Source organism: Setaria viridis, chromosome 6, assembly GCF_005286985.2.
Source record: "Setaria viridis chromosome 6, Setaria_viridis_v4.0, whole genome shotgun sequence".
NCBI classification, from domain to species: Eukaryota; Viridiplantae; Streptophyta; class Magnoliopsida; order Poales; family Poaceae; genus Setaria; species Setaria viridis.
Window position 1 is genome coordinate 27565716 of NC_048268.2, and position 285221 is coordinate 27850936.

The 285221-nt window shown below is 45.7% G+C and overlaps 17 protein-coding genes and 3 pseudogenes across 21 annotated transcripts; 12 read left to right on the top strand and 8 right to left on the bottom strand.

Moving 5' to 3' along the window:
• The first annotated feature begins 6286 nt into the window (after positions 1-6286).
• LOC117860202 (premnaspirodiene oxygenase) lies at positions 6287-8450 on the top strand. Its single transcript, XM_034743458.2, has 2 exons — positions 6287-7347; positions 7442-8450. Exons 1-2 carry the CDS (start codon positions 6433-6435, stop codon positions 8066-8068), a joined length of 1542 nt encoding a protein of 513 aa, XP_034599349.1. The 5' UTR covers positions 6287-6432; the 3' UTR covers positions 8069-8450.
• A 42780-nt stretch (positions 8451-51230) lies between these two features.
• LOC140223235 (uncharacterized) lies at positions 51231-52668 on the top strand (annotated as a pseudogene).
• Positions 52669-61926: 9258 nt separating this feature from the next.
• On the bottom strand, positions 61927-64283 carry LOC117859748 (U-box domain-containing protein 39). The gene has a single exon (XM_034742931.2). The coding sequence runs from the start codon at positions 64092-64094 to the stop codon at positions 62289-62291; it is 1806 nt and encodes a 601-aa protein (XP_034598822.1). The 5' UTR covers positions 64095-64283; the 3' UTR covers positions 61927-62288.
• An 11826-nt stretch (positions 64284-76109) lies between these two features.
• On the bottom strand, positions 76110-77420 carry LOC140223236 (protein ALP1-like). Its single transcript, XM_072294766.1, has 3 exons — positions 76941-77420; positions 76634-76859; positions 76110-76552 (listed from the first exon to the last, which is right to left on the bottom strand). Exons 1-3 carry the CDS (start codon positions 77418-77420, stop codon positions 76110-76112), a joined length of 1149 nt encoding a protein of 382 aa, XP_072150867.1.
• A 7688-nt stretch (positions 77421-85108) lies between these two features.
• On the top strand, positions 85109-88451 carry LOC117860507 (chromatin remodeling protein EBS). Its single transcript, XM_034743821.2, has 5 exons — positions 85109-85441; positions 85546-85888; positions 85992-86060; positions 87018-87156; positions 88044-88451. Exons 1-5 carry the CDS (start codon positions 85369-85371, stop codon positions 88068-88070), a joined length of 651 nt encoding a protein of 216 aa, XP_034599712.1. The 5' UTR covers positions 85109-85368; the 3' UTR covers positions 88071-88451.
• On the top strand, positions 88451-96273 carry LOC117860505 (uncharacterized). 3 transcript variants are annotated; one of them, XM_034743817.2, is made up of 18 exons: positions 88610-88882; positions 89343-89463; positions 89983-90164; positions 90253-90360; positions 90434-90498; positions 91039-91144; positions 91523-91606; positions 92570-92716; positions 93048-93176; positions 93936-94003; positions 94415-94448; positions 94522-94606; positions 95008-95075; positions 95144-95257; positions 95344-95379; positions 95489-95575; positions 95710-95801; positions 95903-96273. In XM_034743817.2, the coding sequence occupies exons 1-18, from the start codon at positions 88727-88729 to the stop codon at positions 96003-96005; spliced, it is 1785 nt and encodes a 594-aa protein (XP_034599708.1). In that variant the 5' UTR covers positions 88610-88726; the 3' UTR covers positions 96006-96273. The 3 variants fall into 3 exon arrangements, 2 of the variants coding, with proteins under 2 accessions (XP_034599710.2, XP_034599708.1); XM_034743819.2 differs by lacking the exon at positions 95903-96273 and having other exon boundaries at positions 88451-88882; positions 95683-95801; XR_004641501.2 differs by lacking the exons at positions 95144-95257; positions 95344-95379; positions 95489-95575; positions 95710-95801; positions 95903-96273 and having other exon boundaries at positions 88451-88882; positions 94373-94448; positions 95008-95038.
• A 377-nt stretch (positions 96274-96650) lies between these two features.
• LOC117860504 (uncharacterized) lies at positions 96651-99269 on the bottom strand. The gene has a single exon (XM_034743816.2). The coding sequence runs from the start codon at positions 99190-99192 to the stop codon at positions 96784-96786; it is 2409 nt and encodes an 802-aa protein (XP_034599707.1). The 5' UTR covers positions 99193-99269; the 3' UTR covers positions 96651-96783.
• A 423-nt stretch (positions 99270-99692) lies between these two features.
• On the bottom strand, positions 99693-106743 carry LOC117860506 (methylcrotonoyl-CoA carboxylase beta chain, mitochondrial). The gene is made up of 10 exons (XM_034743820.2): positions 106340-106743; positions 106122-106241; positions 103333-103767; positions 103133-103223; positions 101529-101761; positions 101268-101432; positions 100766-100840; positions 100547-100678; positions 100091-100147; positions 99693-100007 (listed from the first exon to the last, which is right to left on the bottom strand). Exons 1-10 carry the CDS (start codon positions 106574-106576, stop codon positions 99804-99806), a joined length of 1749 nt encoding a protein of 582 aa, XP_034599711.1. The 5' UTR covers positions 106577-106743; the 3' UTR covers positions 99693-99803.
• Positions 106744-127875: 21132 nt separating this feature from the next.
• LOC117861442 (aminoaldehyde dehydrogenase 1a) lies at positions 127876-133389 on the top strand. The gene is made up of 14 exons (XM_034745002.2): positions 127876-128250; positions 128907-128987; positions 129065-129213; positions 129743-129835; positions 129910-130033; positions 130130-130195; positions 130344-130410; positions 130849-130925; positions 131382-131495; positions 132228-132305; positions 132385-132536; positions 132638-132698; positions 132943-133049; positions 133151-133389. The coding sequence occupies exons 1-14, from the start codon at positions 127993-127995 to the stop codon at positions 133239-133241; spliced, it is 1518 nt and encodes a 505-aa protein (XP_034600893.1). The 5' UTR covers positions 127876-127992; the 3' UTR covers positions 133242-133389.
• Positions 133390-134569: 1180 nt separating this feature from the next.
• On the top strand, positions 134570-139374 carry LOC117859629 (uncharacterized). The gene is made up of 7 exons (XM_034742789.2): positions 134570-135310; positions 135950-136093; positions 136183-136548; positions 137222-137464; positions 138152-138244; positions 138637-138837; positions 138969-139374. Exons 1-7 carry the CDS (start codon positions 134930-134932, stop codon positions 139179-139181), a joined length of 1641 nt encoding a protein of 546 aa, XP_034598680.1. The 5' UTR covers positions 134570-134929; the 3' UTR covers positions 139182-139374.
• Positions 139375-140726: 1352 nt separating this feature from the next.
• Positions 140727-149872, top strand: LOC117859628 (dynamin-2A). The gene is made up of 22 exons (XM_072294593.1): positions 140727-141000; positions 141131-141181; positions 141454-141574; positions 141710-141808; positions 142398-142459; positions 142670-142787; positions 142907-143246; positions 143330-143477; positions 144025-144126; positions 144219-144338; positions 144699-144782; positions 144863-144990; positions 145455-145530; positions 145724-145814; positions 145996-146072; positions 146153-146209; positions 146745-146892; positions 146981-147162; positions 147354-147465; positions 147542-147611; positions 148164-148336; positions 149596-149872. Exons 1-22 carry the CDS (start codon positions 140860-140862, stop codon positions 149733-149735), a joined length of 2640 nt encoding a protein of 879 aa, XP_072150694.1. The 5' UTR covers positions 140727-140859; the 3' UTR covers positions 149736-149872.
• Positions 149873-154848: 4976 nt separating this feature from the next.
• On the top strand, positions 154849-165533 carry LOC117861871 (lysine-specific demethylase JMJ26-like; annotated as a pseudogene).
• Positions 165534-165939: 406 nt separating this feature from the next.
• LOC117860204 (chaperonin-like RBCX protein 1, chloroplastic) lies at positions 165940-168744 on the top strand. Of its 2 annotated transcripts, XR_004641402.2 has the most exons (7): positions 165940-166221; positions 166516-166610; positions 167113-167230; positions 167332-167348; positions 167449-167511; positions 167593-168074; positions 168466-168744. XR_004641402.2 is itself a non-coding variant. In XM_034743460.2 (6 exons), the coding sequence occupies exons 1-6, from the start codon at positions 166056-166058 to the stop codon at positions 168550-168552; spliced, it is 546 nt and encodes a 181-aa protein (XP_034599351.1). In that variant the 5' UTR covers positions 165952-166055; the 3' UTR covers positions 168553-168744. The 2 variants fall into 2 exon arrangements, 1 of the variants encoding a protein (XP_034599351.1); XM_034743460.2 differs by lacking the exon at positions 167593-168074 and having other exon boundaries at positions 165952-166221.
• A 1990-nt stretch (positions 168745-170734) lies between these two features.
• On the bottom strand, positions 170735-172866 carry LOC117862073 (endoglucanase 21). Its single transcript, XM_034745586.2, has 2 exons — positions 171868-172866; positions 170735-171671 (listed from the first exon to the last, which is right to left on the bottom strand). Exons 1-2 carry the CDS (start codon positions 172759-172761, stop codon positions 171012-171014), a joined length of 1554 nt encoding a protein of 517 aa, XP_034601477.1. The 5' UTR covers positions 172762-172866; the 3' UTR covers positions 170735-171011.
• Positions 172867-181977: 9111 nt separating this feature from the next.
• On the bottom strand, positions 181978-184129 carry LOC117861025 (uncharacterized). The gene is made up of 2 exons (XM_034744483.2): positions 183308-184129; positions 181978-182458 (listed from the first exon to the last, which is right to left on the bottom strand). The coding sequence occupies exons 1-2, from the start codon at positions 183941-183943 to the stop codon at positions 182357-182359; spliced, it is 738 nt and encodes a 245-aa protein (XP_034600374.1). The 5' UTR covers positions 183944-184129; the 3' UTR covers positions 181978-182356.
• Positions 184130-184156: 27 nt separating this feature from the next.
• LOC117861026 (uncharacterized) lies at positions 184157-187797 on the top strand (annotated as a pseudogene).
• Positions 187798-212496: 24699 nt separating this feature from the next.
• LOC117860144 (uncharacterized) lies at positions 212497-216154 on the top strand. Of its 2 annotated transcripts, none has more exons than XR_011898581.1 (3): positions 212497-214861; positions 214979-215092; positions 215704-216154. XR_011898581.1 is itself a non-coding variant. In XM_034743386.2 (3 exons), the coding sequence occupies exons 1-3, from the start codon at positions 214297-214299 to the stop codon at positions 215770-215772; spliced, it is 732 nt and encodes a 243-aa protein (XP_034599277.1). In that variant the 5' UTR covers positions 212497-214296; the 3' UTR covers positions 215773-216154. The 2 variants fall into 2 exon arrangements, 1 of the variants encoding a protein (XP_034599277.1); XM_034743386.2 differs by having other exon boundaries at positions 214979-215076.
• A 31265-nt stretch (positions 216155-247419) lies between these two features.
• On the bottom strand, positions 247420-249657 carry LOC117860057 (type IV inositol polyphosphate 5-phosphatase 9). The gene is made up of 7 exons (XM_034743263.1): positions 249471-249657; positions 249280-249392; positions 249083-249190; positions 248691-248982; positions 248391-248590; positions 248028-248294; positions 247420-247917 (listed from the first exon to the last, which is right to left on the bottom strand). The coding sequence occupies exons 1-7, from the start codon at positions 249495-249497 to the stop codon at positions 247776-247778; spliced, it is 1149 nt and encodes a 382-aa protein (XP_034599154.1). The 5' UTR covers positions 249498-249657; the 3' UTR covers positions 247420-247775.
• A 16206-nt stretch (positions 249658-265863) lies between these two features.
• Positions 265864-267189, top strand: LOC117861116 (annexin D5). The gene has a single exon (XM_034744607.2). The coding sequence runs from the start codon at positions 266100-266102 to the stop codon at positions 267060-267062; it is 963 nt and encodes a 320-aa protein (XP_034600498.1). The 5' UTR covers positions 265864-266099; the 3' UTR covers positions 267063-267189.
• A 218-nt stretch (positions 267190-267407) lies between these two features.
• On the bottom strand, positions 267408-271007 carry LOC117861117 (uncharacterized). Its single transcript, XM_034744608.2, has 3 exons — positions 270618-271007; positions 269897-270134; positions 267408-267858 (listed from the first exon to the last, which is right to left on the bottom strand). The coding sequence occupies exons 1-3, from the start codon at positions 270936-270938 to the stop codon at positions 267719-267721; spliced, it is 699 nt and encodes a 232-aa protein (XP_034600499.1). The 5' UTR covers positions 270939-271007; the 3' UTR covers positions 267408-267718.
• Positions 271008-285221: the final 14214 nt, after the last annotated feature.

The window sequence follows — 285221 nt, forward strand, 5'->3', positions numbered from 1 at the left end:
TCTTTGCTGAGTGTTAACACTCGGCAAAGTGTCCTTCCTCCTGCTACAAAATAGAAATGTTAGGTATAAAGGACCCCTCTCAAAAAAAACCACAGAAGCACAGGCATATTAATTGCACCACAGGCATATAAATTGCACCACAGGATTCACAAGCACACAAATAACATTCATAAGTTCTCGTTTAAACAAGTAATTCACAAGTTTTGCATCACAAACACAGAAATAACAAGTCACTGAGGAGGATGAGGAGGCTGAGGAGGATGTGCAGGTGGCCACTGCCCCCAGGAAGATTCTGTATTGGACGCTGCCGATTGATTCTGCACAAAGTTAAAGAGATTTCATTAGTCTAAACAAGTAATTCTAGTGTAAGTTTCTAGTTTAAGTCTAGATTGATTGTAAGGTTGAGAGTGACTCACACGAGTAGCTGCAGGAGGTGGTGGAGGTGGCGGGAATAGGTTCGGTGGCATAGGTGGTGGAGTTTGACCTAAACTGTGGAAAACACTCTGCATGTATTGGAACATCTGCTCCATCCTCTGCCTTTCTAGCTGCCGATGCACCTCGATCCTCGCCTCTAGTTCCTCCTGGCGCTTCCGTTCTACCTCCACCTGGGCCTACAATATTTCATCCCAATGTCTTATTGTCAAGCAAAAGGTACGTACAAAATGAATGAAAAATTAAAGAAACAGGAATAACCTGCAGAGCCTGCATCTATAACTGTGCAGCGGTAGGCCGTGGCCGTATCGCGAGGCTCGAGTCCGTGCTCCTTGCTCGGATCTGGGAGAGTTTGGGAGTACTGGTAGTGTCGATCATGCTATCTCCAATCCAATACCTGTCGTGCTTCTTCCCTGCTCCCACACTCATCACAATTTCAGCATCAATATCCTGAGAGCTCAAATCGAACTCTGGCCCATGAACCTCCCTCGCCATTGCTGTGTACTCGGTGACGCGGCTGTGGATGCTGGGATGGCTGTACGGGTCCTCCGGGTTGAAGTTGATGTCTGTCGTGGCCTTGCCCTTTTTGACATAACCCATGCCTTGAACCGGGAGCACTCCTGGCCATCATGTGATAAAGTCTGCGGAAAAAATATAAAATGATTACAAAATATGCAGTATTATGTCTAAGAATATAGAAATGAATTCACGTACCCATTTTTCCTTGTAGTCATCAAGGCTCAGGCTGCCTTGATGGTGTGGTGCATATGGCATCTGCAAACGCCGCTCCCGGCAAGCAACGTGGTTCTCCAACCACCCAGGCTGCAACCACACGTCCACCATTTGTTCCCAGCACCGGGTAAAGGATCGGCACCACCACGGAGGCACCTACATCATCAAGTGTGTGACATATAACAAATGGAATTAAGCGTAATTAATCTCAGAAGTAGTAAATATTAACTTTATGTATGTACCGCCATGAATTCTTCCTTGGTTAGGTTCATTGTCCTGACCTCTTCTTTTTTAACCCTCATCCTTTTGTATTCAGCATAAAAGTCGATGATGGCCTGAACCCGCGCCTCGTAGTGCATGTCCTTAACGAGCTTCTTGGCGGCTTGTTCAATGATGGAGGCCACCCTAGCCTCGAAAACCTCCTAGCATCTATAAAAGTCCTGCTTATAGACGGCAAGCATACAATTATTATTTCAAGAATGTCTAGCGAAGCTGGTGTATTAAGCAATGTAGTGCTGGGAATACTTACCCACAGCTCGGCCTTCACCCGCTTCGCCTTGTTCGCAAATTGCCTGTGGTCACGATCACCGACGTCGGCAGCGGCGATGTAGTGGTCCCACGTGTAGGCCAGCTCCTCCTGTCCGGCGAAGACCACTAGACCGGGGAAGTGTAGCCTACACAAAAGACCGATGATGCTGTTGACCTTGCGGTTGTGGGCACCCCCACTAAGCTTAGTCCAACTCCTGCACAAGTGATTAATATAAATTATTATTTTCTATTGTAAGTTTCAATATATCAAAAGTACAGAGAATATGTAAAGGAACTTACTTTGCCCCAGTGGGTTGAATCAGTGGGCGTAAATGAAGAGGGATGGGTTGCCTCGGGAGGGACGAGGGACCTCGCAACCAGATCTTGGACTGCGAATCCCCTACCTCCTCCCCTGCCTCCTCCCCTTCCTTCCTCTCCTGCTCCTGCTCCTGTTCCTCCTATACATCCGCCTTGTCACTAGAGGCATGCGCGGAAGGTACCTCCTCCTCCAACGACGACGAAGGCACAGGCGATGGGGGCCTCACCCCTTTACCCTTTCCTCGACCCCTGCCCCGACCCCTGCCTCTAGCCACGACCTGTGCCCCCTCCGCTTCCTCAACCTGTGCATCACCCCTACCTCCACCCCTCCCTCGACGCCTTCCTCGACCTCTCGATGCGTCTGACCATGTACCTGACCCGGAAGCTGCAGCTTTTAACTTTACACAGTACTTTGCTTCCGCATATTCTTTCCTAAATAAGATGCATCCCTTCGGGCAAGCATGTATCTGCTCGTATGGCATCTTAAGTGCACGAAAAAGTTTTTGTGCCTCATACATAGACTTTGGCAAGATGTGACCCTCCGGGAGCAGGCTCCCAAAAGCTGTCAACATAATATCGAAGGCGTCTCGACTCAAGCTAAACTGGAACTTCACGACCATTAGACGTGCAATGGCATCCAGTTGAGAGACCTTGGTATGCCCGTGAAGGGGTTGCTGTGCCGCAGACAACATGTCATAATACGCCTTTGCGGTAGCCTCGGGCTCCTCCTCCCTACGAGCTTCATGATAGTCATCTAACATGTCTCCCACCCCGGCATCATCATCATATTGCTCGATACGTTGTCTGATGACCTCGTCCCTCCCAAGATCGACTTCACCATGGTAGATCCATATGGTATAGACTGACATAAATCCGTGCCTAACAAGATGTTTACCCATTTCTAACTTGGTTTGCCGATGCATGTTTCCACATTTGCTACACGGACACCAAATATCTCTTCCTCCTTTGATCCTTGCAAATGCCCGTTCCAAGAAAGCATCGGTCTTGTTTATCCATTCATCGGTCAACGAATTCTGACTAGATCGGACTGTGTACATCCACTGATGATCCTCCATCCTCTAGCATATCAGCGAGTAATATAAAAACTCACGTTGCATCTACACGTTCCTATATTGTCTATTAGATGAAGATAGGTCCTAATCTTACACGAGGATGTGTAGGTGGGATTAGTTTCCATGGTCTACTCCGACCCGAGATAGAATTTCGGCAGCACCTCCCCGCTGTTCTCCAAATACACATCCTGGAATGGAGATTGTGTATCCGGAGAACAATTGGGAGGTGCTGCTGAAACTCTAATTCGGATCGGAGTAGACTATGGAAACTAAACCCACCTACACATCCTCGGGCTGTCCAAAAAACGTGGACAATTCAAAACAGATACGGTTATAAATATGCAAACATCTGCATATTTCCAACCGTATCTCTTTCGAACGGGAGACACCTAACTAGGTTACGTGATATACGAACATCATACGGAAATAGAGGTGTAGGATGACTCACCTTGCTATCGTACAAAGTGACGACTCGAGGACGGTAACGTAGCCTCTCCTGCAAAAAAAGAACATACAACTGTCAACTAAAATTTTTGGCAGCACCTCCCCTGCACGTGGAGGTTTCCATAACCTGCATCAAATAAAACGGCACGATGGCCGACAACCACATGTACAGAAGAAGGAACAGCACGATGGCCGACTTCCACATATAGTTCATATACCTTAGATTCCCAAGCCAAACATCATTTTCTAATTTCTACAACTAAAGCCCTACCACCTCTAATTTCTAATTTCTAATTTTAACCTACTTTCTAATTCAGATTTTGTAACTTCAAAAACAAATATTCATTACCGGGAGGGTGAGGGATGCCGGCCTAGAGAGGCGATGGGACGTCCGGTGGCGGTGGGAGCGTCAGGGGCGGGGCAACAGGGCCCTAGGACGCTGGTGGCAGGGGGCCACAGGCGGGTCACGCCGGGGGCGCCGGTGGCGGGGCCGCCGGGGTCGGGGCGGGGGGCGGTCGGTGGGGCGGGCCGCCGGGCAGGGGACGTCGAGGCCGGGGCCGGGGCAGGGGCGGCCGGTGGGGCGGGCCGCTGGGCAGGGGGCGTCGAGGCCGGGGCCGGCCGGTGGGGCGGGCCGCCGGACAGGGGGCGTCGAGGCCCGGGCCGGGGCGGGGGACGGCCGGTGGGGCGGGCTGCCGGGTAGGGGGCACCGGGGCCGGGGCTGCCAGGGCCGGGGCGGGGGTGGCTGGTGGGGCGGGGCGCCGGGCAGGGGGCGCCGGGGCTGGGTGCGCCGGTGGCGGGGCCACCGGGGTCGGGGTGAGGGCGGCCGGTGGGGCGGGGCGCCGGCGCCGAGGGCGACGGGCAGGCCGGGGGCGCGGGTGGGGCGGCCGGCGGGGCAGGGCGCCGGAACCGGGGCGGTGGCAGCCGGCGAGGCGGGGCGCGTGCGGGACGTGGAGGTGCGGCGGGCGGGGGGGGGGGGGGGGGGGGGGGGCGGCGGGCGGGGCAACAAGCGGCGACGGGGGCGGGGTGAAATGAATCGACGAAAGTCTAAGTGTTGGAATTAGATGGGGATAACTTGGAATCTTTGCCGAGTGCCCGCGATCTGGCCCTCGGCAAAGAGAAGTTTTAACTGTCGTCCAAAAAATTCGCGCCTGGCAGGTTCTTTGCGGAGTGCCAGATCGGGGGCACTCGGCAAAGTCGTATTTTTTGCCGAGTGCTCAAGTTAGAATTGTTTTTATTTGTACCACAGCCTAGGTAGTGGGCCCGTGCATCTAGTTTGCCGAGTGCCCGGAGAAAACACTCGGCAAAACATTATCTTTGCCAAGTGTTTCCTCCAGACACTCGGCAAAGTTTACATGAAATGACGTATTTTAACTTTTTCTAATATACTTGGGCAAAATCGTGTCAAAATCACTCAACAATGGTTAAATTATTTTTCTACTGATATTATTCCATTATTTCATGCAGTTATAGCTCAAATTGCATTTGTATCTACTAAAAATCTATAATTGCATTTAATCAATAAAAAATATCAAATGCATCCGAAAAATTTCCAAATTTTGACATGAACCAATCTGTGTTGTATGTTGCCTATACAAAAAGATTTGAAGTCACACCTTAATTCAAGTGTCACTTGGATTCCAAATCTTATTGGCTCCTTTCTAACTTCTATGAATCCTTCGACGAGATGAGTCAGTTTCTAAGCATCATATGTCAGAAATTTGGCGAAACCTTCTCAATTTTTTACCACAGCCTCCACACATAATATCATGACATCTTGACAAATCTTGTGATTTTCTGATTTCGTTTGGTTTTTTTACAATTTCACAACCATTCAACCACAGGTTCGTGGTCATGTTTTTTAAAAACAATGTTTAAAATTTCTTTTCATTTCCTGGTTGAGACCTCAATCCGGACTCCATAATATGAATATGATTTTTTCACTGATTTCAATCCATTATTTCAAGTACTTGCAGTTAAAATCTGACTTGAATAAAAAAATCCTATTAATGCAAACAAATCATTAAAAATCACAAACAGACAAGAAAATAGACCAACTTTTAATATGCATTACCAAATGTCCTACGTGGGGAGTAGAAAAAGTGTGGAGGTCAGGGGAGGAAAATTTTTGCCGAGTGTCTTCGGGTTGGCACTCGGCGAAGTGTTGGGTTTGCCGAGTGTCTAGTAGTGGCACTCGGCAAACGTTTGAGTTTGCCGAGTGTGTGTGAGTGGCCCTCGGCGAACTCCTCTTTGCCGAGTGTCGGCGTCCAACACTCGGCAAAGGGCTAACGGCCGGCCCAGCCCGATAACGGACGACGCACGTGCGACGCACGCGCTGTTGATTTACCGAGTGTGGCGTATTTGCCGAGTATCTGGGAGTGGTTTGCCGAGTGCCTTATTTTTGGCACTCGGCAAACCTCCTATTTGCTGAGTGTAATATTTTTGCCGAGTGCCTCCTTGTATACACTCGGTAAATAGGGTGTTTGCCGAGTGCCCGAAAAAAGGTACTCGGCACACTTTTTACACTCGACGAATTTACTGTTTCCGGTAGTGCGTTGGTTTCCTCTCGGAGCACGAGCCCTCGCCATCGCCTCACGAGGCGACGAGGGCACCGTCTCCTCACCGTACGAGGGTGTTTCGTGAAAAAGTGACAGGATGGAGACGGCACTCGACAACGCGTTGTACGTGCCCTTAAGAACCTTGCAATTGTCGACATGGTCACGTGGAACTTGCACGGGGATGTCTTATTCACAGGACCACGATTCCCACCACCAAAAAATAAAAAGAATTTTCAAATGCAATGCAATGCACTCATGCTCATGCCAGAGAGCGAGCTCAGCCCTCACCAAGGTAAGCAAGCAGAGGTCACTAGCCTACCAGCTAGAGGTCTAGCCAGCTTGCCATAGCCATGGACGACTACTTCTACCAGTCGCTCCTCCTCTCGGTTCTCGCCGTGGCGCTGCTCCAGCTGCTGAAGCTAGCCATGGCGGCGCCGAGGGCGCCGCGGCGCCCTCTGCCGCCTGGCCCGTGGAAGCTGCCGGTGATCGGCAGCATGCACCACCTCGTGAACGTGCTGCCCCACCGCGCGCTGCGGGACCTGGCCGCCGCGCACGGCCCGCTGATGATGCTCCAGCTCGGGCAGACGCCGCTCGTGGTGGCCTCCTCCAGGGAGACGGCCCGCGCCGTGCTCAAGACCCACGACACCAACTTCGCCACCCGGCCCAAGCTTCTCGCCGGCGAGATCGTCGGGTACGAGTGGGCCGACATCCTCTTCTCCCCCTCCGGCGACTACTGGCGCAAGCTCCGCCAGCTCTGCGCCGCCGAGATCCTCAGCCCCAAGCGCGTGCTCTCCTTCCGCCACATCAGGGAGGACGAGGTGATGCTGCGGGTGGAGGAGATCCGCGCGACGGGACCATCGACGCCGGTGAACCTGAGCGTGCTGTTCCACACCCTGACCAACAGCATCGTGTCGCGGGCGACGTTCGGGAAGAAGCGGAAGAACGCGCCGGAGTTCCTGGCGGCGACCAAGGCCGTCGTCGGCCTCTCCAGCGGCTTCAACATCCCGGACCTCTTCCCGACGTGGACCAACCTGCTTGCCAGCGTCACCGGCATGACACGCTGCCTCCGGAGCATCCACAAGACGGTGGACACCATCCTAGAGGAGATCATCGAGGAGCGGAGAGCCATCCGCGCCGAGAAGATTAGGGGCGGCGCCGCCGCCGAGAACGCCGAGGAGAACCTCGTCGACGTCCTCATCGGCCTGCAGGAGAGAGGCGGCTTCGGCTTCGACCTCAGCAACAGCGTCATCAAGGCCATCATACTGGTTAGTAATAATAAATGGCACACGTATATGCATTTCTTAACTCTGACAGACACCAAGTGAAGAAGAAGGCAGACGATGACACGTGCACTTGCAGGACATGTTCGCCGGCGGGACGGGGACGTCGGGGTCGGCGATGGAGTGGGCGATGTCGGAGCTGATGCGGAACCCGGCGGTGATGCGGAAGCTGCAGGCGGAGATTCGGGAGGCGTTCCGGGGGAAGGCGGCAGTGACGGAGGGCAACCTGCAGGCGAGCAACCTCCGCTACCTGAAGCTGGTGATCAAGGAGGCGCTCCGGCTCCACCCGCCGGCGCCGCTGCTGGTGCCGCGGGAGAGCATCGACGAGTGCGAGCTCGAGGGCTACACGATCCCGGCGAGGTCGCGCGTGCTCATCAACGCGTGGGCCATCGGCCGCGACCCGAGGTACTGGAACGACGCCGAGGAGTTCAAGCCGGAGCGATTCGAGGACGGCTCCGTCGACTTCACCGGCGGCAGCTACGAGTTCGTGCCGTTCGGCTCGGGGCGCAGGATGTGCCCGGGCTTCAACTACGGGTTGGCAAGCATGGAGCTCGGGCTCGCCGGCCTGCTCCACCATTTTGACTGGTCGCTGCCGGAGGGCGTCGAGGAGGTCGACATGGGGGAGGCGCCAGGACTCGGCGTGCGCCGCCGCTCGCCGCTGATGCTCTCCGCCACCCCGTTCGACCCCGTCGCAGCCTCCAATTAAGGACTTCTAGTTCTAGCCACATATCGTCGTATGCCGACGCGAGAGTGGCGAGACTACCTACCTATCAACACACGGTGTCTACCTACGTGGCAATCAGGAACCATGACAACTGAGTTGCCTGCTGGACACAATAAATGCTTGGCCATATGTTTGTGATTCTTCCTCCGTTCCTCATCAAATCTCCGTTCCTCATCTATATAGTGTTTATTTAGATACATAATATTTATGAATCTAGAAAAATTAAAATAAGCTATAAATTTGGAAAGGACCGAGTATAATGTAACAAGCGCTCGTACGTGTTAGCTTGTATATATGCTTGTGTCACCACACACACGGCAATGGTATTATCTCTGGTAATAAATGCAAATATTACTTATTGTCCCCTTGGGTGTTAATTAGCATACTTTGATGATTAACTCCAGTTGAAATTTATTTCTAAAACCAACTAATGCTATAATCGTGTGATAATATATAACTCCAGTTGGAATCACAATACTATTGTGATAATAGTGTTATTATAGTATTTGCCAAAAAACTGTAGATGTCTGGGAAAAAGGACCCTTAATATGACAAATATGCCCTTCATTCTAAAGCTAAAACTTTGCAAACATAGATTTTTTTAGCAATGGCAGGCATAGCAAATGATGTGAAACGGCATAAATGTTTATCGCATTTAGCAAATCTATGTTAGTATTTAATGAATAGTGACCTGACACATCATCGGCTATGCCTACCGTTGCTAAAAATCGAATGCAAAAGCAGGGATCAAGCCTCAAAAATGTACTCGTACTACATAATGCATTCTACGGTCCATATTCGCGCATGCGTACCAGCCTTGTCATCAATATCTATATATAACCACACATGTTAAAAACGTGATTGATTTCTATCAGAAATCGATCAGGGGCGGGTTGTTCGTGCGTACGTAGATGCGCTAGCTGTTTCCAAAATGAAACATGAAAAATGTGGCCCACTCACGATCATACGCCAGATCGCTGTGTCCCACAGTGTCTCATGTATTATATACACAGGCATTAGATAGAAGAACTTTAGGATTTTTGTCTAGACCATACATCTAGTTGATGGCTTCATTGTCGATCTGAGGTGGACAAGTGGAACCTCGTTGTCCCCTGGTTACTCAGCTACGTATTTTTGCTACTCCATCTATGATCCATCTCAAATTATAAGTCAGTTTGTTTTTTTAATTTCTAGATTTTACTTTGCACCTAGATATATATTGTCTCGATGCATAGTAGAAGGTATGAATCAAAAATCATAAAATGACTTATAATTTAGGATGGATGAAGTACAAATTAAACATTTCTAGTGTCCCTGAACGTCCATTAACTACTCTGATCAAACCGTGATCAGGGGTTATTAGCCACCAAATCCATGAATTTTTATTTCGCAAAAAAAACTCGTATATTTTAAAAATCACATGACATCTACGCCACGGTCGACTGGTTATTAACCACCAAATCCAGAAATTTCTATTTTGCAAAAAAAAACTCATAGTATATTTTAAAAATCACATGACATCTAACTGTCTAAGAACTTGGCAGTCGCCATGGTCGACTAATTGTCATGTGTTGCATTGGTTAGATTTTCAGGCCTTAGGGAGTGATGTCTATATATATATGGATATTGTACGCTTACAAATGGCCACTCCCCAAATATTCACAGGGCCACGATTCTCATCGCAAAAATAAAAATAAAATAAATCTAGAGATTGAAGAAGATCATTGAAGAATAGCACCCCCTTATTTCCTGAGGAAAATCCAAAAACGTATGATATGTACCCATGGGCGTTAGCAGCCCTTGAAGAAAATAAACATGAATTTAGGGCCTTTATCCTTATTCCTTACTAGTGGTCTCAAGAATTCATGGTCGAATATTCATATTCCCTAATAAAACCATTATATATAGGAAAAGTTCTTGTTACAGCCCATGATGAGAGAATGTCTAGGAACCTAATAATTTTTTTTTGAGGAAACCATTCAAACAAATTTTTTGAGCAAAAGTTATACAAACAGTTAAAAGGTGGACAAAAAAAATTAGAAACAAAAAATTGCAAAAAACTCCTCGCCGCCGCTCCCTACCGGCAGGAGCCACTGCCGTGCTTGCTCCGCTGCTCCACCAATGTAGCTCACAGTATGTGGCTGCCGCCACTCCGTCACTACTCTGCCGCAGCCTCCACTTCGCAGGACATCGCCGCTCCCGTGGCGGGAAGGCCTGTACCCCATCCCAGTTCGACCCCCCCTGCTGGTGCCGGTCCTAACGAGGTCCTATCGGCTAGCTCCGCAGAGCTCCCAGCCCACTACCCCGCAGAGCTCGTCGCCAGGCAGCTGGTCCTATCGGCACTGGGGATCTCGCTCGCCTGGGGTGAGGGGGCTGGCATCTATATCGAATCACGGAGAGAGGGAGGGGTGATGAGAGGAGTGGATCATAGAAGGGAGAAAAAAGAATGAGAAAGGAGCGAATGAAGGAGGTGGAGAGATAAGGCTATAGTTGGTTCTGCGCTCTCGGAGGGGTGCATAAATTGACCGACCCCAAATTAGTCAATGGCCACCCGCAAAATTAGCATGTGGTACAAATCCAATCCATCTATCGCGAAACGCCACAAGTTGACCTTCAGTAAAGGAAAAATTAGGCAGCTTGCTGCTGACGCTCGTTATTGACACACTTTTACCCGTGTTTATCTTCAATCATGACATGAATTTAATACCTAAACTATTGATCACACATAATAAACCGAAGTAATTTTCACATGTGCAACATATTTTGGAGGATATTCTGTTTTTCAAAAAATTGGACCTGAAATCATATTTTTGGATAAAGCACTGAATGAGCATCGAACAAGATGAAGACGAAGGCCAACAGGCCCAGGAAGGGCCTAGGCCGATCGGCCCAAAGCAGCCCAGGTCGATCGGCCTAGGGTCCTCTGGCGCCCCCTCACGCCCATCTAGTGGAAATCATAGCTTCGGTGACGAACGGTTTTCGTCACCGTGAAAGCCAAATTCATCACAAAGAATGTTTTGTGATGAATTTCAGTCTGTCAAAAACCGAGCGTCAAGTTTGTACTTCCATGATGAAGGAAGCGTCCCCACATAAGTAGAGACTAAATGTGATGCAAATATCAGTCCCAGGAGGCTGATAACACATTTATTCAACAGATAATTCAGTTACCGTACAACTCCCGAGGGAGTGGGCGTCAAAGCATGCAGCGATAAGAAGCAAATAAATAACAGCGGCTAACCAAGCGACTGCCAAAAGATAGCACTCGGGACTACACGGCAGCAGAAGCATCTTGGAAAGGCCAACACCACAGGCAGCGTTGGGTGCGGACACAACCTCCTACTCAAACTCCTCGGAGATGAAGTCCGGGTCTTCCTCTGTAGCAACGAAGCAAGGGTGAGTACAAACGTACTCAACAAGTCCAACCCCATCCACGGAGGGGGATACAAACAAGTATATGCATAGGATAAAACAAGGATAGGCTAGGGTTCATTTGCAATAAAGCTAGATTTTCAACACATGCACGGGCTTATTTTCAAAAGAGTTTTTGTAGAGCTCTTCTTTAGTAACCAAAACATTGAGTGGGGTTGATCCTACACAAGGGATCTAAATTTTATTGATATCGGACTCCTCGTCCTCCATAGCTCACATCACAACTGCCAGACACTTCCAAAATCCAACACACACACACACACACACACACCCCATGAAACCTTCCATTCCCAAGTGCTAGTTATGTGACCAAGCCGTAACTCGTCCAATGCCGTGGACACGACTACCCGGATAGGTTTTCACTCTGCAGAGGTTGTACACTTTTCCCACAAGTAGGGTACCACAGCACGATCACCCTAGTGCCCGTGCGCATCCTAACAAAGCCATTACCCACCTTAGCTGAGACTGACTAGTCCACACGGAAGCACCCAAGGGGTTAACGATTCATCCATGAGACCGTAACCGGGACCTAAGTCACCAAGATCTTACTCCTTTTCCATGGGCTCCCATTTCTCACCAGCACACCCGAGGGCTAACAGTTAAGCTAGTGGGATTTATGCTAAGCCGTTGCCCATACAACGGTCGAGTGGTTGCACGATGGTTAAATTAGGCAAGATGACACATCAACACGGTCCTTAACCATGACAAAATGGACGTCTCCCAACATTGCTCAACCACTAAGGTACGAGCACAACATCCTGGCATTTCACACAAGAAACACCCATCCATCTCATCTACACATTCCTTGCCTTCGAACCCAAGAACCCATTTTCCCATTTTGAACACACACACACGTTCATTCTCCAAATAAACTATTGTAATAATGATTGAGTTGAGTAATAAATTCCTAAGCGTTCTAGCAGTAGTTATCATCTAAACAAAGCAAGTCGTATTTAGAGATAAACATAGGATAACAAGGAATGTTCATAACAATCAAGGGATGGCTATCCAACCATGTCTTGCAATAAAACAATATGCATTTTATAAAACATGCCAATAGGTTGTGGTTGAAAAACTAGGTATTAAGTATGCATCAAAGGGTGAGATTGGACTTGCCGTCTTCAAAGCCTTCCGGGAGTTCCGGCTCGTGCTGCTGGTCCTCGGGCTTGGGCTCACGGTCAAACTCCTCCTCGTGCTCATCCTCGGGTACTCCGTGATCTATGGCACACACAAATAGGCACACAAATAAATAAAAGAAAATCGGTTTTTACCCGTTGAGCTCCGAACAGAAAATGCGAACGGAAAATAGGTAGGAAGAGTATTTTTGGGAAATTTGGATATGGATCGGCGGAAGTATACTGGAGGATGACGTGGTCGAATTTGTGATTAATTGGAGGAAGTTTGGCACATGAAATGACGAGTTAAACATGGATTAGGGGCTTAAAAAGGAGGTTTAGGACTAATTTGCGAGGAACCAGGGACCTTTCTGTAAATACTTTTGGAGGTGGAGGGGCTTATCTACGAAAAGGGTTATGAGAGTGGTGGAAGGACCTATGTGCAATTTGGGGAAACTTGGGGGTCAGATCGGGATTGGGGAAACTTTAGCTCTTCTTCTTCCAGGAAGAGAGAGAGAGAGTGGGGAGTTGGGGACCGGCGGCGGCCAGCTGGCCGGGCTTCGCCGGCGGTGAGCCATGGGCGGAGGGGGCGGTGGAGGGAGTCGAGGGGGCTCCATTTTGCCCCTTACCTTGGGGGTGAGAGATGGGGGAGGTGCAGCCGGCGATGGGCAAGGTGGCGGTGGCTTGGCACGGGCGGCGTACGGGTGGTGGCGGCGGCGGCTCGGCACGGGAGTAGCGGCACAGGCGGCGGCGCACGGGCGGTGGTGGTGCTCGGTGAAGGAAGGAGCAAGGTAGCGAGCGGATGGAGTGGAGAGATGGTCGGGCGTCGCCCTTTTATAGGCTGGCGGTGGTGTGATGGCCGGCGGCAAGGAGTGGGGGTCCGGCTGGCGGGCGGTGCATGGCAGGGAGGTAGGGGCCGGGCAGGCCGGGCCGGCGGCGTGGGCTTTGGGGGGGGGGGTGGCATCGCAGCGGCAGCAGGGCAATGGTGGCGGGGCCGGGTCCGGCGGCGCGCAGGGGAGGTAGGGGCTAGCGGCGGCGCACCGGGCGCGCGGGGCCGGCAGGGCCGGACCGGCGGGGGCCAACGCCGGGGCGGCGGCGCGGGGCCCGGGGGGGGTGCGGGTCTGAGGTGGCTGGCAGTATGGCGCCAGGAGGAGGTGGGCGCCGGGAGAAGTAATGGTGCCGGAGGTTGCGTGCGCCAGAGAGAGGAAAAGAGGAGGAGAGAGAAGGAGGAAGGAGGAATAAGAAAGAAGAAGAAGAAAGGAAGGAGAACAGAAAAAGAAAAGAGAGGGGAAAAAGGTTTTGAAAGCGACTTTTAACGGGTGATTTTTAGTTGGTGATTTATGCGACTGTTACAAACCTACCCCACTGACATTGAATCTCGTCCTCGAGATTCAGCTGAGTCCTGAAGAGATGGGGAAATTCCTTCTTTAACGCGTCCTCGCGTTCCCACGTGGCCTCTTCTTCATCATGCCTACTCCATTGAACTCTACAAATCCGGACTACTGAATTTCTTGTCCTTCTGGTGACGGTGTCTAGAATCTCCACCGGCACTTGTTCCTCCGGTACTCTCAAACATTTTCTCAGCTGGGAGACATGAAATACCGGGTGTATATCCGACATTTCTTCGGGCAGTTGGATACGGTATGCTACGGCTCCAACTCTCTTTAACACCTGGTATGGTCCAATATACCGAGGGGCTAGTTTCCCTTGCACTTGAAACCTCCGAGTACCCCGAATCGGGGAAACCTTGAGGTAGACAAAATCTCCCTCATTGAAGCACGATTCCCGTCTCCTCTTATCTGAGTAGCTCTTCTATCTGGACTGTGCGGCCTTCAGCTTTTCTCGGATTTCTGCCACACGGTCTTCTGCTTCTTTGATGAAAGCAGGTCCAACTAGGGAGCGTTCTCCTACTTCCGACCACATCAAAGGGGTCCTGCACTTTCTACCATAGAGGGCCTCAAATGATGACATGCCTAGACTGGCTTGGTAACTATTGTTGTATGAGAACTCTGCATAGGGTAAACTCTGTTCCCAATCCTTGCCATAGGTGAGGACACATGCCCTCAACATATCTTCCATGATTTGATTTACCCGCTCTGTTTGGCCATCAGTCTGGAGGTGATAGGCTGAACTAAAGTCCAATTTAGTGCCCATGGCTTTATGCAAAGTTCTCCAAAACCTGGAGGTGAATTGGGTCCTTCTATCCGAGATGATTCTACTGGGCACACCATGCAGCTTCACTATGTTGTCGACGTAGAGTCGGGCTAGTCTTTCTCCACCATAAGTGGTCCGTACGGGTAAATAGTGAGCAACTTTAGTGAGTCAGTCCACTATTACCTGTTGGAGGTATGCCCTAGAGGCAATCATAGAGATGATGATATTCCATTTGTATCCATGATTTGTATATTGTGTTCATTGAATATCCATTAAAGGCTACTTGAATTGATTTGCAATTATGTGAATTGTATGTGAAACTCTTTACTTGTATGGTTATTCTAAAGTTGTCCCTAGTCGGAGTTCATGTGAGGACACACATGAATATTAGACTAGCACATGTATTAGTTGATGACTATGTTTCACAAGTCATGGACATGGAGATGTTGAACTAATAATGTGGACACATGTGGAGACATGTGCTAGGACTGACCCAACACGAGAAGTAGTTCTCTCTTTAAACAACATCTACGCTTTGTCCTTAAACCTGAGATTGTCGCATGTATTCTATATGTGGATTGACCTACTTATGGCACTCTACTCATGCGATCCCGCTCATCAGCAGTCGAAGGACACTGAGTCTTGCTGAGATGTATGCCATGTGACATAGGCAAGAACCCTTTCTTTGCCTCTTCCATGCTGAACCGCTTCAACACTTTGTCAATGTAAGTATCTTGGCTTAATCCTATAAGCCTTCTCGATCTATCTCTATAGATCTTAATGCCCAGAATATATGCCGCTTCCCCTAAGTCCTTCATCGAAAAACTATTTTCCAGTGAAGACTTTACGGACTCAAGCATAGGAATGTTATTTCCAATCAACAATATGTCATCCACATATAAGATTAGAAATACTACAGAGCTCCCACTAACCTTGTTGTAAACACAAGACTCTTCTTCGTTCTTGGTGAAGTCAAACCCTTTGACCACTTCATCAAAACAAATGTTCCAACTCCTATATGCTTGCTTCAATCCATAAATGGATCTTTGAAGCTTGCATACCTTTCCAACATTTTTCGGATCGACAAAACCCTCGAGCTGTATCATATACACGTCCTCAGCTAGGTTTCCATTCAGGAAAGTTGTCTTGACATCCATCTGCCATATCTCATAATCGAAAGATGCAACTATAGCTAGAATAATCCGAATGGACTTAAGCATCACTATGGGCGAGAAGGTCTCATCGTAGTCAACTCCTTGAACTTGTCGAAAACCTTTTGTGACAAGTCGTGCTTTATAGATGTGAACATTTCCATCCATGTCATTTTTCTTCTTATAGATCCACTTGCACTCTATGGCTTTAACACCATCAGGCGGGTCAACCAAGTTCCAAACTTGATTGTCTCCCATGGACTCTATTTCGGATTGCATGGCACTCTGCCATTTTTCGGAGTTTGGGTCCATCATTGCTTCTGCATATGTCGCAGGCTCATCATTGTCCAACAATAATATTTCCCGCATTTCGCGGAGCCTCGCCGACCTTCGTGGTTGTGGCAGTGCTTCTTTTGCCATGGGTACCTCAACTTGTTTTGCTACGTTAGCATCACTCATTGATTCTTGCTCGATCGGCTCATCTTGAACTTCTTCAAGATGCACTGTCTTTCCACTCTTTTCTCCTTTGAGAAACTCTTTCTCTAGAAAAACCCCGTTCCGAGCGACAAACACTTTGCCCTCTGATCGGTTGTAGAAATAATATCCTAAAGTTTCCTTTGGATATCCCATGAAAATGCACTTATCCGACTTGGGTGTGATCTTGTCCGACTGAAGTCGCTTGACAAACACTTCACATCCCCAAATCTTTAGAAAAGACAAACTAGGAACTTTTCCAGTCCACATCTCATATGGTGTCTTAACTACGGATTTAGATGGTACCCTATTAAGTGTGAAAGCTGTTGTTTCTAGAGCGTATCCCCAAAATGACAACGGTAGGTTCGACTGGCTCATCATTGATCGAACCATGTCTAACAAAGTTCAATTACGTCACTCGGATACACTGTTTCTCTGAGGTGTTCCAGGTAGTGTAAGTTGTGGAACAATTTCGCAACTCTTTAGATGATTGCTAAACTCGTGGCTCAAATACTCGCCTCCATGATCAGATTGTAAGGCCTTAATTTTCTTGCCACTCTGATTTTCAACTTCATTATGAAATTCCTTGAACTTTTCAAAGGTTTCAGACTTGTGCCTCATCAAGTAGACATAGCTATATCTACTAAAATTATCAGTGAAAGTTATGAAGTATTGGAATCCTCCTCTAGCCGTCATGCTCATTGGTCCATATACATCACTATGTACGAGTTCCAACAAGTCTACTGCTCTCTCAAGAAATCCTGTGAAAGGCGTCTTGGTCATCTTGCCTAGCAAGCAAGCCTCACATGTCTCATATGATTCAAAATCAAACGAAGTTAGAAGTCCATCAGAATGGAGCTTCTTCATGCAGTTTTCACTTATATGACCCAAACGACAATACCACAAGTAGGTGGGACTCAAATCATTAGGCCGAGGCCTTTTAGCACGTACGTTACAGACTAGTGAACCATCAAGATTTAAAACAAACAATCCATTCACAATGGGTGCAAAAGCCATAAACATATCATTCTTAGAGATCACACAACCATTGTTTTCACTCGCAAATGAATAACCATCCTTCATCAAGCATGAAGGAGACAAAATGTTTTGACTTAAACTAGGAACGACATAACAATTATTCAACTCCATAATAAATCCTGACGGGAGGTGGAGTTGCATCGTCCCGACGGTCAATGCAGCAACTCTTGCATTATTGCCCATGCGGAAATCAACTTCTCCTCTTTCCACGCTTCTACTTCTTATCATTCCCTGCATCGAATTGCAAATATGAGCATCCGATCTGGTATCAAATACCCAAGAATTAATAATTGTATCAGCGAGAAATATGTTGTCTATAACATTAATAACAAGCGTACTTGAGGTGGAAGTACTCTTACTTCCGCCATTCTTCAACAAAGCTAGGTACTGCTTGCAATTTCTCTTCCAGTGACCAAGTTCATGACAGTAAAAGCACTCTTTGTCTGGAGCACGTCCAGGTCCAACTTTAACTTTGGGTGCTAGGTTTGGCTTGGACGTTCTAGCCTTGCCCTTCTTCTTCCAAGAATTTCCCTTCTTCTTAAAGCTAGGCTTGTTCTGTATAGCCATCACATGGCTGCTACTAGTGTTTTTCTTGATGTCAGCCTCTGCTGTTTTAAGCATACCACACAGCTCATTCAGACCCTTCTCTGTCCCATGCATATGGTAGTTCGAGATGAAGTTCTCATAGCTAGGCGGAAGAGACGAAAGAATGAAATCAGTGGCCAACTCTTGGCCCAGTGGGAAGCCCAGCTTCTCCAACCGTTGAGTGTAACCAACCCTCTTGATTACGTGTGGTCCTACTGCTGTGCTTTCTGCTAGCTTGCTCTCCACAAAAGCCTTAGACACAATGAACCTTTCAGTCCTGGCCTGTGTTTGGAACATGTATCTAAGCGCCACGATCATATCGTGCACCTCATGGTTTGTTTCAAACTACATCTGCAGCTCGAGTTCCATGCAAGCAAGCATAAGGCAGCTTACTTCGAGGTTAGCATCACATGCTTTCTTGTAAGCATTCTTAGCAGTAGCAGATGCATCATCAGCAGGTTCTTCTGGTAGTGGGTTGTCTAGAACAACTTCCTTTTTCTCAGCCCTGAGAACAATTCTCAGGTTACGGATCCAATCTGAGTAGTTTGTTCCATTCAACTTGTCCTTCTCAAGGACCGAACGCAAAGCAAACGGTGTAGTGCTGCTAGGTGCCATTTAATCTACAACAAAAGTAATACAAAATACACTAAGACAAACATATCCATGATAGAGCAAATTACATTAAACTATTTTAACAGAATCTACTCCCACTAAAATCAATATCCCTTTATTGATACTTAGTGATTCAGGATCCACAACTAACAAGTCTACTAGTGAGCTTTAGCATCACCGCTAGCAAACAAGGTAGATCGGTAAGCAACTTCTTGCTAATCATATCACATATGACTCCTGTTGTTGGGTGATATCTCCATATCTCGACGCCCAACCTTTATGTCCCAAGGTCCTTAACCGTTAAGATAACCTTGTTAAGCAAACCAACTCTTATGCGTGTAAGTGTCCGACACAAACCCGTCTAGTCAAGGAAAACTAGTGGCACCCTAATTTCATAGACCCACCACTAATTGTACAAGACATGGGACGGTGCAAGTTTTAGTTGGGAGGGATACTAACTTAAACTTTGTGAGGGATCGTTCTACTTCTAACATCACAACATGCAGAAAGTAAAACATAAACAGAATAACATGCACACAGTTGTGACACAGTATGGCCCGTTTTCTTATGGTGATCTCCATCTCCACAGAACCTGTTCACCATGGTGATCTCCATCTCCATGTTCCATGTGCGCCATCCTCCTGGTGATGAGTCCTCCAAGAACTAGAACATGCTATTGCTCCTAATAGCTAGTAATGAAGATTACATAGTTGCTTGGATCATCACAGATTGGTACGCAGACCATTAAATACATTAAAGTGACAACACATATGGCTCTAGCTGTGTTGCCGTACGCGCGACACGCAGGTCACGAATGAGTTACACACATGCATCACATACACAAAAGGGCCATACTGATCACAAGATATATACATCCTGCAAACACAGAGTTAGGCGTTCTAACGTTCAAAACTTTAGGGGCCCGAAACTCCATCTTCCAAGCTGAATTTGGGAAATCTAATTTCGCCGAAAACACCAAAGCTGTTGAATTTCATGTGTAACTTTTTCTGTAGATCAATTTTCATATAAAATTCGCCCCGATCCGAGATCGTACCACAAAGTAATGACTGATCTACCGAAGCATACGCACACGGTAAAATCCCGACCCGGTAGTAGATCCAATCTACTATTGCACATCTCATGTGCTTGGCGTATGAACCTAGATCTCGATTTGACCAATCACATTGATCTTCGCTCGCTGCAACTGGCATTACGTGTATCACTTAACTCCGATGGCGGAAACCCGACCGGTAGGAGTATGTCGTTACACAACCATTGCAGCAAGAACACGAAATCAGGACATAGATCAAAATGAAAACTCGCATATCTCCATATGCACACATCCCGAATCCAAAACTAAACAGCTACGGCTCTGATACCACTGAAGGGATACGAGGTAGGCTACACTAGCGCAAATCAAAATTTTCTACCGCATAAACCAGGAAAACTGCCGTATAAGGATCACGGGATTACCACTTGATGCACTGATGCAGAAGATGTAGATTCACGTCAATGCAGCGAAGTCGATCAACGTAGTCGTACGTAGTTAATCACGTCGACGTCTAGCAGCTCCTCAGCAGCTCGTCCACGTGCAGCAAGATCGCCCTTGTGCCGTGGCTCGTCGGCGGCTCGTCCAAGTGCTGCAGGCGCAACACCTCCAAGGTATCCACACGTGCAGGGAGGAAGCGTCGCAAGACGGACTGCTAGGTCCACGAGTTGCAACAAGCGAGGGCGTGGGAGGCGCAATAGATGTGTTTCGCCAAAAGGTGGAAACCCTAGGGCGCCCCCACCCCTCTATTTATAGAGGTTCCTGACGGGCCTCTGGGTCCGAGGCCCATTAGTACTTCTAAACCTAATCCAACTTGAATAACATCCGAATTGGGCTTCTAGCCCCTTAAGTGTGTGACCCTATGGGTTCGGATATGTATAGATATGGCCCGAGTACTCCTACTCGACCTAATAGTCGGTAGCGGCCTCTAGCAAGACGTGCCAACTCCTATATGCACATGAATATCATATCGGACGAACCATCACAATATTATATACATGCTATTCCCTTTGCCTCACGATATTTGGTCTAGCTCCAAGCCGACCGCTCTTTCTCGATCCTGTGATTCGGAATCCTTTTGTAGGTTAACTCTTAACTGTACGTAGCATGGGCATGCATTTTCGGATCCGATCACTCGAGGGGCCCAGAGATATCACCCTCAATCAGAGAGGGGCAAATCCCATCTTGATTGACCATGCCTCACAGCATGCTTCCTGACAAACCCGAAAGCTACCTTTATAACTACCCTGTTACGGCGTAGCGTTTGATAGCCCCTAAGTAAGTCGATCCACATCTTGAGTACATGCGACAATCTCAGGTCTAAGGACAAAGCGTACATGTTGTGTAAAGAGAGAACTACTTCTTGTGTTGCGTTAGTCCTAGCACATGTCTCCACATGTGCCCACATTATTAGTTCAACATCTCCATGTCCATGACTCGTGAAACATAGTCATCAACTAATACATGTGCTAGTCTAATATTCATGTATGTCCTCACATGCACTCCGACTAGGGACGACTTTAGAATAACCATACAAGTAAAGAGTTTCACATACAATTCACATAATTGCAAATCAATTCAAGTAGCCTTTAATGGATATTCAAGGAACACAATATAAATCATGGATACAAATGGAATATCATCATCTCTATGATTGCCTCTAGGGCATACCTCCAACAGTCGAACTGACCCATGGACCCAAAATGTCGATGTTCTTAGAATTCGTCAAGAAAAAAACGATCCTACTGCTCCACGTGGTAGCGTGTGATTGGCTGAGAGGCATAAGAACTCGTAAATAGTCCATCGTTCTCTTTTTAATCCAGAATTAAAACTTGTAACTGGTTTTTCTCCCTCATAGTAACTAAGAATTTGATGATTCTTTTTCCTAATTTTATCTAAAATCACACTCTTCCATTTAATGGTGTTTGTTTGCAAGTTAGGTACTATTTCTAAGATCTTTTACATATCGCTTAGTTTCTTACACCTAAGTAGAAAAATAAACAAATGATTTTGCATAACAATTGCAAATATGACTTCATATTTTCTAATACTAAGGTAAATATGAGGTTGTGTCAAAATTTGAGGTGTATATGAGTTCAAAAGTATTTTGAGCTATGCAACTTGAAAGATTGACTTAAGTTATAGGAAACTATGTGGGAGATGTATTTATTTGTGAACAATCTATAGCCCCACTTTATTAAAACCATTTGAATTTTTATGACAAGCTTATGGACCTAAAATATGTTGCTGTGTTAGTTTGTAGAATTTCCTGACAACATTTAGATATTATTATAATTATTTTGTAGTAGCATAGACTTAGATGGTTGAATTATCCATATCAAATAATTGAAATTTCCATCTATCTCTAGAACTTGGGCTATGATGGTATATATGAGCCTGAATATATTTTTATGTAAATTTTTTAATCTTATTGGAGGCACCCATAATTAAATTTGAAATACTTTTATGTTTGTGTTAGATGGGCCGAAAAACTTACCGTGGGCCATTTTGTACTGAAGCCTGATTCCACCTAGCCATTCATCTGCACACCAACGATTCAATTCGACTATTCAATGCCACGGCCTATGGTAGTTGCCGTCTCGCTTCCTAGTCCTGCGCACGTTCTTCGAGGAGCCAGTTGTCCCGTGGAAGTTGGTGAAACCTCCCATGGAAGGTGAGGAAATCCTTATTTAATCACCATTGCCCCCACCATCTGCATTGTCACCAGTTCCACTACCATCTCATCCCCGAAGTGCGCGCCTCACACCTGCAGCTCCGCTGGTGCCATGAAGCAATCCATCTCCCCCTTGGCCCCCACCTCCTGCAGCTCCCCATTGCGCCATTGCCTCTCCCCTACCGGCTCCCCCTCGTGCATCGAACGATCCTCTGGCACATCCTCCTCGTCGTCGAGCTACCGTGGTGGTTTCTCGTCGCGCTCCTGTCGCACTGGTCGCAACTTCTTAGTATCGCGCTACAGCCAAGACGTCGACAGGGTGCGGTCGTCCTACTACGGCGGCGGCTCCACGAAGGGGTCGCGCTCTAACGCCGCCGACCTCAACCCGCTGACGTCACCCGCGGATGCTCGCCGCAAAGCCGCTGGTGGCTCCCCAGCATGTTCCCAGCCTCATCCGGCGATGGGGGCAGCTTCCTGCACCCCCACGCCTGTTGACGGTCCTTATGAAAGAAATCCGACCATGACACTACTCAAAGAATAATGGAAAACTAACATTCGTTACTCGCATATTTGTTATCAATAACCTAGTTCCATATGTATTGGCAAATAAGTAATTTTAGAAAATACAAGTCTATACAAGAGAGGAAACATGCATAAACACGGACGAAACACACAGACGAACAATTGATGCGTACACCATGGTTAAGAGGGCCCACACACGAGAGCAATTCAGTCCAGTCCAGCATGGGTCCATAAGGATTAGCACCAAGAACCAAAGGATGGCCCACCAGACAAAGGGGGTGGAGAACTGGCCCAACCTAGGGTCGACTGAACCCTAGGTTCGGCCGAACCTAGACAGGCGGTTCCCACCCTTATCTTCCACGTGGCGGTCGCTTGTTGACTCAGGATGGCGGTGGGAGAAGATTCCCTGGAGATACCTTCCGGGAACCGCCCTCAACCACCTATAAAAGAAAGAGGAGACCCCCCCCTCTCACACGCACCACACTTGAAGCCTCTCTCCCTCTCTCTTGCTATTTTTGTAATCCTTAGGCTAGTGGAGCTAGGCTAGAGCTGAATTCTTGTAGTGCTAAGCTAGTCTTCGAGTCGGTTGGGGACATAACCTCCGGCTCTCGGTATGGCTTTGTACTGGACTTGTTGGTATCCTATCTATAAAGAGTATGGTTGTTATGCTATTTCGGGAGTATATTATGCCATGTCTTGTGCTTTACTAAGTTATACTCATGCTTAGGCTGAATCTATGTTACCGCATCAAGTAGTTGTGCCTTTGGGCTTGCTCTAGTTCTATGCCTGTCGATCATCATGATCGGGGTTCCGGAGGGGCTAGAGTAGTGATCACGTGTATGAGCGTGGTGCTCAGGCACATTGGGATCCATCGAATATGACTGTGCCCCATGGTCTGAGGGGTAGGCGGTAGGTGGTGACAACCCTGTCCGTCCCTTGTAGTCCCCCACATTTGGGTATGGTGTAGGAGTTCTGAAAGATATCTTGCCTTGGCAGACTAGGGCCGAGTATTCTCCCCATAATGTTGTATGCATAGAGTTAGCCCTAATCTTGTGCTTGTATCACCCTTGCTAGTATAGATAGATTCCACTATGACCTCTTGTATGCCTTGCTCCTACTAACCTTAGGCTTATTCTTTTATTCTTTATTCTTGAGATTAGCTTGTGTGTGTGTCACATTACCCTCATATATTTATGATGGCTTAGCCCTGTATGATCTTTGGTTTATTACTGAAGCTTATGATTTTGGATATGTATCTAATAAATCCTTTCACACCAATGCCATCCTTTGGGAAAATATAAATAATGATACCATGAGTACTTTCCGGGTGAAATGCTACAATGGTATATCCATGCGCTTGCGGATTTATTCGTAATGTTAAGAAATACCAATAAGCATTTCTGACACCATTGCCAGGGATGGCATTGGTTAAAAGATTTCACAATACATGTTCTTGGTTATATGATTAAAGAATAGTCATTGCTTATATAGGCTAACTTGTCTTTGTTTTCTCCTGATCGATGAAAACAGTGTAGTGTATGACAAGTTTGAATTTGCCAACCAACTTCATCCAAAATCCGAAGCATCTTGTGAGAAGGGTCCGACCTCACATCGTCCCTCCTCAGATCGCTCTTTCGACAACCAAACCGGTCATCCCAGCACCATCCGTTCCGAAGGCTATGGCTAAAAATACTCTTCGCGATTTCTCTATCCCCTCCACCGACAACGTGGCCACCGGCCCTGCTGTTGACCTGGGGGCTGTGAATTTTGAGCTGAAGATGAACCTCATCAACATGGTACAGGCTAGCCCAATCTGTGGCAAAGCCAAACGAGGACATCAACACGCATCTTCAACACTTCCTTGGCCTGTGTGACACGGTCACAATGAGAGGAGTCACCCAAGATGCCATTAGACTCCATCTGTTCCTGTTCTCTCTTCTCGGGAGGACAAGGACAAGGATGCTGTCAACACATGGGCAAAATGCTCCATGGCGTTCCTCGCCAAATTCTTCCCTTTGGGCAAAACAAATGCCCTCCGTGGAAAGATTTTCAACTTTCAGCAGTCAAGCACAGAAACAATCCCAGAGGCGTGGAAGAGGCTGGAAGAATACATCCTCGCCTGCCCACACCATGGGATGGATGACTGGCTCTTCCTCCAAAGCTTCTACAATGGGCTAAACCACGACAGCATGAGCCCATCTTGATGCTATTGCTAGAGGAGGCTTCCTCAACCTCACTATTACCAGAGCTATGGCTCTAGTCGAGAAGATGGTGTCCAGCTAGTGGTGGAGTGAAAAATGACTCCAACCTCGTATGCAGGGCATGCACACCGTCAAGGAGACAGACATGCTAGCTGCTAAGCTTGATCTCCTACTCAAGCGCATGGACGAACGGGAGAAGCCCCATGAACTGATGCTCAAACACGTCCAAGCCTTGGACTCGCACCTCATGTGCAAGGTCTGTGGAAATGGAGGATACTCGAGGAATGAATGCCCCAAGGCCCATAAAGATGTCGCTTACATGAAGAACAACAACAACGGGTACCATCCTCAAGGAGGTCAAGGGTGGAACCAGTTGCGCCTACACTACAATCCAAACCAACCTTCCCTGAAAGGTCTTGTTCTTGGCCAAGCTAAGATTAATGAATCCCTGTCTAAAAAGCTTGCCACCAATGATACAGCTTTGGAAAGCATAAACGTTAAAATTGAAAGTCTTTTCTCTGCATTTGAAAATCAAGTGAGCTTTAATAAAATGATTGAAACCCAATTAGCTCAAATAGCTAATGTTGTTCCTATTTCTGAACCTAGGAAAATCCCAGGACAACCTGAAAATGTAAGTGCGGTCTCTGTCAGATGGGGCAACCCATCTCGGAACCCACCTGCTACTAACCACACAGGAAGACCCAAGCATCAAAGAAGAAACTCATGGGAGGAACCTGCAGTCAAGAATGAAGAATTGGGGTACCAGGCGATCAATTCCTCAATGTGGGATTTCCACGTTGATCAAGCCCTCTATGACCTTGGGGCTAGCGTCAGCATCATGCCCAAGGCTATGCTTGATAAACAACACAACCCTATTCTCTTTCCTACCATGATTCACTTGCAGCTAGTCGATTCATCGATCTGCTACCCCTGAGGGATTTTATGCAACATACTGGTAGAGATCAAAGGTGTGGCGGAACCGTCCTACTTAACTTAGCTAAAACACAATTAAGTCACCTAACACGCGATCATGTGCTTTAATCAAGTTAACTCGGCAGTCCGTCGGATTTCATCCGATAAACCACTACACAGGACCAAGAAAGCATAGCTCACACGAAGGCGAGTGGTTCCAGAGAATACAATAGATCATCCGAATTAAACGAGTACATTAATTTATTACAACACAGATTCGAAATTCAACCAAAGTTTGCAGAGTTCTTAAGCAGCGGAAATAAACAAACAGAAGGTAGCGCCGAAGTCGGACGTCATGACGAGGCCGATCATGACATCAATGATCCCTGTCCTCACCATCCGAGGAGGGATCTCACTCGACCGTCCACCGAGGAGGAAGCTGGGGAGGCCAAGTGCCACAAGCAGCAAACTCAGGGGCTTCAACATCACCTGAAAGATGTGCCACAAGAAAGGCTGAGCAACTATGCTCAACAAGACTTAACCGACGGGTGGTTCTAATCCACCAACTTCTAGACATGCAAGGCTTTTTAGCTGAGGGGTTTGTTTTGCCAAAAGCGACTACAGTAGATCCTTACTTTCAATATTTTAGCTAGAAGTTCTACGTTCATTTACCAATCTAAGTTAGCAACTATACTAAACAAGCAATGGTTTCCAAGCAATTAAACAAGTAACAAATTTAGATCACCATCATCTTCCATTCTTACTCAGTGTAGCATAGCGATCAAGCAGTCCCAAACTGTGAGAGGCAGACAAATTGATTCGAATTTCTTAACCATGCATGATGAACCTAATCTCATGACATCCGTGCACCACGAAGGGTCGCTTCATGTGTCAGCCATCCCCATCAATTCCCAGGCACGTGTCAGGTCCAAACTACCTTTAGCATGCAATGCTCCACAGTCCCGGTCTCTACCATACTGTGATCGCACTTGCATCCACATGATGCACCATGGGAACTACGTTCCAAGGACAGCAGGGGTATAAGCCACTTGCCGGTTCAATCAGGTACTAGGCTTCCCCATCCCATACTAGGTATGATATTAGTACTTTCAAACACTTGATCACGAACACCACACTTTCTGACCTTAATCCAATTTCATGTAGACAAGCGGGGCAATCCACCGACCACCAAAATAGTTCACAGAGCCCTGCCCCGTCCATCGTCCTTATAGTTGTAGCGAAAAGAAGCAAGCAACTCCTATAACTCGCGAGTGACAAGAAATTACTTGACTTTTACTGAGTCCTATTTAAGCAAAGCAGCTACTCAGCCTATCATACTAGTGTTCAGATCAAAGGAAACTAAGTCATGCATCTACGATTTCAATCAACTCCTGGAACGTAAATGCACACACATAACAACAGAAGGCATGCACAAGTTTAGAAAAACTGGGTTATGCTCCGGGGCTTGCCTTCAAGCGGGGCGGTAGTGAACTGGTCCTTGGTGTGCACGGGCTCGACTCCTGCAGGCAGCGCCTCAGCTATGGCTTCGTCTTCCGGTGTCGGGTGAAGCTTCTAATTGCCGTCGGCGAGGTTCAGCTCTACATGAAATGCAATGCAAGGGTAAGACACTTAGACGGCGATTTCAACAGCATTTGCAAGGATTTAAACCCAAAACTGTCGCAAAACTACAGGAAAAGGTGCAAAACCCACTTTATTGGATTCTACTCAAAATGAGGATTCCAACCAAAGTGATTTCACATTTTTCCGATTTTTCCTCGATTTAAGATGTAATTTCCAAGCTTCTGTTGATTCCAAACGAGTTAAAAGAGTCGGATCAGGGAAAAACTTACGATCTGACCCTTAGACTTAAGGAATAACTGCACCGGAATCCTCAGATTTAATACAGAGGAGTCCTCGGAATTTTACATAGATACCCTCAGTCAAAAGAAAAAGACACAACCGAGCCCTCGGGCGAGGCGAACAACACTCAGGCGAGGCCGTCAGGGTCGAGCGAGATGGAAAGGGGTTGGCAGCTCACCTCCGGTCCTACTGATGAGGTCTCAGGGTCGGGAAGAAACAAGCCAAGGAGAAATGAGGAATGACGGCGTTTCGGCGGCGGTGGTGCTTCTTGTGGACAACAAGCAAGCTGTAGAGCTGCGCGAAGGGATGGCGAAGCGGCTGGTGGGGTCGGCAAGGCGCGGGGTTGGGTGGAAAGGGGAGCTCCACAGAGAGCTCAGGCGGCGGTGCTTGAGCGCGAAGTAGAGGAGTGTGCAGCGGCGAGTGCGATGGAGAAGAACAAAGCAAGTAGTGCGGCAAAGGCAGTGGTGGCGAAAGGAACTCAGCTAAGAGGCTTCGGTACCCTTTTATAGATGCACAAAAGTGTTCAGAGGAAGGAAACGAGCTTGAGCAGGTAAGAGGATAAGATCGAGGGAGAAAGAAGTGCTCTTTCGCAGCGGTGATTGGTCGGCGCCTCCATTGGCGAGCTTGGACGCAATCTTGTCCTGGTTGGGCAGCAAGGATTTGGGGCTGGGAGCAAAGCGGGATTGCTGGGCACGCGGATCTGCTAGGTCTGCGTGAGCATGGGGTCGCGTCATGCTGGTTACTGGGCGAAGGCATGCACTGGTAAGCCGGACAAGGGCGGGCGCGTGCTGTCGCGGCCATCGATGGCGACGGCAGCATTGGCGGATAGGAGGAAGGGAAGGGCACTGCAGGTGAGGTGACAGGGCGAGCGGTGTGACACGAGCATGCGCGTGACTAGCAGTTCTACCGGGGCACGCTACTGGCGAGGCAGGGGAAGGAGCTATCACTACCTGAGCGGTGGTTGGTGGAGATGGTAGCGTCGCATGGCGCGTGCGGGCAGCGCGACTGAGGTGTGACGGGAGGGCCAAAAGGCGTTGGGGCATGTGGCCGGAGATCCTGGTGAGACGGATACGCGCGGGAGGCAAGGCGGTACCGGCGCGGCAACGGTAGGTCTTCGGTCGCGGAGTGGCCGGGGCGATGGCGGAGCTGCAGGCAGTGCGCCTGGCGCGGCCGGTGAGGCCTCGGGCGAGACGAGACGTGACAGAGCGGAGGACCGCGAGTCGTCGTCGCACACGACTAGGGAGCGAGGTGCGTCGACCCATCTTATCGCGGCCGGCGATTGGGCGAGGTGGCACTCGCCAGCGAGGGCACGCCACGCGGCGGCAGCGCTCTGGGGCACGGCGCACGCGCGCTCTGGCGCTGTCTGGCCGATGGATCCACGAGATCCTTTGCCGGGCCCATCTTCCAGCCTCTTGATGTCCTGATATTCAAACTGCGCCACGTTGACTCCCTTTAGAAGAGTTGTAGTACACAGACCAAGGTCCAACTTTTGTAATTTGATGGAGTTAAAAACATAGTGTATTTGGAGATTCAAGGCTCCAAAGTTTGGAGGAACGCCGGTTTCCGGGACTTAGGGAAAATAACGGCAGTTTGGCTTGTTTTCAGGGTTCTGGGCTGATTTGAGCTACAGATTTGGGAGGCTTTGGAGGTGAAATGGACCAAGGTCGAATTAACAAAGTTGTTGTAGGAACTTCGTCCTCCAACTTTTACAAAAGGACTTCCTGATGTTCTGCTCAACTTTCCAAAGATAAACCCGCCTTAAGGCGCCAGGTCGGGCTGAATTCCAAACTTAGCTGGAATGGCTAAAGAAGGCTGAGTTGACCAAACTAGGGAACTTTGACCTGGATGTTGCAAAAGCTCTTACTTAACAAAAAGGGCTTGTTCTTATGATTAAAACACTGTTTAAGCACCCAGGTTGTTACAAAAGGTTCCTATGCCTAAGGGATATGGGTACCCCATGGGTCCCCATCAACTAGGATACTGGTTGGTCCTGACAAGTGGGCCTGCTCGACCAGAATGTGTGGACCAAGGGCATGAAGATACTTGGAGCACAAGTCAAGGAGGCTGGGCGATTCAAATCAGCCCAGATATTGTGGGATACGTATTGTACTCCGACTCAGATCACCTTCCATATAACAGCCGACTAGATTAGACTCAAACCGACTTGTAACCCTAGGTCGTCAACCTATATAAGGCGGCCAAGGGAGCCTCCCAAGGGCAACCCAGCGAATCCATGCCAATCCAATCTGTAAACCATGCATCAGCGCAAAGCAATACAAATCACCAAGCATACAGGACGTAGGGTATTGCTCTTTGGTGGCCCGAACCTATCTAAATCCTCGTGTCCCTCATGTTCTTGTGATCACCTTCAAGTTCTTAGTCTCGCAATCCCCTCTGCCTACAAATCAACCACTTGGGTAACCCCCTAGTGGACTATCGGACCACTAAATCTAACAGTTGGCGTGCCAGGTAGGGGGTGATTGCGAGATCCTCCCAAGCGAGCTCGATGGCATCCCGCCCCGGCATTGTCTTCCATAAGAGCATGAAAGACTTCCTCGCCAACCCAATCCAGCTCTGCTTTGGGAGCATGCAGGTGGACTCTGACTCCTCCGCGTCTTCTATCGACTCAGCGTCCGTCGCCAACTCAGCATCCATCGGATCTACTCTAATGGAACGAGGTCTTCACCCAAGGATCATCATGCCAATTGCCCAGCTTGTAGCACGCTTTTGGGAACAATTACAGTCTTCGCTTGGCACCAAGCTGATTCGTAGCAGCACATATCACCCCCAGACAGATGGACAAACTGAAAGGGTCAACCAGATATTGGAAGATATGCTACGCACTTGTGTCATTTACTACAACAAGAGCTGGGATAAATGTTTGTCCTTGGCAGAGTTTTCATACAACAATAGCTACCAAGCTAGCTTGAAGATGGCACCTTTCAAAGCCTTGTACAGTCGTAGATGTCGAACTCCGTTAAGTTGGTCCCAGGCAGGAAAAAGGACCGTGTATGGACCGGACTTGGTAATAGAGGCAGAAGAAAAGGTGGGAGTTATCCGAGAAAACCTTAAGGCCGCCCAGTCTCGACAAAAGAGCTATTCCGATAAGAGGAGGAGGCCTATACAATTTGAAGTCGGCGATCATGTATACCTCCGAGTATCCCCGACTAAGGGCGTACAATGCTTCGGAGTAAAAGGAAAGTTAGCTCCATGCTATATTGGTCCATATGAGGTTGTGAAAATTTGTGGACCTGTAGCGTATCAGGTTAAACTCCCGGAGAAGCTTGCAGCAACACACGATGTTTTCCATGTCTCGCAACTCAAAAAGTGTGTTCAAGTTCCGATAGAAATTCTTGCACCTGAGGAACTGGAAATCAAACCCAATTTATCTTACATGGAGTATCCTATTAAAATCCTCGACCGGAAGGAAAGACACACTCAAAGATAAATGGTGAGAATATTCAAAATTCAGTGGAGTAATCATACGGAAGATGAAGCGACATGGGAAACAAAGGAATACCTTAACACTAACTTCCGCGGTTTCCTTTTTGATCAGGGAGGTACATTGCACAAGCCACACTAGTTCCTTTCTTCACTCGAATCTCGGGATGAGATTCCTTTAAGAGGGGTAGGCTGTAACAACTCTACTTAACTAAACTTGGTCAAGCTCAAATTGGAATCTTAGACACTAATCTAGCTCATGAAAAGTCCTTTTTGCCCTTAAGAGCTTAAGTTTGGAGTTATTTCAAAACTTTAAATTTGTATAGATCTTAAAGTTTTGCCAAACTAAAAGTTGTCGAGTTTTACATTTATAACAACTTTCCTTAATAGCACTTTTGTTAGTTTGGAGTGGAAGAGGTTCAAAAACTAGAATTAAAATCAGTAACTTCTGAAACCAGTGAATTTCCCCAACTTTGCAGCCCTTTTTCTCAAATTTTCTAATATGAGCTCAAGTCAAACCTTATCTAAAAGTTTTAGTGCTATAAGTCTTTGACAAATTTGATTACTGGAGTTTGGCCAAAATCTACACAAAAGCCCTTCAAAAGTCAGGTCGAATACGACCAAAATGGTCAACCCAGCCGAAACATCAAAAAGATGCTAAGTCTGAGAGCAGTTCAAAGTTTGTATCTTGGCAAGCTTTTTACTCACAAAACTTACACTCAAATTAAGAAAAACCCTTTATAAGAGTTTTAGTACTCAGTCTATAAAACAACTTTATCAATAACACCTTGGCCTAATTCAATCGGGAAACTGTTCAAATTTCATGTCAAAGACAGCCAAAACTCTGAAAATCAGCAAACTTGGATGACCGGTGTTCTAACAAACTTTGGGACCCCATAACTTCAAATCGGTTTTGAATTTGAACAAAAACCTTTTGTAAAAGTTGAAGCTGGATGATAGGGCTACAAGTGTTAGAAAGGTGAAAACTCATGTTTAGTTCAAAAGTTTTAAACAAAGTGCCCCCAAACCCAGCCCTCTCACTCTGCCCGCTTGGAACGTGCGCGCCAGAGCACGCACCGTCGCGACACCCGCACGCCACCCGCCGTGTGGCCGCAACTCACCGGCAGCCCGCTGCTCCCCTATGCTCGGCGAGGAAGTGACCGGACGTGCGCCCCACTCCCAAATCCCACGATGCGCTGATCTTCTACCCCTGCCAGGATCTCCCTCGCTCTCTCTGTCGGAACGCCACACATGACCGCCTGCTCCCCGACACGTCACGCTCCACCGCCTCACTGGCCGGCTCCACTTCCCCAACCCCAGCGCTCGACATGACAACTCCTTTCCCCAGCTCCGCCAACCAACAGCTGCAGCAAACCCGTGCTATCACACCCCTATCTCGAGTGCCTAATGGCCGTAAGATCCTATCCCTGGAGCCCACGCCCCTCCGCCAATGGTGCCGCCGTGCAATCCCCTGAGCGACAGTCGCTCGCCTCTCTCTGGCCACGCCAGCACCGCCCGTTGGCTCCGCCCTCACCCACCACACCTCCCCGGCCCTATAAAAGGGGCCAATGCGCTGCCTGTGCAGCTCCCCGCACCTGCAAAGCTCCGCCGCCCCCTCTGCTCTAAGCGTCGTCGCACCACCACTCCGTGGAGCGCCATGCTCTGCGTCACCCCGCGTGTCACCAACACCTCTGCAAGCTCCGCCACCACCACGCGCAGCTCACAGCCCCCTCCGTTGGCCGCCCGAAGCACCGCCCGTGTTTCGTCCCCACCGTCGTTCGCTGTCCACACGCCTTCTCCGCCACCCCGACCTTCACTGAATCCCCTCACGGTGAGCACCCACACATTTCCCGCCCGTTGTTCGCATCGTTTAGCCCCTAGGCTCGCCGGAATTTCATCCCACTGCCGCACCCGCCATGAGGGCATGGGTGTGATTGGGAAAACACCGCATGGATCTTTTTGTTAGAACCAAGGGCATACATGTCATGTTTTGAAAACTTCACAGGCCTGGCTCCAAAGTCGTTTCGGTTTTGTTGTTTTAATTCAGCAGAAAAATAAATGAAATTTGGAAATGCACTGAAAAATGTAGGAAGCTCGGAAAAATGTCAAATGAATTTTGTTGGACTCACTGAAGTACATAGTTTCATGGAAAAATAACCTTGCCCATGTTACTATTGGAAATAATACCCTATAGTTTTATTTCTTGCTTAGGTCTTTTAAATCATGGTAAATCACAGAAAATTGTAAAAATGACAAATCCACCTCTAAAGTGTTTTTTTCATTGGACAGAAGCTTGGAAAAATAGTTAAGACCCTGGTGTAGAACTTTAAATCCCTGTTTTAACTTTATCTTTGAAATCTAAAGTTAAATATTTCTTTTTGCATAAGTTTTAATCCAGGGCAGAGAAAAAATGTGAAACCACCTGGAGTACCCTGGTTTTGAAGAGTAGTTCTTAGGAAAAATATGAAACACCAAATGTAACTTGTTGAGACATGCCTTACTATTTGAAGAAAGATAAATAGAAGATAAATGTGGGAAATAGTTTTCCTTCACTAAAAATCATGAAGAATTCACCAAAGCCTCTTCAACACGCCTTCAACTCACTGTTAAAGTTTCACCCACAGAATCACAGTAGGTTTTAAGATAAAAATGGTAAAGTACATGCTACCTTTGGGTAATAAAATAATTTTATTTATTTTTGTACTAATCCAATGGATCCTAAATTTTTACAATAACTCATTGATGGCATGAGTGAGATACTACTAATTTCTTAGTGGCATGTGTTACTATTTGAATATGGAAACAAATTTTGGAAGATGAATCGGTTTAAATGAATAAAGAAAATGTTAAGTCCTAGTAAGCTTAATTGGTAATTTTTGGAAGAGGTACATAAAAACATTCAGAAATAAATGAATTTCCAAATGAATCCTGAACAATCTTAAAAGTGACCCCCACCTTCCTTGTGAAGCTCTAAGTTGTAAGAACCTTATATATGTACACAATCACCATCAAAGTCAACCCCTAGTTTTAAACCACAACACACCTTACTTCATGAAGATAATGAAAGTTTAAAACCTTGTTTAGGTGAATGTGGTCGAAATGCAACTTACACTTCAACAAAAATTCATGTCTTGCATCCCTCATATGAAAGCATGGAAAAATTGAACTTTCTGCACGTCGTGTAGAAGCTAATATCGCCGACGGAACCTACGAGCTCCACCCTACGCTGGAAAAGGAACCCTCCGCAGAGCTACATCATGCGGAAGCTGAGCCTGAGCTCGATCAAGACTCCGAAGACCAACTAACTTTTTCTGAACCTGAAGGCAAGCCCCGGAGCATATCCCGGTTTTCTAAACTTCTGCAACGAATTATGTTGATTATGATTGTGCATTTAAGTTACTAGGCATTGTCTGAAACCTTAGATGCATGAACTTAGTACCCTTTTGATCTGAACACGAGCATGGTAAGTCACATAGATGTAATGCTTAATAGGACACGGTAAAAGTCGAGTGATAACCTGTCACTCGCGAGTTATAGGAGTTGTTTGTTTACTTATGTTACAACCATAAGGACGATGGGCGGGGCAGGGCCTTGTGAATTGTTTTGGTGGTCGATGGATTGCCCCATCTTTCTAAATGAAAATGGACTAAGGTCGAAACGTGTCAGCGTTTGTGATCAAGTGTTTGAAAGTACTAATCTCATACCTAGTATGGGATGGGGAAGCCTAGTACCTGATTGAACTGGGGCGTGGCTTATACTCCTACTATCCCTAGAACGAGGTTCCCATGGTGCATCATGTGGGTGCAAGTGCGGTCACAGTACGTCAAGAGGCCGAGACTGTGGAGCATTGCATACCAAGGAAAGTTTAGCCCTTACACGTGCTGACAAGTGAAGTGACCCTTCGTGGTGTGCGGATGTTGTGGGATAAGGTTCGCCATGCATGGTTAATAAATTCGAATCGATTCGTCTACCTCTCATAGTTTGGGACTGCTTGATCGCTATTCCGCACTGAGTAAAGATGGAACATGATGATGATATTAATCTTGATGCTTGTCTTATAAATTGTTTGGAAACAATGCTTGCTTAGTATAAGTTGCTAATTTAGACTGGTTAATGAACTTAGAATCTGAGCTAAAATATTGAAAGTAAGGACCAACTTTAGTCGCTTTTGGCAAAAACAAACCCACAGCCAAAAAGTCTTGCATGTCTAGGAGTCGGTAGAGTAGTTACCACCTGACAAGTAGGCCTTGTTGAGTATTAGTATACTCAGCCTTGCTTGTGGCTATGTTTTCAGGTAGTGCTAATGTCAAGGAAATGGTTGCCAGTTTGACTTGGCCGACCCAACTCCCTCCAAGTTGGACGGTCGAGTGGAAACGATCCTTAGACAGCGTGGATCGTGGGAATTGATATCATGGTCAACTTCGCCATGATATTATGTATCGACGTTTAGCTTTCGCATGTTTTACTTCTTTGTTGTTACAACCTTGCAAACTCTGTTTGAATTTCGAAAACTCTGATGTAATAAATTATTGAACTATGTTAATGTGATGGGAATGTTGTAATCTCTGTGCCCATTCACCTTCATGTGAGTAATGCTTCTCAATCCTGAGTAAGTGGTTTATCAGATGAAATCCGATGGACGACCAAGTTGACTTGCTTAAAGTACATGATCGCGTGTCAGGCGACTTAAGTGCATTTTAGTCAGGTTAATTTGGGCGGTTCCACCACACTTGACTTTGAATCCCTATAGAAGTGATGACGAGAGAAACTCCTCCTTGCCTAATCGTGAAGCCTTCATGGTCTCCGCTGACGAGCCACCCAAGGATGGTGAAACCTCTTCTCAGGAAGCAGGTCACAACGCAAGGAACTAGAACCGTGCGGCACAGTGCCAACACCAGCAAGCCAATGTCTAGCAACAACCTGCTACTAATGCGGAGGCAACAGATGATCAGCACCGACCATTGCGCGATGACGACAACTCCGTTGATAAGCTAGCAGATGCCGTGAGGACACTGGTGGTGGCTGCTGGTGCCTTGTTGTCTAATGTTATCGCCAATGGTGAGTACTCTATTTATTTTGGTGGTCATGCGTACATAGTCTCATCCTTGGTTTTTCCAGGACTCGGTGGAGGAGTGGAGGTCATTCCTCCCACGGCTCTTGTGGTGTCGAGTATCAAACTAGCGGTAGCTGAGAAGAAACGCGTTTGATTGCCACCGCGATCATCCCGGTGAGTTTTACTTAATCTTTCCTCTTGATTGTTTTATTTTGAACTTTCAAAAAACGGAAGATGACCTCTTGTTTTGATCCAGGGATGCTGAGGATACCATTCCCATGGATACAGGGGTGGAGGCTGGTCTCCCGACTACACTCTCTGGTCCCTTAGTTGACTTGTCGATGGATGACGCACCTGAGGTCAAAGACACAAGTCGTCTTGGTGCCACTATCTCCATGCTGCAAGAAGTTATCCGCTTAGTAGAGGGCCCATCAGTTCCCTCGAGTTCTGGGGATGTGCCATCTTCAACGACTGTTGGTGGCACCTTGGCTTTAGTTGATGCGACTAAAGTGGGTGAAGTCGGCGCACCGGGTATGCTGCTAGAGTATAAATGCTTTTGAAGAGGATTTCTTTTGTATTCAATAATGACCCATGAGTTTTTATTGTCAAGGGCTGTTGTGGGTGAAAGTCCGGGCCTCAAATTGCCAAGAATACTGAGGGTCCGATACTCGAGCTGTCGTCAGAATCAAAGTTTCGAAGAGCTATCCAGAGCTTTCAGGTATGTGTGAACTATTTTCTTTGACTAATTGTGTTTTGACAAGTCTTGATGACTTGTTTTGAGTTGCTTGCAGGAATTGTATGACAGAGCCCAAAGAAATACTCGAGCCCTCCAGGAGTGCAATGACACCATGCAACGTGTGGTGCAACTGGAGCAAGAATGTAGTCACCTTATAAAGTCTTTGAGAGTTCATGAGGAGGTTGCAAAGTCTTTTGCAATCGAGCAAAATGATCATGAAGTCCTCCAGGAGCGATTGGAGAATTGTTATAAATCTTTGAACAAGAAATATCAGGGTGAGTACTCGTGATCTTTTGAGTGTGTTTGACTAGTGGCAGGTTCCTATCTGTAATGCTTGGCATAGAGCTCAAGAGAAAAGAGGCTGCTATCAGTAGCCATCTTCTTGAGGCTGCTCATGACCGGGTAGCTGACGAGGCTGCCCATCTCAGAGTGTCACTGGCTGAGGCTCAGGCTGCCTATGAGCATGAGAGGAGTAGGAAGAATCAGAATGGAGTAATGCTCGCTATGGCAATGGTAGCATGCAGGGACCATGGTAGGACCATACAGAGACTGCAAGGCGAGCTCCAAGAGTTGACCAATGCTGCGCAGGACGTAGTCAATGCCATCGCTCCACTTGAAGATGACGCTGGGCCTCGCTCACTAGTCGAGAGACTAAGAGCTGCCCCGAGTAAAGTTGCTGGGCTCTGTAAGGCTGTCTGCAAACAAGTCCTTGCGGTGGTCAAGTCATATTACCCCAGGGCAGATTTGACAGCAACTGGTGATGGAGTTGCCCGGAACTGCATAGAGGATGCCTATGTGCAGTATCTTGAGGAGGCTGAGCTAATTGCTTCAAAGATGTCCGAGTTTGTATCTTTAGAAGAGCCTTAGTTTTTGTTGAACTTTGAGTTGTAATCTGCCGAGTACTCGTGGGAGTACCTGAACAATTCTCTGTGAATTTTATTTGAAGTCTAAATTGTGATCGACGATCTCTTATCTTGGCTGATCTTTGTAGTCGTGAAGTCCGAGTAATCGAGTAGTCGTAGTATCTGTTGTGGTCGTCAATTATATGTGTTGCTTTTGAAGGTACTCTGACCTTTCTTTGTACTTTGAGAGGAGTGCACGGGCGAACTGTTCACTTTTGTCCGTTGTGGTTGAGTGCCTTCACGTGAGTGGAGTCAGAAAGCGTCTGGCTGACCCTTTGTCAGCTTTTCAGGCTGATCGTCACAAACGAGCAGTAACTTCTGAGTAGTTGGTGGTTGTGGCATTTGGCTATAAATAGGCCCCTGAGGGCTCGACCAAGGTCATGCTTCTCTGGTGTAGCAATGGATTGCTTTAGGTTGCTGTTGTTTGATAGTAGAAAATTTTCAATGAGTGCCCTGGTGCTAGAAGATTCCTCGTAGATTAGAGCCACCTTCCCTCCACATACTCTTGCGCTCGTAGGGATAGCCGCGATGCTAGAAGAATCCTCGTAGGAGGGTTTGGCACGTGCCTCATCTTGCAGCTCGTGATCTAGCTAAGTCCACGCTAGAACTCGCGAGTGATGGGTGATCAGTGCCACAGTCTTTATCCAGCTCTCTGATCAGAGGTGCAGGTGTGGCATGCAGTGTGGATTTGTGCACTGAAGCTAGCAAGGGAGCAGTCTTGGTATTTTTCTCCCTTATGCTGCGTCGGGGATTCATTGTTGCCGCTGTCGAGGGAGCAGCGTTGAAGGAGTTCCTGGGGTTGTCAGGGAGGAGGACCAGGATATGGCTGCGTATTGCGCAGCTTCCTCGTGTGCAGGTTGTGCCTTTTGACATTGCTTTCACCTTGGTGATCTAGTAGTCACCAAGCCTGTGTATCCTTGTGATATAGTAAAAGCCTTGGACTTTTTGTGCAGACTACCAGTAGGTAGTTGCTTGTAGTCATTGTTGTGCTGTTGTGTTGTATTTTGTATACCCTGACTTCATTGAGTAGTCAGATGTAACTGTGGAGATTATTTAATGCAAAAAATGCAATCTTGAGTACTCCTAATTTGATGGTTGATTCAATCTTTGCGCTTTTTGAGTAAAAAATGACTAATGATGTAGTCATGGCTTTGTGAAGTTGCTTTGGTCTTGAGTTGAAAACTCTAGAACTAGAGCTTCAGTAACTATGTCTAGCTTGATGAGTTGTGATAACTCGAAGAGACTTGATGGAGTCAAGTCGAGAATGGAGAGTGGAGCACGGGGGCTCGCAGAGCTGGAGAGCTTGAATGGCTATGGATAGCCAATGAGTTGTGATAACTCGAAGAGACTTGATGAATCCAAGTCAATCGGAGTGTTGAGGCTCGGAGAGGTAGAGAGCTTGAGTGGTTGTGGATAGCCGAACAGGGGCAAAGATGGGAGTTTTGCCAAAGAACTTTATTGTTTTTATTTTACTGGCATGAAAGCCCGAATGTATATCATGTAGTTTGCTATGGGTAATAGCGACACAGATGTTCTATGTTCCAAGAGTTTGGTATTTCTTCTCTTGAGAGGTCTTGTAGTCGATACGATCCAGGCCCTGTGACCTTGGATATGATGTAGGGACCTTCCCATGGTGAATTGAGCTTGTGAAGCCCTGATGTGTCCTGGATGCATTTAAGGACCATGTCTCCCAAGTTGAAAGAGCGCTATTTGACATTGCAGTCATGGTAGCGTTGTAGTCCGTCGAGATATCTAGCTGACTGTATTAGAGCTGCACATCTTGTTTCTTCTAAACTGTCAAGGTCGAGGCGTCTTGGCTCTTCTGCTACTCCTTCGTCATATTTTTCATCTGCAGGAGACTGCCACATGACATCTACAGGGAGGATGGCCTCTGATCCATATACAAGGAAGTAGGGAGAGTGCCCAGTGGACTAGTTCGTAGTCCCCAAAGAACATTGGGTAGTTCCTTGAGCCATTTGCCTCCTTTTGTGTTGCCGATGTCGTGCAACCTTTTCTTGAGAGCTTTGAGTAACATGCTATTGGCACGCTCAACTTAGCCGTTGGCCCTTGGGTGAGCAACAGAGACGTATCGTACGTCAATTCCGCTATTCTCACAGTATTCCCAGAAGTCGTGATTGTTAAAGTTGGATCCCAGGTCGGTGATGATCCAGTTAGGGAAGCCGTAGTGATGTACGATTTCATCCAAGAAGTCGAGGACTCGGTCTGCCATGGGGCAAGTGACAGGTTTGACTTCAATCCATTTCGTGAATTTGTCAATGGCTACGAGTACTCAAGTGAACCCTCTTGGCGTAGTTGGTAGTGGTCCTATCATATCAAGCCCCCAACAAGCAAAAGGCTATGTTGGAGGTATCGTGATGAGCTTGTAGGCGGGGACATGCTGTTGCTTAGTGAAGAACTAACAGCCTTGGCATCTGCAGACTAGTTGTTTAGCATCGGCCAGTGCCATGGGCTAGTAAAAACCTGCTCTAAAGGCTTTGCCAGCGATTGTTCGTGAAGAGGCGTGGTTACCACAGATTCCTTTGTGTATTTCTTTTAAGATTTCTTAGCCTTCTTCTTAGGTGAAACCTTTCATTAGTACTCCAGATGATGTGCTCCTTCTGTAGAGCTTGTCTCCGACTAGAACGTAGCTTTTTCCTCATCGCGAAATTTGCTCAGCTTGATTTTTGTCAAATGGTAGCTTTTGTTCTTTGATGTAGTCGATGAATGGTGATCTCCAGTCAACTTCAGTCATCATGATTTCTTGATTGGGTTCTAGAGGTTTGGTAATTTCTGAAATAACTTGTTCTGGTATGGATGGCTTGTGCAGCTTATGTACAAAAATTCCTACTGGAACTTCTACACGAGTTGAGCCCATTTTTGACAATATATCAGCAGCTACATTATTGTCGCGAACGACATGATGAAATTCCAAGCCTGAGAACTTGTTTTCTAGCTTGCGGACTTCCTTACAATAGGCGTCCATGTTTTCCTTGTTGCGATCCCACTCATCATTAACTTGGTTAATGACGACCAGCAAGTCATCATATACCAGCAGTCATTTGATTCAGAGAAAAATTACGAGACGAAGACCATGTAGTAGTGCTGACAACGTGAGTGGTAGCAGCTATGTATAAGAGCAAGTCTTCGTTCGGAGATGGAGCAGTGAGCATTGGTGGTTTTGACAGGAAGTCCTTGAGTTGTGTTAAGGCTTTGTCTGCCTCCTCTGTCCATTGAAACTTGTCCTGGCGTTTGAGTAGCTTGAAGAAGGGTAGTCCGCGCTCTCCAAGTCTTGAGATGAATCGATTGAGGGCTGCCATGCATCCTGTGAGCTTTTGCACATCCTTGATGCCAGCTGGAGCTTGCATATTTGTGATGGCGGATATCTTCTCCGAGTTGGCCTCAATACCGCGGTGGCTAATGATGAAACCGAGTAGTTTTCCGGAAGGTACACCGAAAACGCATTTGGTAGGGTTAAGTTTCCACCGAAATGCTGATAAACTCGAGAAAGTTTCTTCTAATTTGGTGATTAGATCACCTTGGTCTCTTGTTTTGACGACTACATCGTCCACATAAGCTTCTATGTTACAGTGTAGTTGCTTCTCGAAACACATCTGTATGGCACGCTGATAGGTCGCACCCGCGTTTTTTAGCCCAAATGATATTGTTTTGTAGAAAAAATACTCCAAACGGGGTGATGAAAGCTGTTTTGGCTTGATCTTCATCTGTGAGGCTTATTTGATGATAGCTTGAGTAGCAATCAAGGAAATAGAGCAACGCACACCCAGCTGTGGAGTCGACTACTTGGTCAATCCTAGGTAGTCCAAAGGGTTCCTTTGGGTAATGTTTGTTGAGATCTGTGTAGTCAACGCACATCCTCCATTCATTGTTTTTTTTGTGAATGAGTACAGGGTTGGCTAACCAATCAGGGTGAAAAACTTCTATGATGAACCCTGCTGCGAGTAGTTTGGCTAGCTCTTTTTTGATTGCATCTCTTCTGTTTTGGGCAAACCTTCATAGGCGTTGTCTTTTTGGGGTGGCCTTGGGATCAACATTTAATGAATGCTCAATCAGTTCCTTGGGCACACCAGGCATGTCAGTTGGTTTCCAAGCAAAGATATCGCGGTTAGCCCGAAGAAAACTGATGAGCGCGCTTTCCTATTTGGGATCTAACCCTGTTCCAATTAGAGCTATCTTGGATGGGTCACCAGTCTGGAGATCAACGGTTTTGAAGTCTTTCTCACTTGCTGGCTTGACTTTTGTTGATCCTGACTTGTTTTCTTGGATTTCGAGTTCCGTGGGATTAAGTTTCTTTGAAGCCGAGAAGACTTGTTGCATGGGGCTAGGTGCTTGAGAAGTTGTTGTGATTTCAACAGCTTTGGTGTCGCACTCGTATTATTTCCTTAGATCTCCTCGTAGAGTTAACTCGCCTTTGGGTCCTGGCATCTTGAGTACCAGGTAAACATAGTGTGCCATAAATTTGGCCAGGGCTGGCCTCCCGAGTATGGCATGGTAAGAGGTTTTGAAGTCGGTGACTTCGAATCTGATATACTCGGTTCGGTAATGTTCCTTAGTGTTGAAAGTTACTGGTACAACAACTTGACCTAGCGGTATGGCTGCATTTCCTGGGACAATCCCATAAAATGGTGAGTCCGTTTGAGTGAGCATGTTTGTGATGTCGAGGCATATTTTCTTTAATGTTTTGGTGAAAATGACGTTGAGTCCGCTTCCACCGTCAATGAGTACTTTGGTCAATCTTGAGCCTGCAACAACAGGGTCAAGTACTAGAGGGAACCAACCTAGTTCTGAAAAACTTGTCCATTGATCCTTTCTGCCGAAAGTTATGGATACCTCAGACCATTTGAGCGGTGTCGGGGCAGCTGGCTCGATAGCCATAATTTCTCTGAGTACTAGCTTGTTGGACCACTTGGACGCAGTACCCGGGATTCCACCAAAACTGATGTTGATTGTCTTAGAGGCCATCTGGAATTCTCCTTCATCTTCTTCATCCTTATTGATTTTGCCTTTACCCTTAACATTTTTCTAACTATAGTCCTCGAAAGGTGGTGGTGCAGGTAGATCTTGCATTACTCGATGCATGCTATAGCAGTCTATCGCTGAATGTTTGTTGTTTGGATGCCATGGGCATTGTTTCTTGAGTAATTCGGTGAAGGTGGGCCCTTCGTCGCGTTTGCGGGACCCTTTTTTCCCTAAGTTTGTCATAGTAGCAACAGTGTTGTCGGGTTTGCACTTGCGGTTCGGATTAACCGAGTAGTTATTTTGAGTATTAGTATTTTGGTTCCTGTCTTGTTCATGACTGTTGTTATTGTTGTCGTGACCGCGGTTGCGATGGGAGCTGAATCACTCATGCTCTTTATCTTCTTCGTCTGCCCATTGTTGGACCATGATTTTGAGATCTTTGACGGTGGTTGGACGACGTCTGCCAAAATCTTGGTATGTTTGACGATCATAGAGGTTGTTTTGAAAGCATTCAGTGATGTATGTTTCTGAGATGCCGACTATTGTAGCCTTCTTTTCAAAGAAACGGTGCAGATAATCGTGGAGTGTCTCACCTTTCTTCTATTTAACTTGGCTTAGATCAATTTTGTTGTCTGGTCGATACATGGAGCTCGTGTAATTGTTGGTAAAAGCTTTTGTCAAATCTTCCCAAGAGTCAATGGTTCTAGGCTTGAGTGACTCAAGCCATGTTAATGGTGCGGGGTTCCATGCATATGGGAAAAATGAATGACCTTTGTGTCGTCGTTGCCTCCGGCTACTTGAACTGCCAGCGAGTAGCACCATAGCCATTGAACTGGGTCTTGCTTGCCGTCGTACTTGGTGATCCCTGTTGATTTGAACTTCTCGTGTAATCTAGGCCTCATTACTCATGCTGTGAAGGCAAGAAAATGGTTATAGTTGTCGACTTCGCGCTCGCGTTCACGGCAACTATTGATTACTTCCCTTAGATCACTAAAAATTGACACTTCGCGATGGCGAGGACTTTTTGCGGAATTGGTGCAGCTGGCATTTCCAGCGTCCTTATTTCATCTTGGGGCCTCGCGTTCATCTTTATTCCATCCTTAGCTATATTGCCTTGGCTGGTTAACTACTTCGTTACTTTTCCTTTGAGCCTCACGATGGCCACCGTGGACCGCGACGTCTCTGCTGCCGTCTTGATGGGCCGAGTTATGAGGAATAGATGGGATTGGGGATTCTTTATCGAGTAGTTTGTAAGCTTGCTCTGCGAGTTGTGCGATTAACCCGTTGCCCCTCTGCGCGAGTTGAGCTGTTAATTCGTTGTCTCTATCATGAGGTATGAGAGTTGATATAAGATTGATTGAGGCAATTGCTGCGAGTGGAGTATTGTGTTCTCGAGCTTGCACTACGTCGAATGCCCTTTCAAGGTTTGTGATGGGGATGTTTGTATCTAGAAGTCGGTGACGATCCGCTCGGACAGCATTGCGTGCTCTTCGTTGATTCCTTTGTTCATAGGTTTCATTTTGTTTGGCGTTGGCTGATGACTCATTGTCCGAAATATTATCGGGTTGCATAACTTGTCGAGGAGCTCTCTGAAAACTAGTACCCACGTTATCGTTTGGTGTCGTGATGATGAAGATTTCCCTGTCTGGGTAGTAGCTTCCAGAACTTGATGTTGCAATCCCTGTAGTGTTGTCTTCGCGATTTGAGGTAAGTGGGACGCCTTCTTGATAGGGAAGGTTGTCTATGTGAGCGACAAGGCGCGACTTGTAATCCTTAGCAAGGAAGGATGGCTTCATCTCAGGATAATAAACGAACCTGCCTTGTAGAGTGGAAGTAACTACCAAACCTTGAGCTAGTCCTGATAAAGGAATTTCTTGAACATAGTCCGAGTCGTAGTCACAATCCTTGACTGCCCCGAGTTCAAGTTGGGTTCGAGTGAGGAAACCTTGGTGGACCTCAACTGAGTTGCGGAGTCCGTACGGGATTCGACTTCAAGTTAAAGTTGACTTGTAGGGTAACTTGGGCTTCAGCTTGTACGGACTAGTCCGAGTCAAGGTCGAGTCCGAGCCATAGTCAAACTTGTTGTTGTTGATGTTGAAAACTTGGTTTTCCTCAGCGAAATTTTCCGTTTCTTGTCGAAAAAAGCTTTCGTCAAGATGTTCCTTCTCCTGGTTGCCAAGGTTGCACTGCTGAAATGATCCAGTGCCATCGGCGATGCAAAGCCAGGATCCAAAGACAAAAGTTGCACCTGCCTCAAAGGTGAAAGCAGGCTTGATGATTACTGATGCCATCGATCTTGCATGAAGAAACTTGATGACAGCCCCTACCTGGTGCACCAGCTGCTGGTGTTTTATACCGGCAACCCGCCTAGGGGGTACCCTAGGTGGTCTTTTGTACGACGGGTGTCATCGACAATCAAGGAGTCGATGATGACGCAAGGAACACGATTTAGATAAGTTTGGGCCACTAGATCACGTAATACCCTACGTCCTGTGTGTTGGTTGTATTGAACTTCTTAGTTGTTGTTTTGAGGGGGTCCCTGCCCACCCTTATATAGCCGGGGGAGCAGGGTTACAGGGTAGAGTCCTAGTCGAACATGGTTACAGAGTTCTACTCCTAATTGGTAGAGTAGTTTCCTTGTGTATTCCGACTAGTATTCAAGAATCCGTGCAGGCTACGTTACCCTGTGGTGTAGCCTCCCATGTCCTGATCACATCCGAGTACGTCCCTGAGCGGACCGTACAACGCCTACTCGTGGGCTCTGGGATGTATGCCCGACTGTCCTCATACAAGCATGTGGCACAAAGCGAAGCAGACTTGGAAGGTTCCTTATGTGAGCATGAATCCTGAGGAATGTAGAATGAGAAGCATCCATGCTCGTTTTTGAAAACTTTTGTCTTGTCCTCCAGAGTCGATATATCGGGAATGTCCATGGCACAAAAGTTCTTCTCAAGAGATTCATCATGCGAGATCAGGGTTGTTTCCTGACTACTATCGAGAACAACGTTCCGAGGGCCAGAGGGACACAGCTCAATCGAGGGTGATGAAGGTCGCTCAGCTTCACAAAGGTGAAGTTCTTCCGAGTTGTCTTCTTTGCGGGTGAAGAGTTCTATGCCTTTAAATAGAACAGGTTTGGATGACATGAATGGAGATACACGCATCACCTTCTCGAGCGGGTTTTCCTTGGAAAGAGGCTTCGCCATAGGATTTTCTAAGAAAGTGGTGGCGGAAGCGGACTTCCTAAGCTTTTTATCAAGGCTCCCATGAGATGAATCTTTTAGGTGGAGCCTTTCCAGAGGGTAGCCTATGAGAAGATCAAAATCAAGGATGGGATAGATGTGGAAGTCTAGGTGAACCTCAATTTTGTCTATCTTGATTGGCACGGCCCTTGCGATCCGCCGACATTCAAATATGAGTCCTAAGAAAGTGTCCGTGAGGAATTCGGACATGATACAAGCTTCGGCAGTGGGGTCATGAAGGGCTTCTACGACAGTTACCCTCATGGAACAACATATGGTTGTGGAAGGTGTACTAATCCGAATTGCCTCGGAAGAGCGTCTCACTTCGTCTGACCATTCCTCCTCCATGGCCTTCTTGAGAAATGCTTTGTTGGGAGGAGAAGGGGATACCGTAGGTCTCTTCTCATAGAGGTAATTTGAGGTGTTTCTAAGATTTTCATAAGGATCATCCTTGAATGGGAAAGAGAACTCTGAAGGTTGAATTTCTTCTTCCTTCGGTGTTTGTGGTTCGGGAGAGGTTTCAACAGCTAAGGATGAGAGATGGAAGGGCTCAAAAATGACTGTTGAGGGACCCTCGTAACTCGACTTGTCTTCCTCTTGGAGGGGGTTTACTAGGATTGGTGAGGAAGGAAGAGTTTTCCAAAATGTGATCTAGGATTTCTTTTCCTTCCGTCGAAGTTTTGTTTGCAAACGAACCTTCGGCGGCAATGTTGAGATGTAGGGCAGAGGTTATGTCTAGACCCATGCAAAAGATGTGTAGAGATGCATCATCGGGTATAGACAAGCTCGAGCTTGATGCTAAAAGGTGTGAAAATCTAGCCCATGCTACACATATGGACTCCTTCTCTAATAGCTCAAATTCAAGAATGTCACTCCGGAGAGCTATGTGGGATAAAGAGAAGAACGAGTGACACAAGTCATCTCGAAGCTTTTCCTGATCACTGTTCGCACTTCTCATGTTGTGAGTGTACCATTGCTCCGCCCTCTCTATGAGAGAGAAAGGAAACAACTTCTACCTCAAGGTTTCCTTTGTCATGCCTAGGATTACCAAGCACGAACACAGTTCCTCAAACTCTTGCAAATGAAGGTAAGGGTTTTCATTTTCAAATCCATAGAAGGTTAGTCCCCGAACCATGGCAATGATGCCAGGATAGAGTTCATAGCCAGAAGTTGTGATAAGCTTTGCAGAGGGTTGTGGCTCTAAGAACTCATCCTCAAGAGCAAAAAAATTTTGGATAGGTGTGTGATTCATGGTAACACAATGATAAAAAGAAAAAGGAATGTAAAATAAAAGAAATGAGGACAAACTAGGTTCGAAGATAATACAGCAACCGTTCCCCGGCAACGGTGCTAGAAATACTTGTTGGTATTTCTTAACATTCACGAATAAATCCACAAGCACACGGATATACCGTTGTAGCACTTCACATGGAGAGTATTCAGGGTATCGTTATTTATATTTACCCAAAGGAACAAAGGTGTAAAAGGTCTTCTAGCTGGTTTGTCCAAGGACAACAAGAGTTAGGTAGGCGAGGATAGAGAGGATTCCTATGGCTTAGGGCCTTTTGATAAGATAGGCTCAACCTCTATTGCTTACTTTGGGCGTCGGTGTATGCCTGGTCTTCCAAGCGCCTCCGGCCATTAGCTCTACGCCGAACCCGAACATGGAGGGATACAAGGGACGGACAGGGCTGTCACCACCTGCCGCCTACCTCTCATATCGTGGGGAAAGGTAGCAAACAAAGGCAACCTCAAGCCTAGACACCACATCTACGCTATTGATTACTACTCTAGCTTCAGCCAGACTCCGTCTTAAGACTCAAGTCCTTAAGCTAGAACACCCGTTACAAGGATGGACGATGAACTTGCAAGAAAATAAAGGATAGAACTTATCTTAACAAGAGACACACAACCATAGGAGATCACGAACACATACTCAACTTAAGGAAGCATCCATCGAGGTACAAGCGTGGGGAGGAGTGCCGACAGGCCGGCACTTCCCCGAACTACCCCTCACTCTCTCCCTATTTTCTAAGCACTATGGCGGTAGGGCTTTTGCTTGGAGTAGGAGATCTTCTCTTCTCTTGTGTGTTGTGTGCTAAATGGAGGAGAGGGGGTCCTTTTATAATGGAGAGGGAGCCTTGGGGGAGTGGAGATCCTATGGAATAACCCCCCTATTCCTTCCACTTGTGAAGGAACCGACATCCAGGTACATTTGCTTCGCGCAAAACCCCCGCAACCGCCATAGGGAGATCCGGAGGGAGCGACACGTGGAGGATGAGTGCGAGAAGTGCCAGAGGTGGTTCAGCCGAACTGTGGGTTTGGTTGAACCCCCGAGGTCGCCCCACGCACCGCCTTTTTCCCAGGACGCTGTCCAGTGGGCCCTCATGTGCGTACATGGGGTCTGGTGCAGAGTTAGGTTGGTTTTCCCCTATTTGTGGGCCCATGGATTCGTGTGTTCCCCTCTTATTGGTCGCAGGTGTGTTTCTTTACTCCTTGAGTGTGTTTTGAGCACGTTTATCCCCATGTGTAGACGTGATCTCCTGTAAACAGTGATTCACCAAAGCTAGTGAAAATAGTTAGAATTAAACCCCTATCTTTAGTTTGATGATTGTTATTTCTCTGTTCTTTATTAGAGTTGACAGTCGGATATGATATTTAAGGACTGTCAACAGCAAGTCCGTTGTGCAGGCGTGGGGCTTGGAGGCCTCCTCTGGTGGTTCCAATCCAGCCACTCCGTCATCCGCCCACCAGGAAGTAAGTACCTCTTCCCCAACCATAAAAATCTAATTCCGTAAATTGATCTAAATTTAGTCACATGAACTTAGTTCTTCATCTATTAGTTTTGAATAGAAGTTTGGATTGATGGATAGAAGTTGGATAACTAATGGGAGAAAATTCACACCTTCCTACACCCATGGAGTGGAGCAATTCATGGAGTTTGTTAAGCAATGATTCACTGAACACATCCGTATACCTTGCCCATGCACCCGATGTCTTAACCAGAGTGAATTGGCTCAGGCTGATGTTCATGACCACCTTCTTCTGTTTGGAATGTCAGCTACATATACAAGATGGACTCATCATGGGAAATCTACAAATGCTGCAATTGTTGAGTTTTCAGAGTAGGTGCATGGACATAAATATGATTATGGGTTCGGGTTTGAAGAGAATGAATCTGACCATGATGATGGGAGATATGTGGATGAGCAAGACAATAATGATGAAGAAATGCTAGATCTGGAGATGATAGCAGAATTGTACACAGCCGCAGAGGAGAATGGACAGGTGCCAAAATTTACTAGAATGCTCTAAGATTTGAAGCGGACTCTCTGCCTAGGATGTAGGCACTCAAGATTCTCCTTTGTTGTGAGGTTGCTCCGTATCAAGTCATGCTATCGAATCAGCAATACATCATTCAAGGCAATATTGAAGCTGATGTCCTTATCATTCCCTCAGTCCCAATTACCTTCAACATATGATGAGGCAAAGAAATATTTGTGAACAGGGCCTTGGATATGACATGATCCATGTGTTCTGTAATAACTGCATGTTGTTCAGGAAGAAGTATGCCAAAATGGATGTCTGCCCAAAATGCAATGAATCTAGATGGGAAGATAAGGATGGCTGCAAGTGTGTTCCTCATAAGGTTTCAAGGCATTTCCCACTAATCCCAAGGTTGAAGAGGATGTTTGCTTCAAGCCGAACAGCTAAGGACGTGCAATGGCACAAGATGAGGAGGGCACCGATTGATGGTGAAATGAGCCATCCAGCAAATGGGAAGGCATGGAGGCACTTCGACAACACGTATAAAGAATTTGCAAGGGATGCAAGGAACTTGAGCCTTGCCGTCGCTACAGATGGTTTCAATCCGTTTGGCAAATTTAGCATGACATATAGCATGTGGCCAGTGCTTGTTATGCCCTTAAATCTTCCACCATGGCAATGTGTCAATCCTTCAAACTGCTTCATGTCTTTACTGATCCCAGGTCCAAGATCTCCAGGAAAGGATTCTGATTTATTCTTGTAGCCTCTTATAGAAGAACTTCTTGACCTCTAGAGTGGTGTCAGTACATATGATGCTCTCAGACGTTCAAAGTTCAATATGTGCGCAGCTATGTTTTGGAGCACAAATGACTATCCAGCATTAAGCACCCTATTAGGTCAAACTACAAAAGGTTATTATGCATGTATTCATTATGACAAAAACCCATTGTCACAGCTACATTAGCCACCATCGTTACCTTCCAATGACACATGCTTGGCGGAGAAGCACAGCTTTCTATGGGAAGCGTGAAAACCAGGAGGTACCAGGAAAGTTCACTGCAGATGAGGTCGTTGAGCAACTAGAGAGGGTCAGAAATGTCAGGCCAGGTTTCAATAATGAAGGTAACAAGAGAAAGCATAGAGAGGATGGACAGAGAGTAATTTATAACCACAAAGCTGGGTGGTGGAAGCTGCCCTATTGGAAATACGTGCTGCTGCCCCACAATCTTGATGTGATGCACATAGAGAAAAATATATGTGACAACCTCCTTGGCACATTGCTGAAACTAGAGGGCAAGACAAAGGACAACATGAATGCTAGGCTAGATTTGGCTGATATGGGCATAAGACATCATTAGCACTGTTACCAGAATGGTAACGTGGTGAAAACTCCACAAGCTTGCTATGTGTTGAAGCCTGCACAACAAAGTGTATTTTGTAAATTCCTCAAAGGTGCCAAGTTTCCAGATGGACATGCAGCCAACCTAGGAAGATACATTGGTCCAGATGGTTCAAAGGTCCAAGGCAAGCTGAAAACTCATTCTTGCCATGTCCTTCTACAAAGAATCATACCTGCCAGCTTAAGAGGGCTTGTGTGTCATGATTTATATGAAGCACTAGCAGAGCTCAAGAACTTCTTTCGTGAGCTGTGTAGTAGAAATCAGAGGACAGATGTCGTGGAACGCTTGAAAAAAGAGATCCCACTGATCATATGCAAGATTGAGAATATCTTTCCTCCTCCCTTCTTTGATGTGATGGTGCACTTGGCAATCCATCTACCTGATGAGGCACTGCTTAGAGGTCTTGTACAGTACGGCTGGATGTATCCAATTGAACGGTGGCTTGGCACATCGAAGAATCTTGTAAGGAACAGGGCTAGTCTTGAAGGATCAATTGCTGAAGCCTACATAGAAAGTGAAGTCTTGGCATTTTGTTCTATGTACACGAACGATGTTGACACAAGTCCTGAATTTGATGGGCCATTAGATGGTGACACCTCTGTTTTCATGCAAGGTGTTAAACTTATTGGTAAGGATTGGGTACAATTCATTGATAAAAAAATCATTCACAAGCTAGTTTGGTATGTACTAAATAACTGTGATGAAGTTGAACTGTATTTGGAGTACATATCATTTACTTTGTGCCTTTTTATATTTATATCTACACACACACACACATACACACACACACACACACACACACACACACACACACACATATATATATATATATATATATATATATATATATAGATATACCTCTGTTTATTCCTAATGTTTAAACTTTGTCATGCAGGATGCATAGAGAACTGTTGGAAGAAGAAGGGGGCATGATGTTGACAAAAGGTAGGAGAAAGAATTTTCTTCATGGTTTAAGAATCATGTAAGTTAATGGCATATTATCATTTATGGAAGTCACTGACTTTGCACTAGACTCAACTTTATATGTTTGGTTGTAGATCGCAAAGCTGCGCAAAGATAAACCTAATGAGGTCAGCGAAGGATTGTATGCACTCTCATGTGGTCCTCATCTCTGAGTCAAGATCTGTGCAGCTTGCAGTGTCAATGGAGTCCGCTATAGCACTGTTGACCATGAGAAAAACCTAAAGACACAGAATAGTGGAGTCATGACCGAGGGGACACATAGAAGCCAAAAAATTGAATTTTATGGTGTCCTGAAAGAGGTAATTGAGTTGCAATATAACTCTGATATGGAATTCCATCGGTCAGTGGTTCTATTTCGATGCGATTGGTAAAATCAAGAGGGCGGGACTGTAGGCATTAGAGATGACAGACATTTCAAGTCCATCAACATCTAGTCATTTTGGTACAAGTCTGACCCATTTTGGCGACACAATCAAGAAAGATATTTTACTTGTAGGACAATCATTTAGGCAGAGATTGGTGAGTTGTGCAGAAATTTGAAAATAGGGCCATGTATAACGTGCCTGAAAAGAATACTGACGCACACCAAGGTGATTACCATTCCGATACAGAGCCTGCAGTGCATGAAGGTGATGGTGATGCTAATATGCACCAGGAAGAGCAGGATGGAGAAGACACAATTATTGAAGCTAATTTAGCAAACCTTCTAAGAAACAAGAAGCAAGTTAACATTTCTGCAGATAGTGGGGATGAAGATGACACTATCTTGCAGTATGTGGTAACACTAACGACAATGGTAATGGTGTAGATGATGTGTCCGAAGATGATGATCTATAGGAGTTTGCATTGCTACCCGAGTGTGTTGTGCTGATGCCTGTGATTGGACATACGATGGTTATGCTATTGTACTGGAATTCATGTAATGTTGTTGAATTGCCGATGATGATGACTGTTTTATTATATTTTATGTCTGATGTGTTGAAATTACTACTTTTTTATGGCAACATGAGATCGATCTTCATTAATCATATATATATATATATATATACATTAGCAATATTGGCTACAAGGTCCGCCAACCAGTCCTAGGCCTCATCAAGCAAAAGAAACAGAAAAGAAAAAGCTACACTAATTCACATTTTCATATATATATATATACATTAGCAATATTGGCTACAAGGTCCGCCAACCAGTCCTAGGCCTCATCAAGCAAAAGAAACAGAAAAGAAAAAGCTACACTAATTCACATTTTCATGAAAAGAGTGAATTAGTTTCCTATTCCAATTGCCCTTTTGAACAAAACCATTTGGCGGCGAATCCTATAGTCCTCGCTACAAAACAGAGTCCTCTGTTCCCATCCTTTTGGAATGCCACAATAGCCGCCTGCGCCCAGAAGATTGCCATGCACCAGTGCCGCCAGCAGTGGTTCACCCCACTTGCGCATATCATTTGGTGGATCACGTTCGTGGCCTGCTCGTGGCACAGCCGACACCCCTTGTTGCTTAGCAACCTCGTCCTTCTTAGTCCACCACCGCCGCTACCCACGACTCTTCCTCACCCTGGACCCGTCTCATGTACCGCCTTGCAGTGTCATCATCGCTAGCACCGCCATTATCCCTATAGAGGAAGAGGGCGACCAGATAGGCTGCCACATTGAGCCCGCCCGCGACGGCGCGGGCGAGATCGTCGAGGCACAGCCGGGGGCTATGGGTTTCCCAGAATATGACTTGTATCCCGGTGAGGAAGCAGGCCTCCAGGTTGCCGACTTGGGTCAGGCTAGCAAGGAGGGTGTCGTACCCGTCGGGCTTGTTCCACAACATCGCACGACTAAACCGGTCTAGGGCCACATGACGGCCGACGGCGCGGTCGCCACACATGCGGAGCATGAACGAGCAGGTTGCCCATAGGCTGCGGAGGTCATCCATGGGCTGCTCTGAGGTCGCAGCGAGGTGGCCGATGATCTCAATGGCCACCTCGGTAGGGAGGACCGCCAATGACAGGGGGTGCTGCCTCGCCACCATGATTGCCAGCGTCGATGATGTCGCGCGACACAGAGCGCAACGAGGCCACCTAAGGGCTCGTGCAGCGACATGGATGGAGCTGCAGCACGTGGATGGCGGTGAGCCGGAGGGCTAGAGAGGTGGAGCGGAGCGATGTACATTGATTAAGGAGGAGGCGGGGGAGGGGACCGAGCGGGGGCTACAGTAGGAGTTCTTAAAAGCCCCTCTTTGGGAAATGGTGAGGATGATGAAAGGAGTTCTTGAAATCCCCTCTACAAACTGGCATAGGAACTAGCGACGAGGAGGAGGAGTTCTTGAAAACCCCTCTGCAAACTGGCGTGGGAACTGGTGACGAGGAGGAGGAGTTCTTGAAAACCCCTCTTGGAACTGTCGCCGACCGCCGAGAAGTTAAGGCGGCACCACATCTCGGGGATGGCAACCATCTTCTCGGTGAGCGTGCGCAGGAATAGGAAGTGTCGCGCCCGTGTGTTAGTATTGGAGTGTTCAAAAAGAATGTGAGTGTGGAGTTAGTCGAAAACACTTCAGTAGCACGGTGGTGGATAGCAACTGCCGCACCACCTTTGGCCCGTGTTCGAACCCATGCGACAGCAAAATTTTTGCTCGCTTTTTAGTGCTCGTTCGGCAGACCTGTTATTCAATGTGGGCATGTTTCTCTTCCTGGGTCGAATCGAGTGGATCCTAGTAGCTCACTCTAATGTAGCACTGGTCCAATCTTCCGAAAGGTAGAGATAAATTCGATTGGTGGAGACTTGACGTTGACGATCCAAGCTTCTAATCAGACACGATTCGAATCCCTGCTACCGCTACACCGCTGCTCCGTTGGTTATCAACCAAGCACAACTTGATTGACCTCGCCGAGAAGGCTTTCCATCCAAGCAAATCGAAGGACACAAGCAAGAAACTGTAAACAAGCAATCTGATATTGCAGATATGAATGAAGTAAGAAGGGTTCAAGCTCTCAATTCGAAAGGACTAATCGACACAGTTGAGGAGAACAAGAACAGGGGCCCTGGATCACTGTAAAAGGACTTGTCACCACAGTTACAACAAATCAAGCAATCCAGTTTCTTGAAGGAAAACTAGAACTAAACAAAACCCAAACCCTAATGTGGCGACGGCTACTGAATTTATGAGGGTTAGGTCATGGAGACCCCCCTGGATGCGCCCCTATGGGCTCCAACACGATACACGGGCCAACGGCCCAAAAGACGGTGGCGCAGCACCCTGATAGATTCTGGACGTCCACTTGTTTCAACGATTTCTGTTGACTCCGATTGAATTTTAAGGTGGGACTAGTGCCATTGGAAGCTACATGAAATTATGTTTCCATCCATATAAAGAACGCCCAAAACGGACAGCGTATGCGACCTGGGCGTCATTTTTAGTACGTGCTGCTCTTGGACTCCGAGACGGGCTCGAACTTGAGTTGCTTTGGGCCTCCACCTTGGGGACTCGAACCAAATTAGCCTCGGGCCTCCTTATTGACTTGGACACCCTTGCTGGCCTCCTTCCATTTTATACCACCTCATCGTCCTCCCCTTCTTGACGAAAAGTCGTCCTCGGCGTCGATTGTGCTTGAAACTGATCCTGCACAACACAAAGGAGAACGGGGTTGCGAAGACAAAGGGAATGAAAACAATTGTGAGGAGAGATGTGACCATGTTCCCAATTGTGTAGTGTGTGATCTTGCAGAAAACTTTTAGCAAGCATGTAGGCTCCTTGATTGAAAGACACACGATGTTTGTCAATACTATCCTGCAAAAGATTAGTACCAATAAAAGGCACAGCAGGAATAGATGATTCATTGCAAGAAAATTTAGCACTAACAAGCATAGGTAGCAACCAGCAATGCTTCCCTTCTTGGGAGACCAAATTACTAGAGGAACATGTGAATATATTTGTATGATGGCTGCCCTCTAATCGATCACAATCTTGCACAACAAAAGGAGAATTCATATTGCTACGAATATATACTCTATGTATCATATACTGTCCTTTGTTATCATATTTGCCAATAACATGATATATGTGTTTGGCAAACCAAGGCAATTCAACATATTTAAAAAGTCTCTCTTTCCAACAATCTAGATTACACAAATTATCAAATTCAATATAACCCAAAGTATGTAAGAAAGACATCAGTTTTAGCTCATAATTAGCACTAGCAATACGCGTAACATGTTTATTTTCAGCACAAGTATTTGGTTCCAAAACATGTAACACTAAAGCATTATCAAATAATTCATCTTTATCACAAGGAACATCAAGCACATCATCATGTGACAAAGATAAACCAAGAGATGGTTCCAGTAACGATTGCTCTATAATAGCATGATTGGTTGAAAAATTTAGCACATTAAGATAATTCTCACCTTCCGTGAGTGTAGCACCATGGGCATTACCTGTGTTTTCATTCTCAGCAGGAGTAATAGGTGCACTGTGAAATGGTGGTTCTAAATTTGCACATGAGGTTGGGAGCTCCTCATTTTCATTTGCGTCATCCTTGTCCTCTTGCTTTTGTTCATAATCTTGCAAAAGCTTAGGCATAGCAAGAGATACAACAATGGATTGATCATCTAAATTATGCACCTCATCATATGAATTCAATGCAGGAGGTGGATTAACATAGGATTCTCTCATAAGAATTTTCATATCATTCCAAGTTTGAGGTTTATCTGAAGGACTTAAAGAATCCCACCAAGATAAAGCAGAATGTTGCAAAACACTAGCTGCACTTTTTACCTTCCTCCTTGGACACATGAAGCGAGTTGCAAATATGTTATCTATTGCAATTTCCCACTCAATGTACGCATCAGCACCTATACCATCATATGTTGGTGGATATGAACAACCTGTCATTGTTAAAAGATAGCAAAAGACAACACCAAAGTATTATCCCTATCAACTAGCAACTACTGGATGGTAGTGAAAGTCGAATGCAATATCTCAAGCGGCTTACCACTGTCTTGCAAGTGTTCTTACCAAAGCCAAATAGGATGGTACAATCAGTTGTCGAGCTTGAGGGTAACGGTTGCAAGGTGAACCTGTACTGATCAGATGTATGTGGAGCTGTAGGCAGGCTCAATATGGTAGCAAGGAAAAGCAATAATTCAATTCAGAATTTGCAAGACTGAAAAGTAGTCCCAAGCTAGTCTATGTTGCCAGCCTAAACTCGTCCTGGACTTAGTTCAAGCAAGCAACAAAACAACTCACCACAAGGACTCAAAGGATGCAAGCACTTCTGAATTTTTTTATTCTTTTTTCCTTCTTTCTTTCTTTCCTGTTTTTTTTGGTGCAGCTTTTTCTTCACTTTTTCAGCACCTCTTTGCCTTTTGCTTGTTTCTTTTTTAATATAACAGAAAGTGCCGCAGACAATATCACAATTAAAATACACAAGTTTGCACTTCGGCACAAAACCAAAGCCTTGTTGTCGAGTAGCAACAAGGAAACCTATGGTTCAGCTATTTATGGAAACATGCAAGGACTAGCTGACACAACACAGATCAGGCGCAAATAAATAGGTTGGAGCAAATGATTGCAACTTAGATTGACAACAATCTGGTGAAGTATGTCTTCTGCACGGTGTCCTTGCCAAAAGAACTCGGACTCCAAAATTGGATAGCAATATTTTAGTCCAATCACGACAAAGATCACTTGTCTTTCTTCCCTCACGTTGATAATACTTTCCTCTTGCTAATGCTGTATACAACAAACAAGAACAGCACTCATTTGCCCAAATACAAATTTGCACTAAAATTATTATGAGGATAAATCGACTAGGTGCCAAAACAATTAAGCAAGACCTGATACTAAAGACAAGAACAAGATCTAGACACGACGAACACAATGACACCGCGAGGGACCAAAATTCAGAAAAGCAAATATGAAAAGAAAAATTGTGGGGCACAAATGGGGTTGTAGGACAGCGGAATTATTTTTTGTAGGGCTTTTTGTGGACTATTAGTAATTGACAAAAACAAATCTAAAAGGATACAAAGGTGTATACCTCACATGTAACCTGGAATCCTGATACCACCTGATGTAGCATTGGCCCGATCTTCCGAAAGGTAGAGATAAATTCGATTGGTGGAGACTCGATGTTGATGATCCGGGCTTCTAATCAGACACGATTCGAACCCTGCAACCGCTACACCGCTGCTCCGTTGGTTATCAACCAAGCACAACTTGATTGACCTCGCCGAGAAGGCTTTTCCTACAAGAGAATCGAAGGACACAAGCAAGAAAGTATAAACAAGCAATCTGATATTGCAGATATGAATGAAGTAAGAAGAGTTCAAGCTCTCGATTTGAAAGGACTAATTGATACAGTCGAGGAGAATAAGAACAGGGGTCCTGGATCACTGTAAAAGAACTTGTCGCCACAGTTACAACGAATCAATCAATCTTAGTTTCTCGAAGGAAAAATAGAACTAAACAAAACCCAAACCCTAATATGGTTATGGCTACTGAATTTATGAGGGTTAGGTTGTGAAGACCCCCCTGGATGTGCCCCTATGGGCTCCAACATGATACATGGGCCAACGGCCCAAAAGACGTTGGCGCAGCACCCTAACAGATTCTGAATATCCACTTGTTTCAACAATTCCTTTTGACTCCGATCAAATTTTAAGGTGGGACTAGTACCATTGGAAGCTCCATGAAATTCTGTTTCCATCCATATAAAGAACACCCAGAACGGACACCGTATGCAACCTGAGCATCATTTTTAGTATGTGCTGCTCTTGGACTCCGAGATGGGCTCGAACTTGAGTTGCTTTGGGCCTCCACCTCGGGGACTCGAACCAAATTAGCCTCGGGCCTCCCTCTTGACTTGGACACTCTTGCTGGCCTCCTTCCCCTCTATACCATGTGCCAAACATGGTCGTATGCATGGGTGTCATGTCCTCATCACACTCAAACCTGGACCGGCTCCATAGCAATTTCATCTCGAGCCTAACTTTGAAACAGGACGAGGCCTTATTATCTGCAGGCTCCATCATCACACGAGGCCATGATGTGGACATGCTAGACCGGGCAAGCAGGCCCCATATCTACACGTGGCAGCCATGACTACCTTCTACACCCACTGCGCATACACGTGGACCGCCAGGACCCACCCAACGGGACCAGCATTTACACGAGGTAGCCACGTTGGCCTGCTAGCCCACACTCGTACATGTGGACCGTTGGGTCCTACCTCTCCAGTGGACCCCACGTTGACATATTTGACCCACACCCCTAACACATAGACTGTTGGGTCCCACTCACCACACGTGGCTGCCAGGTATACATGTTGGACCAGTCAACAAGGACCTACAGTTACACGTGTTAGCCACGTCGGCCTCCTGGGCTCGCACTCGTACACGTGGATGATCGGGTCCACCTCTCTAGTGGACCTAGTGTTGACATATTTGACCCACAGCCCTGACACATGGACCGGCGGATCCTTATTGCTACACGTGGCAGCCATGTAGACACGCTGGACCCTCTGGCATCACAAGTGGACCTATGGTACCAACGCTACATGTAGCACACCGATTCTATGACGAGTCGCTAGCGTCACAAATACAAGATGTTGGTGGTGCACCATTTTGTGATGATATGAGATGTTGTTCTATGACGCACATTTTTTTTCATCATAATTCCATAGCGGCCAAGGGCTCCCACTGCTGATCTATGACAAACCTGAGATTTTCGTCATAGATGTGGCATGTTCAATGACGAAGTTTGAGAACATCACACGCAAAACGTCATAGAAGCTACTATTTCTATTAGTGATCTTTGGTAAGCAATCCTCCGAGATGACTTAAGGGCTAAGTTTGTGAAGATATGGCAAGGATGACTTCGGGATCAAAGAGGAATCAAAGAAGATCAAGCAGAGATTTGGAAAGTTATTGAAGATCAATCTAATCCTGAAGTTACCGACATGTCAGGCCCACATGCAAATGAAAAGACTCCTAAGCTTCAAGGGAGACTTGGAGACGAAGCAGGACGCGAGGGGCCAAAAGGAAGGCCCAAGCTGATCGGCCTGCACCCTCTCAAGTCGATCGGCCTGGGGGATTTCTTCGTCGTGCCCCCTCGCCTTCCAACTTTTGCCACATGCCCTCTGGACTATAAATACCCCAAAAATCCATCAAGACCCATATATCAAAGATGACATACTCGACGTGAAGCAACAGAGAGGCAGAAGGAGCTTGAGGGACACCTCTCCGGAGAGCCGAGGGCCATGCAGTTGTCGGGGGTTAGCGTAGGCAAACCTCTGCCGGCGTGATCACCCTGCGAGGAAGATCACGCTAGAGTTCTGGAGCTAGGAGTCATCAAGATCAAGGTAGGATCCCAGTGGTGATCTTGTGATGTATAATCATTCATGGTGAAGTAATAAATATGTTCATGTTCTTAGCGATCTAAGTATCTCCTTTGATGGTTTTATGCTTCACCAGGTTTTCTTGCTTTTCAATCTATTAATCGATGATAGATTGCTTAGGATGTTCTTGTGGTCGTGGTGACCGGATTTGCATGCCTAATCTACCGATGAGTATAATATGTTCTTTCAATCGTGCCTTTAATCTACCTATGCTAATAGAGGGGATCGTGACGGGAACTTTAGGTAGGGGGTTTCGGGAGCCGGATCGGAAGTGTAGATTTAAAGATGCTTTTTACTAGGATCATATATGTGTTGCTTTGCTATCCATGCTCAGAATTACAACTTATGCATCGTCTAGATTGCTCTAGATTGGTTACCTCTGCTCTATCTGTTATCTATCTGTACGTGTTTAGTAGATTAGATCTGAACCACCCATCAACACTAAGTCCATACTAACAATGCTAGTTAAAATAAATCTTGTGCTATAAGTTCCACGGATTGATAAACCTTGGGGGAGTACTCTGAGGGAAGAGCTACAACTGATATGTGCGCTTGCGGTTCACAACTTGGTGTGCTAATAGCCGTCAACACTTGCACCTCTTTGGACTGAAACTGGTTTTCAAGATATTCTTCTGAATTCTAAAAGAATAGTTAAGCCAAGCGAATATGTCCAAAGCCCAAAACCCATGCAAAAGAGCAAAGGTGCCTCCATAATGTATAAACAACAGTTCCAAATCTTAAGCTTTTTGTGCAGAAAAAATGATCTCAAATGAACACTTCCAGGTTGGCCAGACATAGTGTTCATGGCAGCTGTTCTTCCTTTACAGGTATCCCAACAAACAGGGTGGCTTCCCCAGTTGCAGCATGAAGATTCAGTGCCGATGCTCACTAATTTATCACTACTTTTCTTGCACGCGATGCTTCGCTTCCCAGACACCGGTGTCTTTAATCGAGCTGATAAAGACTTGGGTTAACATTAACCTTGCAAAGCACTTGCCCACCAGCTATCTCCAGGGCCACATCACCCAATGCAAACGACTGAAAAATTATTCAGTCAGGTTATAGCCATACGAGCTATAACAGCAGCAGTTTCTTGCATCCCAAACAAAGCAATGCCGCCACAACGGGTCCAGCCGTTGCCCCAGGGTTTCTCAATAAGCAAAGTTCAGGGTTGGAGTGTTTTTAGCAAACAAGAAAGCTAGATAAGCATTACAGTTTGATGATGAACCCTCGTCCGGATATTCAACTCACCAACCTTTGATCCCTTGACCTCTCACCAACCTAAAAAGGCTTTGACATTATTAAGTTGATAGCAGTATCATCTTAGATAAAAGTCTTATGCTTTGGCATTACTCCCTGTAAACTGTAGCTTTGACACTTTGGACGACCGCAGAGTCTCCAAACTGTAGTTTTGAATTTTGACGTTATTTGCTATTAAAATAATGTATTTATCAAATCCAATAGATAAATGTGCACATGAGATTTTCATGTTCCAAACTAAAATTTTGAAAATTATTAGTCGTCAAAGTTTCACAAGTTCAAACAAAAAGGTGTTCAAGGCATCAGGTATTTTTCTTTTACTGAAGGAGCACATTGCTGTGACCCATCTGGTTACAAATATTAGCCATCACTCTAGCCCTGCCAGTCATCGATGTGTGAAAGTTGATCACCAAACCCACCATAAAAAACATGCATAATGTATATGTGTAACAAACATAGTACTCCTTACATTACCAAATGAGGTACTACGTATTTAATACGATTAACAGCAAAAGAGCATGCAAAAACTTGCAAGCAACAACCTATATACAGTTTGGCTGACATGACAAGAACAAAGTGGCAGTACAGTACAGTACAGAGTACAAACGCACACAACTGAACTAGATACCAACTGCTCGCACAACTGTCTAGTTTCTTCACCATTTCGCTGCACCATTCATCCAAATTCCAAAATGACAGACCAAGAAGAAGAAAGCACGGCAAGATTTAAACCCCATGAACAAAGCATGTCTCACAGCATCATCTAGCAGCTGAACTCTTCAATTAATCAATGCACACGGATCGCCATTGATGAGAGCTTGCCGGCGTCGCGGGAGGTGGAGCGCTCCAGCTCGCCACGCGCCGGCGGTGAGGCACCCTGCCGCCGCCATGGTTGCCCTCGTTGCTCATGCACTCCGTGATCTGGTCGTCGTCGCTGTTATCGGCCAGGCCCAGCATTGTGCGCAGCGCCATCTGCGCCATGTCCTCGTGAACGCCGGGGCTCGCCTGCTCGGCGATGAGCATCAGCTGACGGTCCGCGCCGGCCGCTCTGGCGAGCCCCCGGAACCGCGGGCTGCCCCTGCTCATGGCGTACAATGCCGCGACGCACCATTCCTGCAGCTCCGAGCTGCGTGATCCGTCGCCGGAGAGGATGGCGGACGCCGTCGCCACGGCGCCGGCGTCCATCAGCGCGGCGCGGCCCTCCGCGCAGGCGGCCACGTTGCAGACCACCATGAGCGCCAGCCTGCGGATGGGCGCCGGCTCGTCGGCGTCGGACGCGACGGAGAGCAGGCTCCTGGCCGCGCCCGGGGCGCGCGCGAGCTTCGACTGGTTCACGGCGGCGAGGGAGAGATGGTACAGCGCCATCCCGGCGTCGCGGCGCGCGCGCGGGGCGTGGTCGCTGTCGCGGCCCGCGAGGACGGCGAGGAGCGGCGGCACGGCGCCGAGCACGCCGATGGCCGCGCGGTTACCCTCGTGGAGCGCGAGGCCGAAGAGGGCGCCGGCCGCGTGCTCGCGCGCCTCCGGCGGCGCGGCGGCGGAGGCCACGGCGTCGACGAGCGCCGGCACCGCACCCGCGCGCACGATGGGCACCCGGTTCTCCGGCTCAAGGGAAAGGTTCGCCAGCGCCGCGGCGGCGTCGGCGCGCGCCGCGGCGGTGTGGCGCGAGGAGAGCAGCACCCGCCGGAGCGCCGCGAGGAGGCGCGGCACACAGAGCGCGCGCCGCCTCGCTGAACCCTCCCGCGTGGCGCGCCGTAGCGCGGCCATCGTCGCCTCCACCTCCATCTCGTCCCCCGACTCCACCGCCTTCGCCACCGCCTCCTCCTCCGCGTCAGCGGCACGCACGGGCACGGGCTCCTCTTCTTTCTCTTTCTCTTTCACCGCCTCCTGTTCCTTCCCGCGCACCACCTCGACCTCAGCCGCGGCCATCTCCCTCGACGACCTACCCGACGACGACGACGACGACGACGACGCAGCGAACGCGCCCTCCGACGAGCATGACAGGTTGGACGCCGACCTCGCCGGCGCCAGCGCCGTGTCCGATGCGCACGACAGGTTGGATGACGACCTCGCCGGAGCCATCGCCACCTCCGATGCGCACGACAGGTTCGAAGCCGTCCTCTCCTGCGCCCGCGCCGAAGGCACCGCTTGGAGCACGGCCTCACTCGCCTTCTCGGCTGAAGGAGCCACCGGTGCCGCGCGGCCGGAGCGCGCGCACCACGTCCGGACGGCCGCCCGGAGCGCGTCGTTGGGTATGGCGACGGCACCACCACCACCCCCCTGCGTGTTCCCCTCCCCCGCCACCACTCCGTCCGGTCCGAGCGAGAGTCCGAGGTCCGCGCAGGCCCGGACGCAGGCGCGCTCGTACGTCCGCCCGGGCGGCAGGATAACCGGGTCCGCCATGGGCGCGCGCAGGATCGGGCACAGGAACTCTGCCGGCACCTCCTCTTCCACCTCCTTCTCCGTCCTCGCCGGAGACAGAGAGACAGGAACGTCCGGCGACCTGCGCTTGGGCTTGGACGCGGACGCCGGCGGCAGGGACAGGGACCGGAAGGGCAGGAGCTTCCAGCGCCGCGCTCGCTCCGCACCCATATCTGGCCGCGAGCGTCGCCGGCGCCGGAGCTTTTTCAGCAAAGCAGCGGCTGCTTTTGGTGTTGCAGCGCCAATAATGGCGGCTGCTTTTGGCTCGGGGTTCGGCAACTTTGGCCGGCTGGCTGGCTGGCTGGCCTTGCTGGGGAGTGGGGACTGGAGAGTGGTGGAGGCCTTTCTCCTGGGCGGTTAAATATTGCGAGGGAGAGGTGACTTAGCCGTGAAGGGAGGAGGAGCGGTTAGTTAGGCTGCCCGGCGGGGGGCGCCGTGGCTGCGGTGGGGCAGTGGAGCAATGGAGTGTTGCGGCTGGACGGACGCAGTCGCGTCGCCGTCGCGCGGGAGGAAAGCTGGCGCCGGTCGTTTACCGGGCGTCTTTTTGTCGGGGGTGGGGTGAGTGTCCGGCACTCCGGCTAAGCAAAGGATGGCCTCTGTTACCAAGGGATGGATCTGGAATCAACAACTCTTTACAAATTTGTGTTACGCTAGTCTGGTCACTACTAATAAAAGCTTAGATACAATCAGTTAGCAATAATAGAAATGTCGGGTGGGACAGGCGTAGCGTGCCACTGGTTAGAACAGGCCCCTACTCCGAGGGTCAAATAAAAAAAATATACTCCAGCGATCTTTACTTGGCTTCCCATCTTGGGAGGCTTCCAAATTCCCCTCTCCATATTTCATTCATGGATTCTCTAGGAAAGTTTCTATGCATGAGAGCTATTGCTGGAGTTGGAGATATCTTTGTGGAGAACCTTAGGAGCTTTGGTTTGAAGGCTACTGCTAGAGTGCTGGTATTACCAATACACCCACCTTGGTTCTCCACATATTACCCGATAGCACATCATCCAATAAAGTTGAAAAAAAGATGGAATAAGGAGAGTGGAGCGAGAGCATCGATGCTATAGTGCACCCACGTGCATGGAAACATCCCACCTACCACCACTTTGCCTCTCTTCCAAATGGGTCCCACCTTATCCCCTCCTCCCCTCCTCTCGCTCGCCTGGCGCCTACACATCTTCCTCGCCTCCGCCACCAGCTGCTGTCGAGGTTATTAGGGTTAAGGTTCGGAGTTTTGGTTTTCAGAGTTGGAGGTTTCATCACCATCGAACCTAAAAGGGATGGTAGAAGGTTGTGGGTAGTGAGGCGAGGTGGCGCGGTGCAACTAGCTAGGCTATGGTGGACACATCCGATGGACGTTGTCAGAGCAAGGGAGTGGTGGGACAGAGGACGGGTGGTGGGGTGAGGCAGCAGCAAGGTGACACAACGCAGCATGGGCGGGTGGTGATGGACACTCAGTGGGCGGTGCCGAGGTGGGGCAGGGGAGCATTGGTGCGAGGGTGGGGAAGGTGGCGGTGGTGGAGCTACAAGATGGTGGGGTGCCATCGGCCAAGGGTAGGAGGAGAGAGTGGGGGTGGACATCGAGCGCTATCCTAACACCTAGGCGAACCTGGTCACCCCTAGAGCGAGGGTTAAGGTCCGCGGATAAGTTCGTTAGTATTGGAGTTGATCGGGAACAAGATGTTGTGGGATGCTTGTTCGATTAGAAACGAAAAACGACCATTATTGGGAGGTAGAAAACGTGTGTTGAGCTGAGGGAGCTACTTCCTCTACGCACGATAAAATGATCTTGTTGGTGTAAAATTGAGGTAAAACCTCAATCTTTTGTGAAACCGAAGTTCCGCCTTCCTTTGTTCGTGCATACCCGCTGGACAGGAGCTCCGATTGTTTTAGCCCCCTGGAGAATACGGACAGTGGGGATGGAACGCTCGCTCATTTGGTGGATCTGGCATGATCTGCATGCATGCGCGCCTCGCGCGTACGGTTCTGAGCTGCTCGTGCCTGGCAATTCTGGTTCTTAGCTAATGGTTTGCAGATACGAGCTACGTGGCGTGCACGTACAGGTACAGATACAGGCTGATTGTCCATCGCTTTATCAGTGTGTGACGCATGCGAGCACCCGTACGTGCTGTGGGCGTATCAGTAGAGAACTGACCTTCCAATACTTTTGTCGTGGTTAACTTTGAACCCGAGATCTGGTTATGCGCCTGCCACCATATTCTGTGGAACTGCAAACGGCTGAGGGCCGCATCACTCCTAGCTGAGTTGAGCCGCCTGTGAAAAGCGAATGCGTTGCACATGTTTGCTGTTGGGCCCTTCTTTCGCACTACCCGTACGTACTTGCAAGATTTTTGTGAGATCTACGTCGAGTAAAGAATAATGCTCCGTCAAAAGTACCAAGCTAAAAAAGGTAATCCGACGTATCAACTGAATTCGATCAGTGCAAAGTGGTGGCTAGCTGCTGGGTGCACTAAGATCCGGTATAAACTTTTCAGATCACAGCTCAAGCCTCAAGAGAGTTCAGAGTCTGCCATCATGATCTCTACCATGTAAATCAATCCAATGAATGATCCAGCATGTATTACGGGCGCACAGAACCGTTCGAGCTCCAATTCAACTACCGCATGCCAAGAAATAATAAAACCAACAAACCATGTGAAACCACGTTATCCTAGAAATTCACCCACCGGAAGCTTTGCATGCGGAGGGGATCTTTTCTTGATTTGAATTAAAAAATGCGATATCTCATGAACTGTAGGTCCGATTTCAGATCCGTTTGAAGCATGTTGACGGAAAAATGTGCCGAACAAAATGAGATTTGACAGATATATTCTAATGGTTTTTTTCAAAAATATGTAATTGCAACCATGTTGTAGTGTGAATTGCAATCATAGCTACAATATAATTGCACCTTACTTTTTAACCTAGTTATCCCTGGTCGCAACCAGTTAAAATCTAATTATTACCATGTTGCTACTAGTTACAACCAAGTTACTACTGGTTGCAACATGTTACTACCCAGTTACTATCAACCAGTTACTCCTCAAATGCAACCAAACAAAATTAGTTGCAACAAGTTACTACACAGTTGCAACTCAGTTGCTACTCTGGTTGCAATCAGATATGATAGCAACTCTGAATTGCAACTGAATCTGATTATAGAGACCAGATGCAAAACGTACACAGAGTTATAACTAGTTGCAACTCAGAAGTATATGGAGTTGCAATCAGTAATATACAGAGATGCAGCTCGTGTAAAAATAATAAAATATATCCATATTGGATCTAATTTTGTTAGGCACATTTTTTGAGTAAGATGCAGCAAATGATTTGTTAATCGGGGTTAAGGTTTAGGAGAAAATTTGTTTCAAAAAATTGAACCCACAAAAGATTCCATTCATGCATACAGTCTGGTGAGATTTGTATGCAACATGGTTGTGCATGGTAGGTGGATAATACAAATCAACTAGGACGCACACACGACATGTTTGGTTGAGTGTGCGGGTAGATCCAGCGCACCATCAGTCTAGGTGCATTCTATGTACAGGATGCACCAAGTGCATTATAGCAAAATAATATATAGAGAGAGACATCAATCCACTGGATCGTAAGTGCGTGCGCTTTAACTTGAACATGGTAAACATCATCGTCTTTAATTCTCCCGAGTGACGATGATCGATCTCATCCCGGAACGAAAAAGGCGGCTGGCCGGGAAAGCGATCAGACAAAAGCGGCAAGCTTTGCCAGATGCTCCGGCCCAGACAGCAGGATCCATCCATCCATGCCCAACGATGTGCTTGGATGGAAAGTCTCAAGAGCATGATGCGCAAGGTCAATAAGAAATTAGCAAGCAGAACCGCCTTTGTGATGACCTACAGTCGCAGATCATCACCGGCCTCCAAGGAAGATGGAGCCTGTACGTACGGTACCAGCAGAAAACAGTGTGGTTCACGAAGCTGACACGCACGGATCCAGCTTATACTCTGCACTAATGATGAATTAGGCTCCATCATTCTGAAGAGCGCAAATTGTTAAGGATTGCAAAGCAGCCAGGTCAGTCGCCCAAGCTGGAACAAGGTGGCCTCCATTTCCCCAAGTAGCCAAATAAGGCAGAGGACCAACAATAATTAAAACGCTGCCCGACCCACCTGGTGGGTCGTGGATTTCTCCTCCGTGGAAAACGAAGGGAATCGGGCCACGAAACCCTGTCACACGGGCTTCCAGATGACCAGGGAGGGGAGCATTACCCGTGGGCTTCCAGCCCCGACTTTCCAAACTAGCACTGAAGGTAAGCACAAAAGGCGCAATCTGCTCCACAAATTAAGGTTGAAATAATTTCAAATCTACTACTTTTAGGCTAAACCAATGAATTAAGATCCAGAAATTCTATGGGGCATGCTAATCCCAAATGTGATAAACTACAGTTTTCTATTTTTGGTAATTTTCTTCCATGCAACTTTTCATTCTTAGAAAGTTTTCTAAAAACGTTTCCATATAGTTTTTTACCTAATTTTTAGCACATAACTTTTTCACTTAAATTTTCAACATAAATTGACTTATCGATAGAAATTCTTCTAAATATTCTTTTTTGAAAAGCTCCTACTCATTGAACAAGTTTTCTAAAAACTTACTTATTTTCTTAAAAGCTTATGAGTACAAGTTTTCTAGGACTACTTTTTTCAGATTAATTTAATACAAAAATTCTTTGGAAATACTTCTTCAAACAAATATATTCTGCAAAAGAGTTCTTCGAATAAGTTTTTGGAATTACTGTAGAAAATTTCTTCACTAAAACACTATAATGAAGAAAGACAGAGGATGTTGAAGATAGATTTAGTTTTTAGCAATGAGCATGGTTTTAAATAGTGGGTTATGACAAATAGCGGCATCTTTTTTTCGGCCGCTAAAAGGCTATAGTGCAGCTATAGCGCACCTATGGCAAATAGAGTTTTTATAAAAAAAACCATGAAAAAACAAATAATTGATGCACAAAAGCATAGTAATTAAGAAATGTGATGAGCACACATATGTTTCCACGGCTCCGGGAGTCCATCAGCATTCCATAACTTGACATTAATCCATGATTCATGAAATCCAGATGTTTATTTATCCAAAAGACCAAATCGGCAGCAGACAGCATGGCAACAAACTTGCACAGTACCATTCTCAGATTCAGAATCAGAAGAATGACAGCTTCACAGTTGGGGGGCTGGTGATCTATGTCGACACTATGATCATCAACTTCTATGTTGGAAGATGAAGCAGACTCAGACTCATCTTTATTACCTTCAGTAATCAAATCAACTCCAAACTTCAAGCTCCAAAGAAAAAAGAACGGAGATCAGATCAGGAAGGTCGAGCCTGAAAGGAACTTGCCTGGCTGGGATTGGGACTTGTTACGTGGTTGCCTTGGTGCTGCTCACTGCTCAGAAGAGGAAGTGGACCGACGGAACCCTGATGGCCTGATCTGTTGCCCGCCTGGACGCCTGCTCGCCGCCAGTCACCAAGCTCAACCTCGCAAGCAGCACCGCAACCGTCGCCACAACTTCTTCGGAAGGGAGAAGTGGGGATTGGAGAATGACGTTTGTGTTTCACAATTTTAGGGTTTTTGAGTTGTTTTGGGCCTCTACGGGCTGCAAATTAAAGTTGCTGGCTTCACATTTTGGCATGCATACAGAAACCAGAATAGCGCCGCTAAATTGGCGCTAACGCTAAGCATTTTAGTGCTACTAAGGGCCCGATTGGTTGTCTTCCCGAGCAAGCTAGGCTCGCACCAGGGAGCCAGACCGGCAAGAGCCAGACCCTGCAGATGCAAATGCTTCATGTTTGGTTGCTTGCTCCATTCCTATCAGGTCATAGGGAGATATTGTTGGTTGCATGAATGCACACAGAATTCAAATAGGAGATGCAAGATGAGTTTGTTTGGTTGCCCGAATGCATCATGTTCAGTTACCTCTTGAATGCATAGGGTGATATTACCACTAGCATGTCCATGGGGTAAACTTACATACATTTCCAAAGTAAAAACATAATTATTATAGCTTGAACTAAAATTACTGCAGCCTCTAATAACAGCGAGAAGCCTTCTTCCTCTTAGGTTCAGCCGTAGCAGGTAGCTCTTTTGCTTCAAATTTTCTACCATAAAATGCTGCCATGACTTCTTCTTTTGTCTTGTATTTTTTTTAGAACGCTCCTCTGAAGCCGCTGACTTGAGTTAAGATAGTATCTAGTGCCTCTGTAAGGAGGAAAGAATCTAGGATGACATGCATATCCAGCATCTACTAGGTAGAATTTCCCTAGAAAAAGTGTATACAAGTGTATTAGTCCTAAAGTTTTGCAGGTTGTAACTTTATTTACCTATCGCTAAGTTAATTACCTTGTGGGACCCTTAACCCATCCTCCTGCTCAAGTGCATCCTCAAGGATAGTGGCATCATGTGTAGATCCGTCCCAACCAGCCAAGACATATGTGAATTTCAAATCAAAGTCCACTGCAGCTAGCACATTTTGAGTTGTGTAGTGTTTCCTGCCCCTAAATGATGCTTGCATCTATTTCCCCAACACAATCCTATATGGGACCCAGCAATTATTGTTACATGATATGCACCCAAGTATGCAACAATTATTATTAACTCTATGATTTATATGGATACCAACAATTATTATTAACTCTATGATTTATTCATTACCTTAAAATATGGACACCATCTTTGGCTATTTGTGATCTTAAGTGGTGTCTCATTAGATGAAGGCTTAATCATCTCATGCGTAAGTTCCCCAATAGCATAGAGCACCTTCTTGAAATATCTATGCACGGTCTCCACGGACCTCCTCCAATTTTGGTGTATAACTCTAAAACATTGGTTGTGGCTGACAACATGAAGAAACATTGCAACTTGCTCTACAACACTGCTATCTATGCTATTCTAAGCAAGTTTATATTCCTAAGCAAATTGCATAGCTGAAAGAAAGGGGCTCTTCTCATGCGAAGCATGTTTACACACTCAACATCATTACAGTTATAAATTTAATCCAGGTTTTTTTTGCCTTTCCTCATCCATAGCACTCATTGGGGCATCGGTAATCCGAGGTCGTGAAAGTTGACCCATTCTAATCCTACTCATGAAGAATGCATACATAGCAGTGACTAGAGTAGCTGCCTCTGCCTGAAGAATTACCATGCGCCTCTTGTCTTCCCAAGCCATCTATATAAATGAAAACAAGTAGCATAGCCTAAGTGTATGCACGAAAAATGATCTACTGCTATGATTAACATGAAGCACCATCACATGCATGGACAAGTTCTCATTTCAACATAAAAAATATCATTGACATGGACAAGTATGCTCAGATTAATAGGAGATGCATTATTGACATAGACAAGTATGCTCAGATTAAATAGTTAAGTCATCATTGACATGGACAAGTATGCTCAGAATTACAGGAGAGGAATCACTGACATGGACAAATGCTCATATTAACAGAACAAATAAAGCATCATTGAATAAGCTTTTCCCATCAAGCATGAATATAGCAAATCCAATAGAATTTTCATCACAGGAATAGCATCTAGAGCACCGCACAATAATATAAGCGTGACCATAAGATTTGTGAGAGGATATAGGAGGAGGGGTTAATGCTTTCTGTACTGCAACAACAGCAGGAAGCCGGTCAACCAACAGATCGGGTGGGAAGTGAGGGAGGAACAACAGATCTGTAGCCCTGCACAAAAATAGACTCGTTTTGAACCATGGCGCATATCAGAAACTATTATGAATCTACAGAAATCAAAATCCAAGGCCACAGAAGTTAGATCTTTACCTTGAAACAACCAAAGAACGCAAATCCAGGGAGGATCTACACATTTGAGATGATACAGTTAGCGAATCGATGATATTTTCACAGGATCTAGGGTTAGGTAAACAAGAACTTGAGAGAGGGGGGAAATTAGTTGCCTTGCAGCACAAATTCGCCAAGAAATCTCCGCTGCAAATCAAAGAACAGGGTGGAAAAATGGTTAGCCGTGCTTGGGGATGAAGAGGAAAAGAGAGCAAACGAATCTGAGAGGAGAGGAAAAGGCTCACCTGCTCAGTGATGGTGAAAATGGCGAGTGAGCGTGAGGAAGGAGGAGAGGTGAGGATATATAGCCGGCGAATGGTACGAAATCGGGACGGTAACCTAATCTCCCGCGCTCCTTCCCACCTGCACGCGCCGCGGTCATTTTCACTGCCCGCGTGCTCACCCACACGCCCGGCGCTGCACCGAGCGAGCCTAGCTCCAAGGAAACGAGGATTTTTACCGCACCCTAGGAGCCAGGCTCGGGGTCCCTTTTTGCACGCCACGGGCTAGGCCCACTACCAAGCCTAGGCAACCAATCACCCCAATTGCATGCCGGGAGCGTGGATGGGGAGTGATGCACCCAACCAATCACGCCCTAAATTGCGCTTTAGCAATTGTAGCTGCCATAGTGGCATAAATGACAATAGCTTAGCGTGGACTCTCTCTAGAAGCTATAGCGCCGCTAAAGTGGGGCATAAATGACAATAGCTTAGCGTGGATTCTCTCTAGAATCAACTAAGGGAACAAGGATGAAAAGGCTTCCATTGTACTACACATGTCAAAAAGATATAGAAACATATGGTATGTTTTACTAAATTTTTACTGCTTATACATTCCTTAAATAATATTCATAGCACAAGCACAAGTGTTCATATCTGTGATATATACAAAAACAAACATCTTATAAAAAAGACAATAAGATCTCGAAGCTGCACGTTCTTTTCCCTCTTCGCGCACGCTTCCTCCATCCTCTGGCTTCCGCAAAGGAAATGAAAACCACGAATTGAAATTGATGTTTTTATGCAACAGCATTCCTGATGAAAAGGTTGAAGGATTCCACCATTCCAAACGCTCACTTTGATTTCCTTTCCTCCATTTTCTTTCTTTATCCCTTCAAATTTCCTTTGATGTTCCTCGGATCCAAACAACAGGTGCCTCAAATCCTTCATTTCCATGCATGCCGAGATTCAGCTGGGCTTGGGAGTCCGCATTCCTAGGAAGTCCGTAGGGCGTGATTGGTTGCAAAGGAGGGGGCCATCTAGAATGGATGGGCTGTACCAGATGGTGGGAGACGGGATAGAGCGATACAGGGAGGTTTGTTTGGTTGCACTTTATTGTCGTCCTGAATCACGCGAGGTGGTGTTTGGTTGTACTGGTTGGATCGTTGTCGTGTATGACAAGAGACACCAGATCGTGTTTGGTACGTAGAATGGGAGGAGATCGGAGCACCCTAGTACCATATTGGTGAGGTTACCACCAATGTTCATGAACATGAGCTGTTTTGATATTACAAACGCTGATCCTACTTCCAAAGACAATTAATTACTACTAGCAGTACAATAATAACAATAAATTGTAGCATAACTATGATATGGAGCCAACTAAGTTTATTTGCCGTCTTTTTTGAACCGATAGTAGCTTCTTTGACATCTTCATCACCAGTGGACTCTAGAAAAGATGCAATTGCCTCCTCTTTAGAACTAAAACTCTTGTAGCAACAATTAGGATAACCGGTGACCTACTGATGACAGGTTACCCAATTTGCATAGACTCCAGGCTTCCTACCTCGGTACACAACATACCAAGCCATTGTGCCTTATAAAGAAAATAAAACTTGATTCAATTGCAAAGGTAGATGTATGATAAAAGAAAATGTGATATAGTAAGTGTTGGCCTCAGATTTTATTTGCATCTTCCCTTGACCTTGAGCTTGGAGCATCAGTGATAGAAGAGCAAAAGCAGACCACAAATAGTACGACAATGGCAACAGAAATAGTAGGATAGTGCCAACAGAAAGAGCAGTAACAACACATCGACAACAGCTCAGCAACAACACAACCAGAAATAAGCAACAAGTAGTACCAGGGAGGAGGACGACAACAACAATGTGACCTGCTGATGACAGGTTACCCAATTTGCATATTACCCAATTTGCAAAGGTAGATGTATGATAAAAGCAAATGTGATATACTAAGTGTTGGCCTTAGATTTTATTTTCATCTTCTCTTGACCTTGAGCTTGGAGCATCAGTGACACAAGAGCAATAGAAGACCAAAAACAGTAGCACATTGGCAACAGAAACAACAGGACTGCCAACAGAAAAAGCAGTAGCAGCACATCGACAACAGATCAGCAACATGCTAGCCAGAAATAAGTAACATGCAGTACCAGTTGCCAACAACAAAAACAACAACAACAACAACAATGTCATAGTCCCTTACAAGCTCAAGGTCATCTGATGGTACCCATCTACATTTAATTGGGCAAATATTCCAATCATCATAGGCATAGTTTCTTACCTTAAATAACATATGTTACCATCAAGGCAGAAGAAAGCAACCAACATATAGGAAAGATGAAAGAAAGATGGACTTACCAGGTAGTACAAATACAGTAGCAGTGGACAAGAACAACAACAATGTCATAGTCCCTCACAAGCTCAAGGTCATCTGATGGTACCCATCTACTTTTAATTGGGTAAATATTCCAATCATCATAGGCATAGGTTCTTACCTTGAATAACATATGTTACCATCAAGTCAGAACATGTATGCAAGATCAAAAAAAATGGTATCACCAGGTAGTCAACCAACAGGAAAGCTCAATTAACTAGAACAAAGACATGTCATCCATCACAAAGACAAGGTGCAGGTGTTCATGTTTACACACCCAACATATCCCTCCCAATCACCTCTACAAAGTGGAACCATGTGTCCTATTCTATACAAAAATATATGCAGCCTTGGATAAGCTCCAAATGGTGTCTCTACCCTCACCATTAGTGGTTAGTGCTAACCCAAAATGTCAGACTATAGCATAGGCAAGCAAAATATCAGATGGCAGTCCTTAAGCACCTAGAGGAAGTTGGCTTGGCTCAGGTAGGTCCTAAGCCAAAGGATCCTATGGGCTTCACTCATCTGAACAAAGCATAGGCCTTCTGCTTTGTTCTTCAGCAAGTACACAAGTGCAAACATCAGGGCCTCCTGTGAGTACCCAGGACAGGACATGACACAACCATAAAGATCCTCATGGACCTCATTGTGCTGAGGAGCCTTGAGGGCATCTGCAACAGAGGCAACAACAACAGTCATACCATGCATCAACTGGTATTCTTCCTCACACAACTTCCTCCTTTTACCACCTCTTCCTTCCTTATCATCAGAACCCTTAGAGGTGTCCAGCCCATTGGAGGCTGCATTTTGCTTACCAAAATCATCCTCATTCCCATCTAAATTAATTGTCTCTGATCTAACATCTCCCCCCTCAAGGTGGCCAAGGTTAGTTGGTACACCTAAAGGTTCATTGGAACCCATGGCAAACCTACCAGTAGCCTGACTAGATCCAAAAATGGCCTCCATTTGGACATAGTTCTCAATTGAGGTGTTCAAGAACTTGGCATCAGCAGGATGATCCTAGTTGGGCAAAGAGATGGTGCAATAGTTAGAGAAAAGGGTAATTATTAAACATAACAGTTAGATATATTTAAGTTGTGGCCTAACCTTAGTGTGCCCTATTAGATGCTCCTCCTCAAGGACTATCATATGATGCTCCTCGTTCCAGAGAGCACCACTGAGATCCTTGAGCCTAGCAATCTTAACCCACTTCTGCCGCTATTTGCGCAAGTGGTTATAAATTTGGTTGGTGGTGACATTGACTTCAGCAAAATTAGAAACCATCCTAGCAACTTGCCTAACATGCACTTCCTTGAAGCCTTTGTCAGTTTTGACCCCTTGCCCAACTAGATCATGAAACCTCCTAAGTATGAAGGCTGACTGAACACTGGTCCATTGCATTGGCCCTCCAGGCTAGGCTCCATTGGGTGGAGGGGCTGCTGGGTTCCCTTCCTCCACAGCAGCCACCCCACCCTTAGCCCGTGCCTCATTGGCAACACCAACAACTTTCTCACCCATCACAGCCATGTCCTAACCATAATAGCATTAGAAAAAGAAACACCAAAATACTTAGGAATCAAACAGCAAAGAAAATACTGCATGCAAACATTATACCATGCATATTGTTCATGATTGCAGGTACACATCATAGCAAAGTACCATAGGTCTCAGAACAAATTACAAATTCATCAATGCTACTGAACAGTACATGAACTCCAAGTACTTCAGTGGAATTAAACTCTAGAAGATCCCCTATTCTGCCACATTTGTGCAGCCCATGCATCCCTCTGTTGTGCCCAAGTTCCATTGTCAGGACTATGTTCTGGCTCAGGGGGAGTATCAGTGGAGTTAGGAGTCCAAGCAGCTTCAGTGGGGACATGTTCATCTTGTCCATGCCTAAGTATCCAATTGTGCAGAATACAACAGGCAAGAACCAACTTCACTTGGGTTTTGTAAGGATGGAAAGGCTTTTTATCAAGGATTCTGAATCTATTCTTTAGAGCACCAAAGGCCCTCTCTACTGTCACTCTAAGAGAAGAATGCCTCAGGTTAAACAACTCTCTTTGGTTTTGTGGCCTATTAGAACCAAACTCCCTCAAGTGGTACCTTGTACCACAATATGGCGGCAGGAACCCAGGCCTAGCTGCATATCCAACATCCACAAGATAGAATTTTTCTAGACAATGTAATAAATGGAGATGGTTTATCAGTTTAGTGCGTGCAATTTGTTGGCATGTGTATATGTGAGTTATGGTACCTTGTGGGACTGTAAGGCCATCTGCCCTTTCAAGAGCATCTGATAAATTTAGAGCATCATATGCAGATCCCTCCCAACCAGCAAGCACATATGTGAACCTGAGATCAAAGTCCACTGCTGCCAGTACATTCTGAGTGATGGTGTGCTTCCTGCCTCTAAAGGCAGCTTGCATCTTCAAAGAAACTCTAGCTAAGACATGTGTCCCATCAATTGCTCCTATGCAATCCTAAAACTAAATAGCCATATTAACATGTTACTACCATATGGGTAAGGTCAGTTGGTTTGCAATTAGGAAAGGGCCACCAACCTTAAAATATGGGTTCCATCTCCTGCTGCCAAGGATCCTAGGATGGACACTAGTGGATGGTGGAACAATCAACTTATTTCTCAACTCACCAATTGCATACAAGACTTGATGAAAGAACCTACTGATAGTTTCAGATGACCTCCTAAATGTCATGTTAATGACCCTGAACCTTTGGTTGTGTCCAACTACATGCAAGAACATTGCAACTTGTTCTTCAACAATGGCATGGATGCTATCCATAACCAACTCCCTAGATCGAAAAAAAGGTGCCCTCCTCATCCTTACTAGGTTGACACAATGGACATCATTAGATTCATAAATGAATCTGAGGTTGCTATTCCTCTCTCTGTCCCTCTCTTCCATGGGTCCATAGGTAATAGATCGAGCATCCTCACTTCTCCTTTTAAACCACATGAAAAACCATGCAGCAACAGCAGCAACAAGAGCAGCCGCAGCCCGGCGCCTACCTTGCAAGTCCATGTCTAAGAATACAATGCAGTGTTCATTAGAGCTCAGTAGAAGAACTTGGGGTCATGTTGTTAAGCAAGCAAACATTCTGAAGTACATGTTATCCTAGACGCGGCTGCCACACCCGAAGGTGCTCCTCCGACGGCAAGGATTCATCATCGACCTAGGCACTTTGCTCAGCTCAGTACTACGGGCGTGATTAGTTGCAAAGGAGTAAGCCATGGTTCAAGGACACAAAGAATCAGATCGACAAAGATACATGACAACCATAGATCCGCATAAGAAACAACATAGGGTTCATCAAAACCATAAATGCAGATGCAGAACAACCATAGATCCGTATCAGAAACAACCTAGGGTTCATTGACACCAAGCAAGATGTACTGTCGCAGCACCAGTGGAGGCACAGGGTGCCGCCGGAGGACCTCGACCCACCGGGAGGATGGTACAAGAACAAAAAAAAAATCAGATCGACCTCTATATGTGACAACCATAGATCTGCATCACAAAGTACCTAGGGTTCATCACAACCATAAATCCAGATACAGAACAACAAAAGGAGCGCACGGATCTGAGAGAAGAAGAACCTAGGGTTCATCGACACCAACCAAAATAAGACGAATCGACAGATCAGCGGGGGAGAGGGGATGAAGCAGCGTAAGAGGAGGAGGAGATGTACCGTCGCAGCACCAGCGGGGGCACAGGGCGCCACCGGAGTACCGCGATCCACAAGCGAACCGAGGTCGAATAGGAGGAGGAAGAGGAGAAGGCACACCAGGGAGGAGGGGAGCGAAGACAGTGGTGGGAGGATGGAAGGTCACCGTAAGCCTCCCGCGCCTTTAGCCCCGGGACGACGCCATCTCCCGTGCTCCGCCAAAAAATTCCCACCAGCATCGCTCCATCCCGGCTCGCGAGCGAAGGAGCCCTCTAGGCGGATGGGCCGATGCGGGATGGAATGGGAGAAAGGAACGGGGCGGTGCGGCGTTTCGATTCCGAAAGGCCAACCGAACACACGAGAGTGGACGGGAAGGTTCGGGGTCATGCAGCGGACGGTGCCCTCCCAGCTACCAATCACGCCCGTAGCGAAGAGCTTGCCCGATACTCCACAACCACATCTTGGCCGGGGAAACTAGCAACTTCGCGCGCGAGCGGCGGAAAATTCCATCCGACCGATCGGCGCCGATCAGCGCAGCGAGGACGATGTACAGTAAGATCCCGGACCGCCGCCATCGCCTCATCCACTCCGCAGGCAATGGCTTCATAATCGGTGGCGCATGCGGCGCCGCCTACCACTTCGTCACGGGCCTCCACGGCTCGGCTGGCGCCACCCGGGACGTCCTCAAGAACGCACCCCGCCCCGACAGCTGAAGGCCGCCTGCTCGGCCGTGCTGTGCGCCGTGGACACGGCATTGCCCCTCGCGCGCCGGAGGGAGGACTCCTGGAACCGCATCGCTGTCAGCGCCACCGCGCTGGCCTTGCTCGACGCCCGCTGGGGCGGCACCCGTGGCGCCCCGCTGTCCGCGCTCGCCGGCGCCGTGGCCGTCGCGGCGCCCTGGGGCATCGCTTGGTACATCTCGGAGTGGCACAGCCGCCTCGTCTGCCGTAGAGTTGCCTGGATGTACTATGATCTGCCGAGGCCGACGGTTCCAGAGCCTCCGAAGGCCTCCATTGAGTACAGGTGAGAAGGAAAGGCTGAGGATTTACGTTAGATGTTGCTCGTGATCCCCCAAATTACATCACTATAGGATTGATCCCCTTTTGCTGAATGTGGGTATTGCTATGTGCTTACTTAGAAAAGGTGTGTCATTTCCTACGTGTAATAATAATATTGTGGTGATTATCGACACAAACCTTGAGAATTGAGATTCATATACTAGTCAGCTGTTTAAGACACACAAGCGTTTATGTTTCTCCTTCAACGCCTCCTCCTAAAGAACAGGCATCCGAAACTGGGGCACTGCTTAGTCGATGTTAGGCCAAGGCAAGCTTAGAGCTTGTTTGTTTTCCTCCTATGAATTATGGTTCAAGGATATATAGTAGAGTAAAAATCATCATGGAATTACAGATAATCTGAAATAACCTATCAAGACTAGCTTATTTCAGATTATTTTACCGTAATGCTCATGACCCATAATTCAGCTAGTTTATAATCTCAAACGCCCGACCCGGAGTGAGGGCCACCTGTCACCTCTTTCACTGTGATTGGACAGGCGGCCTCTTGAGAACCCTGATGCGCGACCGGACCAACATGGCTTCTTGGTGTGCTGCCCTCCATGGAGCGTACAACATGCAACAATGCTTGCTGTAGTGAAGGTACATAAGACACTACTCACTACTAGCTAGATACACAACAATCCATGAGAGTTCTATTTGAAGTGGCTGACGGGATTGCAGTGTTTAGTACTTTTTATTAACTACTCACCGATGGTGTTGTACTATAACATAGATCTTTCCCCAAGCGTACGTAAAGATGCATTAGTGACCAATATTTACGGAGCAACAATCACTGATTGTCAGTCATTCGACGCAAACTGTCGTTACAGTGCACTCCACACTTCGTGTTTGAGAGCAGCATCGTCCTACGTCTTGTGCCCCTGCCAGACTGTGAACTCTCCTATTGAACCTAACCTTTGATCCATCTATAACCCTGATTTCAACCCCAACCCTAAACCTCACCGGAGAAGGTGAGGAGTTCATGGGACAAGAAGGGAGCATGAATGTTCAAGAAAATCCTGGAGTACAATATAAGTAATCTGATAGATTATTTACGCCACCTTCACATGCCACCAAAGTTAATCAACATTTTCTTGTGTGTCCTCTTCTCTCATTCCCTGAGAGCCTTTTAATACTTCCTCAGCCGAAACTCTTGTAGTATAATATATGGTCAGCTCCTAAGTTGAAGGAGACAGGACTGTGACCTGACGAAGATAATGGAAAAGTTGGTAGCTCCGGCACTCACGTTTGGATGGTTACCAACTCTAACCCTTCCAAAAAATTGGCGTGCCCATATGATTTGGCGAAGGTTACTAACTGCCCACTATGCCGAAGCTCGCATGAATCGGCCGTGCATCTGTTCGTTGAATACCGGTTCACAAGAAGAATTTGGACCATGGTAGCCGACTAGATGTCGGCACCAGCAATCCACCCAAGGGTTTGGGAAGAGGCGGACATGCTACACCATTGGTGGACGGTGAGGGCGGCAGCAAGTTGCTGCTCAGGAGAGGCACGCACACTTTCTTCATGCTAATTACATGGACACTAAGGAGAGAAAGGAACATGAGAATCTCTAACAGTAAGGAACCTGCTATCAACATGATCTTTGTAAGAATCAAAGACGAGACCGCGACGTGGATTATGGCTGGGGCGAAACAACTGTCCGCTCTACTAGTGTGATGCTGATTAGTGTTGTCTATAAAGTGTACTTAATTGTTTAGCTCTTTGCCTTTTCTATTATTTTTTGATTGATTGTATTTATTCAGTCTGGAATTTTTTTTTAATCCTGCCCGGTTCGTTTAAAAATTCTTTTGGCAACGTTTGGTTCATCGCCGATGATTGGTGCGCCAACAGCCAGCTAGCTGCGTAACACAGCGAAGACGGGCGAAAACGCGAGCGACCAAACTGCTCGCCAACGTTTTGGTAGCCGATGGAAGCTGCCAAGAGCAACGTGGCAGCAGCATATTAGCCTGCACGGACCCCAAGAAGCAAGGATTAACTGGTTTAAGTGCTCATATCTTCTAAACCGTGCGTTTAATTTAAATCTGTTTGCATATTAATACTCACTGTAATTATATTTACAAAATGAGATCTCAGTTGACCATATTTAAATATAAAAAAATACAGACCCCACATGTCATACTCACATATCAAACTACATTTGTTAATAGTTGGTAAGGTCACAATCCAAACATAATTTTGCCCGGGTTTTGGCATTGCTCACGATTTGGTCATGACCAAGTTTTGGTACACCAAACTTGGGCACAAACCAAACGTGCCAGGACCAGGGGCGGAGGGGTGGATCTGCAGGGGGTGCGGGGTGCTGCAGCACCCATGCAGGCCATGCACATCCATATAGTGTTAGTCTTTTTAATCTTTAATTTTTTTATAGAAAACATGAGGTTAGCTTAAGTTTATAGTGTCGGCACCAGATCCTGGCTCTGCCCCTACTTAGGAGAGCTCTCATCTTGTAGTATTCTCTACTCTTTTCGTTATAAGTCGTTTTAATTTTTCTAGATACATAATTTTTCCTATATATTTAACATATATATATATATAGATACATAAACTAAATCTAGAAAAAATTAAAATGGTGTATAATTTGGAACGGAGGGAATACTTAATATTGTTTTCACCTAATAAATATGAACATTCTCGCTCTAGACTTCTTCTAACTAGGCAATCATGGCCATTACTCGGCTTATTACAGCATGCGTGCACACGTACAAGGAGAGCACATAGGCATCTCTGCATCCGTAGTGGAAGAAATCTTCTGCAGCATGGCCACCCCAAGTTGATTAGAAAAACAATTACCCGCTTCTCGTGTCAGGATAGGTTTCCATTTACAATGTTTGCCGTGTTTACAATTTTCCATGTGCTAGCTGGCCAGTTCTTGGTATCTAAGTGTGTCGTGCAACCTCCTTAATTATAACCAGAACATCGCTTATATATGATGTTTCTTCTACCTTGAGTAGAGTTTTAATTATCAAGAGATCCTCGATTGGACACATGTCGAGATGAAGCCATGTTTGTGTGCTTAAAACTCTCAGCCTCAGGCATTTTGTATGGGCTAGCAGCCGGCAGTGCAGTGTGACGCATGTGCAAAAAACTTGATGTTGTGTACACAAGGAACATCGCTAGGTTGCAATAATTTTCTAGCGTGCTGCTTATAAATAGAAAAATTTCCCTTGTATGGTTAATATGAAATAATTGGTCTTATGAATCGAAATTTAATTATCTTCCTAATCAACCGTATGATTTTTAATTATATATTAAATTATAATTAATTGTCTTCCAAAGTGCGCACGCATTTTCTAAATATAGTGCATGGTTAAACATGAATCATCTAAGACCTATGGAGCATTTGATTACTCCATGAATGGCTAAGATCAAAAGTAATGTGCTTTGTGCATACTGGGTGAAGGCTATTTGGATATATTGTTACACTATAATGTTCATGTTCGTTGCTGAACATGATAGACGGGCTGTGAGATACAAATAATAAATTAAATATACATTAATAATCATGAAATTCCATTGAAAAAATGGAAAAAATTTAGAACAACGAGCCAAGACTTCACATCAGCCTAGCTAGATCACAAAATCAGCCCAATAAGCCCAGGCACAACTTCCACCCTATCTTGCCTTCAGCCATCTATCAGATCTAGCGGTCGAGATGGTCCTGCTCTAAATATATAATAGCTACCCGACTACTTCCCCCGAAACCCTAAACCATTTCCTCCCGTACTTTCCCATGAGGGGAGAGGCGGCGGCTGCGAGGAGCATCAAAGATACTATGCTGCAATGGTTCTTCTCATTGGTGCGTGCATGTGGCCAAAGCTGCACGCGGTTCTATCGAGCAAATCCATGGCGCCGTACCACGATGAGCACTAGGGCGGCGAAGTGAAGTATGTGATGGGACCACATGGCGCGTAGGGAAGCGACGTCACGCAGGCGGTGGCGAAAACCACGATGGCGGCATGTGTGGTAGAGCCAAAGGTCCATGCATGGCCGGAGTAGTGACAGCCAAAGGAGAAACATGTAAGTGCCACCATCTTTGCTCTATGGTTAGGGATTTTGGGTTCAATTTATTTGGGGGCCAAACATGACTCTAGGGATTTTGGGTTTATTGAAATTTGGCTAATTTATTGGAGTTTCTTCAATTTCATTCGATTCTCCTTCTTCTACATCCTAGGAGTGACAGAGTCATACGTCGGCTGTCATGTGGTGCCACTGCTGCTGCCTAATGCGTCAGTGCATATAGGAGGTACGTAGGAGGGCTGGCGGCGGCTATGTGACACAAAGGGTTTCGATTGTTATAGGGTTATAGGTTCACGATAGCTTGTTGCACACATGCATAGGACTACGTATGGTGTACAATCTCTCTAGACAGAGTGGGTTGGGAGAGGGAGCAGATAATAGATGCATCTTCTCCAGTTGGAACACAAAGTATGAACACTGCTCCTTCGTGTTTGGGCCCACCTGACAAATGCGTAGATGACAAAAACCTAGTTCGCTTAGTAATAGATTAGTCCCAAGTGTAATTCCACGATTGTTGACATAGTGGATCGAGGTTCTACAGCTAGGGCGCACTTGGTTCTCACTCCATCAAGATTGGGCCACCCCTAAGCGCAGATCTAGTCATAGCCATGTGCATATTACTAAACTGCAAATCCCTAAGGCTAACTCTAGCCAGTAACCCTAATCCTTGCATCACTAAAGATGAGAAGGAAGTTCTACCTTTTTCCTAACAAGTGTGTAAACCATCTTTTAGTAAGTGTGTGTGAGTATCTTTTTCCTAACTTCCCACCCAATATCTCTCTCAAGTCACACCACCAGCCAAGCTGCTCTAATAATGATGACAGTAAGTAAAACCCGCATGCCCGCAAGTAGAAACCCTAATGGTTGTGAGTTTGGGTGTCATTTTTACCATGAGTATGGGTTTAGATTTGAACCCAACATGTAGTCACGAGCATAAAAGAAATGTATGAACATGTTCACTTCACCCATGTACCGAATCCAACCCATAACATTTGGAACGCACATGCAAATTCTAGGATTTCACTTTCCTTCCCTCGTAGCCACACATAGGTCTTAGGCACAGAGCTATCACCTCAACTCCCCTCCCCCAAATGCCTTGAGTATCGAACCTCATCCCATCCAGGCCATCTGAGCAACCTCATCATAGTTCTCCATAGCCATGCGTATATCGCTAACCTACAATCCCTATGGCTAACTATAACCCAACCCTTGAAAATAGCAAAAAAAAAGAGAGAGATAGTTCGATAAATAATTTTCCTAGAAAGTGTGTGAACCATGTGTGTAACATTTTCTTATTAGTGTTGCTTTTCCTAACTCTGCACCCATTATCTGTCGCCCTACCAAGTCACACCACCTGTCAAGTCACACCTACTAAGGATGGCAAATTACACACATGACTACATGTAGAAAGAAACGATGGGTATTGTTGAAACCTTTTTTATTGCATTTTAAATGGTCTATGCAATCATTTTAATATGATTTTAGCCATGGCGCTGACATTAACCCCATATGGCTATATCTTTGTGTTTATGCAATGCATGTTTCCAAAATTGCACAAAACTAGCATGAATATTAAGATTTTTTTTGAAAGACGAAAACAATGGTGCTCAAGTCAAAAGAGGTCCAAGGGGATAAGGAGAATCAAGACGGCCTTTGGAATCAGCATAAAAGAAAACCCAGCATCGCGAAGGCGCTGTCCAACACCATGAGCCCAAGTCCACCCATGCTCAATTTTTTCACTAGGACATGATATAGCAAAACCATATTTATTATCTCAGAAAATATGTGTCACAAGTCTAGTTTTATTCTGGGACAGATTTAGGATCTTAGAAGAGGGGGTCCAATTTACTCTTCTTCCTTCTTTTTTTTCTTCTTCCTCCTCTTCGTCCGTATCCATATCCATGGTTGAAAATTGTTGGAGGCTTTGGGGCTCAATAAACTGCATGGGGGTAGGGGGCTAATCAATCTTGAGAGCTAAACTAGAAACGGGCAAGTGGAAATCGAGGCTTGCGAGCTTCGTTTTAATTTTTTTCTTCTTGAAAGATCGAGCTTCGAGCCTTGGAGCTTTCGGTAAAGTTCATAGTCTCCCTAAACTGCCCTTCTCCTCGTTTCTCCAGCAGCGAACACTCCCCCTGTCCGCTTCTCCTCCGCTCCCCATTTCTCCTCTGCTAGGGTTTCTCCCCCTCCAAATCCACGCTCCACGGCCATGGCGAAGACGAAGCAAGGCAAGAAGGACGTGGATTCGTACACTATCCGCGGCACCAACAAGGTCGTCCGAGGTAATTTTCCCCTCCTCCCTGCTCTGTTCACTCCCGTGTGTGCATGTGAAACCTGTGTTTTCCGGCGAGGAATCTGACGCTGTTGCAATGTCCGCGCCGGGAAGTTGGCGATTGCGTGCTGATGCGGCCGTCGGACTCGGACAACCAGCCGTACGTGGCGCGGGTGGAGAAGATGGAGGCCGACGGCCGCGGCAGCGTGCGGGTGCGGGTGCGCTGGTACTACCGCCCCGAGGAGTCCAAGGGCGGCCGCCGGCAGTTCCACGGCGCCAAGGAGCTGTTCCTATCCGACCACTTCGACCTGCAGAGCGCCCACACCATCGAGGGCAAGTGTGTTGTACACTCTTTCAAGAACTACACCAAGCTCGACAATGTCGGGCCCGAGGACTTCTTCTGCCGATTCGAGTATAAGGCGGCGACCGGCTCATTTACCCCTGATCGTGTCGCAGTGTACGGAGCTCAATGGAGCCTCTCCTTGTTGATTGTTATTTTCAGTTGGTGGGTTTTGAGCTTGCTTGCCATCTAATTTCGATTTGTGATTTTCTGTTTTAAGGTATTGCAAGTGTGAGATGCCGTACAACCCAGATGATCTCATGGTACAGTGCGACGCCTGCAAAGACTGGTACTCTTGTTCATTCCAGAGATCTGTAATTTAACATTTTATTACTGAGGTAGAGTGCAGCAATTTCACATTAGTTTTGCAGGAAACCACATTGAAATTGGTGTGTGTTATAACCACATTCATATGGTTCTGTGGAATCTGGATCCATGCTATTGCTGCTTAGTCGTAAAATTAAAATGGATAATGATCATAAAATGTTTGTTATTGTATCATCCGTAGATCTTTAGACAACAGATAGAAGATGGATTGTGATTTGAATAGCCAAGGATGTGGGAATGTGTCTATTGCTCCACATTGTCTCAAACTTGACACATTTTTTTTTCATGAAAGATGACACCATTTCATATAAAATGTTTCATCTTATATGAGATCCTAACTACAAAGTGATGCTAGAGGATTCAGGATTTCGTGCTGGGGCATTTCGATTTTAGTAGCTGTACTGTTGTATTAAGAGAACTGCTAGAGCATATAGCTAAGATTGTTTGATCCTGACTGACAGCCTCTTCATTTGTGCATGCCAAACTCTGTTTCTCTGTTCGCAATTTTCATGTCCCATTTTGTTTGGAATCTTCATTTCACCGTGGGAAATGTGCAATTTCTCTAGCGCTTTAAGGTTTAGGTGCCATCAACTTTGCATAAAAACTGAGATCCTACAGAAATCATATATGCCTATTACAATAGAAGTGCAAAATGGGCATACATGCTTTTAAGGTGGTATGCGTTCATGTAGTTTGCCATGTCACCTCCAGCATTCAAATAAAATTTGAAATGATATCCGGATTTCCTTCCATAGGATGTTTTATGGTGTCAGGACTCAGGTCCATGCAAATAAATATGTATATGTCAATTTGGGAATGCAGATAAATTTATTTTGTTTGTTCCCTTGTATGCTGTTATTGTTCTTCCATATGCATCTGTTTTTGGGCTCCAGTCTTATTCAGATTCTATAATATACAGGTTCCATCCATCGTGCATGGGCATGACCATTGAACAGGCCAAAAAGCTAGATCACTTTGTTTGCTCAGACTGTGTGAAGGAAAATGGATCAAAGAGACTTTCAAATGCATATGCTACTTCCCCAAATTCTGAGCCTAAGGTAAGCTAATTCCTTGTTCTTTATATATTGTAGGCCTGATTATTTGTATTTTTTATTTTCTACTAGGCACTCATTGGACTCTTTTAAGATATATCATCCTTTTTTAGGCATAATATTGTAAAGTAGTTGGCATTCTTTACGAACTATTTTATGCTCGTCATGTAGTGTTGAGTTAGCAAATGCTCAGAAGGCATTTTCTAATCTGCCATGGAATCTTTGAGATTGAAACCATGGTTGTAGTGCCTTAACTGGTATCTATCTCGAGTGTTTTTTTTAGTTCTGCACTATTGTACTAAAGTCTAAAGCTCATATTTCTTTGTTCGGGATTTAGTTTTCAGCCTCTATATCAAATTCAGATTTAATCACTATCTTGTGCTTATTTCTAATCCTTTGCTTTATTCAATTTGTAGAAGCTGTATTAGGCTGCCTTTGTTTTTGCGCCTCACAATTATTACTGTATCCAAAAACTATTCAACTTAACCTCATAATTTCTACCAAATTTCCATGCATATTCTGTGTAGCTTGTCTCCAAGGATAGCTAGTTGACATAGGTGTAGTTGATTCTCAGATTGGCACAAGTCTTGATCTTTACATGTTCCTAGTGCTTCCTTTAAGATGTAGTATAAGAAACAAAGTGTATGAAAAACAGTAAAGGCCGCAGAGTTATAATTTGCCATGGCTGCTACCAGCCTATGACTGTGGATTAACACAGTAATATGAACCTTTCTTATTTACAGTACTATGCTTTTTTGGTAAACACTCTGCATACTGCTATGCCTTTTATCTTTCCATCTTAATAGCAATGCACGTTCACCCACCCAAATACAAAATCCTGTACCATCGTTTTTCCTAACGCATGTTTGTTCTCTTTTGGCTCATAAATGTAGGCTGAATCGAAAAGGCAGAGGAGGTAACACAACTCCGAGTGCCAGCATCCATCGCTGAGGAGACGCGCTGCCTTCCGTGGCGTACCAGCAGCCCTTGGCGTCACTAGAGCGGAGGTGTACAGTGCAGTGCAGTAGAACAAGTGTTTGCGGAACCTTTGGCTCCGTCGTTGTGAGCCGTCAGGCATTATGCCGTGTTATCGGTGGTACGGTTTTGCTGGTTTCAGTCGGTGTGGCATGCTGTTGTACCCAACAGGAAAACAGCCGCGGTCGTGTTGGCTCGTCGGATTAGCAGCTGCTTGTGCATTGTGTTGACTGAACTGAACTGCTGCCGGACAGTTCCCTCTGTGGCTGATAATTCGAGTCATGTGGTATCTCCTCTGGGCTCTGTTTGCTGCAGAGCCCAAACAATGTTGCCGTCTTGTTGTTCCTCGCTTTTGCTTGTGCTGAGTGGCCCGCTCAGAGCCAGAGGACACAATGGCGCCGAGGACGACCACGTCGTCGGAAGTGGGAGCCATCCGAGCCCGGCGGTTCCCAGCCGTTTGTTTTGCTTTTGCCTCTCACCAAATCGAAGCGAGTGGCGGGCGCGCGAACGAGCAAAGCCAATCCATTCCCTCCCTCCTCGGCCCCGCACCCGCCCGCTCGCGGAGCCCAGTTCCCGCACGGCCGCAGCGCTCCCCCTACTCATGCCGCCCCCTGTCCTTCGCCTGGTCCCCGCGGCGGCCGGCGCCGCCCCGCCACGCGCTCGCGGTGGGCGCACCGGGGCGGGGCGCGGCGGTGGCGTGCGCCTGCGCGCCAGAGCGGCGGCTGGGGAGGCCACGCCGGCGCCTTCCAGAACCCAGGTGAGCCGCGGGATCGAATGCGGTACCATCGTCCAGATTCATGTGTCGGAAGGTCTTGGTGTGACGAATTCCGTGTAGTAGGACGCATCGTATAGTGTTGCTACATTGTAGGAAAACTAAAGACTAGAGCTACAACATAGCACATGCCACTTACTTGCATAAATGTCGTGCAAATTGATGGGAATGTTGCCAGCAAAAAGTTGAAACATCAATGCACAACCCATCACTCTGATTGAAGCAATTTTGTGGCTAATGTAGCACACCAATTTATTGAGCACAGGTGGATGCCAATTTGCGGTTGACATAATGCTGCTGATTTCATTCGGTGTCCTGTATTTTTGATATTTCCTGGGCACTGTAACTACCGTAACTTCCACACAGTTATCACGTGCACCAGTTTTTCTTTAGGTTCCTCATGTGATTTTAAGATATGATGGATTAACATCGCTAAGCTGTGTAGGTGATAATGGATAAGATCTCTGGTGGTAGTGAAGAAGTTGGGGGTGCTGGAGGGGCATACTCATATAGTGCGCTGAAAAGATTGGATCAAATATGGTCTAGTATCTGTGGACCACAAGTAGGTATGTGTCAGATAATCTAAACATTATACAGAGAAGTTCATCTGCATTTACTGCTTCTGATATTTGCTCCACTAAGATTGGCAATTATGATTGATACTTGGATTCATCTCTCTTACACGTGAGTTTAGTAGTTTCATCTGTTATTTACCAGACACAATGCCGCAGGAATGTTCAATTTGGCTCATCATGTGGAAGGCTATCCTATTGTATGAAAATTAGTCTGTTCAATAGGAAGCTTTTACAGGCTTTACCAAACACCACTTCTTCCTAGAAATCTTTTGTCCATACAAGCATGGGACTGAAATGTGCCATCCATATTTCGTTTGTTTGATGAACCACTCGAGGATGGGTGTGATTGGTACTGCTGATATTCAGCAGTTAGCTTCTGAAAGGCTGAAGCTGTATGGCTTTCCAGTTTACCGAGGACTTGCAACTGTATTTAATAGAAAAGTTATAAAATTGTAACTGAAAGCTTGAATATCTCTTTAGCTACACTCTGATGGAAATGCATGCATGCAGATTCCAAAGTCCCTGAAGTTGTTACTCGGATTCAAGGGCCGTCGGCTGATTCTAATGTTGGTGCTGGTTCAGAGATCTTTGATTTAATAGTGTGTGGTGGCACATTAGGTATATTTGTAGCTACTGCTCTCAGTTCTAAAGGCCTTCGTGTTGGAATTATCGAAAGAAACATAATCAAAGGGGTAATCAACCCTATATGGCTATTCCTGAGTTATCCCAAGAACAAAATTTTACTGAATCATGAAACATATACCTATATCTGCAAAACAGAGGGAACAAGAGTGGAATATTTCAAGAAAAGAGCTTATGGAAATTGTGGAGATTGGCATCCTTTCGGAAGCAGAGCTTGAACAAATAATTTCAAGTGATTTCAATCCTGTAAGACCTTTTTCAGATCATGCCTTGTTGTCTACCAATTCTTCTTTTCCTTTTAATTTTTTTTTCTGTGCAGAATAGGTGTGGATTTGAGGATAAAGGTGAAATTTGGGTGGAGAACATTCTTAATCTTGGTATTTCGTAAGTTATCTGCTGGTGCCGCATATAAATCAGCTATCCTTAGTTTGTATTGTGCCAGTTGCAAGATCTGAAAAATGCATATTGCCTGCATGATTTTGATGTTTATGAAATAGGCAAGATGATAGAGTATAAATATGATCAAACAAATATGTACTTTGTACTTATGGCATAGTACTGAAAAAGGTAAGCATGTAGTATCTGAAGTGGCAATGAGTAACAAAGGACTAATCCGTATCTTGTTATTGTGATATAGCTTTTCACTTTTTGTTTGCAAGGTCAACTCCTTGTCTTTTGGTTTATATTTTAAGTCAAATAATATCTAAAACATCTTTTTGTAGAAATTAGGAATATCACTTAAAAATATTTCTTGATTAAAAGTCATCTTCAGGATAATGAGTTATTAAGCACAAGAGAACCTCGGTATATGCTATGGTAACTAGACTGATAGTGATACATGCCCTTTCTTGCAGCAAGAGAAAACTCTTTACATAAATAAAGCAATAATCTTAGCTGATTTATCAGTTTATTTTACCTTTTCAGGCCTGCTAAACTTGTTGAAACCATGAAAGAACGCTTCATTTCTTCAGGAGGAACAATATTTGAGGGGAAGAGTCTATCAAGCATTTACGTCTATGATGATCGTGCAGTAAGCAAATTATATTTTGTCCACTTGGCTGTAGTAAAACTGCTTCAATGAAGATCGCTAAACTTTATAAGTCCTTTGGCATGGGAATATGTAATAGGCTGGCCTGCATTATCTTTATCTGATTTTGGATGTATAATTGTCTTGGCTTGACTAATATATTAGAAAAACTCGATCACGGGGGGATGGCTTGACTAATATAATAAACACCTATTTTGTTAAAGAAATCCTTTCAATTATTATGTAGATTTTTATGATGATATTTTTTCATAATCCCTTACTCTAGAGTTAACACCAGTAAACATAGTATTGTGCTAGTTTGGATCAGATTGTGCATTTTTCCAAGCATGGAGGTATTAACATTCCATTGTTTTCCAACAGGTACTAAAACTGAGTGATGATGATTTCTTATCTTGCCGACTTGTTGTTGATGCTATGGGTAATTTTTCTCCAATCGTGAGGCAGGTATTCCCATATATTCATGTATTCAAAGTCACATCATAACTCATGCATATTAGAAACCAATTCTTAGCACATGCCTGATAATGTAGGGTGCTAATAGTTGATAACTTCTTTCCACAAATGAGGCTGCTAACTTGATTGAGTTAGGATTCAATTGGTAGTGGCAACTAACAACTGCACCTCTCAATACTGCTTTAGTTTCTTGTATAGTGCCTCCTGGCATCAAATCTGCCACAGTATAATAATGGTAGTTTCTGAAGATTATATTCCAGTCATACAAGTTAGCATGTGCTTACACCCATAAGGTAGTGTTGTTTCACCCTAATACATTCGTGTCATGCTCTATCCTTTTAGTGATGCACGCTGAACAGTTACTGAGCTTGAACAGTATGATAACTTCATTAGTATACCAGGGTTGGCTAAGCATATTTGGGCTGTCAGCCTGTGCGAACCAAGTTCCATGCTTACAATATAGAAGTAGCTTTTGAGCAAAGTTTTTACTGACTACAGCTATGTATATCAAGATAAAAATGCCGTGCATAAGAGCAGCCTTTCTGTTTGGCTAAGCAGCCTTCTGTGAAGTTTCTCTTTCTAGTTTTTCTTTTTTTTAACCTCTGTCTTTTTTATCTATATAATAAATACCACAGTAGGGGTTTCCTCTTCTGTATTTCACTCAAAAAAAAATGCCGTGCATGGAAACAGAACTTGGTTTTTGTAACTAAACTAAAAGAGAAGCTTCAATGCACAAGCTGAAATTAGGATATCGTTTGTACTTTGTAAGTGTTTCAAATTTCCATAGGAAAAATCTAAGGCTGTCATCATATTCATTACATCTAAATTCTGGGATTATTGAACATTGTGCCTTTATCTAGTTTGATTTTATTAGTTGCATAGTCATCTTATTGTTTTAGTCATTTCCTAATTCTTCTCTACAAATTAGTTATGACTCTTCTGTCCTTGTGCAAGATCCGGTCTGGTAGAAAACCAGATGGAATGTGCCTTGTTGTTGGTGCTTGTGCTCGTGGATTTGAGAAAAATACAACAAGTGATATTATTTTCAGTAGCTCATCAGTAAATAGAGCTGGAAATTCAGGAGTACAACTCTTTTGGGAGGTAATTGTTTCCTCCTCAATCAGGATTTGTAATGCAAAGTCATAGCAAAGAACTGGGAATCTGGGATATCAGTGTGTTCTCCACATTATTGTTCCTTGCTCCACAACATACAACACTCAGCATGATTTATTTAAAGAACAAAAGTGCTTCTGACATGGTTAATATCTATTCTATGTTTTACTCAATCACCATCCTCTTCTGCAATGTCTATCTTGTGAAATAGTTTTTTTAAAGGCTGTTTCATGAACTTCTAAAAGTTAATCCAGATGGGATTCAAACCCTTTTTTATGTTTATATTCCTTGTCTCATTTGATCTGAGCATTTCTTATAGGCCTTTCCTGCTGGTTCTGGTCCCAATGATCGTACTACATACATGTTCACTTATGTTGATCCAAAAATTGGGGGTCCTAAGCTAGAAGAACTTTTGGAAGTGTTTTGGAACCTTATGCCTGCTTACCAGGTGAATGGTATTCTGTCATACATTTACAAATTGTAAAACTAACAGGATTCTTTTATTATTGGCAACATTTGGTACAAGTAAATTTGTTTGTATCTATACTTTGGTAGCTATGTATAATTGAATATCATTTATGCAATTTACTTATACTTAAATAGTCATCAGTCAATCAAGGAACATTATTTTTCTAACAGCATAGTGCGGGTATAATTGTGAAGTAGCAGGACACATCATGTCAATCATTCATGTTGCACCATATATCCTGATATATAAATGTGCATGGCGAAACATTTGTTGCATTATAGTCATATTATCAATATCTGGTACATGGATGAAAGATAAATATATGAGGACAGGAGGTTATGATCTTCCTATGTTGATCGGTCCACCTTCCTTTTCTCTTAGGAGTCAAATATAACAATGTTAAGGATCCTTCCTGTTTCTTATTCTGTTGATAGTCCACAACAATGGGCTTTGGCTTCGTCTCTTTGATTTACATTTTACAACAAAAATTATCTGATGCCCATGGAAGTATATATATTCAATAGGCGTACACCAATTTGTCAACTTCTTAGTTGCACATGGTCTGATAATAGCATATTTAAGCTGAAATGCTGAAAAGTGAAAACAGTTAAACTCTAAAATGTGATAAACCAGTTTACCAGCAATTTGGCATACATTGCTGTACATTATGATTTTGTTTATTTACGTGCATATGTAACCATGCTATTTATTTATTTATTTATTGTTTTGTTTTTGTAGGATGTAGTTCTTGAAAATCTGGATATAAGGAGAGTTATATTTGGAATTTTTCCTACTTATCGGGATAGGTATATCCTCCATCCTTCAACTTTTATCATGCCAATTTATGGCATATTGTTTGCACATCATGGGTGAGAAATATTATATGAAGGAAACAAATGTTCATTTTGGGTTTTTTTTTCCTCGAACCACGCAGGAGAACTGCACGTCATTTCATTTTGGGTTATACTGGAATATTTGCTTGTAGAAACCCTTTACAGACGATCATTTGGGACTTGAGAGTAGTGTATTTTGTGAATAAATTTTTAGCATAAACATGCAAGTGATAAGCCCCAACATTTAGCTTTGCTTATTATATCTGGACTGTATCTGCAGAGTTTCATAGTTTATGTATCTTTCTGTTCTGATTATGCCGTTATTGGTACTTTCGCTTTTAGGTTTGTGTGCTAAATCTGACACAATAAACTCCACCATTTCAGCCCCTTGCCAGCTGCATTTGACCGTATCTTACAGGTATGCGATTTCTGTTATGGAAGCACTATTGATCCTGCGTCTATTCTTAATCACTGATGCCCTTGTACTTAAGGTTGGTGATGCTAGTGGAATACAGTCACCTGTTTCATTTGGAGGTTTTGGAAGCTTGACGAGACATCTTGGGCGTTTGTCAAATGGTTTGTCTGTTGAATTTACTTGTCTTTAATGCATTACTATATATCATGAAAAAGAAATGTTTACTCTAATATTAATGACAGAATACGGATTCATTCATATCGGAGTAAACTGCATAAACTATACTTACGTGGAAAATTATCACAAACCTACAGCTTTTTGAATCCATTTCATGAAACAACACAAACTTGGACCATAGTATAACAAAACTATACTTTTTACACTACACTGTTAGTTTGGACATCAACTGACGTCCTGAGCCCACATGTTAAGATGCTAGTAATTTGGATGTTAAGCTGTGGTATTACTTTATTGATGATGAGTCTCGTGTACCTTTACTTTTGCTGTTATCTTATCCATTTGGTTTCACATTCTTTCTTCTTTTTGTTCTTTGGAGCTACAGGTATATATGAAGCAGTTGAAGGAGATTTCCTGGATGCTCATAGCCTGCGGCTGCTGAACCCTTACATGGTTAGTGTGCTCCATAGCCCTTTCATTATAATTTGTAGTAGAACCTTATTCCTTTTTTGGTATTGCAGCCAAATTTAAGTGCATCATGGCTGTTCCAACGAGCGATGTCAGTACGGCCGGACATCAATGTGTCGCCAACCTTTATTAATGAACTTCTTTTTGCTAATTTTCAGTCAATGCAGGTAACTTGAGAGTTGAGATACTTAAAAAGATAAACCATTGTATCAATTCTTTTATTGATCTTATTAGTTTTTTTTTTCAATATCAGAAACTTGGGGATTCAGTACTCCGGCCATTTCTCCAGGTTGTACTTGCACATTGTACTAAAACCCATGAATTTGCATTCTTATATACATACATATATGATAAACAAAAATACTGTCTTCCACACTGACGAAACTCTGCATTTGCAGGATGTGATACAATTTGGACCACTAGTGAAAACTTTGGGTCTAGTAATGCTCACTCGGCCACAACTTCTGCCTTCCATATTTAAGCAGGTAAAACTTGTGAAAAACTAGCACATTCTCCCATTTTCTCATTTGATTCATACAAGCTGCGATGCCTTGGCAAATCCTCGCATGGAGGCCTGACAATTGGAGTTTAGTAGCGCATTTATTCTTCTTCCTTCCAGGTTGGACTTGGAGTCATCCTTGACTGGTCAGGCCATTTTCTGATGCTTGGTTTCTACACTTTCCTTTCTACCTTCATCGATCCAGTCACGAGGTACAATGGATGTCATATGTTTCTATTTTCTAATATCAAAATCCACACTTATGTACCATCTAAAGGTCTGGTATGCTTACTATTTTCACAACATTTTGAAGGTCTTGGGTCGAATCCTTGCCTCCCAGGGACAAGTATCAATGGAAACAGTACCTTGAAGCATGGAGATATGGAGCTGGTTTAGATTATCGTCAAGGGGAGTAAACAGCTTCATTTAAAAGAACTAAGGTCTCCCTTAGAAAAAAGAAGTGTGCATAGATAGATCTACATGTGTATAGCTTCCAGTTAGAGCAAAACATTATGAGAGTACCGCAGATAGAATCACCGATTGATCAAGTCTGTTTCACTTTGTAACTTACCCACTTAGCTGAACTGCTTAAGTGAATCGTGCTTTGTAACGTCATTGTCCACATCATTTCTCAAATAATGCTGAATCAAGCTGAGGATGGTTTGATTCGTGTTGAAGGATGTATCAACTATGCAAGCTGAAAGTAAATGCCTTGTATCATGCAAGTAGAACAACGATTAAACTTCCATTTATCATAACAATTAAATGCCATACAGGGAGATTCTGTTATTTGTTTCACCACCACTCCTGTGAATAATGAACAGGTCGTCAAAAATGATCTCTTTTCTCCATGAAATAATCTATTAAGCTAGCAAGTAACAGAAAATGTCAATGCGACAATAAAATAAGTTGCTAACTTGCAATGAGTGTTATTCAGTGTTTCAGACAGTATACATTATCAGGTCTACAGAAGCAGTATCAGTTGTAAGATTCACCAATATTCACAGTAATGGATTAGGATGAGGTTGTGCTTTGGTGCAAGGGTACAACAGAGCATGCAATTCCTGAATGACAAGATGCATATTTGTATTAAAAAGAATCTTTTCATGATACATTTGAAGCTGATGACTCCTGCGTGGAGTGCCATAAAAAACTTCTCTATGTCAAAACCTGTCACACTATCAACAATTGTTGCTATCTTTTAACACACTCGATCTGGATAGTCAGATCCTGAACTCCAGCTTCATGAAATATTCGTAAAGCTCTATTTCTTATGGAGGACCTGTCAGCTTCTGCAGATACATGTAGGTGAAAAGTGCCTACGATGTCGGTATTTGTTAAGTTCCACACATGAACATTATCGACTCCAAGGACACCCTCAATCTTCATAACATCATCCAAAGCTACATTCAAATCCTTTTCATGACTCCTCGGGACTCTCTGCAACAGAATTTCAGCAGAATTCCTTAACAATGGAAGAACAGAAGATACGATCATTACTGAAATGAATACTGAGCATATGGGGTCAGCTATAAGCCATCCCTTGTACTTGATCAGTAACGTTGATATTACGACACCAACGCTTCCCATTGTGTCAGCTAGGACATGCAAGAAGATTCCTTCCATGTTGTGATCAATGTGACGCCGGTGTTCTGACTTCTTATGGTTTCCAGATTCTGATGAGCTCAGTACTGCTTTTGAAGAGTGACCTTCTGTGCCGTGAGAATGCATATTGCTAAGAGGAATCTCAAGAAGCTGTTGGTCAACACCAATACTGCTGCAATTTTGATGAGCATGGTCTCCACTCTGATGGCAATGTCCTGAATGGTCATGGTGATGATGCTCATGCTCATGGCCATGGCTATGGCTATGTTTTTCCTTACAGGCGTTGTCCATGAGGTTGTTATGGATGCCGTCGATATTACCATTACTGTGGTGATAATGATGATGACTCTCATCTCCATGATGATCACAACATGCCTTCACATGATTAACACTGTGATGATCATGATCATGATGTTGGTGATCTCCGTGGCCATGGTGTTGGTGATGTTCATGACCATGTTGATGTGAATGAGAATGTGAGTGGGAATGAGAATGTGAATGGGAGTGAGAACAGGTACCACCATGAGCATGATGGTGCTCCTCATGAAAGAAAACCAATCCAATGACGTTTACGACAAGTCCACCTATTGAAACTGCCAAAAGACTACTAGTTGATATTTCCCGAGGCTCAAGAATCCTCTCAAATGACTCCAACACGATCAGCACACCAACAAGAACCAAGAACACTGCATTAACATACCCTGACAGAATCTCAAACCTGCCTCTTCCAAAGTTGTACATCCCATTTGCAGGCAATCTCGCTATGTAGGATGCGTAGAGACCAATTGCCAGTGCAGCACAATCAAACAACATATGGCAAGCATCAGAAATCAGCCCAAGGCTATCACTCATGAACCCACAGGAAAATTCAACAAACATGTAAGCTGTATTGATCAAGAGAAATGCAGCAATCTTCCTCGACTTCCGCTCCCTCAAGATATGCCTGACTGGCCCCATGACTGCCTCATAAACTGACCCTGATACATCTTTGCTCCCAAGCTCCACATATCCTGCAGGTGCCTGTTCCCTGCTGGCAATCCACAAGAGGAACCCAGAGATCAAGAAACCCGGTAAAGGCAGCTTCGGGTAGTACACCAGCTGAAGAACAAGAGTGCACAAGAACGTCATTGCAAAATCCACACTTGGCCTACCACTGCCGCCGTCGTGCTCCTGCTGTCGTCCCAAAGCCATGCCAAAGAAGGCAGCGTTAAGTAGCACCAACCAGAGCGGGCCGATTGGCACTGCTCCATCGAGACCGTCGCTGGTGTCTGTGTCACCGAAAAAGGAGAGACCCACAAGCGCCGGCACGGAGAGGATGGCAGCGGCGAGTGCAAAGGCTGCCGCTCGGGCACGCCTACTGCGTGTGGCATGCCGCGCGGTGGCCGAGTGTTCTGTCGAGGAAAGGAAGCCCGAGGCGAAGGGGATCGCGAGGATCACGGAAGGGGAAGGGGACATGCAAACCAGAGATAAGGCCGCGACGGCGACGGAGAGGACGCGGCGGCGGGAGGGCCGGCGGAGGGCGCGGGCGAACAGGGAACCTGCTGACTCCGCGAGGACGAGGAGGCCAGGGGACGGGACAACGCGGAGGGCGACGAGCCGGAGGAGGAGGGAGAGCGCGAGGAGGAGGGCCGGGCGGAGGAGGGCGGGGAGCCCTGGGAACGGGTGGTGGTGCTGGTGGGCCTTGCGGGAGACGGCGGCGAAGTGGAGGAGGAGGAGCGCGGCCGCGGCGAGCAGCGCGAGGAGCGGGGGCAGCGCGAGCGCGCGGGCCAGGGAGGGGAGCGAGCGCACGGTGGGCGCGAGGAGGAAGAGCGCGTGCAGGACGAGCAATCGGAGGAGCGCGGCGCCGTACGGGGACGAGGGGGAGGCGGAGGAGGAGGAGGGAAGGCCGCGGGCTTTGGACGGGGTGGGGAGAGGCGTGGAGGGGAAGCGGAAGGACGGGTGCGCGGAGAGCCGCGGCGGCACCGCCAGCCGGAGGTGCGGCGCGTGGCGGCCGGACATGGCCGGCGGCGGCGGATCGGGATGGAGGTCGGCGTGGGGGGCGGTGGACCGGGGGAGGCGAGGCGTGGACTGTGGACTCGTCGTCACTGCCTCGCGGTCGGTGTGTGTGATTGGTGGTTTGCCTGGTTGGTTTGGAAAGATGGGCCGCGTGGCCCAAATTAAGGGCTGCAATCTGAATCAAGTGGACCGGGTCGAACATCTCACCACTGGTCCAGTCCACGCTACTGCATCGAGACAGCTGCTTTTGCGCAATTGTTTGGAAAACACAAATTTATTCGAACAAGGGAAAATAATATATAACGTTCTTTACGATGTGAATCCCGTTGCCTGGACCTATTGCCATTTTTATGAAACTCCAACTTTTAAACTCCGCCCCCCCCCCCCCCCCTAATTTGCAAATAGTTTGGATTTTTAAAACCAGTCCTGTCAATAACATTTTTCTCTTCCGGCAAAACCAGTCCTGTCCCGTGCCACTTATATTAGAAATAAACCAAAAAAGATGACGTAAAACCAGGGTGAGAAAATTTATTCCCAGAGGGCAGAAGTCCAATGCACATTGTGCGCATGGAAAGCCGTTTTATTATACACGGATGTGTATTCATATACACCATTTACATCCGGAATACACCGTACTTTGTGTCTTCTGGAACCGGCTTCGCCGCAGCAGAGAGGCAGAGGCTCAGAACACGCCTGGTGTCAGCAGGGTCGATGATCCCATCGTCCCATAGCCTAGCAGTGGCGTAGTACGGGCTCGCTTCTCTGTCGTAAGCCTCCGCTACCTTTGCTTTGAAGGCTTCTTCCTCGTCCTTGGTCCACTGTATGTGTCAACGAACAAGAATTGGTCATACAAAAAAGTTATTTTGACATTGAAGCGAGGCGAAGGATTAATGAAACATGCCTCCACTCCTTGTCTCTTTTTGTTGTTCTTTTCTATTTGAGAGAGGACACCAGCCGCCTGAAAAAGGTTGAACGGAAGAAACAGCAAGTGTTAGTGTTGACTGTTGCAGTGTTGCTTCACTCTGTTTGACTTTCCACATTTTCTTTTTTCTTCACAGGTTATCTTAATCTTTAATATAAGTACAATTGCATCAGTGCTAGTCTTTGAGACTCCAACAAAATAATCTGAGATGCCAGCAGAGTAACAGTTTTTTTAATGGAAGCAGAGTAGCGGTTAATGCACCTATCATATTTTTTACGCCACATCTTCAAAGACTAACAATAATGCTGCCAAATAGCAAATGCTGCCATCTTCAATGTGGCAACGAATACCAATTATTATATTACAGACATTCTTACCAGGCAATCATATCAGTGACAATCCAATTGTGGCAATAACAGGTGCGAGGGTTCTTACCTGGATGCCACCCATAACAGATATCCTAGCAGTTGGCCAAAGAAACAAAAAGTTTGGGCTATATGCGCGTCCGCACATTCCATAATTCCCAGCACCAAAACTTCCACCAACAATTATTGTAATTTTAGGAACCTGTTGAGACATATTTTATATATTATTTCCAAGTTTCATTGGTGCAAGGTTTGTTGTTTCAGTTGTCAAAGGTCTAGAAAGCTTGACCTTGGCGCAGGAAACTGCCATGACCATCTTTGCTCCAGCTTTCGCAATTCCACTAGCTTCAGACTTCGACCCGACCTACAGCAGATAAACCAACATTTAACATGCATGTTGCCAGTCAGAATGGTTGAACATCACATACTTCATAAAATTAGTAAATTACTAACTTTTATGCCAACTTTTAGGAAGCAAACCATACTGTAGAAAATCTCGCAATCTATCACTGTAACATATGTAATTCTATATTCTGCACTCATTAAAATATAGCCTGACTTCACGATCCATTAGTCAAAACCATACTGTAAACATAGTACAGTTGGTGAACGACCGAATGCCACATTTATATTGCCTTGCATAATCAATAGGTATATGCTGGTAATGCTTTGATTTGTGCTATAAAATAATGTCAGTATAAATAATAAATAATAAGTTTGTCTATGTGCATAGTGGGTTGTGAAATAAAAGAGCTCATTGAAGTATTCTGAAGAGTAAATAAGATCCATACCATGAATCCAGTAATGTTTTGAAGGAATATCAAAGGAATATGGCGCTGTGTGCACAATTCAATGAAGTGGGAGCCCTTTAACGCTGACTCGGTAAACAAAATGCCATTGTTTCCAATGATTCCAACTGGTTGCCCGCATATCCTTGCAAAACCAGTCACTAATGTCTGCATAAATTTAAAGCAAAACAAATTGAGTTACACAATGCGCAAAAGATACAGAATGCAAATATAGTTAAGTTCAACTAAACAAAGAATCCTTACTGTTCCATACAATTTTTTGAACTCATCAAATTCACTTCCATCGACAATACGGGCTATTACTGAACGAATGTCAAAGGACTGCTTCAAATCAGATGGTGCAATTGAGCGAAGTTCCTCGATATCATACAATGGTTCTTGGTAATCACAAGCAGAACTTTGAATATTTGTTCCTTTAGCAGCTAAGTGAAGGTTCTTCACAATGTTTCGCCCCAGTGCAAGTCCATGAAGTTCATCTACATCAATTAAAAATGTGTGAGGTGTTTAAAACATCAAAGTAACATCAACTGAAATGTACTTAAAACAAAAGGATACATAAGACGAGCACCTATGGTAAAAGTGTAAAACAAAGAGATCAAAAATGCATGATGATGTAAAATGCAATCATATCTGACATGAAACAATCTAATTAATCTTAAACACACGGTACCAATATCAGTATCCTATTTCTTTTTGAGTTATGTATTAGGAATTAGTTGCATTTAGATGTTTATCTTCAGTGATATCTGAAAATTTTCCATGTAATCGGTACTGAATCATTGTTTACTGCAGAAGGTGTCAAAGGTTGGGGCTCCAGGCGCGGTGGCGGGCACAGGGGTTGAGGCTAGGGACCTTTTCCACAAGATTAGATTTACTGGCTCATCTAATCTGGAATGCCATATCATCCATCTTTCACAAATTAATGTTATCGTCCATTGTAACTTTTTTTCTGGTTAGATTTATGTTGGAACTTTATTTGAGCGTGGGTTTATGTTGAAATTTGACATTGTGACTCCAGTTTGTGGATGAAGCTAACATCAGTTAAAATGATAAAACATAAAACTGCAAGTGACACAAGTATGGACGGTGGATTCCCTGTTCTCAGATGAGCAGCTGAGAAAGTGTTTCCTCCACTGGTCTGTTCAGCTTCTGTCAAGTTTCAGTCCATTGTTTTTTACAGAGAGTTTAACTTGATCGCTGATTGTTTTGCTTTCCCAATAACTATGTTAGTATTTTACTTAGCAATCTCCCTGACATGAGTTAATTGCGAAAGATCTTTATTTGTCAGCATGTTGCTTTGCATTTGAATCAATGGTGACCTGTATCAGGTGTTTGCACTTTTTTAATAGTCGTTATTTCCTTCAAATTTTATGTGCCTGTAGCATAGCACGGGCCATTACCTAGTGATGTAAAAAGAAGAAAGTTGAAAGGACACAAGTAATTGCAACAGGTCCAGTTGGCCAGTACAGAGAGTCCACGTGTTTGTTGCGTGATCCTACAAATCATTGAGAGAGAAAAAAAAAGATAGAACAAAAGAAGAAACGACTATGCAATATATAGACATGAACATGAAAAATATTCCAGGATACTTTCCTATAAACAACCAGTATTATCCATACAATCTTTGTGGAACATATCTTTTAATAGAACAAGAACAGAAAGGAGTATTAAGAGTTGAGTGGCACAACTAAGGGAAAAAGGAAAAAGCATTGCATTTTAGAACTTTACTAGAAGCATAAAGAAGATGCAGATTTTAGAGAATGTCAGCAGACCATCCTTGCCTCATTAATTATATCTAAATAAAAGGGAAGTAATCAATTCATATGATGAGTGCTGTTAAAGTTTACCTTGTGCAAAATGGTCTGAGACTCCGGATACCTTACAATGTACTGATGCTCCACCAAGGTCCTCAGCAGATATCTCCTCTCCTGTAGCAGCCTACAAATTTGCCACTTTAGACTTTAATACATGATTTAGGCGTTGGCCAAGATCTCATCATACACAAAATAAAACTGAACAAACAATATGGTTGCCAGAGAATACTGACCTTTACAAGTGGCGGACCGGCTAGAAATATAGTCCCATTTCCCTTAACTATTACACTCTCATCCGCCATTGCTGGAATATAAGCCCCACCAGCGGTGCAAGAACCTAAAACTAAGGCAATCTGAGGGATACCATCCGACGACATCTTAGCTTGATTGTAGAATATTCGACCAAAATTATCACGGTCAGGGAAAACTTCAGCCTGCCTGGGGAGATTAGCACCTCCACTGTCAACGAGATATATGCAAGGCAATTTACACTCAGAAGCAATTTCCTGTGCCCGCAGATGCTTTTTGACAGTAAGAGGATAGTATGTGCCCCCTTTTGTGGTTGGGTCATTGGCCACAAACATACATAATCGTCCGTGAACAGGTCCTATGCCAGTTATTATACCGGCTGATGGTAATGCTTCTTCATAAACATCTGAGCCTGCAAGCTGTATTGATGTAAATATTACCATCAGCACCAATACCAAGTCAACAAATTCGATCAGTAGTGTTCTCAGCCCTTGGAAGGAAGGAGAGAACGCAAACAACATGTGGGAGAAAATGGCAAACTGCATTCGGAAGGTGGCCTTGGAGGTGCTTGGAGTGACCAAAGGGGGTAGAGGCGTAGATAAAGATACTCAGTGGTGAAATGAGGAAGTCCAAAGGACTATTAAGGAGAAGAAAGAATGGTATAGGCGCTTGTTCCATGATAGGAGTGTGGACAACATAGAGAAGTACAAGGAGGCAAAGAAGATTGCGAAGCGAGCTATAAGTGTGGTTAAGGGTAGGGCATGTGAGGATCTTTACCAATGATTAGGCACGAAGGAAGGAGAGAAGGATATCTATAGGATGGCTAGGGTTCGTGAGAGAAAGACAAGGGACTTCAACCAAGTTAAGTGCATTAAGGATGAAATGGAGAACATCTTGGTAAAGGAGGATGAAATCAAACATAGATGGCAAGAGTATTTTGACAAATTGTTCAATTGTGAGAATGAGAACACAACCTTTCAGTTGGATGACTCTTTGGATGACACCAACAGGCACTTTGTGCAAAAGATCCAAGAAATTGAGGTCAAAGAGACGTTGGAAAGGAGGAAAAGTGGTAAGACGATAGGCCCGGATGGTATCCCAATTAAGGTGTGGAGATGCCTCGGGGATATAGCCATAGTATGGCTAACCAAGTTGTTCAACCATATTTTTCGGTCGAACAAGATGCTGGAGGAGTGGAGGAGAAGTATATTGGTACCAATATACAAGAATAAGGGAGATATTCAAAGTTGTACTAATTACCGAGGAATTAAGTTGATGAGCCATACTATGAAGCTATGGGAGAGAGTCATCGAGCATCGTTTGAGAAGGATAACGCGGGTCTCTAGGAACTAATTTGGTTTCTTACCTAGAAGGTCAACCATGGAAGCTATTTTCTTAATAAGACAAGTTATGGAACGGTATAGGGAGAAGAAGAAGGATCTACACATGGTTTTCATTGACTTGGAGAAGACGTATGACAAAATACCAAGAAATGTTATGTGGTGGGCTTTGGACAAGCATAAAGTCCCAACGAAGTATGTTGGACTTATTAAGGATATGTACACCAATGTTGTAACTAGAGTTTGAACAAGTGATGGCGATGTGACACAGAAGACTTTTCGATTAAAATAGGATTGCATCAAGGGTCAACTTTGAGCCCTTATCTGTTTGCCTTGGTGATGGATGAGGTCACAAGGGACATACAAGGGGATATCCCTTGGTGTATGCTCTTCGCGGATGATATAGTGCTAGTTGATGGAAGTCGAGCAAGAGTAAATAGGAAACTGGAGTTGTGGCGGGAGACCCTAGAGTCAAAAGGTTTTAGACTCAGCAGAATTAAAACTGAATATATGAGATGTGACTCTAGCACTACTACACATGAGGAGGGAGATGTCAGTTTGGAAGGCCAAGTAGTGCCCAGGAAGGATACATTTCGATATTTGGGATCAATGCTACAAGCATCAAGGGATGTTGATGAGGATGTTAGCCATAGAATCAAAGCGGGGTGGATGAAGTAGCACCAAGCATCAAGAATTTTATATGAGGGTACCATTGAAGCTAAAAGACAAGTTTTATAGGATGACGATTAGACTTGCAATGTTGTATGGTGCAGAATGTTGGCCTAAAAAAGATGTCCAGATAAGTATTGAGGAAATGCGAATGTTGCGTTGGATTTGTGGTCATATGAGAAGGGATCGAGTCCGTAAGGAGGATACACGTGATAGGTTAGGGGTAGCACCAATTGAAGAAAAGCTTATCCAACACCGGTTGAAATGGTTTGGACATGTCGAGCAGGTGCCTCCGGAGGCACCGGTGCGTAGTGGAACCATAAGACGTGATAGTAACGTGAAGAGAGGCAGAGGAAGACCAAAATTGACATGTGAAGAGGCAATAAAAGAAGATTTGAAGGGATGGAATATATCCAAAGATTTAGCCCTAGATAGAAGTGCTTGAAAAATAGCTATTCATGTGCCTGAACACTAATTTGTGGTTCTTGTTGGGTTTCAACTCTAGTCTATCCCAACTTGCTTGGGACTAAAAGGCTATGTTGTTATTGTTGTTGGGACTAAAAGGCTATGTTGTTATTGTTGTTCTCAGCCAAGTGGCAGAGGAGGATCATATGAATCGTAAACAACACCGTTAATCTTCCCAATCTCCCGAGCCCCGATCCCCAAATTTGTAGCATTAATTACTGACTAAGGCAAGCATATAGGCACACAGTTCACTTGACAATGTGGTGGCCCTGATGAACGCGAGGGGAAGGCGAGCGGACCTGCGAGAGCTCGAGGAAGGACGCTCCGGGGTCGAGCAGGCGGTCGATGCGGTCCCGCGGGAGCAGCTTCCCCCGCGCCGCGTTCCGCTTCACCGCCTCCGCGCCTCCCCCGCGCATCACCTGCAGAAGGGGGACAAAGTCTCCCCCTCTTCAATCAGGAGACGCGCGCGCACGAGGGGCCGGCGAAAGGAAAAGCTCAAGGACGGGACGGGCGGCACCTGGGAGATGCGGGCGCGCAGGTCGGCGAGCAGCCCGCCGACGGCGGCGGCGTTGCGCGCGTAGGCGTCGGAGCCCCGGTCGAGCGTGTCCGGGAGCACGGACGCGGAGGCGGGCGCCGCGCCCCCGCCGGCCGCCGCCGCCGCTGACGAGTGGTACGCGGCCGCCAAAGCCGGGGCGCCGCGCGGGAGCAGGTGCAGCAGCTGCTGCCGCCGCCCCGCGGCGAGCCGGCTGAGCATGTCTCTCCGCTCGCGTGGGTCGGCGGTTCCGTGGGAGGACCGACGAAGACGATGCTGTCACGGTGTTCGGTTTCGCTCGCGCTACCGCCGCTGGGCTGGAGTGTTCACTGCTCAGTTTCAGTGCCCCCTGCTGGCGCGCTGCTCGTGCACGCAAGTCGGGCGCGGATAATGGTCTGACTAGACGTCGCGCTGGGCACACGTCCCAGCCCAGGCGCGGATGATATTGATGACACCAACAGGATAAGCAGTGTCAGTCTGGCAGAGCATGGGAGCGGCCGGCGGCATGGCCGCATGGGGACGATGAAGCAGAGGACCTTCGTCCTTCAGTAAGCACAATTGACTCTCACCCAGCAAGGCTTCATGCCTGCATATTATTTCCAATGGGTAAATCCCTGAACACTCAAAAACACAAATCTAGGCTATCTTGCGACCACGTGCTCCCTTCATTTTAAATTGTAGATCTTTTTAATTTTTAAGCTAGACATAAGGGTGTTTGATAGCATGTGCTAAACTTTAACAATGTCACATCGAATGGTTGATGCTAATTAGGAGAACTAAACATGAGCTAATTATAAAACTAATTGCAGAACCATGTGCTAATTCGCGAGACGAATCTATTAAGCCTAATTAATCTATTTGCAGAACCATGTGCTAATTCGTGAGACGAATCTGTCAAGCCTAATTAATCCATCATTAGCAAATGGTTACTGTAGCACCACATTGTCAAATCATGGGCTAATTAGGCTTAATAGATTCGTCTCGTGAATTACACTCCATCTGTGCAATTACTTTTGTAATTAGCCTATATTTAATACTCCTAATTAGCATCAAATATCCGATGTGACGGGTGTTAAATTTTAACACCCCGGAGCCAAACAGCCTGTATCTAAATGCAGAAATACTACAACGACTTTACAATTTAGGATGAATGGAGTACTATTTCCAACAAGCCTGAAAAATAGTGTCGAGCCACCACTTTGTGACATGGCCCATAGGCTTTACGAGGCACCACTCTGTTGAGAGGCCCATAAAAAAGAATGGACGCTGATGTAGGCCCCCATCATGGGCCACCAGGAAGTTCGAAAGCAGATAGATGGGATTCAGGAAGGAATTTTTTTATTTTTTTATTTTTTATTTTACGATTTTGTAAAAATAAATACCCGTGCAAAAAATTAGCAGATCTAGACCTACTGCTAGTTGAAACGACAGTAAGCAGGCACTGGCTGATACGGCAGTAGCAGTTTGAACCGGCGGTACGAATTGAAAAACCAGTGTGCATGGAAACCGGGGAGGCACGTCAGCACGTATGTGACACCGTGGCGCCCGAAGCGGTGGAAAATTGGCTACCGCTAGTTGAAATGGCAGGTGGCAAAAAACCGCCAGACGAAAAGGCGGAATGTTGTCAGCGCCTGGGCCCCACAATCCTTACCGCCGGATGAATTAGCGAGAGCACCTTCCGCCATTTGAAACTGCGAGAGCAGGGAAATCCCGTCGGACTAGTCGGCGGCAGGCTCCCCCCACTACAAAATGCGCACAGCCAGCTGGCAAAGGAAGCATTTAGAAAAAAGAGAAAGATATGGAGGGGAGGGGAGGGGAGGGGACATTGAAGTGAAGCTCTGCTGGATCTGCGCTTCGCTTCAGGTATTTTTTGAAATCTCGTAGTTAGTAGATGTAGTAGTATGTATAATTTGTAAATGGTGTAGCGTATTAGATCAAATCTAGGTGTACATATTAGACATAGATAAATATTAGTTAGTTGGTATAGTAGATTTAGGTTATTTAATTTTGGTAAAGTAAATTTAGTTTATTGATATATTTCAATAAATCTAAAATTAATATTGTTGGCAATGCACGAGTTATAATTTTATATAGCTATTCAGAATGTATGTATTTTTGTGGTTAGTTAAAATTAATAATATTTAGTAATAATATTTCTTGATGTCGTGTATGTTGACAGGCATGTCCGATAGTTTATTTTTCCAAGTGTTCTAAGGTCCGGGGGAGGTTAGATATGGTCCGGAAGAGGTGGATCTGTCTAAATTTAAGTCGTTCTGCAAACAAGTATGGAGAGCAAGAGAGAGGACTTGGGGATCAGTATGCAACTGGCTATTTAAGGCTTTCGAGCTTGATAGAGACCAAGTTGGGTTGTCTGTCATGTCTGTAGTGAGATTTCGACCTGACATAATATTTTAGGAGTTGATGCCGCTTGAAGGAACCCAGAACTGGAGGACCTATGTAAATACTGCTACTGAGCGTGGTTTGCTGCTCATATTGTTTGTTGAAGTGTTCCAGAAGATTGGGTCTAGCAGTCAGTTTCAAGAAGAAGTCGATGGTGGGGAAGTTAGAGCCGAGGAAGGTTTGGAGATTACCGATGGGCAAATTGAAGAAGATACTGAACATGGGGTAGAAGAAGCAGATGCAGAGAATGAAGAGGCACCTCGTGAACCAAATAGCGAGGCTTATGAGGGGGAACACATCCCTAGGTTAGTTGAGCAAGTAGAGAGGGAGGGAGAAGAGGACCTTCGTGCCATGGATGATGACTCGTCGGATGAGGATGATGCTAATCATGTCCCGCGGAACTAGTCAAGTTATGACCATTCGAACCTAACAGTAAATGAAGGGGAAAATGTCCCTTGGAAGTACAGGAAGAATGAGGTCTGTGTCGGTGCATTGTACCCTACTGGGGATGAGGTGAAGGCAGCTATAAAGCGATGGTCAACTTTATCTTTGCAACGACAGTTTAGGGTGGTGAAGAGTAGCCCGACAATATATGATGTGTGTTGTGTCAAAAAGTAATTGCCCTTTTAGGATGCATGCATACAAGGGCAAGTGGAAGGATTACTGGGAGGTGAGTAGATTGGTGGAGCACAAATGCGTGCTGGATGAATTGGAAGCACAACATCGCAACCTCACTATTGATTTTGTTGCTCAATACATGTATCCTCAGATAGTCGAGAATCCTAGCTATGAGCCCAAATCGATTATTTATGCCATCGAGGAGAAGTTCAAGTACAAAATTAGCTACAACAAGGCTTACTGAGCGAAGTAGAAGACGTTAGAGATGAGGTGGGGTACATACGAAGCATCATATGATAACCTCCCTGCTCTGTTGCACACCATATCCCAGAGGAATCTAGGAAGCTACTATGATCTGAAAGCCTATCCCTGTGCTCAGAATCCAAGCAAACACGTTTTGCAGTGCTCATTCTTGGCCTTGGGGCCTTGCATTGAGGATTTTCAGTGTTGTCGCCCGGTCATTTCCATTGATGGTACGTTTTTAACTGGTAGGTATAAAGGCACAATCCTGATAGCTATTGGGTCCGACGGTAACAACCAAGTATTGCCGCTAGCGATCGCCTTTGTGGAGAAAGAGTCTGGAGATAGTTGGTATTGGTTCCTGGAAAGGGTTAAGAAGATAATTATGAAAGATGTACCGAACATTTGTGTCATTCATGATCGGCACAAAGGCATTCTACAAGCAATCGAAGACATGCAGAATGGCAACGTGGAACGTCACAGGACACCGCAGTGGCCAAACTTGAAGAGTAGGTGGTGCATGAGGCATATGGGGGCAAACTATAACACCCTGGGTTTTAAATTCAGGATTAGAAAATTCCATTAGTATATAATGAGCATCATGTCATTGCATCCATTTAAACTTCGTCAAATTGACATTTATTGTTCAAATGCAACTTTGTGAAGCAACTTCAGTTTTTGCAATATAATTGTGGCTTCTTTTATTTTAATTAAATACTAGATTCCCAATGATGAATTTACAAAATTTTCCACAATATTTGGGTGATTCTTGCTAGTAATAAAACTTTAGTGAATTTTTAATTTTAACTGTTTTACTTTTCAAATTCTAGGCAATCCTTTTTAGGTTTGCAGTTGGTTCAAGCTCCTTTGAGTTCCTTGTGATTTTATCTTTTGAATGGATTTTTTTGGGGAATTTTTGGTTAGCTACACCTTGCTCCAGGCCTACTCGTCACCTTCTTCTCCTTCCTCCCATACCGCTTCTCTGCCACAAATGGCAGGGGCGAGCCCCACCCCGCCATGCTGCCGCCTGTCCACCGCCCGGCCTCTCGGTCAACACACATGCGCCGTTAGCACTCGTGTGCGTGTCGTACGCCACCGTCCCATCGCCAACCACTCCGCCGAGCCATGCCGCTGACGCCACGCCATGCCTCGCCTGCACTCGCACTGCTCGCGCCTCGTCACCACTGCTCAACTTCACCACACCACTACTTACCAGTGAACCGAAGACCACCGACGACGCTCGCGGCCTTATCTTCTTCCCAAGCAGCCGGTCTCGCCTTCCCTCTCCCTTTCACTCCACCCACGGCCAAGAAACAAAGCGGAACAGGTCGAGCGGGTTATTCCTGTTCGCCGGCCAAATCCACCGCCCCTACTCTGCCATTTCCAAATCACCACCGCCCACCACTCCTACACCTCCCCAGCTCCATCCCCACCACATGTTGCCCACCACCATGGCCCCAATCGCTAGAACTTAAAGCTTTCGTAGCCGCCATTGCTACTACCCGCCCGAGCTCCATCCCACTATCGAACTCCACCCTCCTGGCCTCCTCTACTCTCACAAACCACCAAAACTGAACCTCGGTGAGCTCCTAACCATGAAGTGCTCACCACTTCACCTCCTTAGGCCAGTTGCCGCGCTCATTCGCGAGCTTGCTACCAGCCGTGCGCCGCTGCCCGTCAAAGTAGAGCTAGGGTTTGGGTTTTTAGGCAAAAACTAGGTGAGCGGGTGCTCCTAGATGTAGGGAGGCTCACGGGGTAGTCACCTAGGTGGGGCACCATCGCCATGTGTGCGTGCAGGCGAGCCCAAGGTAGAAGAAAGGTGGGGGCTCGGTCACGAAAGAAATAGAAGTACAAGGGGTTATGCGTAAAGTTCTAGGTTTAAGTGTGAGGTGGAAGTTTATCAAGGGGCCTAAGTGAAAGATTCAGCGGCTGGTTCGTAAAGAAAGGGTGGATCTATTGGGAAAAGTTATTTCGGAGGGTTTTCTTGCAAAAGCATTTTTTCTTTTCAGGTTTAATTCTAGTTGAAATGGCCGAAACTTTGGAAATCCGTATAAAATCATAAGAAAATGATAAAAATACAAACTCCTGATGCTCATATCTACCTAGTAAAAATGCTTGGTCTTGTGAAATATATGATTTTGTTGCTTATTAAAATACATGTTGTTTAATCCCTTATTGTGGAACAAATAGTTCTCGTACTCATAAAATTCTGATAAATTCATGGCAGTATATAGTAGTGTTGAAAACTATTCTGAAAAGTTTGTAGCACTAAACTGATGATAGAACTCTAGTTATAAATTATTCCGCGTATCTGCAGCTTTGCAATGTGTGACTTTTAGTAAACTTTGTGGAAGTACAATCATGCTGAAACTTTTGCAATAATGTTTTTGCCTAATTATTAAGCTCCTGTAAATGATTTATGTTCATATACCAATAGATGCCTCCTAAACATTTATTCATGTTGAAAGCTAGTTTATTTCTTAAAGATAATTGCTACTAGGATTTGTAAGCCCACAAATGATTATTTATGCTCTTCATCAGTAGCATGATCGTCCCTAAAAATTTTGCTAGCTGAATCTCTTTGGTTACTTGTATATGTCATTTATTGGCCCCTAGTATGTTAGTGCTATAGTTTTAGCCCTTAGCATATTTCTTGTGTAGAGAGAATATGTTTTTATGCTCTACTGGAACTCGTAATATTTTATGATTGAGTTGCTGCACTCTCTAAACTTGACTTCATGCATGTATCATCACCTTTCAATCAACTCATACATATGCATTTTCATGTAGATAACCCGCTAGTCGACGGTCTATATGAATTGATCGCCGTGCCCAAGAGTGAGCAACATGAAGCCTCTCCTATTGAAACATCCCAAAACCTGAACCAAAGTTCAGAAAAGCCCAAGGCTAATTGGGAAGGCAAGCCTCGGAGCATAATCCCTAATTTTAAAACTATGCAATTATCTTAAATATGTGTTTACTTTTATGCATTAAGTTCCTAGGAGTTGAATGAAACCTTAGTTGCATGATCCCTAGGACTCGCAGGATCAAAATACTAGTATGTGTAGATCGATAGAAATGCCATGCTTAATTAAGAACGGTAGAAGTCGAGTGATTGACTGTCGCTTGCGAGACATAGGATTTTTCAATATTTATGGCGAGTTACTTGAGAATGAATCACTGATGAAAGAAAAGTTGGAAACCGGGCGGAGACAGAAAATAAAGTTGAAGTTAGTATTGTTGTTGCGCTCCGCCTGTGTCGATTAAGGTTCGTTCGTTGTGGCCCTGCTGATCGAGTTTGAACAGTACTATACACACGCTGGAAGTAAGAGGTAGTTAAAACTAGTAAAACCTAGTACCTTAGGGCACGATTGCAGATGGAGTTGATCATGTTTCCTATTCGTGTGCTAATCAGTAACTCACGGTAGGCCCGGGGAGGTACCGGTGGGGATTAGCACTCGAGGGTCACAGGAGTTCGCAACTGCCATCACTCTCTAAGGGGACCGTTTGCCATATGCGGCTCGACGGGGCATGCATATGTTGTGTGTATAGGTCCACCTTGCAAAGGTTATAAATCGAATCGATTTGCCACCGCTCTCGGTTAAGAAAACCTTGATCACCGTGTCACATCGTAGTAAGAAGTGGAATGAAAGGAAATGTGAAATGATGTTGATGTTGTTATCTAATCAATTATTTTTCCACACTGAAAAGTTTTGAAAATGTTGCTCACTTAGAATGGTTAGCTCAACTTTAATTAGATGCTAAAACTTGAAAGTAAGGATCCACTCTTAGCTGCTTTCTGGCAAAACCAACCCCTCAGTCAAAAGCCTTTCATACTAGGAGTCGGCTAAGTATATACCATAGTCGGGTAAGTATTACTGAGTATTGGTTTCAGGTATTAGTGAGAAATGATAGAGTTGGTGGCCGGTCAACCTTGGGATGGCCGTCCTTTACCTGAAGGGTGGTCGGTTGAGTGGTCTCGTGTTGGATGACATGTGGCGGGCTACTTATGTTGTCACATATCTTTATTCACACTTTATCGTTTAGACTTCTGCTGTATTTTATTTAAAGAGCTCTGGCTTGTAATCTTTATGAATTTCGAACTCGGTTTGTAAATTAATTATGAACTCTATGTTTGTAAAGTGGAATGCTATGTTGTTTCATCTGCGCTCACCTTTGTGTGAGACTTGTTGCATGTTGTTTCGATCAAGATACTCAGTGGTTGAATCGGGCTTGACCCGACGGACTGTCGGATTACACCATTTTAAGTGTGTGTGACCGGATTAACCATTAAGATAATGGTTAGCTCCTTAAGCTGGTTTAATTTGGGCGGTTCTGCCACACAAACTTTTATAGACAAATCAAAAACAAGACCCTTACGAAACTGTTTAAACAGATATGTATCCAGAATCAGGAGAGGAAATTCAATCTACTTTGGAAGAAACTTGATGACCTTACAAAGAAACAATCTGAAGAGCTAGCTAAGAGGCCGGTAAACAATGAGGCGGACCACCCTATGTCTCTAGAGGACGTCGGACTAGATGGTCCAAATGTCAGATGAAGATGGGGGAGGTCCATTAAGACATTCTCACAGTGGATTGAGCATGAGCCGAAGGAGAATTGGGCACTACTGTATGATGAGGGAGGTGCTAGGTATAGTATAATGACTACAAACCTAGCTAAGGTGTATAATTGGGTCCTGCGTGGTGTCAAGCGACTACCCTTGTTGGTATCGTGGAATTCTTCTTATACCACACCATTAAGTATTTTAGAGACCGGTACGCAGTGGCCAATAAGTCAATGGCCGATAATCATAAAATTTATTGATACAAGATGACAAAGTACATGGACACGGCGATCAAAAAGGCTCATAAGCACCGTGTTAAAGAAGTGGGGCTGTTGAACACCGCTGCGAGATTTTTTGCAGGAACAGGGGTTGATTGGGAGGGAGGCACGAGAAACACTCATAGGAGCGCATTATTAGCAATGAAGGCTGTGTTTGCTCATGCCATAAGCCGAGACTGCTTCACAGGCCTTGCACCCATGTATTTGCTACATGTTTTGAGGCAGGGAGACTTCAGCCTCATATGTTCGTACCACATTACTTCCTTAAGGAAACTATATGGGCCATTTGGAGGAATGAGGTTTATGAATTTTGTATACTAGGAAACTTCATGGATAATCCTGGGAATGTCGCACGTTACATTCCTGACCCTAATCCTGAAATATTCCAAGGGGTTGGGCGACGCAAGAACAGACGCATCAAGAACAACATGGATCAATCTGAAGATAGTCCCAAAGTGCGCCTCTGCTCGAAGTGCCATGAAACAAGTCACACGTACAAGAAGTGTCCTGCAATGACATATGGAGGCGGGAGTAACCAAGCTGAACCATCAAATGCTGCTCCAAATGCTCCAGCACGTGGTCAGGGTCGTTGTGGACGTAGGAACAATGATGGTCTTGTGTGAATAATGCGTATGCCTTCAAATCGTCGTGGGAGTTATTTATGTATGTAGTACTATTAATGTGTGTTGTATGTTTATGAACTGCTAAGTTTAGTCAACTCAGTCATGTGTAATGTAATTCTTGTGTTTGGAATATGTTGAGTCTACTGTAATCCTTAGATTTTTGACTAAATGTTGTGTTGTAATATTAAGACATATTAATTATTTTATGTCCTGCAATTCTTATATTATGTGATGAAATATTTCTGTCATTATATTATTTTGTCTCCATGTTTGCCGTATATTCTACTTAGTTTATTTAATAATATTAGACATATTGCAGATATGGCGGAGGAGCCTGGAGAGGCGTACGAGACCGCCGAGTTGCTCGACCCTGACTTGGACGCCGCTCACCAGTCGTTCATGTTTGCCGTACGGGGTATCAACCTCGGCACGCTTCGCGCACATGTGCCATTGTCGACGATACCGATCGACACTCGTTAGATTCTGAGGTACATGTTACTTTGAGTTCTCAATTTCATTCCTAACCTTGTGTTTTTTGCAAAATAATAAATGGTATCCATGGTACAGGTTACGCGCAGCGGGACTCCTCTCGATTGCGAGGTTGGTTGAGGGAGATATGATGGACCCAGGATTGAAGCGAGTGGATAAGACGACACGTTTCCACTTCGACATGTCACTCTTAGCAGCTCTTATTGACCGTTGGTGGCCCAAGACTCACACGTTGCACCTCACAGTCGGTGAGATGGTCCCTACACTTCAGGACGTGTCGCTCTTGCTGGCCTGCCTTGTGCAGGCATGGCCGTTCGTGCACAAGATGTGCCAGTTAGTTCACATGAGGACCTTTTGGACCGGTTTTCCCACGTTCCACGGAACGACCGGGCCTTACCGTACCGCACCTTCAGCTCAATACACGGACCCACGAAGAAGTGGCTCATGCAGTTCAGTGTGAGTACTCATTTACCTATCTTTTCATTTCCTAGTCGCTAAGGTTTGTGAATGTACAAACTAACTTCTACGATTGTGCAGGCGGACTACATGAGAGCCGATGCCGCCGACGCCACAGTTGTGAGGCACTTGGAGGTGTACTTATTGTGGCTGTTTGGGTGGATCATGTTCTGCACCTCGTAGGGGAACTCAACGCCAAAGCAGCTCCTTCCTTTTGTGAGGGCTATAGCGGAGGCCCCGCTTGACGAGGTACCACAGTACAGCTGGGGTTCTGCTGTGTTGGCGGCTACCTAGAGGGGCTTTGCACGGGCTACACTAAGGTAAACTCGACTGAGCCCATCTTTGTTGGTTGCCTATTGCTTCTTCAGCTTTGGTCGTACGAGCACTTCCCAGTGGGTCGGCCATAGATTGACGTGGCACCCTACCGGCGGTTGCCTCTCGACCACGACGATGTTGATAGACCCACGATGGGGTCCATGTGGTGCTTGAGAAAGGTACGATACTATACCTACAATTACTTTGTGTACTAATTCATATCTTGCATGCATTGATATTAAAACTACTAGTCCTGATTGTGGAATATTTTTTTGTAGCTATCGTGGGTTGGAGTTCAGATGAAGAAGTCGTACCAAGACTTTGTCGGGCAATTTGACACTCTTGTCGACCCTGACGTCAGGTGGACACCTTACAACCTAGGGGACATGCAGGCTCATGCCCCGCAAGTGTTGTCTTCCTTGTGCCTATGAGACCAGGAGTACTGGATGACGAAGAAGCCCCTTTTTGTACAACATCCACGTTGAGGAGTACTCGATGCACCGTGTGATGAGGCAGTTCCATCGGTACCAGGACTCACTAGTTCTAGTGATTCACAGCTTTGAGGCCCACGTACACAGGTAAGCTGCACAGAAATATTCTTAATCATTTTTTTCTAATAAATATTTTGCCTTAATGTAACTCATTGCATGATGAATATGTTAGGGTCAGGCGCCAGCGACGCAGTGGGGTCTAAAGCTGCTTTCATACATGGAGCAGTGAGTGAACGCTTTTGAGGACGTAGTGCATGAGGAGCGTGTACACTCTGATGAGGCTTTCACAACGTACCTCCAGTGGTACTTATCGAGAACACGGACACGCGTCATGCACGTTCCCAGGTAGCCGTCGATGGAGACCGCACCACTCACATAGACGTACCTGCGTTCCAGGGACCAGAACTTTGACATCGCGATATGTTTTTCGAAGTGCTACTTCTGATAGTACATTGGGTTATTTTGGGCCTAACTTAAACTATTTAATTGTCATCAGTACGACATTGTCAACCGGTATGCAGAACTACATGCACATGACACCGTACGAGCACGAGTCGACATCCACGAGGATCCAGGCGCTGTGTGCTAGGTTTCGACGGGCTGTTAGTTGCCGGGCTGGTGAAGCCGCCGTTCTACTTTCACCACGGGATGCCTACCCTAGTTCGTCTTCAGAACCACCTACACAACACCCCGGTTCGTCGCCTGCTGCACCCACACGGCTAGCGTACCACTAGTGGTATGTTGCAGCACATGCACAAGTAGGCTACCCCAGGTCATTTACTCCTCCAGTTGCACTGTCTTGGGCTGCAGCTCCACCAGGTCCTTCCACTTACGCGTCGCGTCCACAGTCTTTCTACCCCACAAGTATGTGTTTCTTACTTTCTTTTCTTCCATTCACCAATTCCACTAGTAATTGGTCGTACTAACTTATAATTTCATGACACAGTGCCGCAACACTTCAGCGGACGACCACTTGGTGCCGGACGTCTTCGCGTGGACTCCGTGTGGACGACATAGGTAAGTCAACAATAGTTCAATTCATGCATTCTATTTCATTACTAATACGTATCCAAATTGGCAATAACACTTCTTTGTTCCATCACAGTGTACATAGGTCACGGAGGCACCGATGACAAGTCCATAGAGGAGGATATCTAGAGGACGAATGTAAGCTGGGTGAACTTCATTTTCAGCTACAACCCTAAGGAGATAGGTCATTCGCAGTTGGGTGGAGCGTTAGTGCCTCCAACACAGGGCTCCACCCAGGAGTGTGCGACATTAGTTGCAGACGCAGCAGGACATCTGGCTCACGAGGTTGCCCCTCCGGAGCCTCTTACGTACGACCAGCTCCAGACTAGAGCAGTGCAACGGGCGATGAGACGTGGTGCTGGTGCTGTGCGTCACAAGCAACGACGCATTTAGTCCATAGGGCCCTCTTTATCTTTATGCAGATCATCTTTTGTAGGCCGGTGCAGACTATGATGTGTAGACCATTGCAGGCTATGATGTGTAGGCCGGTGCAGGCTATGATGTGTAGGCCAATGCAGACTATGATGTCCATGCTCGTTCTTTTGCTTTACTATGATGGACATGGTCCATGGACCAGGTTACTAGCGTTCTATATAAGAAATGTCTAGGCATAGTTCGAACGCACTACTAGCACTGTCGAACCAAAATCCAACTGTTGCAGTGAGTTTGTTTGTCATTGTAAGAAATGTCATCATGGAGGGATGACCAACATGGGATTCCACCATGGAATGAGCGCCCCAAATGCCATTGTGGCTTCCGTGCGTGGTTGCAAGTGTGGGATGATCGATTACCTCGAGGTAAGAAGGGGTGTAGGTACTTCAAGTATCCCGACATTGATGATGATTTTAAGGTCCGGTCGTTCATAACATTTTAAATTTGTTTTCAATGTATGGGTATATAGAACTAATCACGAATCTACATGCAGGCTTGCACATTTATGGAATGGATCGACACTAGATCTTTAGAGGAGGTGGGCATAATCCTTCACCAGCTAGAGACCAAAGGGCAGTACTATGCTAGGCATACAGAGACTCGAGAGGCGGCACGTCTTGCTTGGCTTGAGCAAGAGCGATGCATCCACCAACAGCAGATCCGTTTGAAGGGCAAGGAGGATAAGCTGTAGAGGCGGCGCGAGCAATTAGGTGCTCAAGAGGTAGCACTAAAACGACAGGAGGAAAAATTCAAAGCTCGTCAGGCACAACTCCTCCAGGAAGAAGAGCAACATGAGAACATGAAGAAGCAGGATGGAGAATGTTCCTCCAAAAAAGCAAGGACGGGGAAACTTCCCCAGTTCACCTAGTAGATCATTAGTTGTGATCCACCAATTTTCATTATCTAAGGCATATTATCCTAGGCAAGGTGCCATTTAAGTTTGTCATGTTGGGCGCCTCACATGCCATTGTACTGTTGTTTCTACTGTGATAACATTTCGTATCGATGCTTTAAGTACTCAGATTCCACCCTATTGCCAGTACACTACTCTGGTGCCAGTACAATACTCAGATTGTGGTAATCCACTGTTGACGTGAACCGTCACTGAAAGCCTACACTATAGAATGCAGAGACCCTAAATGCGAGCCTTTTTAGGTAGATGGGACTCCACACTTATCCCTACATCCATAGACCTGCATAGCCTATATCTAAGCCTTTTCAGGATGATTGAACATGACGGGGTACTGAACACAAGATGGCAACATGCATCTTCATCTCAAGTCTCCTTATATGGACCTTCCTCTCCTGTATCCTTCAACAAAACTGAGTAGAAGGAAGAACAATGGCATTCACAAGAGGGAGAGGTCGTGGGAGGAGGGGGAGGAGGAGGTGATGCTCTTATTCCCACCATCACTTGGCCAGGTTCTTTTGGCCCAACGGAGTATGAGAAACCCCTCGACGACTTCCCTCTGCATGATAGGGCTAACTACGCCCCTCCAAACTCCCTTAGGTCTTATGATGACCGGCATGATACGTGGCCAATGTGTCACCATGGCGTGGCTTGCGTGGTGCAGTTGTTTGATGGCTATGTTGATGGTAGCCAGCATTTCTTTCGATGCCCGTATGGCTTTGGTGAGTCATGTTATTACTTCGTTACTTTTGCTAGACTTTTTTCGTGCTAGAAACTAACATCATGTTCGTTCTTATCTCGACGAAGGAAACTGTCGCTATGCGAAGTGGGTGGATCCTCCACTTCCTAAGCCAACCCAAGAGTACATCCACTATCTCAAGTGCAAGATCTTTGACCTCAAGCGTAGGGTGGAGGATCTTCAATCCGAAGTTGATGCAAATCCTTAGGCGGTTAACATCGCAGGTGACTTGATTTGTACCGATCCGTGGTGCAAGTGCCCCTACCACCACAACAAGGATCGCCCACCGTTACCGCCTTCATCTGGGGGTGCTAGATACTATGAGGCTGGACCCTCCCAGCTCTCGCAAAGCCAGTTCTACTAGAAAGTAGAGATGGTTCTATCCCCGTTTATTTCAATTACCTAAGGCATGTTAGATTTAGCAACGGCACATGTTTAGGGTAGCATCTGTGCCGCACATGCCACTGCAATCTATAATTAATTGTTTAGGCTAGAGTGGTTACTGTTCATATGTTGTGCACAAATTTCATTTTCATGTGTTGTAATTTCGCTGGAAACAACTATGTATTTCATGACCAGGAGTTAATTCAATTTGCAATATTTCATCGAAGCGCTCTCTCTCTCTAATTTGGAAGTTTCATATTGCAACCATAATGACATATTCGAACATTTAGCGCTTCCAATCTAACTTACATTTTCATATCTAAGAAAAAAAATCATGAATCAAAATAATAAAATAAAATTATTGGAACTTATAGCCGTCTCACACGGCTATAGCCGTTCCAATTGGCTATAGGCGTGTCCACCTCCTGCTGCTGGCGAAAAGTAGGCAGGTAAGGGTCCCTGCCCCTGCCACATCACCGCCACGTGCCTAACCGCCGATTCAAATGGCGGTATCTATTTTTATTCTTTTTGACTGACCTACCGCCGTTTGAAACGGCTATAGCAGTTTCATCCGGCTGTATAGGTCTAGTTCTACTAATTTTTGCACGGATATTTATTTTTGCAAAATCGTAAAATAAAAAAATTCCTTCAGGAAGGCACCACTTTGTTGGAGAGGCCTCCTGCTGATCAAGTGATCAGTACTACATGTCATACAAGTGACTCATACATAACTCATAAGGACAGGTACTGTTTTATCACCATGATTTGGCAAAAAATAACTTACCATACGATCAATGTATCACAATCAATTTTGCGTCTTGAAACATCCATATCCTTCTAATTTTGTCGACACATGTTGGTGAACTTTAATGTCACCATTAGATATCGTTATGCACATTATTAAAATACTTAAAAATGATGCTCGTGAGCAAAAATAAACACTGAGTTTTTACAACAAAGCTAAACTTTATATTTTAACTTGTTAGCTTTAATGAGCCGAGCCTTAATGAAACAAATGCTAAACTTTTTACGAATTGAGTTAAACTTTACTTTTAGCTTGTTAGTCTTAGCAAGTCTTAATTAGACCTGTTCATTTTAGGTTCAACCCAGCCCGATCCGCAGGTCTAGCCGAGCCTGATGGGTTTTGACCCGCCCACGATAGCTATAAGGGCTGCGCGTGGAGGTGATAAAGAGCTCTCTAATTTAGTCTAAGCATCGGGCTCAATTAGATCCGGATCATAATATTATATGATTTTTAAACTAAAATAGATAGGGCTGAGTTGGATTGCGAAGGAGCATGAGAGCCATGATCCATTACCACCCCTAGCTGCGCGTGACTAGAGAAAACCTAGCAAAAAATTCGTGTCAGCCTGAGCCGGCTAAAAAAGTAAATTTCATTTATTTTCCTACTAAAAAGACTGGGAAGCCTAAGTCCAGTCAAAAACTCGGTCTGACAATGACGACTCAGAGGGGTGGTCGTGGGTATCAATTTTTAGACTCAAATGAGCTGGGATTTTTTTTTGACCCGATCCGCAAAATGCTCATGTCAGGTCTTAAATGAGCTAAAGTTGGGAGGTATTGGAACATGAAAATGTATTGTTCAATAGGAGTTTGATTGGCCAAGTTTAAGCAGCTTGATCGGCTAGAATCATAAAACGGTCTACGGAATCGGAGTATGTTTTTTTAATGCTCCTATATGTACACCTCTTCCGTTCCCATGGCAGGTAGTACTGGATAGGCGACAGTGTATGTGACACATTTCCTTGGCACGAGGCGGATTTCCACCGATTTAGAAGTACATGCACTGTGCGTATATTTAGTGCAAAACCCCGTACCCATGTTGCGTGAGCATTTGTGCGCTTCTAGTTAATTTCTAGCATCTGTAAACATGTGCATGTGTTGCGAACAAAACGCGAGGCTGAGACGATAGGTTATTGGTTAAAAAAAAATATCTCTTACGTTCGTCAAACGGGAATGGTGCTTCATATCGAATCTCCTTGTTCTTGTTTATTTACATCTTTTACATGATCTACCGTCTGCGTGCCAAATTCCCGCATTTGATGTACCAGAATGTACCGAGATTTGGATTCACGTGGCCGTATCATCGGGCGCTGTTCGCCTTTGATAAAACAAATGAAAGACAGAGGAAATGTACCTGAACGACGACAGCTAGGTGCTCCATACAAAATCAGAGAGAACCACGAGAGTTCGTACTTCTTTAGTACATGAATAGTTCCACCGACCACGTGTCATGCGCAAAAAAAAATGCCCACTTGTTGCTTTCAGAGAAAGCTAGTGGAGCCGCGTCGGTAGGTGTGCAACCAAGATCGCCGCAAACAATACTGTATGCATAAACAAAATAAGAAAATATTAAAATCATTTCACCTGATCATTACTTCAAAATTACTTTGGTACTCTGGTAAGTTTCCTTGGTATTATACCTGTCAAACTATCGATGGGTATCTCGAGGTAATAGATTAGTTGGTGGGGGATCGCTGGATCTGGAATTCGAAGGTAAAAGTAAGGACACGAGACAAAGATTTATACAGGTTTTGGGCCGTCAGAGTAGCGTAGTATCCTACATCTTGTTTGGAGTGTTGTATATTGCGCCCTGCGCTTGGGTGTTGTTTGGTAGTGAGGATTTGCTCCTCTGTTGTGGTTCTCTATGAGGTCTTTGCCTACCGATCTAGTGACCCCTGCCCTTCTTTATATACTCCAGGGGGCGGGATCACTGGTAGGTTACAAGGAGTTCTAGTAGAATTATATGTTATGAGTCCTAGTAGGATTACAGAGAAATCCTAATAGGAGTTCGTCTTCTTTCTTCCTTACGGGTACCGGGGATCTATCTCCGACAAGCCCCAAAGCGCTTCATAGTTGAATGTAGCAGTCTTCGAGTACTTTTTAGATCCTCGCCAAATAGTTTTTGTGCTCCTTGAGTACTCTATCTGGCTGAATCTTTAAAATTCTCCAAAGCTGTCATGAGGCTGTGGTGTGCTTAAGCCCCTAATCATCTTGATTTTGTAATCTTCATCTTTGCAATGTGATATGGAGGGCGGCGGAAGTCGCACTCCATATGGAGTAACCCCCAAGCTTTAGGTTGAATCGAAGAATCAGGCTAAGGGTCAATAAAATCTTGAATTTTCTTTCTTCATCTTGATCAACTGTTGGGTGTAGCTTATCAACCTGAGCCTCGGAATGATTAAATCATCAATCCGAGGGTCTTTAGTCTTCATGAAAGTCGTCTTTTGAGTAGTCATTTGGCATCTAGCTCCCGAGCTTATGTGCCAAGTGAGCCGTAGAAGCCACGTTGAGTAGTTATTTGGCGCTTAGCCCCCGAGCTTGGAAGCTAGCTGAGTCATTGAAGATGTCCGAGTAGTAATTAGCGCTTAGCCCTGAGCCTGGGAGCTAGCGGAGCCATTGGAGGTATGCTGAGCGTCCTGGACAGTCGTTGCCAAAGCTTGACCTGAAAAAAATGCATACATTATGTAGCATATTGTAGAATATTGAAACTACTGAAATTTATTCAGTGATGAATATAATGTAAATGTTATGTGTCATGCTCTTGGTTCGGCTATATTTTTCCCGAGTAGTTAGCCTATAACGTTTAGACTCTCAGTCCCTATTTAGCCATTGCTACTGCTTGTGAGATCTTTGTCTCGTGTACGTGTACTAGCACTGCTGCTACGGAGATCTTTGTCTCACGTCCTAACATTTAGGCATGACAGAAGGTCCAAGGCTTTCAAGAATTGAGGCGTGTTCTGCTCGAGGATATTGGCGACGGCTAAGAGAAGACATTTAAAATAATTAGTCAGCATTGCGACAAAAAGACTGCGCGATTGCGTTTGAAGTAGTCGATGAGACTTTTCTGTCTTTTAGCTAGAAGAGCGCGTGTTGCAGCGCATATGATTTGTGCCTCCTTAGGGTGTAGCCGTTGCGAGCCTCCAGCACTCAGTGCACCAAACTTCGCGATAGAGCCTCCTAATTCGGTGTACCAAGCCTGTGGCGAAGCTTTCAGAACTCAGTGCACCAAACCCATGACAATAGCCTCCGTAATTCAGTGTACAAGCCCATAGCTGTCATTTAACATGTCCCAGGAATAATTGGCAAAGTGTAGCCCTAGAGGGTAATTCCTATCGAGAGGTGTACACAAATAAGTAATCGGCACGTTGCCATACATGCGGAAAACAAGCCGGAAAAAATTATATAAAATAATTAAAAAAGTGACTTAGCTTGATTCGTGGATGATTGTCGACGAAGCCATCGTGGTCGTTGTGAAGCCGCGACGGTTGTTGGAGAAGCCGACTAGTCGGAGTCGATTCCAACTATTTGTTGATCACGTGGAACCCGCCCTCAACTAGTTTTCTAGTTGAGATGAGTAGTCGAAGTAGACCATCCTCGACTACTTTTTTAGTCAAGATGAGTAGTCGAAATAGTCGTCGGTGACTTGATGCGGTCGGATGTCGGGGTAGCAGTGCTCGCGTACATCTTCTATGTACGTTAGGCTATGCTTTTGAGGTCTTGTGGTAGCCTTCCATGTGCGTGTAGTACAGATTCCTCAAAATTACTTTCCACGGAGAGTAGTCGGAGCTGATTATTTGCCTCAATCCGCGCGTGACTGTAACAGAGTTTTATCATCTTCTTAATTATGGTGTGGGTCCGTCGGTCTGCCTGATCTCCCAACTCGAATCGGATTTGCCTCTACCTTGATCGACGAGCAGTATGCAGCAGCATGCGGCGGAAACCAACTTGGTCTTCGAATGGAACGTGGAGCGCATCGATTATGTCTCGGTGTAGATTTGTCTGCTCAGAACTCTGACTTGGCGACTTTCTTCTTGTAGAGTAGATTGATCTTGATGATGAGGTCCTTCAAGCTCGCCTGATGATCTCGACGATGACCCCTACCTGACACGCTAGATGTCGATGTTATACCTGGCAACCTACGGGGTATCCTGAGGTAGTAGATTGTTTGGTGGGGGATCGCCGGACCTGGAACTCGAAGGTAAAAGTAAGGACATAAGATACAGATTTATACAAATTCAGGCCGCCAAAGTAGCGTAATACCCTACATCCTGTTTGGGGTGTTGTATATTGTGCCCTACGCTTGGGTGTTATTTGGTGTTGAGGATTTGCTCCTCTATTATGGTTCTCTATGAGATCTTTGCCTACCGATCTAGGGACCCCTGCCCTCCTTTATATACTCTAGGGGGTGGATTACTAGTCGGTTACAAGGAGGAGTTCTAGTAGGATTATATGGTATGAGTCTTAGTAGGATTACAGAGAAATCCTAGTAGGAGCCCGTCTTCTTCCTTCCTTGCGGGTACTGGGGATTTATCCCCGACTCCTGCCTACCAGAGTTCGAGTCCTCGACTCGGCACTGGTACTCGCATTTTCCTGGATTTATTCCAAGACTTAACCGCCGCTATTCTTTTAATGGTAGGTGAGGCGCTAGTGGTGACTTCATCAATCTTAAGAATTTGCCAACTCAGTATTTCGAACGTGCTCATAGTTGTAGGGTTGCGTGCGTGTGTTCGTAGGGACGAGTATGCGTGCGTGTATGTGAGCGTCTGCGTCTGTGTATAATGTGATTCGAAAAAAATCTGCTAAGTTGAGTCATCCATAATTGTGCAACATCGACAATTTACAATACAAGTTGCTTTGATTATTTTTAATCATTTATGCATATAAACTAACTTTAGAGCAAATGTTTTATTTAATTGTATCATCTACATGGCATACCCCATACGAGACAATCATGCTATCAGAACATGATAATTTTCTTTGCCAATATAGTAGATCAGCTTCTACGATTCCTCTCCAAATAAATATTTCCTCCATTTCAAAACGACCTGCATTTTGAGATGGATCCGGCCACCGTTATACGACTTACACGTACGATAACGATTAATGAGATAGACGTCCCACCAAAACCGCCACGGCCGAACGGAACGCCGCTGCCCCCACCTGCGCAGCAACAGCAACGTGCCGATCCCACCTTCCGAACCACGTGTCACGCGCGAAAACAAAATCCCTACCTTTTGCTTTCAGAAAAAGATAGAGTCGACATCAGTATGCGTGCAACCAGCTGGGTCGCCACAAAAAATACTTTATGCATAAAACGAAATAACAAAATATTAAAATGATTTCAATTTTCTGAAGTTGCTTAAAAGTTACGGTACCTGGCTAAATTTACTAATTTGAGTCGTTCATGATTTTGCAACATTTTAAGGTGGGGAACGCGGACAATTCTCAATGCAAGTTTTCGATCATTCCTGATTTATGCATATATCCTAACTACTCATTACGTCCCAAATTACAATTCATTTTAATTCTTTTAAATACATAATTTTTACTATGTATCTAGACATAATGTATATCTACGTGCATATCAAAAGCTATGTATTTAGAAAAGCCAAAACGAATAGTAATTTGGGACAGAGGAAGTACTTGAGATGAAAACTCGAAAACGGTTGATAAAAAAAATTGCCAATTTCACTATTAACTACAGTATGATAATAAAAGAATTTAAATTTTAATACGATAATGATCGGAGATGATATCACTTATATGGTTGTGCTGTCAATTGCGGTAGCTATTTTTATGCTCTTCCATCCATACTAACTATTAAGAGCATGCTTGGTTGGGCTCCAAATCCTACCGGCCAAAATTAAAGCATGCCGATAAACTTTGGCGTTTGTTTGGATTCAAAGCTAAAAAATTTTGCCTGCCACATTTTGGCGCCTTGATCAAGTGCTATCCTAAATTCTTGCTCAGGTTCTGGTAGATTTTTTTTTGTCATGTACACGTTTTGACCTAGCCTGGATTTCGCGAGGCAAATTTTGGTACCCAACCAACCAGGCTAAGAACTTAATCGGTTGCCTAACCAAGCAAGTTAAGAGCTTGATTGGTTGGGCACCAAAATGTGCCAAATCAAAACTAGGGGAAGCCCAATAATTTTAGCGCCCGCTTGGTCCAAATCCAAAAAATTAGCATGCTGAAGTTTATCCTGCCACGCTCCCATGTCCTTCTCCCTTACTGTTATGCAAGCTGCATGTTCTAAAAATATGTGAATATGTGTGCTAGTACAAATCATGAGCATTGGCATTTGTGTTTTGGCATCAAACTAATTGGGGATCAAAATTTTGACTATTACATTTTAGCACCCAACCTAGTGTTATTGTAAAACTTTTAGATTTTGTTAGGCAAATTTTGGCACAGCCATGTTTTGGCCTGCCCTAGTTTTGCCAGGGAAAAGTGCCTAACCAATCAGACCCTGAATATTTTATTTAAATGTATGCATCTATATTGTAGGCGAGATGATCCGTGCTATCAAACATTCAAACACGATAATTTGCTTTGCCAGCCTAGTAAATCATATTTCACGATTCCTCGCAAAAACAAATATCATCTTTCACGATGTTCCCAGCCACAATTACGATAACGAAACGGACGTTCCAACAGAACCACCGCGGGCCGAACGGGGAACCGCCGCTGCTCTCCGCAACACAAGAGGGGAGGGCATCGCTTTCCACCTGGGCAGCACAGCAGCAGCAGAAGCAGGCCAGCACCAGCAGTGTGCCGATCCCACCAACCCAAACCACTCCCCACCTCACGCTCACGCACGACCCCCGCGCGCGCGCACTCCAGCAGGCAGTAGCTCCCCCTCACCGATGGCCGCGCCGGCGACGGTCCCGCTGCGGCAGCTCTTCGTCGACGGGGAGTGGCGCGCGCCCGCGCAGGGCCGGCGCCTCCCCGTCATCAACCCCGCAACCGAGGCCCAGATCGGTGAGATCCCGGCGGGCACGGCGGAGGACGTGGAGGCCGCTGTGGCCGCCGCGCGGGCGGCGCTCAGGAGGAACCGCGGCCGCGACTGGGCGCGCGCGCCGGGGGCCGTCCGGGCCAAGTACCTCCGCGCCATCGCCGCCAAGGTACACACGCACGCACGCACGCTGCAGTCTTTCCTGCGCACCGCAATATTTGCTAGCCGATTTTCAGCGAGGGATCTGTGGATTTTTTTTATGTCGTAATTCGAAATGGATTGAGCGTGTCACAACAGGTACTGAGGTAGGAGTAGTACATTTGGTTAATTTCTGTGCTGTCACTTGCGGTAGCTATTTTTATGCTTTGACGGGTATGATTTGGTGACTGGATCTGAGCCCCCGTAACGGTAGGAGTGAACTTCTTAGTACTTGTGCTATATTTGTCTGTGACCCTTCCTCCTTAGCTTCTTCATGGTGCATTCACTGACCGATCGTAGGTGCCTCAATATTGCTTCCGTACTCCTGGTTACTGTTATATCTACAGAATCACAGAAAGTACAGATAAATTTTCAATTCTAAACCTGTCTAACTATAGCAAATCCTTATGTTCCGTTTTTGGTGTGAATGGTCTTCTGCTTTCCACAAAACAGGGTGGCTTGGCCTTTTTAAGTCTGAGCTCGAAAGTCCAAACACCTCAAACGATCTTCCTCTTTGAACTTCAATTGGGGGAGCGGGGAGCCTTGTAATGTTTGGGTCATCAAATTTTTGTTGAAACATATTGACATATATCACGTTTTGCATGTGAAAAATGTCTTCTTATTCAGATAATCGAGAGGAAACCTGAGCTGGCTAAGCTAGAGGCGCTTGATTGTGGGAAGCCTTATGACGAAGCAGCATGGGACATGGTATATGACACACCTTATAGAAGTGTGCATTTTTTTCCAGCTTGACATTCTGATCTGTTTGCCACTTCTTTTATCAGGATGATGTTGCTGGCTGCTTTGAGTACTTCGCGGATCAGGCGGAAGCCTTGGACAAAAGGCAAAATTCACCAGTTACCCTTCCGATGGAAACTTTTAAATGCCATCTTCGGAGAGAGCCTATCGGAGTTGTTGGGCTTATCACTCCTTGGTATTTTAATTTCTGCCCCATCTCACTGTTTTTTGTATTCATGATCAAAACACTTGGCCAAGTGGCATGTATTCAGTAATACAGTTTCATTTTTTCGTAAGATCTCAGAGTTGTATAGTGGAAAAGCTGAATATTCAAAATTAAAACCACACACACAGAGTCTGTTAAAGCTACTTTACATAACTTCCCTCATCATTGGTCTGAAATATTTCCAATTACCCATATTTTTACTTCCTATACAGTGTTGAATATCATCTGTCCAAGTTAATTTCAAATTTGTTTTTCACTTGCATGAATCTTTGGCCAATTTCACTAGTACTTGTTGTCAGCAGTGTGCTTTGTTGTAGTAAAAGTGTTGGTTTTGCTTCTTAAGCCCACTATTCTGCTGTTGTCCTTGTTCGCGTATTTGTTGTATCTACATTGAATGTGCTGTTTCTCAGTAATTGATTTACTTCTATTTTTTTCCTTTATATGTTCTTGTATTACTTATTTTGACCCTAAACTATTATACTTTGTATTTGTGTTGCAGGAACTATCCGCTCCTGATGGCTACATGGAAGGTAGCTCCTGCTCTGGCTGCTGGTTGTACAGCTGTGTTGAAGCCATCTGAACTGTCATCTGTGTAAGTATTAGCATGTTATGACATGTTCATGCAATTAGCAATGGCATTTGAATCGTCTACTTTTAAATTACCAGGACTTGCTTAGAGCTTGGTGATGTCTGTAAAGAAGTCGGTCTTCCTTCTGGTGTCTTGAACATTGTGACTGGTTTAGGTCCTGATGCTGGTGCTCCTTTGGCAGCGCACCCAGATGTTGACAAGGTATAGATGTTTTCCATATAATGATATAATCATGTGTTAGCATGGCAGATCAATGAAAAGGACATTCCTCATAGCATGGGTTCACTGTGTATTTAGGTCTCTTTTACTGGGAGTTTTGAAACTGGTAAGAAGATTATGGCAGCTGCAGCTCCTATGGTCAAGGTTCGACCCAAATGTTTGTGAATTTATGTTTCATTTCTAGTAATATACTGTGTCATACGTTTTTCTCTTTTAGTTTATAAATTACATAAGTATGATTTGAATACCCTTTTGAATTTAATTTTTCTTAATATTGCATTTTTCTTGACAGCCTGTTACACTGGAACTTGGTGGAAAAAGTCCTATAGTAGTATTTGATGATGTTGACATTGAAAAAGGTACATGTATATTCTGAGGCTTACTAAATTACAAAATTTTGTTGGTGTGTGGGGATTATTGTAATTTGCAAAAGAACTTATGATAAGTTAGCCACACCCTCAAGGCCATTCATTGTTATATGGGCTTTTTACAGACTTTGTAGACCCAGTGCATGCAAGTTGAATAAAATCATCTCCGGCTTCTGCGACCGCATACATCCAATAAAAAAATGAAATGAAAAGTATTTGATGCAATATGTATATGTTGCATGATTTCATCTTTCATTGTCGATCCCAAGAAATTTCGTAAGGACTGAACTTATGTGGAGAACATAAGCATTAGTTCCAAGAAAGTATATTTGTGACTGTGAGTAGCTTCCGTTAGTGGATGCTAACACTTCACTGATTGTGGATTGTGCTATATCACCATCATTGATCCTTCCTTTTAAACTTAAACAGCTGTTGAATGGACTCTGTTTGGGTGCTTTTGGACTAATGGTCAGATTTGCAGTGCAACATCTCGTCTTCTTGTCCATGTAAGTGTCACGTGTCATTGCTGGTATTGTCTCTTGGTATACTTCACAAATCACAACTTTATATCTATCAGCCATAATATATTTCTGGAGTGGCATTGCTTTAACTTTTTCCCTGCCATTAATTTCTGATTTGAGAAGATTGTATGATGTCAATATTACTTCACTGAATAAATAGCAGTCTACTATGTTCTTTACACCTGCTTTGAACAATATATGAGTGTCCCATTAGTTAAGATCTAGGTTTGGGGCTTTGGGCTATTCCATGACCTGTGTGTGTTTTGGTATGGTGCATATTTATGAAGTATATTCACAATCACATTGATTTTATTGTTATTTTAAATCAACAATGGCAACTTACCACTCTATATTACTCTTTGAAATCAAAACTCAGTTATGGAATCATGTTATTTTCGTCAGTATCATACTAATCAAGTTCTATGTCCAATGAAATTGCAGACAAAAATTGCCAAAGAGTTTAAGGAGAGGATGGTTGCATGGTCCAAAAATATTAAAGTTTCAGATCCACTTGAAGACGGTTGCAGGCTTGGACCAGTTGTTAGCGAAGGACAGGTACTACAGTCTACATTTTAACTTTATCTAAATTCAAGCAAGTTATCATTTGACAAGGCCATGTTTTGTGGCTTCTTTCTAATTTGAGAGTTTGGCACTTCTGAATTAGTGTCTGTACATTCTTGTTCTTGCTAGTTTCTACAGGATGTAGTCCTCCCGTTTTGAGAGGACCTGTGTTCAAATGCACTTACTGGCATGACCTTCTTTAGGTTTACTATATTATAACATCCCTTTTTACAGTAAGGACTGTAGTATGGATTAATCATTAATGTTTATGGTCCTATATAGGGCATTAGGCAAACTGAGCGATAGCTCAGTGGTGTGGCTGGTTGTGTTCGTGCCCACTGACCGGGGTTCAAACCCCGGTACTGCACCCAAGAAAAACTCCCCTTGCTTGCGGCTGCAGTGCGTCGCCGGCCCAGGTAATGGTGCGCTGCGCCGGCTTGGGTAACGGTGTATGCTGGCCCAAGTTCGGTTTGGCCCTATGCGGGCATGGGCTAGGGTTCGGGGGGTTTTCTCGACCGGGGTCATACTGTCCCTTCTTAATGCAATGCCATGGGGTGGTTCTTCCCCCACCGGTCGAGTTTTTTTTATGTAGGGAATTAGACTAGAAGGAAATGGATACCCTAATCACCAGCGTCTTTGCAACCATATACATAGTTGCAAATTGCCTCATTGCTTTATAGTTGTTCTTAGGAGTCTTACTCCTTGTTTTTTTTTTTGCATTCTCAGTATGAGAAGATTAAGAAGTTCATATCAAATGCTAAAACCGAAGGTGCTACTATTCTGACTGGGGGTGTTAGACCGGCGGTAAGGCTCAGTGCATTTGGATTTACAGTGATCCACATACTATTCTGAGATAGAACTAATTTTTTATGTTTTTTAACAGCATCTTGAGAAGGGGTACTATCTTGAACCCACAATTATTACTGATGTAAGCACATCAATGGAAATTTGGAGGGAGGAAGTCTTTGGTCCAGTCCTGTGCGTTTATGAATTTAGCACTGAAGATGAAGCCATCGAACTGTCCAATGATACACAGTGAGCTACTTGTTTTTAGCATGGTTTCAATGTCCCCTGCAGGCTTACAGCTCATACATAAGTCTAGCATATGAACTCATTTCACTATTCCTTTTTGACAGTTATGGCTTGGCTGGTGCTGTAATTTCCAACGATCGCGAACGATGCCAGAGATTAGCTGAGGTATGCACAAGTGAAGGGTTTTACAGTATTTGGCGGGTGACTTGATGACTGCATCGGACTGATATTCAGATTTCTCATTTTTACCTACCCTCTACCTCTGTCCATATTAGTTGAAAGTTGGTATTCTTGATGCCATGGCACACAAATTGACTTTGCGTTTCAACATAGAACCATGCAAACTTGCTCTTAGAACTGTTTCGCGGTATTTCTACAACACATTTCTAATGAAAACTTTGCCCAACAGGAGATCGACGCTGGATGTATCTGGGTAAACTGCTCGCAACCCTGCTTCTTCCATGCCCCATGGGGTGGGAACAAGCGCAGTGGCTTCGGACGCGAGCTCGGAGAAGGGTGGGTAGCACGAATGACAACATTTCTGCGACATCAGACATCAAATAGCTGATGTTATGACATCTAACTGACACCTTGCTTGTGTTGTTTTTTCGCTACAGGGGCATCGATAACTACCTGAACATCAAGCAGGTCACGGAGTACCTCTCTGATGAGCCGTGGGGATGGTACCCGGCCCCCGCCAAGATGTAAAGCTGGCACTGATAACTTTTATCTGTCCCATTGGAAATCCGGAATAAACGATGCCATGCGACGAATGAACCCGTGTAACAAATGGAACATATGACACTCTGAAGTGTTGCATCTGAGGAATAAAATTAGATGCCCGAGTTCAGTTTTACTGTACGCTTGCACTTGCGACGTTATGTGTGCATACTGCATAGGTTATTGTTTATGTGAGCGTTGGATTATTTTATTTTATTTTATTGCGAAATGTGAGACGTTGAATTCGTCGTCGCAGCATGCCATTCGTATGTGCCAACATTGTGGGTATGACTACGTGACAAGAAATCTGTGCCTCGGTCCGTTCCTCCTCGCCGAAGAACGGCTGTATCAGGATGGCGAAGGCGAGGCATAGGCGTGAAGACGTCGTCGTCGATCTCTGGGCTACGTGGTGGGTGACGTTGCCTCCCGCGATGTCGCCGGCGGGGAAGCAGTTGGAGAGGTCGACGGCCGGCATGGCGTTGGCGTTGGCGACTTGGCGTCGAGGCGGCGGAGCGTGGCGAGAGGCCGTTGTCGTAGGCGGCGTGGAAGCGCGGGGGGGGAGGGGGGGGGGGGGGGGGGGGGGGGGGGGGCGGCGGTGCGAGTAGTCCATGGACACGACGGCGGCGCCGAGCTCGCGGCAGAGCCTCCGGTAGAGAACGTTCGTCCTCGTAGCGACATCTGTCAAGCCATCCAGCTGAGCACCCGCAAACCACTCGGTGCTCGAATCTCAACAGTTCACACTGCTGCTCACCTCCAAACATTTACGTAAAACTGATTTCTTCCGAGATAAGAAAATCTAGATCAGTGTGCCCTGTCCTTGGACAATTTTAAGAACTGGGCCAAGAGAATACCTATATGTGAGCTCACTGAGCCCAAAACACTAAGCCCGTGAGCCCATGAAGCCCACTGCACTACTTTTGTTTTTGTTTTTCTTTACGTTTGATCCAGATTCCTACGATTCATGTTTTTCTACAATTCAAAATGCACCCAATTCAACGTTTGGGAATTTCGCGCCCGGGATGAAGTTGCATGGGCCTACTGCAAGAAAGGCATACGCGTTCCCGTGCGAAACAGTTGAAATCAATCCCACTGGGGCATGCAATGCAAGGATGCAACGCAACACAACCCTCGTGCTCCCGACCGTGGCAGTTGGCCCCGCCCGCCAACACAACAACCGTTACGTTCCAACCCAAAGGCGCCGGCGCGCCGCGTTCTCGTGATCGTGCAAGTGCAAGTGCAAACCGGCCACGGGTCTCCGTCCCCTTTCCTTCCACCCCGGCCGAGCCGGCCGCTGCTCGCCCCCTTGAAATAGAGCCCAGGCCTGAGGCCACTCCCCGCCGGCGTCCCGTGCCCGACTCCAGTTTGGACGCACCCGGGAGGACCTGCTCTGCCGCCCGCCTGAGCACGCACGCCGGGTCCGTCGCTGGCGGCGGTCCTTAAAAAACACGCGAGCTCGTTCGGCGCGGCGCGGCGCGGCGAGAGCCGGAGCATTCGTATTTCGTCTCGACGCGGCGGCCCGGCCTCACGGGCCGCGAGCCACACGCCCTCCCACACACACGCACAGAGCAACCAGCCAAGGCAAGCGAGCAGAGCTCACGGGGCGCGCGCAAAGGCAGAGCCGCCGCGAGAGCTAACGGCCAGCCCGGCCCGTTGGCACCGCGGCGCCCGTCCTGCCGATGGCGGCGGCTCTGCAGCCACGGCGGGGGCGGCTCCTCCTTTTCCTCGGGCTGCTGCTCCACGCCCTGGCGCGTGGGGCCGTCGAGGCGGCGGCGCCGTTCCGGGCGAGGGACGTGCTGCCGCTGCTACCGCGGCGGCTGGCGTGGCAGCTCATGGGCGCCACGGCGCACAGCGCCGTCGACCTGCTCCCGTCCTTCGTCGGCGCCGTCGCGCCCGGCGGGGCACCGGCGGCCTGGCGTGGCGCGTGCTTCGCGGAGAACGAGGCCGTCCTCAGCCTCACCCCCGGCGCCGGCGCCAGCGCGGCTGGCCGCAACGGGACCGGCGGGGGACTCCACGGCAACACCAGCTCCGGCCTCGGCGGCGCCGTCCTCCACCTCAAGGTGAGGTGCCTGTGCCCCTCACATTGCCTCGAATCGCCAAGCTCTTTGCTAGAGGCAGGCAGCCAGCCACTGAAATTCCAACTCGAGGTCGTAATGACTTATTTCCCTTGGATTCCTTATTCCACCATAACCCAGGTTCCGAATTCCATTTAGTTTAGCTGAATTTCTTATTTCTCCTCCTCATTAACAAACACATTGCCTTTACATAACTGCATGATCTGATTGAATTTTGATTGAGAGTTTGGTACTGAAGAGAGACAAAAGAATTTTTTGGAATACTGAACTGATTACTGCAAGAAGACAAAAGAACACACATGTTTGGAACACGGATAGAATGCCCACAGATTATCGCACATTATTGGTAGCCTGGTCGGTGGCAGACAATATAAAGGCCAAATTGCCAGTGTGCATGTCCATATCACTCCGTCCTCTAGTGCACAAATGTGAAGGCATGGTTCCTAGATTCAGCTTTCGTTTTTCTTTGGACCAGCTGTTGAACATCGGCACTTGGTAATTCTCACATATTTTTGAAGGCCATTTATCAGTTCTATTACAAATAAAAATGACAATCTTTATACAAAAGTCGGCATACTTGATGAATTGTTATCTGACCAAATGTTTCTTTCTGGAAAAATGTAGACTGCTTCGCCTGAGAGCTGGACATGTATGGATCTGTATGTGTTTGCAACTCCATACAGGATAGCCTGGGATTACTATATGAGATCAAATGAAAATCACACCTTTGAGATTAAGGCATGGGAGGAAGCAGCAGAACTGGAATATGTATGTTTCTTCTGAAGGTTGACTTCTCTTTCTTTTACATCATCGTTCGGTATCCCTCAGGAATCCTAATACTCAATATTCTGCACCAGGTAAAGCAGCATGGCATTGCCGTCTTTCTCATGCCATCTGGAATGCTTGGGACGTTGTTATCCTTGATTGATGTCGTACCCCTGTTTTCAAACACCGGTTGGGGTCAGGATGCAAACTTGGCATTTCTCCAGAAGCATATGGGAACTTCATTTCAGAAACGTTCTCAGCCCTGGTCTGCGAATATAAGAAAAGAAGATGTACATTCGGGTGACTTTTTGGCCCTTTCAAAAATCCGAGGACGATGGGGTGGATTTCAGACATTGGAGAAATGGGTGACCGGTGCATTTGCTGGGCACACTGCAGTTTTCTTGAAAGATGAGAATGGCACCCTCTGGGTTGCAGAATCCGGCTATGAAAACAAAAAGGTATATCTATAAAATCTTTTAGTTCAATGGGTAACGTAAGAAATCATACCTACATGCTTTAATAATAACTGTAATAATAAAATACAAAAACTTGATTGAGCCTTAGCTATGTGATTCTGATGCAGCAAATCTTCGGTGAAATCTCCTGTTTTATCTATGGTGAAGTGATATTAGACAACCAATAACATTTTCAACCCTTCTTTTTCCCCCTCATTGGTTATTTAGCTTTTGCATAAGCATAACCATAAACTCTGCTGATTGATGTGGATAACAGTTTTTGCCATGCATTTCCTATATAAGCGTATAATTGATTTGACTGATGAAAGGGCCACATTATACACCGTCTTCTTTTATCTCACCAAGTTAGGTGGAGTATCTAATCTAAAACTGTATAATCTAACTCGATTAGATCTGTGCTTATCCAAAACAAGGTGGATGGAAGATATACACTTTTGATGTTAAGTTTGGATACATATTATGTTTGAATTAATCCTGGGCTCATCATAAATGTTATATCAGAGAAAGGAACTCAGATGATTTGTGTATGTGAAAGAAAATTGAACTTATAAATTGCAAGAACTTAGTAGGACATGAATTTCATGATCCTACAATTTAAAGGCACTTTATCATATTAATAGTGTCAATTTTCAATGATATTTGGCAATAATGACAGGGTGATGAAATCATTAGTATGACTCCATGGGATGAATGGTGGGGAATGGCACTTAAAGACGATTCAAATCCTCAGATAGCACTTCTGCCATTGCATCCAGATGTACGGGCCAGATTCAACGAAAGTGCTGCGTGGGATTTTGCCAGAAGCATGTACGGAAAACCCTATGGATATCATAATATGATATTTAGTTGGATTGACACAATGTCAGACAATTATCCGCCTCCCCTTGATGCTAACCTGGTATTGCTCTTTGTCTTGGGTAAAACTTAGTAATAAGTGCTTCACTTTCTTCTTTGCAACTTGCCTTTTGCAGCTTGGAGCTACCTGTTGCAGTATCAGTCAGTCACCATTCATGTTAGTTTTTTGCATTTCCATGTTCTGAGTGACATGCATACATATCAAAGGTGCATGTTCAATATACTACCTATCACCATGAAAGTAGAACAGGAAGTGCTCTTAGCCTCTTAGGAAGTTAAAAATTAAGATTCTAAATCTACATGGAACTTACAAGCATTTGGGGACCCTGCTGTAGATTCCTAAGTGAAAAGTTTCCTAGGCAACGCCCGGTGAAAATTTTCTCTTGGCATCATAAGATGTTGTGTATAAGACTGAACCGAGACAGATATAGTACATGGTTTGCTGAATAAGTTTGGAGTGATAGAAAATGTATAATCGAATAGTATGGCTTTTCTTGTTCGAAACAAGTACACTGCCCAGATTCTGTAATTTACAGCTGTAGGCCTTGAGGCACTAGGTTCTAATATAGACCGAATTTCCCATAATGACCCTTTTAGTTAAAGATTGTCTATATTTTTGTGTGTATATTTATCCGTTTTTTCCTATGCATATCCTTGCTTAGGGTACTGTATTCCCTTATTTGTGTTTTTGTTATGCTGCCCTGTTCGGCTCATCATAGTCTGTTTCCAGGTAATGGCTATCATGTCAATGTGGACCAGATTGCAACCACACTATGCTTCTAACATGTGGAACGAAGCCCTTAATAAACGACTTGGGACCGAGGTATATAATAATACTGTAACGTATGACTTAATGAACTGATGGGGATATTCAGTTTTGTCTCTTATGTATAGTGATGTCTGTGGAATCCATTTATGTTTTATGGTTTGGTAGTATATCTTTGGTAAGCATTGTTCTGCTGCAGCTTGCTTGAACAAATGGAATGGTTAGGCTGTTCACTGGGGTTTGGATCAGAGCTGACTTGTGGTTATTCTGCCCTGAAACAGGGGCCTGTCCTGGCCAATTGACTATATTCTTCTTTGATGAAAGATGTCTTTTCTTTGGAATTGGGAGCTACTAGTAGTTTACTTGAATTTAATACAATGCAAGCTGTCAATTGGACCAAATTTCAGCTAACTGAAGAAAATTACCTCTATGTATATGCTTCGACGCAGAAATTGGACCTTCACGGGATCATTACAGAGACCGAAAGACGTGGCTTGTCTTTCAACCAGCTGCTCACCATACCCGAGCGAGACGACTGGGAATACAGCGATGGCAAATCGACGACGTGCGTGGCCTTCATCCTTTCGATGTACAAGGCGGCTGGCGTGTTCGCTCCTTTCACGGAGTCGATCCAGGTGACAGAATTCACAGTAAGTGCTCCACCCTCCTCTCACCCTCTTCCTTAACAAGGAAACTAATGCTGTGACTGCTGGAGCTGTTGAGTGAGTGTTCGCTCCGTGTTCATATCACTCATCTGGATGTGTTTTTTCTGTTGAAAAAGATCCGGGACGCGTACATGCTGAAGGTCTTCGAGGACAACCAGACGCGGCTGCCGGGGTGGTGCAACGCGGCGGCGGACAGGCTCCCCTTCTGCCAGATCCTGGGGGAGTACAAGATGGACCTGCCGGAGTACAACACCATCGAGCCCTACGCCAACATGAACGAGAACTGCCCGTCCGCGCCGCCCACCTACAGCCGCCCGGCGCGATGCTGACGGCCGCCGTGCAAACCGTGTACTAAGTGTAAATAGACTACGCACGCTGCGTGTGCAGTGCGGTGGTCTCGCTGTATGTGCGGTGATCATGTTGGCTGTTGTTCAGGCGCCGATTCTGTCGTTCTTGGCCGCTGTAAAGTAATTATCTGAACGTACAGATCATGTGAATAATTGGAATGACGATAGTACCGAAGAGCTTTATTTTTTCCAAAACAAAAGGAGCTTTGCGTGTTTGGACTTTATACATGAGTGCAAAGATGCACAAACTAGGTACAAGAAAATGCTTTATAACGTAGATACACTGTACTGAGATTAGCCTATGCATCCTAGTTACCTCATCAGTGCCATGCTACTTTCTCCTTCATTAACACCTTAGTTTCTTCTTCAACTCCGATCCGGCAACACACTTACACCGCCATCCTTCTCTATCTCCAGCACCGTGGATGATTTCATGCTAACCATAGCCACGTGGCATGCCAATCTTCCCCGCCCTTCGCAGTTGGATACGCCCCCACTCTCTTGCCACCGATTAGCACTGTATCCGGTAGTCTCTCAATTCGCAAAGCCACCGCCGGTATTAAGGTAAATTCCAGTTCCAAGCCTTATATTCCCTAACTCTAATCATAATTCTTTTGAAAACCTTGTGACTTGAGTAGGGAAGATGCAAGTCGCACCTGCGCGCGGATTTGTGGAGTAAATTCAAAAGGAAACTTAAGGCATTAGTTAGGGGTATTTTCATCAATTAAAAGTTTAAAACAGAGCATTGGTTCAAGTGCTTGAGGAAAACACAGCCAACATAAATGGATGGGAAATGCTTCGAATACAACCATTTGAATTCAAGCTACAACTAACCATCCACTATATTAATTCTCCTATAAATTTACTGTAAATTAATCCCCAAACCCCCTCCGACCTCTTTCAATTTACCCTCCGTCCAAGAAAGAATGCAACTCTAGCATCCTTCACACAAACCAATAAATATGTAAAAAGACGCATGTATCCCTACTAACTTATGAATGTCACCACAAGAAGTTACTAGAGAATTCTAGCTGCGCTTTTATTTTATCTAGAGGGCCCAAACCACATCGGTCAATAATAGTGTGTGGCTGCCCATACGCTAGCATAATTGAAACTGCTACGTGGCTCTCACACTGCTAGCCATTTTTTTAATGAGTCCATGCATTAATGGGCCCCACATTAGCTTGTGCATGCTAGCTAGAGTTGTATTTTTTCTTGAACAATTTTTAAATTGTAGAATTGTATTTTTTTCGGGACGGAGGTACTACTTAAACATTTTAAATTGTAGTTCCACGAAACCAGGGCAACTGCTAACTTCACTGTTTTGCATGCAGTTCGGTCTTTCATTGGACGGGAGAGACGTGCGCGCGGAGCTGCAGGCCCAGCGCCCCAGCGTCAGTGCGTCACTTCTACACGTGTCCTGCTCCACGTCTCCACTCCCCCAGAGGCCCAGACGGCAGAGAGCGAGGCAGCCGGGAGCCCCGGGATCGAGAGTGCACGCACAAGGCTCTCCCGCCCGGTCGACGAAACCCGCCGTAGATTTCCTATAACCGCCTCCCTCGACGTTGCGACGACGCGCGCGACCGCCGATCACCACCTGCTCGAACCGCCTCGATCGCCGGCCCGTCTCCTAGGTTTGCCGCCTCTGCTGTGTGGCCCGATGGAGGCGATGGAGGAGCTCGCGGAGCTCGCCGACGCGACGCTGCAGGGCGCCTCGCTGCTCGCGGACGACGACCCCTCCGCCGACCGCCCGAGCCGCCGCGGCTCGTCCTTCCTCACCGCCGTCGCGATCGGCAACGTCGTGCGTATACTATACCCCCTTCTCTCTCTTCCTCCCCCGCCGGTGCGGTGCGAATTTACGATCGCGGCTCGGTCGGTCCCTGCGCTCCTGGTGTCTGATCGATCGATGGCCGCGTGTTCAATTTGTGCAGGGAGCGGGCAAATCGGCGGTGCTCAACGGCTTGATCGGCCATCCCGTGCTCGTCAGTACACATCCTCCAACCTTTTTGGACAGTTTTTTTTCCTCCTGCATTATTCCATATATATCTCGTTCAAAGATTTCTCCGAATTCTGTTTCGTTCGCGTCGATGTGCCCGGATCATTGGATTACTGTTAGTCTGTGGCCTCTAGGATCCCAATTTTCTTTAAGTTACCGATTTTATTCCAACACCGTTACATTTAATACTCTATGTCCGGTTCAGGATTTGCCGCTCCCCTGACTGTTTGTTTGTGCCAATGATGACTGTGTTTGCAGCCTACCGGGGAGAATGGCGCGACAAGGGCCCCGATCTGCGTCGAACTGCAGCGGGACGCATCGCTCAGCAGCAAGGCCATCGTTCTGCAGATCGACAGCAAGTCACAGCAGGTTTCCGCGAGTGAGTTCTCTAATTATCCTGTTTCTCTGCGTGGCTAGAAGATTATTCTTAGGCTCTGAGAAATGAGGAGATAGATCTGGGTGCCGTGGGTCCATGTGTTTGTCAGTGGTTTATGTCTGAATGACTATGGTACAGGTTCCCTCAGGCACTCGTTGCAGGACAGGCTGAGTAAGGCTGGTAGTTCTGGCAAGGAGCAGTCGGATGAAATCAATGTGAAATTGTGCACCAGCACAGGTTGGTTTGTTTCTCTGTTAGTCTGTTGTTCTTACTCTTTTCATGAAGAGAGTCAATGTCGTTTTTTTCCTGAGCGAGAGAGTGAATGTTGTCACTGAGAATATTTTCTTTCTTCTTTCCTTTTCTCTCTCTTTTTAGAAGCTCTCTTCTTTTGTTTTTGCTACTTTTAGTCAGAGATGTAAATTCACCTATGTGAATTGTATGTCCTGAACATGCTCGACTAAATGTTTTGTAGTTGATGTACCTGCACTACTTTGGTTCCAGTGTGCTTTTCAAGTGGTTAACAATAGCACAAATAAAATGGTCTTTTGTACATTTTGAATGAGGATAACAGTATCTTTGTAGGTGTATAATTGCATTGGAACCCTTGGCCATACCCTCTGTGCCTTGAAAATTCCGATCCATATCAAAAGCATTAATGGTTTGAGATCAAAATTTAGATTCTTTGTCAACAATATTGCTTAAGTTTTGATAATATACTCACCTAGTCACCTGGGTGCATGTCTTCAAAAATCAATGCATTTCAAATTTAAGGTCACAATAACCATCTTTATTCTGTGTTCACTTTGCATAAACACTTTTGTTTCAGCCCCAGCACTAAAATTAATTGACTTACCGGGCATAGATCAACGGAGCATGGATGAATCAATGGTGAGTATTAAGAAGGGAAAGTCCTCTATTTTGGTTGTTTGTTTAGCTGTTTGTGCAGCTAGTAGATTACCTACTCAATGATATGGCTAAGGCTTAAAATACCAATACATTTCATGTTGTCGAGAACTTTTGTCAAAATTAAAAAAACTAACGAAGTGCCTGTTCACCATTTCTTCATATGTGGTTTGCAACTTGCAATCATGTCTCCAGATTGGTAACTATGCAGCACGCAATGATGCAATTTTGCTAGTTATCGTTCCAGCTCTCCAAGCACCTGATGTGGCATCTTCTCGAGCTCTAAGGATTGCCAGAGAATTGGACTCAGAAGGTGTGTATGATAGGTTGCACAAATCTGGACTTTAATTTATTACACTTTCTTGACATACCATTCAAGTTATTTACTTGTAATGTTGGGTGAAACCATGTATGAATGTGTTCACTTACTAGGTACTAGAACCATTGGTATCTTAAGCAAAATTGATCAGGCCGCTGGAGAACAGAAAGCCCTGGGTGCTGTTCAGGCCTTGCTTGTAAACCAAGGTCCAAGAACTGCAGCAGACATTCAGTGGGTAGCTACAATTGGGCATTCTGTTCCTACTGCCTCTGTTCAGTCTGAAGTAGGTTCTGAAACCTCACCAGAAGCTTCTTGGCAAGCAGAAGTAAAAAGCCTTATATCTATACTTGGCGGATCTCCCCAAAGTAAGCTTGGTCGAGTAGCTTTAGTTGATTCACTTGCTAAGCAGATAAAGACACGGATAAAAGTTAGGCTGCCAAATCTTCTGAATGGGTAAAACTTATCCTGCTCTGTTTGGTCAACTTTTGTAGTAGTATTCTAGAATGTATGATAGTTTCCTCTTTATATAACTGCAGTCTCCAAGGGAAGTCTCAAATTGTCCAAGAGGAATTAGCAAAACTTGGAGAACGGATGGCCGAAAGTTCTGAAGGAACCAAGGCAATTGCTTTAGGACTTTGCCGAGAATTTGAGGATAAGTTTCTTCAACATATTGCTGGGGGTGAGGTTAGTCATTAGTGAGTCTAATAATGCACAATGCCGTGGCCTACATCTCTTAGATTTATTCGTAATCTGAGGTTTTATTTTTTGTCATAGTAAAGGATATTAGAAACTTTGAGCATGAGTTTACTTTTGCAGTATTTCTGTCGATCATAAACCTAATAGTATGAACCATCCTGGTTTTATCACAGTTATATAGTGTGCTAAACACTTTTTAGAAGTTTTAATTGTCACATGTTTGATCATTTTAATTTGTAACAGACTCTCTGAAATGAGGATGTTCATGAGCAAGGAATGAGTACATGCAGTATCACAAACTCAAATTTGTAGAGTTTTTTACCGTGTTAAATGTTTTATATAAAGTTTATGGGAAACTATTCAGTGCGAACACCTCTTCAGTGAAAACCATCTCTTCAAGTGAATATGCACTAGAAGACACTGAATATTTTCTTCCCAAAGTGTATTCTATCTGAAATGTTTAAACTCATATTAGAGCAAAATTTGTCCTTTGCTGGAATTTAATCATACATGAAATTTTACTGTTTATATGCAGGGTGCGGGTTGGAAAGTTATTGCAAGTTTTGAGGGGAAATTTCCAACTAGGATCAAACAACTACCTCTGGACAAGCATTTTGATATGAAAAATGTCAAAAGGGTAATTTTGTTGTACTTGAGCAGAAATCAAAGCCACCAAACTTGAACCTGTCCAATTTATGGTTACAAACATAACCTTTTTCCTTGTGTCAGATTGTTCTGGAGGCTGATGGTTATCAGCCATATCTGATATCACCTGAAAAAGGTTTAAGGTCTCTCATAAGAGGGCTTCTAGAGTTAGCAAAGGAACCGTCTATACTCCTTGTGGATGAGGTAGTTCTGAAAAATTTGAGCTGTATGCTTTGTGTACATACGTTCTGTACTTCTGTTAAGATCAAAAGATACTTACGTGTTTTTAAAAAATAAAAGATACTTCTGTGTTTTTTAAAATTAAAAGATACTTACATAATGTATACTAGTTCAGAACAAAGCATGGATCAGAGCCAGAAACCATATTATTGCTATTCATTCAGCTTATCTGCTCATGTCAATTTCTATCCTTTCTGTTTCCACATGAATACTCACAGGTCTAGTCGTACCACTACTCAGATTGGCCATATTTTCAAATCATGTTCAGTATTCTCATGACATTGTCACCATTTAAATACTTTTGTTTCAAATTATTGCTATCAGGTTCACCGTGTATTGCTAGACATAGTATCATCTGCAGCAAATGCAACTCCAGGACTTGGTAGATATCCTCCATTTAAGCGGGAGGTACAATTCTTAAGCATGGTAAAGAGCCAACATTTTAGTTGTTTCATCAGTAACCCTTTTATTTTGTTTTTCCCCGCAAGGTAATTGCAATTGCATCTGCTGCTTTAGACGGTTTCAAGAATGAGGCACGAAAGATGGTCGTCGCACTAGTTGATATGGAGCGTGCATTCGTACCTCCCCAGCATTTTATTCGCTTAGTGCAGAGGAGGTTAGGTGATCTTGCTTTGTAGAAACCTTGTTAGTTTTTCCCATGTTATAGGATCGTCACTTTCATTAGCTATTTCCTTTCAAAACTAGTAGACTTCTATTTTCATATTTCAATTTTTCATTTTCTACTATGTTCTATATTTTTATTGATGTGATTTTGGAATTTTTAGTAGTTCAACAAAATAGTACTTAAACCTTGTAGTATGTTTATTGAATTGCCAACTTGTATCATTGCAAATTCATGAGAGTTAATTTCTCTATCATTCTTTGTAAGAATAACTGATGTCCTATCTTGTTGATATGAGAAATCATGTGTCAATATAGTGCCCATTCATTGTCTTGTCCAATTCCATTGGCACTGACAAACATCTTCTCATCTGTGGTTTTCAACCGTTGTGCACATTGTTAATAACTGGGTGTATAGGTTATTATTTTCCTGTCTAATTTTCAAATTTTAAAATCTAGAATGGAAAGGCAACGTCAAGAGGATGAGCTGAAGAGTCGCTCTACAAGGAAGGGTCAAGATTCAGACCAAAAGAGAGTATGCTACTCTGTATTGTATATTGTGTCCAATTTATGTTTACTAATTTGTTGTGTATAGATATTTTGTAATGGTTATTCGTTACATGATTGTTTTTTCTACCGAACATTACCTCATAGTCTTTGTCATATAGTATTTAAATACATAATGTTATTTCATCAATAATTGTGAAATTGGTTTCTTTCACTGTCAGGATACAAGCCCACAAAAAAATTCAAATCAAGGTGAGATGAAACAGGCATCGAATATACAAGTTTTAGGTCCTGCAGGAGAAATTATTGCTGGTATGGACCTACTACAATTGTACTTAATCTTATTAGTTATATATACAGATAAATAGTAAAACAGATGAAAAGAGATGCCCATAAGCAGAGCTATTTTGTATTTAAAAGTTTTTGCTGGATCGATTACACATTGGGTATTCGAGAAAACGTAACATACTGAGTGCATGTTTCTATGTCAAAGGTTTTCTGTTCAAAAAACGTGCAAAAGCAAATGACTGGAGCAAGAGATGGTTTGTTCTAAATGAGAAAAGCGGAAAGGTTGGTTGTATTGGCATTAAACTACTCATCTATTTTTTTTACCATTTGATGGGGGTTCCAAAAAATTCTTTAATGATCAGCTTGGATACACCAAGAAACAAGAGGAGAGACATTTTCGGGGTGTCATAATTCTGGAGGTACAGTGATTCTTCTAATTGGCATTTGGGCATTCAGGTTTACATATGTTGATGCAGTATGTTTTCAATGTAAGGCATTGAATGCAAAAGAATACCTTACCTTTGGTTTAGCTCTGATAGCATTTAGCTGATATTGCATCTCTGTGCATGAATCCTGTAATAGATCGGTTTCTGTTAGACGGTTAGAGTAGCCAGAAAATGTATCTTTTTGAATAGATGAGCAAGGTCCCAATAACTGGCACAGGCTACTTCCAATTCTTGGAAAAGCAACCCGCTTAGTTATTCTTTATTTGTTTGAAGATTTTTTGTTTCTCTTTTCCGTACTTGAGGTTTAGGAAATATAGATACAACTATATATTGTATTGGCATATAATTATCCTAAAGATGAGGTGAACTGGCTAGATCCAAATGGGTTACCAAGAATAGGGTGTGGTCGGATTGACTGGTTATTTTTCATTGGTTTTCGGAACCCTATTGCTCCTAGTGCCACCTTACCATCATTTGGTCTTTGCATTACATTATTTGTGACTTGTAGGATTGTAAGCTTGAAGAGAATTTAGATGATGAAGATCCTCCAAGAAGTTCTAAAGGTTCTAAAAAGGCAAATATGTTAGATACTGGAGAAGATTCTAGTCTTATGTTCAAGATTACTCACAAGATTGCCTATAAAAATGTTTTGAAAGGTACTTATACATCTATTTTTCAATTCATAACATTTTTTAAAATCTAGTTTCTAATTCACAACATGTTTGATGTTAATTACCATGGCAGCTCACAACGCTATTATACTGAAGGCTGAAAGTATGAGTGATAAAACTGAATGGGTCACCAAGATTAAAAGCATTGTTGACCAGAAAGGGGTTTCTGCAAAGAAACCAAATGCTTCAGAAGGTGGTACGCCAATGAAGCAAAGCCATTCAGATGTTTCTCTAGTATGTTGCAAGACTTTACATGTTTGTTTTTTCAAAAGTATTTTTACATTTGGTTCTGCTTCTTGCTGCTATTTCTTTTTTTTCCATTTGGGAATAGCTTGTCACTAGGATTTTTGGAACCCTCCCTCTAGAGCAAAAAGTGATGAATTATATTCCATTTGCACTTCATTCTTCTAACTTATTTTCTATACCTGCACATACTAAACTTCCAGGATACAATGCTTAAGAAACCTGTGAACCCTGAAGAAGAGCTTAGATGGATATCTCAGGAAGTCCGTGGATATGTGGAAGCAGTCTTGAGCAGTCTTGCAGCAAATGTTCCCAAGTTAAGACCTCAATCTTTTCAGCCTTTCCTTGGTTCCTTTTTGCGTCCTGCAATGTCTTACTAATCCAGTTGAGCAGGCTGTGGTTCTTTGCCAAGTTGAGAAAGCGAAGGAAGATATGCTTAACCAGCTGTATACGTCTATAAGGTTGGTTCAATCAAAACATTTCTGTACACTTGGGTGTTTCATATTCGATATGTTACTTTTATGATAGAAAAAAACTTATTACTTGCTCTTGTATGATATTTTTTTTGCATTTAAGCATCACATAGTAAAACATACTTCTTTGTTCTGTTTCATCATGCAAGCTGCTAGGCCATTTTTCTCTAAATTCGAGGAGATCTTGAATCACGTGTCGCTGACTGCTGAGGTTCTGTTCATTGTATCTCTACTTTGGTTGAAATTCTATGGTCCTGCTACTGCATAAAAAATGTACATTATTATGAGATCTGCTAGTACCAATCGATTTGTTAGAGCTACTTAATCACATCAACATGCTTAAGCAATATAATAGCTTTGTTTGGATTTTCTCTAATATATGATTGCTGGATGATAAATGCAAGCGCTTTGTCTGTGGTATTTGCTAGAGATCCAGGTGTCACTGTTTTCAGAGATTGTATCAATTACAGCCGTTAACGTTTGAAACATTCTTTTTACATATGGCAAAGTAACTAACTCGCGTCTCTCATCTGTGGTTAGCACGCAAAGCACAACCAAGATTGAAGAGTTAATCCAGGAGGATCACAATGTGAAGCGCAAGCGTGAAAAGTTCAAGTTGCAGTCATCCCTTCTTTCCAAGGTCACTCGCCTGCTCAGCATACATGATAGTCGGTCAGCCAATGCTAGTTGGTCAAACGATTCTGCTGGATCAGGTAAGTCAATTCCTTTTATGAATTAACATATATCTGTTGAATGCTCACCATGAGCTGCATGAAAATTGCTCCGAGAAATGTCATCTCTGAAACTCATTTCTGTTCCCCTCAATACACCTACGGACGGCGGTGGCAGCATCAGGGTTGGGGTTGGAGACCAGCGCTGCTCACTGTGCTGAGCTCAAAGTCTTGGTTAGCTCAAAGTCTTGGTTAAGCGCCCTAGCGGCGTAAGAGCGCATGGCCTGGAGTACGATCTCAGGTTGGGAGCTGGAATGGCCAGCAAGACCGAGCCATGGGGGTGGTACCACCTCCAGCCATGGCGGCCGCGGAGCGGGGGTGGGGGGATAAATCTACTCAGGGTTCTGGGATGGTTTGGTGACCTTATCCACTCGTTGGTGAGCTGGTGTTCCTTGGGGCTAAATTTTAAAATACTGAATTTTTGAGCGGCAGTCCAAATCTACTAGGCCAACATATAAAATAGAAATATTGGGTTTATCGGAATCTATCAGCAATTATGTAGACCCTTATGTGATAATTTTTTTTTACAATGAATAGCCTGCTCTATTCCTTGTTTTCAGTCTAGAACTAGAACTAAAACTACAGAGTTATTCCTTGTTTTTAGCAATAATGTAGGCTCCCTTAGGCTAATCCCAGTGGAGATTTCATAGAGGTTTCATGCTGACACATCAGCATATGTGATGACATGACATGATAGTTATGAAGTGAGAGAGGAAAGAAGTTTCATCAGGATGAAACTGTGTATACACTGTTTCCAAGACTATGAAACTTGCATTGGGGGCTATAGAGTTTCATTTCATCTAACCATATCCAATCACATGCCTCACAATTAAATATCATGGTCATCATATGAAATCGTGAAATGAAACTATGCACTGTGACTCTTTGTTTCATTCATGAGAATACACCTCAAGGGATGTGTCCTTGGAAACAGTGCGATGAATGGGACTGGCCTTAGTTTCATCAAATCGGCATCCAGACCAGTTCCAAGCGAAGCGGAGATAAACTTTCCCTGCCCCTGTTTCCTAAATTCCAACATGCTTTATTTAGTGTGCAGAGTGTGTCATAGCCAATGACCTCATCAAATTGTACTGCCATGTAATTAAAAAAAATATACTGCCATGTGTGAATTGCCTTTTTATCTAGAGTGTACCCTAGCCAACATCACATATTCACAATTTGTTGTACTGCAAGTTTTGATAAACTTGTTCCATGCACTTAATTGCTATTCATTTCTACAGAGAGTAGTCCAAGGGACACTGGACATGGTGATGAATGGAAGTCCGCATTCGAAGCTGGATCCACCAATTCATCTTCTGGAGCAACCAGCCGCCGCATGCCAAGTCGAGGGCCACCGCCGCCGCCACCAAATGGTGGCTGACCAGGATTTCCAAGGAGCACATCTGTTAGTGTTTGCTCCCCACAGCCTTAAGCAGTTGATCTGAGTTTTCAGAAGAACACGTGAGGCATAGCGAAGGTGCAAGGTTGACTGTATTACTCAAATAAAGTGTCCATAGGTTTGTGAATAATAAACAATCGTTAATAGAAAGATTTGTGTCTCTCCCATTCACAGTTAGTGCTGTAGGATCGATCCAGTGCCTCTCTGTAATATTTTGCTGCTTTCTGTAGTACTATTTGTTTAAAAAAGAATATATGCAATTTTCCTTCTCCTAGTTTTTCCCCCATGGGGTACGGTCATCATTCATCAGTCAATTACACTTTCCCGTGTTGTTAATCTTGTGAACCGAAGCCAGTTGGTTCAGAGTTAAAGGATCCTGGAACTTCCTACTCGCCACTCCATTGTATTGAGCATCGAGGTACTAGGGAGTGCACACATATACATCAGAACAGAACAGGTCGATCAGGTTCTACTGGCTTACACGGTGCTACCGTGCTACCAAATATCATGTTAGCACTTAATTGACACATATTTCCAAAATTATTGAATTCAAATATCATGTTGCGTTATTTTTGTGTATTAACATTTTTATCCATTACATTCTCGTGGAGGATAGTTAGCAAAGTGTCAATAATCTTTAGATAAATAAATCAAGGTTAAGTCCTTGCAAATGCTACTTGTATTTAGGTAGAAGTTTATAAAATGATAATGCAATTTATAATAAATCTAAAAACGTATTATTCGTGGAGGTAGAGCCAACCAACAAGAATCTACAACTCAAAAGGATCTAATAATATAATAATATAGGTTCTGTTTGGCATGGCTCCAACTCCGGGTGGAGCTGCTCCACTCCAGAACTCCACATGGAGCCAGCTCCGCTCCAAAACTCCAGAACAAAAATAGGGTGTTTGGCTAGATGGGTGCTCTCAGCTCCAAAAAAAAGATCGATTTCAGTGTGGATTGCCATTGTTGCCCCCCAATTAAGACCCCACTTGTCATCATCTCTATCCCATCTTCTTCTTCCCCTTTTTCCACTGCACTATGCCGCACACGGGAGACCCTCCACGGGTGGCGGGGTGGGCGACGGGCTGGGCGGCGACGGGCGGCAGGGTAGGCGGCGACGGGGGCGGCGCTGGGCGGCGGGCGGCGGGGTGGGTGGCGACAGGGGCGGCGACGGGCGGGGCTCTGGCGGTGAGTGGGGCTCGGGAGAATAGAAGGGAGAATAGAATGAAACGTTTTTTTTATAACCAGTGGCATTGGTGGTTAATTACCCAGCAACTCCACGAGGAGGTTCAAAAGAGAGGTTTCTGGAGCAGCAAAAGAGCTGCTCCAAAACTCCACCTCCATTTGCACTACAACTCCATGGAGTTGGCAACTCCATGGAGTTTTGGAGTTGGGGTGTTTGGCTGAATTTTTTAACGGAGTTGCTGGAGTTTAGGAGTGGAGCCATGCCAAACAGGGCCATAGTATTATATAATAAAAGTGCAATAATATTGAGCATATTCTATAAGGAAATGTTGTGGTGCTAATGCTGAAAAAATAGTTTGGAGCAGAAAAAGGTGGGATAGAATTGAACCCTGCCAGCCAGATAGGGGGCCGATAAAACAATTTTTACTTGCTGGGTCTATCTTTCGTAAGTCAAGCTGTGCCCATCAATTTTACTGGGCTGAACACTAAAACACGGGTCAGACATGGACCAAAATTTTTGACCCAAAACTCAAAAAGCCCAACCAAACCCAAATATTACACACAACAATATGGGTTTGACATGATCCAATCCAAACCTGACCTGACCTGACCATGCGACGAGTCGAGTGCGGGTCAAAAAACCCAACCCAATGGTTGGCTTGGGCTAGGCATGGGTCAAAATTTTTAACCCAAATCCTGAAAGAACCCGACCAGACCCAACAAATGATCAGGTCTAGTCCGACCTCTGGTTCTTGAAGGTGGCGAGCAGACGGTCCTCTTGCATCTCCTTGTTACGTAGTGGGCAGGTATCATGCACAATGTACGGTATCGGAGCCAACTACCATAGTGGCATTGGAGGGAGCAGGGTGGTGTGAGAAAAGGTGACGAGGGAGATGCCTTAGGGAGCCGGCGGCAACTTCCACGATGCACCTTAGCGAGGACGAATCAGTGGGATCATCCTCCGATAATGGCATGAACTTACCTCACCCATACTCCCTTCTCTCCCTAATCGAGCTTCCGTGGCTTCAGCGGAAAGCGTTCTCCCCTGAAGATACCGTGGCGGCGGCAGGACGAACAATAGGGCCCACACCATGATGTCATCGTATGAGGGTTCTGCATTACCGCTAGTGCGGCTACTTCTGAAGCCCTTCACCGGTGCTCGTCCATTTGGTGCTAGGCGCAACACATCCCAGCGGCACATGCTTGTCCTATGGAATGAAAAAGAAAGGAAGAAAAAAGGAAGAGGAAAAAGATGATGGGGGCAATTTGGTCTAAATATTTTGAGGCATACGTTGTAGGGGTAAGTAACGGTATATCTCAGATAAATGGCTAAGTGTAATGGTAGGGGTCCAATCAGATCGGATATGTCTTAGTTACAAACACGAACAAATGTGTTCGGAATACAAAATGAGTCCGGTGCGGACAATGTCGGCAATGAATATTTTCCTCGGAGAATGAGTAAAAGCTACCGTACATATACCACACGTCCTGCATTCATTTAGACGCACAACAAGTCCTAAGTGGCTAATTCCATCCAGATTGTGCTTAAAGAAGAAAACTTTTATTATTTCTAATTACAAATAAAAAATAAAAAAGTTCAAATTACTCTCCTAAGTATAACCAAAGCCTGGATAACCCCCTAAAATATATTTTAGTTCAATTTACCCCCTAAACTATGCTATTTGTTCTTTTTTCTGCATATACAAGTTAAATTTTAATTTGAGATTTTGCAGAGTGGTAGTGGCCATCATGGTCTATATTTATAAAATATTTTATGAATTTTTACGTCATTATTTTTTATATAATTTTGTATCTCGAGGATACTTTTTACTATTAAATATCCTACCATATCAAAATAATGATTAAAAAATTATGATATATTTTTATAACATGTCTTATGATATCTGCTGTCATTTTGCAAAATTTGAACTTAAGACTCCACTTGTGCATGAAGAAAAAAAAGATAAAATTGTGTTAAAGGGTAAATTAAACCAAATGGTATAGTTTAGGGGGTAAACTGAACTAATAAATACTTTAGGGATTATCCAGACTTTGATTATTTTTCCAAAAAAAATACTTCAATGCTACTTAAAGTCTTATATTTGTCGTTGAAATTCAAAACTTTATAAACACAAAGTTACACCAACTTGACAATTTAGTTTAATTTTTTAGATTTAATTTTAATTTGATGACAAAGTTTATTAATTATTAGATTTTCTTTTACTTTATAAAGTATGCTTCATTTACACTCATGTGCGTTGAGTTAGGCATGTAGGCTAGGCCTAATGGGTAACCGATCCAACCTTCCAAATTTGATATCAGAACTAACTGTCCGAATTATCCGATTGGTATTCGATATCCGACAGATACTACCCTTCTTATCTAGTATCCAATAAAAATAGCTGTATTCGAATCCACTCAGAAAAAAATATTAGGATAAGGTACCCGACCATATTCAGTCGATCGGGCGGTCAGAAAAATATTGGTACCATCATTTGGACTATGTAATGGTACGGTTGCAAATAGTTGAGCAGTAATGGTATATCACCTGAAAGATTGAAATTGTAATGGTATGGATCAAATTGATCCTATCTCTTTCCCTAGCTCCAAAACAGGCCGGCTGGCTCATTTCCATGCCACACCCACAAGGTCCAATCACTAACCCAGCCAAATAACCTTTCTAAGTAGGTGACACAAGAGGCGCAATCTGCAATGACACCTCCTTCGTCCTACTACCTCTTGTGTGATGTGCTACTTGTGATTTTGAATCATTACACATGCACGCTCGTGTGCGTGTTATATAACCCTTCCTTTTTTCATATCTTAATTTAGTTCTCACCCCTTATTGTGATTATTAAATAAAAAATGTTTCTGGGATTATTACTGATTGCTATTTTCTTATGTGATGCAGGTGAAGAAGATGATAGTTTATGCTGTTGATCATGCTGTCAAGACGATGAAAGACCGTATGCGACCCATTTTCTCCTCATAGTAATGATCGATATATGCTATTTGAAAGAAAAAACAATGTAAAACTAGGAGGAAGAAAATAGTGTACATTCCATTTGATTGATAACATGTATTTGCTATTGTGGAACTGAATTACCTTGCCTCATCACACATTGATCCCCACAAGATCTCGTCTATGCAAGCTCTCGTTTACCATCATCTGATCCCAAAACTGTATCTTGAGACCGGAAAGGATGATCCATCTAGGTGGCACCATCGAAAAAAGTTATTGCTGCCTCAGCAGGTTGCTTGATCCCCTACGTGCCCGTGCACAAAAGCCCAAAACCACCTATCGAAATTGTCGATGAGGGCATGCAAATATGGACCTTCAGCTTCTTGGCGGCGGTGGTGGTCGCAAGGTCACGATGAAGAGGATGTGCCAGGAGAACTAGCTCGCCGGCCTCCTTGAATCCCAAGCCTCTACTTTATCTGCGTTCAAGATGTTCGAACCACTTGATGTCAGTGCTTGCTCGTGCTGTCAATCCAGTGACTCAGTCAACAATCGGATAAATGTGAAGCATTCCAAAAGCACTGGGTGGGAGGAGAGCCCGTGGTCAATCGGTGTGTGATCAAGAATATGTCCAAGTTCAGCTGGGAACCACGAATAGCGATTGCAGGTGTTCAGAACTAAAGAATGTGAAGGCAATCGGTGTGATGTGTTACTTGTGATTTTGAACCGTTATGCGTGCACACTTTTGTGTGTGTGTGTGTTACAACTCTTCCTTTTTACGGATATCTTAATTTAGTTCTTGCCGCTTATTGTGCTTATTAATAAAAATTTGTTTCTCAGGATTATTATTGATAACTAATTACTGATGCGATGCAGGAGAAGAAGCGCAAGCCACTGCTTTATCTGCCACTTTCGAGATGTTCGAACTAGTTGATGTCATAACAGCCGATGATAGTGCCTGGTCGTGCTATCACTCCAGCGACTTGGTCGTGCTCAAGGATAGCATCTTCTAAAGATGATTCACAGGACAATCACATATACTGCCCGGTATAGGACGGCAGCCAGCCGGATGATGTGAAGCACTTTCAGAAGCTGGGTGAGAGAGGAGAGGAGAGCCCGTGGTCATCGGAATGTTGTCAAGAAAATGTCGGAGTTCAGCTGGGAGCAGCCAAAGATGTGGTCTGCACTGAATGGTTATGGCAGGCGTTCAGAACTGAAGAATGTGAAAGCCATCGACTGCCTTGATTTGTGTGAGGTTAGCATCAATCAATGTCTTGCATCTTTTCATATTTGAATTCCTATATGTCTAAATAATGATATGCATGTTCTTGTTTATTTTTTGTAGGTTAAAATGCACAAAAGTGAGTTCTTCAAAGGGTATTATGAAGGCATGAGGCATCACAATCAATGGCCACAAATGCTGAAGCTGAAGGATTGGCCTCCCTCAGCACACTTTGAAGATCTTTTACCGGCACATGGAAGCAAATATGTAAACTCAGTGCCTTTTCAACCTTACACAAACCCGAAATCAGCTGGCTTCCTCAACATCTCTGTCACACCCGGTTTTAAAGGCAAAACCGGATGCTACCTATATGTATGCCAGGATCAAGTTTCATACATATAGTGACATCATAAGTGAATAACAGCAACGGTATCACGTAAAAAGCTACAAATAAAGATTTACAAACCATCAGAGACACACAGCTTAAATACTGGAAACGGAGGCTCCAAACTTCACAGGCAATCGACTGGGGTTGCGTACGCCTAGAACTCAGCATCATCTTCGGAATGCTTCACACAACTTCTTCTGAGCAGCAATAAGCAAGGGTGAGTACACTTATGGTTGGTACTCAGCAAGGCCACAAGAAATAACCAGAATAACGATTTAAGTCCATCTTCAAGTTTAATTAATCATGCGAGGGTCCAGGCCGCTCTTGACCGTGAGCATGGCTGATCGATCAGTTTTACACTCTGCAGAGGTGGCACATCTTTACCCACAAGTCGCGTAAAAGTTCAAAGAACTTTGGACCCAACCATGCGGTGCTAGCTAGGCACCATACCACACTTCCAAGGTGTGATTGCATAGGGATGCTACGAGGCCTTTACAAAGATTCCCTAATAAGAAGTGGTCCGCTAAGGTTTCATGATCAGCGCAATATATAGCAGTCCCCTAGTGGTACAGTGTCTTAGCAAAGCCCACTTCCCAAGAGAGCGAGTGCTATACACCAACTACTGTCTCCCCCTCTTGCCCTTTCGGTAAGACCGCTTCAAACTAGAGTTTCTAATTATTCAGCCAAGACCAGAGCCATTTAGTTTTGTGGTAGCACTGTTTTCGTGGGTGGTTCTCCATGTTCCGATAACATAATCATGATATTATTAACAAAGTATAGGTAGAAGGATGGTTAGGGACACTTGCCTTTCTCCAACGGAAAGTTACTCTTACTGCTCTTCAACTTCTTGCTTTCTTGAAACTCTTACTCTTCAAAACTTCGGAATAGTGATCCTTCTACTCGGAGCAAACATCGGCACAAACATACAAGCAACAAATAAGTACAACTAAGAACAATACACCAAAACAAAAGATAGGCTTTAAAAGAGCGTACTAAAGGACATGGCTCGATTCTAGGATTACGCGGACGCAAGAACACTTACAATGGAATTATGGTTGAAAAGATAAAGCTATCGAGAGTTTTAAATTATAAAAGAAAGATAAGAGCTACAAGCTTCATTTATTTTAGTTGAGAAAAGCAATGTTAAGATATCTCAGAGGAATATCCTTAGTTAGAATTAATCAAATCATATTTATATTTTCATAAGAAAAGATGGTGTAAAGCTTAGTCCAATTTTATTTATCAATATTTAAGTACAATTTATGCAAATTAATCATTTAATTTAAAAATAAGATACATCTAGACATATAAGCGTATAGCTTTACATTTCGAGTTCAACTAAGTAGATTAAATTAAAAACACATTTATATTTATATTAGCCAAATTAATATTTAATTATGAAAACTCGAGATATAACCTATACAGATTTTATTTAGAAAAAGAATTGAATAAACATTAATCAAATTGAATTTAATTTATGAAACGCCGAGGTATAACTCTAAGTGGCTTTTAATTGGAAGAATTATTTAGATAGGCATTAATCCAATTAACTTTAGTTTATGAAAAACCGGTATATAACCTAATTGTCTTTTATTTAGAAGAGGGTATGAAGTAGGCATTAATCAAATTAACAATTATTATGAGAAACGATGTTTAACACTAAATAGATTTTATTTAGAGAAGAACTCATTTGTCAGGCATTAATCAATTTTAATATAAATTTATTTTCAAAAACAAGCATGAAGGTAAACATTACCACTATTGTGTGATTTACATTGTTATGCATCTAACACAACTTGAACGGATTAAAATGGAGCTAAAACGTAGAATCTATGGGTTAAACGATGTTGCAGGGGTCTAAACATAATTAACCGTAGACTTGGAGGGTTAGCTGAGAAGATTGGCAAGACACAAGGTATAGTGCTCGCAAAAAGGTTAAAGGACAGGGTTAGATTTGCAAAACCGAAGGGGCTGGACTGGATCTAGGGAAACTAATAGATCCAGGGGGTTATCTGCTAGTTTGCCAAGACACAAAGAAAAGAGGATAATTACAGAGTTCTCCAAGGGCTAAACCAAAAAAATGCTGGGTCTTCTTCTACCTCTCGCCAGGGACTCTGGCCAGGCGAATCGCCGACGCTCCGGGCAGCTGGGGCACCGGCGGGCGGCGCAAGAGATAGAGGAGGCGGAGGGGGCCTTGGGGAGGTGCTCACCGGTGGCAGGGACGCGGCGTCCCGGCCGGAATCAAACGTACAGAGGAGCAGGTGGCGGCCGGCTCGACTCCTCCACGGTGGCGGCGCTCCGGCTTCCGATTCACGGTAAGCAACGGCGAAACGGACGCGGCTCATCGAGGTGAGGCTCCAGGAGCTATCGGCTTCGTCCGGCGAGCAACACGCGTGGCGAATCGAGGTGGTCAAGGCCGGCGGCGGCGGCGGCTTGTCTGCACGGACGGCGGTGGTGCGGGGCGAGAGAAGGATGGGGTGAGGCGGCTCAGGCAGCAGAGAAAGGCAGGGCGCTCGGCGCTTGCCCTTAAATAGGCGCGGAGCCCTAGGGTGCCGGCGTGTGGGGCGCGGACGCCCAGGAGGTGGCGGCGGCGCCGGCCATGCTTGGCCTGGCCTCGGCCAGATGGGCCTTGGCGGGCTGGTGCTGGGCCTGAGCGGGTCGAGCCCAAGGCTCGGCCCAAAAGGAAAGGATTTTTTAGAAATTTTTTCCCGTGAAAGGAAAAGTCGAGAATAATCTAGATGATTCCATAATGTCACGAAAAAAATACCCTGAGAATCCCAAAATTCCAGGAAAAATTCCAGAGATAGTTTAGGGCACAGGGAGTCTAAATAAAATATTTGGACCTCATGAAAAGGATTCTAGAGCCTTCCAAAAATTAGATTTAGCTCTAGGAAAAGGAGAATAATTTTCTAAAAAAGATGGAAAATTCTCACAAGGGTCTAGGCAACGTCTAAACACATTTTTTAAAATTTTGCACTCAAGAAACACCAAGATGCAGCAACATGAATGCACAGACATAGAACAACATTATTTAATTTATAAAAGCAAACAATTATTTTTCCTATACTAAATTTCCTGTAAAGAAAAATAAATGTTGGAAAAAATTTTAAAATTATGAGAAAATTATTGTTTATTTATTCTTTTTATTCACATCCTGAAATTCGGAATTTTCAGGGTGTGACAATCTCTATGTTACTTCCTGATGGCATCATAAAGGTCGATCTGGGCCCGAAATCTTATATAGCGTATGGCTTCACACAAGAGCTTGGCAGAGGGGATTCGGTCACAAAACTTCACTGCGATATATCCGATGCTGTAAGTGAGATTACCCTAATGATTCTAGCACAATAATAGTTAGCTTGAATCGTCCCATTTTACAGTTTTATTTTCTATGCTAAATCAAAATTTAGTTACCTGTTACTAATGAATCAAATTATTGTAACTTCAACCGGATTTGCCATGTATATATATGTTCCAATAATCTTGTTTATGCAATGACAGATCAATGTTCTTATGCATACCGCCAAGGTTCCCCCTTCTAACGAGCACCAAGAAAATGCAGTTGTTGAGCTTAAAAGAAAACACAGAGTTCAGGATAGGAAGGAATTGGGGAGCCGTGATGGTGGTGATGATACACAAGATAAGCCATCACCTAAATATATGGAGGATAAAGAAGGCGCTCTTTGGGACATATTTAGAAGAGAAGATGTCCCAAAATTAAAAGAATATCTCATACAACACTCAAAGGAGTTCCGCCATACCATTGCTCCAAAGTAAAAAGGGTTAGTACGTGTTGCAGTGTCTACAGATAGCTATGCACTGCAAAGCCATGCATGATTTTTTTTCATTTTATAACATGTCATTCATAATCCAGGTGTATAACCCAGTGCATGATGAGACATTTTATCTGACAAGAGAGCACATAAGGAAGCTCAAAGAGGAATGCGGTGAGTTTTATCAGTTGTAAGTTAATGCAATACATCCATAAAAAATACATAACTTGATTTCAAAATTGATATTGTTGTACCCAGGAGTAGAGCCTTGGACCATAGTACAGAAGCTTGGGGAAGTTGTTTTCGTACCCGCTGGTTGTCCTCATCAAGTGCGCAATCTTCAGGTATACTTTTGAGCATTTATACTGTACTTGATAATAAGTTTTCTATTGTCAATTATGGTAGTAGTTTTGTAACTGTATTCAACAATCAAAAGTTAATTGCGCTCCTCTATTACTTTTACAGTCCTGTACAAAGACTGCTCTAGACTTCGTTTCACTAGAAAATATTAGAGAATGTCTACACTTGACCGAAGACTTCCGTATGCTGCCCAACGTACATAGGGCAAAGGAGGATAAATTAGAGGTAAGAAATTCAAATGATCATTTATTTGCTCATCTTACTTTTTACTGGAAAATTCATTGACAGAATAAAGAGTGGGTTACTATTGGTCCTAATACATTACCCATCATTTTGCTACTACTTCCTCGTTCCATCTACTTTTATTGTGTGACAACTTGATTGATGAGCTCGATTTGTGCAAGATGGTACCCTTTTTAGATTTACATGGTCATTTTTTTAATATCATGTGACAACATTTTAAGATATACAGGGACCTTTTTGACGAAATCATGTGACTTTTAATTGTTTTGTGAGGCCAGCATGCACTTTGGCCTTACTCGAAATAACTAAAAGGGTAAGTAAAACATATATAAAAACAACTTAAAAATGCCAACTAACGATGTGATGTGGTAGGCAGACTGTCTGAAATGGCTGAAGTCATGTGACTTGAGGATGAAACTGTACCATGTGACTTGGAATTTTTTCATAATTTTCATGTTCACATGTGAAAGTTCTAATATCACAATTCTCCATGCTATGCCTAGGGTCTTTTGAAGCAGCCTGTTCAAAGTGATAATGACAACAAGAAATTGGATGACACTCCAATTGTAGTGATCTTTTTGTACTATGATAATGAAAATATGACTTCTATTTTAGAGGAAACAATGAGGGTGGGGGTGGGGGTGGGGGGGGGGGGCAAACAGCCCACCTAAACATTTTGATTTCAATAATGTTAGGTTAAACATTTTGATTTCAATAATGTTAGGTTAAACATTTTGATTTCAATAATGTTAGGTTACACTCGATTGGTGAGGAAAGCAGGCAGGCACCGTGGTCAGGGGATGAGAGTTACATGAGAGGGGACAGAGCGAAGCGTCCACAAGAGAGATATGTTACTACATATTGACAACAGCTTGGCACCAAGAAAGGATAGCAGTAGAGCCATGTGCGTCTAGGACAGAAGGCAACATGATATGCAGGAGCTTGAGGATGTCATCAACGTCGAGCCATAGCCAATCGAATACCATGTGGTTCCGTTCCTTCTAGATAACATGAAGCATGGCGAGGAAAGCTGTGTGCCCAATGGTAGGGCTATGACCACCGAACAGCCTACTGATGAACTCAGTTGCATCTCGAGTAGAGCTCAGAGTGGATCTACCAAGTAAACAAGCATCCAGCGTGCAGCCAAGCACAAGCGCAATTGTATCTAGGGTGCGATGCAAGTGCAAGGCACCATGTGTGTGAGTCCTCCCGTGATGGTATGACCTAGAAGGAGATCTTTGACTTCATTGGCACAAGGCCCTCCATTTAATGTCGAACATCGACAACTAGCCTTACACGGGAACATGGTACCGAGGGGATCTGCCGAGTTGGACAAGTGCCCAAATCAGCGTAGCCAAGCACATGCAATCGATGAAGGGGTGCACCACATCCTCATTGGCACTAGAGCGGAATGGGCAAGCAACCGTATCCAGAGGGTGCCATGCATGTTCAAGGTGGCCTGGGTGCACGTCCTCCCATGGTGTAGGACCGAGAAGAAGACCTTCACCTTCATTGGCACAAGGCCCTCCGAATGAATGTTGGACATGGAAGCCTTCCGATGGGAACATGAAGCTTACCATAAAATAGCATGTTTCCATGTTGTAACCAAGTCTAACACAAGCAATTGACCATTATTATAATCACAGTGGTGAAACCATGACAAATGAACATGCAATAAGATTGAAAGCCACAACTGCAAGGCATTGGATCCAATATCCAGTCCTTACGTGTTTACGCCTATCCTGCACCATGCACATTACATGTGTGCTCGACACACCTATAATGCCATGAGTCTACCCAACACATTTATGATACTCGGAACTCGCCTTCACCATGACAAACTGAGAAACTAAATTAGCTATGATTTGTATCTTCTATCTTTATTTGGTTCTATATCCTACCGGCTGTAATTTTCCTTCTGTTTATTGCTTGCTTCCTCTTGTATATCCACTTGCATGATCAATGAGGTTGTTATATATGTTAGAGGTTTGTGCTATCTCGCCTTCGTGGTATCAGAAGATTATGACAACAAATGGCAGCACATGAATGCCACCCTGCCATCTTGGATCTATGGATCCATGTCCTCTAGCCATCCTTGAGTTGATCATGGTTGCAGACATACAATAATGACGGGCACTAAAGGAACAAAAAGATATAAGATCTTTATGTTGAGGCTAAGTTCACTCTAAGGCAACCTCTCAACCAATTCACGCTTTGGATGATGTGGAGCAACTCTCAATGAATGTTCCCTTGTAACCAATCTACATTATGGCTCAAATGCAAAATTTGTGCTCTCTGCTTGTGAACCAAAAAAATGATGCTCTTATCATTTACTAGCATTGCTCGTTAATTTATATCTTGTTCTTGAGGACAGCCAATGGAAGTTATAGGATCTCTTTGAAGGCCACAACGTTTAATCGCTTTGTCTAGCTCAATGTTGAAACCCTTCAATGGCACAAATGCTTATTTCAATTAAGCCACACCTGCTACAGATACTCTAACTATAGTAGGAATGATGAAAATCATAGATGTCATGATAGAGGTAATGGAGCCCATGGTAGCACTACCTAGTTTGGCCGCAACAATATCAACCTTGCCAGTGGTAGTCTCCATCCACTCGGTTGCTTATCTTGGCATTGTAGCATTACCTATTTAAACAATGGCAACTTTTCAATAATGGTCTCCATCCACCTAGCTTACCTTTGCAATCCTTCCTTAACCCTTAGGCTGACTAATTCAATGTTTATCATGCTTAATGGCCAACAACTGAGCACCTAGCAACCAAGACAACCTCCACTTGTAGTACCATAGTCGCAAACCATCATTGCATCTATATTGCAATCATGAGTATTGATTCCACTGCTCTCAGCACTAACACAACCTTTTCCTTGACATCTTCATTATAAGACCAACATTCTCTCTTGAATGCTTTCAACATCATAATTCTCATGTCGCCACCATGGATAGATAAGTTTGTGGACTTGAGGGCATATCCTCACATGACCTTAGAGACTAGTAACCTTACATCCTTCTTCTATTCAATTACATAAACATAGTTGTTGAGAACAATATTTACATCGCCATTGGTTTTACTAATCACATCACAGTTGACTCAACCCCTCCACTTCTCTTAGATCTCCTCCAATGGTCGCATATGAGCTAGCTCATAGAATATTTTCTCATATTTTAATAGGGGAGAGAGAGAAGAGCTATCTCTTGATCAAGAGATAGTCTCATTCATGCACTTCAAGAATATGTGGGGATGATATGTGGGGTCATTCATATTATGAGTTATGTGCTAAGAGCCAGATCATCGGAAGGGTTGTCTCCTAGAGTGCTTAGAGCTAGGTACTAGCTCATGCCATTGGAGGAGGCCTTATCTTAAGAATCACTGCTACTAAAAAAATACTCCCTCTCAGCTCAACCCTCCACTCCTAGTTAGCACATAACTTGGATAAGGCATCACTGCCAAATCATAACACAAGCCAGCAGTGATAAGCCTCTAAAGTGTTATCAATCGGCATTGATCTCCCTTACTATTTGTGCTGATATCTATTACCACCAGTATGGATACTCATGAATATTATCATTTTCATACTACTGAATTGAAAAGAACATTGATACGGGATTACTAGATGTTCTTGTTACTCCTAGTATCACAAAGAATGCTATTTCTATTAGGCAAGCTTCTACTAAATTTGATCCCTTTAGCCACTCTATGAAGGATATGTTGGTGCTTACAAAGCCCAAAAAAGTGTGGTGGGCACCTCGGATTAGAAGGCTAGGCTCGGTAGGGTAACTAGAGGACTGAGTACCTAGTACAATGTTGTGTTCTGCCTTCCTCTAATTGGACTGGTATTTATAATTATAGCCAACAGATGAGATAGAGTAAAAGGGCATGTGAGAAATTACTGTATTACCCCCAGTACAGCCGGTATATGCTTAAGTCGAAATTGTTGCTTTGCCCTCGATGCAGCCGGATATGGCCAGCAAGTTTAGTTCAGGATGAGGCGGGCTCCAGGGACATTTCCCCTAGGAGATGGTAGTGAATGCAAACTCAGCATCCTGGTCTTCTAGGGCATATACATGGCTTGCCCCAAGGCCCTGAAGCGACCCCACCAAGAGGGCGGCCACTGGTTGGCCCTTCCTGCCCATGAGGTCACCTAGGCAGTCGAGGGTAGAACCAGGAAGGCGTCATCCTGGGGGAAAGGATCCAGTGCTGCAGGCCTAGGGTACTCTAAGGCCTCTTCCGCTTTCACCCTTGCCCCTTCCTACTCCTCTTGGGTTGTATCCTTCCATGTGGTCGATAACCCAAGGAGAAGGTGATGGCCTCCACCGATTCCACGGTGAGGTCCTCCAGGACCCTCGGCCCGTGATTTCCCCAACAGGATCTCCACACCCAGAAAACAATCATCAAATGCAATAGTCACGGCAACATCTATACCCTCTTTAGTGGCTCTCCTCTTCTTATGCCCTAGTCTCCATCGCATCATGTGCCACACGATGTCAATGTTATTTTAGACATTCTAGTCATCAAGCTTTATTATCGCTTAGTCCATTCTTATGTGGGAAAATTATTCTCTTAATGAGGTTTGAGTTCTCCATATCCCTCTTGTCTCAATATATGCATGGGCATTTCTATCAAGAACATGCTAACATTTACCTTTGTTAACATTTTCATTCAAGTCTCAATGGGCCCTCTGCTCCCGCCAGTGAGAGAGGGTAGGAGCATCATGTTAGTCTAGCACAAGGTTCATTCCATGTGTTTGTGCCTATCCCACTCACGATTCTAGAAATTCTCACAACATACCCAAAATGCTAGGATTCTGCCCTCAACACGTCAACTAACTAGGAAAGATTCTTAGTTATGATTGTGTAATGTTTTTTGTTTGTTCTCTTATGCTACATGTTGGCACATCCCTTGTATGTGAACACATGTCACCTCCATTATATATACTTGCACAAAATGAGATTGTTTGGTGTTTGAGTTATTTCTCATTCACATACTCGGGTTGTGGGGATTCAAAACTTCAAATCATTGTTTTCTACGGTGTTGGAAACAACACAAAAAAAAACTTCTTGAGCAGTAGAACCATTATTGTAAATCTCAACTGGTTGTGCCGGCCTCAGCCATAATTGCCAAAAGCACAATCATTACTGTAGGAACAATATAAATTACACCTGCTCAGCCGTAGATTTGAGTTCGTATCAAAGAATGTCGAATCATGTTTAAATGATAATTGCGTTCTTCATAATACTATAACCTCAACTATTCTGAATGGCATTTCATTTTTACTGTAGTGTTTACATTTGTGTTACTTCTGATTTTGTATTGTTGCGCGTGCGTGTGTGTGATATAACTCTTCTTTCTTCCGTAGCTAATTTAGTTCTCACCCCTTATCGTGGTTATTGAATAAAAATGTTTTTGGAATTATAATTGATTACTAATTACTTATGTGATGCAGGTGAAAAAGATGATAGATTATGATCATGCTGTCAAGACGATGAAAGACCGTCTGCGGCCTATTTTTCTCCTCACATCAGTGATTAAAGGAAAAAAACAATGTAAAACTAGGAGGAAAAAAATAGTGTGCATTCCATTTGATCGATAAATTAAACAGGTATGTATTTGCTTGTGTGGAACTGAATCACCTTACCTCATCACCCGTTGATCCCCGCAAGATCTCATCTATGCAAAGCTCTCGTTTATCATCATCTGATCCCCAATAAACTGTATCATACTCCGAAAAGGATGGTCCATCTGGGTGGCACCAGCGAAGAAAGCCATTACTGCCTCAGCAGGTTGCTTGATCCCGTATATGGGCGCACAAAAATTTAAAACCATTTGTCGAAATTATCGATGAGGAGTTGAGGACAAGCGAATATGGTTCTTTTTTTTTCTAAAACAACTAACAACTGAAAAATGAAACCTCCTATTCTAAAAAAGTGCAAAATATCTGCAGCTCTGTAGTACCCGCCCGAAATGCCCCTGCCGGCTAATATCTCAGCGCGCGCGTTTATCCCTTCGGCGCGGCCGCGACGTGTGGCGCAGGCCCCGTTGCCGATGAATATCTCCGGCGCCCTTTTCGCCTTTATCCGCGCCTATATCGCATTCCGGCAGGTCCACGTGCGTCTTCGGGGTCGCCGGTGGTTTCGCGATTTTTTGGTCATGGAGTGCCGTGTCGTGCTTCCGCTCCAGGGCGCCGGGGTCGTCGGGGCCCGTCCACGCGTTGCCGTCCCCGTGCAGCAGGCGTTCTGGAGGACGGCGGAGCGGCGGCTGCGGCGGCTTGCGGGTGCCGTGGCGCCGACGAGGTGCAGCAAGATGTACGTCCCCGGTAAGCATTGGCTTCCACTGCACATACTCTGTTTCTAAACTCCTTTGCTGGTAGCTGCTGTAAGCCTGTAACTCTGTAAGTGACTTCACTGCACTGTGTAAAGCGAAATCAAAACCCTGTTCACGACATAGCTAGGAAGAACGACAAGAATCTCTCATGAAACAACTTTCCTCAAAGTAATACAGAATGTTCTAAAACAGGGGAACTGGGCCAGTGGCCTGGTGTAAGTGTGTGTTTTGCTTATTTTCGACGTGGGTTTACCGCCTGTCGCTGTCCTTGGCAATGGTTATTCAGGCTTTGGAGAAGGTTCGCCGGAGAGGAAGGCGGCGATCCATATGCAGAACTTCTTCAATTACATCGCCGTCAGGATTGTGCTCTCGCAGCTTGAGGTTGCCTTCTTGCCATTGTCCATTTTGCTGATTGTTCTTTTTTCTTCGACATAATTCACGTTAATTTGACCAATATTCTTTTTATATAATTTAATATTAATATAAATTGTTAAGTCATACTCTATGGCAATTCAAGTAGTACAGCACTGGGAGGTCTAAACATATTGATATAAACTGACAAAATGAACTGACAAACTGACAAAAAAAGTATTGCTGCATGTAAAATAATAACAACCATACACTGTTTCAGTCATTATTCTGTAACCATTTAAATAACTTGGTAGTTATTCTGTAAACTTTTAAATTACTTCGTACTTGCCCACTTCACTCTGAATCAGCTCTTCATTTGTTGTTCTGTATATTCACAGACTAGACTATAGGGTGTCAGTATCTGAATTGTTCTGATCTTTTCCAAGAGATACTTGATGTTGTGGTGGTTGTGGTCTAACATCTGCTCTTTCTTTTTTCTCCTTTTCCTTTGATAAAAAATTTATTGATAAAGAGTTACAATCGGGAAGCATATTTTGAGCTTAAGGAGTTCGTCAGCCGCACCTCCCTGAACGATGCTGAACTTTTCTGCAAAAAGTTGATACGTGAGTCTCCAAGGCTGAAGGGACTAGGTAAGCCCGCTTTAACTCCACCGCCTTAGTTTAGCTTGACTCAACTATGAAATTCAGAACTGATAATTGTTCATGTCTTTTTTCGTCATGGAAACAAACAGCTATGAGGATTCTGGAGGCAAGTACCGAGAACATTAATAAGAACTGTTATATTCTAAATTTAGATTTTTTTTAACAATGTTTTTCAAAGGTTTTAAGATCGACTGATGCAATTGCAGGTCCGATCTGCTTATATGAAGAGTGATTTCGAGTGGGACAACCTGAAGAAGTTATCATTCAAGGTTAGCTTGATCTTCAGTATTATCTACTTCTAGGCTTCAAATTATTTGGTTAACAAGTTATGCTAAGGCCCCTTTTGACAGGGCTTTACCACCGGTTCCTCCACCGGCTTCTGGTGAAGCTCTACCAAAGGGCACGAACAAAACGGCTCCGGTCCAGGAGCTCCGGAAAATCCGCTCTCTGGAGCTTTTTTGGTGGAGGGGAAGCCGAAAAAATTGGCTCGATTTCACCCTCGGTCGCAGGGGCAACTGACCTTTTTGCCCACCATGACCTGCGGCGGAGGGAGGCAGCGCTGGGGCCGGTAGACGGTAGCGCTGGGGCTGGCGGACGGCGGCGCTGGGGCTGTAGGGCGCGAGGTGGAGTGAGGCGGTGCTGGGGACCGGTGGGCTGGTGGTGCTGGGAGCCTGCGCTGTGGGGCAGCGGACAGTGGCGCTAGGGGCTGGCGGTGGAGCGGAGGCGCTGGGACGGCGGTAGAGCAGAGAAGCAGGGGCCTGCCACCTGCGGATGGATAGCGGATGGCGTTGCGAGCGGATAAGACTAGCGGATGGCGTTCTCTGGGAACAAGGTGAGGAAAGAAAGATAAAGAAATGAAGGAAAGAGAAAAAAGGAAGGGAGAAAAAAGAAAAAGGAAAGAAAAAAATAAGGAAGGGCATTATGGATATTTCGCATTTTTATCCATTTGAAACAATCCAGAGAAACCGTTTTGCCAAACGTTTTTCTAATCACACAAGCTGGAGTCAGAAAAAACTGCTCCACCAAAGAAGCTATAACCGAAGCCGTTTCAGCTAAAGCCATCCCTACCAAACGAGTGCTTCAATAGCACAATATCTTTTTTTCTACAAATTAGTTACTTGTAAAGCCATATTCAGTCCTCCCTAAGAATAGGATAGATCAAGTTCTTGAGAAGCAGCACCATTTCCTCTTGTTGACATTCTTTAGTCCTCCACTGTCTGCAGATGGTTGATGAGGATAATACGAAGCTCATGAGGGACTATGTCTTGGAGGTCAGCCACATCGAAGACGAAAACTATAACATCAAATGATTTTTCTTGAGCCTTGCCATGATATTCTACATCTAGAAGGCTTGTATGTATATAAAAGGTGTATAGTTTTTGGAGCACTTGCTCATGAAACTTTATTGCATAGATACTACACATAGAGGATCAGTAAGTGGCATGTACATGGATGGTTAACATTACTAAAATAAAACTCCGCACAGATGCAGCATGTTACTATCTCGATCATCCATGCTGTTGCTATTCCACACTATGAGGCAACTGAAGGTTTAGACGGTGTTTGGATCCTCGGACTAAACTTTAGTCCCTGTCCCATCAAATGTTTAGATACTAATTAGGAGTATTAAATATAGACTATTTACAAAAGTCATTACACAGATGGAGGCTAAACGGCGAGACGAATCTATTAAGCCTAATTGGTCCATGATTTGACAATGGCCCCATTTGTATCCGCTTATAAGCGGCTTATCGGTGGAAATAAGTGAGAATCCCGCCAAACGCTTTGCTTATTTCCACCGATTCTCGCTTATGTGGTAAGCCGCTTCAACGATTTGAACTACGGGAAGCGAAAAGTGAGAAGCGAGAGAATCTTCGCTTAGATTATAATCCAAGCGTGGTTAGGAAAAGCGTATACAAACAGGGCCAATGTGCTGCTACAATAACCATTTGCTAATGATGGATTAATTAGGCTTAGTAGATTCGTCTCACCATTTAGCCTCCATCTGTATAATTAGTTTTATAATTAACTCATATTTAGTCCTCCTAATTAGCCTCCAAATATTCGATGTGACACGGACTAAACTTTAGCTCCAGGATCCAAACACCCCCTAATGTAACAAAAAACAGCACTGACAGAAGCAGAGTGAGAGACATCTGCCTTAGCACCTAAGGCAATCCTAAGCCCAGATAACGAGGCACGCAAGCTTCAAAAATAGTTATATCTTGGTTCAAGCTAATAGGTATAGTTCTTAAATAAAATAAACTGTAAGTGTTTAATTTCCACCCTTTTCCACTTTTCCACCCTTTTATATTCAATTTCAAGGACACACCAACACATAGTAATTGTTTAATCTGAAGCAACTTAGTGAGTGTCTGGCAACAACTTCTTCAGATGTGTAGAGGCCCTTCTGATTCTACATGAAAGTGATTCTTTGTGAGTAGGATTCTATAGCTAAAAGTGATTCTCTGCAATTTTGTAAGTTAAATTTACTGAGAAAGTAATTATGTATGGGAAGTAAACCATGCGTGAGAAGTTAGTTTTCAACTCCAGCCTCTTATTTTATTATAGAAAATTACTTCATGGAATTGACTTAGAGTCACTTTTCGGTTTAGGGCTCTGCGTAGAAGCTACTTTAAGAGCTCTACCAAAAAATACCCTTAATTTGATAGAAACTTCAATAGCTATCGCCTAAAACCTTAGTAATTGTTTTCTAGTAGGTTTATTGAATATTTAATAGCAACTTATAGGGGTATGGTGTAACAACATCAATGAGCTTTGTTAGGGACATCAATAAATATTGAAATAGTGAAAAAAAGTCCATTTTTGATCATCCGACTATTGCCTCGGTTTGGTTTCGATCATCGAACTTGAAAATTAGGAATGTTTGACCACCCAACTATTAAAACCATTCACGTTCGACAATCTAGCGGTTTTGGTTGGTGGTTTCGCTGACGTGGATGACACGTGGCAATAGGATCCACACGTAAGTGTTATCTTCTTCCCCTCCCTTCCTCCTTTTCTCTCTCCTTCCAGTTTGATGGTCGAAATCAAACCGAGGCAATAGTTGAATAGTTAAAAATGGACTTTTTCCATATATATTTAGTGATAGCTTTATGCTATTGTACAAATTCAATTGCACATTTATTAGTAGCACATATTCTAAATTTTATAGAAATGGCACCTTTTGATTTGGTAGAAATTTTAGTAAATATGTTGTAGCAACTCACTATTGTTTTTACACATTAATTGCTAGCATACTAATATCTCCAAAACATATACAAATATGGTGTCTTATTGTTGATCTCATATTGCCGGTCTCAAAGTAACGCAGTCTTTTAATTACAGTGTCTTGTGTAACCCATAATATGAACTAATATATGCTTAAGGTGTCCCGTGCTTAGCACCACTAGTATAATTTAGAGTTAATGGTTTTTTATTGATAGGAAGGAATTTACTCTAGTTACACTACTATGTGAGAGGGAGGGATACAATAGACAAACTAAACCTAAGCCTTTTTTATAAAAAGAACCTCATTTTCTCAAACAAATTTACATCAGACGCACACTAGCTAGACTAGAACAGAATCTACATGCAGCTTCCGATGCGCCGGCCTTTGCATGCTAAAAATACAATCCTATCCCTGTCCCAAAGCTCTAACCTGCAGCATTCTATAGCTACCATGCAACAACATGGACAAACAATAGATTACACGACCCAACAAAATTAAAAGAAGTCCCTAAAAGCCCTAATCACTTTTCCGTCCTCATCATCTTCTCTCCTCCGCCGCCCCCATCTCACTGCTGTGCAGATGCGCGAAGACGCCGACCATGGGCGCGGTGTTGTACGTGCACGCCTCCGTCTGCATGTAGTTGCTCCGCCGGTCGCTGAACCGGTCCCGGTGGTCCGGCCCGCCGACGATGGCGCCGACGACCACGTTCGGGTTGGACCCCGGGCGGCGGAACCAGTGGTCGTACCCCTGCACGCACCCGACGAACCTCCCGTCGGCGCGGTGCGACACGATGGACGCCGCCCGGTGGTGCACCCGCCGCGGGAACCGCTGGCCGTACCCGACCATGTAGCTCACCCTGGCCGGGTTCGCCCCCAGGACGTAGTCCGCCTGCGCCCGCGCAAGCGCCCGGAGCTCGTCGGCGCCCACCGGCCCGTCGGGGCACCGGAGAATGGGCGGCGATTCCGCCGCTCCGGCGCCGGCGAGGTAGCTGGAGTAGGCGGTGAGGAGGAAGGCGGCGTTGGTCACGTACTGCATGTTGTTCCACTGCCGGACGTAGAGCATGCCGCCGGCCGTGCGGTTGACGTTGCCGGCGGCGCCGTTCTTGCCGAGGCACGCGCAGAGGTAGTGCTCCGCCTTGGACTTGTACTGCTCCAGCGTCGGCCCGTGCTCCGGCCGGTGCTTCCCTTCCAGCAGCAGCTGTAAAATGCAGGACGCGTTGGTGCACGTTAGAACATGATCAAGTCAAGTGTATGTGTATCTCCTACGTGCGCTGCACACGGTAGCTAGATTCCTTGTCTGCCACTTTGTAGCGAACATCTGATCAAGTTTGGTTTGCCACGTTCATTATCAATGATATGATGTGTTCATGAATAATCATGATCACCGTGCATACCTTGGCGGCGAGGATCTGGAGGCCGGCGTACTTGATGTCCCAGCTGAACTCGGAGATGGCCCAGGTGGTGCCGCCGAACTCGTCGGCCATGACGACGGCGTAGTCGAGGTACTCCGCCTTCCCCGTCGCCCGGTGCAGCCACAGCGCCGCCCACAGCATCTCGTCGCCGTACCCGCTCACTGACGCGTAGTAGCGCCACGCCTCGCTGACGCTGGCGTCGTACTTGCCCCTGTACTTGTCCCCGAACTCGAACAGCTGCTCGGCGTGGCGGAGGAGGAGGTGCGAGTAGCGCGGGTTGGAGCGGCGGAAGACGATGGAGGCGGCGGCCATGGCGGCGGCGGTCTCGCCGACGAGGTCGGACCCGGGGTTCTCGCGGTCGACCTTGTAGGCCTGCCGCGACGTCGTCATGTCCTCGGGCCGCTGCCAGCAGTAATGGTCGGTGTCGCCGTCGCCGACCTCGGCCCACAGCACGTCGGGCTCTGCGTGCGCCTTCACGAAGTAGTCGGTGCCCCACTTGATGGCCTCCAGCACGTGCCGCCACTCGCCGGCGGCCGCGATCTCGCCGCCGAACTCGATGGCGCTCCACGACAGCATCGTCACCGTGAACGCCATCGGCAGGCCGAACTTGACGTTGTCGCCGGCGTCGTAGTACCCGCCGACGAGGTCCACCCCTTGCTGCAGCCCGTCGGCGAGGCCCGAGTGGCCGCGCCACTTGACGCGCTGGTTGTAGGGGAGGTGCCCCGACCGCTGCGCCTCGAAGTAGAGGAGGCTGCTGTGGAGCGCCCTCTTGTAGTCGAACCCTGAACCATGGCCGCCGCCGGCCGCAACGAACGGGATGAACAGCAGCAGCACGGCGCAGAGGGAAGCGAGCGTCTGCTTGATGCTTCTCGCCATTGTCGCAGACGCTGAGCTCTTTTCTGTGCTCCGGTTCGCCTTGTCTGCTAGCTATCGATGTGTGCGTCTCGATCATCCTCTCGTGTTCCTTTTATGCTGTGCGTGGTCAGCTCTCTCATGCGCTCTCTCCTCGTTGACTATCGTGGTCGGAAGCAGCTAGCTCATCTCTAAGCGAGAGTGATTTGGTAGTTAATCGTCTCACTAATAGTAAGGAATTTGGTAGGTTATGCCTGTCTTAATGGCAGGTGCTTATGATTGATCAGTGGATCCAACAACGGGATCTAGTGCAAAGCATGCAGTGGTGGGGCCGCAGTGTCAGTGGGGTAGCATGATGCATGCAGGAATCAGCAATACTGTCAGGTTGTTGTCCCTGTTTTCCAGTGTAGATGGGGGAAGACCAATGAGAAGTTTGGGAATAAACTGCCAGCAGTGCTAGGTAGTAGGTGGTAGGGTTGACTTGCATTAGCAGACCATGTGTGGGTGCCTTGCACATTCGTTAGTCCACAGGTAGAATATGTTTGGGTCAAACCTGGTATGTGGATGGGTTCATGGAGCTGCAGCTGGAGAGTTGAGGTTCATCAATTGATCAACACGTGGCCTGTTCCGGGGTTTTGCTTTGCAAACCCCTTTTCTCTTTTTTCTTTCTTGAAGCCTACATTCCAAACCCTTTTTTTGTAATTTTTAAAGCCTCACTTTGCAGAATTGAAACCCTTAAGTAAATATACCAGGCACTTTCGTCGCTTGTAAGCTAAACCTGACATCCTTGCCGCCTTGGTAATTACTCCAAGCTAGAGTGAAACAGCTCCTTAAACTTTGTATAGGATTGTGTCATTCATTCGGGTCTATAAACTTTAGATACTGTGGACTAGGGATATGAATTGATGGCACTCCATACTGACACTACTGGGGAAAGCCCCTTCAATACCGGTTGGGAACCCCTTTTATTACCGATTTCGCAACCGGTATTGCTACTCCGGTACTAAAAGGGGACCCCTTTAGTACCGGATGAAATAACCGGTACTAAAGATGTATTAAAAAATAAAAAAAGAACAAATCCCACCCCGCTAGCCTGAGTCCGAGCTCGAGCCCAAGCCCGACCCGCACCCCACCCCCCGCCAGAGCCCCCCCCCTCCCCCCTCCCCGCCGCCGCCGCCCAAGACTGAGCCCTCCCACCGCCGTCCGCTGCTCTCCCGCCACTGTCCTCCCGTAGCGTCCTCCCGCGGCCTCATCCTGGATCAAAGAGAGAGAGAAAGAGAGAGAGAGAGAGTGCCCTCCCACATCCTGGATCCCGCTGCCGCCGCGCTCTCTCGCCGCATCCTGGATCCCGCCGTGCCCTCCCGCAGCCCTCCGCCGCCCGCCATCGCCCGCAGATCTGCGCCGCAGCCCGCCGTCGCCCGTAGATCTACGCCGCCGCCTCACCTCTCTCCACCGCTGCTACTCACTGCTGGTGAGGGGCGAGCGGAGGGGGAAGGGGAGGGGAGGCAGAGGGGGCGAGCAGAGGAGGGGGGAGGGGAGGGGAGTGGGTGGTGCACAACAGAGGGGCTAGAGAGAGAGGAGGGGGGAGGAGGAGAGGCGGAGGGGCTAGAGAGAGAGAAGGGACCGAGTGCGCAGGCGGAAGGGAAGATATAAGGCAGAGAGATAGAGGAGGGGAAGAGATAAGGCGGAGGGGGTTGGGATGGGCCGATCAAGCCACTAGCGGAGGAGGTAAGGCCCTTTAATACCAGTTGGGGGCTCCAACCGGTACTAAAAATCACCCTTTAGTATCGGATGGAGCCTCCACCCTGTAGTAAAGGTCCTCAGGCACATTAGTATAAGGGGAGGCTCCACCCAGTACTAAAGGGTAAAGGGGGAATCACACTGCTGGAGCCCCCCAACCGGTACTAAAGGGGCTCACGAGGAGACCCGGTACTAATGCTCACATTAGTACCGGGTCAAAATTCAACTGGTACTAAGGTGCTGGACGAAAGCCTCTTTCCCCAGTGTGACCATTGCAATCATATGTGGCATCAAACATTATTTTCCCTTTTCGCATATCTCGTGTTAGATCATTATAAAATATTGGTTCTACTTCACACAAGAAAACAATACTTATGGTTCTGACTTCTGAGTTTCTATTTCAACAAATCACCTTGAATTTTAACAATGCTCTACTAAAGTACTTGTTCTGCTAGGAATATGCATTGAATCCAACAGACAACACGGATTGATCCGAAATGGCGTACTGTTCCCTAGATGCAAGCAGAGGGTACCGAAGCTGCAATTGACAAGAACCGGTAGTTGGTTGCTGCATCTTTTTTTTTTTGACCGAATAATTGCTGCATCTTCGTTGTCTTATGCAAGCTAAGTATGCAAACGGTCAGCGCATGTTGCAGCTTAGAGGTACATGCTTAGACTAGCTACGGGCGGAGTGCAGGAGCATAACCATCGCATATATGTATACATTATCATTGACCAAAGTGCAATGCATATTAGTATCATAGATGAGTTTGCTTTCCAACATGGAATCTTAGCTGGATTATTTGTCAGAGATCTGTGCAAGTAAAAAATTTCGCGATTACGTGCTTAAATAATATTAGTCACTGGAAGATTATTGCATATTTGATAGATCACAACTTCAAATTTTCAGGGTAGATATAATTTTTCTTGAGCCAAATTAATTCTTGCCAGACAAATTATATTGAGTTTTTTTAGTCAGAATAACTCAGCTTAATTAGAAAAAAAGTATTTATGTATACCACAAAAGTAATAGTTTACTGTTTTGATGTAAAATGATGACAGCTTTATTCTTTCCCAATAACGTGTAATTAATTTGCAAAGATGCAGCTTTAATCATCACATGCAAACGAAAATTTTCTTCAGTCAAGTGACTTGATTATGTATGTTTAGAGAAGACGGACTATTGAAACACAAGTTGATTTACGAACTAGCTGTTTTTTTTAAATTACGATATTTTAGAATTTGTTTTGGGTACAAACTACTTTTTTTGGAAGAAATTCAATCAAATCAATATACCTGGAAATGGCAGAGTTTTTCCATTCTTGTCCTCCTTGTCCGTTCCTCAGATCCGAATTAGTTGAGATAATATGAATATTGTAAACACATTAGGAGTTAGTAATTACTAAAATTTATGCCACAGATATGCTAATTTTTCCTCTATACAATATGGCCTAAATATTTTTATTTTCACAACACAATAGTTGTAACAGTAAATAATTAACAGTTTTAACTAGAATATGTTTCAATCAGATGCAAAAGCAAAAATGAAGTTTTCCATATTTCTTTTCCTAGCATTTTTGCACCTTATCAAAAATAACTGCACAAGTCAGTTGATGGAATGGTGGGCTCCAATGTTGGTGCAACAGAAAAACTTTGTTCCCTGTAGATAAGTATCATGGCACCAGATTGATTCAACTAGTTTGATCCAGATTGGCAGCCGGTTAAGATGAAGTACTTTACAGTTCTGGCAATGCACAGAGATCCATGAAACTTTTGCTAAGCATGTTGCATGGAATCTAGACATGTTGCTTCTGTAATTTTTAACATGGTAAGGAATATTTGATCGTGCGTGTTCATTTAAATATTGGTGAAGTCAAATATAATTCTGAACACGGCCGCATACCAAACAAATTTTCTCTGATGTGTACTCTTGTGTGTTGAGTTGACCCGTGAGCTAAATGATCCAAATAATTTTCGTGATACATATAGTTCATGTTCTTATATAATCTTGTTCTACTTTGATTAGCCACAAATGAAATTCAGTTTATTGGTAGGATGACATCGACTTTTTGCATGCACTTTTGGTGCCTTTTCAGCTTCGTTCGTCGGTGAGAGAAGTCAAACTCTAGGAGTTGAGTTTCTTCATCAGTTGGACAAATGCTAAGTATATATTTTTCATGTGTTTCAACTTCCTTAGTACAGTCGCGCAGTCCGGAATTAAGAAAGTTTGCACGTATTTTGGGTCCCAACACCCTGACCGAGCCAGCTATATGCCAACTACACAATTTTATTTTCACATTTCAAACTATAAACTATGCAACTGCATATATTCATATTGTATTGATCAAGATAATATATCAAGTAGAAAAAAGTTGAACCGACAAAACTGAGACCTTTTCAGTGTGTGTTTGGTTCCTAATCAGCAAATGCCATGTTGTCGGTGCGACATGCAGCACCGCGTCGTGGCATTGTGTGGCTGGGAGCCAATTCATTTTAACGACTTAACTCACAAGTTCTAAGTAATCGGAAGTTCATAACACAAGCATTTGTGCAGGAAACAAAGCGAATAGCAACTCAACTCACAATAGAAAATTGTTACTCCCTTCATCCATCTAGCTTATTGTCTTAAACATCGTATATTTAGAATCGGAGTTAGTATAAATTAAAGAACTCGCAATAGAAAATGATTGAACTAAGTACCTTTCTGTGTGGTCTCAGTCTCACCATAGAGTTGAACACCAACGCTACATGTTCTGTACCTCCAGTTGCTATTATATGACATAAACATATATTTTAGATGCATCTAATATTAACTTGCAACGAAGTGAGGAAAATGCATGGTTTTGAAGGATTTTTTTTCGAAACGAATCAAGCAGGAGAGCTGCCGATTATATTAAAAAGAAAAAGAAGATGGTCCAGACTAGACAAATACAAAGCATCAAGCGGTGCGAAAGTTCAAGAAAAGAATATATATACAAACGTATAAGGCCCTAAACACGGAAAGAATTAACGGCAGGCGATTAAAACGGAAAGGTGTTTTGCTCCGGTCGTAGTCCACATTGCAGCCTCGTCTTTAACTTTGTGGAATATCATTTTGGTTGTAGATTCCTTGCGCTCAAAAATTCTCGAATTTCTCTCCCTCCAAATAGTACATGAAACAAGCATGATCATGGAGCGCGTGCCTTTCCTAAAGCAACATGACGTCATTGCCCTTGTCGACCACCAGTGACGTAAATTATCCTCATGCTCCCAAAGTATCGGTTTAATTGCCACACAGGATATCCAATTCGCCACCATATCCCACAGTCTACGCGTCACTCGGCATTGAGTAAAAAGGTGAACTGTCGACTCTTGAGTGTTGCGGTGTAACGGGCAATTAAGTTGATTGGGCCACCCCTGTTTTTTAGTCTATCCGCCATCCATAGCCTGTTTTGGATCGCGAGCCACGAAAAGATCTTACAGCTTCTAGGAGCCCATACTTTCCAGATCAGAGTGTCGAAGTTCGTGTATGTAGAGCCAATGATCTGCGCATTGTATGCGGATTTAGCTGAGTAAGTCCCGACCGCGCTTAACTTCCAATTGATGTCATCTGCCTCCCCTGGTTGAAGTTCCACAAGCTGTATGATTCTCCATAGGAGGACATATTCCTGGAAATGTTGCACAGAGAAATCTTAGTGTCGAAGGTTGATGTAGTGGATCCAATTATTATTATGTAGCGCATCTCGCAGACATCTGTTCTTTTTCCTCGTCCCTGGCGGCGGCTTCGTCAATCAGCCGGTCCCGTGCAGATACAGAAACGGTAGCGGACTGCCTGATCGACTGCACCACCGAGCCGTGGCGCCTTGGCCCCCTCCTTTCCCCAGGTACGCATGATGCAGTGAAGAATCCTTGCACTGCGTGCCTTTTGTCCTGACTGATCACGATTCACGCCTTCTATTTTCCCAGAAGCCGCATGTCACTAAAATTCAATTGGGTATTCCTGCACTCTTTACTTTGGGTGTTATGACGATTTATATCTTTAAGACTAACTAGCATGAGTGCATTTGAGAGTGAGTTCGTTTTTTCTTTTCCAATTAACTATCCACAACCAAACTTAGTAATGAAAAGGCACACAAATTTATTTATTTTGTGGTTGTTGGACTTTGTTGGCTCATAGTCCCCATTTTCTGTTGACAGAGCATATATGTTCCCGCTGATTTGCTATATCCAACTTCAGGAACAATTGAAGGAAGAACATGAAAATATGAGATTTTGATGAGGTTGAAATTTCAATCAACCAAATGTTGTATGAACAATTTGTACGATGCTTCTGTTACAAATTTGGGGACTATATATATGGCCTTGATATGCATATGCTTAACAACTTCAAGAGCAACAAAGAGGATGGAAGGAGTTGGATTGATCTCTATCATAAATTAAATCTATCTCTGAGCAATCTTATCTCCGGACTTCATTGCATTTCTCAGTTAATGCCGTATCATCAATGTGGTGGTTGCAAAAATCTACTGTTAGTTACACATATGATTTTCTGTACAAATGTTAACGATAAACTAGGACAGATGGCCTCGATGCCGCGCGTAGGGCCGGCGTCGGGCAGCCTCGCGCCCGAAGCAGATCCGCCACCGGCCGGGCGGTCTCGCCTCGGCGCCAGGTCGCCGCTCACCTCCACCGCCGCAAGAGGTTCACTGTGCCCGGATCCGTCCTCCCCCCGGCTCGGATGCGGCCCACCTCGCTGCCCCCAACACCGGCCGCGAAGGGACGGCGAGCATGGAGGGGACGCGCCCCACGACGGGAGCCAAACTGCGAAGGCTCCGCCGCCGCCGTCCTCGCGGCCGCGCGGAAGTGGCCTGCTCAGGCGATGGCGAGGCGAGGAGAGCAAGGGAGAAGGGGTGGGTGGCAGCGCGGCTTGGTCGCCGCCCGTGTCGCCCTCGGTCGAGAGCGACGCGGGGGCCTTCCGGGTCTGTCATGGATTTATACCTGCCTATTCCACTTATGCACTAGTTCCATACTCTGCCTCGACACATTATACTCACCTTGTATGCACATGGAACAAGTTGCGAAGTACTGAAATATGAACAGATGCCATGCTGTCTTTTTTCTTGAGAATATCGAAAACCTATTCTTGCTGACAGGGCGAGCTAATACCAAATAATAGACAAATATTGTAATATAACTCACAGATCAGTTATTGTTTTTTATTGTTGTTAAATGATGAGTTGATGATAGACAAGTCAATTGATAGTACGATTGATTCCATCAATGTGAGGGATGGGGCGAAGACCAGGCTTTTCACGAATATCCTGTCACTCGCTATTTCTGCAGGAGAGGAAACTACTTGCTTTGGGGCCTGGCCATATCGGCTCAGCTGGGCTGGGCGGCTGCCGGCTGGTCTTTTTTTTTTAATGGGCTAGGCTGAAACTCAAGGGCATGCCAAGGCAAAAGTGCTGTTCGGTCCAAATGGAGTGAGCACTAGTGTTAGTGTACTACAGAAGACATCGAGCTTGGTCAAGTTGGTATTCGTTGATGACTCTGGGGATGAATGAGATGATACTCAAAGCAATGCGCCAGGATATCAAGGCGCTGTATTGAATGTGAACCCCTTCCCTCAATGTCTCAAAATTGCTTTGCATGCTATTAGTCTCATGTAGAATTTGTAGTTGCAGGTAGGTAACAACAAGCTGTGGCCAGTGGCCACCGGACACCATGTTGCAATGCTCATCTTCCGTGCTGATCTTTGATCTGAAGTAAGCAGATTTTCCTCTAGACTCATGCTTTAAGTTACATCATGAAAAAACAATGCTCCCTGTTCTCTTCCATTTTCTGATCGCCACGTTTGATGTAACGGGCATTGTTCTCCCTGCAGGGTGTTACAGTGGCGCTCCATTGTGGTGACAGACCTGAGTTTGCTCTAGGCTAGGACTTTCCGCTATCAAGTCGTTTTCGAATTATGTTTTTGGAATGGCTCCTCTGTAGTATGTGCCAACTTGGGACAGCAACCAGCTGATCCTTTTGACTCTTAGGTCAAGTTTCAGAGGATTAACAGCTGATCCTGTGTGCGCTTAGGGGGTGTTTGGATCTTTAGGACCTCCTAAAATTTATGTAAAATTTATATCACATCGAATATTCGGAGGCTAATTAGGAGGATTAAATATAAGCTAATTATAAAACTAATTACACAGATGGAGGCTAATTCACGAGACGAATCTATTAAGCCTAATTAATCCATCATTAGCACATGTTTACTGTAGCATCATATTGTCAAATCATGAACTAATTAGGCTTAATAGATTCGTCTCGTGAACTAGTCTCCATCTGTGCAATTAGTTTTGTAATTAGTCTATATTTAATACTCCTAATTAGTATCTAAACATTCGATGTGACAGAAATTTTAGGAGGGACTAAAGAAACAAACACCCCCTTAGTTTGCTTTGTTCTTTGAGCGTTGTGGACGTTATGCGGCTGTTTTATTTTTGGGCGTTGGAGTTACGCAGTGCCCTTGTAGGTTGTTTTTTCTTTTGCGCGCGCGTGACATGTTTGTATCTTGGATTACGAATTATGAAGCTCTCCTCTCTATGCATATGAATGCATGAGATCTCTATTTTTAGAACACATATGAAAGAGCCCTTTTTTTTTATTTTCGTTTTAATTTTTGTACAGCACATGAAAGAGCTCTGTGAGATAGTAGTGGTACGCAGACGGCAGATCTGTCTTTTTTCCATGCCATGCAGGAAAAGTAGAGCAGGGTAAAGCAAAGGCAGTATGATATGGCAGTACGTCCTGCCCCTTAACGTTTCAAAAAAAAGAAAAAGAAAGCAAAGGCAGGGAAAGAAATGGTGCGAGTGCGGTCACTCTATTTTCTGTCAGTACACCATCTCTGTGGTTGGCTGACGGCCGACTACACCATCTCTGAAGCACGACTAGGGTCAGCCTCTGAACCCTGGACCCAGAAGACCTCACGTGCTAGCTTGCATACGACAAACCGTCGCAAGCATTGACGTTAGTGCCATTTCATGCTACCAACGACGAAAGGCAGCATGCCACTTTCGTTCCAAAAAAAGAAAACCCAAAAAGGCAGCATGCCACTCAGCTTGTTCCATAGATCTGAAGCAACTAATCTATCTATTAATAATAAATAAGATCCATCCAACTTGCTGCTGCAATGAGTCCACAGCAACAAACAACGTTTCACACAGCACAGCCTACTAGGGCTAGTGAGCTTTCCAGCCCATTGCTTAGCTGATGCCATATTGCTACCAGAGTCCTGCACATTTTACCACAAGATGACAAGAATCCTATTTGCACCAACACAAATTCAAAGAGCACACTTTGCCACAAGAATCCTATTTGCACCAAGACAAGATTTAAAGTTCAAGAGAGGACCCTGTTGGCTCTGAAACAATGAAAAGTGCGAATCCTGCTGTGTAATAACAGGAGAAGCAGCCAGGACAACGGAACAACATGTGAAATCATCAACAGCGAGATGAGAAACATTGTAAGAAATGAACTAATAAGGTATGTATTTTGTTGTTCCTTCACCGTATCAGTGGAATCCACACGGAGTGAATTGAATTCAGATTCACAAAAAAAAAAGAAGAGAAGAACTAAACAGGGCAATGGGCGAGCCTACTGCTCGCCAAACGCCGGCACCGGGCAACGAACAAAGCTGACTAAGATTAACCTGAAGGATCCAATGAAACCAACACCTCCTGAATCCTGATCATCCTCATCAGCAGCCTCGCGCCTCGTAATAATCTATGAAGGCCGCTCCCCTTAGCAGCTCTCCAGACTGGCCAGCCCTTCTTTATGTACAACAAGAGTAGGGTTGGGTTTATTTCCACGAGCGCAAACTCTTCATCAGCAAAAATTCTTCCGGCCCTGATCAGCAGGCGTCTGGACAGGCACCGTCATCCAATGGCGGTGGAAAGTTGAGGTCGAATGCAAAGCCCTTGGCGCTGGATGCGCTTGTTTCACCCTGCATACTCTGTTTCATGCACGAAACCAAGCAAAGTGGATTTCAGTTAAGAACAGGTAACATATACTCAATTGATTGGAATTCAGAAATAACAGATGTGGAGAAGGAAACATCGCTAGATTGTAACGGGAAAATCCATGGCATGGAGCATATGTAGCAGCAACAATGAGTTCGGCATTCCTATATGCTGAAAAAGATGTCTTTTTTCTTTGAAAATCTGAAAAAGATGTCTAACAGCAAGCAAACGAAGAGAGCTGCTTCACTTGGGAGTCTAGAGCTATTGATCCTATAACAGCATTTAATTAGACCATGATGCTAGCACATCATAGCTCGATTGCAAAAACAGCCACTCAGCTAGAGCTGGCATTCCATCAAACACCTAAAGTCCAAGCAGTAGCAGCACAGGGCAACAAACAGAGCTAAATCACCATCGAGCAAGCAATCACATCAGCAGCACGAAGTGGCAATGACCAAGCAGATAAACGCACAGCAGCAGGAAAGTAGAAAGAGCAAGCGTCAAGACAGTGCCGGCCAGGTCATGGCCGCCCGACCAGGGATGCCATCCGGCGACGGGACCCTAGGTGGAGGGTGGCCGGCGCGCACCTCCAGCCGCTGCCGCGCCGATGCGTGGGAGGGCGGGGTGCAGCTGGGCAACGACGCGTCGGATGTCCGCAACGGCGCGCGGCGGCAACAGGAGGGTGAGCGGATGGCGTGCGGGCAGCAACCAGCCAAATTTGCTGTGCCGGTCTCGCTGCTGGAGCGTGGTTTATTTGAAGGGATCCCTTGTTCGAATTGCAGCCAAAATTACCAACGGAGAGTAGGAATTAGGATTAGAATTGCCGCTTGAGATGCTCTTACCGTGGGAATTGGCTTCACCTCGTCGGCCACCGCCCGCGGCCGCTTCGCCGGCGAGCTGCACCCTTCGTCGTCCTCGCCGCCAGATCCGCGGGCGCCGGGGCCCTTCCGCTTCGCCCGCGGCCGCGCCGCGTCGTCCGTGCTCGACGACGCGCGGGATCCGCCGGCGCCGTAGTCCAGCGGAGTGTTCGGGCTCGACGCCGTCATGGGCTCCTTCGCCACCGCCGTGGCGGCAGCGAGCGCCTTCTCCGCTGCCTTCCCGTCCGCGTGGCTCGGGCGCGGCTGCGTCGGCGCCGCGTGGTCGGCGGAGCTCGTCGACGGCGAGCCGGATCCGGCCGCCGCGTCCCTTTCCTCCCCGCCGGATCCCGCAAGGTCCAGCTCCCGCAACGCCTTCATCCAGGGAACGCACGAGCCCCGCCTCCCGCGACTCCGCGGCCGCCGTCCCGCCCATCCCTTCGGCACCTCCGCCGGTGCCGTGCCGGGCGACGACTCGGCCTCGGCCTCGGCCTCGGCCGCCGGCATCGGGACCCACTTGGGCCACGCCCGCAGCTTCTTGGACCGGAGGCTGACGAGAATCTGCGCGGCGCGGACCATCACCTGATCCAGCTCCCCTTCCGCCACCACCACCGCCGCCGCCATGGGAACCCCCACCACCAAAACTGGCCGCCAAGCGCTCGGTCCGCCGCCTCGCCGCTCTCTCTCTCTCTCTCTCTCTCTCTCTCTCTCTCTTCCTTGGAGATGCGTCTCCAGATGAGAGAGATGAGGCTGGTGGTTTCTTGGTCAAGGCGACAGAGACGGGATCAGAAAAGGAAGGGACGCCGTGGGCCGGAGGCGGTGGCTTTATAAAGGGTGGGGCGGAGGGAAGAGGAGGTCGGGGCGAGAACGAAACGAATACGGTGACCGGGGGAATCGGACCAGACACCAGTGTGGGTGTGGGCGTGTGGCCGCCCGCGTACACACAGCCCTTCCGGACTCGGGCACCCCCAGGAAACAAACCCCCATGGCCGCCACGCCGCCATGGCCGCCCCCCGTGGCGACCCGCGCGGACCCCGGCCACCGGTGAGCCTCTCCTCCCCCTTCCGTGCGGCTCGCTTCTGATCGTGTGGCTGGTACGGACTCCCGTGCGGCTACTATTCCTTCTTACTTGCTGGGGGAATGTTTTTTTTTTGGGTTTATTTTTTTCGTTTGGGCGTGGGGTGAACGCGAGATCTTCGTTGGCTTGGGGGTGTTTGAGCTGCGTTTTGCGCTGTTCGGCGAGGGCTTCGTTGCCTCGTTGGGGATTTAGGGGCTCGGGATTCAGTGGAGTGGGGATTTAGGGTTCTGTTGGGGCTCGATTGGGGAGAAATTCCTACCAATTTGGGGGAATTCTGCATGTTTGTGCCCACGTGAGGCCGGCAATCGCAAATGCTTAGATTTACCCTGCTGGGGTCCCCTCTCTTCTACTGTGATGGATATATTTTTAGTACTATGTATTTTTCTGGAAATATTTTTTCACGTGCTGATTAAGCAGATACTCTCCTGAAGGGCATGCCCTTTCGGAGAGAACTATTTGTCCAGTCACCTTCCTTTTGTGCTTGACAAGTCCCTCGCTGCTGTTTTTACTTTTTTCTATTCTGCTTTGAGGATATCTTCCTCTCTTTTTTTTCTGCTAACCAGTGCTCTAGGATGTATTTGCAACTTGTTATAATGCCTGTGCTTCTCTTTGGGAAATGTATTGTTGATGTTTGTCATGGAAATATACATGATCAGCAAAATCACTACTTACATTGTCGATAAATTTACTTGGCCTTTCTCTCCTGTGATATGTAACCACCCCTCTGCTTTTGTTGGCATATATTACAGCAGGCACAAGAAATCTGCTGAGAGCAATACCAGTGTATTTACGCCTAGAGTTGCAACCTATTCCAGTGGTCATGCACTTCCTGTTGCAAATAGGGTCCCCAGTTTGGGATTTGACAGTGCTACCAAGGAATGGGATAACATTCATCAGCACAAGGTCCAATCGATCAACTTCCTTTCTAGTCTTGAACGTCCCTCTGAAAATTCTGTGATAGCCGGCAAAATGGCAGGCGGCAAATTGAACAATCATTCTGTGGAGCCAACAGAACAAAAGGAAAAGACTGGCATAATAGTTCTGATTCAGATGATGAGGATGGAAACAATTCAGGTTACAATAAGTTGTCCCCTATGATAAAAGAACTGACAACATCTGAATTGGCTTGCAATATCACGAAATGTAGGAATCCAATGGGATGAGCCAAGCATTTGAAACCATCTATGCTAAGGAGAAGATTCTTCCATATGGTCAAAGTGCAGCTTTAGTGAATCGATTTTCTTTGAAAACCAGCTGGCAATCATCTATTCAGCTTGATTGAGTTAGTGTTGCAGAAAAGGCCCAAGATGCAAAATCTTGCGGTATGTAACTTTCATCAGAATCTGACTTGCCTATAGAGGAAGAGGAGAAACCAAAAAAAGAAAGTGATGGTCTTGAGGAATATTGGAAAGATTTTGTTTGAAAGCACAAAGGTAAGAGCTTCAACCATAGAATTTGGTTAGCGCAGCACCACTTGAAAATCTTTATTTTTTCCCAGATGACTGCTAGTTCTGCTTGTGAATACATGTCGTATTATCTATTTTGAATATTGAACACTGCTTTCTTCGAAGTGTCTTCATGGTAGTATATTTTGCCTGGTTGATTGCAAGAAATGTATGCCATTTCACTATGTCAGGTCAAGTCAACCATATGAACACTGCAAGGAAGCAAAAGATCCTAATAGAATTTGATAGAGATTGAGAAAAGCTGTGCCTATGAGGGATGGAATGCTCCAATAATAGAGTCAAGATTGCAATAACTTTAATAATTTTGGTACTGCGTTTCATAGCCGCAGCAGCAACAACTATACACTTAGGTTACAATGATGACTTGTTTCATAGCCGCAGCAACAACAACTATACAGTATCTGATTATATGGGAGCTAAGTGTTAACTAATGCACTGGTTCACTAGCTGAAGTATTCAAAAATACATTTCTTTGGCTTTTTGAAGCTTCCTATGTATCATGACTAAGTGTGCATACTTGTTCAGTTCAATTGTTGGTAACCAGTTTTTTGGGCTATCTATGCCATGCCTGTGTTATGATTGTGAGAAGGGCTGAATCGATAATTGATTATGAGTGGAAAAAGGTTTATATATTTTGTTTAAGATATAGGAGGCTTTTGTAGCTTTAGTTCATTTACCAGTAAAGTTTTTTTATGCATGCATGTTGTTTTCACTATGGGGTAATTCTAAGAACAGGCTCCGAGTTGGGGTGTTCTTTTTTAGCAAAAGGCCTGGTAGTTAATTCTTTACATTATTTCTGCTTCACGTACCTTACAGTTTCAAGTTTTGAACACCTGTGCTGTAAGCTTATCTGCTCATTTCACCTGATATACGCTAGTTCCGTACTCGTTGACATCAGTCCCGCTACATGCTCCTTACAGTTTTAACTTTTGAACACTTCTGCTGTTAGCTTACCTGCCTATTCGCCTATTCCATTTGATATGTGCTATTTCTATACTCTGCCTCGATAATTTCATTATCCTCACCTTGTATGCACATGGAAAATGTTGTCAAATATAAACAAATGCCATATTGTCATTTCCTTGAGAGGGTAGCAATTTCATAAACTAAAGGCAATTTTATATGATAATCGTGATATTCAAATTTGTAAAGCTGCACAGAAGAGAATAGTATTGGAGAAATCAAGTGATCTTAATGCTTTCTTCATTTCAGGCTTCAAGGAGAAGAACAAATTGCTATGGACGCTCAAAGGATGCTGATGAGATAGACTGGTAGTGTTAAACTGTCTGAAGATTCCATAGTTGCAGATATTGCTATTCATCCTAGGCAAATGAGACTGCATCAGTTGGAAGATTCAACTTTTGGTTAAGGATTTTATCGGAGACAAGCTTGGAGGTTGCATTCTTGCTCATGCCCCAGGTTCTGGGAAAACAGTTATGCTTATGAGTTCTGTTCAGAGCTTCCTAGCAAGATATCCATATGCAAGGTACCGTGGTGTGCTGCTCTATGGGATATTAGGTAAGTGGAAGAAAGAAATTCAATGCTGGCAAGTGCAGGATATACCGTTGCACAATTTCTACTCTGTTAAGGCTGAAAAAAGACTAGAGCAATTGGAAGTCATCAAATCATACAGACTTAGTAGACTTCAGCGTGTTGTTGAAACTCACTACCATGCAGAAAGAGACTATTCAAAAGAAGATGGAGCATATGGCAAGTTCAAAATAAGTGCGGTGATACTTCATTGTACGTTCATCCTCTTCCAGAAATTTCAAAGGTTAATGCTGAGGATAGGACTAACACCTTGACAGATAAGTCAGCTGGTATTACTATTGGTTTAATTAACCAATGTGAGAGATGGGGCGAAGGCCAGGTTGGTCATGAATATCCTGTCACTTTCTATTTCTGCTAGAGAGAAATGTCTTGATTTTAGCCAATATATACTCCCAATGAAATTTTTGGAGAGGCTGCTGGTTAAGGTGAAAGGCTGGCCCGAATATCCATGCTTATTGAATCACAACACAGTTAGTGAAAAAAACAAAAGTTGAACCAGAAACAGTTTGTTTTTGGACGCGGGCCCCATCACAAGTGACCCCACTGGCAGGGTTGGCTAGCAGCGGGGATCAGGGTGACGAGGACTGCACGTGACCCAATCGCACAGCCCGAGTGAGATTCGAGAAGGAAAATGAGCAACGGGAAAGCTGTTCCGCAGCGGTATTATGATAAAAATACAGGATCACGTGAAGCCACAACCAAAGAAATGCAAAAGGGCAAAAAAAAAAAAGAAAAAAAGGATTCGCTGAAGGAATAAGGAATCAGCGAACCACTGGAACTAGCCATGCCGCAGCTGCTGAACGCTACCGTGTGTCAGCGCTTACCTAACACAAACCCCTCGCAAGAGATTAGTAAATATTAAATTAATTAAATGGTGCGGAGTGACCGTGTGGTGGACTGATACGGGTTTTTTTTTTAGCTAAACAGATACGCGGTTTATACTAGGAAAAGCGGTCGTGGCCCTGCACGTGGGCCGCGTCGCGCCACCGGTCACTGGCCCGCCCGCACGGATCCGTGACGGGCGCACGCAGGCCACAGAAATTTTTCCTTTTTTGTGACGTTCTAGAGTTCCAAGTTGACACGTAAAGTCAACTCCATTTTATACATCGCCTAAAATTAAAGTATTTTTCTTTTTTTGGCAAAGATAAGATCCGTTTTTTCGAAAATAAATTTACTAGAACTAGTATAAGGTTCCTTCTCGGTTTTCTCAAGTTTACTTCAACTGTTTAATTTCATTAATCTGTAGTGGAAAATCTATCTACTAGGGTTTAGCTCTCTTTAACTCAGCTTGAGATTTTGTATTTTAGCTAATTTTTAAAGTGGTAGATAATGACATATCACCAATGTATCAATATTAAGATCTGATTTTTCAAACTCTCATTGACGTTTAGGACTTGTTCAGCCAGTGGACCCTCTAAATAGCTCCCTATACCGATCTAAGTCAAAAAAACGCATCCAGCAAGCTCTCTACTCCGCTCCTTATTTTGGGAAGGCATCCAAAAATTTCCCCTTCCACCCTCCATTTCTGAGGGTATCTAGTGAGCCATCTATTAACGGGGATTATTACTGGAGTTAGATACACTTTTATGACCCTTTAAAAAAAAGAAAGAACTACATTTGATCTTTGGGAGCTTTGATTAAGGGTTATTGCTGAAGTTGCTCTAATCCCGAGACTAGAAGCGATTTAATCTACTTTAATTCTCTTTACTCTATTCAATTGGCACTAAACCAAACAAGCCTTGTGATAAGGACATGCTTACGATGCTCAAAATAAGTCCCAGTCTTTCACGGTACTAGCAGCAAATACTTTCACCGAGTATTTATTTTCAAAAATAGCACAGGCACAAGACCATATCCATGCTCAGCCAGTAGCTAGCTCACGATTGAAAACAATCAGTAGTGAAGCACTCACGGCAATAAAATTGACATTAATTTATCTCACCAACCACTCACAGAGCAATAGACATGTAATAGCTGAGTCTCACGGCAACAACTTCAGAAGCAATCTCAGACGGAACAAAGACAGCAGAGGATTCCACAAGAACAAAAATAATTCCGTCTGATCTATCACCAGCAAAATTCAGTAACAAAATAGATAAAGGGATCGGCTTACAGGACAGACTGCAAATCCAAACCCTAGACAGGTCTTCCACACGCGTCCACGAGGAACTACGATCAGATGATGAGACCTCAACGAGATCGAGGCACGCACCCAGGTTGTAACCTCAATTGGATCGGCAGCCGTCGCCACGGCAAGGAAGAAGGCAGCGCCACCTCTTCGCTTGGGAGGAGAAACCCTTCACAAACTCACGATAAAACACAGTCTGAACGATACAAGGGCGGAGCCCTGGCTAGTGGCTAATATGGCTCGCAGGCCAGCCTCGACGCTAAAACAGACGCTACAGTTCCAGCCACATATACAGGTCGAACCAGACTCTAACTAACCTGTGCGAAACAAACAAAGCTGGTGCATAAAGGAAATAATAAAGTATTCCGGCCAGGTTGCTAAGACTAGTTCAACCCCACGTAATTAGCTAGTGTTTTTATTCTCTCGTGACGTCAATATAATTGGAGCCCATGAATATTTTGTTCCATGAAACTTCTCTCTTCTTTGATATTCACCTCCATAGAACCAATCTGACTATATATCCACTTGGCCTTTTCTTTTCCCCTGTACTTTTAGGAAGATCAACTCCAGCAAATATTATCTTGGTCGATATGTAGTAGTACCAGTACTAGGAAGCACTTCTTGCATATAGCTTCGTCTCTCATCCAAGGAAAATGAACCAAGCTTCAAATGAAAATAATCACTAGCCTCATGAGTTGAAACATCTTGAGGAGCCATGGGCTCATCACCTTGTAAGGTAAGAACTAAGATGTGCATACGTCGTAGATTTATAAAATGAAAATGCATGTGCATGTACATGGGCGAATTCAGTGATATTGTGTTCTAGAAAAATGCACGACTATTTTGTTTAACAGGACATGAGAAGCCAGATCAAGTGTCTGATGCATATTGTAATAATAAATGCCTACAGTATTCGTTAAGCTCCTCGTCTAAATATGGAAGCGACGTTCCCGTGTAAAAATGTCCTCCCGGGGGTTCGTTCCTTGCCTGTGGGCCTTCAAGGCCCTCCTGCCCCGTGCGGCAACGAACGGACCGCGCGAATCCAGCTATAACACGGACTAGCGCGCATCGGAAATCCTTAAATCAACATCTCTTCCATCATCCATCTTTAGGAAGCACGTCTTCCATTATTTGAGATCAGTGCAAATCTTGATGAACGTGTGAGATTGATTTGCACCGGGGGAGCAGCATGTGGAGCAGGCGCGTACCGCTGCATGGGTGGAACAAGTACAGGATACGTGTTGCCATGGGAGAGGTGGGGGTGGATGGGATGTTAAACGAGTTTCAAATTTCAAATGATTTTTTCTCTTAAACCATTAATATGATTTGAAATCCGTTTAAACCATAATATTCTTTGGAATTAAATGCAACCCAACGAGCTTCAATATGTTACTTTAAATTTTTTATTTTAATGTTTCAACATTTGTAATGTAATACTTCAACATTTTTTAATAACTATTCAACATTTTTTATTTTAACAGTTCAACATTTTTAATGTACTACTTCAACATTTTTAATAACTACTTCAACATTTTTTGTACTGTTTCAACATTTTTAATGTGCTACTTCAACAATTTTTAATAACTACTTCAATATTTTTATGTATTGTTTCAACATATTTAATGTAGTACTTCAACATTTTTTAATAACTACTTCACCATTTGTAAAAAAATTGAAGAAAAATGTTGGTGCATACAAAAAAATGTTGATTAACGTCACGAAATGTTGGTAACAATTAAACTCAGCTTTAAAGAAAATGTTGACGAATGTTAAAAAATGTTGGTGAATGTTAAAGAAAAATGTTAGTACATTAAAAATTTAAATAAAATGTGTTAAAAAGAAAAATGTTGGTTAACATCAATAAAATGTTGTTATATTCGAAAAATGTTCAAAAGTAATTTGATTCAAAATATGGTTAATTGTGGTCTTGTTTTGAAGATCTCGTCGTAAGAAACATCATGGTTCAATTCAAATTTGATTTGGACACTTGGTTTGGAAACTATGAATTTTTTCCTTCAAATCTTCATTTTGCACGAAAACCAAGGTGCACGTAAGAAGGTGCTGCCCTCCGACCGGTTTCAACGCTAGCAAAAAAATTAGTAGGCCAGCCGATTTGGTGGGTTAACAGGCCGTTAGCAGGCTTTGCGATGCAACACTTATCCACCTTCCGGAATATGTATAGGAGCCCAGTGCGCATCACAGACGTTGAGCACGGTGACATACATGGGTTGGTGGCGTACTGGCATCAATGTGCTAGTTTTTCTATTCTTTTCTCTCTTTTTTTTGCAAAATCAGCAAAGCATTTTCCTTACCAAGTGCAGCGTGGCAAATTATTTCAATTACAACGCAAATTGAGAAATGAGCTGCTCAATCATGGATTCTTCGCCTGAGCCTGGAAATGGTTCAGAATTTTGGCGGCACGGCGTCGTGTCTGAATTCGGCTTCTCTAACGATTACAGGTGAGGTGTAACAACATCTCGCATCCTTGGTCACAGGTGCAGATCTAGCGCAGCCGTGCTTCGGGAGGATGGCCGGTGACTATGGTCACAAACGTCGTGCTTGCGACGGGTGTTTCGGAACTCATCGTGCGGCGAGTGTGGAATGGGACACACTTCGTCGACAATTGGTCTCAGGTGCTTCTACCTCCAGCGATTGGTGATGGCGCGCGGTATGGGATGCGTCTTGTTGACCCTTGGGGCTATGTTGCGGTGGGTTAGGGTGCACTGGTGAAAGCTACGACGACAACGTCTTTCTAGATGTCATTTTCCTTCTTGAAGGCGCCACCCATATGTCCCGATCTCACCCATCACTAGATCTTCAGGTGGATACTTTTGTTCTAGTGGGCAACAGCGGTGGCAACTATCGTCATTTCCTCGGTAGAGGCATTGTTTTGGAGGTTTTTTGAGTGATGGTGCACTTCGTGCGGGTACTGTGGTTGCCCAACTCAAATTCTTAAACAGCTACGAGTATCTTGCTTATCCCTACTACCTATGTTAGTGGAAGTGTGGATGGTTTTGCTGCGGTCTTAGTTTGGTGGTGAGAGTGTCAACCAGCAGATGGAGTTGTTTCTTTTCCCTGTTGTTGGATTTGGCTCAAGCTTCAAGTCCGCTTTCACCTGATGTGGAGAAGATGGTTCATTTGGAGGTAACTTTATGGAACAGGTCACGAAAGGAGATCATTGGAGTAGCCTATTGGAGTTTTTGAGTTTCTTCTTTTTCTTTAGTTTCATTTTCTTTGATACATCAGTTCTTCCGATATCTTGACTACATATTTACTTGGAACATGTACCTATTTTTATAATGTTTGTGGTCTGATGCATTCTCGAAGGAAGGTGTCTGAAGCCGGAATTTTATCTTCCATTATTAAAAAAACATCTCGCATCCTCGCTTTGTCATTTTTCGCATGTGCGCGCTTTCGACACCATCGTGTGCCCGCGCAAGATCGTGCCTAGGTGTGACGATCTATTTGGAGATTGTGCTTTTACCCTGTACAGTTGGAGCCCCTCAGCTGGCATGTTTTGAGAATTTGAGTTGCATGACAAGTCCATATTTTAGTTAGATCTGATCTGAACTTGGTACAAGCCTGTGCAGTTTTCATCTTATAGATGTTCTCAGTGAAACTGCATAATCCCAAAGTGATGTACAGCAATTTCATGATGAATGTACATGTCCACTGATGCAACCTGCCTTGTTACTTGCCTAAGTCTGCATGTTGATTTCTCTATAGCCGAGCATGCATGTCAACATCTTCGCTAGTACGAGTAAATCATATATATGACTGTGCCACCCAAATATCATAACACTACATGTGGTAAATGATACATATAATCCACAAACAAACCATAAACGAAAGCATCATGATGGTGTTGGTACATAGCAGTGAAGTAACAATAATTGTTGGTCAGTCCATAACTGACAAATCACTCACAGACACACAAACACACAATCAGGTAGCAGCACATAACAGCGAAGCAGAGCACCAGTAGCAAGACTGCATGAGGATCGATCTGTTCTCATGCTGCTGAAGCTGATAGCTGATCTGCTTGTGCATTTATTTATTAAGCTCACCAAACCAAACAGAAACACCCATGGCGACCTGGATGCAGAGCTCAGAGCACACACACAAGCTAGCATCCATGCATGTCAAACCATATCAAGCAAAAGCAGAATAAGAAGCAGGAGGGCGTCTCACGTCAGGTGACACACCATATTGTCTTGGAAATCAGACGGCACACCAGTTTCCACAGGACAGGGAAACATAGAATAGAAGAGCTCATCAAGACTTGAACGAAGCAGAGAAACCCAAGCCTCTAAGTAGTGAAAACAGGGCAACAGAAGAAGCAGTGAAAACAGGGCCTTCTAAGTTGGGGCATCTCTCGAGTTTGCACCATCGTAGTTTATTCCAATCCGAATGTAAAAGAGCAACAGGTTTAGGGCCTGGAATACAGGTGATGGACAAGCTATCATGCACCTGTAGGGTCTTGGCATTATCATCCACGAAACCTGGCAAAGTAGTAGCCTGCGTCAATTTGGTCAATGCCTCATCTTGTATTCTAATGTATGTGGCGGAACCGCCCAAATTAACCTGACTAAAATGCATTGAAGTCGCCTGACACGCGATTATGTACTTTAAGCAAGTCAACTTGGTCGACCGTCGGATTTCCTCCGATAAACCACATAACAGGATCGAGAAGCAACGCTCACGCGAAGGTGAGTAGCACAGAGGTTACAACATTCTATCATGACAACATAGTTCAACAATTTATTACATCAGAGTTTTCAAAATTTAGACCGAAATTTTGCATGGTTCGAAGTCAAAGGAAAACAGCGGAAACTAAACGCCGATACATGACATCACGACGGAGCCGATCGTGACATCAAAAATTCCTTCCTTCGCCATCCGAGGAAGGATCCCACTCGACGGTCCAGCCTGGAGGAAGCTGGGTCGGCCAAGTGGTACCAACACCCAAGCTATTGACATTACCTGAAAAAGATTAGCCACAACAAGGCTGAGCAACAAGTACTCAGCAAGACTGACCCGTCGGAAAGACACGACCGAGACCTAGATATGCAAGGCTTTCTGGCTCTGGGGTTTTCTTTGCCAAAAGCGTCTAAAGTCAGTCCTTACTTTCAACATTTTAGCTCATGTTCTATGTTCTTTATCCATTCTAGATTAGCAAATCATACTAAACAAACATGGTTTCCAAGCAATCACTGAACAAGCATCAAAATTAAAATCATCATCATGTTCCATCTTTACTCAGTGCAGAATAGTGATCAAGTAGTCCCAATCTGTGAGAGGCAGACGAATCGATTCGAATTTATTAACCATGCATGGCAAACCTAATCTCACGACATCCGCGCACCACGAAGGGTCGCTTCATTTGCCAGCCGTCCCCATCGATCCCTTAGGCACGTGTCAGGGCCAACTTCCTTTGGCATGCAATGCTCCACAGTCCCGGCCTATTGCTGCACCGTGACCGCACTTGCACCCACATGATGCACCATGGGAACGACGTTCCAAGGACAGCCGGAGGGTATGCCACGCCCCAGTTCAGTCAGGTACTAGGCTTCCCCATCCCATACTAGGTATGAGATTAGTACTTTCAAACACTTGATCACGAACGCCGACACGTTTCGACCTTAGTTCATTTTCATTTAGACAGACGGGGCAATCCACCAAGTATCGAACACAAGCCTGACCCCGTCCGTCGTCCTTATAGTTGCGACAAATCTGAAACATTCAACTCCTATAACTCGCGAGTGACAGGAGATCACTCGACTTTTACCAAAATCTATTAAGCAATGCAACTACTCGGCCTTAGCAACTAGTATTCAAAAACAAGGTACTAAGCTATGCATCTAAGGTTCCATTACAACTCCTCGAAACGTAAATGCGCAATCAAGTAATCAATAATATTGCATGAACTCAAGATAGGAATTTATGCTCCGGGGCTTGCCTTCCAGAAAAGCTTGCGGGTCCTCGGGGTCTTGCTCCGGTTCGGGCTCTCCTTCGAAGGGGTGCAGTTCCTCGGCGGGGTCTTCTTCCGGCGCCAGGTGAAGCTCGTACGTTCCGTCGGCGAGATTCAACTCTACACGGAAATGCAATGCAGGGGTTAAACATTTTAGATGGTTATTTCAACACACTCATGTTTTAACACGAACACTTGTAGCAAAGCTACAGGAAAGGTGGGGGAGTTCAACTTCTGTTGGTGGAGAGCAGGATGAGAGGGTCGGATTGGGGAAAACTTAGGGTCTGACCCTCAGGTTTAAGGAAAACCGTACTGATGTCCTCAGACTCAACACAGAGGAATCCCCGAAAATATTTCACCGATACCCTCGGGTCAAAGAAAAAGTTACAACCGAGCCCTCGGGTGAGGCGGAGAAAGGGTCGGCGAAACTTGGCAGGGTCGGGCGAGGCGAACGGGAAAAGGTCGGGCGAGACGAAAAGAAAAGGGGTCGGGCGAACCGAAACAAAGGGGTCGGGCGAAATGAAAAAGGACAGGGGTCGGGCGAAACGAAAAGGACAGGGGTCGGGCGAGACGGAAAGAAAAAGGGGTCGGGCGAGACGGAAAGGACAGGGAGGTTAAGTAGCTTACCTCCAGGTCTACCGGTGAAGCCTTGGGGCCGAACAGGAGTAGGCTGGGGTGGGAAGTCGTACGTGCTAACGCTTGGGCAGCGGCGAGACTTTGACGGTGGTCCGGCGGCGGCGGTGCTTCTTGCGGACACCAGTAACCTCGAGTACCGCGCGGAGGAGCGGGTGGCTGGTGTGTTGGGGGAAACGGCTTGAGGGTGGCGGCGAAGTCGCCGGAGTGTGGTGGTGGCACAAGGGGGTGAGCTCCACGGAAGCTCAGCAGCGGCGCGGGGAGAAAGCGGCGGCTCAGATGCGGCGGTGGCAAAGGGGTGGCGTTGCCGGTGAGGGGGTTCCCTTTTATAGGGCTGGGGTGGCGCGGAGGGTCGAGGCGGGGCTCCGGTGGGGAAGGGATAAGGCCGGGAGCGGCGAGTGCTCGGGCGAGGCGGCCATTGGCAGAGGAGGCGGAACTTCGGGTGGTCTTCGGCGGCGATTGGCCTTGGGCGGCGCGCGTCTGGGGCTTCCGGTCTATCGGGCGGGGCGAGGCGGAAGGGCTACCGTGGGGGTTGGGAGAGCGGGCGGAGGCGCGGGACGTCGGGGGCGTCTCAGCTTTCTCGGCGAACGGGCGGAACAGGGTTGGCGGAGCAGAGCCGTGGCAGGTGGAAGGCGACCTGCGCGCGGCCGGCGATTGGCTCGCCCTACGCTCGCTCCGTCCTGTCACGGGCGCGGGTTGGGCGCCGTGGCTCTCGTCCTGTCGCTGTCGCGCTGGTGATAGGGCGCCGGCGAGCTGCTGGTGGCCGGCGGCCACGCGGCGCGCGGCGCGCGAGCGAACGTGCTCTGGCGCGCGGGCGTCGAGGCTCCTTTCGGGCAGCAAGCCCGACCAGCTTTGGAGCGATCCTTCTCTGAATCTTTCAACACAACTCCCGAAACTCCCTTAAACAAACTTGTTCAACTCTGATCGTTCTTCAAACTTTGTTTAAGGTGTCGGTTTTGATTGTGAGAGGATTCGAAGATATTTTACGCCAAAGTTAGCCAAAAATCTGGAATTCCAGACTTGGGATTTTTAAGGCACCAGGGGTGAGTTGACTGGTTTACCTCACTTTGACCGGGATTTTGAACAAGTTCGGGTCCGATTTGGATCTGGGTTAGTGTAACAAAGTTGGAACACTCTCGAGGTACTACAACTTCTATTAAGGCTCTGACTCGAGTTTAGATAGGAAAACGGGAGATGAAAGCTTGCAAAGATGGAGGAAAACTCGAATTCCAGGACTTAAGAGATTTTCAGGGTCCTTTAGGAAAGTCGGCTTTGGTTGCTGTTTTTGACTTCCTTCCACTCCGAAATGGTCAAAGTGCCTTTAACAAAAGTTGTTGGAATTTAAAAGTTTTACAACTCTTATTTGGGTGGAAACTTAAGTTTGTATATAGAATTTCAAGCTTTAAATCAAACTCCAAAAGGAGCTTCTTAGGTTTATAAAGGTCATTTCACTTCTTAAATTAAGGATTTATCACTGGTTTAGAGTTAAAAGCACTTAATTTAGGTAGAGTTGTTACAGCCTACCCCCCTTAAAGGAATCTCGCCCCGAGATTCAAGTGCAGAAAGAACTAGTGTGGCTGGTGCAACGTACCTCCTTGACCGAAAAGAAAACCGCGGAAGTTAGCGTTGAGATATTCTTCCGTCTCCCATGTCGCTTCGTCTTCTGTATGGTGACTCCACTGAATTTTGTACATCTTGACCATTTGCCGACGAGTATGTCTTTCCTTCCGGTCAAGGATCTAACTGGATACTCCTTATACGATAAATCGGGTTCAATCTCCAATTCTTCCGGGGTAATGATCTCAGTTGGAATCCTGATGCACTTCTTGAGTTGCAAGACATGGAAAACATCGTGTATCGCTGCAATCTTCTCTGGAAGTTTAACTTGGTACGCTACGGGTCCACACGCCTCTACGATCTCGTAGGGACCAATATAGCGCGGAGCTAACTTTCCCTTTACTCCAAAACGTTGTACACCTTTGGTCGGTGAAACCCGTAGGTATACAAAATCTCCAACCTTAAATTGGATGGGTCTTCTTCTTTGATCGGAATAACTCTTCTATCGAGATTGGGCGGCCTTGAGATTTTCGCGGATGACTCTCACTTTTTCTTCGGCCTCTATGACCAGGTCAGGTCCATACACCGTTCTCTCTCCGGGTTGCGACCAGCTCAGTGGGGTTCGGCATCTACGTCCATACAAGGCCTCGAAAGGTGCCATTTTCAGGCTAGCTTGGTAACTATTGTTGTAGGAGAATTCCACTAATGGCAAACACTTATCCCAGTTCTTGTCATAATGAATAGCACAGGCGCGCAACATATCTTCCAAAATCTGATTAACCCTTTCAGTTTGCCCATCGGTCTGAGGGTGATATGTGGAACTGCGGATCAATTTAGTGCCAAGTGAAAACTGCAACTGCTCCCAAAAGCGTGCTACAAACTGACTACCTCGATCAGAGATGATCGTTTTAGGTACACCATGCAAGGAAACAATCCGATCAAGGTACAGTTCTGCATATTTCTGTATGGTGTGGGTGGTGTGTACTGGAAGGAAATGTGCCGTTTTGGTTAGTCGGTCTACTATAACCCATATGGAGTGATGCTTGCGGGAGGTATTGGGTAGTCCGACTATAAAGTCCATGCTTATGTCTTCCCATTTCCACGAGGGAATAGGCAGCGGCTGCAAGGGGCCAGCTACCCTCAAGTGGCTTGCCTTAACTCGCTGACAGGTATCGCACTCTGAAACATATCGAGCAATGTCGGGTTTCATCCCACTCCACCAGAAATTTTGTCGGAGGTCGTGATACATCTTGGTACTGCCGGGGTGAATCGAGAACTTCGACAGGTGTGCTTCGTCCAGAATTTGTTTCTTAAGCTCGGGATTATTTGGAACTACAAGTCGAGTTTCATAAAGTACCACTCCTTTCCAATCCCGTCGGAAACGTTTATATCCTTCATCCTCCTGTGCAAGTTTCGCTTTGATCAGGTTTATCTCTTTGTCCTCTAGCTGTGCTAGAATTATTTGGTCAAGCAGGGTGGGCTCCAGAGAAATATGACTTAAGGTGCCATGTGGAACAATTTCCAAGTTGAGTTTAGCCATTTCGTGACACAGGGTCTCGGCATAATTAACCGCCGATAAGCAGTTACAATGGATCTTGCGGCTGAGTGCATCTGCAACTACGTTGGCTTTTCCTAGGTGATAATGCACTTCTAGGTCATAATCCTTGATTAATTCTAACCATCTCCGCTGACGCATATTGAGGTCTGCTTGAGTGAATTTATACTTAAGACTCTTGTGATTTGTATAGATGTTGCATCGGGTTCCCATGAGATAATGCCTCCACATTTTCAGAGCATGAACGACTGCCGCTAACTCAAGATCATGAGTAGGGTAGTTCAACTCATGTGGCCGTAACGCTCGCGAGGCATAGGCAATGACTCAGCTGTCTTGCATAAGAACACAACCAAGTACAGTGCCAGAGGCATCGCAATACACATCAAATGCCCTAGTGGTGTCGGGCTGAGCTAAAACTGGCGCGGAAGTCAATAATTGCCTCAAGGTGTGGAAAGCTTCTTCACATTTGTCACTCCACACAAACTTACTCCCTTTCCTCAGCAGTTCCGTCATTGGCTTAGCTATTTTTGAGAAGTCAGGGATTAAGCGACGGTAGTAACCGGCTAAACCAAGAAAACTTCGAATCTGATGAACTGAAGTGGGCGGCTTCTAGTCCATTACTTCTTGCACCTTGCTTGGGTCTACTGCTATATCGTCTCTGGATATGGTGTGTCCCAAGAATTTAACACTGTCCAGCCAAAAGTCACACTTAGAGAACTTGACATAGAGTTGGTGGTCTCTTAAGCGTTGGAGTACAGCATGTAGGTGCTCTGCATGTTCTTGTTCATTCTTTGAGTACACCAAGATGTCGTCAATGAATACCACGACGAATTTGTCGAGTTCGGGCATAAACACCAAATTCATGAGGTACATGAAATAAGCCGGTGCATTAGTAAGCCCAAACGACATGACTAAGTACTCGTAGAGTCCATATCGTGTAGAAAAGGCAGTCTTTGGAATGTCGCACGGGCGGATCTTGATTTGATGGTAGCCAGAACGGAGGTCAATTTTGGAAAACACTCTAGCTCCAGCCAATTGGTCGAACAAAACATCAATGCGGGGTAGGGGATACTTGTTCTTTATCGTCACCGCATTGAGAGGTCGGTAGTCCACACACATTCGCAGACTATCGTCCTTCTTTTTCACAAACAAGGCGGGGAAACCCCAAGGTGATGTACTTGGGCGAATAAAACCTTTTTCCAACAAATCATGCAACTGAGCTTTCATTTCTGCCAGTTCGGCTGGTGGCATCCGATATGGTCTCTTTGAAATTGGGGCGGTACCTGGTTGCAACTCAATGGCAAACTTGATGTCTCTCTCAGGCGGCATACCCGGCAAATCGTCTGGAAACACATCCGTGTACTCGCACACTACTGGGATATCTTCCAAACGGGCTTCAGACACGGGATAGGCACAAGAAGTTTGGCACTCTCGGGGAGGTAAGTGTATAGTGGAGCTACCATACTTTGGTGAATTTATATGGATTGCCCTAGCAGGGATATCTAGGGTCACTCGGTGTCGGGTCATCCAATCCATACCTAAGATAACATCTATTCCTTCTATCCCAAGGGTAAGCAGGTCTTCCTTAAGAAGGGTTCTCCCTAACTGGATAGGTACTTTGCGGCTCACTTGGTGTGAAGCTACCTTTCCACCCGGGGTAGAGATTATGTAGGTACCTTTGGTGTGACAGAAATCTAACCCACACTTAGCACTGATTCTAGTCCCAATGAAACTATGAGATGCTCCCGAATCAAACAGAATAAGGACGGGTTGATCACAGGTAGAAAAGGTACCCGTCATCACTGGTGCGCCCTCTGGAAGTTCAGCAATGGTGGTGAAGTTCAGCCTGCCTTGTCGGACCTGCATTTTGGCTTCTTCCCCTTGTTGCCCAGTGTATTGCTTTGACCGGGTCGTTGATTCTGGTTGCGGGGGCAGTCCTTGGCGAAGTGTCCTGAGTTCCCGCAAGTGAAACAGCGGTTTCCAGTGACCGGGCGCAGTGGCATCGGGAGAGCAGGGCGGGGCCCTTGCGGCTGGAAACCGGGAAACGAGGTGCTGCCTGCGATGGAGGTCGAGCAACCCATCTCCCAGGCTGTGCGGGCCTGCGAGGCGCTTGTGGGGGAACCATTCTGTACTTCTGGGCAGGCGGGCTGGGTGCCGGCATTGGGGCCTTCCTCTTCATGTCGGCCTTGAGAGCCTTCATGCAATCTTCCTGGGAAATTGCCAGGTTCACCAGTTCATTGTAGGAACCCACTTTGATGGGGTTCAGCCTTTCCTTGAGCTCCAAACTCAAGCCCCTGCGCAAGCGGTCCCTCTTCTTTTCATCGGAGTCCGCATGATAGCCTGCATAGCGACACAGGTCGTTGAAAGCCTGCGCATAGTGCAGGACATCGCGGCCTCCCTGGGTGAGAGCCAGGAACTCATTGAGCTTGCGCTCCAAAAGACCCTCAGGGATGTGATGGCCCCTAAACGCCATCTTGAATTCCTCCCATCCGACGACGTGGTCGGCCGGCTGCATGGCGTGGTAGTGTTCCCACCACAGGAGAGCAGAACCACGCAACTGCTGCGCAGCGAACCGAACCGTGTTCTCATCCGGGCAATATGCGGTGAGAAGGGAGAACTTGGACTCGATTGCGCGAATCCAGGCATCGGCGTCAAGTGGGTCCTCCGTCTTGTGAAACAGAGGAGGCTGGGTTCCCAGAAAATCCTCATAGCGAGCAACATGTGACTGATGATGGGCCCTTCCTCCTTGGGGCTGCTGCTGCTGCCCCTGAGCGATGTGCCTCAACATCTCGGTCTGGGCTGCCAAGATCGACTCGAGGGTGGTCGGAGGCGGAGGTGGGGGAGGCACCTCGCTGCCACTGGGAACGGAGCCGGAGCGTGTGCGATGCGCCATCTGCAAGATTCACCTTTCCATTAGTTCCATAACCTCAGAAGTATTCCAAATAATGTGGGAATGTATGTGTTAATTCCGCAGATGCAACTTTTGCAACCCAACACATATCCTTATTAAGGAGGTGCACAAATCTTAGCTAGCAACTGGCCCGTTTCTGCAGCGTCATTTTATCCTTGTTACCGATCGGAAAGGTATTTTGATCCATGTTTTGTAGGGTCCACAAGATCCGGTTTCTCCTCGGTTGGTCTGCACACACCCTTGGGCGAGCCAAAACCTTATCCTCGGGGTCCCACTAATTTCCGACCTTTGTTGCCGGGGTCGGGCGAAACAGAGCTTCTCAACACGGGGTCGGACGAGGCGGAGACCTGCCGCGAGGGGTCGGGCGGGGCGGAGACCGTCCGCGAGGGGTCGGGCGGGTCCGACCTCGCGACTCGGGGTCGGTCAGCTTTGGACAGGCCCACAGGAGACGGGTGTGTGGTCACAGCACTAAAACCCACACAACTTGGCATCCACGGCGTGTCGCAAGGGTCAGAAGTCGAGTCAAAAGGGAACTGCTTTCACCAAGATCATTTCATTGCTGGTCTTAAAATACAGGAGGAGTACTCAACTCAAGGCTAACCTATTACATCATTGGCCAAAATATAGGTCGCCGAGGAGTACAACCAAAAACAAAATAGAACCGCTCAACTTAGTTTGCCATAACTAGAAGTCGTCGAGGTTGCCCACGGAGGCAAAGCTAAGGACTGGAGAGTGAGCATCACCAATTGGAGGCTGCGGTGAGGCATTCTCATAGTCCATGCTCGAAAAGCCTTCGATCTCCTCAGGCTCCTCCTCCTGGGCCATCGGCTCGTCCAGCTGCACCTCTAAGGCGTGGATGGCATTAAGCTCATCGTGATACTCCTGCAGGTGCTCATTGGCGTTCGCCAGCTCCATGTTCACATCATAGAACTGGCCAGCCAAGATCTCCATATCATGCTCCATATCCACAATCTCTTCCTCCAAATGAGTAATCTTGTCCTGCATCTCAGCAATCTGAACATCCTTTTGTACCAGCTCGAGCAACTGGTCCACCATGCCACTCTGCACGGTAGACAAGGCAACCTGGTTGGTCACTGCCATCCCAATCACCGTAGCCATCGCTCGGCTCTGCAGCTCAACCATCCTGTAGAACACATTCAGGCAACGAGCTGAAACTAAAATCGTGCGCTGAGAATCCATAAGCCCGAGCAAGTCCATATGCTCCATACGATCCAACCAGTCCAGGTCCCTCGTATCCCGGGCAGGGAACAACCCAATCGGGTCTAGCACGATCTCAAGAGGGTGTGCCTGGTAGAACTGGGTCAAGGTCTGCAAGGCTGCGAACTCCCAGGCGTCGTGGAGCGTGTGTCCCTCAGCCACTACCTCCAACAGCGGCCACTGTGGCTGATCCGGAGGCGGGGGTACCCGCACGTGTACGCGGCTCCGCGGAATCCTGTGGTCCTGGTACGCATGGCCCGCATAAACCGGCGGCGACTGGTACCCGAAAGAGCGCAGAGTGTCCCACAACACAGCTGGAAAACCCTCGTAGTGAAGGCACCGTGAGTAGGTGGTGTCCTCCGTACCGACTGCCACGTGCACGGGCTGCGCCATCTGTAACCAAGGGTCACGTGACAAACGGGGTTAACACTTGGAAATCAAACAGATTTCTGGCAGTTAGAGAAAAGCTCATAACTCAGCAAGTGTTCCTCCAAAAATTTCTCAAATTTTACCAGCATGTTCTTTAGATAGTGGGTAACAAGTTTGGTATTCAAAGGTAGGGCTAGAACAGAACCCAACAAGGTGATAATCTCAGATTCCCATTAAGTATACCTGCCGGAACTCTTCAGACCGAGTCAAGGTAAACTGAACATAACTTCCAAACCAGAGACTTAACATAGCTGAAACTCTATCAGTAAGTCCTTCACTAAGTTCTGAAAAACTTTGCTTAAAGGACTCCTTGCAGGAAAGGTCCTTAAGGTGGTCGAAACAGCAGAAACTCCGCTGGTGTGCACTTTGGGCTAACAGCCAACAGGGGGTCACCAAACTGATCACAACTCTCAACCCAAATGGTAGTGCCTTGTGGCAGTTTTACTTGGGAGTTTTAACACAACTTTCTTATACAAACCTTCTGGAGTTAGCATGGTGGAAAAAGGACAGCTAGACAATCCTTAACGCGGTGCATTACTTTTTACGACGTACTCGAGTTTGGTTTTATTTCTGAATGCATGCACGTCCTAGTCGTCATCTCAACCAAAAATAATTGCCAAAAATCTTTGGACTTACGTGGTTAGTGCCGGTGGCAAGGCAACAATACGGCTCTCACTATAATAACTAGTCGAGTTACTAGGCATCATTTCGAACGCAACGTTTGTTAGTGTACCTGCAGAAAAACACAACACAGCTTGAACCTTCCATGCCAGCACTCACGAAAGCGTCCACAATCATTACCGTTCACTATTGAAACGGCACCCATGCGTTTAACGCTGCATGGATAGAGCAACAACCGTGGAAATAGGTTCCTTTGAATAGAATCCTATAACCCTTCGCATCCTCGTGATGCGGAATCATGCACACGTGTAACAAACGTGGGCGAACAACCGTGACGATAGGCTCCTTGGAATCGAACCATACCATCCTTCGCATGTATTAACATACAGAACCTGCGCACGTATAATAGACGTGGGCGAAACAACCGTGATGATAGGCTCGTTGGAATCGAATTCCCATCACCCTTCGCATACTCGCGATGCGGATTTCGGCACATGTATGATAGATGTGTCAAAAAGTGCTGGAAGTTAGAAGATAACCAATAACTATTAGCCACCTTAAAAACAACCCCAAAATCCCCTAGGGCTCCTCGAACTAAACTCATCCTTAGCGAACTTACGAACTTCTCGATTTTACTTCTTGCAAATTTTAGTTAGAAAAAGAGTTTTAAGGTTTGTTGTTCTCCGTACTGTGCTTCGAGCTCTGAAGCCAGCTGTGGCGGAACTGCCCAAATTAACCTAACTAAAATGCATTGAAGTCGCCTGACACGCGATTATGCACTTTAAGCAAGTCAACTTGGTCGACCGTCGGATTTCCTCCGATAAACCACATAACAGGATCGAGAAGCAACGCTCACGCGAAGGTGAGTAGCACAGAGGTTACAACGTTCCATCATGACAACATAGTTCAACAATTTATTACATCAGAGTTTTCGAAATTTAGACCGAAATTTTGCATGGTTCGAAGTCAAAGGAAAACAGCGGAAACTAAACGCCGATACATGACATCACGACGGAGCCGATCGTGACATCAAAAATTCCTTCCTTCGCCATCCGAGGAAGGATCCCACTCGACGGTCCAGCCTGGAGGAAGCTGGGTCGGCCAAGTGGTACCAACACCCAAGCTATTGACATTACCTGAAAAAGATTAGCCACAACAAGGCTGAGCAACTAGTACTCAGCAAGACTGACCCGTCGAAAAGACACGACCGAGACCTAGACATGCAAGGCTTTCTAGCTCTGGGGTTTTCTTTGCCAAAAGCGTCTAAAGTCAGTCCTTACTTTCAACATTTTAGCTCATGTTCTATGTTCTTTATCCATTCTAGATTAGCAACTTATACTAAACAAACATGGTTTCCAAGCAATCACTGAACAAGCATCAAGATTAAAATCATCATCATGTTCCATCTTTACTCAGTGCAGAATAGTGATCAAGTAGTCCCAATCTGTGAGAGGCAGACAAATCGATTCGAATTTATTAACCATGCATGGCAAACCTAATCTCACGACATCCGCACACCACGAAGGGTCGCTATATTTGCCAGCCGTCCCCATCGATCCCTTAGGCACGTGTCAGGGCCAACTTCCTTTGGCATGCAATGCTCCACAGTCCCGGCCTATTGCTGCACTGTGACCGCACTTGCACCCACATGATGCACCATGGGAACGACGTTCCAAGGACAGTCGGAGGGTATGCCACGCCCCAGTTCAGTCAGGTACTAGGCTTCCCCATCCCATACTAGGTATGAGATTAGTACTTTCAAACACTTGATCACGAACACCGACACGTTTCGACCTTAGTTCATTTTCATTTAGACAGACGGGGCAATCCACCAAGTATCGAACACAAGCCTGACCCCGTCCGTCATCCTTATAGTTGCAACAAATCTGAAACATTCAACTCCTATAACTCGCGAGTGACAGGAGATCACTCGACTTTTACCGAAACCTATTAAGCAATGCAACTACTCAGCCTTAGCAACTAGTATTCAAAAACAAGGTACTAAGCTATGCATCTAAGGTTCCATTACAACTCCTCGAAATGTAAATGCGCAATCAAGTAATCAATAATATTGCATGAACTCAAGATAGGAATTTATGCTCCGGGGCTTGCCTTCCGGAAAAGCTTGCGGGTCCTCGGGGTCTTGCTCCGGTTCGGGCTCTCCTTCAAAGGGGTGCAGTTACTCAGCGGGGTCTTGTTCCGGCGCGGGGTGAAGCTCGTACGTTCCGTCGGCGAGATTCAACTCTACACGGAAATGCAATGCAGGGGTTAAACATTTTAGATGGTTATTTCAACACACTCATGTTTTAACACGGACACTTGTAGCAAAGCTACAGGAAAGGTGGGGGAGTTCAACTTCTGTTGGTGGAGAGCAGGATGAGAGGGTCGGATTGGGGAAAACTTAGGGTCTGACCCTCAGGTTTAAGGAAAACCGTACCGAGGTCCTCAGACTCAACACAGAGGAATCCCCGAAAATATTTCACCGATACCCTCGGGTCAAAGAAAAAGTTACAACCGAGCCCTCGGGCGAGGCGGAGAAAGGGTCGGCGAAACTTAGCAGGGTCGGGTGAGGCGAACAGGAAAAGGTCGGGCGAGACGAAAAGAAAAGGGGTCGGGCGAACCGAAACAAAGGGGTCGGGCGAAACGAAAAAGGACAGGGGTCGGGCGAAATGAAAAGGACAGGGGTCGGGCGAGACGGAAAGAAAAAGGGGTCGGGCGAGACGGAAAGGACAGGGAGGTTAAGTAGCTTACCTCTAGGTCTACAGGTGAAGCCTTGGGGCCGAACAGGAGTAGGCTGGGGCGGGAAGTCGTACGCACTAACGCTTGGGCAGCAGCGAGACTTCGACTGTGGTTCGGCGGTGGCGGTGCTTCTTGCGGACACCACTAAGCTTGAGTACCGCGCGGAGGAGCGGGTGGCTGGTGTGTTAGGGGGGGGGGGAAACGGCTTGAGGGTGGCGGCGAAGTCACCGGAGTGTGGGGGTGGCGCAAGGGGGTGAGCTCCACGGAAGCTCAGCAGCGGCGCGGGGAGAAAGCGGCGGCTCAGATGCGGCGGTGGCAAAGGGGTGGCGTTGCCGGTGAGGGGGTTCCCTTTTATAGGGCCGGGGTGGCGCGGAGGGTCGAGGCGGGGCTCCGGTGGGGAAGGGATAAGGCCGGGAGCGGAGAGTGCTCGGGCGAGGTGGCCATTGGCCGACGACGCCATTGGGCAGAGGAGGCGGAACTTCGGGTGGTCTTCGGCGGCGATTGGGCTTGGGCGGCGTGCGTCTGGGGCTTCCGGTCTGTCGGGCGGGCGAGGCGGAAGGGCTACCGTGGGGGTTGGGCGAGCGGGCGGAGGCGCGGGACGTCGGGGGCGTCTCAGCTTTCTTGGCGAATGGGTGGAACAGGGTTTGCGGAGCAGAGCCGTGGCAGGTGGAAGGCGACCTGCGCGCGGCCGGCGATTGGCTCGCCCTGCGCTCGCTCCGTCCTGTCACGGGCGCGGGTTGGGCGCCGTGGCTCTCGTCCTGTTGCTGTCACACTGGTGATAGGGCGCCGGCGAGCTGCTGGTGGCCGGCGGCCACACGGTGCGCGGCGCGCGAGCGAACGTGCTCTGGCGCGCGGGCGTCAAGGCTCCTTTCGGGTAGCAAGCCCGACCAGCTTTGGAGCGATCCTTCTCCGAATCTTTCGACACAACTCCCGAAACTCCCTTAACAAACTTGTTCAACTCTGATCGTTCTTCAAACTTTGTTTAAGGTGTCGGTTTTGATTGTGAGAGGATCCGAAGATATTGTACGCCAAAGTTAGCCAAAAATCTGGAATTCCAGACTTAGGATTTTTAAGGCACCAGGGGTGAGTTGACTGGTTTACCTCACTTTGACCGGGATTTTGAACAAGTTCGGGTCCGATTTGGATCTGGGTCAGTGTAACAAAGTTGGAACACTCTCGAGGTACTACAACTTCTATTAAGGCTCTGACTCGAGTTTAGATAGGAAAACGGGAGATGAAAGCTTGCAAAGATGGAGGAAAACTCGAATTCCAGGACTTAAGAGATTTTCAGGGTCCTTTAGGAAAGCCGGCTTTGGTTGCTGTTTTTGACTTCCTTCCACTCCGAAATGGTCAAAGTGCCTTTAACAAAAGTTGTTGGAATTTAAAAGTTTTACAACTCTTATTTGGACGGAAACTTAAGTTTGTATATAGAATTTCAAGCTTTAAATCAAACTCCAAAAGGAGCTTCTTAGGTTTATAAAGGTCATTTCACTTCTTAAATTAAGGATTTATCACTGGTTTAGAGTTAAAAGCACTTAATTTAGGTAGAGTTGTTACAATGTAGCAATGGGCCCAATCAGAATCCATAGGAATAAGTGGACAAGGCCGCATCCACTTGATCACGGGGACATCAGCGACATCTCTTTCATTGGCAACAGCAGTTTGCGAGTTGTCTTCAAAGGTGGAAATGAGTTCATCAACGTACAAATTACCAGCTGCATTTTGCATGTTTATAGCTCGCACTTTCTGTTCACTGTCGTGCACAAGTGCTTGACTGGCACCTCTATAACCACCGGTAGACGAAATCACTACGTTTAAGAAATTGTCAAATCCGATGTTTACAAAGTGATCGAAAAAGCCTTGGATCCCTATACGAATCTATGTTAGTCAGTGCTTGGCTATTGCCATGCACTGCTGCTGAGGGTGACTCTGCACTTGTACTTTCGCCTGTAGCATCTTGCTTGCTGTCTTCCCTAGCCCATAGTGCATGGGTGATGTGATCAATGCGCAAAACCTCCAACATTATCAACTCGTCTTTCTGCTCTGGCCATAGTATTGCACGGAGTTTCTCACATCCCAACAACGGGAGTCGTCTGAGGTGCAGGGCTTGAATTTCACTGAGGTCAAGGGTTTTAACCGATGTACCTGACATGTCCAATTCTTCCAGCATATCAAACAATCCCTTCAGTAGCAGGCTCTTCAGCGTGACACATCCCCGGAAGGATATGCTCTTTATCTTTGTGGCGGTATTGCTGGTGAAGCTAAATGACTCTAGCGATGGGGCCAGAGTGTTATATCCAATTTCCTCCAGTTCACAACAGCCATCAAGGATGACTGTCTTGAGGATTTCCCAACTTGACAGGTCTGGGAATGATGATGGTTGCCTATGCATATGGCCACCAGTACTGTTGCCAATATTATCGTCACTGTCCTTTGGTTCCCCTACCACTCGGAGCTTGAGCAGCTTTCGGCTATTGCTTCCAACACCACTGCAACTATGTAGATGGCTCATGCTCAAATTGTCGGGTCATATCACATTCAACTCCTTGAGTTCAACCATCATATCCAACATTTTTCTCGATAGCAGCCAATACCAGTCTGTATAACTTAGCTCCGGTACCCACAGCTTCAAGAAACATGCTCCAGCACTGCCTTGACTGCAGTACTGTTCTCCACCTCGACTTGGTGCACCATTCTTGTCTTTGCAGTGGTCAAGCAGGAGGAACCTTAGGTTGCTGCAACTTAGGAAGGGGGGAGATGAAAAACTGAAGGTGCAGCAGACGAGATGTAAAACACGCAGCCTGCTCCTATCTAAATGTTTAAACATGCCACCTTCTATTATAGCTTCTGTCCAGAAGAAGGATGTCGGCCCTTGGACTTCCACTGCATGTTGGCCGGAGACTGAAACCCAGCGGCCACTATGCTCATCACATAATACTAAATCAAGCATGCTCTTCACCAAAACTTGATGCACCCTAAGTTGATGTTCCTGTGCAAAGCATCGCTAATCTCCCAAGCCGATCTACCACAACCATTGGTATCTTGTATGATTCCATCACATACCCAATAGTTGGCCGCATGGGTACCCCAATTGATGTCATTGCCCCCTTGTATGAGCACCATATTATACAAGATGCATTCCAAGACAATATTAGTGTTAGATTCAGGGACACCGCTGTACCTAGCAACCTCCTTGGCCTCTGAATGAAAGAAGCACCTGAAGGTATCCTTCAGAACATCGTAGTTGTCAAGGTTCTGTGGAAAAACTGATATGGTCACATCACTCAACCCAGCTAACTCCTTCACATCCTCATCTTTTACACCATGAAACAGGAACCTGCCCCGGGAGGTCCACAGCACCCTCTTGTTCATAACACCCATGACAGGGACGCCACACTCCCACAGGTCCACATAGCTGCCACTCCCGTTGTGGAAGACCACCAGGAATTTGGAGTTGCTAAGTTCGTTCAAGATTGCCCACTTGACTTGTGGAATGACACCTCTAGCAGCCTGATGCACACCATCAAAATCCTCCTCCTCATCACCCTGGTCGAAGAAGGCCATCACCTCCCGTGGAAGCTTTAGCTCCTCCGCGATCACCTTCTGTAGGGACCTCTTGCTTTGCCACAGTGAGCAATCAATGTGGATGATCTTGTCCAAGCCAGCTGCTTTCCTAGTAGCATCCCCTGATGATGATGATCTATATCGTTCGACGACCGCTTTGAGGATGGTGGATGCCCCTATCCCAGCTCCATACCAGCCATCCAAGTACATCACACCATCCTGTCTCGTACGCTCCAGAAAGTCAATTATCTCCTCCGCTTCATCATCGATATTGTCTGATCTAATTATGATCTCCTGCAATATTAATTACTAAGAATAAATTAATACTGACTATGATGGATGTTAGTAACTACAGTATGATGATGGATTATTGAAGTAGTGCCTTTCGAATCAAGATTGTACAAAACTATATATGGCCTGTACCCACCAGAGTTCAAGTCATTGACTCAGCACTGGTGTTCGCATTTTCCTGGATTTATTTCAGGATTTAACCGACGCTATTCTTTTAATGGTAGGCGACGTGCCCGTCGACAACAAGGTGCCAATGGTGACTTCACCGATCTCGAAGATTTGCCGGCTCAGTTTTTCGGAGGTGCTCATAAGGGTAAGGTTGCATACGTGTATTCGTAGGGGTAAGTGTGTGTGCATGTATGTGAGCGTCTAGTTTTAAGAAACTACATAAATAAAAACGATTTCAATTTGCCACATGAAAAATAACATCAACATTTTTATATATTTTTTATAAAAACTAGCATGTGTTCAACTGTTGTTTCTCGTTGACACATTGGAGCTATCAGATGACGACGGTGCTGGAATTTATAGTATTATGAGTGTCTTAGGTTTGGGGTCAAACCACCATTTTGTTTTGGGACAGATCAGGGCCAGAGACGGGCGGTGGCATGCATGCTAGTGGCGACTCGCGTGCCTAAGACAGATAGTTTATCGAGCTGCCACCTCGTGCCTACGACGAATCCTGCGAGGAGCAACAGCTTGGGAGTGTGCTCAGAGCTTTGAGGAAATGAAGGAAACGACATGGAGCGGAAAAAACACCACTTTGTCTATTTACGATTCCCATAAACCAGGTCGTGCTGCTTGATCTCGGGCCTGTGCTTGAGTGAATGGTATGGATTTCTAACTAATAATGGTGGTAACGGCTTTGCGTGCTTGCTCCGAGGAGAGAACGAAGCAAATGAAAAGAACGGAACGATTGGAAGGAACAACGAAACGTAGAAAACAGGATTATCCTTGGGACATTAACACTGTTAATAACTTTGACAAGTATTAACGAGCATATCATTAGGCACCGTAAATGTGTGCTCCTACCTCCGATCGCTTACGTCTGCTCTCACTCTTGCGCAACGCTAATAACAAGCTGCACTCCTGCCATCCTGGCTTTTTTCTTACAGCCAGATCCATCCCAGCCACCGGACACTGTCCAAAAAAACAACATATTTACTGAAAAAATTAAGTGCATGGCAAATGTGTGCAAACTATACTAACAATATGCGTGAAGGTCTAGAGGAAGTAGCTGATTATACAATCAATGACCTTTCTTTAGAACGAAAAATGGAGTCACTGGGTGACTTACCTTCACCGGCATTATTAATCAATCTGTCTCTCCTGCTGGTTCTCAAGATAGCTGCTGTCTAATTACAGTGCTGTTCACAGCACTCACCTGCTCTGCATCTACTCCGCTCTGACAAATAATCGTAGTAGGCTTGAAAGGCGGGATGGCGTCTCCACCTCCCCTCCCCCCCTCCCCGGGGAGCGATGCCAATAGCGACTCCACCCCGAGAGAGCCAGCCCTGACAGGTCCCTCCCCATACAGTCCAATCCCCTCCCTTCCCCACCCAGATCCGGCTTCGCCGGAGGTCAACAGGTCGGCAAGACCGTCGTAGACCCCGGACAGCCTAGCAGAGAGTGAGCCCCAACAACTCCAAGGAAGCATCCCTGCCACCAAGACAGCTGCCAGGGATTCAAGTCGTGCAACAAGAGGCGACAGCCAGGACAGCCCCAAGGTTCGAGGTCAGCGGATCCAGTCAATGGCGGCCATCCTCTTCCCGGATCTCGCTCAAGATTTGCAATTACTAGCAGAGATTCAAGAGGGGAAGCGGAGCGCGGGGCTCGATGCAGCGGACCGGAGCACACCGGGTCCGCTGGTCCTAGGAAGGAAGAAGTGCTCGGAGCTCGATGCAGCGGACGAGAGCTCACTGGATCCACTGGTCCAAGATCTGCTCCAACACCCTCTGCATGAGGTAATCTCGACGCGATTCATCTTCACCACACCACGGGCCAGCAAGGACAGCCAATTTACTGCTCACGCGGGAAGCGATTCACTGGCGCGAAGAAGGGGAAGGGGATGGATATGGCACAAGCAGTAGAGAAGCATTCAATCCTGGAGAAAGCATTAGGCGAAAGCAGTACAAGAATGAGATGGGTGCAATAGAGAATTGAAGGCTTGCGACGCGGCCAATCACATCCACATACGGCAGGAACCAGACATTGGGAAGAGGTGCAGCACCATCGCAGACAACCCCCTCACAACAATCCGCTGCATTCATCGACTACAAGGCGTCAGCTGCAGGAAGATGAGGGCTTCAGAGAAGTTAAATCGCCATACTAATGGCGCAAAGAAAAGCAACATTCAGGAGGAAGCCGTGAGCAGCACCAACCAAGGATGACAGAACAGAGGAGGATGAAATTCATGTCTCATGCCCAAAGAAAATGCCTCAACTGCTTCTCAATGGATCACAGGGTTGCACACTGTAGAAATAGCACTAAATGCTGGAAATGTTTGAATTCCGGGCATAAAGCTCTCTCCTACCCTGCCTGGACGAGAAGATTTAAGCAGCCTCAACACAACATCAAACCACTTCTCAGCCCTCCTACGGCCGGGCCTCTCTCCCGAATGGCCGCACCTACCTTCAAGCAGCAAAGGACGAAGCTGCTCCCATGGCGGCATACCCGAGTGACCCGCGTGCTCGCCCGGACTGGGCACGCTTGTGTCATCACGGCGACCGGGAGTATCAAGCGCACCAGGGATTCTATGATTGGCGTGATGGCCGTGTGCTGGCTCAATGGCAACAACCATGACATAGCCCCACACACATCACCGACGTCTTGGAGGAACAACTTCGCATCAGTCGGCACGACGTGAAGGTCGTTAAGCACTACCCCGAGCAATATTTGGTGTTCTTCTCTGACAGCCGAACCTACAACCGTGTCATCAACTACGATGATGTCCACAACAAAGGCCGGGTCTTCAACTTTGCACCCTGGTCAGAACGCCGCTACGCCGTGGAGAGCAAGCTCAAGTTCCGTGTGCGGCTGCGCATCGAGAGCCTGTCGGTGCACGCCTGGAATGAAGCTGTGGTGGCGCAGGTCATCGGTGAGCAGTGCGCCATCCACTATGTGGAGGAGTACTCACGCCGTTGCAACCGCACAAGGACATATGATCTCTAGGCATGGTGTCCGGACCCCTGCAAGGTACCAAAGGCAGTCCTACTGACCATTGTTGATCCTGATAGTGAGCCGCTCCCAACGGGCAACAACCACTATGATTTCATCCATGACCCACCCACAGATTACAAGGGCGCGTATGACTACAAGCTCAAGATTCACTTGGATGAGGTGGAGGACCACCTCTTCCTCCATGGGGGAGGGTGGGATGCACCTCCCAACAGGAAGCCCCGCCGGGAATTTCTTTGGAGCTATGGAGCTCTGGACTCCTTGGGCGAGAAGAGGGATGGACAGCACGACGCCAACAACTGGTCTAGCAGGGACTTTCGTACCCGCCAGGATCAACAACCGGCCTGGCAGGAACTTCCATCCCTGCCGGGATGACCCCGACGATGACCACCGCAGGGGTACCAGGCGTCACTGCAGCAACTCTGCCTGGAGCAGGGTGTATTGTTGCCGGGGCATGGTTGAGGACTGCTATAGTTCCACCCGCTATCATGGAAGGGGTGGCAACTATGGGCAGTCCAGCTACCGCAGCCAATGCCTCTCTCCTCCACCAAGCTGGGGCGTGGTGGGGTACCCGCAGAAGGAGACCAAGAAGAAGTGGATCGCCAAGAGCAAGAAGAGGGTCTCATTCGCCAGCCCATTAGCTCAAGTGTTTGGTGAGTTGAAAGAAGACAATTGTTTCCTATCTACCACCATAGAACTTCATAATGAGTTGTGCCCCACTCGTTTTGATCCAATGCTTGAAGAAATGCTCCCCTCTCATGTTCCTGCAGGACCATCCAAAGAGGACTACATCAGGGAGATGCTGAATGCACTGGGCTGGGAGCCTGTCGCTTCACCAATGGCTGATGATGACCTTGAAGAAGGCGAGGTGCGAGAACTGACTGGTGAGGAGAGTAGGAAAGGCTTCACCAAACAGAACATCTCCATCTTAGATATGCCACAAGTCAGGGCCCAACCAATTGCAAAATCATCGCTTAAGTTACACAATGTGACATCAAACATGCAACACACTAAAACTTTGCACACACAAACAACCACTCCACCATTGGTTGCTCAGAGACATTGCAGTCCAGTTAGTAATATGCTTTTCAATAATTTTGCTCACAACATTGAGCAGAACAGCATCCCCCCATCTGCACCATCACATGTAGACACAAACACCCATCTGAGTGAAATGCACCCTGAAAGTGCAGTAGAAGAGCCGATGCACCCTGAAGGTGCAGAAGATGAGCTATCACTGTTTGTAGAGATTGTCTCTAGCAATCCTACTACCCCCAAGCTACACACACCTCCAAGGGTAAATGACACTCACAGCAATGAAATGCCTAGCAGTTTGACACAACCATCTCAACAAAGAAAGAGCAACAAATTTGCCAAAAAAGCAAAAGTAAACCCGATAACAGGAAGTATTCAACATGCACAGCATGTCTTGATGAACAAATTAGGTGAATTATCTCCTGGAGTACTAAGAAATGCTAATGGTGAATTTGAACAGATGGCGCGCCACCTCCCACATCTTCTCACCAAGACGACGATGGAGGCCCTCAAGATGGCCATCAAGTAGGGGAACAAGCTCATGGGCAAGAAGAAGGCCAAGGTGGCGCCTGCCCCTACAGGTGTGCAGGCGTAGAGGAAGACGCCAGAACTATCACCGTCGACTAGTTGTTTTTCCTTTTTAGAATGATTAGCAAATCACTTGAGAACTTGAATCGGGTTGTAATATTTAATGGGTTGGCAATTTGGCCCTACGGCTTCAGCGGTGTTTGTTGGGCCAAAGCCTGGACATCGACACTCATGAAGTCTGCCAAGAACTCAATAGTGACGTTCACGGCCCGACCTAGCAGGCTGGCATCCTACTCCCTAGGTCGCCCTGGCTTTGTACGTGGCCCTTGAGCCAAGCCATCTCCTAGACCGGTTGAACTGAAATCTAGTTTGAATTTGCTTCATCCCTTGGCATATTTGAGTTGTTCGCTGGTTACCAATGTCATAGAAAAATTGTAACCTTCTCTATTGGAATGTTTGTGGCCTCAATGCTGCCGCCCAATGGGCGAGTGTTCGCAATATGGTGATCTCAATAGGTGCAACGATCGTCTTTCTACAAGAGACAAAGATCGCCCACTGGAACCCCCAACTAGTTGCTGAGACCCTGGAAATCAGTTTGCACATAACTTCGTTGTTTTGCCATCTAATGGAATGAGATGAGGCATCCTCCTTGCTCCTTTTGAGAATTTATTCATCATCTAGAACCACCACGCCACAAACTACACAATTTCAGCAGACATCACCATGAAGGCTGATAACACTACCTGATCGATCACAGGTGTATATGGGCCTTAGGGGATATCGACAAGTGCTCTTTTCTTGATGAGCTACTGGGTATGAAAGCAAGTAGGAAGGCGGAATGGCTAGTCATGGGGGATTTTAACCTCATCTATAGAGCGGAAGACAAGAGTAACAACCATCTAAATAGACACATGATGAATCGATTCAAACAAGCTTTAGACGAAACACAGCTCATGGAGTTAGAGCTATACGGTAGGAAATTCATGTGGAGCAATGAACAAGATGACCCCACTTTTACCCGAATCGATTGTGTATTCAAAACACCTGAGTGGCACATCCTATTCCCTAACACCGACCTACAAGCGTTACCAACAATGGGCTCTGACCACTCACCGCTCATGCTCATTGGAGACATCACCAGACAGAACTATGAAGGATTTAGATTCGAATCTTACTGGGTTAACATGACAGACTTCATGGAAACCATACAAGAGGTATGGGCGCAACCAGTAAACACACAAGATGCTATTCTACGTATGCATGTCAAACTTATCAGAACTGCGAAAGCACTAAAGCTATGGCATAGAAAAACCTCGGAAACCTGCCATTGAGACTGGAAATAGTGAAGGAACTTTTACTCCTACTTGATAGGACTCAGGAGCACAGGTTACAACGGATGAACTTGAGTTTCATAACTATCTCAAAGAAAAATTGATCAGCCTTGCGGCCATCCAACGTACCCGGGCTCGTCAACACTCAAGATTAACTTGGATCAGGAAAGAGGACGCATGCACCAAACTTTTCATGCTACATGCTAGAAACAGAAGAAAGAAGCTCTTCATTCCAACCCTTACCACCACCAGCGGCACTGCTACTGGCCATCAGCAAAAGGAGGAAGTGGTGTTTCAGCACTTTGTCAACTTGATGGGCGCACCACAAGGGTGCACCAGGTGCTTAAACTGGACAAATTTGGGTTACCAGCCTCATGACTTGAGTGAGCTAGAAGCCCCTTTCGAGGAGGTAGAAATCAAGAAGACCATTATGCAGCTGCCGAGGGAGAAGTCACCAGGCCCTGATGGATTCGTTGGTCTCATCTGCAAAAAAAATGATGTCCCATCATTGGCTCAGACCTAATCGAAGCAATGCAAGCATTTCACTCCTTAAGAACTTGAAGCGTCCCCACATAAGTAGAGACTAAATGTGATCCAATTATCAGTCCCAGGAGGCTGATAACACATTTATTCAACAGATAGTTCAGAAACCGTACAACTCCCGAAGGAGCGGGCGGGCAAGCCACACCCAAAGCAAGACTAAAGCGATAACAATACAAATCCAAGTTGCAGTCCAGTCGGACTCCGGGCTGCAATCGGAACTATGCGTCAGCGGAAGCATCCTGCAAAAGGGCCAACACCGCAAGCAGCGTTGGGTGCAGACGCAACCTCCTACTCGAAGTCCTCGGCGACGAAGTCCGGATCCTCCTCTGAAGCAACAACACAAGGGTGAGTACAAAAGTACTCAACAAGTCCAACCCCATCCACGGAGGGGGATACAACAAGAATATGCATATGATTCAACAAGGATATAGTTAAGGTTTATTTGCAATAAAGCTAGATTTTTGACATATGCAGGGTTTCATTTTAAAGAATTTTCATAAAACATTTTCTTGATAAACGATATATCAAGTGGGGTTGATCCTACACAAAGGATCCAAGTTTTATCGCTACCGGACTCCCCGTCCGCCGTAGCGCACGGCACAACTACCGGACACTTCCAAAATCCCACACACACACACACCGTAAATACCAGTCATCTCCCAAAAGCTAGTTGTGTGACCGAGCCGTAACTCGTCCAATGCCGTGGACACGGCTACCCGGATAGGTTTTAACTCTGCAGAGGTTGTACACTTTTCCCACAAGTAGGGTACCGTATCACGATCACCCTAGTGACGGTACGGATCCTAACAAAGCCATTACCCACCTTAGCCAACACTGACTAGTCAACACGGAAGCACCCAAGGGGTTAGCAACCCATCCACGGGGCCGAAACCGGGACCTAAGTCACCAAGAGCTTAGTCCTTTTCCAAGGGCTCCCGTTGCTCACCAGCACACCTGAAGCCTAGCAGTTTAGCTAGTGGGGTTTATGCTAAGCCGTTGCCCATACAACGGTCGGGTGGTTGTACGATGAAGGAATTAGGCAAGATGACACACCAACTCGGTCCTTAACCATGACAAGATGGATATCTCCCACTCTGCTCAACCACTAAGGTACGAGCTTAACAATCCGGCATTCCACACAAGAAACGCCCATCCATCTCATCCACCACCTCTCTTTACACCCGAAAACCCAACTCCTCAGTAGAACACACTCACACATTTATTTTTCGAATAAACAGATGTAGTCATGATTGAATTTGGATAAAGAGTTCCTAAGCATTCTAGCCGTATTTATCATCTAAACAGAGCAACTCATATTTAGAGATAAATATGGGACAACAAGGAATAACCATAACAGTCAAGGGGTGGCTATCCAACCATGTCTTGCGATAAAACAATATGCATTTTATAAAATAGGCCAATAGGTTGTGTCTGAAAAACTAGGTATTAAATATGCATCAAAGGGTGAGATTGCACTTGCCGTTCTCAAAGTCTTCCGGGAGCTCCTGCTCGCGGTACTGGTCCTCGGGCTCGGGCCGCGGTCGAACTCCTCCTCGCGCTCCTCCTCGGGTACACCACGATCTACGACACACACAAACGAGCACACAATAAATAAAAAGGAAAAAGATTTTACCCGTTGAGCTCCGAACAGGAAATATGAACGAAAAATAGGTAGGAAGGGTATTTTCAGGAAATTTGGATATGCCTCGGCGGAAATATATGAGAGGAGGCCGTGGTCGAATTTGGGATCGATTGGAGGAAATTTGGCACATGAAATGACGGGTTAAAGGGAGGTTTGGGTTTTTAAAACAATATTTAGGACTGAACTGTGAAAACCGAGGGCCTATTTGTAAATTCTCTAAAAAGTGGGAGGGCTTATTTGTGGAAATCCCTGGAGAGAGGCGGAGGGACCGGGTTGTAAATAGGAGGAACCCGAGGGGCAGATCGAAATCCTATTTCCATCTTCCTCCTTCTTTCCTGGGTTCCAGAACAGAGGAGGAGGGGGGGCGTACGGCCGGTGGTGGCCCGACCGGCTTGGCCTACCGGCGGCAAGGCCGAGTGGCAGGGGAGGGAAAGGAGAGGGTGGGGAACCCATTTGAGGAGTCACCTCGGTCGATTGGTGGCCGGGGCGAGAGAAAGGGGGGCGGCGGCGGCAGGGAGGCGGCGGTGGAGCTCCTGGCGGCGGCGGCGGCGGGTGGCGTCGGGCGGAAGGAAGGGGAGCTGGGGCACGTCGTGGTGGTGATGAGGGTGGCCGGGCCTTGGCCCTCTTTTATAGGCGACGGGGGGGGAGCGGCGTGCGGCCGGCAATGATGGCAGCCGGTCTTCCGGCCGATGGCGTGCCGGAGTAGCAGAGCTCGTGGATGGCGTGGGCTCGGTCGACGAGGGGAGGGAGCAGGGGCGGCGACCGCTTGGGGAGGTGCGCCGGGAGGGGCGGCGTGCTATGGCCGGCGGGCGGGCCGGCGCACAGGGTGGCGATACGACGGCGGCTTGGCGCGGAGCGAGCGGCGCGACGTGGTTGACCGGCTCGGCGTGCGCATGTGCGGCGTGGGGCCGGCGCGGGTGGCGGGGGACGAGCGGCACGGCGCTGCGCGGGCGCGGCGCGGCGGCAGGCGGGCGCGGCGCGCAGGCGGGTGCGGCGCGCGGGCGGGCGCGGCGAGTGCGGCGCGCGGCCCGGGGCGGGTGGGCCCGGCGCACGCGTGAGCGGGGTTCGGCGCCAGGAGCAAGGCGCTGAGCGCCGGGTGCTAGAGGGAAAAGGGTGACCGCAGGAAGAAGAGGAAGGAAAGGAAGTGTAACGCCCGTAAAATACACCCGGTTAAATCACCCGTTAAAAACGCTTTCCAAAATTTTTTTTTTCCGACCGCTGAGCTCCGTCAAATCAATTCCTTTCCGCCGGACCCGCCGTCCCGGCACCCGACGTCGTCAACCCTCTTTTTCCGTTCCCCGCAAATTTCGCCGCGTGCCGTCCAATCCATCACGCGAGCCATCTAAATCCCGCCATTTTCGCTGAGCTGCCCCTCCCCTTTTTCTTTTCCTCTCCCTTCAAATTCCTTTTTCTTTTTCTTCCTTTACTCCTTCCTTCCTCTTCTTCTTCCTTCTCTCTCCCTCCCTCTCTTTTCTTCTGGCGCAGCACCCTTCTGGCGCCTGGCGCTACCGCCCGCCGCCTGGCCCACCGGGCCGCTCGCCCCGCTCGCGCTCGGGCCGCGCACGCGCCCGGCCGCGCGCGCCAGGCCGCGCGGGTCGCGCCGCGCGCGCCAGGCCGCGCCGGCTGCGCCGCGGGCGCCGGGGCGCGCCGCGCGCCTGACCGCGCCGGCCGCGCCGGCCGCGCTGGGCGCCCCTGTGCGCCCCTGTGCGCCGCGCGCGCCGCCCGAGCCGTCCCGTCGCCGCCCCTGTACGCCGCACCATCCGCCGGCCACCTCGCCATCCCCCCCCGGCGCATTTCCCCAAGAGGTCGCCGCCCCTGTGCGTCCTCGACGACCACGCCACCACGCCATCCACGCGCAAGCTCGCCCGGGCACGCCACCGGCCGGAAGTTCCGGCCACCATTATTGCTACCGCCGCCCCTCCCTTGCCGGCCTATAAAAGGAGGGCCACGCCCGGCCTTCCGCAGCACCACCGCCGCCGCCAGTTGCCGCCGCCCCTCCCTTGCTCCCCTGTGCGCCCGACCGCCGCCGCCGCTTGCCGCCGCCGCCCCCCCCTATTGACCGGCGCCGGCGCCCCTCCTCCCACCATCGCCGCCCAAGGTGAGGGCCCAAAACGGGCCCCCCACGCCACCCTCTCCCTCCCCCATCACCTGGCCGCGCCGCCGGCAAGAAAGGCCGGCCGGCCGCCGCCGGTCAACGCCCCCCCCCCTCTCTTCCTGTTATGGCCCAAGGAGGAAGAAGGGATAAAATCCCTCCCCTCCCGATCTAACCCTCAAGTTTTTCCTATTCGCGAACAAGTCCTCCCACCATTCCGAAAATATTTACAAATAGGCCCCTGCTTTCGCGGTTTAGTCCTAAACCTCCTTTAAAGCCCCTAATACCTCTTTTAAACCGTCATTTCATGCGCCAAATTTCCTCCGATTAACCCCAAATTCGACCACGGCCTCCTCTCATATATTTCCGCCGAGGCATATCAAAATCCCACGGAAATACCCTTCCTACCTATTTTCCGTTCATGTTTCCTGTTCGGAGCTCATCGGGTAAAACCCTTTTTCTTTTTATTTATTGTGTGCTTGTCTGTGTGTGCCGTAGATCGCGGAGTACCCGAGGAGGAGCGCGAGGAGGAGTTCGACCGCGAGCCCGAGCCCGAGGACCAGTACCGCGAGCAGGAGCTCCCGGAAGGCTTTGAGAACGGCAAGTCCAATCTCACCCTTTGATGCATATTTTAATACCCAGTTTTTCAGACACAACCTATTGGCCTGTTTTATAAAATGCATATTGTTTTATCGCAAGACATGGTTGGATAGCCACCCCTTGATTGTTATGACTATTCCTTGTTGTCCCATATTTATCTCTAAATATGAGTTGCTCTGTTTAGATGATAAACATTGCTAGAATGCTTAGGAACTCATTATCCAAATTCAAACATGACTACACCTGTTTACCCGGAAAATAAATGTGTGAGTATGATTAACGGAAGAGTTGGGTTTTCGGGTGTTAAGAGGAGTGGTGGATGAGATGGATGGGTGTTTCTTGTGTGGAACGCCGGGTTGTTGGGCTCGTACCTCAGTGGTTGAGCAGTGTGGGAGATATCCATCTTATCATGACTAAGGACCGAGTTGATGTGTCATCCTGCCTAATTCCATCATCGTACAACCACTCGACCGTTGTATGGGCAACGGCTTAGCATAAACCCTACTAGCTAAACTGCTAGGCTTCGGGTGTGCTGGTGAGCAACGGGAGGCCTTGGAAAAGGACTAAGCTCTTGGTGACTTAGGTCCCGGTTACGGCCCCGTGGATGGGTTGCTAACCCCTTGAGCGCTCTTGTGTTGACTAGTCAGTGTCGGCTAAGGTGGGTAATGGCTTTGTTAGGATCCGTACCGACACTAAGGTGATCGCGATACGGTACCCTACTTGTGGGGAAAGTGTACAACCTCTGCAGAGTTAAAACCTATCCGGGTAGCCGTGTCCACGGCATTGGACGAGTTACGGCTCGGTCACACAACTAGCTTTTGGGGATGACTGGTATTTTACTGCGTGTGTGGGTGCGTGGAATTTTGGAAGTGTCCGGCAGATGTGCCGTGCGCTACGGCGGACGGGAAGTCCGGTAGCGATAAAACTTGGATCCTTTGTGTAGGATCAACCCCACTTGATATATATATTGTGTACTAAAATGTTTTCAGGAAACTTCTTTGAAATGGAACCTTGCATGTGTCTAAAATTCAGCTTTACTGCAAATAAACCCTAGCTTATTTCCTTGATTATTCTTGTGCATACTCTGTTGTATCCCCCTCCGTGGATGGGGTTGGGCTTGCTGAGTACTTTTGTACTCACCCTTGTGTTGTTACTTCAGAGGAAGATCCGGACTTCGTCGCCGAGGACTTCGAGTAGGAGGTTGCGTCTGCACCCAACGCTGCCTGCGGTGTTGGCCCTTTTGCAGGATGCTTCCGCTGACGCTTAGCTCCGATTGCAGCCTGGAGTCCGACTGGACTGCAACTTGGATTTGTGTTGTTATCGCTTTAGTCTTGCTTTGGGTGTGGCTTGCCCGCCCGCTCCTTCGGGAGCTGTACGGTTTCTGAACTATCTGTTGAATAAATGTGTCATCAGCCTCCTGGGACTGATAATTTGGATCACATTTAGTCTCTACTTATGTGGGGACGCTTCAGGTGGTATCAGAGCCGTCGTTGGCCGTAGGACGTAACCATTAGGACCGGAAAAGCCTTTTGACCAAATTAAAGGATTTACAAAATTTCTTGCTACCTTTGCTCAATTGCAAAACTGATTTACACCCCGATTCTTTCCAGATGGCCGAAGATGGATGGACCAACAGCCACTGCCTGGAGGAGCCCGGTTTTCCCAGGTTGCTGTTCGCCTGCATGGACCGCCTCGGAATTTACGAGCGCCCGGAGTACTCCAGTAGGGAGTATGAGGACCGCGGGACTCTCCGGTGCGAGATGACCATCTTTGTGGGCAGGAGCAGCCGCTTCCCCGACATTCAGCCTTGGAATGTGTCTGCCACTGGTTTCCGGCGGAAAGACACTTACCAGGCGGCAGCTCGGAAAGCCCTGCGCTACCTGTGCCAGATCTATGAGCGGCACATCGGACGCACACCGATGAGGTTCTACCCGCCTGTCAAGAAGAACCGCCCGGTTTGGCTAACCCGGGTGAGGACTTTGGAAGGACGTGGGCAGCGCGAGGATGACCCCACCGTGCTCCATATGGCTGCCTATCTCCTCACTTTGGATGAACTCTGCGACGAGCAGGCCGCTCATTTGAAGCAGCAGATCCGCAGAGCCGAGGATGCCGAGATTATGGTGAGGAGGCTCCAGGTGAGATTGGCAGCAGCTGAGGCCCGAGCCGCGGCCGCCCAAAGCAACGAGGCCCTCGCTATCGAGGCCCTCAAAGAGGCCGAGGACCGGCACGCGCAGGCCCTGAAGGAAGCCCACCGCTCGGACCGCACACGGAGGAAGATGCGGTTCGTGGAGGACGACGAGGCCCCAGTATTGGATGGAGTCCCTGTTGCCCAGGGGTCCGGAAAGCGTAAGAGCCCCGATCCCACACCAGCACCACCGCCGTCGGAAAGGGACTCTGAGGTGGCCAATGAGCTTCCTCCCGCAGGTGGGACCTTGAGAGATGAGGTGCTGGCCCTCCTAATTCCGCCAGAAGACCACTCCGCGCAGTGTGCAGATTCGTCCCGCGAGTAGAGTGCCCAGCCCAGAGTTCGCCGAGGAGTGAAGTCGTCATGGTCCGTGGTCCAGAGTTGTACTCCAGAAGCTGTCCCGAGTCTAGAGTTGTACCCCCCCTAGTTGTGTTGTTGTACCGGTCGTGTAGCACGTGTTTTGGCCCTACCCCAAGTGTTGTAACCGCCCCGGCAAAATAATAAAATCATTTGTGCTTGTTGTTTGTTAGTCTGTGTGTTTGTCGACAGGAGGTGGATTCTGTCTCTTCGAAAATTCGAAATAATTAACTAAACATCACCTTAATATCCAAATCCAAGTCTCATGAAAGTTCGCTCAATCTGCAGATGCCTCCCAAGCGTGCCACCAGGACCTCCCCGAGTCAAGCACGTGCCACTCCCAGTGCAGAAAGACAACAAGAAAGGCAGGGACCACCACCAATAGTGCACCATGAGGAGCAGGAGGTGAATCAGCCCGAGGGCAGGGGAGAAAGTCAAGTGGGAGCACAGGAGCCACCGCCCCCACCGGTCATTGATCTGGTACAAGTCATGAACAACCAGACCCTTCTGCTGGAAGCCTTGGCCAATGCCATCACTCGCCAGAGGCCCCGCGGACAGGGTATGAATGAGAAGCTGACAGACTTCCTCCGCACCAAGCCGCCCACTTTTGGCGGGTCCATCAACCCCCTGGATGCAGATGACTGGCTGCGGGTCATTAAGAGGAAGCTAGAGCCATTCGGCTGTGAGAGCAGGGACAAGGTTCTCCTGGCTGCACACCAGCTCACTGGGACTGCCTTAGCTTGGTGGGAGAACTACTGCACGGCCGCCCAGGATGCCTCCACTATCACCTGGGATGAGTTTGTGACAGAGTTCCGCCGCTATCACATTCCTGCAGCTACCATGAAGCGCAAGGCAGATGAATTCCGTGAACTGCGCCAGGGCAACAAGTCTGTGGAGGAGTACACCTATCAGTTCATGGAGTTGGCCCGCTATGCTCCAGAAGAGGTAGACAAGGATGAGAAGAAGCAAGACATGTTCAAGAAGGGCTTGAACGCAGAACTGAGGACCCTGCTTACCCCTCAGATTTACCCTGACTTCAACACCCTGATGAACATGGCCATTCTGACTGAGAGAGCCAAGGCAGATGAAAGGAGAGACAACAAGCGTCGGTTCCTGGACAGCAAGACCCACCAGCAGGACAGGTTTCCGAAACCAAGAAGCTTTGGTTACCCCATGCCCAGGTCCCAAGCTCCCATGCAGTACAGGACCCAGTCCCAAGCCTCCGGTTCTCATCAGACCAATGCCCCATTCAGAAGCCAGAACCCTGTCAAGGCCCCACAGAACAGCGCCAGTCAGGTCACCAACAACGGCAGGGCATGCTTCAACTGCCGAGAGCCAGGGCACTTCATTGCCAACTGCCCCTACGCCAACAAGCCAGCTGCATCAGCCTTCTCCAATGCAGTAACTGGGCCAAGGGCAGCAGTGTCAGGAGCCAACCGTGTTCCCGTCCGCAGCAATAACCCCGGCCACAACAACAACAACAACAACAACCAGCAGATGAGGCAGCCCCAGCAGTCATTTGGACGAGCCCGCGTCAACCACATCAGCGCGCAAGAGGCTCAGGAAGCTCAGGGCGTTGTACTCGGTGAGTTTCTAGTCAGCTCAGTATTGGCAACAGTACTCTTCGATTCTGGAGCATCCCATTCATTTATATCATCAAGCTTTGTGGATAAGCACCACATACCTACAGTACTACTAAAGGTACCCCTAATAACCCGGACGCCTGGAGCCGACATCCAGTGTCGACTAGGTTGTTCCCGGGTAAGGATCAATTTAAGTGGGGTAGAATTCCTAGCAGATCTAGTAGTACTTACGTCTAAAGGAATAGATGTGATCCTTGGAATGGATGGGTTAAGCCTACATGATGGACACATAGGGTGTGCCGATAAGGTAGTGCGCCTAATTAATCAGGATGGCGTACAAGTAACCTGCCACACCCGGGGAAGTGGGCCTGACCCAATGGTTTTTAACATGGAAGCCAAAGCCATAGAAGGAGTTTCGATAGTGAGTGAATACCCGGATGTTTTTCCTGAGGAACTACTTGGAATGCCCCCGGATAGGGATATAGAGTTTGTGATCGACCTTATCCCTGGAACCTCCCCTATAGCCAAGAGGCCCTATAGAATGGCAGCATCTGAGTTAGCAGAGCTGAAGAAACAACTAGGTGAACTGCAGCAGAGCGGTTTTATCAGACCCAGCTCATCCCCGTGGGGAGCCCCAGTGCTCTTTGTCAAGAAGAAAGATGGAAGCATGAGGATGTGCGTGGATTATCGCGCACTAAATGAGGTCACTATCAAGAATAAATACCCCATTCCCAGAATAGATGACCTATTTGACCAGTTAAAGGGAGCCAAGTATTTCTCCAAAATAGATTTGAGATCAGGGTACCACCAGCTCAAGATTAAGGAAAGTGATATCCCGAAGACAGCTTTTGTTACCCGGTATGGCCAGTTTGAATTCACAGTGATGTCCTTTGGACTGACCAATGCCCCTGCTTATTTCATGAATCTCATGAACAAGGTGTTTATGGAAGAGTTAGACAAGTTTGTCGTGGTCTTTATCGACGACATACTTATTTACTCCAAGAGTGTCCAAGAGCATGAGCAACATCTGCGAGTAGTGCTGGAGAGATTGAGAGCCCACCGACTTTACGCTAAATTCAGTAAATGTGAATTTTGGCTAGAGAAGGTGGCATTTCTTGGACACATCTTGACTGCAGAAGGAGTAGCAGTCGACCCCGAGAAGGTGGAAGCCGTCTCCAACTGGCAGCAACCCACCAATGTTAGTGAAATCAGGAGTTTTCTTGGTTTAGCTGGATATTATCGGAGGTTCATTGAGGGATTCTCCAAGATAGCCCGACCTATGACAGAGCTACTCAGGAAGGACAAGAAATTCAATTGGACCGAGGCATGTGAGAGGAGTTTTCAGGAGCTGAAGAAAAGATTAACGACCGCCCCAGTGTTAACCCTACCGGATATCCAGCGGGACTTCGTCATTTATTGTGACGCTTCTCGCCAAGGGTTAGGGTGTGTCCTGATGCAGGATGGAAAGGTAGTGGCTTATGCCTCCCGTCAACTTAAGCCCCATGAACAAAATTACCCCACCCATGACTTGGAATTTGCAGCCGTAGTGCATGCCCTCAAGATCTGGAGACATTACTTGATCGGGAATAAGTGTGAGATTTACACTGACCACAAGAGCCTAAAATACATCTTCACCCAACCAGATCTGAATTTAAGGCAAAGAAGATGGTTAGAATTGGTCAAGGACTATAATCTGGAAATTCACTACCACCCCGGTAAGGCCAATGTGGTAGCGGATGCATTAAGCAGGAAACCCCCTGGGCAGATCGGACCTAAGGACCCCCACTTACAAGAGGAAATGGCCCGATTAAATGTACATATCATCCCTCAGAATACCAGCCGCAAGCTAAGTGTTCAGCCCACCCTAGAAGAAAGAATCCGAGAGGCCCAAGGCTCGGACCTGGACCTAGTGAGGATTCGCAGGCAAACCGGAGAAAACAAAGCCCCAGACTTCAGAGTGGATGAAAAGGGAACCTTGTGGTACAAGGATAGGATTTGTGTACCCAAGGAAGGTGAATTCCGGCAAACCATCATGGATGAGGCCCATAACTCAGCATATTCCATCCACCCGGGATCCACCAAGATGTACATGGACTTAAAGCAGAAGTACTGGTGGAACGGGATGAAGGCGGACATAGCCCAGTTCGTCGCTCATTGCGATATTTGCCAAAGGGTTAAGGCCGAACATCAGAAGCCAGCTGGGTTACTACAACCACTACCCATTCCAGTTTGGAAATGGGACGAGATTGGCATGGATTTTGTGGTGGGATTGCCCAGGACTCAGAAAGGGAATGACTCCATATGGGTGATAGTGGACCGACTCACTAAGGTTGCCCACTACTTGCCCGTACGGACCACCTATGGTGGAGAAAAGCTAGCTCGGCTCTATGTGGACAACATAGTGAAGTTGCATGGTGTACCTAGCAGAATTGTTTCGGATAGAGGGACCCAATTCACCTCTAGATTCTGGAAGAGTCTCCATAAGGCTATGGGCACCAAACTGGACTTTAGTTCAGCTTATCACCCCCAGACCGATGGCCAAACAGAGAGGGTAAATCAAATTATGGAAGACATGTTGAGGGCATGTGTCCTTACTTATGGCAAGGATTGGGAGCAGAGTCTACCATATGCAGAGTTCTCATACAACAACAGTTACCAAGCCAGCTTAGGCATGTCACCGTTTGAGGCTCTCTATGGAAGAAAGTGCAGGACCCCGTTGATGTGGTCAGAAGTGGGAGAGCGCACCCTGGTAGGACCTGCCTTTATCAAGGAAGCAGAAGAGCGAGTAGCTGAAATACGGGAGAAGTTGAAAGCAGCACAATCTAGGCAGAAGAGCTACTCAGATAAGAGGAGACGAGAATTGATTTTCCGTGAGGGGGACTTCGTGTACCTTAAAGTCTCTCCGATCCGAGGTACCCGGAGATTTCAAGTGCAAGGGAAGCTGGCCCCTCGATATATCGGACCATACAAGGTGTTAAAGAGAATTGGAGCGGTAGCCTACCGTATCCAGTTGCCCGAAGAAATGTCGGATATCCACCCGGTGTTCCATGTATCCCAGCTGAGAAAATGCCTGAGAGTACTAGAAGAGCAAATACCGGTGGAAACCATAGATTTGCAGAAAGATCTGCGATATCAGGAGGTACCCGTCAAGATTCTGGACACAGTCACCAGAAGGACAAGGAATTCAGCGGTACGGATTTGCAGAGTTCAATGGAGTAGGCATGGTGAGGAAGAAGCCACTTGGGAACGCGAGGATGCGTTAAAGAAGGAATTCCCCCATCTGTTCAGGACTCAGCCGAATCTCGAGGACGAGATTCAATTTAAGTGGGGTAGGTTTGTAACGCCCGTAAAATACACCCGGTTAAATCACCCGTTAAAAACGCTTTCCAAAATTTTTTTTTTCCGACCGCTGAGCTCCGTCAAATCAATTCCTTTCCGCCGAACCCGCTGTCCCGGCACCCGACGTCGTCAACCCTCTTTTTCCGTTCCCCGCAAATTTCGCCGCGTGCCGTCCAATCCATCACGCGAGCCATCTAAATCCCGCCATTTTCGCTGAGCTGCCCCTCCCCTTTTTCTTTTCCTCTCCCTTCCCCTTCCTTTTTCTTTTTCTTCCTTTACTCCTTCCTTCCTCTTCTTCTTCCTTCTCTCTCCCTCCCTCTCTTTTCTTCTGGCGCAGCACCCTTCTGGCGCCTGGCGCTACCGCCCGCCGCCTGGCCCACCGGGCCGCTCGCCCCGCTCGCGCTCGGGCCGCGCACGCGCCCGGCCGCGCGGGTCGCGCCGCGCGCGCCAGGCCGCGCCGGCCGCGCCGCGCGCCAGGCCGCGCCGGCTGCGCCGCGGGCGCCGGGGCGCGCCGCGCGCCTGACCGCGCCGGCCGCGCCGGCCGCGCTGGGCGCCCCTGTGCGCCCCTGTGCGCCGCGCGCGCCGCCCGAGCCGTCCCGTCGCCGCCCCTGTACGCCGCACCATCCGCCGGCCACCTCGCCATCCCCCCCCCCCCCCGGCGCATTTCCCCAAGAGGTCGCCGCCCCTGTGCGTCCTCGACGACCACGCCACCACGCCATCCACGCGCAAGCTCGCCCGGGCACGCCACCGGCCGGAAGTTCCGGCCACCATTATTGCTACCGCCGCCCCTCCCTTGCCGGCCTATAAAAGGAGGGCCACGCCCGGCCTTCCGCAGCACCACCGCCGCCGCCAGTTGCCGCCGCCCCTCCCTTGCTCCCCTGTGCGCCCGACCGCCGCCGCCGCTTGCCGCCGCCGCCCCCCCTACTGACCGGCGCCGGCGCCCCTCCTCCCACCATCGCCGCCCAAGGTGAGGGCCCAAAACGGGCCCCCCACGCCACCCTCTCCCTCCCCCATCACCTGGCCGCGCCGCCGGCAAGAAAGGCCGGCCGGCCGCCGCCGGTCAACGCCCCCCCCCCTCTCTTCCTGTTATGGCCCAAGGAGGAAGAAGGGATAAAATCCCTCCCCTCCCGATCTAACCCTCAAGTTTTTCCTATTCGCGAACAAGTCCTCCCACCATTCCGAAAATATTTACAAATAGGCCCCTGCTTTCGCGGTTTAGTCCTAAACCTCCTTTAAAGCCCCTAATACCTCTTTTAAACCGTCATTTCATGCGCCAAATTTCCTCCGATTAACCCCAAATTCGACCACGGCCTCCTCTCATATATTTCCGCCGAGGCATATCAAAATCCCACGGAAATACCCTTCCTACCTATTTTCCGTTCATGTTTCCTGTTCGGAGCTCATCGGGTAAAACCCTTTTTCTTTTTATTTATTGTGTGCTTGTCTGTGTGTGCCGTAGATCGCGGAGTACCCGAGGAGGAGCGCGAGGAGGAGTTCGACCGCGAGCCCGAGCCCGAGGACCAGTACCGCGAGCAGGAGCTCCCGGAAGGCTTTGAGAACGGCAAGTCCAATCTCACCCTTTGATGCATATTTTAATACCCAGTTTTTCAGACACAACCTATTGGCCTGTTTTATAAAATGCATATTGTTTTATCGCAAGACATGGTTGGATAGCCACCCCTTGATTGTTATGACTATTCCTTGTTGTCCCATATTTATCTCTAAATATGAGTTGCTCTGTTTAGATGATAAACATTGCTAGAATGCTTAGGAACTCATTATCCAAATTCAAACATGACTACACCTGTTTACCCGGAAAATAAATGTGTGAGTATGATTAACGGAAGAGTTGGGTTTTCGGGTGTTAAGAGGAGTGGTGGATGAGATGGATGGGTGTTTCTTGTGTGGAACGCCGGGTTGTTGGGCTCGTACCTCAGTGGTTGAGCAGTGTGGGAGATATCCATCTTATCATGACTAAGGACCGAGTTGATGTGTCATCCTGCCTAATTCCATCATCGTACAACCACTCGACCGTTGTATGGGCAACGGCTTAGCATAAACCCTACTAGCTAAACTGCTAGGCTTCGGGTGTGCTGGTGAGCAACGGGAGGCCTTGGAAAAGGACTAAGCTCTTGGTGACTTAGGTCCCGGTTACGGCCCCGTGGATGGGTTGCTAACCCCTTGAGCGCTCTTGTGTTGACTAGTCAGTGTCGGCTAAGGTGGGTAATGGCTTTGTTAGGATCCGTACCGACACTAAGGTGATCGCGATACGGTACCCTACTTGTGGGGAAAGTGTACAACCTCTGCAGAGTTAAAACCTATCCGGGTAGCCGTGTCCACGGCATTGGACGAGTTACGGCTCGGTCACACAACTAGCTTTTGGGGATGACTGGTATTTTACTGCGTGTGTGGGTGCGTGGAATTTTGGAAGTGTCCGGCAGATGTGCCGTGCGCTACGGCGGACGGGAAGTCCGGTAGCGATAAAACTTGGATCCTTTGTGTAGGATCAACCCCACTTGATATATATATTGTGTACTAAAATGTTTTCAGGAAACTTCTTTGAAATGGAACCTTGCATGTGTCTAAAATTCAGCTTTACTGCAAATAAACCCTAGCTTATTTCCTTGATTATTCTTGTGCATACTCTGTTGTATCCCCCTCCGTGGATGGGGTTGGGCTTGCTGAGTACTTTTGTACTCACCCTTGTGTTGTTACTTCAGAGGAAGATCCGGACTTCGTCGCCGAGGACTTCGAGTAGGAGGTTGCGTCTGCACCCAACGCTGCCTGCGGTGTTGGCCCTTTTGCAGGATGCTTCCGCTGACGCTTAGCTCCGATTGCAGCCTGGAGTCCGACTGGACTGCAACTTGGATTTGTGTTGTTATCGCTTTAGTCTTGCTTTGGGTGTGGCTTGCCCGCCCGCTCCTTCGGGAGCTGTACGGTTTCTGAACTATCTGTTGAATAAATGTGTCATCAGCCTCCTGGGACTGATAATTTGGATCACATTTAGTCTCTACTTATGTGGGGACGCTTCAGGAAGAGAGAGGAAAAGAGGAAAAAGGAGAAGGAGAAAGGAAAAGAAAAGGAAGAAAGAGAGGGAAAAGGGGAGAAGGGAAAAGAGGGAGTCGGCGGAAATTGCGGGATTTGACGGCACGCGTGATGGACTTGATGGGCACGCGGCGAAATTTACGGGGACGGCAAAAGAGGGTCGACGACGTCGGGACCGGAATGGCGGATCCGACGGAAAGAAGGGGATTTGACGGGGCTCAGCGGTCGGAAAATTTTGGAATGCATTTTTAACGAGTGATTTAATTTGGTAGATTTTTACGGGTGTTACAGAACTAGGCGACTGGAACTAGTAAACGAGGCCAACATTATCCTCCTCCCTAAGACAGACGGAGCAACAAACATCAGTGATTTCCAGCCTATTAGCCTGATAAATAGTATGGCCAAGATCATCATGAAGATACTTGCAGATAGATTGGCCCTAAGGCTCCAAGAACTTGTCTCTGGATGTCAAAACGAGTCAATCAAAAAAAGATGCATACACGATAACTTTGTCTATGTACAGAATGTTATCCGAGCGCTACACAAAGCAAAGCGCCCTTCCCTATTCATTAAGCTTGATATCTCCAAGGCATTTGACTCACTTAATTGGGCATATCTCCTCGAGACAATGCAAGCCCTAGGTTTCGGCCAACGATGGCGAGATTGAATTGCCACCCTTCTTGCCACTGCCACATCTAGAGTACTACTTAATGGTGTGCCAGGGAGAAAATTCAAACATGGCCGAGGTTTATGACAAGGAGATCCCCTATCCCCTATGCTATTTATCCTCACCATTGACCCTCTCCACAAGATGATTGAGGTGGCCGCAAATAAAGGTCTCCTACATCAGATCCTCCCAAGAGCAGCCATGATGCGTTGCTCCTTATATGCGGACGATGCTGCCATTTTTGCAAACCCGGACCGCAACGAGCTCAACAACATCAACACGATCCTAAGATTTTTGGCAATTGCTCAGGCCTCCATGTAAACTTAAGTAAAACAGAGATTTTCCCCATTAGATGTTCCGAAGAGATGGTCTCACAAGCTTTATTAGATTTCCCGGGAAAAGTCTGCAAATTCCCGGGCAAATACTTGGGCCTTCCCCTACACACGCATAAGCTCAGAAGAGTGGAAGTACAACCGCTTGATCGACAAAATTGGTGGCCGCTTTCCAGGTTGGAAAGGAAAACTCCTGTCCTTGGCAGGACGTGAAACACTCGTCAAAAGTGTCCTAACGTCACAACCAATATATCATTTGACGGTTTTCCCGCACAAAAATGGCTCATAAAACAGATTGACAAGATGAGAAGAGGTTTCCTATGGAAGGGAGAGGAGCCAGAAAAAGTTAGTGGAGGGCATTGCCTTATCAATTGGCCAACAGTTTGCACACCCAAAGATCTTGGTGGACTTGGCATCCTTGATCTAGAGAGACTAGCAAGGGCTCTTCAACTTCACTAGTATCGGTTCAAATGGAAGGATGATGGGCGACCATGGTCAGGCCTAGACATCCCAACGGATAAAACGGACAAGGAACTGTTTAATGCTTTGACGATAGTTAAGGTGGGAAAGAGAAATAAGGCTCAGTTTTGGCACTCTAGCTAGATCAATGGGATAGCTCCAAAGAACCTAGCCCCCAGCTTATTCCAAAAAGCATAACGGAAGAACATCTCAGTTCTCAAAGCCCTGAATAATAACACATGGATTGCACACATCTACATTCTCCGATCCAATGCTGAAATACAGGAATATGTTGCAGTATGGGAGTTGATTAACGATCTTGACAGGAATGAAGACATGGATGACCAGATCACCTGGAGATGGACAATGGATAGAGAATACACATCAAGGCACGCATACCACATACAATTCAAGGGCCGGTTCAAAAAATTGGCAGTCACATCAATCTGGCGAGCCAAAGCAGAACCAAAATGCAAAACCTTCGCTTGGATACTACTACAACGAAAAATCCTCACAGCAAACAATCTAGCAAAACGTGGCTGGCCACACGACCCAATATGCAAACTGTGCTACGGGGCACCCGAGACACCAGTCCATTTATGCAAGAACTGCACATATACTTTTGCAGTCTGGGAATAGGTGACCCGATGGTTCGATCTCCGGAGGCCGCTGTCCAATAGCTGTCCAATAACTCGTCAAACTCAACATACAGCTGGTGGAAGAAGTGCCGGCGTCAAGTTGAGAAGGATAAAAATTCATTCTTTGATGGCCTCATTCTATATTTTTGGTGGAATATTTGGAAAGAGCGCAATCGACAAACATTCCAACAAGTTGCCAAACAACCTCTATAAGTGGCGTATCTTGATAGATATCCATCTTTTCCACATTGCAAAGAGATCGACGGCACCACCACAGTCGTAGCGTAGTTTCTTGCATTCTTTCCTCAGTTTTCCTGGTTTTAAGTTGTATAGTTTGCTTGTTTGTTTTTCACCGTAGCCAGTTGTTTGGAGGGTAGTAGGTGGAGTAGTGGTTGTTGTACAGGCGTGTACTTATCCTACCTTTTCTTCCTTTTTGCTCTTCTAATAAAAATTACGGCAAAGCTTTTGCCGTTCCGTTCAGTTTTTTAGTTACAAGCTACGGCCGGGCACAACAGGTCCAAGCGAACTCATGTTTCCTGCATCTGCACTCTGCAGCTCCAGGTTTCGTCCTCAGATCAATCCATCTGCAGCAGAGCCCGAAAGTTCCAGATTTCTCTCCAATTGATCGATGTTTCCTGCACATTGATCAGTTGATGCATGTAAACGTAATGTACATTATATTAGCTGATGATGATGGGCTATTGATGTTTTGGCTTCAATCGATGTTGTAAATTACTTACATAAAACAAAATGATACTACCCTCCGGGTTTAGATATATGAAGTTAGGACAACTTAATTAGTTCAAACTTGAGTTGGAGTACAAAATACATTCCAGATCCCTCGTGATAACTTGACTAATAAGTAAAATATCGTAATTATGTTGTGCATGGATGGATTTGGAGATAAAACTAAGGATGCAGTGCTCAATAATTACCTTCATCACGGCGTCAAAAACCAGTCTGGACTCTGGATAGACTGAATGTGTACATCTATCTATCTGGAACAAGTTAATCCATGCTTGCAAATAGATGAATTGATCGATCAGGTGGTCATGGAAAGAAAAATGCACTATAGTGTCTGTGGAGTCGACCGACAAGCCTATATATGCTTCTGTAGCACACAGATGCTCTTTGCATTACTTGCTGATGGTCTATTGTTCCTTCCGTCCTTTAGCTTCAGTTGCTTTTTTGCATGAATCTTCAGTAAATCAGATTCTTTGCTGGTAGATGATAAAGATAAAGGAAAAGGGAAAGTATGTCGCTGTAATGTAATGAAAAAAAACTGTGCTAAAGATCAGCAGATAGATAAATGCAGTGCATGGTGAAATATGTTGCAAAACTGTACAGATGTGCGAGGAGAAGTAGCTGTTTATTATACAATCAATCAGCGATCATTTTTTCGTTAAAAAATACTGAAGAAATCTACCTCCATTGGCATGATGATTGATGAATCGATCTGTCACCTGGCTGACTGGAGCTTAGCAAGTTAGGCCAGCACGCAGCTCGATCCATCTGAGCCTGCAGCTCAAGAATTCCTCCCAAATCTATCCCTTGCTTCTGTTCCCTTTGTTTGGTTTTCTGCAAAGCATAATCGCTTGTCAGATTCTTTTCTTGCTAGCCGAGCCTAACGATCAGAGTTCATAAAGAGAAAGGTAAAGGTAAAATGCGGTTAAAGTAGTCTGTGGCCTTAGATAGAGTACGTTAAAGAAAGTCAATAGGAGCCCGGTTAGCCCTCCCACGGTCAGGTTTAGAATTCAATCAAACAGTTTCTGCTTGTGCACTAGCTAGTAATTTTAAAAAGGCTTCATGTTTCTTTGAAATATGAGAGACCAAGTTGAGATGTGTCTCAGTCTATTTGTGATGAGTGATTGACTAGATGATTTGAGACTTTACCGGTTGAGTCCATATTCTATATGCACTTGATTATACTAACGGCTAACCGGAGGTGTGAGTTATGTGAGTTGTGTCGCGGTGTTTGTATAAAACATATCTTGTGTGTTGTGCCTCTTTGCTTGTGATGTGCAGGTGTAGCATGCGACATGACGGTCGACGGCATGAGGTGAAGGTCAAGCGAAAGGTTCATGCCGATGGACTAGGGCTGTGAAGGGTGAACACGAGTAGACTTGGACCGAGGGACCCGAAGAGTCCGGATGGAGTCATGGGTGATCCACATGGTGCACGGAAGAGCAAGAGTACACGGACGGTGATGAAGACGGCGTCGGTCGAGTCAAGCAGGACGGAGGAGAGTCGACTAGGCGGCCCGGGAGCCGGGAGCGAAAGACTTGGAGGCGTCGAAAGCTTGGCGGAGGCCGGACACGCATCGACATCGGTGAGTCACGTTGTGTGCGGCGTGCGAAAGAGTTTGTCCGGTTTGGCCTCAAGACCGGGGATGAGTCACGTCTGCAGGGTGTGCAAGAGTGTTTGACCGGTTTGACCTCAAAACCGGGGGACGAGTCCGATGCAGCTGGACGGCGTCGAGTCGGAGGACGCGTGGCACCATCTTGCGTCGAGGCGAAGCTAAGTCGTGAAGGCGTCGGGTCTATCCGATGTATGATGAAAAAGTTGGATGATTTTACCCTTAGGGGTATTTGAGATGTATGCTTCATGTAAGGGCATTCTGATATTTTTTTAGATGCCTATACAAATGTGGGAGGGCTGTTTGGGGCAGCTAACTCTTTGGGCTAGTTGGGTGGTAGCCTCTCATTTGTGTTTGAGAGCCTTTGGGATGTGAGAGGGGAAGAGAGAAAGGAGTGGATTTTTGATTTGATCTTTTTGCCATCCTATTTTTGATTATGCTTAGAAGTGGGTTGTAACCGGACATGATGGAGTAATCCAAAGATCAATTCCGTGCCATCTTCTTCCATCCTCTTTGAATCTGAAATTTATTTTTTTCGGGTTTTTCGGAGGTATTTCTGGGGATTTTTTGTTCTTCGCGTTTAGCTCCAAATCCGGTGAAATTTCTTGGTAGGTTTTGTTACTAGGATCCTTGTGAACAACTTTGGTATAATCTTCCATCAAATCTCTCACGAATTCGGCGTGAATTAGAAGTTTTTCTAAATCGTGTTCTTTGTAGGGTGTTCGATTTTCCCCAAAATTCACGGTGAATACATGAGCTTTTCGAGATCTTTTTCTTGGATCTATTAGCTTTTTAGGAGGTGCTTCTATGGTTCAAGTTTTGTTTTGATCCGTGGTGTTTTGAGAGAGGACTTTTCGTTCGAAGTTGGGAGCTTGTTCTTCGTGTTCTCGCTTTTCTTGTGTTCTTCTTGTGCAGAGCATCGGGAGCAGGCGAGCACGCGCACGAGCAGCAGCGAGCGAGCCAGGCCACAGCTGGCCCAGGCAGGAGCACGCGCACGCGAGCCCGGCAGCAGCACAGCAGGCCGCACGCGCGCCAGGTCAGCAGGAGCAGGCCGCACCCGTGGGCAGCCGGCCCAGGAGACAGGCGCGACGCAGGCCAGCACAGCAGGCCGGCCCAGGGCGCGCGAAGCTGGCCCAGCAGGTGATCGAGCAGCGAACCAGGCCACGCAGCGGAAGCGGCCCAGGAAGGCAGCCCAGGCAGGCCAAGCGCAGGCCAGCAGGCCGTGAGCCAGCAGAACACTTGCGTGGCCGTAGGTAAGCGGCAGCAGCTCGGCAGGTTTGCTCAGAGACAAAATGAGATTGTTTACTATATGTGCAGATTGTTTATTTCCTTGCTATAGTTAATCAATCATGTCCTGCATGTTTTAGCTCTGAGTTTGTTCGTTCCTTGGCTTGCTGGTAGTTAGTAATAGTTTAATCTTTCACCTGTTTTATTAGCTACCAGTTTTAGTTGAAGTCTTTAGCTTTAGCCTCTCTATTTGCTTGCCTCTGTATAGTACAGTCTTTGCAATAGCAGTTTGACAGTAGCAGCTCGAGGCAAGGAGCTTGGCTTCTTTTAATTTGTTCTGGCTAATCATGTCCAGTGTTTAATTAATTATGTTTGTGTGCTTATTGAGTGAGGTTTTAACAGTGCCTCGTTAACAATGACTTGGCTTATTCTCTTGCGCAAGCTTTTCGGTGCCTCGTTTTACGTTTGTTTCCGCTACGCTTTAAGCGTCTCTAATCGTTCCTAGGGTGAGTTTGTCACAAGTTGACTTGTATCATCTTGACGATTAGACACGGGTGTGTTTTAGGTGGCAATTAGGATCCTTGTTCTCTGAAAAAATTTTAAAGGCTCCCGTTCATTACATAGATGCCCGTCCCGATCCTTCAAAATATAATTAGTCAAAGACCCTACACATGAACAATTGCAAATGGGATCTAGCCTGGTTGGCTACTAGCAGTCACGGTTCGAATCCCCATTTGCACAGTTATTAAGCCATCAAATATGGCCGGGGCTAGACCCCTATAGTCGTTTTACACGTGAACAATTCTTTGACAGCCCCTCTGTAGTAGCATGGTCTCCTCCGAAGCTTAGGCCACTTCAACTCCGAAGCCAACAATCAACGCAGAAAGTATATATGTAGAACATGGCAGCAACGTAGCTGACGTTCGATCCAAGCAAGCCGAAAAACAGCAGTGGATCAGGAGGCAGGAACGATGACTCTAGTCTAGCTCAGGGGCTTTGGCCTGGGCGTGCAGCGGCCGCTCTTTATCTGACCGGCGACCGATGGGGTCGCAACGCCGGCAAATTAAAGCGCCTGCGGCGTCGAGCCACGGAGCACACAATGAAACAACCACATCACAGTCAAAGATTCATATAGGACACTCCACCAGTGCCTCCGGCAATCGGTGTGCAGTAGTATCACATCGGATGTTTGATGCTAATGAGGTCTATTAAATATAGGCTAATTACAAAACTAATTACACAGATGGAATCTAATTCGCGAGACGAATCTAGTAACCATTAAACTTTAGCCTCTTAAGTCTTAATGGCAGTGTTAACCTGGGCAACAAAGTCATATTTAATTCTAGAACGAAGACGCTTACTTTGGAGTTAAATAAAAGTTGATCTTTACTAACCACATGCTTTGATTCTTGAAAGAAAAAAATAGACAAAGCTCTAATGTATGCATGATTGAAAACAACCTATGCTTGTACAATCTAAGAGGGGAAGAGGGTGAATTAATTTAAACTTAAAACCTTAAACTATATCTTCTTCTATTTTGCTCAAATATAACCGAAATCATACTATTTAGATGTTCATCTAAAGTTGATCTAGTGTTGCAACCTAGAGCCAATCCTAACAAAGATTATTCTAAGAAAGTAAAGACACTCAATTGCAACTAAGAAGTGTGGAATGTAAAGGAATGGGTTAGAGAGGATCCAAACTCTGCAAATGATTCATGCCATAGTATTGGTAGGCAAATATCAACTATTGTTCATGTTGGAGCTCCACTAATGATATACTCCCAGTCACCAAGTCCCTCCTGATTGAGGTGGCTCACCACAAAGGTTCTCGCCAAGTCGGATGAGAAGCTTACCATAAGCATAAGGATCACCACCCCTTTCTTTCAGAATTTTTTTTTATGAAAGAAGGGGTCTCCTCATCCCCTATACATGGTCGTTGTCATCACCGTCCACACCAATTTGGAGGTCAGTGACTTGCCAACGAGCCACCACGGTCCCAAGGTGCTAGCGCACAAAGCTCAAATGGTGCTTCACTTCTTATATCAAGCACAATGTAGCAACACTATCTTTCCCATAGAATTTTACCTATGATTTGGTTGCCATTGGATAATTCCTAATCCTTCTTTTTACTACGACTTGGATGACTTGACCGGATTTTGCGATAATTTGGGATTTATCCTTGGGACCTAAAAGTCCTAAAATTATACCATTGACAAACATCTTCGTTCCAATCACTATATTGGCACTTGATCATAAAAATCACAATTCAATGGTCTAATGGAGCCACATTTCGTACAATGATGATATTTCTTAGATAGCTCCAGATAATTCTATGAATTTTCTATTGATCATATCGTCATGTGTTGTGTGTAGTTGCTAACTTGAATTTTGTTGAGTTGCAAGGAACATGGCCTCGTTAGACCATACTTTGTAATTTTGGTGATTGAGTGACAATATAGTAATTGGAACTAATGGCTTGTCTACCATGTACCTTGTAGGTTTTATAGGTCCCAATAATACAAACCAAACCATGGCAATGTCCAAATCATGGTATTCAAGTAATCCAAATCATAGTATTATTCAAGTAATTCAAATCATGGTATTCAAGTGTCTAAGTCATGGTACGTAAGATTATTCTATGGTATTCAGGTGTCCAAATGATAGAGAAAATCTGGAGATCCAAGTGAGGGTATTTTAGGTACTCAAATAGCAGTATTCAACTCAGAAAAATTAGTAGCACCGGATGATCCGATGGTCCATCGGAGCAACCATCGGAGCAAGCGTTGGAACAATCAGTACAACTGAAAAATCAACCTGAGTTGTAGCAAGCACCGGATGGCCTATTATTTACATGTGTCGGAGCAATGCACAGAGAAGACAAGAAAATCCTATAGCACCAGATGATCCGACGGCTAGAAGATGGAAGCATATTTACTTTGTGAAACTTCCAGAAGGTTTTGGACGAAAACCCTTCAGCACGGGATGTTCCGATGGTGCGTCGGATGAAGTGTCAGAATCATCAGAGTAATTTTGGTAGGGGGTCCAACAGCTACTTGCATCAGCAGAGGGCACTGGATGATCCGATACCTACCCAAAGTGACCATCAGATCATCCGATGCTCACTGTTTTTACTAGCCGTTAGAGAAACGGCTCTTTGAGGTCCATGGGCTATTTATATCCCCTCTACTCGCCCATTTGGAATGGCTGGAGTGTCCACACATCCATTGAAGATCAAGACTCATCAAGAACACATCCATGACACCAAAACTTTTAAAGTGATAATCCAAGGCTTAGCACGTGCTTAGACGGTGATTAGTGCTTGGATAGGTATAGAGAGAGTGAGTGCAAGGTGTTGCAACCTTGTGATTAGTTCAAGGAGTGAACCACCATTGTAAGTTTGGTGTGCCGACACCTTGGGGCCTTGGTGGCTCACTGGTAAGTCTTCGACCCTTCGGCTTGGCGTGGAGCGGTGACGATAACCGTGTGTGGGGGACGAGGAGATCCCTTCCTTCGCAGAGAAGCTCCGTAGTGGAGATGGCGTCAAGGTAACCGGAAGAGAGCGAGTGGTGAGCCTTGCCTTTGTGGCAAGCTTCTCATCCAGCTTGGCAAGAGCCTTTGTGATGAGTCAAGACCTTGATCGGGAGAGGCTGGGTGACCGGAGCATATCCTTGGTGGAGCTCCAATATGGACTAGGGGTGGTATTTGCCTACCGATACTACGAGATAAATCGTCGTGCCGAGTTTGCATCCTTCCTAACCCACTCCTTTATGTTTCCGCATTACTTTCTTGCAACTTGAGTGCCTTTATTTATTTACTAGAGTATTATCTTAATATGATTGGCTGTAGGTTGCAAAACTCTTCGTGGGTGGGAAGTTTCACTAGATGAACCATAGTTGCACGTCTAGATAGCATGATCTAGTTTATATTTTGATACAAGTAGTGGAAGTCATAGGCTAAGGATTTTAAGTTTATCTAATTCACCTCTCCCCTCTTAGGCTATCGAGCACTGATTCAAGGTCACCTCTGCTTATATATCGGCAAGAGAAAATTTTAAAATCTTAATAATTTCTTGTTGAGGACAAGGATGAATATTATCTTTCATTCCCATTACAAACAGATCAAGAACAAGCTGCGAGGAGAGCTACTAGGACCATGAATGTCGTTTTCTTGGAGGCCCACGAGGAGCAGTTCTGAAGATTAAGGATGGGCTGCTGGGAGGATTTTGTTCCTTCACCCATCGAGAAAAATTGGTGTACATCCCCCCCGGCCATTTGCGTAATGACTAGTTGGGTTAATTTAGCCACCGTGATCTCATGGGGCCTGGACGCTCCGGACCCGCCTGCTAATCTTCTTTGGTCCAGTGGTGATGACGATCGAGGGTGGGTTGATGGCTTCCACCCCAACCCGTGGCGGCATCATCTCCATCCAAACCAGAGTGTCACTCAGAGATCCATCAAGCACGCCATGCTCCTTCTCCCTCCCGCTCTGTAGCAATTAAAACCAAACGCACCAGCAGGTCGCCCAACATCCATCGGATGCGGAAGCCACCGCGATAGACGCTGGAGGGATCCACACGCACAAAATCAGCAACTGCTTGCAGGATGCGCTGGCATGGCTCGCCGTCGCATGCATCACACAAGAGGCTAGCTCGTGGCTCCACTCGGCGTCTCGGTCTCTTCTATGGTTTCAGTGATGAGCGGCGCTGGCGGAGCTTCGGCGGCGTTTCCGTGGGGGCTCCATGCTCGATTGCCTCGATCACTTCGGAGCTCATCATCACTTCGGTGCTCAGTGCAGCCGTGGCCACTACCACATGCTGGACGAGCATTGGCTTCTCCGATCGAGTTACCAACTTACCATGTTATTAGTCGCCATCTTGTCCCTACTATCAGCGACGATGGAATTCCCTTCTTACTACATGGAACAAAAAGGGATTGGGAAACGAGACCTTTATTTTGATGAGATCAGTTACAGTTCACTCACATAAGATCCTGCGTGGTACCAAAACACAATATAGGGACCTGGTTTCTTTTGCGAAGCTGCTCCTACATGGTGCATGGAAACGTCTAGCTCAGCCCTAGAACCAAATCCCAGCAGCGGGGTGGCCATTCAATTCGTCCCTAAGCTCCAAAGCGTTCGTCCTTCAAGCTTATAGGTATCAACAATGATGACCTAACATCAGTAGACCCGGCCCTGTGTCCTGCAGCAAACTGCACCGCAACTGCGTCTGCACGTCCACGAGACTAAAAAGGCAGCCCTACCGCGAGAGAAAAGACGCCCTAGTGCTTGGCGTGTAACCCTGCCATTCGACCGCCATCTACACGGCACGTGTGGCATCCGGTACGTGGAGTCCGGTAGGTGGTTAGTTGTCCCCTCCCGATCCCCCTCACCTCGATCTGGTCTGCTTGAGCAGCACTAGCAGCTTTGTTCGTGCATGACGGTTCCTGCACTAGCTCATCAGTCATCAGGCAGGGACGACTTGATCACACCACGTGTCACCTCTACACCGATCCTCACTGCCAAGTGTCAATTCATCTCCTTTTGAAATGCACAGCGGTCTTGAGGTTGAGCCCACGGTTGATTGAACGGTGACACTTACCTTACTGTGAAACTTTCAGTCATGAATATGCATGGAACGATCCACTATATGCAATAACAAGTCAGATGCGGACACAATGTCGGGCCATCAATATTATGCTAAGTATTGAGTAAAATAAATAACCATATATATTGCATACGTTATGACTTATGATCATTCCTGGTTCGAAAACATATATGGTTATTTATTTATTTTTTTGATTTATTGAATTTAATGTATATTTTAAATAATGAAATGCAAGCATTTCAGCCTATTTAACTCAACCATGTACATACTACATGCTTATCACACGGGGTAGCATTTGGTAGCCTTTCATCTCCATGACTAAACCCCGTTTGGAAGAGCTCCGGCTCCTCCCAAAACGACTTCGGCTCTAGCTTCTTTGGTGGAGTAGCTTTTCTAATTGAGTTGAAGCCGTTTTGCAAAACGTTTGGGAAAACGGATTCTCAATAGCAATATGGGTAATTTTATAATCACTTAATGCTTAGAGAGAAGCCGGTCAAGCCACCTTTTTTGGCTCCTCCTCTCTTGTGTAAGTCGTTTTGCGGCTTCTTCATGGTTTCGGTGGTGGAGCCGTTTTGTAAAGACGGTGGAGAATCACCTTGAGAAGCCCTACCAAAGGGAGCCTAGTTCTTACCAAGCAAAGAGTAGCTGCATGCCACTAATGATATATATATTTTTATTCTACCTATCCGTCTAAAATTCAAACAAATGGTGGCTTAATTTTTTACCTTCCGTACTGGAACTAGTTAAACCAGCACACTCCTAATTGTACATCGAGCAAAATCAAAGGATTTCGGAAAGTTTCAGAACTGGAATAGACGTAGCGGCCAACTCACCAAACTTGCGGTGTGCATGGTACCACACTGCCACCACTGTAGTTTGCTTCCAAGGCTTCTCGACCTGTCTGAACCGAAGCGTCTAGAACCGAACCCCACCCCACCATGGCGTGGCGATCGATCATGCCGGCGCCCCGGCCGGTCCCCAGAAAAAGCTCTGAACAACTGTTCCTCCTCGGACGGCACCGGTGACCTAATAAACCTCAGCTGCACTACTCGAAACCGTCGAGTGCACACTCATGAAACCCTAGAAAGCAAAGCCCGGCCGGCGAATCCGAAAGCTGCTTCAGATACATCGCAGCTAGCAGAATCCCTCGGCGCTTAGAGTGCGGATCGTGTAGCCCTGCGACTGGCTGCTGCGTCCACCAGCTGGGCTCCACGTCACGGGTCGCCTCCGATACGTGGTGTGGCGTCGACGTCGACGATGATTGTCTTGTCCCCTCCACTCCTAGGACCATGGGAGGAAGGCACGCCATGGATCTGGTTGATGAGCAGGTAGCTTTGTGGTGATGGCTACAGCACCCCAGCCGTGTCCGGGGCTCACACGTGTGCCCCCCTGCCTCTGCTTTCGTCGTACAGGAAATCATCATCTCACGGATGGACCAACCGCTACGCGATCCATTAGATATGCATGACGTGGCGCGGTCCATGTGGCGCGTACAACGACAACGTGCCCACGGCCACGACGAGATAATATTGATCTGGTGACGCCACGGTAGCATCATATCGGTGACCTCTATCTACCTTAGCTAGCTGCATGCACGTCGTCGTCAGTTGCATTTACTGATGACGTGTATGTTCAGTGCATGCGGTTTTATGCTACTAATAATGACATAACCGGGGGAGCACGGCTCTGAGTCCGGATGTGCTCGATCGAGTCCGACCGTCTCCGCAAGAGATGTGCTTCACACAAGATTCTCCGGCTGTTAAATTGTTTGATGGCGAAAGGTTAGGACTCGTAGACCACACGTACGGTTTCGATGATGACCGAGAGATACGTCGATTGTATATGCCTCCGTATTTGCCAATGTAGTTGTAGCAAAGCCTATTAGCTGCGAGTTTTTTAGCGCTCTTGCAGCATAAGAACACATGGGGGACAGTTGTGTGGCAAGTAGAGCATGTCATTGTTTTGGATATTTTCACCAAGGAGGATGGAGTATGTGCTCTTTTGCAAGATATTGGTGATCAATGTTTGTGCTAAAAATGTTGTAAAAATTTAGCTGTGTATGGTCACAGAGACCAGAGATAATTCCTTTTGAAAAAAAAAGTTGTAGCGAAGCCGACACTATTTGTTTATACAGCCCCGCCAATTCAGCGCTTCCTCGCTTTATCTGCATGTAAGGTGGACAACCCCGTACCATCTCACTACCAAACCAAAATCAAAGGACCGTCGTCTCACTATGTAGGTCCGCTGGCATGGACGCATACATGCTACTTATTAGTTCTATCCAAAATATAAGTTCTTATGTTTTTTTTATACAAGGCTCACCTCATTCCCATTCAAAGAACGAAAATTCCACAGGTCTATTACTATAAGTTCTTATGTAAGGTTGATAATGTTAAAGTCACCTTGAAAAACATTTTTTTAATGTTTAGTTTTTTATTTAAATATTGAGAAATTTTAGACTAATTTTGTAATTATTTTTCAAATCAGATGGTGGACCAAAATCACAGAAAAAAGTAGCAACAAGGGGTACTTTTAAACCGCTGTAAAAACGCTCTAAAATATTGTCTATCCACAGAAATTTCTACTTGATAAAGTATCAACTAGTATACCATGCCCATGTCATAAACGACCTATATTTTGTATACTCAACAATGTACCATATAAGTTGGGGTAGGGCCCATAAATAAAAAAAATGATCCAGCGAGCTTTGTAGGCTTACGCCCCTGAACATTACATTTACGCCGACCTGAACATTATATTAGAAGGATATAGGTTTCACATCCAAGATCTGTGAAATAAAAGGGGAAGAGAAAATAGAGAGAGACTCAATAGTGTATCGCACTGCATTGCAAATTCAACTTGCATGCACCAGGCGTGCCACCTTCTCGCTCCTTCGTACTTCGAAAATTTAGTTTTGGACCAAATGACGTACCACCACTGGCCACACTGCTGCCATTTTTCCAATTGGCATTCACTGAACAATGCACTGAACAAACTAATGCGTGGATCGTAACAGAAATAATACAAGTTAGTGCCATGTCAAAGCACGATTTGCAGGTCCTAAAATACATGAGGATCCCAAATAATGACGATGGAGATTAGTTAGGGCTGCCTGCTTTCCAAATGTGTCAGCAGCCAACATGTGAACGCATATATGTTGCTATTCAATCATGCCTACTTGCATGGCCATGGTCCCAGCATGCCGCAGAAACCTGAGGCCATGAATTGCTGCACCGGGAAATATCTCGCAGCTTGGTAACCACCAACAATTTGATATGTGGCTCATGTTTGTTGACATTGCTGATGCCGCAGGGCAGTTAATATTAAAGGCAGTTTTGTCTCTTATCTTCTTCTGATCGATCTGTCTGAACACCCAAGGTCAAGGCCAAGGCTAAGAAACGTCACTATTTCTTGATAAATTTTAGAATGCATTGCCTTACTCTTATGGGGGTTGACAAATACCTAACGCCAATTGGAGCATTTTAGAATCAGAGAAATTGTGGAAGTATGAGTGAATTTTGTCCATCTTTAGGTTCAACTGTTAGGTGCATGCAACTCAATAGAAACATCTAGTATTCACTTATGTTAAAAATCTGCACAATATTATCGTTGTATACCGTTTTTTAATTTGTAGACATGTCTGATAAATTTGAGCGGAGAAACATCTTCAAACCATTAATAAAACTGGCGTAAAGACAGGAAATATTCCTTGAAGTGGTCCATACAAAGCTGTATCCCGTTTGAAAGAGAATCAGTTGGGCAGTGATCCTAGCATTCCACTCGTTCAGCAGGAAAAGAACAGAAAATATACATGGATCTTTCCTACTTGCGTGACCTTTGTCCCAGGCTGAAGCCTCAGGAGTTTCTTCGATGGCCCAATTTTAAAGCTGGATGCAGGAATCCAGCTGTTTCAAGTGAAATTTCTGTGTTGTGAACACTGAACACTCTCTAACATTTACAGCTTCCTCGTTTGTTAATTGTTTCAGACCACAGAAGCCTGCAGCTCAACCATGCTTGCTTTCCACCACCTCGCACACGGCGTGGAACACTGCCCTCACCGGCCGATGATCGGAGAGGCGGTAACCGCCGCAACGCTCATACCGAATCTGCCTAATCCCCTTCCCGCGCCAAAGGATCCGATCGCACCTGCAAACAATTGGCAGCAGAAGCAACAGCGTCAGAGCAAAAACATCTCACTCTTGCAAGATTATTGATTCAGTCAGGATGGCACAAAGCACGTGACCGTCAGACCGTACCATGCCGGCGCGCGGTGCTGCCTCTGACGACGATGGCCGGTGTCGGCGCACCAGTACAACTTGTCGGAGTTGCGGTGGTACTTGTAGGTCGGGGCGAAGGTGACGACGCCCTCGCGCCAGCCGTAGAACTGCCGGCCTTCGGAGAGCTCGAGCAGCAGCTCGTCGTTCTCCTGCAGCATGCTCCACTTCCTGGCCCGCACCAGCTGCCGCGCCTCGCCGTCGTCCATGGCGATCCGGTAGTTGAGGTCGCCGAGCAACACCACGCGGCTGCCAGCACACAGGAGAGGATTATTCGATCAGCTAGCTGTTGTTGTCGATCGCCATTAGGAGCTTCAGTCGTCGTTCGGAACTCAGGCAACCTACTCATGGTCAAGAATCTTCTTGGGCAGGTCCACCGGCGCCGGCACGCCGCCGGAGCTGTTGAGGAAGCTCGTCCTCGATAGGATGTCCGCCGCGTCGGCGTTCCGGCGAAGCGCGTCGCCGACCTCGCCGCCGGAGGCCAGGTGGCAGCAGACGAAGCAGAAGCTCGTGTCGTGCAGCAAGAACCGGACAGACACCGCGCCCTGCATAGATAGCGTACGCACGCCGTCATGCGAGGGCCTTAGTGCTTCTCCTTCTTCTTCCTCCGGAGTAGACCGTGCGTGGGACTGAGCTGCCACTTACCTTGTTGCCGAGCCGGCCGAGGACGCCGGCGCCGACGGTGGAGGCGCTGGCGTGGCGGACGTGCCGGCGGAGGCCGCTCTTCGTCCAGACCGAGACGAAGATGCCGACCATCTGCTTGCTCATGACGCACCTGAACACGTCCCGTTCTTGATCCATTGCTTCTTCTCCTCCGTCTTGTGCGCTCCTCCTGTTGTTCAATGCGTCCTCGATGAGCAGCTGCCACTTCATGGCTGCCGATCTCTGTTTCGGCCCAAGCACGTTCCTCGCGTTCAGCTGCACGATCTCTTGGAACCTGCATCGTGCAGATTGACGTCACAAATCCTTACTACAGCAACTTGACGACAACACTGGTAAGAGATCATGGTAAGTCAGCAGGATCGATAGCAAACTACCCGAGGACATAGATGTCGTACGAGTCGGCCTTAGTGTCCAGCCAACCCTCCAGATCAAGATCATCCGGTGGCGCCTCGCCGCCGACGTTCCACGTACCAGCAAACACCCTGCATCAGGTCATGGAAACTCGTTTGCCGATTGCAATTGGATTGACAAGCTGAATTGATCAACGCAAGGTGCTGCAATGGGCGCTCACCTGTACTTGATGGTCTCTCCCTGCCCCTCTCGCATGATGCTCTTCTCCAAGCCTAGGAATTCGGAGACGAACCGATGAACCCTGCTCGCCGCTGCCGATCTTGGCCAGATCATCTGGAACAGAGGAACGACGATGAGTTCACGTCATTGAGACAAGCACAAACACAGGGATGGAAATGGAAGAGTGCTGACTTGTGCAAGGCTTGGGCTCTCTCCCATAATGCAGCACCTACAAGGAAGAGAGCAGCTATCGAATTGCAGATTGGTGCCTCTCTCTTTCAGTGGGGACTAGCAGGGAGCCTTGAAGAATTGATGGGAGGGCATGAGGTAGCAGAGAAGGTTCGGAGATGCAGAGAAGTCTTGCTTACAAGATATATAGGTGAGGCAAGAGTTGGAGCAGGGACGACTGGGAGAAATCTGGCACAATAACAATGGGCAGCGGGTCACTAGATATGATGGTGACAAGCAAATGAGGGACATGTCGTCGAGCATCCACGCATTTGGTCAGGACCTGTCAAAGTCTCCGTGCCAGCAGGTTAAGTTAAGATACCAAGACCTAACAAAATCTAAAGTTTTTCCCTTGCTCAACAAAAAAACATAACTCTTTATGACAGGGTGATAATCTCAAACGATGGAATGGTTGTCCAACTAGGTGTGCACACGGCGCAATATTAACCACAGTGTTTACAGATAATGATCCGTGCAAATAGCGTGGCCAGTCCCAATACAATAAGATTTCTGAATATTAAATGCTGAAGATGGTTTTCTGCTCAACCCACATCGTTGTCATCGTTGCTTCTTTGCTAATTCTATAAACTGCTATGTGGTTGCCCGAGCTAAGCACTGCAGGCTTGACCGCTTGACGCGTCTCCATGACACAAATTTTGCAACATAACTTGCTTGGTCTGTTAGTATGTGCCGATGTGCGCGTCCATGAGACCATGACGTTCAACATATTTTAGGAACATGTCCATTGAGATAGTCTGTTTGATGAATGATGTAGTTTTAATAAACTAGATAATATGGATATTATCTCCCTTTTTATTCCAACTGCTGTGATAAACACCGAGTCATTCAATCAATGTGATATACTTTTCGAACGCTCGTATTAGTGTGCACACTTACCCAGTTTTTCTACAACAAATAGCAAGCCCTTTTCAACATCAATGATAGATTTCCTATTGTACGAGAGCAAATTATCTTACTTCATGTTTTACAAACAATATAAAAAACCTAATATAGCTTTATATACATATATGAAACTTGATTTTACTCCATTACATATGCATGGGTTTAGTGTTTTCCTAAGCCATTGTTTCTTCCTCCTATATTCATTGAAGTTGGCATGATGCACGTGTGCTCCAAAATTGAACTTGAGTATGCACATTACAAAATCATGTGAAACATGCATGAAGCCTACGCAGTCAAAAAATACCTTTTACCTAATAATACCACCGCACTCTTTCGTCCTCTCCCTGTTGTTGCCTGTTATATATCTTCCACAAAATATGTACCTTTTAGTTTTCTACCTGGTAATTTCTAGAAGAGTAAATTGCACCCACCATACAATAACTTGTTAAGTGGGTGTGGATTGATCCAACAACTTGTAAAATACTCAATCTAGTACGACAACTTGTCAGGTAGGTGCATATTGGTCCAACAACTTGTAAAATATTCAATCTAGTACAATAACTTGATAGGTGGGTGAAAATTGATCAAAAACTTGTAAAATGCTCAATTTTGTGCAATAACTTGGCGAATTGGTGCATCCGCAGTTCAAATATTATAACAAACAACATATTTGTTAATACTGGACCAGAGTATATTCGCGTCGGAATAAGTTATTGAATTTGTTAATACTGGACCAGAGTATATTTGCGTCGAAATAAGTTATTGAGCATTATTTGATCATTGATATTCATGTTGCAATTACGGCCAGGACAAGAAAATTCCGTGTTTAGAAAATTAATGTGTTTAGAAAATTAATGTTATGCCTTCGTATTAGTTATTTTTTTATACAATGATTTAATTTTGATTAGGAATATTTAATTTGGTACTCGATATTAATAAGTTCACCCTCACTATTTTACATGTTTGATTATATGCATTTTGTTCGGAAAAAACCCAAATATGTTAATACATAATAGCAATATAAATATTTTTAAAGTCTCATGTACTTGTTTTAAAAGTAAAAATAAGCTAAAATAAAAGAAACATACATGCTTCTTTACGGTTGTTGAATACATTTACGGTTGTTGAATACATGAGCAGAAGCATTGAAGAAACTTAAAAACTTTTATTGGCAAAAGAAAAAGAATTTATTGATCGGAAGAAAATGCACATATCCATCTACTTTGCTTAATACGTTGTCATTGTAACATTTGGACTGTAAGTGTACCAATTTGCCAAGTTATTGAACTAAATTGAGCATGTTACAAGTTGTTGAACAATAATGCACCCACTTATCAAGTTATTATACTTATTTGACCATTTTACAAGTTGTTGGACAAATCTGCACCCATCTGACAAGTCATTGTGCTAGATTGAGTATTTTACAAGTTGTTGGATCAATCTGCACCCACCTAACAAGTTGTTGCATAGTGGGTGCAATTTACTATTTCTAAAACTTAAAATGAATGAGATGGCTTCCATTTTGACCTTGATTCAATTATTTCAATATTTTAATTTTGAGTCTTAGCAACCAGTTAACTGTATATTTTACATGGACTCTTATTTAAGAATTTATGTTCCCAACGCATATATGAGTCAAATTATTATCAATATGAAATCGTGCGATGGAAAGAAAGATAATACTAAGAGGTACCTAAAGAGAAGTTCGAAATTCTAAGAAGTACCAAATTGGTGGGGACCAAGTATAAAATATAGTCCTTAACTTTCACGACCATAGAAAAATTGTTAATATTCCTTTATTTTAAATGCAAATTTAGCTAATAAGATATGAGATGGCTTCTGTTAACCTTGAATTAATATTTTTTCATTAGCTTATTTTGAATTTTAGGCACTAATTAACAGAAATTTTGTATGAACTCTTTATTTAAGTATTTCTGTTTCCAATTCTTATGAGAATCAAATTAATATTTTTTATTATGTATTCCAATTGTAGTTTTTTATCAATTGTATTTAACATACACTCGTTATTTAGGTATTTTAGTTCTTAGTTCATTAGGAAATCAAATTGCCAATGTCCTTCTATTATAATTCCAAAATTTAGTTAATTGTTAATTATGTTCACATGTGCGGGTTCTGAAGTTGAGCGGGGGATGACAATGAGCAGCGAAGCTAACTTTACAATTGACCAGAGGTCCCGAAACTCCCGATCGATCCAACACACGCGTCCATGTACTCGACAACCTATCACCCACATGCCACCTTTCACATATTTCTCGACCTCTTGCTCAACCGGTCAACCCTTCCTTTCTCTGTTCTCTGTTCTCTTTCCTTCACCTCCCACCTCATCCCTTCCCTTTTCCCTAGATCTAGCAGAGGGGGCAGCGTCCCTGGCTCCGGTGATGGTGGGCTAGGGATGCGTTAGGGCTGCTCGGTGGTGAGCGGGGGTGCGACGGCGCCGGAGCAGCGGGGAGCTCCCCTGCTGTGAGTGGCAGCACGCGGTCTCGGGGGCGAGCTCTCCCGCTGGGGAGCGGCAGCGCTAGGGCGGGGTGCGCGGCGACACCAAGCAACGGGGAACCTCCCCCGCGGGAGCGCGGTCTCCAGTCGAGCTCTCCCACCGAGGACGGCGGCGCGCGGGCATCCACGACGAGGTCCCCCACCGGGAGTGCCGAGGCGAGCTTGCTTGCCGCCGCCTGCAGCGCTAGGCTATTTTTTTTTCTTTTTTTCAAATTTTTTTTGTCTAAATTTTTCTTCTATATATTTTTCTCGAATTTTTGCTCACAAATTTTTGTTTCTTTTTCCTTTTGTTTTCAGGAGATCTTTCCTAAAGTTTTCTAAATTCTTCTCAAAGTTTTTTTTCCCAAAAAATTGTTTTCCAAATATTTTCCCTCTATTTTTGTTTCACGAACAAACTTTTTTGCACGTGAATAATTTTATATGAATTTCTTGCCGAATAAATTTGTGTGTAAAATTTTTGCACATAATCTTTATCGCACATATTTTTTCTTGAAGTTTAAAAGAGAATGGGAAGGGGATGCATGTGGGATGAGACGGACCGACAGGGTATCAGAAATCGACCAGACGGACGCTTCCGTCGGGTCACCCGTAAATTAGATTGCTCTAATCAGATGCCAAAGGTACAGTTGAGCAACTAGGATATACAAAATGCACTAATTGTTATCTGTTTGGCATGCATGCTACCTAATGTTGTGCCAACGCAACCAACAAACGTGCAACTTGTATTCTTGAAATTTGCCAGAGTTTGGTTGACTCCTGTGCGCCCACAGACATCTGACGATTTACTCATCAATCGTGTCTTACTAGCGCTGACATTAATGACTACTACGAATATTCTTCCTTTGCATGTTCCGCTTCAGAAATTCTAATGCGCCGTCGCCGCGGCGGTGGGAGACGTCGGTTTTAATTTCTTGGCTGGGCCGCTGGGATCTCTTAAGTGGCACCGTCCCAAGATTCAGTGCATACCACGCGTCGGTGAGACGGGTTGGTGTTTCGGCGCGGGCGCGTGGCTGTGTCCTGTCATCCTGTGTTGGCGATTGTCACCAAGGCTTGATGATCATCTCGGCTCTCCTCTCGTCTTCCTCCGCCACGCACTTAGGTTCTGGAGCCCAGCGTGGGGTCTGTGGCTGGGTGGGGCGGTGGCGTCATCAGCAATAGACGACGGAGCTGACTGAGCCAGCACTCTCTCACTGCTCAACTCACCACATGGAACGAAAGGACCTAGCAGCTGGGCAGCTTTGCGAGTTGGAACAGGAGAATGGCCACGAGAGAGCTCGCTCACCTAAGACCCTGTCTCGTACGTCGTACCCAACTACACTGTTTCGTCCAAACTTAAAGTTTTACTTCCATCGGAATGGAAGCGTCTAGAACGGAATCCCGATCGACAGGGTGATCATGGCGGCGGCCCCAACCTCTCTGAACTGTTCCTTCAAGCCGCACCTAACGTAATAAGGAGACCCTTCAGCAGACCGGCCATGCGCCTGCACCGTGTGTTACCCTGCCATTGGCTGCGCCATTGTCGTCTCCTTCCCTAGGACCATGGGTTGATGGGCGTATATTGGGTAGGGTAGGGTACGCATTAGGCAGCTGGGGGCACTGACCGGGGGGGAATCACACGTGTCCTCCCGGCCGGGGTCGCTGCCGATTCAGCTCGAGCTGAAAGCTACCGGCCGGGCAACGATGGCACGGATCGCCGGAGGCCGGTCGCCGTCAGCGGCCGTACGAGGTGCCCACTCCGGTAGTGGGGGGCTGGGGGCTTGGAGTCGAGGCCAGCCATGATGTGTTTGTTGATGGGAACAATGACACGTGTAGCTAATTGCTTCGGCGGTTGCTCCCACTGCAAAGATGGCGTCGGTATCTGCGCAGACGCGTTCCGCTGTCCTGAAGATTAGTCATTCTGGCCGCTAAATTCTGATTGCGAACTTGGTCCAAATCCAGGTGCCAGGTAGGAATACCACGTTGACTACGCGTTATTGTATTAATGTATTTCTCAGTTCTGACGGCCGTGTGACGTACACTGGATATGCACTATTCCTCTGAACCATCTGTCCGGTTGTTGTTTTAGGTCAAACTTTTATGGAAAAAAATAAGAAGAAAGAAACAACCGTGCATTATTAGCATGTGTACTAGCTATCTTGTACTAAAAGTAATAACATGCATATTGCATTGCATTTTCACGAGAAAATTACATAGAACGGCATACGATCGAATAATTTGCAATTTTCAGTTGCTTCTCTTATTAAAAAATAATTTTATTATAACTGTTGACTGCTGTTAGCACGCTAATTTGTGAACCGCAAGCGTACGGATTAGTTGTAGCTCTTCCCTCAAAATATTCCCCTAAGATTTATCAATATGTGAAACTTATAGTACAAGATCTATTTCAACTATCATTGTTAGTATTAACTTGGTGTTTATGAGAGATTCAAATCCAATCTACTTAAACAGTTTAAGTACATACAGATAACAGATAGAGCAAAGGTAACCAATCTAAAGCAACCTAGACTATGCATACGTTGTAATTGTGAGCATGGATAGCAAAGCAATACATATATGATCTTAGTAAAAAGTATCTTTAAATCTATACCTTCGGTCTGGATCCCGAAATCCCGACCTTACACAAGAAAGATCCTATCACGACACCTCTATCAGCGCAAGCAGGTTAAGAGAATGATCATAAGAACATGACATATTCATCGGTAGATTAGGCATGCAAATCTAGTCATAACCACAAGAACACCCTAGCCAATCTATCATCGATTCATAAATTGAAAAGCAAGCAAACCCGATAAAGTATAAAACCATCAAACGAGATACTTAGATCGCTAAGAATATGAACACATCTATTACTTCACCATGAATGATTCTACATTACAAGATCACCACCGGGATGCTACCTTGATCATGATGACTTCTAGCTCCAGAACTCCAGCGTGATCTTCCTCGCAAGATGATCACGCCGGCAAAGGTTCGCCTATGGTAGCCTTCGACAACTGCATAGCCCTTGACTCTCCAGAGAGGTGTCCCTCAAGCTCCTTCTATTTCTCTGCTACTTCACATCAAGTACATCGTCTTGGATATGGAGATCGATGGATTTTTCGGGGTATTTATAGTTTAGAGAGTGCATGGAAAAAATTGGAAAGCGAGGGGGCGAAGGAAACCCTCAGGCTGATCAGCCTGGGAGGGTCTAGGCCAATCAGCCTGGGCCTTCCTTTTAGCCCCTCATGTCCTGCTTTGTCTCCAAGTCTCCCCTAGTGCTTTGAAGTCTTATTTTCACTTGCATGTGGCCCTAGCACATCGATTGCTTCAGGATGAGATTGATCTTCAATGACTTTCCAAATCTCCGATTGATCTTCTTTGATTCCTCTTTGATCCTGAAGTGATCCTTGCCATATCTTCACAAACTTAGACCTTAAGTCATCTCGGAGGATTGCTTGCCAAAGATGGATGTCGGAAGGCTCCAGAAGATCCTAGGCCGATTGGCCTGGGCTTCTCTAGGCTGATCAGCCTAGGCCCTTCCTGGGCCCGTTTGGACTCCGTCTTCGTTTGGTTCGATGCTCATTCATTGCTTTTATCCAAAAATATACTTTTAGGTCCAATTCCCTACAAAAACAGAACATCCTCCAAAATATATTGCATATGTGAAAATGACCGGTTTATTAGGTGTAATTAATAGTTTAGGTATTAAATTCATGTCACTATTAAAAATAAATAAGGGTAAAAGTGTGTCAATAGTGAGCATCAACAATCCCCCATGCTTAAACCTTGCTCGTCCTCGAGTAAGTCTTCAATAGAAATCAGCGTTGCCTTTCGGTGTTCAATCTTGCACTTGATCACACACAAGAAAACATAATGCTCACATAGATTTTTTGAATTAATATTCAAGTTGCAACAAGCCTTCTCTAATATGGAGGATATATATCATTTAAGCACATCCCATAATAAATTTATTCTTTTGCTCTCAATTTTAAACAAACCATAGAAGATTTTTAATAAAAACTTTTTCAAAAAGATACTGAACCGAGATCAACAATTTAAACTTCATTGCAATTGCTCTTGTTCTCTCAGCTCATGAAGTCTCTCAAACCTATGCTAGAACTTCTTCAACCTGTCATCACTCATAAAATATTTGTAAGGCTTTATCTGAATCTTTAGGAAGGTTAGTCCTAGCAAAAATATTATAATCAGGATATTATCAAAACAACAAAGACTTCTAATGGATCTTACCGAGACTTGTCAAAAAGGTCATGGAAATAACTATTTATGGAGAGGGAGAGAATGAACACATACATTTACATAGTGGACATGTGCAAGGGCAAAGAGTGATCGCGAGGCACAAATGAAGTCCTCGTAAACGGATTGCACATGGTTGGAATAACGAGTATGGAGTAATCCTTATTCTTGAAAGCACTTGGGATCTTTTTGAAACTCAAAGAACTAAGGAGTATTTTATTTCTTTTTCTCTTTTTCTTGTCATCATTTTTTTCTTTCTTTTCCTTTTCTTTCTTTCTTTGAGTAATCCTTAATCTTGAAAGCACTTGGGATCTTTATGAAACTCAAATAACTGAGTATTTTATTTCTTTTTCTCTTTTTCTCATCATTATTTTTTTCTTTCTTTTCCCTTTTTCTTTCTTTCTTTCTTTTTCCACAATGGCCGCACACGCCATGTCACCCGGTTGCCCACCCAAAAAACATCGTGAGGAGGGTTCAAACCCGGGTCTTAGGCTCCTGAACGCAAGCGTTACCGCTGCACTAAGCCTTCATTTGTGTCAAGTTATAGCATTTTAGTTTAAAATAATTCTTACGCTCCAGCCTATGTCCAGCTACCGGTAACAACATGATAGCTCGCCATTCTCTCAACAACGACACCACGGATCGCCCTCGTGCAATCCGAGTGTGGCCGTTTTTTCCAATCCCATTGCGCCACGTGGTTGGAGCTAAAATGCAAAAAAAAAAAAAGCACAAGTGCTCCATGCAGGATTCGAACCTAGCTCTCCAGTTGACCAAGGTTGACATGCACCACTGAGTTGTTGCCTCGTTTTGGTAATGTGGCAACGAGAAAACTTTTGTGTAGTTATATTTTGAGCAGCTATATTAGTTTACATTTCTCTTTTTAATCCCAAATTAAAATTTGTAAATGGTATTTCTCCCTCATAAGAACACCAAATGTGATGGTTCTTTTTTCTAAAGTTTTCTAAAATCAAGATATTTCATTTAATGGCATTTCTTTGTATTCACGTATATAAGATAATTATTTCACAAGTTACTTCACAATGATGTATTAATTAGTTATTTAAAAAATAGAAAAACAACTTTTTTCACAACAAGTAGCAATGTAAATCCAAAAATGTTAATATGAGGGTGAAGTTTAGGTTGTGTCCAAGTTTGAAGTGTGTATGAGCAATACAAGACTTGAGTTGTATGTCAAAGTTTGACTTAAGTTGTATGAAATAATGTGAGAGATCTATCCATTTTGTGAATAATGTATACTCCAATTTTTGTAAAATGTTATGAAACTTTTATATCAAGCTTGTACATCCATAAAATGATTCTATGCTAATTTACATAATGACATCCGTATGGCTTGTTTTCTTCCACCTAAATAGAGAATATAAAAAATGTGTTTTTGCATAGCCATTACTAATGTAACTTAATATTTTTTAATATTATGGCCAACATAAGGTTGTCCACATTTGAGGGTCATACGAGTTCAAAAATGTTATGAGGTATTCAAATCTCAAAGTTTGACTTGAGTTCTAAGAAACTATGTGAGAGATGTATCCTTTTGTGAACAATGTGTGATCCCACTTTATTAAAATCATTGAAGTTTTTTATGAAATATTCTCGACAAAAATATATGTCAATTTGTAGAATTTTCCGACCAAGTTTAGATATTATCGCAATTATTATGTGATAATTTGGAGATAGATGTTTGAATTGTCCCTAGAAGACAAATGAATTTTTCATCTATCTCCAAGACGTGGGCTAGAATGGAACATATGAGCCTAAATATAATTTTTTTGCAAGTTTTCAAAACTTATTGGTAGTACATATAGTTCAACTTGGAATTACTTTTGATAAACATGTAGAAAATCATTTAAATGATAGAAAATACCAAATGTGTGCAAAAATTCTTGAAACTCCTACACGGCAACTTATACATATTACACTAAATTTTAAAAATATATTAGGGTATATAAGATTTTTGTTTTCGCAAGTTGCTTCAAATGGTGCTTTGAAAAAGAAAAGGAAAAGGAAAAACATTAAACCATGAAGGGGTGAGACCTGGGGTAACTCAGCCTACCCAGGCCCAAATCGAATTGTATCATATCCTGCACCGTCGGATCAATTGAATGGCCAAGATCTAACTTTCGCGTCAATAAATATCTGAGTGGCAACCTTCTCCCTCTGAAGTCTCTTCCCCACTTAGATCCGCACGCCTTTCTTTCTCCCTCCAGTCTCCTCCCCACTCCTCATATCCGCGTCCCGGCAACCCTACATCCGGTGGCAGCCCTCGAGCTGCGCTCCCACCCCAGTCTCCTCTCTCTCTCCCTAACCTTCTCAACCTCGACGGCGGCGGAACCGCCGACCTCCTCAGTGGCCTCCCCGACACGCTCCTCCACGACATCACTGTCGCAGTCACGCCGCTGCCGCCACCACCCATGACTCCGCCTCGCCAGCCGCAGCCACGCCTCCACCACCACTCTCTCCACCAGATCCGGTGACGGCAGAGGCAGTGACGCTGGGGCGCACCCCAGCGTCGGCCCCTCAGCAACAGAGAGGCGAGCGCTCGTGGTGGCAGGAGGCAGTCCTCCGACCATGTGCGGCGATGGCATGGGTGCAGCAACCCTGTCTAAGCAAGGTAAATTAGCTATCTCACAGAAGCAAGTATTTTTCCTAGTTAGTCATGTACACCAGGAACCTAAAAAAATTATCTTGCATTTTTATCTATTTTTCACTATTTATTGTGCTAATAACAAGGTTAACTTAGCATTTAAGAATTTGAATATAAAACATCATGAACATCACTTAAACTAGTAGCACAAGTTGCAAAACTAGAACAAACATGCCAACAGTAAACTAACATAAGCGGTTTCATATTTTTCTCATTTTTCTAGGATTTATAAGGCATTTATTGGCTTGTACACAAAATAAATCCTATTGTGAAATACATAATAGTGACATGTCCAAGAATATTTTTCAGTGAAACTAGACAACATCTGGAGTCCAAAAAAATTGGTTTTACATTTTTAGCATTTTTCTACATTTTTCTACACATTTTCAAAATTTCAGCCATTTAATCCATTTTCAAACAAAAAGATCAAACTCGTTTTACAGAGGGGTCCTTCCAACTTTTAAACTTTCACAGAAAGGTCCTGGTATTTTATGACTTAGACCCAAGAAAGAATTGGGAGCTTGCAATGTGCCCCTCAGGCTTCACCGGTGGCTTGCCGGCACGATTCCGGCGAAGTCCGGCGGGGAGGGGGTGAAAGAAGGCCATGGGCATGGTTAGCAGCTCACCGGGAGTCGGTGCACTGTGGAGGTCGAGGGTGGAGGGTGGCCGGCGGCGGCTGTCCACGACGGAGCTTCGGGCGCGGCGGAATGGCTTCTGCTCCGGCGCCGGTGGTGTTAGAGATGGCCGGGAAGCTGCTCGGGGAGCTGCAGGGGTGCACGAGAGGGCAACTGGGAGGCTTAGGAGGCGGCGGGGATGCCTGGAGGGGAGGGCTCCATGGCAAGGCTCGGTAGCGGAGCTTCGGTTTGGAGGGCTATGGCGGGGTAGCACCGGTGAGGGGAAGGGAGTGCCTTTTATAGCGGCAGAGGGGTATGGGGCGGCTTAGCGAGTTCCGGTGGTAAGCTAGGGACCACCGGGGAGCACGAGGAGGCTGACGCCCGGCGGAGCAGACCGGGGCGCTCAGCGGTTGGCCGCGACGGCAAGGGGGCGTGGACACGGCTAGTGAGTGGTGGGGAGGGACGCACGTGTGCCGCCACGTTGCCGCCCACTGTTGGCCTTGTGGTTTAATGTACTTTTTATGTGGTAAATAGTTTTCTTACTCAATAAATTCTGGAAAGTTTACAGTAGCCTCTATTAGTGATGGTAATCCTTCTGTAAAATTTGTGGAGCCAAACTGATGATAAAACTCTAGTTAAAAATCATTCTTCATGTTCTGCAATTTAATATTGTTTGGTTTTTAGTAAATTTTGTAAAAGTGAAATGCATCTCAAATTTTTTTTATAGTAGATCACTTGCGTAATTATGAAGCTTCAGTAAAAATTTCAGATTCATATCTTATTAGATGCTTCCAAAAACATTTATTCAAGTTTAATAGCTAGTTAAATTAAAAATAACATTTGTGACTAGGAAAGGGTAAAATGGTAAATGCTAAGTTAAGTTGCTTAAAATTCAGAAATAGGATAACTTTCCAAATGAATGTTGAGCAACCCTGAAATGACCCCCCACCTTTCTTTTATGAAATCTAAGTTGTCAAAACCTTATATGTGTACACAATCACCATCAAATCAAGCCCAAGTTTTAAATTGCAACACACCTTACTTTACGAGAAATCAGAGTTTAGCTCTTGTCTAGGTAAATGTGGTCGTTATGCACTTTACACTTCTGCAATAATTCATGATATACATCTTGCATGTGAAAGTATGGGAACTTGAACTACTGCATATGCATCTCGTGTAGAAGCGAATCTCGCCGACGGAACCTACGAACTACTCCCAGCAGCTGAGGAGGAGCTGTCTGTGGAAGTGAGCTAGATTAAGGTTACGCAGGACCTCAGTCAAGCTTCAAACAACCCTCAGTCTAGGAGGAGCTGTCTGTGGAAGTGAGCTTGATTAAGGTTACGCAGGACCTCAGTCAAGCTTCAAACAACCCTCAGTATAACCTAGTACAGGAAGGCAAGCTCCGGATCATAATCTTGATTTCTAAAGCTTATGCAATACTTCTGTTACTTATGTTTGTGCATTAAGTTTATAGACATTGCTTGAAACCTTAGTTGCATGATTCTAAGTACCTATGTTCTGAATACTAGTATGTTAAGTTGAGTAGTTGTAATGCTAAATAGGGACACGGTAAAAGTCGAGTGATTTCCTGTCACTCGCGAGCTATAGGAGTTGCCTGTTTACTTATGCTGAAATCATAAGGTTGACGGGCAGGGCTGGACAATTGGTTCTGAATTGGTGGATTGCCCCGCCTGTATAGAAGATGAATGTGCTAAGGTCGAACCGTGTTGGTGATTGTGGTCAAGTGTTTGAAACTATTAAACTCATATCGAGTATGGGATCGGAAAGCCTAGTACCTGATTGAACCAGGGCGTGGACATACTCCCTACTCTCTCTGGAACTAGGTTCCCCTGATGCATCATGTGGGTACAAGTACAGTCACAGTAGGCGATGTTCTGGGACCGTGGGGCCTTGTATCCAAGGGAAGTGGACCCTGTCAACGTGCTTAGGGATTGATGGGGACGGCTGACATGTATGGACCCGGTGTGGTACGCATATGTCGTGGGTTTAGGTTCACCTTGCAAGGTTAAGAAATTCGATTCGAATCGTCTGTCTCTCACAGTTTGGGACTGCTTGATCACTATGCTGCACTGAGTAAGAAGTGGAATAAGGATGATGATAAATACTGATTCTTGAATTAAATTTCTTGTTCACCATGCTTGCTTAGAATAAGTTCTTACATGGATAATCAACTAAAATTTGATGCTAAAACTTGAAAGTAAGGATCTACCTTAGATGCTTTTGGCAAAACAAACCCCTCAGCTAAAAAGCGTTGCATGTCTAGAAGTCGGTGGAATAGCTACCACCTAATGGGTAAGCCTTGTTGAGTATTAGTATACTCAGCCTTACTTGTGGCTATTTTTTCAGGTAATGTGGATGTGAATGACTTGGCTGCTAGTCTGACTTGGCCGACCCAGCTCCCTCTAGGTTGGACGGTCGAGTGGGACCCGTCCTCGGTCGGCGAGAAACGTGGTGACTGATATCATGGCAGGCTTCACCATGGTATCTTGTATCGATGTTAAACTATCATTTTATTTCCGCTGCTTCGAACTCTGAAACTCTATTTTATGCATTTGAACTCGTGAGTTGTAATAACTTAATTTGGGACCTGTAATGAAATATCTAGATTGTTGTAATCTCTGGACTCGCCTTTGTGTGAGAATATTTTGTTTCGATCCGAGACAAGTGGTTTAATCGGGTGAAACCTGACAGACTACCATTTTAATTCGATTAAAGTGACCATTCGCATTTGAGGCGAGGTTGAGTACACTTTAGCTGGGTTAATCTGGGTGGTTCTGCCACACCCTGGCGGCCCCTAGCCCCTCAGCAACAGGGAGCACGGGGCGTGGCTGCCGGACTCCGGTTGCCAGCGGAAGTAGCTGCAGGGGTGAGGTCGCCAGTGCCCCGACCATCGTCCTCAGCAAGGGGCAACGGCACCTGAGGCCTGCTCTCCGGCCGTCTTCCCCGCAGCGAGGGGCGGCACGGAGCTGCAGCAGTAGAAAGGGCATGGACGCCCGGGCCCTGGCGTGGGCGTGGCTGCCGGGGTTCGGCCGCCAGCATAGGCAGCTGCGGCAGGGTTGAGGCCTCCTCATGGTTGTGGGGCAGGAAGAGGTATGTGCCCATGACGCTCCACTCTGTAATGCCCCCCTTGGTATATTCTCTTCTCAACACTAAATTTTCCTACAAATCCAACTTGATGATAACAATGCATGTACTGCTTAAGAGAACAAGTATATGTATGTCACTAAAAGTCTGAATCCTTTTAGGCCTTTCAAAGTCTGAATCCTCTTAGGCTTCCGACAGTCTGAAATTAACAATGCATCTGCTTTTGATGTTCTATTCATAGTTGTAATTACCTGTTATGCTTTAAGAACTCAAGTGAAAGGTTAACTTCAATCTTAGCTTCTAAATGCTCTATTCAGTTACCGAGAGTGACTTTCAGTGATCATGTCGCCTATTCAATTTGACTATTGTCTCATCTATTTTCCTTGCAAATTCTTAGCTCCGTTGAGTTCATATTTTATATACTTTGCTTCTATATTTGTTTGGTGTAGAGTCTCAAGACATGTGAAAAATAGGAGTATTTCTCTTTAATTCCCTTGCATGTTTGCTAACAGGTAACCACTGTGATGTTGCTCTGGAGTTTGTCATTCCAGTTTGCCTATTCAATTTGTTTGCTGCCTCATGTATTTTTCATGGGAACCCTTAGCTCTATTGGGTTTCAATGTTTATAAAGCAGGTTCTATTGTGATTATATTTCATATACTTATCTCTATTGCTAGGCTGATATGAAGGCCATCTAATATACATGACGGAAAAGGACATGTTGTTCACCGTTTTAACTTTCCAACTTAGGTTCTGTTAGAGCAGATGCTAGTTACATAAGTACTAGTTGCACAAGAGCAACATTGTTTCACTGAGCTACATAGAACTTTGTCTTAGTTAACTATTATGTTTGTTTTCCTTGCATGAGCATTTAGAGACTGATTGTGATCACTTGTTGGTATTATTTTTTTAGGGGCAACTCACTTAGGGATGCAGCATCAGTAGCTTATCCTCAGGTGTTTGCTCCTCACCATGGATTGGCCAAAAAAAAACATTTGCTGCTGGAATGTACGTGCTGACCTCAAAGTCCCAGCTGTTGAAGAAATTGAATGAAGATGGTAAGTGACCATGATGTGTTCTAGCTTGTTCTGCACTTTAAAATGGTATGCTTATGTGTTGGCAGTAGCAATGATTTAATAGCAGCTTGTGTAGCTTAGTAGCTTAGCTCATTTACGCATCCAGGTGTTTAACTAGAGTTTTGGTAGAACAGTAATCAGTATAGTAGCAATTTTTTCATGCATTATTGCACTCAAGTAATGTACTTATAATCAGATGTGGTCATGTATTCTTAATTCATGCGAGGACTACTTGTTTTTGCTAGTGATAACTTGAGGTTATGACTATGTGCAGTGAGACTTGTACTCTGATATTTGATTTTGTGCACGCACATATATGTACTGCGCCAGTTGACTTCACCATGTAATATACAATTTGCAGGTCTGCAATGAATCTATCTGCAATGAATCTAGCTGAGATGGATGCTGTTTCTGGGAGAAGAGTACATTTCTGGAACTTCTGCTGTCTCTGGAACCAATGATAACATGAATGTTATTTGATAATTTGTTGTTTCTATTACCATGGCATGAATGTAAATCTGAAATTGTATTTGATTGGTTGATAAATTTTGTATGTATTGTGGGCGGAATTAATCATTCTGATAAATGGGATGAATTTGGTGGCTGAATTTTTCATAGGCTGTACAGTGGGATTGAATCCGAGTGGAAAAATAGTGGGCTGAAAAAATGGCTCGTTTTAGTGGCCTAGTTCTAAAATGGACCCATTAACAAATGGGCTGTGAATGCAACATTTTTGTCCACGTCGGCAGTCACGTAATCAGCGCCTGCCACGTCATCAACCACATCAGCAGTCATGTCGTTGGCCACATCAGCAGCCACATCATCATCTTTATCCACATCACCAGCCATATCAGCCGTCACGTCAATATCCATATCACTTATGGGTGATTACGTGACAACCCTCTGTTACGTTTATTTTCGGCATTAATTTTGGGCTTGCTGTAACCAATCTTCAGCCCAGCCCAACCTAGCTGTAGGCCCGTGGAAGCCGGAGAAGCCGAGAGGCGGCCCAACATTCACGAATCCATCGTGTATCACGTGCCCGACACGTCCGTCTCAATCACAACAAGGATGCCCCCTCGACGAGTAGCGCTGCAGCTTTGGTCGCCGCGAGCATTCCATGGCCGCCGGACAGGAGGTCCGTCAAGCAAGCATCAACCGAAAGCAAAAGGAGATGCTCTGGATAAGCAGGCATCCATCTTCTTCTCCGGCCTCCCGGCGATTCCGTGATAGTGGCGTGGGCCGGAGGCGGAGGTGGGCGCCCACCGCCCGCGTCGTTCCGACGCGGTCGACCATCCCCGCGGCCGTGACCGGCATCTTCCCCTCGCGGGCCAACAATGGCGTCATCTCCCCCTATAAAAGCCCAGCGCGCGAGGAGGACCCGGCCATCTATCACAGGAGCCGGCGCCGCTGATCGCCCGCGCACCCGTGGGAGAGAGAGCAGAGCACGAGCAGCGCCGCGCGCGACACACAGGAGCGGGGCGGGATGGCGAGCCTGACGGTGCCGCCGGTGCCGACGTGGCCCCGGCAGGACGCCATCGACCTCCACAGGGCGTTCAAAGGTTTCGGCTGCGACAGCACGACGGTGATCAACATCCTCGCCCACCGCGACGCGGCGCAGCGCGCGCTGATCCAGCAGGAGTACCGCGCCGTGTTCAACCAGGACCTCGCCCGCCGCATCGCCTCCGAGCTCAGCGGCCACCACAAGCGCGCCATGCTGCTGTGGCTCCTGGACCCGGCCGCCCGCGACGCCACCATCCTGAAGCAGGCCCTCACCGGTGACGTCACCGACCTCCGCGCCGCCACGGAGGTGGTCTGCTCCCGAACCCCCTCGCAGCTCCAGATCATCCGGCACACCTACCGCGCCCGGTTTGGCTGCTACGTCGAGCACGACGTCACCGAGCGGACCTCCGGCGACCACCAGCGGCTCCTGCTGGCGTACCTGGCGATCCCGCGCGCGGAGGGGGCGGCGGCGGTGGACCCGTCGCTGGCGGCGCTGGACGCCCGGGAGCTCTTCAAGGCCGGGGAGCGGCGGCTGGGCACCGACGAGCGCGCCTTCATCCGGGTGTTCAGCGAGCGGAGCTGGGCGCACCTGGCGGCGGTGGCGCGGGCGTACCACCACATGTACGACAGGTCGCTGGAGCAGGCGGTGAAGGGCGAGACGTCGGGGAACTTCGGGTTCGGCCTCCTCACCGTGCTCCGGTGCGCCGCCGACAGCCCGGCGAGGTACTTCGCCAAGGTGCTCCACAAGGCGATGAAAGGGCTTGGCACCAGCGACTCGGCGCTGATCCGGGTGGTGGTGACGCGGGCGGAGGTGGACATGCAGTACATCAAGGCCGAGTACCACAGGATGTACAAGCGCTCCCTCCCCGACGCCATCCACTCCGAGACGTCCGGCAACTACCGCACCTTCCTCCTCTCCCTTGTCGGACGCGACCGGACCTACTGATATCCAGAGTTCCATTCCCATGGGACTCTGCTCTGAATATGCAATGTTCTGTTCTGTTGTGTACACATACCTGTGTGTGATCAGTTGATCGGCATAATGCAGTGACAGTGATCGATCTTTGTGTGAATTGCGATGAAATGGTTTCTTCCGTTCAGAGTCTCGGCATCCTCATCCTCCAAACCAAAAAAATGGATTCATTTATTCATTTATGATGTCCTGACCTTTGGCAAACATGGCAAGTCACAAAAGGTGTGGCAAAGAAATTTGAAGCCACACTTTGCCATGGCAAAAAGAACCTTACCACACTTTTTATCTCTATAACATGTGGAGCCTAAAAATCAAATCTTGCCAAAGATTAGTTATCATTAATTATCCAAGCAAACCATCAAACTTACCTAAGGAACCAAACACCCTTTCCTCACAGCATAAACACAGAGCTGTATGCACACGTATTCACTACAAGTTCATCTGCTTGACCTACTTCACAGCACATACTGGCCGCCATGGCACACGTACAAGGTGCCAAAGCTCAGAGCTATATTACACACCGAGTCACCGAGAGAAACCTCTTACAAACTGGCAGTGTCCGTAGTTCTAATTCACATAGACCAAAGGCTCCATACAGGGCGTAACCAAAGCTGGAGGTAGCCTCAGCATCAGTCTACCGGCTTCCAGTTCGCGTGCCGGGATGCGGAGTACGACTGGATCGCCGAGCTCGTCGCGCCGATGGAGTGCTTCGTCAGGTCCATGCTCTTCCTCGCGGCGAACCAGATCATCCAGAAGAACCCGACCCAGCCTGCAGTAGGATGTGTTTTCTGAACATTAGCACAGCACACGTGATGCGAACAGGTTCTTTGGGAGGTGGAGATGTGCTTTTGGACCTAACAAATCTGAGAAAAGAGTATTCTGGCTGCAAGGAAACTGCTTTGTCAAAACAGATTATGCTGTGCTTACATTTCTAGATATGGAGAATCACGATCTCCATGAAATTTCTGATGTGAATACTAAACTGTTGCTATTTTTGCTAAAGTTATGCCACTTTATTCCCCATTGTCCCAATCTATTTCCATGCCTACTTATTCTCCACAAATTTATGTTCCATGCCTAGTTATTCTCCACAAATTTATGTTCCATGCCTACCTATTCTCCACAAATTTATGTCAGTAATGCCGTGCTGATTCTAGACTACTGGTCAGTTTCAACTTTACCTTTCAAAATGTCTAGCATGAAGTAACATCTAAGAGGTGAAACTTTTCCCTTTTGTGGGATCCAAGAGATGAAACATGATAATGAGTGCCAAGGCTGTGAATTGATCTCACATAATTACTTGATTACATGATTTAAATTTTGGTTGTTGCATTTATAGTTTTCCAGTACTTCAGTTCTACTTTCTGCTGATATTATCCTTTCATTTCTTTTTTTTTCTGAAATTATGTCATCTTGCAAGTTCATACTTTTCACCAAACCTTTAAGGTTGACTGTGAACTTAACAAGGATCCAGTGTAAGTATTTACATTTCACCGTGAAATTTCCTGAACTTTAAACTTTCTAGTTGACACTTGTTGTCCCAACATACTGTTTCTCATAGTAGATTATTCTCGCTGCAAGGAAACTACTTTGTCAAAACAGATTATTCTGCTCTTACATTTCTAGGTATGGAGAATCATGATCTCCATGAGATTTCTGATGAGAACAATAAACTGCAGCTATTTTTGCAAAAGTTGTGCCGCTTTATTCCCATTCTCCCAATTTAGTTTCATGCCTAGTTATTCTCTTTTAATTTATGTATGTAACATTGTGCTGACTGGCATTCCCAAAGGTAAAAGATGAAATTGACAGCAGATTCTAGACTATTGGTCAGTTTCAACTTTAACTTTCAAAAAAATCTCTAACATAAAGTAACATCTAAGAGATGCAATATTTTTCTTTTGGGGGGCTCAAAGAGATGTAAGATGATAATCACTGCAATGGCTGTAAATTGATCTCCCCAACCTAATTGATCACATGATTTAAACTATTGCTGTTGCATTCATAGTTTTCCAGTACTTCAGTTCGATAACTTTCTGCTGATATTTGTCCTTCCATTTATGTTGTTATTGAAATTCTTTCATCTTGCAAGTTCATACTTTTCACCACATCTTAAAGGCTGACTATGCGTTAAAGCAGGACCCAGCTTAAGTCTTTGCATTTCACAGTGAAATTTCCTGAACTTTAAAATTTCTAGCTGACACTCGTTTTTCGAACATACTGTGAAGAAGTTTCTCAACTTTTCAAGGACTAGTACAAGCCCTCTACATGATTGTCCTAACATATTAGGAAATAGAGCAAAAGTAAACTCTGCAATCTGCATTGAATGATTCACTGAAATGGCATGGCACAATATGCATAGTTTTCCTTTCTTCTTTTTTTCTGGTATTTGTAGTTATTCTTCTAAACTATTCAAAGGAAAGGGTAACAACATTGACCAAACTCATTCTAAATTGTTGAAATACAATTTAGCGCACGATCCTATTGCTCTCTAGGAGAGCACACATAGGCAACCCAGTGACAGTAGCCGCTACTAAAGTCAGCCATGAAAGTACAGGAGTATCTATTTCTAATCTAATTTCGTTTCACAGGCAAGAGTAATAATTTGATATAATTCAGTAAACAATAATTGTTTGTCGTATATTCAACTTATTAACATTGACTAAATTAACTTCAGATGCAGAAATGCAGAACGGTATTCAATACTAGTTTGCAGGTAAAGTCTTAAGGCCGTTACACCTGAAGGTGGTTTGCATTAACATGTCAACAGCACATCAATCTTTAATATGGAAAGAGAGATGACTTACCAGTAGCAATCGTTACTCCAACAATTGCTGAGATAACCGTGGCAGAAATGGCGAAAGCAGCAACTGATACTGCTCCGACATACACTGCAACTAAGCAAGCAAAGAAGATAGCCAAGAATCCTCCAGCAGCCGCCAGTGACATCAGGACTGACACGACGACGGCATTAGCAGTCGCAACCAGCAGGAAGAACATGAAGATCAGGAGGCCAGTCAACGCTACAAGCGTGATGGTCCCAACCTGCCACGTCAGGAACAGATGAATTGAGGATAACTAAATCAAATACCTGAGCAAATTCAATTATTCCTAAAAAGCAGATGGTAATCAAGGGCAGTATGTAAGAACTACAGGTATGCCACCTCAAATTATGATAATCACGCACAAATCAGGCTCCGATGGGTTCAGTTATTATTATTGACAATAAATTCTCCATGTACTTTGACCTGTAAAACTTATAATATAGCCAATTCTTCACTTCTCTCGACATAACTTACATAATAAGATAATTTAGAATTGCAGCAGGCAAGTTGACAACTGTGGCATGGTAACATTCCTACCAGTCAAAGACCACAAATCTAGAGCAAGATTGTCACTACTAATTCAGGTCGCGCACACTAACTACAAAAATCGAGCCAAAATTAGCAAACAAGGCAAGAAAGCCTATGCTAACTGGACGGATCAGGGAACGGGGCCAGCGAACGGGGCACGCGGGGGGTTGCTCACCGAGATGACGAGGATGGCGCGGAGGCCGCTGCCCCGCCTGGTCCACTCGAGCAGGTCCCGCGCGGAGTTCCTGGACGCCCCCCGCAGCCGCGGGGCCGCCTCGCAGGACGCCGCCCGGAGCCGCCTGAGCAGCGGCTCGTCCCCGCCGCCGCCGCCGCCGCCCGGGGAGGACCAGACCCCGTCGACGAAGCCGCGGAGCACCCCGGGGAGCGTGTCCTCCTCTCCGCCGCCGCCGCCGGAGACGACGTCCACGGGCCGAGCGCCGGAGGAGGGGGCCGCCTCGCCGTTGGCGGCGGGCTTGGCGGGCTCGTCCACATCCATTGGTGGTGGCGGTGGGGGGAGTCAATGCAACTGGGCCGGTCGGCGTCGGCGAGGGGAAGAGCGGATTGGGGGTAGGTGACGCGGTGTGCTGGATTTAACTGGAGGGGGTTTGGGGGACACGTGGCGGGAGGAGTGGCGCGGCCGTCGCCACGTAGGCTATACTGTGGGCCCGTCTCGGCTTGCGTCACGCATTGATTGATGGCAGGCTGAAACTGATCTGAGCTCAGCGGAACCGGGTGGATCGTTTCTGCTGGCTGGAAGGGTGCGTTTCAATCAATTGCATTTGGATCAGGTCGGGTTGAATTATTGGCAGGAACGTTTGTGCATGATCACGTTACAAATGGGTGAATAGGTGACAAATGTCGGCAACATTTCAATTTTCTTTTTTTTTTTGCGAGGGACATTTCAATTTTCTGACTGCGACGTCGCGACATTATGTACGGTAAGGTTACAAATAATAGAGGAAACAGAGAACGCGGACATCTTTTTTTTAAGAGAAGTCAGATTTTAATTTTTTTTACATATATCTTTACGAGAAAATTAAAAATCATTCTCGTTTAGATTAGGCCACAATCCTCCTCGTAGTGGCCCCACTTGCCAGGCCTAAAAGTTTGACGTGGAGATCTATTTTGTTTCGAAGGAAAACGATTTCGCTAAAACTAAAATTATTTTGACACCTCGCTTTTTCCTTACCCGCCCGTGGATCCCTCCGATTACTTTTCTTCGTTTGGTGCCCGCCATACGCCCATGCGTGAATTCCTGCGATTACTTTCCTTCGATTCGTAACAAACAAGTCGCCTAATTTCAGGAAGACCACACCGTCATTTGTTCCTTAATTTGTACCATCATATTCCTACCATATAATTACGGTGTCCTTAGTAGTTGCGAGATCCCTCGATCCTTCCCTCGTTGCATTGTGAACTCGCGGCCGTTCGCGCAGAGGAGGATCGGAAGCCAGCTTCTTCGACGCCGTTGAGGAGGAAGCTGACTTCACCGGCGTTGCCGACGGGTGCGCACGCACGACGGCAAGCAGCCTTCCCCCTGGTAATAACCTGGCATACTCTCATCGTTGCATAGTGCGTAGATCGTGATTATTTGTTTATATTTTGTTTACATTTTGATCGTGATCTGAGCAGTAGAGATCTCAGTTTGAGTTGAGTTTGTTTACGGCCACGGAGGAGGAACCTGGCTTCGACGCCGTTGCCGACGCATGCAAACGCAGGACGACGGCAATCAGCCTTCCCTGGTAACGTGGCCTCCGCTTATCATCGACGAGTATGTGGAAATCTTATTATATCCTTCTATAGTATGAGTTTAATCTGATCAGCGGATCGAAAATGACACGCCGGTGCCAAATGCTGGTTCAGGAACCTTACTACTATGCTTCGTCGAGGTTAAGGTTTTGCTTCCAATTTGATTGCATGCTCATTCTGCGAGCCTTGGTTCAGTCAGGTTGCATGCTGATTCTTCAGCGCTTAATTAACCACCTTGCCGAGTAGAAACGTCTAGATCCGTTCTAACATTTTTGCACGGTTGTGAGTTGTGATTAAAATAGAGGCTCTTATATTGTCTCTGTCATGCATGGTGCATTTCGACCTCGCGTGATCCGTTCAATCATTTTGCATGTTCGTGGGTTTTGAATAAAATATACTCCCCTCATCCCCAAAAGGATATTCCAACATTCAAAATTTATCCCAAAAGAATGGCATTCTAGGATTTAAATCTTATGCATGCATAAGTTGATGCGTTGATCTCGTACATGCACACTACAAGAAACCATCTATGACGGAAAAATTTCATCAAAGATCGCTAAAAAACTGTCATAAAGCAGTGTATGTGACGATTTCGCATATCGTCATGTATTAAGCATCACAAATTACGCCTCGTTACATTTTTGGCGTAATCGTCATAGATCGATACAATCTATGACATTTCTAATTCGTCGAAAAATAGCCTCAAGCCCGCTTAGCCCAGCCCAAGCCTAACTTTAGTGACAAAAATATTTGTCATGAATCAAACAGCCACATCAACACCATGTGACACGGCCGATGACATGGAGGATACTGATGATGTGGCTAATGATGTGGTGGCTAATGAGGCCGATGATGTGGCAAATGACTAGCTGTTGCCACGTGGCGGCTGACGTAGATGTTGACCTCGTCACGACCCATTTGTGAAATAGGCCCATAAGCTGATCCAATTTGTTTGACCCACATTAATTTCAATCATATCAACTCAAATTCTAGCCCAATAGCAACCCATAAAAATTCAGCCCACCAATGTTGAGCCAATTTTCAGTCCATTTCTCATAATACGCATTTCCAACCCATAATACATAGCTTTTGAACCTATTTTTCAGAATTCAGAGAAGGCAACCCACTTATAGAATCAAATCAAATCAAATACAAACCATTTCATCCTGAATCATGAAGGGAGAAAAAGAGTTCTCAATCAACCAAAATCATTAGTCATTCAAATTCTTTATCTGTTCTAACTGCATCTGATCCTCAACCTGAAAAGAGCACATTACCAAATACTTATCAGCAGGAAACATTTGGGCCCTATCGCCAATACATTATTATAACATAGCGTAGTTTTTTTTATATTATCTGGTGACTGTGTGAGTGCAATTTGCTTCAGGAGCCGATGGGACGCTGGTTGACGGAAGTTAGCGAGTCAATTTGTGAACCGCAAGTGCACGGATCATCGTGGCTTTTCCCTTAGAATATTCCATCCAAGATTTATCAATCCGTGGATCAGCAGCGAACTGGCTAGGGTTTTCTATCTAGTCTAACGAATCTATCCAAACATGATGCATAGAATGCATATGAAGGCAAACTTGTTGTAAAGATTGATCTCATGAATAAGAATAGATCATATATATGTATGATATAACATCACCAAGGGCAGCAAGAGCCTATCATATTCTAGTTGTAGTTCCAACCAACGAGCAAGCACATCATGGATCTTATCCAAAACAATCTTTAACCTACTACCTCCAGTCAACTTCATGAAAACCCCCACCTTACACAGAAGAAGACCCCGTCATGATGCCCACTATCGGCGCAGACAGTTTAAGGGCACGAACACAGATGAACATGTCTAGCTATCAAGAAGGGTCAACAAACTAGATCTAATCACCATGATTACATAAAGCATGCTATGTAGTCTAATCGCGAATTATACCGAGGAACAAGCATATTCATGATAAGTAGAAAGCATAAAAGGAGCCATTGAGTCGCTAATAGATTGGATGACAAGAAGAACATTGCTCACATAATAGATGCATGAGGGATAAGGGTACCCACGGGTCCCCACCAACCAGGATACTGGTTGGCCCTGACAAGTGCGCCTGCCCGACTGTGCCGTGCAGTCCAAGGCATGAGGATGCATGGACCACATGCTAGGAGGCCGGGCGAATCAATTGAGCCCAGATATCACGGGATACTTGTTGTAAACTGACCCTGTGTTACCATTTGAGTTCTTGGTTTTATGATCTCCCACGCCTACAAATCTATCACCTGGGTAACCCCTGGTAGACTATTGGTCACTAAATCCGACAATATATTTAGATCATCACCTCCGAGTACATACCATTGATGATACAGCTAGCTCCTGAACTCCACCATGGCACAACCATGCATGAAGGCCATGGCGGCTAGGGTTTGGCCTAAGCCATCTCCTAGACAACTCTGAAGACTTGCAACGGCCGTTAGCTCCCTCTGGTGAATGCCCTAGGTTTTGTCAAGTTCTGGCGAATGGATTCCGTGTGTCGATGAAAATTGGGCATATTTATAGTCCAGAGATGCCGTGGGCGAAGGGCACGTCGATCAGGACTAGAAACGGGCCAGGCCAATCGGCCTAGGCAATTTCGCCACCTTCCTGGACTCAAACATCAAAACTTTCTATACGAAAATTGTAAATGTTTTTGAACCATGCAATTTAGATACTAAATTCACCCCAATCAGAGTCCGGATAAGGGAGATATGCCTCGTACAAGATCTGCTGCTTCTGCGAGCCTTCTGACCTTTCAATCTTGAGTTTCCCTTAGCTTGACCACGAGATTGACTTGCCAAATCACCATATAATTCACCTCTAAGTCATCTGGAATGATGGTTCATCGAATGTGGACATATTTGGATGGTGAATTGGTCCAGGCCGATCGGCCTATGAGTCCTGGGCCGATCGTCCTACCTTCTTTTGATCTCCGTGGTCCTCATCTTTCTCGTGTAGACTTCTTGTGTTGTCCAAAGTCCAAGTCCAAATCCGACTTGTAGAAAATCTTCATTTATGTCATATTTCCTGTGATTTTGCAATATGGTCCAAAACACAACACATGCGAATATGGGATTATTTCAGGTGCCAAGTAGCGGGTTAGTATAAGAACATGCATGAAAACACTATTCAAATGGTACTAAAAGTGTGTCAATAATGAGCGTCAACACCGCTGATGCACACATCTTATTTTTTTTAAATAAGCGATATATTTGTTTTGTCAAAATTGTGGTTGAGTACGGTATCAAATTTGTGACGATTTTCATTTTCAATCTACGATGGTTACCGAGATTCATCACAGAAATTGAACCTGAATTTGAGCCTCTATGACAAAAATTCACAAATCATCACAGATGGTGCACCGTTAATGACGTTATCTAACAACGTCATAGAAAATTCGCCATAGATTAACAGGTTTCTTGTAGTGGCATGATTAAATGGAAACATGTTTCCTCAATTTTCTATATGCAAATTAAACTAACTAAGGGTACATGTGTCTTTTTGATTCACCTCTACTCTGTCTAAAAAATCCTAGAAAATCATTCTTTTTTCCAAAGTAGGCTCTTATATTATCTCTGTCATTCTTTTTTTTATTCGTATAGATGATTGCGTACTCTACTGACTGTTAGAAGAGAGGTGTCAGAAAGATCATATTTCCGTGAGGTTAGGTTGAGAGGTTGCATGCTCGTTTTCCAAGCTTCCCCCGATGGGTATCCCCATGTTCCACTTTGAGATATCAGAAACACATCTAATCGTCGTTCTGGCCAGGATAATAAGAGGCAAAGATCAGTGTCAGGGCCAGCCTCGTTGAATGGACGACACAATACTGAACTTGTGGATCAGTGCCAGCAACGTGGTATTTCTTGCTAACTACAATCCTTCTTTGTGATTTTTTTATCCGCATTCTAATTCATGTGTCCAAACGTAGGTGTTATGATGGAGATCTTGATGAGAGGGAACGTAAGTGGTAGAAGGCGAGGGATAAATATGCAAGTATGCGTGCAGATAAAAAGTTGAGCTGAATGCCAAGAAGAGGGAAAGCTATTAGCGTAAAAAGGCCAAAAGACAAGCAACCAGAGTGACCCTGCCTGGTACTACGTTATCTATAATGCACCATTTTTTAAATACTTATTTGCATGCTCTCTATAGCATATATTTGACTGAATAATGATTGTCTGTCAATAAATTATGAGCCAAAATGTCATACATATTTATTTTCTTTTTGGCCTTTTGAGTTTGACATTGCTGCATGCACCATGCTATTTACCTGCGTACGATTACTATAGTGTTTTTTGTTTCATAATTTTCTTATGTGCCTTATCTTCTTAGGTACTCCCTCTAATCCAAATTGTAGGTTGTTTTGGCTTTTCTAAATACGTAATTTTTTCCATTCACTTAGATACATATTAGTCTAGGTATATAGGAAAACTATTATCTAAAAAGGTCAAAACGACCTACAATTTGAAACGGTTGGAGTATAATAAAAAACCAGATCTTTACACTTATCTGTATTCAGTCCCGCTCATTATGAAATATTTATACATATTCCTATACACAATTGGTTAAATTCTCTTTTGTATACTATGATTTTGATTATTCAAAAATTTACTAAGATTTATCCCTTCCAATCAATTTCAAGTGCAAGCAGTTTCCCATCCGATGGAGCTTCGCGACGACCATCAACAAGGCCCAGGGTCAGACAATAGAGCCTATTTTTTCTCATGTGCAGTTGTATGTGACGCTATCTAGAGGTGTTTCTCGTGAGACGATGTGAGTTCTTGCAAGAAATAAGGATATGGACCCCACTAGGAAGGGGACAAAGAATATTGTATACAGGGATGTACTGGAGTTGTAAGGTGTGTTATTTTTTATAATACACGTGTTGAAATATATGTTATTGTGCCCCTTCTCATAAAAATATGTATTTTGTCATGAACATTCTAATATTCAAGTTTGTGATATTCTGTCCTTACAGCTTCTACGTTTTTAGACTACGAATGGCATATGGAAGAGGAAGATGGGAAACATTTTGAATTGGATATATGTTTGTACACAGTTTTTATGCTTTTCAATGGAATTGTTGGATTGCTGGAATAATATGTGCTGTATTTTTATAGCTGAGCGGCAAACTTCTGTTTGTTTGAAAAGTTCACATATTCCTATCATGTGTCGATCCTCCCATATGTCCATTGACTCTTGTTTTAGGATTGAATGATTTCTGAAATCCTAGAATCGTGCGACATTGTTTGCACGTGTACTATTATCTACTATGTTCTCTATCATCTATTGTTTGCATAGTAATTATTTGTCATGGTTTATTTATACACGTGCCTGTGGCACGTGCTCATCCACACAAATTAAGTGTGATCCTTTCTTTCAAGGATCCCGTCCTCAACTTCTTCTCGGGGCGATCGTATAAGCCTTTCAGTGAACCACTTGGTTAATTTTTATCTTGCAGTTTGAAGCCAACATTCTTCTCGATGAAGAAGCTTGCAAAGAAACTTTGCAGTCTGCAGGGCACAACAAACAACATGTCAAACTCGATATGTGCTTGGAACGTCGATGGCGGATGGAATCCGACACTTCAAACATGTTTGGCATCTCTGATCCTTCCGACAAGGAAACAACGTAAAAAGGAATAGGATTGACTAAGGAAGTAGAACACCATCACCAATTATTTATTGAATCTTAGTGATAGGCATATTGCGGATACATCCGATAGAGCTGTTCAAGCAATTGTCGCTAGAGATCGCCTTGAGGGAGGAGAAGATTACGGGTATATGTCTAGATGCCATCAAACAATTGCTATAGTACTTTCTACTTCATCTGTTTCAAAATGTACTAAATAGATATATCTATTTTGATATGTATTTAGACATAATCTATATCTAAGCACATATTAAAATCATGTATTTAAAAACTAAAATGACTTACAAATGGAGTAATACACAGAGGAGCCACGGTTGAGAAACAAGCAGACAAGCAAGCACACCTCTCCAGTCTCCACCTCTCCCCTGCGGCGTCGAACCTAGTACTGGGTTACTGGAGGAGCAGGGGCCGGCCAGCTCAACAAAAAAGTGTGCGGACTGCGGACCTTTTTAGAAGGCCTGCGTATATCTTCCTTGGGCCTTCCTGCCACGATAAATACATACGACTAAAAATGGGCCTCTAAATTTACGGCCCATTAAAATTGCCGGCCCAGTTGCAGCCTCAGATTCTTCCTGGCTACTGTTACTTGCGACTTGCGATCGAATTCGCGCGCTGAGACTGCATGCGGCGCATGAGAATGCGAATGTCAGGACAGAAACGGGGTGTACTCTGTACTGTGTCCTTGTGTCCGACAGCGTTAGCAATTTAGCATATACACATATACTAGGAGGAGGAATAGGGTCAAGGTCGGTGACACGGTACGTACGGGCATACTTGAGCACGGATTATCCGAATCACTTGGCATCCGTACACGCGTGTAAAGCATCATGAATTCAAGAAACGCACGCTTATATACTACTGTATGTATACCGTGCATCCTTTTAACTAACCTCTACGGTCTACGGACTTCTGTTTGCAGCGTCAGCGTCATGCCTTCTCTTGATTATGGGTCAGTACGCCCCAAAGTGTGTGAGTACAGTAGTCTTTCCTTTAATTTCTACTTCCTCCGTTTCTAATTGCATATCAGCTTCTATAAATACTTCATGATTTTTACCATGCATCTAGATATCTTAATATCTACAAATATCTACATACAGAGTAAACTCTATGCATCTAGAAAAATCTAGAAGAATCAAAACAATCTACAATTTGAAACGGAGGAAGTACTGCCCATCATTGATCACATCTTCTTCCATTTTTTTTCCCGTTCGGGCATCTGTTCATCAATGCCGCGCTACCGGAAACTGCAAGGCGGCTGTTGCCGATACAAGGTTCACGACTGCGCCACCGTGCCGGCCGCCGGTGCTGGAGCCCAGGTGCCGGAGGGTGACCGGTCGCCGTCACGACGTAATACGCGTCAAACGTCTCTCCGGCGGCGGCGCCGCGCGGGATCTCTTCAACTGCTATATGACCAAAGGTGGCGATCAGAGAAGCACAGCATCCAATCGAATTCCGGCCTCCGATCCATTATTCAAATCAAAGCTACGCATGCATCAGGGAAACTCCCAACAATTAATTCAATTCGACGACAGCGCAGGCGTCAGTTCCTGCCTGCTAGTTACTAGTAGCTCGATCGATGATGATCCATATCGGTTCCTTCCTACGCACTGCACGCCTCGTCACTGCCCTAATTACGCCAGGTGGAGCCACTAATGTCCATAACACATTTAACACTAGCTGTACGTCCTCAGTACTGCACGCGCTTTCTCATCGACCGTACTGGTCGAAAACTGGGTTTTAGTCATGGTTGGAGAGATACATAGATCTTAAAAATCCAACCAGGACTAATCATTCGGGACTAAAGGTCCCCATCTTTAGTCCCGAGTATTTCACCAAGGACTAAAAACCTCCTTTAGTCCTAGTTGGTAACACCAACCGGGATTAAAAAGGTTCCAAAAAATAAAAAAAAAGTGGGCTGCATGGCCCGGCCGCTCGTGCCCCCCACCGCCGCACTCCTACCGCAGGCCGTGCGCCGCTCCATGGCCTTGGCCACGGCCGCCGACGCCCCGCCACCCCTAGCAAGCCGGCCGCGGGAGGCGGTCCCAACCTCCGCATGCCCCGCCGACCCGTGCGCTCCTACGCCAGCCACGCAGCCCCGACCGCTCCTGCTCCCACCGTCGCGCTCCTGCTACCGGTCGCGCGCTGCGGGGAGCCGTGCCCCCGCTGGCCGGATGGCATGCTGCGGGGACCCCGCTAGCCGGATGGCATGCTGCGGGGACCCCGCTGGAGGTCGGGCCACGCCGGCCGCCGTGCCCCCTGCCGCTCCGCCTAGAAAAAAGGGAGAGGAGGAGGAGAGAAGATAAGGAAGAAGAGAAAAGAGCGCTGCCCGCGTGAGATAAGGGAGAAAGGGAGAGGAGGAGAATATTTAGTCCGGTTGGAGGATCCAATCGGGACTAAAAGGGGTCTTTTAGTCCTAGCTGGTGGCTCCAACCGGGACTAAAAGCTCCACTTTTATCTCAGTTGGAACCACCAACTGAGATTAAAAGGGCTCCCAGAGACTATAAAATTTAGACCTGGGACAAAAGCTCCTTTAGTCCCTGGTTCAAAAATGACTGGGACTAAAAATGCTGAATGGAAGATCTATTCTCTACTAGTGGACCATGATGCATCGGTTGCCCTGGCAGTTCGGTCATGCAGCACCCAGCAACCTGGCAGTTCGGTCATGCAGCACCCAACAAATAAACTCTGAAGCACATGGTTACACCAGCAATGATGATGCACTCCCTCTTTTTCAAATTATAAAGTGTTTCAATTTGTCATAAATCAAACTTCTTTAGTTTTGACCTATCATAAGGCCATCATGGCTAATCTTTCTAGGCAAAGGACGGGGCCGGGGTGCAACAAAGTAATACAAAGCAGCAGAAGAGCGCAGCAGCATGGCCTATCATAAGGCCATCATGACCAATCTTTCTTTGTCAGCGTCAAAATTAAAAAAAAAGAGCTGAAAGGGCAGATAGAGTGGTATTGGTAGGCCATGATATGCATGTAGAGAGAAAAGTTTCAATCATAAAGCAATGGATTGCAGAATCATTTGAACTTTTCAAGGCATTGCAGCCTTTTTACTCTCTGTATGTGTTAAATGTCGATCAGGGATCTTGCTCTTTACTCCCTGCTGCGGCCTCATCAGGACAGGTGCACTTTGTACGTTTCATGCATGATACATCTCTATCTGTGGTGCTTGTTTACATCCCTCCCTGTAAATCTTGCTGACAAAAGCGAAACCATGATCGAGGACGGCAGTAGAATGCCCTGCAACCAGCCGGCAAAAGCTTAATGCTACACACCCTTGTTTTTTTATTTGTGCTATCTACTATGAATGAAACAATGTGCTTCCAAATTATATGTGCACGAAAGGTCAGTTTTTTTGGTAGTGAACGTACAATCGGTAGTAGTGCTACTAAAAGAGAAAGTTTGGGTACTGATATGCTTCTTTTATATAAGGTGTATTAAAAATAAAAAAAACCTTTAAAAATATACCCTGACAATTAATTTCTCCTACGGTACATCACCAATTGCACACAAAGTCAACAATGTGTTAAACACTAATCTGCTGCCGGTACAACTCTTATACACTAAACCCCTGTCAAAAGAAACTGATGGAGTATTATACTGAAAAACATAGTAGTTCAATTAAAGGAGGATTGCAACACAAGGCATAAGGAAAAGGTACTGCTGTGTGTTCATCCGCGGTTGAAAAGATCCAGTCCCGACACATGTGTCGGCCGGTCTGTTGCAATGTATGAGCAGGAAAAACTATTGATCATGAATGGCAGATCTCCTGCCGTTTCACTTTAGGAAAACGATATCTGAGCAACATGCAGAAACTATTCAGTAGACAAGGCACTGGAATCTGAACAGAGCACCATATGTTGTCATGTTCTAGTACATTTATCGATTACGCAGCAACGAACAGATGTGTGCAGATGTGTAGGCCGATGCTGAGAGTGCATGCAGTACTGCAGAGATTTCTCCATATAAAAAAAAAGTCGTACAAAGACATGGCATGACCAAATTGTTTAATGTGTGGTGTGACCAGTCGCCAACACACTCTTGCTGGTAACTGGGGTAGCTTTTCAATAACTTCTGCAATAGAGTTTGTCTGACTATCAGTATATCGTCTGAGTCTCTGAGACACATGTTGGACAGGCTTGTAATATTATACACTGGGGCTCTGGGCTACATTCACTACTATTGTAGAGATGTGCACTAGACATTTTCTAGTTCTAAGTTTATGCTTCCGAAACCCGAATACAAGTCATTTAGGATGGGCATATATGATCTACAAGATGTAATTATGACCAACAATTTCTATAAAAATATGACAATTCAATAAAGATATAAATAAATATTTGTAATTAAAATACTTTGCATGGCTAATGTAGTAAAATCTGCATTACATTGTTAATCTCTCTCTTTTTTATATGTATAGGAACCTTCAAAGTTAAAAAAAAGTTTTACTAGCAATAATTGTCTAAAACAACATGTATTTCGAATTTGAAGGGAGCACTACCTAAAAGATACTCCCTCCGTTCCAAATTGTAGGTCGTTTTGGCTTTTCTAGGTTGATAGATATTATTATGCATTTAGACATACACTATATCTAAGTGTATAACAAAAACTATACACCTAGAAAAGCCAAAACGACCTACAATTTGGAACGGAGGGAGTATGATGTCGGATATTGTAAATATATGCAGGCCCTTATATATGGTCATATCTTTCAATTGCATGGTTATATATACCACTTTGTTCAATTTTGGCTTGATTTGGGCTTGCAGTAGATGTTTATGCTCTACACTTTTTGGGTATTAATTAGTCCATTAGAGGCATGGAAAAAAAATCATGTGTTTTACACCCTCCACCACATGAGTGTATCAATCCTGCTGGTTACAACTAGTTTCTACTGGAGTTGTAATGAAGTAACTTTCTTTTCAAGTAATGTTGGAGCATGCCAGATAAAAATCCAAGTGTCGGAGTCATCAGGTCAATCACGTACACATGATTTGGTAGACCTACTATGGTCTCCATTGACAAAACCACTCCAATGCACAGGCAAGACGACTCCCAGAGAGGCCCAGAAGGCAACAGTTTGTCTGAATCAAAGCTAGCTAGCCATCTACGCAAACGGCCATGCGCGAAGCAGGGCCAAGGCTCCAGGTGACATCGTTGACAGGACTGGCCAGTACAAGCAGTACACTGCGACTCCTGTTTCCCAGAGCAAAGACGACATCCATGCATGGCGTGCACATGGTGGTGGCCCGCGATCGATACGCTGGTCTCTGATACCATTGCTCGCCGGAGACTCCATAAAAAATAAAACAAAATTGCTCGCCGGAGACGAAAGGGCCCATGTATGTGCGCCGCCGGCCGTGGTCACCTTGTGGCCGGCCGGCACCACTGTTGATCCTTCTTTTCATCGTCTATTTCTCCCTCATACAGTAATGCACACTGCTCAGCGTTCAGTGTTCATCCCTTTTCGTTTCTCTGGATCGGATCTCTGTTTGTGTTTGTGGGGGCGAGAGAGAGAGAGAGAGAGAGAGTTAAGCAGGCAAGTACGCGCTTGCATGCATGAATATTTTAGGTTGAGCAGTCGTCAGGTATTGCGATCAATTTCGCCATTTGTGGCTGCTTCTTGTGCTGTCGACGATGGCCCATGGGTACACAATCTAAAGCTGGCTGAGTAAAGGTGCAGCTACCTTTTCATGAATGCAAGAGCATCAACGTCTGTTTCAATCATAGTTTGCAGAGTATCACCACTCATACCTTTACATATAATGGATTCAGTCAGATAATTGCAGAAAAATCATACAGAGATTGTTACGCTAGAGTTTTGGCATCAGAGTGTTTGCACAAGTCGGGGGGGTCCGGTGATTGAAGAACTGCACACGTCAGAGAGCAAGAAGCACAAGAAGTTCTTGCACCCCACATCTTATATAATTAAAAGTAAGATCATGAATGGTGGAATCGTTTTTTATAGTCAAATAAAATCTGTGTGATTGCTTTCTCTAAAAAGATTCTAATATTCATATGACTAGACTTCTTTTGTTTCTGTGAAAAAAGATGACAACGACCTGTACATCAGTCCGCGTGACAGATTTCGATCAGAAGCCTTGCATGCATGCATGCATGGATACAGTTTGTCCCGTGAAGGCTTAGCAGCAGCAGGGACGTACTCTTCAGTCTCCATGTGGCCGACGCCATCCGCGCTCTCGCGTCACTCTCACGTGAGCGCGGTGAGCCCCGGCCCGCCGCCCGCCGGCCGGCCGGCCGGGGATCTCCTCGCGGTCGTACCCATCCTCGTTGCGTCGCATGCACGCACGAGCCCCGAGATTCCTCAGGCATCCCGTCATGCATTCTCCAACGGGGTGTCCAGCCGGCGATTTGCCTGGATCACGTGACTAGAAAGGACCAAGGTGGCATATATCATTGCCTAATAATTGCGCCGGCCAGGGAGTGCGCTTGGGAACCATCTCACACGTCGCACGATCCTAGCCATCCGTGCATCCGTTGCACGTCTTATCTTTTTTTCTATAAACATACATTAACCACGCTCACCATGTACATCTAAACACTTCCAAAAGCTTGGACTGCCATACTTTGAGATTGATAAAGGATAAATGCTACAACTCTTAAGTCCGGACACGTCAGATGCTCCACCAAAAATATCTGATGTGGATCCATCCTTATCCTTCCCGGGAGACACCTCCGCCCATACCTGTTGCTGCCAAGGCCCCCGAGCTCGACCCGCCGGCCATGGAGGACGTCGCGCCTAGAGCTTGCCTGCCCCGCCGGCCATGGAGGCTGCAGCGCCCGTTGCTCACCTCGTCCCCGCCGGCCATGAAGGCCGCCACACTTGGAGCTCGCCATGCCAGCCATGGTGGGCGCCGCGCCCAAACCTCGCCCCCACCCCACCGGCCATGAAGGCCACCACACTTGGAGCTCGCCACGCCGGCCATGGCGGGTGCCGCGTCCGGACCTCACCCCCACCTCGCCGGCCATGGAGGCCCCGCGCCTGGAGCTCGTCGTCCGCATCCTCTCGGGCGTGGCCCCAACCTCCTCTGCGTCGCCATTCTAGAGCTCACCATCCGCCGCCTCCCAGCATGGCGCATGGCGTGGCGGGGCTGTCAGTGAGCGACGCCGGCAGTCATGGGTGCGCAGAAGGAAGCGGTCTCCATGGCCGACGAGATGTTTCTGCATGTTGCAAGCGTATGTTTCACGTGTTTCGAATGTTTCAGAAGAATGTTGCAAGTATTTCATATTGATGTTGCAAAGTAGATCTAAATGTTGCAATGTTGCATATGCTTCGCACACATGTTGCAAGTGTTTAACCTATCATATGGTGATTTTTTGTTTGAAAAT

Excerpts from the sequence above, each read along its gene's own strand:
- LOC117860202 (XM_034743458.2), top strand. The coding sequence starts at position 6,433 with ATGGACGACTACTTCTACCAGTCGCTCCTCCTCTCGGTTCTCGCCGTG. Across the intron at positions 7,348-7,441 it reads TCATCAAGGCCATCATACTG|GACATGTTCGCCGGCGGGAC; the intron begins GTTAGTAATAAT and ends GTGCACTTGCAG.
- LOC117859748 (XM_034742931.2), bottom strand. The coding sequence starts at position 64,094 with ATGGGTGCGGAGCGAGCGCGGCGCTGGAAGCTCCTGCCCTTCCGGTCC.
- LOC140223236 (XM_072294766.1), bottom strand. The coding sequence starts at position 77,420 with ATGGACTTGCAAGGTAGGCGCCGGGCTGCGGCTGCTCTTGTTGCTGCT. Across the intron at positions 76,860-76,940 it reads GATGGAACCCATATTTTAAG|GATTGCATAGGAGCAATTGA; the intron begins GTTGGTGGCCCT and ends ATTTAGTTTTAG. Across the intron at positions 76,553-76,633 it reads TGGCCTTACAGTCCCACAAG|AAAAATTCTATCTTGTGGAT; the intron begins GTACCATAACTC and ends TACATTGTCTAG.
- LOC117860507 (XM_034743821.2), top strand. The coding sequence starts at position 85,369 with ATGGCGAAGACGAAGCAAGGCAAGAAGGACGTGGATTCGTACACTATC. Across the intron at positions 85,889-85,991 it reads ACCCCTGATCGTGTCGCAGT|GTATTGCAAGTGTGAGATGC; the intron begins GTACGGAGCTCA and ends TTCTGTTTTAAG. Across the intron at positions 86,061-87,017 it reads TGCGACGCCTGCAAAGACTG|GTTCCATCCATCGTGCATGG; the intron begins GTACTCTTGTTC and ends TATAATATACAG.
- LOC117860505 (XM_034743819.2), top strand. The coding sequence starts at position 88,451 with ATGTTGCCGTCTTGTTGTTCCTCGCTTTTGCTTGTGCTGAGTGGCCCG. Across the intron at positions 89,464-89,982 it reads TATCTGTGGACCACAAGTAG|ATTCCAAAGTCCCTGAAGTT; the intron begins GTATGTGTCAGA and ends GCATGCATGCAG. Across the intron at positions 94,607-95,007 it reads TCTTGGGCGTTTGTCAAATG|GTATATATGAAGCAGTTGAA; the intron begins GTTTGTCTGTTG and ends TTGGAGCTACAG.
- LOC117860504 (XM_034743816.2), bottom strand. The coding sequence starts at position 99,192 with ATGTCCGGCCGCCACGCGCCGCACCTCCGGCTGGCGGTGCCGCCGCGG.
- LOC117860506 (XM_034743820.2), bottom strand. The coding sequence starts at position 106,576 with ATGCTCAGCCGGCTCGCCGCGGGGCGGCGGCAGCAGCTGCTGCACCTG. Across the intron at positions 103,768-106,121 it reads CCTTCCTCGAGCTCTCGCAG|CTTGCAGGCTCAGATGTTTA; the intron begins GTCCGCTCGCCT and ends ACATCAATACAG. Across the intron at positions 101,762-103,132 it reads CTCAGACCATTTTGCACAAG|ATGAACTTCATGGACTTGCA; the intron begins GTAAACTTTAAC and ends TAATTGATGTAG.
- LOC117861442 (XM_034745002.2), top strand. The coding sequence starts at position 127,993 with ATGGCCGCGCCGGCGACGGTCCCGCTGCGGCAGCTCTTCGTCGACGGG. Across the intron at positions 130,034-130,129 it reads CGCACCCAGATGTTGACAAG|GTCTCTTTTACTGGGAGTTT; the intron begins GTATAGATGTTT and ends CTGTGTATTTAG. Across the intron at positions 130,411-130,848 it reads TGATGTTGACATTGAAAAAG|CTGTTGAATGGACTCTGTTT; the intron begins GTACATGTATAT and ends AAACTTAAACAG.
- LOC117859629 (XM_034742789.2), top strand. The coding sequence starts at position 134,930 with ATGGCGGCGGCTCTGCAGCCACGGCGGGGGCGGCTCCTCCTTTTCCTC. Across the intron at positions 138,245-138,636 it reads ATAAACGACTTGGGACCGAG|AAATTGGACCTTCACGGGAT; the intron begins GTATATAATAAT and ends GCTTCGACGCAG. Across the intron at positions 138,838-138,968 it reads TCCAGGTGACAGAATTCACA|ATCCGGGACGCGTACATGCT; the intron begins GTAAGTGCTCCA and ends CTGTTGAAAAAG.
- LOC117859628 (XM_072294593.1), top strand. The coding sequence starts at position 140,860 with ATGGAGGCGATGGAGGAGCTCGCGGAGCTCGCCGACGCGACGCTGCAG. Across the intron at positions 141,182-141,453 it reads TGATCGGCCATCCCGTGCTC|CCTACCGGGGAGAATGGCGC; the intron begins GTCAGTACACAT and ends CTGTGTTTGCAG. Across the intron at positions 146,893-146,980 it reads CTATAAAAATGTTTTGAAAG|CTCACAACGCTATTATACTG; the intron begins GTACTTATACAT and ends TTACCATGGCAG.
- LOC117860204 (XM_034743460.2), top strand. The coding sequence starts at position 166,056 with ATGGAGTGCCGTGTCGTGCTTCCGCTCCAGGGCGCCGGGGTCGTCGGG. Across the intron at positions 166,611-167,112 it reads TTGTGCTCTCGCAGCTTGAG|AGTTACAATCGGGAAGCATA; the intron begins GTTGCCTTCTTG and ends TTATTGATAAAG. Across the intron at positions 167,512-168,465 it reads TGAAGAAGTTATCATTCAAG|ATGGTTGATGAGGATAATAC; the intron begins GTTAGCTTGATC and ends CACTGTCTGCAG.
- LOC117862073 (XM_034745586.2), bottom strand. The coding sequence starts at position 172,761 with ATGGCGAGAAGCATCAAGCAGACGCTCGCTTCCCTCTGCGCCGTGCTG. Across the intron at positions 171,672-171,867 it reads TCCAGATCCTCGCCGCCAAG|CTGCTGCTGGAAGGGAAGCA; the intron begins GTATGCACGGTG and ends TGCATTTTACAG.
- LOC117861025 (XM_034744483.2), bottom strand. The coding sequence starts at position 183,943 with ATGGCGGCGGCGGTGGTGGTGGCGGAAGGGGAGCTGGATCAGGTGATG. Across the intron at positions 182,459-183,307 it reads AGGTGAAGCCAATTCCCACG|AGTATGCAGGGTGAAACAAG; the intron begins GTAAGAGCATCT and ends TGCATGAAACAG.
- LOC117860144 (XM_034743386.2), top strand. The coding sequence starts at position 214,297 with ATGATTTCATCCATGACCCACCCACAGATTACAAGGGCGCGTATGACT. Across the intron at positions 214,862-214,978 it reads CCCATTAGCTCAAGTGTTTG|GACCATCCAAAGAGGACTAC; the intron begins GTGAGTTGAAAG and ends ATGTTCCTGCAG. Across the intron at positions 215,077-215,703 it reads ATGACCTTGAAGAAGGCGAG|ATGGCGCGCCACCTCCCACA; the intron begins GTGCGAGAACTG and ends GAATTTGAACAG.
- LOC117860057 (XM_034743263.1), bottom strand. The coding sequence starts at position 249,497 with ATGGGAGAGAGCCCAAGCCTTGCACAA. Across the intron at positions 248,295-248,390 it reads AAGAAGATTCTTGACCATGA|CCGCGTGGTGTTGCTCGGCG; the intron begins GTAGGTTGCCTG and ends GTGTGCTGGCAG. Across the intron at positions 247,918-248,027 it reads CAGCACCGCGCGCCGGCATG|GTGCGATCGGATCCTTTGGC; the intron begins GTACGGTCTGAC and ends AATTGTTTGCAG.
- LOC117861116 (XM_034744607.2), top strand. The coding sequence starts at position 266,100 with ATGGCGAGCCTGACGGTGCCGCCGGTGCCGACGTGGCCCCGGCAGGAC.
- LOC117861117 (XM_034744608.2), bottom strand. The coding sequence starts at position 270,938 with ATGGATGTGGACGAGCCCGCCAAGCCCGCCGCCAACGGCGAGGCGGCC. Across the intron at positions 270,135-270,617 it reads GCGCCATCCTCGTCATCTCG|GTTGGGACCATCACGCTTGT; the intron begins GTGAGCAACCCC and ends CTGACGTGGCAG. Across the intron at positions 267,859-269,896 it reads TGGAGTAACGATTGCTACTG|GCTGGGTCGGGTTCTTCTGG; the intron begins GTAAGTCATCTC and ends ATCCTACTGCAG.